The sequence below is a fragment of the Leptidea sinapis genome, chromosome 35 (assembly GCF_905404315.1).
Source record: "Leptidea sinapis chromosome 35, ilLepSina1.1, whole genome shotgun sequence".
Taxonomy (NCBI): Eukaryota; Metazoa; Arthropoda; class Insecta; order Lepidoptera; family Pieridae; genus Leptidea; species Leptidea sinapis.
The window spans coordinates 1,780,823-2,066,875 of NC_066299.1; the positions used below are offsets into that span (position 1 = coordinate 1,780,823).

A 286,053-nucleotide genomic window follows, 5' to 3' on the forward strand; every position below is an offset into this window, starting at 1 on the left:
AGAAGTACTCTTCTAAAACTAGCACTACTGTGCTCTGTGGTTTGGGGATACGATTTACCTTGCTCAGTGTTTTTCAGGTGCTAATAGAATAAAGAACTGCTTAATTACTTAATGAAATTACTTATATGCCAGATATAATAACTTTCAAATGAGACTAGAGATTTTAATCAATCAGCTAAAATGTCAATATGTACCCACCATGGCAATCATTAAGATACAAAATGAAACTACAGAAACATCAATATTTATTTATTTATTTTCGAACAATCAAAGCTAAACATCTTGGGGATATTCGATGGCTTACAATCTTTTTGAACTCACAATCTCTGATGTTATTCTCATGCAAATAAAGAAGGCGATCGTACAAAAAAAAGTTCTCGAACACTGGCTGCATGGCATTTTGTAGTAAAATGAATATGGCGGCCTTTTTGAACGTAGACTTTGTGTTTTCGCGCCAAATGACTGACAGCTCTTCTATATTTGGTATTGTGGCGCCCTCTGCCTGCATATTTTCCATTCCACTGTTACTAACAAAAGAGTAGCCATTCAACGCATTTCTAACGTAACACTCGAAATTATTATCGATTGTTTTCAATCTTACAGCTTTTCTCTTCTTTCTTTTCAGTGTAAATTTATCTGCAAACAGAATCCGATTAATATTTAGTATATTAAATTCATAATAGAATTTATTAGTGTTCAGCTTAATATGTGTTGTGATATAGAATACATATTGAAATAATAAAATATTTGTTTTGAACAAGCTTCTGTTTGTTGATGAATGAATGAATGAATCTGAACATTGTGATTATCACATTTTGCTTATGTACCTACATAATATCAAGAATAATTATTATTATTGTAACACATCGTATGTGAATTAGGTAGATACTTTAACTTTTTTCTTAATGATTCTCTAGGCCTTAAATTATAAATAGAGGTCAGGAGATCAATTCCTCTTCTCCGGTGAGATGGTAGATATTCTTCTTTAAGATGGTATTATTAATATCGGCCGCATTTTGCAAGATTTGACCTCGAAACTAGATCGGCGGTACATTGTTGGTGCAGCTAATGGCAGATCATCAACTAAGGCTCATTCTCTGTATGCAGTTTACTATATTAGGTGATTATAATTCCCGTAGTGATTCCCACACTGGAATAATAATTAAAAAAAAAAGTATACTAAAATTCATAGTCGATAAGGGATTCGGAAAAACGCCCGCTGAGATAACGCCTCCAGCGCTCTTTACCCAACAGATGTGACCGCTAAGCCAGCCGTCCAATACTGAACCGTTCATAAATTCATTTCAACCCATTTTCATCGTATTCCCGGATACTTACTTCCATAGAGGATGTAATTACCACGTAAAAAGAGGCGGGAATGCCTAAGTAAAAATTCAAATTTAGTTTACTATGAAACTTACAGTATCGCAATTGGCCACGAAGTAAAAGCCGGCTAAGTTTGAAAGCGAACAGTTAGACTCCTTTGTTTACAAGATTATAGCCGTCATCTGTCCAATGACTGCACGTTTCATACAATCGAGTGAATCGCTTTTTTCTTAGAGAATTTGCCAGGCTGCTGCTTCTTCTTCCTAGCCATTCTCATTCAGTCACGCCTTCTTTAGCTGAAGCCATATGAGATCGCGTCCTTCAAGTGTGCACCCAGTTTGCTCCCGTAACCTGTTTTATTCGAACTTAGCTACGCATTTGCGGCCTTCTTCTACCACACTACTCATCCTAAGGTTGCCACTCACAACTATTTTGAATTAACTTTATAATTAATAATAATGAAAATCAGTCTGTACACAGATTTAGCGACAGCAGACCATACTTTATGGTATATTTATTTGATACTTCCATGCGTTCTTGACCAACAAATGATTAATGACTAACCAAGCAACCCTATAAGGTCTTAATATTTCATCTCGAGGTTCCAAAAATAGTCGATAATTATTGTAGAACAATGAAACTGACATCAGCTTCTTATTTTAATAAAAATAAGGGTTCAGTTAATGGTATTTGATACACCCTGCCCATTACAATGCATTGCCGCTCAGGATTATTGAAAAACAGAAAAAATTCTGAGCGGCAATACAATAGCGCTCGTCACCTTGAGACATTAGATGTCAAGTCTCATTTGCCCAGTAATTTTACTAGCTACGGCGCCCTTCACCCCGATACACACAGTAATGCTAACACATTACTGCTTCACGGCAGAAATAGCGCCGTTGTGGTACCGTAATCTAGCCGGCATCCTGTGCAAAGGAGCCTCCCACTGGTTTCGATGGAAAAAGCTACCACAATCTACTTATTTACTACTACTATAATACAAAGGTAGATTTCGAAGATGTTCCACTTACTTTTTACAGCAAAAACTTGTAATGTGGCTCGCGCCAACATATTGAAAACTAAATCTTCCAAACTTTCGTTAGCTATATTAGTCGGCTGGGTAGCCAACCTCAAAAAAGGCACTCTTAAGTATTGAAATCCGGAATATCTCTCATAAATACACTTCAAACACTCGCTTAGTGGAAAATTATTGAATCTTCCGTTATCTCCTTTTATTTTATGATAGCAACACGGCATTATAATCATGGCACGAGCGTGTTCCATTTTTAAAAACAAACTCATGGCGTCAACTGTCAAATCAGCACACGCATGCAAGCCAGTTATACAAAAACCTTTATGGTTAGGAAATTTATCGAGTAAAAACCTCTGGATCGCATCATGTGATTCTACGGTTACCGTGTGTTTTATGAATTTGACACGATCTATTGACTCCTTGTGATATTCTCTTTGGCGTTTCTTCGCGCCAACATAGTGCCTGTCATTGCATTCCAGACCTAAAACATTCACAGTAGTCGTATCAAAAATCTGTTGGTCCAAATAGCCCTGAAAAAGAGAAGCACACTTCTTTCAATATAATTTAAGAACTTAATTATAATAAACTTAAATTCTAAAATTGAATAAATGAATATTTATAGGACAGAGGAGCGTACGGGTCTCCTGATGACTCTCGTAGAATTGGAAGACCATGAAAGGCTTTTATCCGGATTCGTAGAGAGAACAGTGTTAAATAATATTATTTTAATAAAGGATTTTATTTAATTTAAATCTTGTTACTTATTTATTTTGCTCATTGTATAATTTAAATAACTGGTTCTTACAAGTAAGAACGTGATTACATTTGTTTGAATAAAAATGTTAATTTTTCGTCATCTTTATTCTTTTATTTCATATTGAACATTTATGCCTTAGTGACTACTAATTTAACCTAGGGTTACCAAATCAAAATTCCGGAGAAAGGTCCTGATTTGCATTGAATTAATCTTAACAAATTTTACAGTTCGGGTATTTTCTGTCAAACGCGTTCCGAGTGGCGGGGGACGTGTGGCAGCGACACTTCGCAGGTCGAAAAAATGGCGACGTAAATTTAGCGAAATTGAAAAAAAAACACCTAAATTTGTTGCTTTTTTGTTGCTAATTAGTTGCTTAAAAAAAATTTTTTTTTGCTCTAACCGATCGCAAAAAATCGGCAATAACGCTAACTTTACATTAAGATAGCGTGGCAATTATTTTGAGATAAAAGGAAAACATTTATACAACGTAATACACAGTTTTCAAGAAAAACCAACACACTTCGCCCAATCTCCCAACGCAGGAGTGAGTGTTGACGCTCGCTCATCGAGGCTAATTGGTCGAATGGCATTTTATAAATAAATAGTTTAAGAAAAAATCTTACTCAAAAAGGAATCTTGACATTTTAAGTATCATTAAACTTATTATATACCCACATGGATTAATAAGTATTGAATTGTGTTAATAAAATAAAAGAGTGCAATTATAATAAAAGGAAGATTATAAAAGCAAATTCATATTCAAATATTTTTATTCAAAATAGGAATTAAAAGCACTATTTCAAAACAAGGAATCGTTGTTGGCATATAAAGAGAGTTGTTTAGAATTGTCTAACATTATATTATCGATCAGGATCTCGGAAACAACTTCGTTTCAAAGCTTAAGTTAAAGTGAAAGATTTAGAAACGTAAATAAGTTAACACTGTAAATAAGTCAAGTGGACCCATAACCGAACCCATTAAAATTAGTTAACTATGCTGATAACATGAGGCACGCAGTGACGCAATTGTACGCAAAACAAAACAAATGTGTTCTGAAATCTAAAAGAATTGTTAAAATACGTTTGTGTGGGAAAGGTTACTATAGCATAAACGATTTTCTTAATGACACCACGGAGTGGGAATAAAGCGAACAACCTCAGGCTCTTTAATTATAAATGTTTATTGTACGATATCACATTGTAATCCACATTTTTATATATAAAAAAAAGCCCGCTGAGTTTCTTGCGCCCATTCTTCTCAGGTCTGAGGCAGTCTCTTTTGAATGGGTGGTAGTCTTTGACGTTCAATAAGTGATTTTGAATCCTATTTTGAATAAATATATTTGAATTTGAATATCCAAGGGATGTCAAGCGAAATCGGGCAAACCACTTTTCCAGATGGGATGAAGTTAACTACGGGTCCGAACTGGAGGAAAATCACACGAGACAGGAAGCAAATGAAATCTGTAGAGGAAGGTTATGCGAAGAGGCATGCCGAAATTAAGGATATCTTGTAGATATAGTTTTAGAATGATGTATGAATATGTGCGAAACTTTTGGAGTATTCAAAATGCAAGAAATCCATTGAAATACTCACCAGACCGCATCCAAAATCCACCACTGTATCGCACTCTGTGTCCTCACACAACAGAGCCACTTCTTTCGACAAATATAATATCTCATGCTTCTTTTTCAACGATAGCGGCGCATCTGACACAAACTTTACTTCATCTTCGTCAAAATCATTTAAATCTACTTGCAATTTACTTAATTTTGTAAAAAAGTCATTCAAATAATCATTTCTTGGAGTCATATTTATAACAAAATCATTAGTATTTACATTCTCCAAGCCAGTAATATCAATGTGATCCAACACATTATTAACCAGGATATCCGTGTTTGGGAAATTATATAAATATTCATATTCTGCGAAAAATTTGAGACACGCCTCGAAATAATCTGAAGAATTGTGAAAAGATGGCGGCAGGGACATTGTGTTGATCTGAAAATAACATAAAAATTATTAAACCACTTGAACTACATTATTATACAGTTATGTAAAAATTTGCAGCGAAATATTGCCATCGGTGATATTTCTAAAGGTTTGGCTAGTCATTTACATGATTAAAATAGATAAGTATATTAATATTAGATTTTTCACTTTAGCATCCCTTTGCAAAATTTTACCTAATGCATAATTATTTCTCGCACATACTTTATGCAATAACAATGTGTCTTTCCAAATACTTTTCTACAGAATTTATAGTGAATACATCAAACTTGCGCATGCGCTGATCCATACCACCCAGTTCATGACTTCATAAAGTCCGCTTTGCATAAAATTCTTAAATAATTTGAAAAACATTTATATGCTGCTATTTTCAGTAAGTATTATATAATGAAGATAATAATAGACCGGTGTGAGAGATATTATCAAATCCCGGAGGATGAGAGTGTTTTGTTGTCCACATTATACATATTATATATAGGTACCTATATTCGAGCAAGAAAACGCATAGTACAGTCACCGTCAAAAAGATAGCGTCACCCATTATATTCAAAAACATGGCAACACCTATTGTTACCATATACATCGATTCACCGAAAGTGACCAAATAGATAACGTCATCCAAAGTAGTCAAATATATCGGGACACCATAAACGTCATAAACATTTGAACCTCTTAAATTTTAATCTATAAAAAATTCCGATTTTAATCCTTTCGGTGAAAGCACCGAAAGTTCATAAATAAAGAAAATCATGTTATTTTTTTCAATGTTTATTATTAACATTTGACTTCCTAATCAAAACACAACCGTTGCCGAAGTCCTCGGAACTCAAGGACCACTCCTCCCAGGAAAATAACTGTAACCTATATATCTGCAGGCGGTATATAATGAAGTATATTTTTAATTGTTTACATAGTTTCAAGGAATAGGTAGACTACTCGGTCGCATTATCTGTGCACCTCGATGAAGAACAAAATTTACAAAATAAAATATTAATAATATAATAATAATCGAAAGCAAAATTATTATGTATATTATCCATGCTTTAATCTATACTAATATTATAAAGAGGAAAGATTTGATTGTTTGTTTGTTTGCATTGAATAGGCTCCGCAACTACCTACTGAACCGATTTGAATAATTGAGTCGCTAAATTTCAAAACAAGCCAAGTCCAAAAAGGTTGTCTAGCCACAAAACGTTTTTTTATTTTGTATTTACGTAGTAACGGTACACATTTATTTTTTTGCTGGCAAAATATCTATTTTATACTATCCTCTATCTTTGTTTAACATTTAAGTTGAATAAGTGTGGCAGATACAGCATTAACGCATTTTTCTGTTTGGACTTGAGCAGTTTTTGACAAACGGAGCACTGTACTTGGCTGCGTTTGTTAGGAGTTTGAATAACAGCTCACAAGTGGACGGACTAAGGACAAGGAATATTAATTATATTATAATAATATTATTATAAAAATGATAAAGGATTAATATTAGGTAGGAATAATAAATAGAACTAACAAGTTTATTAAAGAAATGTAGGTATAATTAAAATTAAATTCTTAAAAACTAAATTATCTCATGTTCACATACGTGTAGGTAGTCACACAAAATCTATAACTTCTTCCGCCTCATGTTCACAACAAGGATCGTTCTCACGGATTGAAAGATATCTATGATCCCTGGCCAGTACGTTTTTATAAAATGCCAACTCCTCTAGGTTAGCCCAGTTACAGCCGTAGTGTGTATTTAGCAAGGTTTCCACATTTTTTAATTTCTTTTCCTTCACGCCGACTCCCAGCTGGACTTGTTCTGGAGTCATATCCATGAAAGTTTTGGTGAGACGCAGTAGGCATTTCGCTACTCCGGTGTTGCTTTGGTATGAGATCTCACCCCTTGTCAAAATTTTGTGGGTTCTTTTGCCTCCTCTCAAAATAACTCTTTTTATTTTAGTTATCTGAAAGTGCCACTTATTAGTAGGCTTCACCACTTCTCCCACGGCAGTCCTGTAATCATGAACGGGAACCTCAGTCCCTAATTTATAAACCATTGCGTGCTCTGCCATTATTTCTTCATATTCTTTTGGATCAACTATTGTTTCAAGTTTATGTATCTTCGTTTCCGTCAGGCCAAATACGCGAGCAGCTGGCATATACGAGTGCCCTGTAACTGGAAAAATAATTTCAACAGTTTTTAACGTGGGCGGAGCCTCGGAAAGCCATTTACTGGCCATGCCGATGAGAAACGAATTTTTGTTCTGGCCCACACATCCGTCTGACATTAATCGAATAGTCTTTATATTTTCAGTATTCACTGAATTTAAGCAGTGCAATAATGCACTGCAGATTTCATTTGATGACTTGGCAGTGATGTCTTCCGTCCCTTTTTCAAATTTTATTTGTTCCTGTAGTTGTAAACAGGTTGAACACACATCGGTTCTTGGTGATCCAAATCCAATGTTAAAGTTTCGGTTAAAAACTTTTCTGAATAATAATTCTGATACTGACATTCCGGGCGCTGCTTGGTCATTATACATTTTGAACATCTTTATGATGTTGAGTGATGGATCTAGATAGATTCGTTGCCTTATCTTGTCGCGTGTGTAATGCTTTTCAAGAAGTTTAAAATCTCGAATGAAATTTATGGCAACTTCTTTTCTTGCCCGGAATTCAAACTCTTTTCGGTCTCCTCCCCGATTTTCTGTGGCTATACAGCCAGACTTCCAATATCTTGCTAGCACACCTTTAAGCCGATTTGGAGTGATTCTTAGAATGCCAATAAAGGCTGCCCGGCACACTTGAATGTTGGTTTTTGTCTTGTGCTTTCTCACAAAGTATTTAACAGACATATTTTTGTTTTTTGTATTGTCTCTAGGACGCTTTCGTTCTATCTTAGCAGTCTTACAGAACTGTAATATGTAGTTGTCTTGGTCTACTTTGTTCTTTGTGCGGTAAAAATTTGCATGAAAATGGAAAACGTCATTGGATGTCAGATGGCTGCACTGATATATCTGTTTAGTGTTATGTGTGCACTTCGGTTTTACCGGTAGACCAGCCGCTGAATATTTGAAAGTAAAATGTATGCTCGTATTTAGTTAGTAAACCAACCTAGGTACCTATATATACTACAGTTACACTTTCTACTCACATTACTACTAGTATTGACTAAAATATGTCTACAGTAGGCAAGTAGGTGTCTACCTACTTATTTGAAAAAAGTGATACAACAGAACTTAAATTACCTAATTGATTTATTTGAAACTTGTAAATAAAAGATAATAAAAAGGTTAAGAGTTTGAAATGAAATATCGGGTTTAATTTAATTCAAAAGTACATATAAAATATATGAGAATATATTCCAAACAAAAGCAGTGACTCCAGAGGTTTGCTAAGTTATGACCGTTATTTTAAAACGTGCGTGATGCGGCCCTGGCTAAATCGGGGTTATAGTAGCAAATAGGAACATAAACATACCGTTTCTCCTTCTGTTTCTCACTTTTGGTTGAACTTTTTGGTATCACTCGTTTCCTTGCTTTATCTGGAGGCATAATTGGTATATTTTCCATTGTTTTTTGTCAAATTTATTATCAAAATCGATTGAAATATCTAACGCGGTCTCAATACAGTAGCTATGCCGAAGTACGACTGACAGCCATCTTGGACCATGCGGAAGCTCTGATTGGTTGACGGGGACATGGCTGGTTTTGATAAAAGTTTGTTACTGGACTTGGCTTATTTTGATAAAAATGCTTGTTTTCGAAGGCGTTTTGTATGAAATATAAAGGGACTTGGTTTATTTTGATGAAATGAGTAGTTAGACAGTTATTTTCTCTACCAGAGACAGTAAAAAAGTAAGTAGCCAATATTTTGTGACTTGGCTGGTTTTGAAAGTTAGCGACTCAATTCTTTCGCTGTTGGGAAGCTACATTATCCCCGAGTGTTATAGGCTATATTACATTTTCAAAAAATTAGGGATCCCTACTAAAAGTCCAGTAATGTAACCCAATGTGTAAAAATACGTACGCAAACGACGTCGCGGGGTAAAAGCTCTTTATTCGCGGGGTATATGTTCCGTAAATATGCCGCGATTACAGAAACCCTGAATACGGAATGGCAATTTATATGGGATTATAGGGGCTACGTTCCTAGGTGACAAAATAAAAAACAAACATATAAAAAATAATTTAATTGAAGCTTTTGACAATACGAATCAATTATTATCTTCAGGCTTAAGCAACGGTTTAAAGAATTTTGTAATTTTTTCTTGCTTGACAGTTTTGCTTCAGTTTATACTGATATTCAACACCAGCATTAGCATAGCGTTGGAATTATTTTTATTAATATGCATGTACTATGTACTGATTACATCCGCGAATAAAATCTTTTTAATCACATCACATTTACCTACATCACAATTTTTTAATCCGAGAATAGTGAAAACGCGAATGAAGGAAGCGCGAATAAGGAGATTTTACTGTATTATAAAAAAAAATATTTTAATAAGTTGAAAAACTTAATGACTGATGGTAAGACATTCTTATAAAATGCTATATTATTACTGGTAAGAATACCTTTACTTTTTTTAATATAGATCCTACCAAACTGGTAACGTTAAAGTTTGGTTTGCAGCACTTTGCTATTAAAAAAGAGCAAGGCTTTATATTTTTTACTTATACTATTAAAATAATTGATTAAGTAATCAATTATTTTAATAGTATAAGTAATAAGGAATAAACTGTATAAATATAAATTATCGTATATTGGATGCATCAACCATTAGAGCTTGAATTCATTCTGCACCCTCGAGAACCTCGGATACGGTATCCATATTGTTGAAATCATAATTTTGTGCGGCTGCCATCTTGGATTTCAAAAATAATCACAAAATCGTTATCTGCACCCTCGAGAACCTCGGACACGATATCCATATTGCTGAAATCATAATTTTGTGCGGCGGCCATCTTGGATTTCAAATATGATCACACAATCGTTCTCTGCACCCTAGAGACCCTCGGACACGATATCCATATTGCTGAAATCATAATTTTGTGCGGTAATACAAAAATCCCGCGTGGCATAATATTCAAAATAATATTACGTAAATTTTATTTTAGTACTTTCCGACTTACATTTACCTATAAATTTCAACAAATACGCTGTCGCATCATCATTATTTTTTTACTATGATTCCCGCTTTGCACTTGTTTGCTAAAATCTTACGTAATGTGAGCCCGAGAGACACAAACACAGTACCTTCCTTGACAGTGGTCACGGGCGTACTGCTGGCTTGAGCGAGCATGCAACCAAGGCGTCGCGTTTGGTTTATTACGAAAAAAATTAATATAAAATAATTCACAAAGCGTATTGATAAATCCCACAATGAAAACTTATAAATACTAATAAACTATCGAATACAATAAGTTTTGTGTTTATAGCTATCATAGTTTTATGATAATATAAACAATTCAAATAAAAAAGACTATTTTTCAAAAAATAAATCTATCGAGATTTTTTTCGTAATCGTGTTTTCGAAACAGCGGTAATTTAGATAAAGAAATGAAGATAAACATGTCAAAAAATTGGAACCGTAGTATTTGTAAAGTATTTTAAGTAGATTTTTAAAAATGTTACTTTTTAGGACTATAGCGCCTTAATAATTTATTGTACAGTTTGCCGAATGAACTTAGGCATCGTATGGAAAGGATGTCAGTTTTGTAGTTTTTCTGTAAGCCTTATAGTATTCAGTGTATCGTTTGACTTGTTATTTCACTAGTAACGAACGTTCGGTGCGTTTGGAAACTTGTCCGGTTTGTTGATGTGAAAACTGTGCACTTTATTTTGAAAGTATTTGAGGGCTATCTATGAGATTGAGCTATCAAGCTCGGCTATACTATGCTAGTTCTGGTAGTCTCGAACTCTCGATTCACCCAAGGGTATTCAATCAGTCAGGCCAATATTTATCAGAATAATTTATACCCAACTAGGGAAGATATCACTTCCAACATAAACCTTGCAATACCCGAGGAATTATGGGGGAAAACACTTCCCACATAATATTGAAATAGGAATTAAGGAGGCTTCAAGGACCGGGATATGATGAAGATTCTTCAGATGGAAAAAAAATACAGTTCATTCATTAATTTATTATAAGTATCCATAATAAACATGAAAATAACTAACACTTTCGACACAACAAATGCAATAACTACAACATAACAAACTCCTTAGTAAATACTCTAGCAATAACTTGTTTTAAGACAACATTAAAGGTCTACAAATCAGGGCAATGTCTGGAACATGACAGAAGTGTCGCTGTAGCAAGGTCATGCATCTATGTCCCGTCAGATTGTCTGTTTGTAATGTGTTGTAGACTCCATCTATGCCCATTCTGTTAGTGTCTCCAAATATAGAATAGGCTGCAGTGTAGTCTTGTCAAATAGACTATTACATTAAAAGCATGGCTTTATTTAACACATAAAATTTAATTGCAAATGCTTTAGACAAAATAGAAGTGAAACAAAGAGACAAATAGTGACTAGGATTATAGTACATATAGGTTTCTGTGTCTACAGATTGTTATTCTATAACTAATTATTTGTGTTCCAGCAAAACTGCAAAGAAAATACCAAAATGGATGTCACAGCTTCGGCGCATAATTGAAATTATGTTGCTGGCATAGTATTATATAATATGAACTGTTTATAACTCCTTTAGAATTTGAATACATAACTAGTTGTAAATTGCATAACATTAAATATTTTATCACAATATAATATGTACTTATAATTACTGCTACCCATTTGTGATAACTAGAGACTTGTGGACTTCATTTTTCACTTTGAACATTGACCTACAGTGCACAATGCCAAGCAAATGTAAGCACAAGTAAGAATCCTCGTGTTCAAGCTTCAAGTAGTTGCAAAGGGGTTTTGTTTAATTATATTTTAACTTTGTTATAGGTAAAAATACACACACCAATCTCAGTCAATATTATTTTGATTAAATAATATACCAATTATGTGATTAATGCCTCTAATAGCAGCAATTAATTATTATCAGTATAGTCCATTCACAAAGCCTGATCTGAAAAGTAGTGTGCAGAAATATAGTTGTCATACAAATAGGAGTTCTTAATTTAGTAGTTGTTTATTATGTATTTGCTCACACAACTCATATAAATAATTTATCAGGACTAAATATATATACTCTTTCAGAGTGATGAAGTGTTAAAGTGATAATTTTATCAAGACACATAATAGTTTAGAAATATACCAAGTTATGACTACAATGATGCATAATAAGTAAGTAGTACATGAAACAATTGAAGACTCCAATGTGATCTAATCAGTAATAATCAGCCAAGTTTTTCTGTTCTTTGTCAGTCTATTGGTGGTGCTTTGGCTCTTTGCCAATGGTCCACCAAGTCCAAGCCATAACCAGATTCTATTACCAATACAGTTAATCTCGGGGACCAGTAACTCTCTCCCATGTCTCATCTTTCTTACGTAGCTGCTGAGATGCACCGTCACCAATCACACATTTCCCTGCCCATTTATCTTGACCTAAATACTTCTTGCAGACTTCAAGTAAGTCTTCTTTAGTTACAGCCAACACTCTCTCCCTCTGTGTTTTCCAAATGTCATAGGACAGCCCAAACAAGAAGAGCTCCGTGCCTCTCATATACTCTGCAACTGGCGCATCCATTTGCTGCAATATCGACAATTTGGCTTCAAATAAATTTTGTTCATCAACTAGAGAGGAGTTCTTCGACATCCAATCTGTTGTATCATCAAAAACATCGAGAGTCAGCCGTGAGTTCGGGTCTCTATATGAATAAAAGTTGAACACACCATCCATTGTTATCATGGATCCACCACCATATGCCCCATTTTTCTCCCGAACAATAGGATGAAGGTACTTGGATGTTAAAAATCTAGACAATACACGAAGCTTGGGATAGTCTGGATGTGTGTATGGTATTGTTGGTATAGCTTTAGCACAGTAATTGACAGGAATGTTCATACATACATGTAGGCCACGATTATCCTTATTTGTAATCTTTGAATCAGTAAAATTGATTCTATTTACCTCTTTGCATTCATGTCCCTCACACAAACTTAGACAAAACTTATCGATTTCATTAGCAATGTCACTATTTGTGTTTGAGAAATGAACTGCAGCTCTTAAGTTAGAGCCCTTAAGAACTACATTTCCAATACTATCAACTATATCTTGTATTTCTTCTATTTTATATTGCTTTTGCACTTCTTGCATCTTCATTATATTTTTAATCCCAAGCAAATTATCTTTGCATTCATCCACTGATGAAATCAGAGATCTGGCAGATTGCATAGCATATGTATGCCCGTTATCTATGATCCCACTAGTCAGTGATGAACAATAGTTACTGAAAAGCATTGCCATTCTTTCACTGTTATCAAATTTAGGTTTGTCTAATATTTCTTTCCAAATGTCAAGCATTTTTGGAAGATTTTCATCCAGACAGTGACTGCTGATAAGGACACCTTGCTCATACTGTTCCTGCAAATCAATATGCTCAGTTATATGTGCAACAACACTTAGCCCTGAGGTTGTTTTACTCACATATGAATCAAACTCTCTATAATTGTATGTTGTTGTATCAAATTTGTCAAGTACAAAATTGAATAATGGTAAAATTGATCTCTGTTTATCATTAAGTCCATCAGATCCAAGAATTCCCTTGAGATATGTTACACCATTTGTATTAGCCTCGCATAGTTGTAATGGTATTGTTCCTGAAACTGTGTGCTTTAAAGTCGGTGCAGTTTTGTTTAGAATTATTTCATCAATCTTTAAGCAAGGTAGTACATCTAAATTCTCAGCTTTCTTCTGTACTGTTGACAGCTCTATACCATCTTGATATATTTGCTCTTTACTCTCTGCTGTTAAACCCATAATTTTGGAGTTCAGTAATTTGAGTTCAGCTTCATTAAATATATTGTCAAACTGTGGATGTGGTTGCATTGTCATTATTAATTTATGTTTGTTTGAGATGAAATACTTTTCAATAATGTCTTTTACATATTTTGGACTCATTAGGTTGGATTTCACATGTTTCAATAAATTATTCACTTGTAAAGCTTCCAGTACTGGCCCATTGTGGTTCCACAATGGCATCAGATTAAATAGTAAGTTAAGTCCAAATTTTGGTGATTGATGTTTAATTGATAATTCAAATCCGTGCAAAACACTCTCAATATGATTCTTCTCAAAACCTCTACTGTGGATCTCTTCAATTGTTTCATTTACAAGTTTTTCAATAGTTTCAAATTTAGATACCTCTACATCCCTTAAGCCTACAACAAAAAGGGTATCTCTTATTTGGTTATCATAGCCAGTAAGGGAGTTATAGCCTCCAGAGATATTTTTTTCTATGAGACTCTTATAAAATGCTGAATTTGGGCCAATTATCATCAATTCTGCCAATGCAGTCATTGTGAATGTGTCATATATATCAGTTATATCTGACATAACATAGCCAATGGCAATTTGGTTTTGTTTTTCAGCAGGCGCCCCATATTGGTCAACTCTGCATAATATTTTTTGTCTCTGCTCTGTTTTCCAACGTTCTTGTGGGTTCACAATTGTGTTGCTAGGGTCTAAGTACTCATATTTACTTAGATACTCATCATTAACAAATTTTAAACTGTGCTCAATGGGAAAGTTTCCATAAGAGAAAATTCTGGCATTACTTGGGTGGTAATGCATAGCATGAAAGTTTTTTAAATGCTCATGTGTTAACTCTGGAATGCATAAAGGGTCCCCACCAGAGACATATCCATATGTACCTTTAGGCAGAATAGCATTTATAAATTTTTGACCAAACAAAGAGCTTGTTTCTGAGAAAGCCCCTTTCATTTCATTGTATACCACTCCCTTGAAAGTCAAGTTAGATGATTTATCTTCTAATTTTTCATGCTCCAGTCTCCAACCTTCTTGGAGGAAGTCTAATCTTTCTAATTTTGGTTTAAACACAGCATCTAAATACACCATTTGAAGGTTTCTGTAGTCTATCTCATTCTGTGATGAAAATGGGTAAAATGTATAATCTGGCCCTGTTAAGGCATTCATGAATGTTGCAAGTGATCGATTAAGCATTTTAAAAAATGGATCTCGCACTGGGTATTTCTCAGAGCCACATAAGACTGTATGTTCCAATATATGTGGTGTGCCCATGGAGTCTAGAGGGGTTGTTCTGAAACCAACAGAGAAAACATTGTTTGCATCATCTCTCTCTAAATGTAAGTATTCAGTCTTAGTCTTCTCATGTGTTAAGAAATAAGCTGTCATGTTGTACTCCTTGATAGGTTCCACCTTTGTACATGTGAATCCATGATAAACTTTACCAGGAAGTAAACCACTTGAGAGATTCTCTTTCTTTTTCAATATTCCAGTGCTGTTCCCTCTCTTGGACATATATTTAGGGAAACCATGCCAGTGTAGTTTTGCAATTCTTGAATACATTTTCTTTCTGTAAACATAGCACTCACTGTTTTTAAATATACCGAACTCGCATAAATGGAAACAAATGCCGAGAAGAAACTATCCTTACGTAATTGGGATCAAAATTTGATGGATATAGAAAAACAAGTGAATAATTGTGCAATATTTAAACTTACCCTAATGCGTTTAAAGTTGTACTGAATAATAGCGTACTTTTTAGCCGTTCTTGAAAAGTTCAGAAGTTGAAAACTTTCAGGACATTTCACAACATTATTATATCAATTTTAGGTAACCTCATACTAGTCCAACGGCAGCAATAACCGGCAACTCCAGGATAATCCGTAAAATGTAAATCTAAGAGACAAGTCACAAAGACAAACTCACAAGAGTATGAAACTTGAAAGTCAGGGTCTCAGAAATCAAAAGAAGTCAGAAAAGTCACAAATTTTTTTGGGAATTTTATGACCTGGTAACTAAGATCCTTTGTGAAATGAAATGCATTTTTTTTTTATTTATTTATTTAGAGGCACGGGATGCAAGTCTATAGGCCATTAAACTACCGAGCTTTGCGTATGTGTCTCCTAAGTTTAACGGTAATGATAGTGTTAAGATTACACAAAGTTTTATTTTCTTATAATATCTGAAACAAAATATAATATTCATGCTGTTAGACTATAAATAACATACACAGTTAAAATTACTTAAATTATTATTAATTTATTAATGTATTAATTTGACGACCTGTATAGCCGAGTGGTTAGCGATTCTACCTACTAAGCTAAAGGTCCCGGGTTCGAATCCCGGTAGGTGCAAGTATTTATATTATGAATATGGATGTTTGTTTCCGAGTCATGGATGTTTAAAATGTATTCATGTATGTTTATATGAGTTTATGTATATTTAAGTAAGTATATTGTATTAAATATATCGTTGTCTTGTAACCCATAACACAGGCTATATTTGCTTAATTTGGGGCAAGATAATTTGTGTAAAAAGTGTGTCACTATTATTATTATTATTATTTAATAATTAATATAAGTACTTAATGATATTTACAACTTAATCTTATTTATTTTAATATATTTACACAAAATATTTACAAAAACAGTGTAAACTAGGGAGAGGAGACATTTAATGGAGGTTGGCGGGGAACTTTAGCGGGTATATAATTGTACAGAGAAGATTGCCTTAAGGGACACCTGCAGGACAAATGATCCATGTTTCCCTCATCAAGGCCACAATCACATAGGGAATGATCTCTTATTCTAAGTTTAGCTAGAAAAATTGGAGTGCAGGCGTGGTTTAAACGTAAGCGGCATAATATAGTTGAGATTATTGTTTCATTATGTATCCTACATTTTGAGAAACAAGATTTTTGGGGAATTTCAGGTTGGAGTTCTCCATAAAATTTTCCTTTAGAAGTTTTGGAAACTTGCCAAATGTTTGAACAACTCTCATACATCTTGGGTGTCAGGGTACAAGTCATGAATGAATATTTCAGAATACTGAAAGGAACCTGAATGAGCAGCTGATCTAGCACAGGCATCTGCATATTCATTACCAGAGATGCCCACGTGACCGGGAATCATGCTTAAACTATGTTAATATTGAGTTCATACCACTCCTTCAAAGATTCTCGTATTTGAGAATAATTGGACTCTTATAAATCCACACAAAATCTTATAACAAAAACTGACACAAAATTTGACATGAATTAGTGATATTAGCATTTGTCAAGTTGTCAGTAACATACTGTGCAATCAAGGGAAAAAAGACAGTTGACACATAGGTATGTTCTTTTTAAGTTCTCACGTGTTTACGTGTAGAGCTCACGTAGTTATTTATTACAAAAATAGCTACAAAAACAAACAAAAATGAGTTTATATAACTTTAAAAAGATTGCTGTGGTCCCCACAGCCAAGGTAAGATATTATAGAAATGCACAGTACTATTATTAATATTGTTTTTCTTACAATTTGTAAACATAACCTCGTATGATATTTATATTTCACACAGCTCTGTAATTTCAGGACTTTATCGATATAATTCTATCAAAAACTCAGCGGAAAACTCCAACAGTCATCCACAAAAACTACAAGATAACAAGAATTCGTGCGTTTTATATTAGGAAAGTTAAATATACGCAACAAAACTTCCACGACAGATTATCTCGTATTATTCAGGTAAGTGGCTGAATAAATAAATAAAACCAAAATGAAAATCATCTGTCCTCTCAGAGAGCTAGAGTAAACAATGTTACCCTATGAATCGTATTGCATACAGTTCTAATGGTTATACTATCATAACTCTGTAAGGTCCACTCTAGACTCGTTTGGCCCTATGAATTAAACAGTTAGGTTACTCTGTACTATCTTGTTCTGAGCAAGATATAAAAGAGAGATTTATATCATAGAGCCAAAAGATAATGTATTTCTTTTCAGTGATATGTTGCACATCTCTTCTATATGTTGATTTTAACTGGATGACCAATTCCAAAATGGGCACTAAAAATGACATTATTTTTCTAGGAATTTCCGAAATTGGATGATGTCCACCCTTTCTATGCCGATCTAATGAATGTTCTCTATGACAAGGATCATTACAAACTTGGTCTGGGACAGTTAAATACAGCCAGACATCTTATTGATAAGTATGTTATTAAAAGGAAAAACAACAACCTTTCATTTTGAATTATTTTGTACACATATTGGTATTTTTAATTATTATATTTTTATGTCATGTCAGAATTTATCATTTGTGGGAGGCTCCTTTGCACAGGATGCTGGCTAGATTATGGATACCACAATGGTGCCTATTTCTGCTGTGAAGCAGTAATGTTTAAGCATTATTGTGTTTCGGTCTGAAGGGTGTCATAGCTAGTGAAATTACTGGGCAAATGAGACTTAACACCTTATGTCTCAATTGTAGTGCTGCTCACAATTATTGGGTTTTTCAAGAATCCTGAGTGTCACTGCATTGTAATGGTCATGGTGTATCAATTACCATTAGCTGAATGTCCTGCTTGTCTCGTATCATCCCTTATTGTCATAAAATGAAATATCTTGATTGTTTTACAATTTTTACTATAGTATTTAAAGGTTTCTGTTTGTGTATTATTTTTTATTGGATAAAAAAAAAAAAACAAAATTTCTTAAAGGGCACATGAATGCTATTTAAATTAGAGGCTTTTAGTGCAAAACTGAAAGTTGGATTCAGGAATCAAGTGAAATAGCTAAGGAAAAGGAAAATACACATATAAAATCTATCCCAGAATCTGTTAATATAGTTGTTCATTATGTGACATGTTAAATGCCGTCAACACTCTTGTGATTCCGCTGGTGTTGCAAGAGAATATTGTGGGTGGCGATGTAAACTTAACACCAAGTGACTTGTACACTAGTTTTTCCTCTGTTTCCATAAAAAAAATATTATTTTGGATGTGATTGAAAAGGTAAAATATTTATTATATATATCAAAATTTTAACAAATTATGGAATTACTCCTACCTCTGACACTCATAATACCCCACTAGTGTTACCGCTAGGCTAATCAAATTTTGGTATGTCCATTGATGATCTCCAAATCTTTGCAATAATTTGTTATATTAACCCATAAGTACAAGGAATCACTTACAAAAGAGTAATTGTGTATACAGTGTGGAGCTATAATGGTGACACTACACGAACAGACGGGTAGAGCTATCTAACCTTAATTGTAAAAAAATAATTCTGAAATTTTGAGTAAATAATGTTAATTTAGAAATTTTTAAACAAACAAATTATATTTAGGAAATAACAATTAAATCACCCTTATGTGATCGCATAAGACGTATGTTAGCACACGGCTACTAGATTTCTTACAGGTCATTCAGGATAGAATGAGGTGAATTATGTATTTTTTTTTTTGTAATATTTACTAATTATTGAAATAGTATTTGCAAAAATCACTTTGCAACATAAATAACAATGTTTTTAAGTGAAGCTGCAGTGATATTAATTACTACTTTATAAGTATTTTCAAGCTGTTTGATAAATTCGAATATTTTCATTGATGTTGGGTCCAAAAATCCATCTCTTAAATTCCGTACGTACGTACATTTTCAGATCATAAATAATCACAATTAGAAACTTTTATGATTCAAGAATATTAATTCTAAATAAGTTAAAAACCTCTGTATTTTTCTCGTGATTTAATATTTCAATGTGATCCTTCAGTGCTTGTGCATCAGACTTTATCAGGTATTATTTGATTCCAGTGTGGCAAAAGACTATGTTCGTCTCCTCAAGTTTGGTGACTCACTGTACCGATGTAAACAACTGAAGAGGGCTGCATTGGGTCGGATGGCTACGATCATGAAACGACAGGCTGCTAATCTGACATATCTTGAACAGGTATTCCATTTAATTCACACTGTGATATGACTTTCAGGATTTAGAGTACCTTAAGGACCACCCACAAAAATACGTCACATGAATTTAATGATTTTTTACCCCTCCACCGTTCATGCTGGTCACTTTTTTTTTACAATAATACGGGACGAGACGAGCAGAACGTTTAGTTGATAGTAACTGATACGCCCTGCCCATTACAATGCAGTGTCGCTCAGAATTCTTGAAAAAATCTAAAATTCTGAGTGGCACTACAACTGCGCTCGTCACCTTGAGATAGTTGATGAAGATGTTAAGTCTCATTTGCCCAGTAATTTTACTAGCCACGGCGCCCTTCAGACAGAAACACAGTAATGCATACACATTACAGCTTCACGGCAGAAATAGGCGCCGTTGTGGTACCCATAATCTAGTCGGCATCCTGTGCAAAAGAGCCTTCCAGTATATTTCAGAGCCCCCTTACCAATTGTGATGTCACATATTTTGCAATTATACATTTAGAAATTTATTAAATTTGAACAGTATGTGTTCCGAAATTATTAAATTTCCATTTAAATACTTTTTCAACAACACCAACATTAAATCTTACAAAGATTTATCATTAAAAAGATTAAACAAGTACTTTTGAAGTTACTATAATTTCCATTGCAGCGTAATTCCATATTTAAAACGTCGTGAATTACCCGCGTGACGTCAGAAGCCCTCTCCCATTCTCAGCGTAATGGGTAGGTACAGTGTGACTTCACAACATCGACTAGCCAAATATCTTAATACTTCGGGAACTATGTGTCGCATATAAAATATTTTTTCCCTATTTTGTTTTTTATAGAACAATGCGTTATACTACGCTTATCAATCTGAAACCAAGAGATACATACACGGAAATGGGTATCCATTTCCGTGTATGTATCTCTTTTTTTTTTGTATGTATATACAATATGTGTAATCCCAGTAGAAAGGGAAATCACTCAAAAATAAAACCCGTTTACATTTGAACAGCGACATCTCAAGTCAATTTCCTATAATGCTCAAGATTGAAAAATAGTGTAATATATATTTATCTACACCCATGGCTTAAATCCTCTATTAAAGATTCTGAAACAGTTAGCTTATTGCCAACATTAAAACACCCAATGTTCTTAATAATCATTACATCATCCAAACGAGTGTTGTAATGTTGTACTGAATTTTATAACAACACTCCTATGTTTTTTTTCGATTCCTTCATGCGCAAAGAGTTTCAACAGACAGCCACATTCTTATTGCTCGATGCGTGGTATCTGTATGAATTTCAAAAAAAGAACATTTTCGTTTACGCGCGTTCCACACTACCAGAACGTCGCGCGCCGTAAAATAAAGTAGGTTATTCGAATCACCGCCTTTTTTCTCTTCGATATATATTTTTTGTTTTGTTTACAAAAAATGAGCGATTCATTTTAAACGCTGTAAAAGACTATTATATTCGGGTGAATTTTAATTATTGCACTATACAAAATGTAAATTACTACTAAAATAAATAATTGTTTCATTTATACTTAGTTTATTTGTATATACTTAATCAGTAATGAATGATATTAGGTTACTACTAGGACTGGTGTTGTAATGTTAGCAGTAAGCTAACTGTTCCAGAATCTTTTAGAGGATTCATATTCTGGGTGCAGATAAAGTCTTGCATGCAACAGTTGATAATTAAGTACCTATTAAAACACTCATGTGATACTATTATAAATCCACATTCGTGTTTTAATACCCCTTATTACACAACAGTTGCATAAATAACTATTTTTAAACCATTGTTACAATATTAAAGTAAGTAATTAATTACAAATAAACCGTATTAATATATACACAAATAATAGTAAATAAAATATACAAAATTTACTGTCATTAACTAATACATAAACATCCGAATACCGTCCATTCCTTTCACAAAAACGCAAGCACTCTGTTAAAATCCTCTGCCATCCATCCGCAAAAATATCACAAGCAAGGCTAGCTTCGAGAAGAGCGTTGAGAGCAGAGAGAGACCTCTGTAAAGGTGAGTTGGCGCGAGCCACAGTACGATATGCCGGACTCGCGAACAATCTATGCCTGCGCCTCGAAGAATCATTGTCCGGTGCAAAGATTCTACATAGCTCATCATGGAAACTCAGCGCATCTAATCTAATCTCTGAGAACTTTGCGCGTAACTGTCAGCTGCTGTCGCTTTCGGCTAACCTCGAGGGAGGTGTACCCTTTAAATGTACTCACAAGAAATTTCGTGGGATACGTAGAGGGGTAGTCTCAGTGAAAACGTATGTAAAGGTACCTAAGAAAAGCTTTTTGTACTTTCGAGAAAGGTAATGTACTCCACATTAGTGGGCAAGTATGTCTTTTGACCAAGCAATGGATAGTCTGTCCCAGCGATTCCCATTTGCCTGTTCGCGACCCGGTAGCATCTAATTGAAATGCCGGGTCGCAACATAACCGCCTTGTTTTATAAATATTACGAGTACTTTCTATCGATCGACGCATCGTAAATATTCGGAAGCACTGGCCGATTTCTTGTCGTCTAGAATACACAAAATTAGCCCATCTAGTTATAACTTGTTTAATGCCTTTTGTCACAGCTGGGTTTACAGCACTAGTTCACCTTAAAATAAATATAAAAACTGACTTGAAGCGGTACCAGACCTTAGGATAAAACTTGGATTCTCTAGTAAAAAAAAAGCAACACAAAGTATGTACTACTAATGACACCTTTTTACTATTAATAAATGTGTATTATTTTACCTAATGGAACTGGAGCTTGGTTAAGGCCTCTCTCACTCCCCGTGTAGGTATCGAAATAGTAAGTAGCTACGCGGCCACGCCAGTGTGGCTATCTAGTAAGGGCTCACGAGTGTCACCTATGTAACTGACCGATCCGAAAAAAATGGAGAGACATAAATAAAGGAAAGCATAATGTAAAAGGTCATGCAAATTAAAAAAAAATAAGCTTCCTAAAGACACTGAAACAATCTTATTTAATGTGTCTATCTATACTTATTTCCTATACTAAGTAGGTTTGATATCTATCTGCTACGAATATACGTTTGACAACGAAATAATATTTATTTTAAATTACGCTTATATATCTATTTATATTATAGAAAAAACTGAGCTATAAGATGACTATACTAGGTAGGTACAGTTTTAGGTAAAGAAGACAACTCTAATGTAGTCAGAAGAGGTAAAGAGTCACGCGATATAAAGAGAGGTAACTTCTAGGTGAACATAAATGTAGGTTAATAGCGCTGTGCGATCCGAATTTATACCTTATGGTGTGGACGCAAGAGGCCCTATTTCTTTAATTGCTTTTGTGGAATGAGACTTCTGCTTTTGTACTATTTATTACATATTCTTTGCTTGGGTTTAAAAATATACAGTGGCACAAAGGGGCAGTGTGAAAATTACCGGGTCGTGGCGATAGTATGGTGGTACTGACTGCGCTGAGGAGCAACACCTATAAGTCAGCGCTGATATACGAGTGTCACCGATCCTTAGAACGAGCTGCCCCTAACAACTGGGTAACTCTGCAATGGATCAAAGGACACAGCGGTTCGTTGGGGAACGATGCAGCGGATGAACTTGCAAGGCGGGGGCGGAGATCCAAGTGGCTGGCCTAGGGCCCGTCCTGCCGCTACCCTTCAGCCAAATGCGGCCATGGATACGCTCTCTCACCAACAACCTACACAGAACCCGATAGACAAATGTCTAAGGCTGTAGACAGTCGAAAAAGGCGATTCCTGCACTATCGCCCAAACTGACACGTCGACTTATTAGCCTAAATAGACACGACATCCGAATCATGGTCGGCACCCTAACGGGTCACACATCACTGAACAAGCACCTATTTACAATCGGCGTTACGGCAGTCCTAGGTGCAGTGGCTGTCTAACCGAGGATGAAACGGTCACTCATGTAATCCTGGAATGTGCTGGGGTGGCCAACCAACGGGTGAAAACCTTAGTAAATATAAGGTCGCTCCAGGAAGTCTGCGAACACCCCAGGAATGTTCTGAACTTCTGGAAGAAGCTGGGCTGGTTGGAATGACTGGCTAACACTGCACGCAAAATGGATCCAACTAAGCGGTCTAATTGCGGAAACAGGAGCCCTTTACCAATACCAATACCGGGTCATGGCAGGACAATGTGAGAATCACTGGACTGTCCGTTACCAACTGCAAAATATTACAATATTGCACACCCCATAAATGATCTAAATGTAATTGTTATATTGCAGGTTCGTCAACATTTAGCCCGGCTGCCGTCCATAGATCCATACACCAGAACAATCATCATTTGTGGTTTTCCAAATGTTGGCAAGTCCAGTTTCATCAATAAAGTAAGTGCTATTCTTTAAGTTTTCTTTAATATCTATATAAAAAAAGTATGTGTGTACTTAAGTAGAAGACTAATTAAGTAATTCTTCTTTGGCGTAAGAAAACAAGAACCCTTAAAGAACCAATATTGTTATAAAGAAGGTATTAAATTTAACCAATGAAAATATTGTTATACCCCATAATTTAGTTATTTATAACGTGTTATAAAATATTAATTGTAACTATGTTACCACAGATACGACATTGACAATTTTAAGACTGTGTTGTTTACATTTTGGTTATTTTCAGATCACCCGCGCCGATGTGGAAGTACAGCCGTATGCTTTCACAACAAAGAGTCTCTACGTCGGACATACAGACTATAAATACCTGAGATGGCAGGTTGGTAACATTTAAAATATTTGCAATAGGCTTACCAACTGGTTATTCACGTAGTGTACGACAGGGCGCGACCGCGAACTCACCTCCGATAAGTCTGAAACTCGTTGGTACCAACACCTAATGGACGTGAGTTTAGCCGCTTTAATTAATTAGTTTCTATGTAAATATTATGAGTTATTTTAAGTGTTTATTCGCCAAAGACTTGTTAGTCCACGGTTAAGAGTTATTCTTTTTTTTTATTAGGGACGAGACGAGCAGGACGTTCTACTGATGATAATTGATGCGCCCTGCCCATTACAATGCAGTGCCGCTCAGGATTCTTAAAAAACCCAAAAACTCTGAGCGGCACCACAATTGCGCTCGTCACCTTGAGACATAAGATGTCAAGTCTCATATGCCCTGTAATTTCACTAGATACGGCGCCCTTCAGACCGAAACACAGTAATGCTTACACATTACTGCTTCATGGCAGAAATAGGCGCCGTTGTGGTACCCATAATCTAGCCGGCATCCTATGCAAAGGAGCTTCCCACTGGTATTAGGTGGGTAGTAGGCACTTGGTAGTTAGGGGGCGTCCTCCACAGAATAATCGGCCCTTGCTGAGCCCCAGACCGACTGATCGGGTTAGTCGCTAACGTAGATGAGCATCCTCAGGAGATGTTCACTCGCCGAATTCTGAAACGAGAAAAAATTCCCTCTGAGTTTCTCCCTACCATTTCGTTGCGTTCGTGACAGTACATATTGATTAATTGGTACGGAAGGAGAACACAAGGGAGTGTTCCAGACAGATTGATAATAATATACACGCCATAATATATCATATTCACTATATAGATGTGTGGTGTCCCTCCACAGTGCGGTTGTCAAGAAACATTCAACAACATACCACCAAACTATGGAATGAACGGATGTTCGAGGATTCGCGCGGTGCTTCCAGGTCGTTGCGACCTTCAACAAAAAAGCGACAAGAGAATGTGGTGTGGCGGTGAATAACTTGTTCCTACTGCTTCTCATATTGTGATCTGATGTGCAGGTGATCGACACTCCCGGGATCTTGGACCACCCGCTTGAAGAGCGCAACGTGATCGAGATGCAGGCGGTGACAGCCCTGGCGCATCTCAGGGCTGCCGTGCTGTACTTCATAGACCCGTCCGAGCAGTGCGGCCACAGTATCGAGGAGCAGGTTTGTGGATTTTCTTTTTAAGTGACTCGCAGCTTAAAAGCCGGCAATAAATCTTACTTTTTAGTATTTTGGGCTAAATAAGATAATAATTTGAACCTAAATTACGAAAACTAATCGTTCTTGATATCATAATATCGATTTATTTCTTTCACAAAAGTGCTTATTATAATTTAAAAACAAATAAATGTTATGAACAAACTATAGTATGAACTAGAGAGTTTTATCATCCGGAGACAAACTAGGAGGAACCTGTATTTCGGAATCATAAGTTGCGTCACACGAATTTCATGATGTTTTGGCCCCTCGTCGTTTTTGTTGGATGCAACCGTGCGACGATCGCACGAGCTGGCAGGCGTTGAAAGTCATCTTGCCGAGATGAGGGTAGTATAAAAATATAATTTCTATCAGTTACTTTTCTCCGCTACCGTTATTTACACATTGATATTAGGGGTTTCTGTAAGCTGTCACAAGCAAGGGTGGACATGGCCGCAGCGCGGTGCCGCGACCCGGTATTGTGACTGGTCTAGCTCCTAGACGACTTCTAGGCCCATTACGAAACTTACGAAAAAGATCGAAATGGTCATCCTTTCGAAAAAAGATGTTTGATTTTTTTTGAAAACAAGTTAATAAAAATACAGTTAGGAAGCTTATTAAGTCAAGTATATATTACACTATATTGTTTATTTGATGACTTATTGATGATTAACTTGTAACAATTGATACTTGGGTTTGATTCTTCCCAACCAAACCAAAGTATCAAGTGTTTATAGCGAAGGTATACTTGTAAGTTAGTCAAAATGTCAGTACCCGTTAACTCGCTGACTATATATATTACCGCAAAAATATTGTGTTTCTGGGTCGGGAACATATTATATATATTTTTTACATAATCTAATATAACTATAATCAGAAACATTAATATTTTTTCATTTATTTATTTTAAGAATAGTAAAACTTCAAGACAAAATATTTGATGTATTCAAACCAAATAGACATTAGCTTTTAAATTGGACCTTACCTATTAAATAGTTTGTCGTAACTCGACGTCTCACTACAGATATCCCTCTTCGAGAGCATAAAACCGCTGTTCAACAACAAGCCACTGATCGTGGTCCTCAACAAGATGGACGTGGTCACGCCTGAAGACCTGACGGAGCAGAAGCGCCTTCTCATCCAGGAGTTGGAGGCTAACTGCGCCAAGGGGAATATAGTTAAGTGAGTTATATGGAGTTTTCATATTCGTCATACTTGACCTAGCTGAGATATGGGTTTTTCATGTTTCTACTTGTTCCTGGTGTTAACATTTTGATAATCATATGAAGCTTCAATAATTATCACTGACATGTATAAATACCACTGGACGGGCTGTTCCGTATGTTTGCCAGCATTTTTTTTGTTCATATTTGAAGCGCCACTCGCGAGTGTCCAGAGAACTAATTTTGGCGTATAATGCAAATGGCTGCAAAGGAACGTACAATACTCTGAATTATTTTGAATTAACTTCGTTCGTTTTTCGTGTTATTTATACGTCAACAATCAACGTAATAAAGTTCACAATTTTTTTTGGTAAATAATTTCCCACAATCTATCGATGTTTGCTGAGGTTGTCTTCAATAGTTTTAGTACCGCAGACTATCGCTACATGGACAACAGGGCCAAAATGGCGAATATCAAACAGGCACAAAAGCACTTTGGCAGCCGCCAGTCCAGTGGTATATAGTAGAGCAACGCGTGAGACTGCTGTAACCCGCTACCCGCTGACATCTTCGTACCCCGTCCCTGCCACCGTCGCGTGTGTAACCCCGTGGCCCATGGGATGGTCGCGCACGAAGTTGTCGGACTATAGTCAACATGATAATTTTAATTCTTAATGGTTCTCTTGGACCAGGAGAAGATATTATTAATATCATCTGCAACAGATAAATTGTATTAATCTTAACCGCATTGCCCCATAATTGACCTCTTAACTTAGAAATAAACAAGATTATGGGCGCAAAAAGGCATTTAATTAATTTTTTATATTAGTATCTAGAATTCTTGTTGATATCGTTTAAAATACTATGAGTTTCGTGGTTATAAAAGTACGGTCTGCATTAGCCACCATTGACCTGATAAGTATTGTTATGATCCTGCAGTGCGGACGGCAACTCAGAGCTCCGCACGGTGCCGGTGATGCGTACGTCCACCATGACGGGCGCAGGCGTGCAGGAGGTCAAGATAGAGGCCTGCGAGCGACTGCTGGGGCACCGCGTCACCGAGAAGTGTCGCACCAAGAAGGTATATTGTATTAGACGAGACCCCGGTCTGGATTAGGATAGTACGGCCGCGATCCTTTTTTTATGGCAATAAGGGACGCGACTTGGGACGTTCAGCTGATGTTAACTGATACATCCTGCCCATTACAATACAGTACCGCTCAGGATTCTTGAAAAACTTAAAAATTTTAAGATGTTCAGTCTCATTTGCCCAGTAATATCACTAGCGACGGCGCCCTTCAGACCCAAACACATTTCTGCTTCACGGCAGAAAAAGACAGCGTTGTGGTTCCCATAATCTAGCCGGCATCTTTTGCAAAGAAGCCTCCCACTGGTAAATGCCCTTATTCGCCTCTTACGACACCCTTGGGCCTGGGACTTTCCTATTTTTTGTATGCCTCGGGGAAGCATACTCGGTGGATATTCTAACGACAATATAACCAACCAACTCACGAACAGTCTAAACTTCAGTAGGACAACCAATGCTTAATCGTCGATTCATTGGCCTCTAACTATGAAATGTAGGCTTTCAAGCAGTGTCCGCTTGTCGCACATCAATTCAATAAGATTTAGTCAATTCTTAGTTAGATTAATAATACAATTCACAGTCACTATCATTATAGAGCGAAAACAATTCACAGTCACTATCATTGTAGGGGGACTATAATTCACAGTCCCTATCATTGTTGAGCGGCCAAAATTGACAGTCACTATCGTTGTTGAGCGGCCAAAATTGACAGTCACTATCATTGTAGAGCGATCACAATTGACAGTCACTATCATTGTAGGGCGACCACAACTCACAGCCACTATCATTCAAGGGCGACCACAACTCATAGTCACTATGATTGTAGGGCGACCACAATTCACAGTCACTATGATTGTAGAGCGATCACAGTTCACAGTCACTATCATTGTAGAGCGACCACAATTCACAGTGACTAACGTTGTTGAGTGGCCACAATTCACAGTCACTATCATTGTAGATCGATCACAATTCACAGTCACTATCATTGTAGAGCGATCACAATGAATTGTGAACAGTCACTATCATTGTTGGGCAACCACAATTCACAGTCACTATCATTGTTGGGCAACCACAATTCACAGTCACTATCATTGTTGGGCAACCACAATTCACAGTCACTATCATTGTACCCGAGCGAGGGTTAACTTATATCGATGTTCTTCCACGTTTAAATTCAGCGCAGCAGCTTACAACTATAGAATACAGTAGTGTTGGACCCTTATTCTCCTATAAATCTTGACCTCGCTCCGACAACCTAAAAAGGAAGACACTTCCATTTCTAAAAAACTAAATATCTTTTTCTAATATACTAAATTTACCAGATAGTGTTTAATTTTTTGTTGTTTTCACTATTTATTGGACACCCCTCGTACATCCTACGAATAAAAATATTTGTTTGTGGTTTTTCATCAATAAGTATAATGCACGCCTAGAAATAAACTATAATTTGTTTCAATAAAATCAAGCGAGTGGTTTCGAAAATTTTCGTTTCCGCGCTGTTTAAATATTTCATACTTACTCGCCCAGAGACGCTGTCACCGCGGTATAATAATTTACTCCGCCTGGTATTCTCTTCCCGTGACAGCTGGGTCACGTGATTGGTCTAAGAATACGTCATCAGTTGCGATGACTGTTCTCAAACTAGTTTCGACTGAAACAATTCTGTCGAGTTGCGATAGATGTGAGAGCATACTCTCATAACAAATTCTATCGTGACTCAGTCTTAAGCCATCGTGGGAAGAGAATACCAGGCGGAGTATTTGTAAAGGTACTACTTACAACATAAATTAATTTCTTTAATCATACCACAGATTGGGAATGGAGCGACCACCCTCAGGCTATTAAATAATAAGTTTTATTGTACGATATTGCATTGTAATCTTATTTCGTGTGAAAAAAAGCCGGCTGAATTTCTTACGCCCGGTCTTCTCAGATCTGGGGCATACTTTTTCGAATAGGTGGTAGTTTTTGACTTTCAATAGGTGCTTATCATATCCGCATATGAATAAATATACTTGCATTAAAATAAAATAAAATAAAAATATTTTATTTCGGACAGATTATATCATCCATAGCCAATTTTGCATTAAAAAAGGTATACAACATTACTTAATTAGATAACATTAATTAGTAAAAAGAAAATTTATATAAATTAGAATTAAAAAGTATAAATTAAAATTACAAATGGAAAATTAAAAATATTAAAAATAACATTATTATATATGAAAAAATTTTGGTATATTTCGGTGGTAATGTTTTACCGTTTTCAATATACAATTTTTACGATTATTATATAATCTCGTCAGAAATCCCGCTCTAGCCCTACGCATTACAGCATAAAAATCGTCAACCCTGTGCATCGCAAACATACCCGACGCGCTACACCTCCATGGCAACCCCAGTAGAGACCGAAACGCATTGTTATATTGCACTCTGAGAGCGTCAAAGGTGGCTTTGGTGTAATTGTACCAGAGCTGAGAGGTGTAGAGTGCCTGGCAGTAGGCTTTGAACAGGGTGACCTTTACTTGTCGGGAACAGCGGGCGAAACGCCTAGCCAGCATATTGCTTTTTGCTGCCAGTGACCGTCTCTGTCTCTCTAGGTCCTCATTATCTTTCATCGTCTCACTTAGTACATGTCCTAGATATTTAAACTTAGTCACATATTGCAGTTCGGAGCCACATAGTTTTATAGGCAGTACATTTTCTGGACCTTTTTTGAATTTAAATATCATAACTTTAGTTTTAGACACATTATACAATAATCCATGTTTTTCCGCATATTTTTCACAAATGACAATAAAGCTACGCAAGCCGCAGACCGAGGGACTGAGCAGAGCCATGTCATCAGCGTAGCTCAGATTGTTAACGCTGACGCCTCCAATCTGGCAGCCTGCCCTAGCACTGCTCAGTTCCCCGATCAGTTCATTTACATAGATGTTAAATAGAATCGGTGACTTCAGACCTGCCTAACGCCGCAATTTAACCGATAGGTATCGGAAAAATCATTTTGCCATTTTACTTGGTTAATTTGGTTTGTATACCAAAACTGTAACAAATCCACTATCCTGCTAGGTACTTTGGTAGCTCGCAGTTTATTCCACAAAATATTGTAATTAATAGTATCGATTGCTTTGCTCAGATACAGGAAACATCCATATACGGATGTTTCCCGAGTGAGATAATAGTTAACAGTACTTTTTAAGGCAAAAATGGCTAAGTCTGTTGATAAACCGCTACGAAAACCAAACTGACCGCAGTGTAATTTGATATTGCAATTTAAGTGGGATATTAACAATCTCTCAAAATTTTTTGAAAATATTGTTGTGAGAGAAATAGGGCGGTAGTTTTTAGGGTCGGAGACGTCACCAGCTCTGTTTTTAACGATCGGTATTACATTCGTTTTCATCATATTTACAGGGAGATAGCTATGATCGATACATGAATTGTATAATGTAGCCATTATCTCAAAGAGGCTCGGGCCACCGTATAGCACATGCTCCACACTGAGGTGGTCGTGGCCCGGGGACTTGCCACGCTGCATGTCACGCACGCACCGCGCCACCTCGTCAACTGACACGTGTAGCGTGTACGAGTCGGGGTGTGACTCAGCGGTAGGGCATGCGCCGATTAAGGGGCAGTCTACACGGAATGTATTTACAAATAAGTTTGCTATATCTTTATGGTGGTGTAAACCACCCACCGACACAGGAGTACTACATTTAGGCTTTAATTTATTCGTTTCCTTCCAAAATTTTCCAAAGTCATTATTTCGTCTAAAGGTTGCAATTATGTCCATTTTAATTTTGTCCTGATTGGATTGGCACCATTTTAATTTTTGCTTAAATGTTTTTCTAGAATTAGCCATTTCTTCATAAATATCTCCATGAGAAGGACGTCCATGCCGATTCCAAATCAGAAATGACTGTCTGGCCCTGGCATGGGACTCCCTCACATGTCTATTCCAGCCCACCACTGTCTTTTTCCTGGTTTTTGTTCCTCCTGCGTAGGTGTCAGTGGCAGCCCTAGTCATACATTCAATCATGCTAGCATATAACGAATCTATATACTGGTGGTGATCACGCATGTTACAACAAGTACCATAACACGGTAAATTATTATATTTATAGTTATCTAGATATTGACTACATAATTCGGTATAATTACACTGCTGGTCTGAGGTCCTATATCCCCATTGAATTTTATTAACAAGTATTTTATTTAAAATAACACTTTTTGGTACAATTACGTCAAAATCGAATTCAACAGCTAAAGGAAAATGATCCGACCAATATACATTATTGAGTACACGCACGCCCCTGAGCGCGCGCAGGGCAGCACTCGTTACTACGACGTGGTCGATCCAGCTAGTCGTGCCATGCGCGTCGCTGAGGTACGTGTATGTACCTGACGTAACACCTAGTGTACTCACAGCCGCACAAGTCCAGTCTTCCTCCTCGCAATAGGCAACTAATTCACGACCAAATAAGCTATTTTTATGTGACACATCACCATTAAAATCCCCGAGACATATGACACTTTCTACGTCATCATGTGACGCGATCACTGCACTAATTACTCCTAAGCATTCGGTAAACATAGGTAGGTTGTCCGCGGCCTCTGTGGGCATGTACACTGAGACCACTATGATACTGCGACGCGCGAGTTCTAAGCGGACTGCTGCCACACGTGGGTTACCACAGTCGATATGGTTGACTGTAGGGAAAATATCGTTTCTCCATAGTATGGCGACGCCTCCGTAGGGTCGACCCTTGAGAACACCACTCGTCGTATCGGCCGCGGACACACCATACGCTCCAAACTTGTCATCAATAGTGTTCAGGAAGTCAAGATCATCAGGTAGGAGCCAGTGCTCCTGTATCGCGATAACCTGATATTCACTACATAGATCACGAATATGCTGGCAGGAACGTTTGACCGATCGGCAATTGAATGAGATCATTTTTACACTAGTCATTTTTGTTTACGGCTGTATTCTCAAAGCCTATCAGTGTAGAGGGCTGATTAGCGGAACAAACGATCGAGCGGTAATAGCGTTTAGGTCTAAATTGGAATAGCCTGAACTCTATACCTACTGGCCAAATATCAGCTGACAATAAGGTATTTTCTTCCGACTTATTTACTGTGATTTTGAACGATGAGAAGTCAGACTTTTTGAATTGAATCAACTTTTCAACCCTTACAGGCTCAACGTTGTTTTTTGGTAGAAAATCAATAATATTATTGTCGGTGGTTTGGGAATCGAACCTGGACGCGTAGATGTATGACAGTCGTGGCGCCACCTTAATATTGCTCGATGCTAAAACTGCTGTCCCAACTCTTTTTATAGATCCCTGCGATATAGTAAGTGTCTTGTTGTTAGGTTTATTTTTCCTGTGTCTTTTCTTGTTAATAACGGTCTTGAAACCGCCTTCTCTGTCAAAAAAGCTCGTAAGGCTTTCGGAGTTGGGGCTACTAGTAATAAGAGTAACTTGCCTTTTATCCTTTTGTTTACCACCCTTGTGTAGCGTAGCAGAGGCGGCGGCCGTGGAGTTTTGGCTATGATGTGGCGATGACGGCGGTGACAGCGGGGCGGGGTAGCGGCTTGACGGAGGGGCGGGGGCAGCGGGCGTTGTAACTCCGACCGGTTTCGATATCTCCGGCGGCGGCCTCGTAGATAATTTTTCGTCTACCCTCAACTTCTGGTTTTCGTTTAGATTATTCGATTGAAATTGGGTTTTAAACTCGTCCAAATCAGATGACGTCACGTAGTTGGTTTTAATAGTGTTCACGTCTTGTTTCAAAATCAACAGATCCTTTAGTAACGCTGTGGCATCAACGTGATCAAATGTCACAGGGGGAAGTCGGTGCAGGTCCTTCGCCACAAAGATGGGCAGATCTTCAGGATCTGTTTCCTTAAGGATTCTCACGATCTCTTTCAGCGTCTTCTTTTGATCCCCCTCTCTTTTCCTGGTTATCCTCTGTTTGGTAGCCTCATGGAGAACTAACTTTGCACTTTCGATATCGGATTCCTTGAAACCCGATAAACAAACTTGTATAAGACCAACTTCATCCATAAGGCACCGTTTACACAGAATGTAAGCTAATAACTCATTTATTATTACTTTACAGCTACTGCAAAGACTCGTCATTTTTTTTTAACAATAAAATTTAACTAATGTTTCGGTAGGCACGTATACAGTCACACACGTACTAACTAATAAAATACATGACCGCGCACGACCGTTGCGCGTGACTGATTGAATTGAATTGACTTAGTGTAGTATAGTCTAGTTTTTAATAGAAATATAAAAAAATATTATTAAAGTTAAAATTAGGTTTATATTTTACCTGCTGAGAAAGTTGGAAAGATGTAAAAATTCTAATTTGTTATTCATTTTAAACTATTCTTTCTGATTTCTGAACGGACACATCAAAGGAAAAACAAAATTGTTGTTTTAATTTAATTCCGTGCATTTTCATATTTATTCATCTTTTAAACCTTCTCTGGACTTCCACAAATAATTCAAGACCAAAATTAGATAAATCGGTCGAGTTTTCTCGAGTTTTAGCGGGACTAATGAACAGCAATTCATTTTTATATATATAGATTAGCAACAAACTCAACATTTATCGTTATAATAATTGTGACTCATAAGCTTTGCTATAAAAATATTTATGACTCATAAAATCTTCCCCAGGTGGATGGTATTCTAAACCGTTTGCACGTGGCGATGCCCGCCCCCCGCGACGGCAAGACTCGCCCACCCGTTATACCCGAATCCGTCCTGAAGAAGAGAGAGAAAATGATCGAGAAAGAGAACAGGAAGAGAAAGCTGGAGAGAGAGATCGAGCTCGAAGAGGGTGATGACTACGTGCTCGGTGAGATTATGTCTATTATTTAAGCGTTTTATTTATTTCGGAGGTAGATGTCAGCATATTACCTCAAAAGATGCATCCTCTTGTGAATCTGCAAATTAAAATTCCCATTTGTCTAACCTTGAGCGCTTTCGCACTACGTCCGATCCGTTTCCGCGAAAACATAACCCGGAGTAGTTGTAGAACTATTTCTATGGTAGTTTACGCACTAGAGCCGGCTTCCGTCAGCCGATTTCTTCCGTCAACTGTGGATATAGTTCTGCGACTACTCGGACCGTGTTTTCATAGATCGATTAAAGTGATTTTTCTTAAAGTCATATTTATCCGTCTCGACATAATACACGCTTTTCATTTAAAGAAGGTAATGTAAAATAAATTTTATGTATGTTTCTTTTTATGATGTAACAAAATTTCTGAAGGTTTCTACCTTCAGAAATTTTGTTACATCATAAAAAGCTTCCATAACTTATACGTATAGATAGAGCCTCTTGCTGGTAGACAACCAATGAAAACAGGCCAGGATTATAACTTTAGTGTGCAAGCTACGTCTTACACTCGCGATTTGTATTTCACTTTGTGTTAGTGTCTCAAACCTTAATATCTTTCGACGTTTTCACAGTTTTGTACGGAAATTAAGATTACCGCCAGAACTCTTTCGCCTATCATCATAGAAGATTTTGAAGCTTGGTGCTTGTTCATACACGGGACATGCCTATGCCATGAAACCAGTAAAGTTCCCTAAATCAAAATAGTTAAAGAGAGTGGCTCGGTCAAAATACTTGCTGTACCTATACGCGGGTGTAAAGAACAATAATACCATCATAACTGATAAAAAAAAATTGTACGCCTATAGCCTCAATTTTGCTAAGTCCGCTGAGTTTCTTCTTTCTTTGGTTGCCTGTTCTTGTCAAGGTTACAGAGGCATTTCTTTACCTTTAATTTTATAAGTAATTATAGAATCCGATGTTAAATGTATATAGATATTAATTAAGCCTAGAGTTGTAAAGAATCTTGAATATTTATGCTGCACAAATAGAAAATATAAATTGTTTTAATTTGAGGTATTCATCACGGCTACCGCTTGATAATAACAACGCATGTTATTACAGACTTGCAGAAGAACTACTCGGAAATAGCAGAGGAGGAGAGACACGACCCCATCCCAGAGTTCTGGGAGGGACACAACATTGCCGACTACATCGACCCGGAAATATTCGACGTATGTACAACTGCGGTCCATATGTATCCTAACGTTATTGTAATGTTCCTCGTTTGCTCACGAGTGACACAACTAATCTTTACTATGTAGCACTGCACCCGGAGACGTCCGCACGCAACCAATAGCCGATTAGAACTGGCCTTCCGCTGTACTGTGCACTCCTTATAAAGCACTCAACATCACACGGTTAATGGCACTGTCGCTGTTATGACAGTGACAATGATTGTTAACACATACTCAGTTCAGACTAGATGTCAATACACTACAATTATAAACGCCTCTGTGGACCGACAATCATGACATTTTGCATAGACTATCAGGGTTACAAAGTGATATCCCTAACTTCTGAGGTTAAAGGTCCCAGTCCCGCATCGTTCGTAAATTTTGGTATAAATAAAATTTGTATGACTTAAAATAGTTAGTTTCAACCGACTTAACAAAAAGAGGTGTTCTTCAATCTATGTATATTTTTATTATGAATTATGTTTTGAAATTATTATTTTGTTGAAGAAACTGGATGAGCTGGAGCGTGAGGAGGAACTTCGTGTGGCGGGTGGCATGTACGCCACGCCCAAGATAGAGCTGGACGAAACTATGCGGGAGATCAGGGAGCTGGCTGTCCAGATACGGTGAGTGGCTGATGGCACTTAGCCGAGCGTGACACGAAGCTGTCACATTCTGTACTGTTTACAATGTTTAGTAAGTAGAAGTGCACTCGGGGACGTGCGCTCCCAACCGATGACCGATTGGAAATGCCCCACCATTGTGCTGTGCATTGTTTATCAATATAATCGCAATCGGTTAAAATCCATGTCATGATAGTGAGAGTGTTGTTATATGTTACACTTTCTTTTTAGGTTACCGAACCAGATGGGTCTATGGCTTTGACTGCATTCATAGTGTTGGGGTTGTGGTTAACTCTATGCTTTTTCTAAGTGTTATAGCTGATGAGACGCGCAACACGTTCATCAGATCGTGATACGCATCTACCACAATGATATTCCACTCAGGACTCTTCATTCAGGATTCAGGAAACTACTAGACGGTAGATTTTTTTTATGGCAATAACGGACGAGACGATCAGAACATGCAGCTGAAGGTAATTGATACGACCTGCCTATAACAATGCAGAGCAACTCAGGATTCTTGAAATACCTAGAAGATCTGAGCGGCACTACAATTGACGAGCTCACGTTGAGACATAAGATGTTAAGTCTCATTTGCCCAGTAGTTTCACTAGCTACCGCGCCCTTCAGACCGAAACACAATAATGCTTACACATCAATTACACCTTCACAATTCACCACAAGTACCCATAATCTAGTCGGCATCCTGTGATAAGAAGTCTTCCACTGGTAAATCCCCTTAGTGGCCTCTTATGACACCTTTTGGGCATAGTAGGCCTGGGACTTCCCTATGGTTTTTATGCCCCGGGGAAGCACATAGCAAAAAAAAGTGACGCTGTGATGACCTTCTAGTCGCCACCTGTATAGATTGTCTAATAGTGTGACGTGTTTGCAGCAACAAGAAGGCGGTGCTGAAGGACGAGTCGCGGCTGGTGAAGCAGTCCACCAAGCCCGTGATGCCGCGCACCAGCCGCGCGCGGGACCGCGACCGCAGCGCCGCCGGCCTGCGGCACCAGATGGAGCAACTGGGTAACATACACCACCACGACACCACGACACCACGACACCACTCACACCACATCAACACTTACATGCTCTTCAAAGCGGGGTGTGAACTACAGTTTACGCGCGAGTTGAATGCAGTTGGGGTCTGGAGTAAAGAGCATCTCCGCACGCCTCGCCTCGCGCGCCTTCAGTGTAGTGCTGTGCCGTTTTTGTCAGTTATCATACGCTTACGTAACACGGGTTACGTAATACTAAAGTTGCGAGCCCGTGCTATTTTTATAATTACTGATCCGAATCCACGAGAAACGGCGAAAAATGTTTTAAATATTATGTGTTTTGAAGAAAGAACAAAAATTTGACATCAGGTTAGGTTATTAAGTTAAAATGGTATATTCTTTGATTAACGTAGCTGTTACACATTTAAATAAAACACTTTTAAAGGATTAAAACGCGTGTCATTGTGATTGTTGCAAGAGAATGTGTGCGGCGGTGATCACTTCACACCACGTGACCCTTACACTAGTTTGTCCCCTATTCCACAAAAAAAAATAGGCAGACTAAATTCTCATAAGTAGTATTGCGCATAGATTTATATGCATTAAGTAAAATGTAATTTTCACTTTATACACAGGCAAGCTCTACCCTGTATGAAAACACATCTAGAACAGATGCCGCGTGGATTCAGAGATGCGAACATATTTTATTACATTTCATACGCACTTTATCAACAAACTTGCGAGGAATAAACAAACATATATTACATAAATCGTTAAAAAAAAAATTAAAATTATGGGAAATGGTGCGCAAGTTTTTTTTGCCCCAAATGTAAGGTGATTGAAGACATATAGCAATTACTTCAAAATTATAATTTTAGTGATAAAAAACATATATTATTGTATAACAAATTATTGTGAATGATAAATACTTTGATAATAATAATTTATTTGTCTTAATTAGGGACACATTTTTTCTAAAAATCTCTTTGCTGTTACAAAACCAAAATTGAATTAAGTACCCGGTTCAATTGAAAATGCTCTGTTTACTCTAATATAATTTGTAGTAAAGTTTAAAACTTTGTAGGAATAATTCTATTACACACTAGTGTGTAATATGCACGCACCTCTATTACAACAACAATAACCGAAGTATAACACACATACTTCGGTTTATGGTCCTAAGTACGATGTAATAAGGCTCACTTTACGAGCAAGTGTATTGAAAATATATTTATCTACACCCATACTATAAATCCTCTATTGCAACAACATTATTGTTGTTAGCTTATTGCCAAAATTAAAACACCTAATGTCCTAATAACCATTAATTATATCATCCAAACGAGTGTTGTAATGAAATTCAGTACAACATTACAACACTCGTTTAGATGATGTAATTGTTACTAGGACTGGCTTTTTTAATGTTAGCAGTAAGCTAACTGTTTCAGAATCTTTTATAGAGGATTCATATCATGGGTGTAGATAAAGTCTTGTATGCAACTGTTGATAATTAGGTATTCACAACAGTTGCATAACTATTACAAGAATGAGTCAATGTCAACCTAGCCGGCTTGGGCCAGTAGTATTTCATATTGAGTTGCGTCGTCATTAATATGCGGTTCTGGTTCCAGGAGTGGACATGTCGGACACCAAGGAAGCCAACTTCACCAAGTCCCGGTCCCGCTCGCGCTCGCTGTCCGTGCCGGCCAAGCGCGCGCGTGTCGAGTCCCGCTCCGTGTCACGGCCGGCTCGGGACACGCAGGGCGTCAAGGATGTGGCGGTCAGTACACACGGACAACATAAACCTTACTTATGATATGCATCCGGATGTACTTCAAGACTTTCTATCTCATACGGGTGCACTTGTTCCGAGTGTACTCCTCACACAGTATGAGGACTAAGGCTGACATCTATACAGCGTACTTAGACTTTGCTCAGACTTTACTTACGTAACACTTATATCAGTATGATAAAATGCAAACTTGGCTCTTGAATTGGGCTGTCTTACCTTAAGTTTAGCATAATTTCAGTTGTCAATTGATTATATAAATGTAATCAAAGTTTACGCTTAGCTTAAACTGAGCTAACTTTACGTAAGTAAAGTCTTAGTACGCCCTATAGATGTCAGCCTTAGACCTGATACTGTGTTAGGAGTACACTCGAAACAAGTGCACTCGTATGAGATAGATAGTGTAGGAGTACATTCGGATTCATATTTAAGCATATCCAAATCCAGAGACCGAGTTCTCTTTGTATCCTTACATAAAGTAATATCTGAATATGACAACAACTGATTGGTTGCTATAAGATATGGGAGTGGTGACGAATGGGTTAATGTCAGAAATACAATATCATAAAAGAGAAGGAAAGCAGATGAAATATTTTAAACCCGCAATTACATGGTTTGATTATTTCAACTGGGTGCTCAAAATATTTTTTCAAATTCAAATATTTTCATTCAAAATAGGATATGATATCATTTATTAAGTCAAAAACTCCATTCTACCCATTCGAAAAAATGTGCCTGGTGGAACTGGTGCAAGAAACTCAGCGGGCTTCAAAGTGAATTTTTACTTCAATGACGCCATTTTGTTCTTCTAGAATAATCTGATTGTATCCGTATGAATAGAGCCGCGTATATTTTCACATGTATACGGTCAGCGTGCGGTCGCCGTGACTTGTTAAGTAGAAATGTTTAAGTTGCAATTACAGCATTCACATTGCATTGCGACCATGCCTTGACTGTCACTCGTGATTATGTACTGTCAACACGGTTTTGACGCGGTAACTGTCTGCAACAATGTATTGACTTGTACAGCCTCGTTCACATGAACACGAACGCAAAGCGGTGACGTCTTAAGTCTAGTACCTCGATAATAGCGCTCGATACAAGTGTACTCGGAGAGTGAGAACCACGCTTTATGAAGGTTCAGTAGCAGTGGAACATATAGTGTTTGTCTATGGTGGTACTGAATCACACACTACCGAAAGATTGAATTCAAACTTCGGCTTCAGACTGTCAATCTCCACAGAAGTATCGATACTATAACTCTCCTAGTTCTTCTCGAATGTTATTGTAGCAGCAGTTATTCATTTAATCTAATTATATTAATGTCCTGTGAATGGCGACAATTATTTAAACGAGACTTAAATAATTCGTTTTCGCATCATGAACCCATGTCAATGTTGAAAATAATAAAACAAAAAAAAAATCTTTTTGTTTTAGATGCAAAAGCGAGCGAAACATATGGCGCACGTGGCCATCTCCAAGAAGACGAAGAAGATGGGATTGAAGGGAGAAGCCGACAGGTTCATCGGCACCAAGATGCCCAAACATCTGTTTGCGGGGAAGCGGGGTGTCGGAAAGACGGACCGGCGGTAGACCGCTGTTGGCACGTTGTCGGAGAAGAAAATGAACTTTATAAATGTTGGACCGGGAGGATGAAGGGAGACATAGTGTTTCTTGGTTTATGTTTTGAACTCTTAATTATAATAATATTAATTACACATCATTGTCTAACAGAGCATTTAAAGTACTTAGTACTTTTGAGCTAGTGACGTCTTTTAAAATATTAGCGAGCTTAACTCTTTATGTGCGATGCGCTATTGAACAGTTAGCTGTAATAATAGCAGTAACAGTTTAACAGTTACTTGACCATTTTGTACATATAATCTCAGAAGTGTCAACAATAACAGACTGTTTCTATTCCCGGCAAGGCGGATCATTAGTTGCACAAAATGCAATCGTTGTTTTAAATAATAATAATAATTTAAAGGTTTATTTGGTTCAAAAAGTTTACAGAAATCTTATAACTAATAACAATATGGACACTAAAGAATAAAAATGGTGTCTAGTCAACATTATGTTGGGAATTTTACTTCTCACCGCTGGTATTCTTTAGACGCCGAGATACAGACTTCGAGAATAATATTTACTAATAAAATAGATATCTAATCCCCCAAGTCTACTGCTACCATAAACATTGGCAATGAAATTTTTGAGTAAAGATTGTTCTAAAGATCTACACGTATTTCCGGTGGCAGATAATAATATATTTTATCTTATTTCGTCTTTGTCATGGTTAAAAAAATATTTCCATGCCCAGATAAGCTTGAGTTCCTCTTTTTTTATTCCACCTTTTGCCGAAATCAACCCAATAAACTGAATATTTTACAATTTCTTCTAACCAAAAAAGTATGGCTTTAAACTACACGTCCAGTTTGTGATTTGTTTATCAGTTGTCTCTTGTGTATCTCCCGCGTAATATGTACCGATGTGTGGTACGCCTTTTTATATCAGTGTTAGGAACCTATTTTAAGTTTGTACCAACATGACCACACTCAATATATATATTAATAAAATGTTGCTCATACTGTTTTATTATTTAAAGATGTGTATATTTACTTCTAAACTTGTCCCTGTACAAATGATATTTTTATATAATTTTTAATCACACCTGAAGTCAAAAACCAGCTGCTCATGGACATCGGTGAGTCCCAGAGGTAATGAAATGCGTTGCCGGCCTGTGATAATAAAGTAATAAGTAATAATCAAATATTTTTACTCCAAAAAAGTATTTAAAATCACTTATTGAACGTCAAAAATACCACCTCTTCGTAAAAGCATGTGGGAGAGTATGCCTCATGTGTGTTCGCTAGGGACATCGGCTATTGCCGTCTTGGCAATTTTGGGGGAAGGATCTGTCTACTCTCTGACCGACGCTGACCGTGTTCGAAACTGCACGTGTATTAAAACCTGTCCTGTTGTCATGCGTTGCCTAACAGAAAGAGGATCTATCTAGACGTATTAATTATCTCAGGTTCAAGCGTTCGATAAGATCTGCCTGAAAACTGTAGCTTCGCGTCCTACGACAGTACAAAAAAAAACCGGAAATGACAGAAAGTCAAATATTCCCTTTAATACGTTACTCGAGCAAGAGTTATAGAGCTTTACTATATAGTGATAGAACTAGATAGACTAACTAGCAACCAATTTATAGATTCAGCTACCTTTCGCGGTGTTTCCAACAGTCAGGGTAAATGATGATGATAATATTTCAGTTAAATTTTTAATCTCACTTTTTTTTTTATGGAATAGGAGGACATACGAGCGTACGGGTCACCTGTTGTTAAGTGATCACCGCCGCCCACAATCTCTTGCAACACCAGAGGAATCACAGGAGCGGTGCCAAAGTCAAAGTCAAAGTCAAAGTCAAAATATCTTTATTCATTGAGATCATATTTGATCATTTTGAATCGTCAATTTAAGGTTTCTTATAATAATAAGAGCTACATAATGTAGTTTGTAAAAATAATACATATACTTATACTCTAGAAAATTATAATATATATTTTGTTTTATTAAGACAGAGTTAGAGCATGTTCATTCCCAAGCATTTTTATCATCTAAGTAATCCGATATTTTATAGTAAGCTTTTTTATAAAGTTTCCCTTTAATTGAATTTTTAAATTTGTTTATTGTCAGATTAAGCATATCACTTGGGAGTTTGTTATAGCAGCGTATACATTGCCCTTTAAATGATTTATCAACTTTATGGAGCCTGGTAGTGGTAACAGCAAGCTTATCTTTATTCCTAGTATTAAACTTATGACAATCGCTATTTTTCTTAAACAAGTTAATATTCCTGTGCACATACATCAGATTTTCATAAATATATTGACAAGTGACGGTCATTATACTTATCTCTTTAAATTTTTCACGGAGTGATTCTTTGGGACCCATATTGTAAATTGCACGTACAGCCCTCTTCTGCAGCACAAAGATGATGTTAATATCTGCAGCACTTCCCCACAGCAGTATACCATAAGACATAATGCTGTGAAAGTAGCTGAAATAGACTAGTCTAGCTGTGGCTACATCTGTATAGAGACGGATCTTTTTAACTGCGTATGCTGCAGAACTGAGCTTCTTCGACAATGTATTAATATGAGGGCCCCACTGGAGCTTATTATCGAGGGTTATACCTAGAAATACAGTGCTGTCCACGAGAGCTATTTCTTCGTTTTTAATAATAATATTAGCTTTTACTTGTTTCACATTTGGTAGTATAAATCTAATACACTTTGTTTTATTCTCATTAAGTAGAAGATTATTAATATAAAACCACTTTACTACCTTCGAGATTGCATTGTTTACATCGTCGAAAACGTTTTGTTGTCGCTTAAGTTTAAATAAAAGTGACGTGTCATCTGCAAATAACACAACCTCATGATCGTCCCTCACAAAATGCGGTAGATCATTTATGTATACTAAGAATAAAAATGGTCCAAGTATTGAGCCTTGTGGCACACCTAAATTAGCTGCTGATCCTGGGGAACGCTTTCCATTCACGTCGACTTTTTGGACTCTATCACTCAAATAGGAAGAGAGAAAATCCAAAGCAACATCCCTAATACCATAGTGGTGTAGTTTCCTGATCAATGTGTCATGGTGTACACAGTCAAATGCCCTGGACAAATCACAGAAAACGCCCAGAGCATCGTAAGATTCTTCCCAAGCATCAAAAATGTGTGATATCAACTCGACACTAGCGTCAATGGTTGAACTACCCCTAGTAAAACCAAACTGTTTACAATGCAATAAATTATGCGAATTAAAGTGCCTTAACAATTGATTTAAAATTATTTTTTCAAAAATTTTACTAAATGTTGGTAAGACAGAGATAGGTCTAAAATTACCAGGGTCAGAACAACTACCTGATTTGAAAAGTGGAGTTATTTTACTGTGTTTCATTAAATCAGGGAACACACCACAGTCGATACATTCATTGAAAATTAATGCAAGTTCGGGTGCAATCATATCAATTATTGGTTTTACAACGGTAATAGAAATGCCCCAGAGGTCTGTTGATTTCTTAACATTAATAAGTTTAAAAGCACTAATGATATCATCACTATTAATATAGTTATATTTGAATTGAGATTTGCACTCCGACACGTTTTGTTTTAATAGAGATTCTGCTATTAGGGGAGAGGAGTTTAAAGATGATGTAGTAGAGATTGGAATGTCTGTAAAAAAATGTTCAAACGCTATAGCTACTTCCTCATCCAGATGAATGGCTGTATTGTTAATTTTCAAATTAAATTTCTTATTACTAATTTTGACTCTTCCAGTCTCATTATTAATAATTTTCCAAGTGGATTTTATTTTATTTTGACTATTTTTAATTTTTGAGCTTAGGTAACGCGATTTTGCTTCAAGACAAACATTTTTAAAAATTTTTGAATAATTTCTAACTTTTTCTTTAAACTCCTCACTAAAATTATACTGCTTTTCACCATAAAGTTCATACAATTTTAGTCTACTTTTATATATGCCTGCTGTAGCCCAGTCACAAAACTTTATGGTGTCGGTGACCATAATAGACCTGGCTGTAAAAATGGAATTGAATGCATTACTAAATTTATTAAAAAATATTTCGTACATCTGATTTGGATTATTGGTGTCATATTGAAATGGTAGTATAGATGACAAATTCAATTTCAGTTTTTCAAGTCTATCCATGGTCATAGGTACATAGGTAATTTTTCGCTTACAAGGGATTTTTGTTTTAATTTTTAGTTTTATAAATTGGCCGAGATGGTCAGACGGAAGGTTACAAATTAATTTCTTATTTATAATATTAGCATTTGCATAAATATTATCTATACATTTGGCCGAAGTGGCAGTTATCCGAGTAGGCTCCATAAATTGAGGCATCAAGCCAAAAGATTGAAATAAATTAATTATTTTGGTAGTATCTGAATTATTTTCTAATATATTTACATTAAAGTCACCACATGTTATAATATTTTTATTTGAATTTGATATTTTATGTAAAATTTCTTCCATAATTTTTTGAAAAATGTCAAATGAAGCAGAAGGCGGGCTATATACGCATATAACTATGAACTGCCGGCCTTTAAGGAAGGTGTACGCGCTTTTTTTGAAGGTACCCATGTCGTATCGTCCCGGAAACACCGCACAAGGAAGCTCATTCCACAGCTTTGTAGTACGTCGAAGAAAGCTCCTTGAAAACCGCACTGTGGAGGACCGCCACACATCCAGATGGTGAGGATGATATCCTAACTTGTGGCGTGTCGTGCGAAGGTGGAATTCGGCGGCAGGAATCAGGTTAAACAGCTCTTCGGAACACTCCCCGTGATAAATGCGGTAGAAGACACACAATGAAGCGACGTCTCTACGCAACGCCAAGTGATCCAGCCGTTCACAGAGCACTGTGTCCCCGACAATTTGAGCTGCTCTGCGTTGCACGCGGTCAAATGGATCGAGCTGATACTGGGGTGCGCCAGACCAGAGATGACAGCAATACTCCATGTGTGGCCGGACCTGCGCTTTGTAGAGCGCTAGTATGTGGGCCGGCTTGAAGTATTGCCGTGCTCTATTAATGACGCCCAGTTTCTTTGAAGCCAATTTGGCTTTGCCTTCCAGATGACCACGAAATTGGCAATCGCTCGAGATTTCGAGACCCAGTATTCCGATACTAGGCGAGGCTTTGAGGGAAGTGTTGTCGAAGGGCGGTGATACGACAAAGGGGATTTTTTTAAGTGGTAAACACGCAAACTTGAGTCTTCTGGGGGTTAAATTGGACAAGGTTCAATTTTACCCATTCCGCGACGTTCTCAAGAGAGGACTCGATAGAAGACACAAGTTTCTCCCGGCACTGGTCGACGATTTCCCGAGAGAGACCTGCATGCCCAGTGTATACGGCATCACCAGTGCTGTCGTCTGCATAGCAATGAATGTTGGAGGTGTCCAACATATCATTGATATGCAGAAGAAACAGCGTGGGAGACAGCACACAGCCTTGGGGCACTCCAGCATTCACGGGGTTCGAGCAATATCCGTCGACAACGACCTGTATGCTGCGCCCAGTGAGTAAGCTGGAGGTCCACTTGCACAAGCTCTCGGGAAGCCCAAATGATGGAAGTTTGGAGAGGAGCGCCTTGTGCCATACACGATCAAAGGCCTTCGCTATATGCAGGCTAACTGCCAGGCATTCCCCCTTGCTTTCAATAGCCGCTGCCCATCTATGTGTTAGGTATACCAGAAGATCACCTGCCGACCGACCATGGCGAAACCCGTATTGTCGATCGTTGATCAACTGGTGACCCTCTAGATATACTAAGAGCTGACGGCTAATTATGCTCTCCATGATTTTGGAGAGCAGGAAGGTAATAGCAATAGGCCTGTAGTTTGCCGGATCCGAACTGTCTCCTTTTTTTGGATCGGATGGACAAGGGCTGACTTCCATGAGTCAGGGACTACGCTTTTAGAATAAGAGTGCCGGAATAAACGCGTTAGCGGCGTTGACGCCGGAACGTGTTAGAACGTGTGTTCTAAGCACGATTGGAGAAATGCCATCCGGCCCGCTCGACTTCCTGACGTCCAACGAAAACAGAGCTCGCCTAACAGTTTTCTGTCTGAACTGTACTTCAGGCATAGAGCTCTGACACCGCGGGATGGTCGGCGGTGTTTTTCCGTTGTCGTCAAGAGTCGAGTTGGAGGCAAAAAGAGTGCACAAGAGATCGGCTTTCTCTTTTGCCGTATGGGCCAGGGTGTCATTCCTCATGTGCAACGGCGGCATGGACGGCTGGCTGAAGTTACCAAGAGCAGCTTTCGACAACGACCAGAACTTGCGTTTTCCGGTCGGGTAACTGGAAAGCTGCTCGCCGATTATGACGACGTGTTTTGACTTTGCACGGGCGATTTGCCGCTTAAAAAATCTGGAGGCACGGTTGTATTTCCTCTTAAGAACTGTGCAGTTCGGATCCTTTGCGCCCAGCGCCGCAACCCAAGCTTGATACGCCTGTTTTTTGCATTCAGATGCTGCTTTAACTGACGCATCGAACCAGGGCTGTGATCTGCCACCGATGGGTACTACAGAGCTTGATATAAAAATATCCATGCCCTGTAGTATCACATCGGCTACTGCAACGGCGCAGGCACTAGGATCATCCGAAGGGAAACAAACCCTGCCCCAAGGGTAGGATGCAAAAAAGGAACGCATCCTATCCCAATCTGCTGACTTGTAGTGCCAAACGCGGCGGGTCGCTGGTGGTTCGCAGACCAGACCAGACCGTTGGCGTTGGATAGGCACTACACTCCTGACCAGGCAATGGTCGGACGTTCCGAGAGGGGCGTCGACAAAGACCTGGTAACCATCGGGATGTGTAGTCAGCAGAAGATCCAATAAGGACGGCATGTGGCTATCCACATCCGGGAGCCGCGTTGGCGACTCGACCAATTGGGACAGACCATACGCCAATGCAAAATTATGCACAGATCGCCCTGCGTAGTCTGTGGTACGTGATCCAAGCCATTCGGAATTGGGCCCGGTGAAATCACCCAAGACTACGATTTCAGCGGAGGGGATCTGTGCAAGCACGTCGTCAATTGCCGCTTGAACGCAGCCCATGAGATGATCGGTTTCTGCGTTACCACTATGGGACCTGTAGACACACGCATAGATGCGGACGCGGTCCTCTAAATCTACGCGGAGCCAGAGAGTGGACAGGTCCCTACCCTCAAAATTGCCGAGACGGCGATAGCAGATATCCTCCCTAACTTACACACATACCCCGGCATGAGGCAAAAAATTGTGCTCAATTTTGTACCCGGGGTACGTTAAATATGACGTATCGCTAGGTCGAGATATCTGCGTCTCCGTAAGGAAACACAAGGCCGGCTTCGCCGTCTCAAGGTGGTGGTGGACGGCGTTAAAGTTGGAGTGAATTCCCCTGATATTGCAAAAGTCCACGTTGAGTGTGGAGCGGGGTGCCGTGGTGTTACTGCCTCGTTTGTCTTTGGTCATGCGCGGTTCTGAGCCCTCCCCAGAATACAAAGGGCAGCCCGAGCTAGAGTGCTCGGGGAGGGATTCTCCGACTCTGGTAGAGCCGGTACCCTCCTGGGGTACTATCTCTTTAGGGACCGCTTTCATAATCTTTGTTGGGGATGGGGGGGGGGAATGGCCACAGGTCCTCGACACTAACCTATGTGAAACATAGCGGCACTAGGCCGCTGCTTCACGCCGGTATTCTGTGCGAGTGTGGTAATTAACCCGGACGAGCCTGGCCCGATTGTGCTGACGTCAAAAGACGGCAGCGTGACTCTCCCACTTCTAAAAAGCCCTTAGTCGCCTCTTACGACACCCATGGGCCTGGGACTCCCCTATTCTTTTTTACGCCCCGGGAAAAGTACGGACACTACTCTACTTGTAACTGATTACCTAAATACACTCAGCGGCAAATCCAACATCAATGGCGGTGCGTTCATAACTCGTTATTTTTATGAAAAAACATAAGCAAACATTTAATTTGTTATTCAAAGAACTATATTTATTTATATTACTATTATTTAATAAGTATAAAAAAGGGCTTTATGGTTTATAATTTGACGCAATAGTGCAATTTTAAAATGTATTTTTAGTATTTTCTACGCAAAAAAACCGTTAAAATCATATCATTTTAGGTTTCGGAACGCAATTTTATTTCGTTCATTCTTCATAAGCGATCCAAACGCCATTCAGTAAAAAGCACTTCATGGTACGAATTTTAGTGATTCAGTTTAGGTACCTTAACTAAACTGCATCGGATTCGCATCGCTTATTAAAAGTTGATGGTAGGCCCACTGATCGGGCAGGGTTGACTTAGCGTGAGGTGGCTGTTAATCTCATTGCAGTTACCCCGTTCTTCCATGCAGTATGCCTTGAAACGCTATCAAGAAACTAAAAGCTACTGCTGGAGAACAGATAGTGGAGGCCTAAGGTGCACGACTGATCGAGATGACCATTGTACCGTTTAGAGATACCTATTGAGAAACAGCCGCCTTACAGCCGTTGAGATACGAGAGCGCATCGAATTTGTAAGAAACAAACGTAAGCGAGAGATTGATCAGAAGGTGGATGGAAGACGCAAATTTTGAAAATAGACCAACACGAGGGTTAGAACTTCTCAGACATCATCGAGTAACTCGCCTTCAATTCGAGGACGTTCCGAGAGGGGCGTCGACAAAGACCTGGTAACCATCGGGATGTGTAGTCAGCAGAAGATCCAATAAGGACGGCACGTGGCTATCCACATCCGGGAGCCGCGTTGGCGACTCGACCAATTGGGACAGACCATACGCCAATGCAAAATTATGCACAGATCGCCCTGCGTAGTCTGTGGTACGTGATCCAAGCCATTCGATTTCAGCGGAGGGGATCTGTGCAAGCACGTCGTCAATTGCCGCTTGAACGCAGCCCATGAGATGATCGGTTTCTGCGTTACCACTATGGGACCTGTAGACACACGCATAGATGCGGACGCGGTCCTCTAAATCTACGCGGAGCCAGAGAGTGGACAGGTCCCTACCCTCAAAATTGCCGAGACGGCGATAGCAGATATCCTCCCTAACTTACACACATACCCCGGCATGAGGCAAAAAATTGTGCTCAATTTTGTACCCGGGGTACGTTAAATATGACGTATCGCTAGGTCGAGATATCTGCGTCTCCGTAAGGAAACACAAGGCCGGCTTCGCCGTCTCAAGGTGGTGGTGGACGGCGTTTAAGTTGGAGTGAATTCCCCTGATATTGCAAAAGTCCACGTTGAGTGTGGAGCGGGGTGCCGTGGTGTTACTGCCTCGTTTGTCCTTGGTCATGCGCGGTTCTGAGCCCTCCCCAGAATACGAAGGGCAGCCCGAGCTAGAGTGCTCGGGGAGGGATTCTCCGACTCTGGTAGAGCCGGTACCCTCCTGGGGTACTATCTCTTTAGGGACCGCTTTCATAATCTTTGTTGGGGATGGGGGGGGGGGGAAATGGCCACAGGTCCTCGACACTAACCTATGTGAAACATAGCGGCACTAGGCCGCTGCTTCACGCCGGTATTCTGTGCGAGTGTGGTAATTAACCCGGACGAGCCTGGCCCGATTGTGCTGACGTCAAAAGACGGCAGCGTGACTCTCCCACTTCTAAAAAGCCCTTAGTCGCCTCTTACGACACCCATGGGCCTGGGACTCCCCTATTCTTTTTTACGCCCCGGGAAAAGTACAGGGCACTACTCTACTTGTAACTGATTACCTAAATACACTCAGCGGCAAATCCAACATCAATGGAAGTGCGTTCATAACTCGTTATTTTTATGAAAAAACATAAGCAAACATTTAATTTGTTATTCAAAGAACTATATTTATTTATATTACTATTATTTAATAAGTATAAAAAAGGGCTTTATGGTTTATAATTTGACGCAATAGTGCAATTTTAAAATGTATTTTTAGTATTTTCTACGCAAAAAAACCGTTAAAATCATATCATTTTAGGTTTCGGAACGCAATTTTATTTCGTTCATTCTTCATAAGCGATCCAAACGCCATTCAGTAAAAAGCACTTCATGGTACGAATTTTAGTGATTCAGTTTAGGTACCTTAACTAAACTGCATCGGATTCGCATCGCTTATTAAAAGTTGATGGTAGGCCCACTGATCGGGCAGGGTTGACTTAGCGTGAGGTGGCTGTTAATCTCATTGCAGTTACCCCGTTCTTCCATGCAGTATGCCTTGAAACGCTATCAAGAAACTAAAAGCTACTGCTGGAGAACAGATAGTGGAGGCCTAAGGTGCACGACTGATCGAGATGACCATTGTACCGTTTAGAGATACCTATTGAGAAACAGCCGCCTTACAGCCGTTGAGATACGAGAGCGCATCGAATTTGTAAGAAACAAACGTAAGCGAGAGATTGATCAGAAGGTGGATGGAAGACGCAAATTTTGAAAATAGACCAACACGAGGGTTAGAACTTCTCAGACATCATCGAGTAACTCGCCTTCAATTCGCCCGAAATCATGCCGACTGGACACACGAGTAGTAGGCAAATGTACCTAATCCTTACAGGTGAGAGCCGTATCGCTCTGAGAGCTCCGGACGGTCGAGAAAGGGCCTAGAGGAGATCGATATTTGCCCATCATCATGTGTCGAGGAGTACCTTCAAGCAGTAGGTATACAAACATTACTGTGGCCAGCTCGTAATCCGGACTTAAATCAAATAAGCACATCTGGCACATACTTAACAAATGAATTTTTAACTTCCCGCTAAGAAAATTGAAAATTTTCGATAATTCGGGAAGTTATTGGTTTTACTCCGTTTTTCGAAAATCGAGTTTTCAGCAAATCTCGACTTTAAGGTCCTAGGAAGCTTTCCTGAAGGTGTCCGAACGTCTGTATGTATGTATGTATGTGTGTTTGTATGTATGAATGTATGTAAACCTATTATAACTGCTCGACCGTTTTCATCGCGGTTGGCGCCATTCGAAAGGACTTGAGCAAACTTATTTTGAATACAATTCGGACCGGTATATTTTAAGAAATCTCAAAAAACACTACGAATTTTTCTATTTTCTTATGTGTTTTTTTTGGAATATCTTTTAAATTACTTAACCGATCGATTCCAAAAACTAATCACCTCTTAACATCAAAAAACCACGACAATCGCCACCAAGTCGGTCAAAATCGGTTGATTCATTCGTGAGTTATCGTTGACGAAAGAAAACCGAAAAGTGTTTTTTCGGAATTACTTCGAAATTCCGAGTTCGATCAATTAAAATGCAAAAGATTCTTTATGAGGCAAAAAAAACTGCGTCGAATGCCAGCAAACGCGTGTAAATCGGTTCATTCATTCAAAATTTAAAAGGCATTTATTTTCTCAAAATTGATTCCTTTAGAATTATTTTTGATGTCATTTCTAATAACTACTAGATACTACTACCGCTTCGGAAACAAATGGCGCTCTGAGAGAGATGAAGCGGCGCAAGAAACTCTCGCAGCATTCTTTTTTTGCGCTCTTTTCAATAAAAATATACAATATTGTACAGTCATTTCTATCGCTATAAAATAATCATCATCTAGTCCAAGGCTTTCCGATCATTTAGATATTCAGCAGTGGAGTAATAGGATTTACAGCAGAGCCATTTTTTAAAAAAAACATTTAAATTTATTAATAGATAATGCCTGAACAGTGGCTGGGACTTTATTATAGAAGTGTATACATTTACCCTTAAAGCTATTATCTATCTTATGAAGCCGTTAGTTATTGGCCGTTCGAATATTAAAAAATTGTGTTTTACTAAACTTTTACCAGAATTTTGAGTTCAAAAGCGTAGAACAGCTAACTCAATTAACATAGAAGAGCTCAAAATAACACAAATTGCTCAAAATCGTCATAAGTACAATGTGAATCGTTTAGGTATGGAATTAGCGGGAAGTTACAGGGATGGCCTTTAGGGTTAACCGTCTTCCAAATTTTTTTATACTTAACTCTTTTTTATGAATAAAAACATAATGTACATCCTCCTCTTGCTCTAATGACTGCTTGCATCCGATCAGACATATAATATAACAATAACCAGCGAAGATTGGACCGTTAAACTTATGACGTCATCAAAAAATTGTCAAATTGTGCAAATCATTTTTTGCTTAACCGGTACTTTGACATGTTTGTTATTGCTAAAGTTAAATGGAGCAACCCAGCCTTAGAAAACTACGTGTCTAATATTTTTTTAAATCAGATTGGTTACCCTATAGGGAACATGGGTATCAGTCGATCACGGGGAACAGTGAATCATTTAAAATAGTTCTGTATCTATAGCACCCACACATACAATCAGATCAGTAGGTAAGTATCCAAAAATTTTTTTACGTGCTACTTAAAATTGTCTTACTTCAAAGTTACTTGGATTTTTGTTATTAAATGCATTTTTTCTTAATATATATGTACTCGATCGTATAGAACCGTACTGAGGTGCAGGAAAAAAAGCAAATTATTTAATGTAAAAAATATTATTCGTGTTTTTGGTACTTGGGTTACAGTGAATCATGTTATTATGGGTTTCGTTGGATCACGATCCACTGTACCCCAAAGAACTTCGATCTTCAAAGTACTTTTTTTACAGGTTAAAATGCCACGTATTCGTAAGCTTCCATACGTGATGGCGTTGCTAAATAATATCTATCTAATAGGTACCACAAAATTGCATGAAACCAAACTGGTAGGTATTGAATGGCTTTAGAAAATGACATCCTGGTCTAAACCTAACAACACCTGAACACGTTGACAGCTGGATGATGCGCAATCCAGGGAAAACATTATCCTTTTATGAAGTGGCTGGGTGTGTTAGAGATGCCCGTTTGAAAGCAATGACGCCGGCTAACATATGCAATGCCTTTCGCGAAACAGGGATTTTCCCTTTGAACAGAGATATTTTTACTGACGAGGATTTCGCACCCAGTGAAGTTACCGACAGGCACACTAGCAAAACCCAGACGACAGACAACATAAATATATTTTCAGAGATGACAATGACGAGAACAGTACAAGAACTCCTTCACCAACACCTCCTTCACGCCTTTAGGACTATCATCGGCAATTGTTCATGACGAAACATCGTCTTTAGCCGACCCTCAAAATACATCATCTGCAGAATTTGCCAAATCAGCTTCGAAAGATATTGAAATGACGTCGAACTAGTGCCATTGATATCTCCTTCAGAAAATATTTTCTTTCATCAACTATTAACTGAACCAGCTTCTTCTACACCAGTCAAACAACCACCTTGCACTGCATTTAATGCCCCACCGCCAACTTCTAGTACATTTACTTATAGACTCAAATGCACAAGCTTGGAAATTCATTAGTCCTTTAGAATTTTGTGGCTTATCAAAAGCTGATCCTAGAAAAGGTAATAGAGCAGCAAGACGAAAAGGTAAAACCATGATTGCTACAGATACACCCGAAAAAGACCAAATCTAAAAAAGAGCAGAAGATATACATAAGCGAAAAAAGACTAAGATACAGGCTAAAGATGTTATGAAAAGAAAAGTCTTAAATAATAGCTCCAGTGAAGACGACGAAATGAGCATCTATTCGGAAGAAGAACCTGTGTTTGAAGAGGAAGCTGAGTTTCTATTCATTAATCCTGATAAATTGCCAAAAGAAGGGGACTTCGTATTAGAATTATTTAAAGTGAAGAGTAAAAATATTTATTACATTGCAAAAGTAATAGGAGAAAAGGCTGTAGAGACTGAGGTCAGTTTTCTTAGGAAATCAGTCAAAAACTCAAACAAATTTCACCTACCTGTTGTTCCAGATCTTGCCACGGTCACATTGCTCGATATTAAATTGATATTGCCTAAACCCGGGTATACTGGGAGCATAAAAAGGACTCATAGTCTATATTATTTCGACGTTGATTTTACAAACAGAGATTTACGTTAAGTTTTAGTTTTCTTTTCTGTTCTAAATATGTTCAAAAGATTGAAATAGGCCATAAGATTAAAAATTGATTACATAATATATAATATTGATTTATTTTTGGATGCCTTATTTGTTCATTTTTGTTTTACTGTGGCCTAGATTAAAAATTTTGTAGTTTGAAAAATCTATATTTATTATGTTATTAAACCTTTCTTTAGTTGCTTTCTAGATTGATTGATCTTTAAGACTATTTTGTGATTTAGCAACTTTATAGACTGATTAAAACAGAAGCTATGACTAATTATTATATTTTTTTGAAAGTAATAAAGAGATTCATTTAATAAAAACAAGTTTTATTGAATTTTAAATACTTGTGATTCAGGGTGCCCCATTTGATCCATTGTAGCCCGAACCCTGATTCTTTGTAACCCGTGTAACACATTGGGTCAATTCCCTGCACTAGAAAAAACTATCATATAAGATATACTAACCTATAAAATAGGCATTTTAAGCACGTATCCCAAAGATTAGGAATGCCTTAGCATATTACAATGAAAACCTTGGTCAATAAAGAAGAAACTCAATCCAAAACATCAGTACAAAAAAAAAATGATCCACTGATACCCATGTTCCCCTATAGGTAAAATAAATTAGTGTCACAACACTATTATAATCGAATGTCACAGCACTATGCTGGACTATATATTGATAATCTAATATTTAATAAAACAGTCTTACTTAAACATCGAGTGGTTTCATTTCTCCCGAACCATTACCTCACATGGCGACCCCGCCAGGCGCCTGCATGTAAGCCGTCGTGTCGCGAATGTGAAACCGTTCCCATATAGGTACGTCGCGTATAGTGCCTCATAGATTAGAACAATGGAGTTAATGTCGGGGGCATATTTCTACAACAAATATTCTGCTAACAGTCGTTATTCTGTTTATTTTGGCAAGCCTTGTGGTTACGGCCTATAAGCAGTATAGAAGATGTCACAGAAAATGGACTGAGAAGGAGTTTCGCACGGCAGCAAGAAGATCCTTTTACCGGCGTTGCGGGCCATCAGAAACAGTGTATAAGATAAATAATAATAATAATAATAATATAAAAATAATTAAGTGCTTATAAAGTGAAAAATAAAAGAAAATAGTTAAAAAATGGCGCGTATTAAGTGACAAACCGAACATGATCTCTGCAGACGAATGAACTTTGGACTCTTAATATTTTATTGGACTTTAGATATTTTCTATTTTAATAATTCAAGTGTAACATTGTTTTCTTTTTTTTTTCCTTTCTTATTTTAAAATATTAAATAGTGGTGTATATTAAGCTGTGATGGTAAGTGTGAAATGGATGTTATTGTAGGATTATATAATGAGTTAAAGAATATAAGAAGTTATTTAATTAAAATTGGACCAAAGCGAACACATGGACAGACATTAAAAATAAAGCTGAGCGAGAGTAATGTTATTTATGAGTGCTATAATAATTGGTAAATTTATTTTGAGAAAATCAATTGACCAATTATTAATGATGATATTTTATTCATAAATAATTATTGTACTAAATTTTTAGAATTATTGAAGATATTTTGTTATTGTGTAAAAACAATTCGGACTCGGCATTAACCATGGATTCTTTTGATTTAAGAACAGCTTTAAATCTTTTACTTTGTTATGACGAATGAAGAATGTAACATTTAACAGCTAATTGATAATATTCAATATTATTGTTCGTTATATTATATTATAGGGTATTCAGAAGAGTATGTAGCTGACGTCAATGGCATCGATGTCTTAATTGTTTCCTGGAAGAACAACAAAATTGTCAATCTGGCTTCCATTCCATTCGCTGGGCAAAAGCCTGAAACCGAAGTTCGAAGATGGGATAAACAAAATTCAAGATATGTCAACATAAAAAGACCCATTGTGGTTGGAGAGTACAATCGTCATATGGGTGGCGTCGACCTTCTTGACAGCATCATGGGCATCTATAAGATACGGTTGCGAAGCAAGCGATGGCATATGCGTCTTTTTTATCACTACTTGGACCTTACGATCTAAATCCAATGCATGTCTACTTTACAAAAGAGTTGCTAAATACAAAACCTTGAAGGGTCCGGCCGCTTACGATCAGGAGACTTTCGCCTCAATGTTGCGGTGACCCTTTGCAAAATGGGTATAAAGCCAAATTTGCTAAATCGGCGATCATTGGAGAGCGAGATTCAAGCTAAAAAGCACAAAGGACCTGCTCAACACGTGCCTCCAAAAGCTGTCCGCCAAGACCAAATTGGGCACTGGCCGCAATGGTCTGATAAAAAAATCAGATGCAAGTTTCCGACGTCTCTTGGATTTATGCACAATTTATGTGAAAAATGTGGAGTTGCCTTGTGCTACACTAAAACTAAGAATTGCTTTAGAAACTTCCACCTCTCGTAACATGTGCTGCTTTGTAATTTTTGATACATTCATTTGATGTTGCTTTGAGGCAACAATCCTATTTTTGTTTGTTTTTTCCAAATTTATGAGAAATAAAAAAAACCTGAAACACGTGTATTTTATTTTTTTCCAATTATTACAAAACAAATAAACACAAAAAAATTATAGGTCATGAGTTACAGAGGGTTAAAAGAAAAGGTATGTAAGCAAAACCTGATTAACTTTGTTTTGAAAAGTCGATTATCTGTAGAGGCTAAATTATTAAAGTTGACTTTCGTCTTATGATTCTGTAAGTGAATTAATTAATGAACTGAAAGATACCCTTTTAAGTAAGAAAGCTGCAGCCACAATTCAGCATAAATTACAAAGCATGAAACAAGTGGACAGATCTAGTTTAGATGATGGGAAAGAAATTACCGAATTATTTGTCGATTTCACAATCCGACGGTAATGAGCAATGCAATAATATTTTAAAACCTATTAATAAAAAACTATTGCTATTAAACAATTTGCAGATGGGTTGCGAAGTCGTAGAATGAGTACGATTATTTCAGCTAGAAATTATAATTCACTTAAGGATGCAATCCAGGCCGCTCAGGATGAGCACACATCAATGGCGTCAGCTTCGGGTGAAATATAAGGTACGTATAGGAATTCATTTAATTTTAATAATATGAAGCGAAATAACTATTTTAGAGGTCAGCGCGGACGCAATAATTTTAACGCTCACCGCGGACGGACTAGAGGTCATCGAGGGCAATGGGTACCACCAGCACCGCGTAGTCAAGGGCAATGGAATCCGCCCAACGGCCGTGGGCATTGGAAGCCCCCGCTTCCCGAGGAGGACATTGGAATAACCCCGCTCCCCGAGGACATTGGAATATCCCCGCTCCCCGAGGACAATCCCGTGGTCATCGGTATAGAGGTTACTCAAAATATTATAATAGTTCTGGAATTCAAGGGATAAATGTAATGTGCCAAAACATTGAATCAGAATTAATACCGAATCAGTTTTTTCGACTTTTATTTTTTCAAGCGATAGTAATTGTTATGTGGCAATAGATTCTAGCTCTTCGTATTGTAAATACCATCATTTTTAGTAGATACTGGAGCATCATTATCTGCGTGCAAATATAAGCATGTACAAAAAATTTATATTCCAAACCATACTCAAAATATTACCATACATGGTTTGGGTGGAAGAGTCCAGGCAATAGGATACGTTTATTTACCTATGGTCTATAGTCTATTTATCATAAGTTTTATGTTTTTGATAAAATAATTTATTAGAAAGTAAATTAAAGAGAAAACTAAGTTAAGATAATAATATTAAACCTGTAAGTTATAAAGTAAATGATATGATTTTAGTTAAAAATTAGGTGGGTAATAAGATTGAAGATATTTATTAAGGACCATATAAAGTTGTAAAAGATATGTCACCTAATGTAGAAATTGTGATTGAAAAGGGTACAGTTGATGTGGTGCATCAAAATAGAAAAAAACTTATATTTAAAATAATAATAGGATTTAACTATAAGCATTTAAAAAAATATACAATGTATTTTTTTTTATTTTATTAAGAAACCCTGATGTAGAGGTAAAATAAATTAGTGTCACAACACTATTATTATCGAATGTCACAGCACTATGCTGGACTATATATCGATAATTTAATATTTAATAAAACAATCTTACTTAAACATCGAGTGGTTTCATTTCTCCCGAACCATAACCTTACAATCCTGAGTCTTCCATCGCCGCCAGTACTTTTAGCTGCCATTTTAAATTCAATGAAAAACCAACCAGATTATTATAGAAAATATTAAAAGCATAATCCTTATAAGGAATAGATAAATGTAAAAATACCCCCTTTTCATACTTTATATTTCTACACGTTCATTCCAAATCCAGATGCGATAGAAACAAAATAAAACAAACTCTTAGCAAAATGAATGGCACATATATTTAATTATAATTATTTCATTTTATAATTACACTTTGTCGTTAAAGTTATTTGAACAGTGGTTTACCGACTCTATCATACAATGCGATCAAATAAAAGTCGAAAGCCTCTAAGCCTTTACATTATCTCCAGGATATGTAGAACAGAACATATATATAATAACTCCAGTGCCTCTAAGCTGAGCATGATTTCCAATAAATTATTCGTTTTCACCGACCGTACCTGGCGGACGGCGCGTACAGACAACAAAATCAATAATAATAGATAATAATAAAAAAAACTTAAAATTAACACTAAATGGAAGAAAAGACTCAACTAAACTAAGCGCTTGCGTCGCGTGATTATGTGGGCTTACAATCTAAGGAATACTAAAAAAATAAATTTTGAACTTTCCATTTTATTATTTCCGTTACGTCTCGCGCCGCCATCGCTCATTGGTCGAGCGTTGGACGCGACGCTGACAAACATGGCGGACTTCAATCAAACTTAACTCTATATAATACAGAATCATACGGACGGGCGGCGACACTGGCGCCTCTGTACCTCACACGTAGAGATCCACTAATTTGGTACAGAACCCAATGGCGGCGGCCCGACCTGCGCCCGTCACCAACGCAACCACGGAACCATGTTGAGCTTCGATTATATTTACACAATACGTCATATCGGCTCGATCTCATTCGATATATCAACAAAGCACACTAAATCGGCACAGTGCAAACAATCACTAATCAATAATAATCTCCAATTAAAACTCGTTTACAATCACGTGATCATTATATCGCTTCATGCACAACTCACGCCCTACTAAAGTAAGTACACAACTAAAACATCATTAATAGCTACCAGATGATTTATATAAATTATATACGCATTCGCGTAACACCTGTAAATGGGGTAAAATACATTAAAAAATTCACTGGAGTTCTTTTTAAAATAAAAAAAAACTATCTTAAGTACGTACTTAAGTTAGGAGCCGTAAAGCGAACTCATACAACATGTCATTTAAAAATTCGCAAAATATTATGTCATTTATAACCGCGCGTGTTAAACAACGTAAGTCATAAAATCAAATTCTAGTAAAATCCGGCATCCGTTACAAAATAATTCATAAACTCCGGAATCCGTTTTTGACAGTTTATTGTCAATATTCGGGCCAACTTAACGATTCGGGGATTAGTGTCGCCAACAAAAACGGACCCCGGACTACGCCCTACGCTTATGGCAGCGAACATTTTATATAGTAATTAAAAATATCGTTTTTTCCTTATATATTCCATATCAATTATTCTACATAACTCTAGGCTATATTACAATTTCATTCCGCCCCACAGGAGCGGACATCGCGCCTCCACTAAATATATCTATAACCTATATGATACACAGTTATATCTAGTAATGTTCTGGTAATCACTGCGCACTCACAGACCGCGCCCGGCTACCTATCACTGGCCACTGCTTGCTCAAGCCGTTTGTATAACCCAACTCAAATTATATGGAATGTTGTCTCGGTTGATTGTAAAAAAACAAACAAAAAGAAGGTAGAAAAGGAAGGAAGGATCTTCAATGAAGATGGCGACAGAAAACCAAATATGAGTTAATTTAAAACAGAAAATTGAGTATTTTGAAACAATTTTTGAAAGTAGAAAAATAGATGATTTAAAGTTATGTCGTTTGCAGCTTGATCCTTGTCGGTCCACGTGGGCCTCTTGTAACAGTGATAGGGGCGCCCTAGTGCCGGCTAGGGCCTCTGTGTGAGTGCGGATGTGCGTACATGTGTGTGTGGGCCCGTCGTTATTGAGGGCCTGTGGGGGGCTGGCCTGGCAACTGGCCCATGCCCTGCAACATAAACATATTATATGGTTATATAACATGCACATTACACCATAAACTTAGAGTATAAACAATATGGCAGCCCGACAATGCAAGGAGGACAAACGAGACTACCTGGTGTTAAGTGGTCATCGCTACTCACATTCTCTTGCAACAACAAAGAAATCACAGGAGCGTTGCCGGTTTTTAAGGAAGGTGTACGAGCTTTTTGTGATGGTACCCATGTAAAACACCGCACAAGAAAGCTTATTCACCAGATTTGTTGTGCGTGGAAAAAAGTGGGGATAATATCCTATGTATGTCGTGCGAAGGTGGAATTCGGCGGCAGGAATCAGGCGAAGCTTCGGAACACTCTCCGTAATGAATGCGGTAGAAGACACACAATGAAGCGACGACTCAATGTCATTTGCCACCACCATTCAAATACTAAGGATTGTTTATTATTCCAATTACTGAGGAGCTAGCTGCAAGCGTGGTCGATGGTATTCAAAATGTCAATCACAATCGGTTACAGAATCAATACATTCGCTTTTCTTTTCTATCTTATGTGTCTCTATACGCAAGTGGATGGGTCACGTACCGGCATGGGTTGGTAGTGCTGCAGTGGTGGCGCCAGTAACTTGGGCGCGTCTTCAGACTTCTCCTCCTCGCGCCGCTTGAGACACGCAGCTTTCGGGTTCAGGTTACGTTCTGGGAAAACACACACACACGCCACTATTACACATCAGTACAATATAATTATAAATAAGTGTTGGAAGACATTGTAAATAACTTTTAACTAGCTCTATAAGTAGCATCGATTTCAAAATAATCCCAACAATACTAATATTGTATATAGTTGCATAAACAAACCAAGACTATATCAAAGTTAAATGCGAGTCTAGATTCAACCATTATTACAATCTTATCTGCCAATAGAATCAACTTTGCTATTGATATTAGAGGGTTTTTTCTTAACACTCCAGTGTTAGGTTGTTTTCTGGATCTCTCGAAAGCTTTTGACCTGGTCTCTAACGACTGAGAGCGCTTTCGCACTACGTTCGATCCGTACCCATGAAAATAAGGTCCGGAGTGGTCGAACGAGATTCCGAGCTGCGTTCGAGCAGAGGCAAAGAGGTATTTTGTACGTATAGTACCAATTAGTTTTACTCAGGGAGTAGCAGCTACTTGACTGACCTCTGACTTGCTGCTCCAGCGTCATGATGACCTCGACGGCCATATTGAGGATGCCCAGTTTGGTCTGCGGCTTGTCACTCTTCAGATGCGTCATGCACATGCGGCCCAGCTCCTTGAGCGCCTCGTTGATGTCCCGTATTCGTATCCTGCAACACGGAGCGAGCATGTCACGAGCTGCCATTTGCTACACGCGCACACAACTTGCATTGTATTACTTTGTGTGCGCTATATATTGACTCCTACGTTTAAAGTGACATATATAATATATGTATGCGAGTATAGGGTTTTACTAAAGATGAAATAAATTCTATATTGTTCTTGAATTTAGTATCGTAAAAACTTCTATAGTAAATTTATTTGTTTTTACGTTGACACATTGCTATTTGACAAGAAATACCATATTGTATCAAGCTTTTCAATCAAATTATCGACAACCCGTTATGTACACAAACAAATTATTTATTAAGCTTTCTTCGTGGATTTACTAGATATATGAATCTGTTTTTATACGTACTACATCACATTGTATATTTTATTAAAAGTAGCGCAAAAAAGAATGCTGGGAGAGTTTCCTGCGCAGTGTATTCTCTCTCAGAGCGCCATGTTTCCTATACGGTGGTGGTGTTAGAAATGACATCAAAAGGAATTCCTTTCCGGAGAAAATAAATGCCTTTTTATTTTTATTATGGAATAGAAGCCTATACTTATTAGAATTTTTAATTGCGAAATGTGACATGTCGCTTTACACGTACATCATCAACATATAGTTGGGACACCGGACATCAATACACATTAAAATACAGTAAGCGGCTATAATCTCTCCTACCATAGGATAGATCTTCTCGTTTCGAGCTTTGCAGAGCGTTGCCACACAGGTCGTCGGTTTGTCGAGCGAAAGAGGAGGAATATATATAGCTGACTCATGTTTTTCGTAGTACTTTGTATAATACAAGGCAGGAGACAGTGAACGTTACTTATAGCAGCTTACTGTACAAAATAATATAAAAAAACCCGATACTATCACCCTCTTACCATTTCTAACAACTAAAATTAGTCATACATAGTGTAGAGCTCATTGTATCAACATACAATTGAAATGACATATCTTACAACAGATAATAAAAAACCAAGACAGCGAATTACAAAATGGCCGCCATGCAATTAGAAAAAAAAATTTTTTATATCGTATGTTTATATGATGATACAAATGGCTCATAATATATCTAACAGTATATACATCATCTGCACATGTATAAAGGATGCCATCGATTCGCGAGCGCACTTATAAAAAGCACAAATGTTACATGGAAACGGCACGTATTTATTTCTAAATTAAAACTTCTTAGTTTGGAGATATTTATGCGTGGCTCGCTCGTCGATAAGTGCCTTTATGTTATTGAGCTAACTGAGCATCGCGCGTTGCGACCACGCTCAATTAATTCCATTTTAATAATTCCTCTGAGTGACAGTACAATAATTATAAACTTAAATGTAAATTCATGGCAGCTGTTTTTTTTTGCATAAAAGTATAATTCACGCCCTATTAAACCTGACAGTTAATCTAATAGTTAAAGAAATAATGATTTTAATTTTTACAACTGAAACATTTATATAACGACAGTTGCCACGTAATCATGACGGTAGTATCAACAGTATCCTAACACTATTATATCTGTTAAATGAATTAAATCTTATTAAACTACAAGAAGGAACCTCCAAACCAGCACTACACAATATACCTTTCCCTCGCGTTGTTGGCCTGCCGTCTCTCTTTCTCCCGCAACGCCTTCGCCTGGGGGTCCAGTTCATCATCACCTTCATCCGCTGATGAGCAACTAGCGCATAACACATCACATTTACTTACTCAGCAACACCTATTCACCCTCAAACAATACTTTACCAGAGTATTTCTAGTTATTTTTTCCTCAAATGTTTACTAAACAACAGCAGTCTACAATTATTTAGATTATTTAAAAAATCTAAATTTTATACAGCGTCGATCTACAATAGCGACCTTAAATGAACGCACAGGTAGGGCTACTTACTTAATCGTAATCATAAAAAAACAAAATTCTCCTAAATTAATAATTTTTCCACAAAAATCATTTAGGAACATCCTGTAAGTAATCTAGCAGCCGCGCGCTAGCGTAAGAACTGACATCTACTTGTCCCACGCAGCGCCACAGCCGTCCAGAACTAGTAGGTAAGTAGCGCACGTGCAAGAGTGATAAAATTTTGTTTTTGAAATTATAATTAATAGTTTTATTTGAAAATTTCATTACTTTAAGATTTTTTTACAACTCGTCACAGTGAAACATAAGATGTTAAGTCTCATTTGCCCAGTAATTTCACTAGCTACGGAGCCCTTCAGACCGAAGCAATAGGCGCCGTTGTGGTACTCATAATCTAGCCGTCATCCTGTGCAAAGGAGCCTCCCACTGGCACTGGCATTTACGAATGAATGAACACACGGGTGTTATACGGCTGTGTTCATTTAATGTCGCCATTGCAGCGTCACGCTGTACGTCTAATTCAATAATTGAATTATTGACAAAGCTGTCAATATTTATTCAAAAAGTGCCCGTGAGTCTTTCTCAGCAAAGCTCAACTTTTCGTGAGTGGACGTTATTGTAATTTTATTTATAAATTGTACATCTCGTGTACTTTTTGAAATTAGCTAAGTGATCACCTCCGATATGACTTCGGCTAGTTTACTCATTTCCTGTGCATCGAAATAGCGTGATTATAAATCGAAAATTACGATAGTATAACAACTGTCGCTAGTCACTATGTTTACCTGTGACGGGTAGACCGCGCGAGAGAGAGCTCGTCCAATTTATTCTGATGTTAACTGTGGTCGCGTAGCAGACAGAATCAGAACAGTCGCGCTCATACAGGGCCGTTAAGGTCAATGACCGATATTCTTTCTGCTTCGTGACCACACTAACTAAAAGCTCTACAATACAGCGAGACAACCCCCAGCGTATTAGTAATGATGCAACCACACTATACAGAATGAATTCAAAAGGATCTCCAAATTGTATTATGCATATCGAACACATTTTTATAAGTTTTTCCTGTTAAATTTACAACATAAATTGATAAAAGCCCAATTGTAAGAATAAATTGGTTTTGTCGCTTTCATCAAATAAACAACTTTTTGTTTCATGATGGGTCGAAATTTTGAAAAAAAAACAGTTAATTATGAAATTATTTCTATGTTATTCCTATGATAATCACAAGTATTATTTTGAGCTACAAATTGTTAGTGAAGAATAAAATATAGCACAATTATTTATAAATTATTAATTGAACAGTATTATATATTATTTTCCTATTATTAAAATGAGTATTAATGACTCCGTCAGCTTCAATACGTTATCACTATTATCATAAACCAATAAGGTTTCTTTTTAGTTTGACACAAACGTTTGACTTGCCATGAACTTACAAATATAACCCTTAAAGCTAGACACAATGTTAATATGATATTATAACAAAATTACTCTCTATTACACTGCCACTCAAGGATTTGTTAGAAATGGTGAGAAAGCGCTGAAAGTCAAAGTAACATGGTGTTAATAATCACATGAAATAAGTAGGTATGAGACAATTTAAAGACATAATTGGAGGTAGTTCCTGAAAAAGGTTCCAAACCACATACACCACATTTTAAGGAATTCTAGTTTAAAGTTTAATAAATATTAGTGTATTCCATACATGTGGGTTGGGCTACTAAGTCATGATGTCATTAAGAGAGTGACAGTAGGGCTGCCATTTTTTGTCAGTCCGTTAATATGAATCACGTGACCAGTTTTGTGTTCTTAACCCGCCGCTTAAACGATTGTGGTTTAGAACGTTTTTCTGGAATTACGTCCGATTATCAGATAGATTAATGTTTTAAAAATTTGTTATTGAACCAAAATATATTAAATTGTCACATATAAATAAAGATTATAAGAAATATTTAGCAACTTTGTTTATGTCATAATTTTGTATGTTATTTTCATTAGTGTGTATGTAGCGATGTTTTTCGCACCTGTTACCCTGATGGCGCTCTCTTTCACGCGCACTTTGTGTGTTTAAGTGTGTGTCAGCATTAGTCAGTATTATTAGTATGTCAGTACGTGTGTACATTAGATCGTATGTATTATATTTGGTCGATTTATAGACGTTGTTCTGTAGATAATAAAAAAATACTGTTTTATAGGAATTTGCCAATAATATTTCAAAACATCAATAATTATTTCGTAAAAAACGCTCCCGGTTGTTATAGTGAAATTGTTTCACAGAGGAACTGTCAAATCGTGCGTCACTAAATTCTCTCATAGAAAATGTGTCCATACAAAACAAATATTGAAAATAAAAATAATTATGGGTCCCAAATCGAAATAAAAACTATCCTATCTCTCAATTTGGACTAAACTGCAGTCCATGAAGTAAAATCCATTCATTAGTTTAGGAGTCCATCGCGTTCAAACAACGTGACACGTAATTTATATATATTTAAAGATACACCGACATCTCTCCCAAATTGTCTGCCTGGCGACGCTCTTTCTTTCTCTTTATGTTTGTGTGTGTCAGTATGTCTGTCTTCTTTTATTGACCTAAGTCAGAATGAGAAAAAACACTCTTTAGCGGCTGTTTTAAGTTAGCGGACCATTATGAATAAGGGGGTATAAGTGTATATCAGCAGTAGAGCATGTGTATGTCAGTACGTGTGCACGTTAGATAGTAAGTAGCGACCTCTCTCGCACGTTGTTGGCCTGGCGACGCTCTCTCTCGCGCGCGGCCTTGGCGTCGGGGTCCAGTTCATCCTCGTCGGCGGAGGAGCAACTGTTCAAACAACACGACACAACACACAATGTTACTTTATGTTCGTTATAATTTATAGCGTCAATTAGACTTTTCTCTCTACCGGGCTGACAACTTCCATCCTGCTTTGGTCGATAATCTATTCATTAATAAAACAGGATGAGTGTCTGACTGCCAATCAACAAGTTCGGGTGTTTCAAATGCTATTAAAGTTTACTTGGTTTGAAATATCTTGAAAATAAACAAGGCAAGAGCCGCATTGAATATTTACAATTATTAATTTAATTTCAGCCTCAAATTACAAAAATAACTCGCTCGGCAGCGCATGCCAATAACTGTCAAGTGATCACCTATCAACAGTGATGGAATTTACATAACTATCCATACCATGTACCATATCTTAGACTGGCTAAGGAGGGAACTGGTATACATTTAAAGGATTACTTCAACGGGTAAAAACCTTAGTGATACGAGGTCGCACCAAAAAGTCTGTGAACACACCAGGAGTGTGCTGAACTTCTAGGAGTTGGGCTGGTTGGAATGACTGGTCAACACTGCACGCAAAATGGCCTCAACTAGGAAGTCTAATCATTTTTTTTTATGATAAGGGACGAGACGAGCAGGACGTTCAGCTGATGCTAATTGATACGCCCTGCCTATTACAATGCAGTGCCGCTCAGGATTCTTGAAAAACTCAAAATTCTGAGCGGCACTACAATTGCGCTCGTCACCTTGAGACATAAGATGTTCAGTCTCATTTGCCCAGTAATTTCACTAGCTACGGCGCCCTTCAAACCGAAACACAGTAATGCTTACACATTACTGCTTCACGGCAGAAATAGGCGCCGTTGTGGTACTCATAATCTAGCCGGCATCGTGTGCAAAGGAACCTCCCACTGGTAAATAATCTCTCCCTCCCACTAGTAATCGCGGAAAAAGGAGCCACTCTGTACTGGCTTCAGGCTCGTGGCACGGCCTTGTACAACAGTACTCTAACCATCATAAATTAACAACTCACTATCTCCGCGAACGTTTATTTGAGTTTCCCTTGTGGAGGTCAGATCCTGATGACGAGGGCTTCGACTCCGCGACTGACTCGGGGGGCTCTTTGCGTTTCTCTGAAACATACAACAAACAATTTCAATAATAAATAAATAAAAAACAATACGTGCTAGTGGTTAAAGTGCTGTGCACTATTCAACAATATAAATAAGTATTTTATATAAATAGATGGCGGCTTAACAGATTTGAGACTAGACCATCTAATGTGGGCCTCACTATCTGCCCATTATACTGTCAATATTATGACAACTATACAGCAATATGGTGGCACTGCGCAAGGAAACGGTTCTGTGCGCAAAATAGACATAAAAATTTAATAAATCCAAAATTCATTGATAATGTTGGACTTTCACCTGCGCCTGTCGGGTTCCGTCCGAGTCACGCATCTATCGTAAATCTTGGTACTTATGTCTTGTTCAATTCGCAGATGTGGCTCCATCTACGGCATCTACTTTACAGATGATAACCAGATCAACCCCAATAATTGCATTTTAAGAAATTTGACAAATTTATATAATAATCTTTTCCCGGGTAATGTATAATTCCGATCACCGTTTCACACACGTGGGCACATTCCCTCTGACTTATTTCAACCATACCATTATAAAGAGTGGGCGCCAGTAATAGGGATCACATCGGATTTGGTGGTGTATATGCAGGTCATTGTCACATATGTCATGATCGCACTCTGTAAGCGGTACGTACTTGTATTGGGCACCAGATGGCGCTCCATCTTGACGGGTTCGGGCTGCAGGTGTGCCAGTCCCACGCGACTCGCTGGAAATGTACACAAATATATTAATACTAGCAGTAGTTACCGACGTTCAGTAAGTGATCTTAAATCAATCTTGAACAATACACAATACTTTAGCTCACGCCGCGAACATAACCTAAGTGTATAGTCATTATGGAAGCTCTAGTTGTCATTTATCCTATATAAACACACGATATTTAAGGATTCACTCTTTAAACAGCACGGTATGGAAATAATATGATTAGTAGTTTACTCGATAGAAAAAAAAAATATATTTCAAATTATATTTATAAAATAAAACGTATCCTTTGTTCAGCTTGTGTTGTAAATACTTATATTTATTATACAGGAAAGCATTCAGTACCACAGCTTTCAACATTTGGTCCGCCATTATGTGTGACAAGTTCATTCCTGTTTGGATTGCGTTCGAAGTGATATAGTATTATTAATCTGTTACTGCTAGTTTTCTTGTTGATGTTTTCTATTATTGTGAGTAGTTGTGAAATTTAATTATGAAATCATGGCCTGGGTGCTCAAGAAACCCTTTAAAAATATCAATTACCCACGCAAAAAGCGTCAAAATTGTGTGGATCACATCATACAAAAGAAAACAACATGATTGATACAATATATAGTTTTGTCATAAATAATCGGACTCCTCCGACTTAATTTTATTATTTGGAGAGGGTATCCAAAATTTGTATATAATTTATTCAAATAAAAATGTTTCGATGCCCTGAAACTTTGTTTACATTCTTTATCTCGTCTCGTTGGCCATACTAGTATACATACCTGGCGGCTGATGCACATCCTGGGGGTAGAGGTCGGGCGCCTCGGCATGGTTCCGCAGCACGTTGATGGCGTCATCTAGCCGCTCCTCCATCCGCGCGCCCTGACACACACACACACACACATAACAATATTATACTTATATAAGATGACGGTTACGATCAACTATAAAAACCGCAAAGCTCTGAGCAGCATCGCAATTGCGCTCGTCACTGTGAGACATTAGATGTTAAGTCCTAAGACGACTACAAACCGAACCAACAAAGTGCATGCACATAACTGCTTTACGTCTGAAAACAGTGCTGCTGTTGTACTAGCATCCAGTGCAAAGACGGCTCCTACTGGTTGTATGACTTCTCATGACACTCTTGTCTTCCTCATCGCACTCTCGTGTGGCTCGCGCGTATAAAACCACCTTATGATAGATATCACACTTGTTTCATAAGGAACTGTTGTAGAAAATAGCTGACGAACACTTTTAATTCAGGAATACTTCGAGACCTAAGCTAATACAATACTTAGTACTATTTAATTAAAATTTATTTATAATAGTTAAGTGACATGTTACTATAGAACATCTACTGAATCTCTTAAACTACAATTAATAACTACAACTGAATATCGACCTAGAAAAGATATTACGTTAAATCTATAGAACTCACTTTAAACCACTTTTGAGGGTAGATGGAAAAATGGACAGCAATGGAGTATTTCATTTTTAATAAAGTATGAAATTGTAGTATCCAAAAACTAAGGTACATGTCCGTGTTTCCATCCATCTCAATTTATTCAATAAAAATACAAAAGAAAAGCAATTCATGCCACATCTACGCAAATCTCTCATGCAATTTTTTGTACTTACAAATTTTTCACTCGCAACCGTTTTCTGCATAGAATTTTGTTCGATTTTAATATATAAACAAAAAACCCACAAAGATGTATTATGTTTGTCTATGAAATCCAGAGGGAAATATAATGTTACAGAGCGGTAATTAATAAAGGTAAATATTTCAAAATATATCAACAATGATAATGCGTCTTTATCATATATACAATAGGCCTTTTTGATAAACAATTTGTAATCAATTTACTTTCAGTGTATTATTTATAGTAATGTTTTTATAGAAGAGAGTTCACCGGATAGCAAGTGAATATAACATAATTAATATTATAATTGTTATAATGATATCACAAAATTAAAAGAGAATGCTCGCGCGTTACTCGAAAGCATTCTAATTGGGACGCATTTTGACAGCCAGTAAACGCAAGTGACAAAAACTAGTTGCCTAGAATGAAGAACCTTTTTTTAGTATACTAGTGTTATTCCACCGTTTGATTATTCTTTTTCTTTCCACAATTCTGTTTTTTTTATTATTCATTATTTATATTACATATTCTTGTATAGAATTATTATAACATGGCTAGTAGTTTAATGATAATTCTGTACAACTTTGAAATTTTTAGTTGTTTGCTATATTTACAGTAAACATTAGCAAAAGTATCGAAGATGCGTTGCTGGTGGACCAGGACTCATCTCTCAGGAGAGGTGGTCATAATCGATGTGTGTCGCGTGTAATAAGTGAGTGTGGTACATACCCCGACGTCACTGTGCTCCCTGAGGAAGACCATGGCCTCGTCGAGCTGCCTCTGCTCGGCCGGCGCGCCCTATCACACGTTACACTTATTGCAGGAGCTAGTCGCCTTTACAGAACGGGAACTACATCCGGAGGAACGTACGTCACAAAACAGTGTCCCAGCTCAAGTTGGGCTTGGCGCGTACAATGGTTTCAATATTCGTACAATTACTATTATACTTGCATCACAACAAAGAAATGGCTAAAACAACGGCATCAATTGTCCCATTGTGGAGATATATCATGAACCACAGAGACAGCCATATCAAGAACCAAGCAACCAGAATACCATGAAAAAAGCATCGAGGAACTTTATGATAAAAACCGGGACTGGTGACCTGATCTTCTACGGGACAGTTTTAGGTCCGAACACTTTGTTTGTCACAAGCGAAATTAGTTTCACGTAGTAACTGCTAGAGGCGCTGTTCAGTTTATCACAGGAACATATTTGACGTAGTACAAATTTTCTCCTCTTGATATAATTATAGAAATTCTCAACAAGAACATCCCTCAATCTCTCCTCAGAGTGTATCGGGAGGCAGGAGTTAATTGTTCGTCTAATTATCACACGTATGTTTTTTTTGTCTTTGCACCATGGGCCTCCTCTTAAATATTGCTGATGCAAGTAAAAAATGATAGATAAAAAGTCAAAGTTGAAAAACCTATACAGGTTTAAAACACATTCCAAGCAGTACGCATATTTATAAAAAAAGGGAGTTTCCTCAAACATTAACAAATAACAGACCTTATTTATATACAATACCCTTTTTGTTGCCCTATATAAAATGATATAACAAAAGTCCAGAAAAAGATTTTTTAATATACTGTTACTACAAAATCAATCAAACACAAAAGATAAGTCTCACAAAATACCACAACACAACTAAAGCTAACTAAACTCAACTCTAAAGGCAACTAGCTCCAAGCTAACACACAGAAAAAAAAATACACAAAAAAAACAAACAAAATAAAAATAACATTAATTATATTACTGAGCTACAAATACATACTATGTAATAATTACGATCATACAGCATGTGTTAAAATAGCTAGAGACTATAAAATATCACATAGAACATGAGTTTGTCGTAGTTAAGAGTACATATGTACATACATTTATCACAAAAGCTAAAAACCTCTTCCGGGTATATACCTAAAAATTTGCTATAATATACACCGTTTATAGTTATTTATGCAACTGATGTTTAATGTTTAATTTACGGTGGCGTGACAATAGTATCACATGATTGTTTTAATACCTAATTATCAACAGTTGCATACAAGACTATCTACACCTATAATATGAATCCTCTATAAAATATTCTCAAACAATTAGCTTACTGCTAACATTAAAAAAGCCAGTCCTAGTAACCATAATATCATCCAAAGGAGTGTTATTATGAAAACGGATGATATAATGGTGTACTGAATTTCATTACAACACTCGTTTCGATGATGTAATGGTTATTAGGACATTGGGTGTTTTAATATTGGCAATAAGCTAACTGAATGAATGTTTTAGAATCTCTAATAGAGGATTTAAGGCGTGGGTATAGATTAACCCCCTTATTCATAATGGTCCGCTAACTTTAAACAGCCGCTTAGGAGTGTTTTATCTCATTCTGACTTAGGTCAATAGAAGAAGACAGAGTGAGAATTAGCAATGCTTTAAGTTAGCAGACTATTATGAATAAGGGGGAAAGTATATTATAGGATATATTCAGGTATATTGCTTAAGAGGATATACGAGTTACCGGGTTCCCTGATGGTAATATATCACCACCGCTTACAGCCTCTTTCAACTCCAGAGTAATGCCTATAGGAGCGCTGGTCGCATGAACTTGAAACACAGCACGAGAAAGTACATTCCATAGCTTTGTTGTTCGTGGAGAAGAGTGTACGACGCATTCAGATGGTGACGATGATATTGTGTTGAGATAAGGGTTGTACTCAATGACTACTACCTCAATATTAAAATTAATTAATGATAGAAATATCATGTTCATAGCCTTAAATGAATAACGCGTCGTTAACGTACACATGGGGCAAAATGATGTGTATATGGCGAAAAGAGATAAACTACCCAGCTTGTTGCTTACTGATGCATAATTTTCTAGACGAGACGAAAATGCAGTGCCGCTCAGTGTTCTTGAAAAACCTAAAAAATTCTGAGCGGCACTACAATTGCGCTCGTTGCCTCGAGACATCAGATGTTAACTCTCATTTGCCCAGTAATTTCACTAGTTACTGCGCCCTTCAGACCGAAACGCAATAATGTTTACCCATTATTGTTTCACGGCAGAAATAGGCGCCGTTGTGGTACCCATAATCTAGCCGGCATCCTGTGCAAAGGAGCTATATGCGACTGAAGACGGATATCCCTATTTCTATACCCATGTAATAAGTCTTAAACGCGTTATTACTTAAAAGAAAAAAAAAAGAAAATTAGTAAACATACGTCATGCTGTCAATCCCAAAATAATTTATACATAGTACTTATTTACATGAACAAAATGTGTATATAATAATATAAGTACTAAAATGCTTAGGTACCACAGCTAGTTAATAGGCACTCTCAAAATAATTAACCAGTCTCCAAGCGCCTGCGTGTGGGTGCGTATTGCCACAAACTCACCATGACTGGGGGTGGAAATACTCCGACGTGGTGTCCGTTTGGCAACACTGCGTTGGTGAGCTGAGCGTGCGGCGTCGATGCACTGGGCGGTGATGATACTCCTGACGATACCCAGTTTGCTTGCTGCAACATTCACGAGGATACCATCAGTAGGGTATTAGATTTCAGCAAATACTGACAAGCGGGATGCTTAATTGTATAAAAACTCTTTTTAACTAACACATATAGCCTGAAATTACACCATGTTTAAATGCCGTCAACTATTCCAACTAGAAAACATCCTACTAGTCCTACTAATATTATAAACGCGAAAGTTTGTGAGAATGTATAGATGTATGTTTGTTACTCTTTCACGCAAAAACTACTGAATGGATTTTGGTTAAAGTTTACAAAAATATAGCTTACACATCAGAATAACACATAGGCTATAATTTATAAGGATATAGTGTGAATTATCCAAAATAATACGATAAGTGTCCGTAAGTGGGAACTTTCTAGATCTACTGAACCGGTCTTGTAAATACATAGCCACATTTTTTTGTGTCATAGGCAAAATTTTACTAACCCAAAAAATTAAAAATGCTTTTTCCTGTAAGTTGGATTGAAAAAAAAAGTCGGAGAAAAAACGGCCGACCACAAAAAAAAAATTATTTTAGTATATTTAGTTGCAATTCCTATTAATGTATGTGCAAAATGATAGCTAGTAGTAGCGACAACCACGGTAGCCGACCTTGTACAGATTGAAGAGATTACCTGTCCGTTATGATGAGCGTGGTGCGGATGATGCGGCGAATGCTTGAGCGGGGGGTAGAGCCTTGCGTGCAGGGGAGGGGGGGAGTGGACAGGCGTGGAGGGCGACGAGCCGTACGAGGAGAGACTTGCCCCTTCACCGCCAGCCGCTGAGTTCGCTGCCCCGGCGTACATCTGATCAGTCCATAAGAAACATTAAAAATAAACATTTTTTTTTATTGCAGAAAATCTTATTACTTCTAAACCGTTCCAGTTCAATAACCGTTTATAAAAATTTCGATGCAAATCAAACATCAATAATTCATTAACCAATGATTTTTTAGTTGAACTTTTATAAGAAGTGAAACTCATCGCATCATATCATCCAAAACATTTTCTAGAATATTTATACAATCTTAGACTTATAGTAAGTTCAAAAAAGTGCAATAGTTTTGGCCACGGAATAGAAAATACAAGTATAAGTGTTCTATGGGAAAAAGACATTTGTAAATTAAAATTGCAATTGCAATACACAGATTATTCAATGTTATAAATTAACTACAATATATCTAAATAACAATCTCCTAACTGTGCATGGGCGAAAACAGATAGTGAAAAAGCTGAAGGCTTTGCTTCTTACATAGCAGAAGTATTTCGACCTAACGATGCCATCGCTGAAAACGACGAAAGCGAACAGGACGAGATACTAAGCCAGGACCTTCAAATGACGCTTCCCTTAAGACCGACATCCCCCAGAGAAGTTGTACGTACGATTAAGTCCCTGCATTCTAAAAAGGCCCCAGGCTACGACCTGATCACGCCGAAGCTACTCAAAGAACTGCCAAATAAAACAATCACATTCCTAGCCTGCCTGTTCAATGCAATTTTAAGAACGCAACACTTCCCCGCACCTTGGAAGGTGTCTCAGATTGTTATGGTTCACAAGCCCGGCAAACCCGCTCAAGATATAACATCTTACCGCCCCATCAGCCTAACCCCTGTGCTGTCGAAACTCTGGGAGAGAATATTTCTTATTCGCTTGAAATCCCAAATAGATGAATGCAACATCATTCCATTGCATCAATTTGGATTTAGAAAAGCGCAATCCACGATAGAACAAGTACACCGAGTTCACGACGTAATACGACAGTGCTTTGAAAACAAACAATATTGTTCGGCAGCCTTCTTGGATGTACAGCAAGCCTTTGACCGCGTCTGGCATAAGGGCCTACTTTGCAAAGTGAAACAAATGCAACCCCACTCTTTCTTCAACATTTTAGCCTCGTACCTAGCCGAAAGAATATTCCAGGTTAAGCATGGTGAAGCCAGATCAGGTTTTTACAACATTGACGCTGGTGTACCGCAGTGTTCAGTGATTGGCCCTACTCTTTATAACATATATACTAGTGACCTGCCCACATCAGATAATGTGAATGTCGCTACTTATGCGGATGACATCGCCTACCTTTCCTCCCAGGAATCAGCTGAATCAGCCAGTTACCAGCTGCAGCAGGTTCTTAATCGCACATTCCAGTGGTTAGCAAAATGGCGCATTAAAGCCAGCGCCCAAAAATCCCATCACATCACCTTCAGCTTGAGAAGAGGAATCTGCCCTCCAGTACAACTAGGCAATGATGTCTTGCCACACTGTGATTGTATTAAGTACCTAGGGTTCCACTTGGACCGCCGTCTCACTTGGAAGTCCCATATAATACATAAACGAAATGAAGTCAACCTTAAGTTCAAGAATATGTACTGGCTAATGGGACGGAATTCAATTCTCTCCATAGAAAACAAATTACTTCTATATAATGCAGTCGTCAAGCCTATTTGGACCTATGGCATTCAACTATGGGGAACTGCCAGTGACAGCAACATAATATGTCTTCAAAGAGCACAAAACGGTATCTTGCGGACAGTAGTAAATGCACCCTGGTTTGCTCGCAACGACGAGATACATAAATATCTGGACATGCCCACTATAAAGGAGGAAATAAAAAAACATTCCAGACGCTACGCCGAACGCCTAGCCACTCACCCAAATCCGTTGGCTACTAAACTGCTCGAGTCCTCTCAAGCCATGAGAAGACTAAAACGAAAGCAAGTCTCATTAGAATAAGGGCTGGTTGAGGCGATGGCCTCCAAAACCCAAATCGTTTAACCAAACTCTACGGAACTGATTATAGTCGTTACCGACTGATGGCAGTTAATAATAATAAAAAAAAAATATATACAATTTATATGTTATGTTGGCGAAATATTTTTATATTGCTGCTCAAAATTAAATCTTATTGTAACTAGTGAAGTTTATATATTAAAATGCCAAAATCAATAAACACTATACTGTACATCAAATTCGAAAAACAGGTTTGGCCACTCAACGCTGACAAAACACTACCCAGATTTCTATATATTTACAGCGTTTTTTTAAGGTGAATACGCTAGAGAGTGAGGTAACCAAATTATTTTACAATAAGCACACATATATTCTTTCAAAGAGATGTCATATTCGCATGCAATTATCTAATTCTCTCATAATAGTAAAATGGTTCAAATATATTTCGTTACAATCGAGACGTCATGGCACAGAACGTAGCTAACCACGACTGAGACAATGTTGCGGGCCTCCGCATACTTGTGGCACACTCACGATAAGCTGCCTAGCACTTCCACTTTGTATTTAATTTTTTCCATTGACGTACAATAAACAACCTGACTTGCAATCACGCTTAAAAATTTCGCCTCCCCGCCCGCGCCTGCACTCGCGCCCGCACCTATTAGTTGTGGACACAAGATGGTACTCACGGGCTGCATGGTGGGTTTGGCGACGAGCATGGGGTCTGTGGGCGAGTGGACGGGCGCGGCCGCTCGGAACGACGACATGGGCGGCAGGGGCAGCTCCGCCCCGCCCGCCGCGCTCGCCTCCCCGCCCGCGCCTGCACTCGCGCCCGCACCTATTAGTTGTGGACACAAGATGGTACTCACGGGCTGCATGGTGGGTTTGGCGACGAGCATGGGGTCTGTGGGCGAGTGGACGGGCGCGGCCGCTCGGAACGACGACATGGGCGGCAGGGGCAGCTCCGCCCCGCCCGCCGCGCTCGCCTCCCCGCCCGCGCCTGCACTCGCGCCCGCACCTATTAGTTGTGGACACAAGATGGTACTCACGGGCTGCATGGTGGGTTTGGCGACGAGCATGGGGTCTGTGGGCGAGTGGACGGGCGCGGCCGCTCGGAACGACGACATGGGCGGCAGGGGCAGCTCCGCCCCGCCCGCCGCGCTCGCCTCCCCGCCCGCGCCTGCACTCGCGCCCGCACCTATTAGTTGTGGACACAAGATGGTACTCACGGGCTGCATGGTGGGTTTGGCGACGAGCATGGGGTCTGTGGGCGAGTGGACGGGCGCGGCCGCTCGGAACGACGACATGGGCGGCAGGGGCAGCTCCGCCCCGCCCGCCGCGCTCGCCTCCCCGCCCGCGCCTGCACTCGCGCCCGCACCTATTAGTTGTGGACACAAGATGGTACTCACGGGCTGCATGGTGGGTTTGGCGACGAGCATGGGGTCTGTGGGCGAGTGGACGGGCGCGGCCGCTCGGAACGACGACATGGGCGGCAGGGGCAGCTCCGCCCCGCCCGCCGCGCTCGCCTCCCCGCCCGCGCCTGCACTCGCGCCCGCACCTATTAGTTGTGGACACAAGATGGTACTCACGGGCTGCATGGTGGGTTTGGCGACGAGCATGGGGTCTGTGGGCGAGTGGACGGGCGCGGCCGCTCGGAACGACGACATGGGCGGCAGGGGCAGCTCCGCCCCGCCCGCCGCGCTCGCCTCCCCGCCCGCGCCTGCACTCGCGCCCGCACCTATTAGTTGTGGACACAAGATGGTACTCACGGGCTGCATGGTGGGTTTGGCGACGAGCATGGGGTCTGTGGGCGAGTGGACGGGCGCGGCCGCTCGGAACGACGACATGGGCGGCAGGGGCAGCTCCGCCCCGCCCGCCGCGCTCGCCTCCCCGCCCGCGCCTGCACTCGCGCCCGCACCTATTAGTTGTGGACACAAGATGGTACTCACGGGCTGCATGGTGGGTTTGGCGACGAGCATGGGGTCTGTGGGCGAGTGGACGGGCGCGGCCGCTCGGAACGACGACATGGGCGGCAGGGGCAGCTCCGCCCCGCCCGCCGCGCTCGCCTCCCCGCCCGCGCCTGCACTCGCGCCCGCACCTATTAGTTGTGGACACAAGATGGTACTCACGGGCTGCATGGTGGGTTTGGCGACGAGCATGGGGTCTGTGGGCGAGTGGACGGGCGCGGCCGCTCGGAACGACGACATGGGCGGCAGGGGCAGCTCCGCCCCGCCCGCCGCGCTCGCCTCCCCGCCCGCGCCTGCACTCGCGCCCGCACCTATTAGTTGTGGACACAAGATGGTACTCACGGGCTGGATGGTGGGTTTGGCGACGAGCATGGGGTCTGTGGGCGAGTGGACGGGCGCGGCCGCTCGGAACGACGACATGGGCGGCAGGGGCAGCTCCGCCCCGCCCGCCGCGCTCGCCTCCCCGCCCGCGCCTGCACTCGCGCCCGCACCTATTCCTGCAACACACAGGGGCACTGTCAGTGTCAGTCGACCACAGACATACAGTATATAGTCCAAACAATTTGTTATGTTTCTAAAGTGATAACCCTCACTTCTGGGATTTATACACAAATAAAATTTTATGAATGGGGTTGAGCAGGTTATCAACTGTAAAATAGATCCTGTGAATGTAACCACAACTTGAGAGTTGGACAAAGCATATAAGATTTTATGACGATACGTCACTCGAACGGTTAGCTCAGTTGGGAGAGCACTCGCCCGGAACGCGAGAGGTCGTGGCTTGTTCGAGTCCCGCATCGTTCATAAAATTTTGTTGGTGTATCATTAATTCATATTTACAGTATGAGTGGCTATTGTGAAGACTGTAATGTGGTGGTTGGTGGTTGAACATGTTTGTTGGTGGTAGTACCTGGCGAGGTGGCGTAGGGGTCGTGGTGGTAGGGCGGCGGTGGCTGGTAGTAGGGCGCGGCCCACTCGCCGCCGTAGTAGGGCTCCTGGTAGGGCGCCGCCCCCGCAGCGCCCGCACCGCCCGCGCCCGCGCCCTTGGGCGACGCGTACCTGCTGGGCGAGTCGTGTCCGAACTCATCACTGCCGTACTGGAAACAAACGGGCTCAATTATCATCGTGACACAATTGTACCGAAATATCGAGAAATTAACGTAAGCGGAATATATCGCACATAACGGAAAATATCTCATATATCAAGGTCGCTCAGAGGGCAATGGAGAGGGCTATGGTTAGAGTTTCCCTGCGAGATCGAATCACAAATGAGGAGATCCGTAGGAGAACCAAAGTCACTGACATAGCCCAAATGATTGCGAAACTGAAGTGGCAGTGGGCAGGGTACATAGTTCGATTGACAGAAGGCCCTTGGGGCAGTAAAGTCATCGAATGGCGTCCACGTACCGGAAGAGTATTGTGAAGTCTTGGTAGGCCCCAACAACAAGCCCCTCGACAAGATGGACCGACGATTTGGTCAAGATCGCCGGAATACGTTGGATGAGGGCAGCACAGGACCGATCGTCGTGGAAATCTTTGGGGGAGGCCTTTGTCCAGCAGTGGACGTCTTCCGGCTAATGATGGTGATAGTGATATTATTAGAAGACCTTAAATTTATTCAAATAGGCCTAAACTTTCAGTGGAAGTACAGTCCAATTTTTGTCACCACTCTTTCAAGACAAGCATGCATAATATGTAATATTAAGAATGTAAATTGACAGAACTCTATCTACCTCATTGTAATGTTTGTATTATTAAAAAGCGCTGTGAGAATGATCTTTTACTTCGATAACTTGTTTCGTGCATACATAAGTACACACACACTTTTTTTAATTGATATTTCTATTTAGTACCGTAACTAAGCAGGGCGCCTACTCCTAAAATCGATATTCGATATATCGTGGCATTAATCGTGGCTTATCCTACTCTTAGTTACATCGTATTCAATGTCGAAACGACGATTGAACGAACGAAACATTTTTCGATATTATCGGCCCTAACCCTAATCTTAGCTGAAAATGTCAGAGGCGAATATTCGAATTTTGTCTTATTTATTCAATTTTAAATGGTCATATTATATTCATTACATAATTTTTAAATATTTACATTTTGTGTAAATGATGGAAATTGATGGTGCAGAGTATGGCATTGTCCTTAGCGCCTAAATTATGTTTTGACTGTTGACACTTAACAACAGCGACATAGCACAGATAATATTTAGTTTTTCAAGATTTGCGCATAATTCATTCACTCTAACATCGTAAAAAAATCAAAATATTAGTCTATGGTTACGATGTTGTTACGATAAACGACATAGTATACGAACAATAATTGTTAAAGTAGGATAGGTGCGATATATTCGGAGTATTATCGTATCGTTCCCAATATATCGTTGTCGATTTTGCGAGTAGACCTCCAGAGCTTAGTCAGTAACGCTGCAGCAAAGCAAATTGTTTAATAAGTGCTTGTAGTGGTACACGAGCGGGTCACTAAGCCCAACAGATTGGCCAACGCGGCCCGCGGTGAGTAACACTATTGTGAAATCGGTTAATGCAGCGGAAATCGTTATTGTTTCACTATTTTTGGTGCGCGCCACTCCGCGCTTCGAGTAAGGAATTAGTTCGGTCCACTTCGATCTAGAGCACCACAGTACAGACATACACAGTTTCATATTAATTTTTTTACGAAAATGATATTATTGATAAGCCCAAAATTTCTGAGCGGCACTACAACTGAGCTCATCACCCTGAGACATAAGATGTCAAGTTTCATTTGCTTAGTAATTTCACTAGCTACGGCGCCCTTCAGCGACCGGTGCTTCACGGCTGAAATAGGCGCCGTTGTGGTTCCCATATTCTAGCCAGCATCCAGTGCAAAGGAGCTTCCCATTGGTGAATATTAACGGCCGAGACAAAGAATATATGCTGCACGTCTGTAAATAAGCTATGAATTGGATTTATTTACAGCTTTGATATATTTTTTCATAAGTAATAAGTGTAATATGTACTTGTAATTAATGTCTTTACTTATACATCACTGACAACTTTGTGCAATTTAATTTAATTAAAAGAAAAATTAATACTCGAGTATTTTACGGCAAGCTACATTGCTTTGAAATAAGTTGGGCAACATTATTATACATAATGATGCGTCTTATTGTTTACGAAGCCTTTTTTGATCATTCATTTCAAATGTCGGTATTGAATGAGACTTGGCCGACACGCTCGGCTATGTAAGTTAAGTCGGCTCGAGTCGGCAAAGGATACGTCGTATCCGTCGGTTATTCTGACAATGTCCTCTTCAGTGCACAAACATCAACGATACATATAATATAGATTACAAAAATGATTCTCAACAAAAAAAAATACTGGTAAAATTCTCCGTCTATTACTCTTTCGTGGCCTATCAAAACCATTTTTTTTATAAAATTGTATTAAATAGTCTGAAATAAGGATAAGGTTACATTGTACATCTAATTTGAGCCTCTTCATAATGAGAGGCAGTAAGATAGGGAACGACGAAACTTCAATGCAGTTCGTCGTTAACCACTAACTGTTCGTATCGATGTACTGTGGCAGCACTTAGATAACGGCGCGGAGCTCTTTGATTGTATCGCATTTGGAAATTGCTACTAAATTATCTCTAGTCCTACTCGAGTCGTACAACTCGCAAATCTGTTTAATTAGCCGCTTACTAGTTACTAGTGACTTTCGCCATATCGACTCCAAAATCTAACTGCATCTTAACTTCCGTGCATTAATAAACAAGGGATCTTTATAACTTTAATCGTCGTTGTCGCAATAGGTACATAAGTCGACTCTCACCACAGAGCTCCCGGTTCGGTCCTTGTCCGCGACCCATTAATGTGTTTTCAGTTTTCGAATTCATATGTATGCTAATCATCGGTCGGCAACGCTCTTGTGACCCCTCAGGACAGTTACAAGAGAGTATGGGTCGCAGTAATCAACTACTATCAGCTGATTGATAGTATGTATGGCCTGCTCTTCAATAAAAAAAATCATTAACCCATACTTAGGTATTTCGGGCCTGTATAAGTGACAGTGGCAGTTATATCCATTATTATTATGTAATACCGATACAAATTTCCCGATTGCTCTCTATACAGAGGTAGAGCTATATATACGGTATATGTTATTGAGTTAAGTCTAAGCTAGAGGTCCCGGGTTCGAATCCCGGTAGGTGCAAGCATTTATATGATGAATATAGATGTTTGTTTCCGAGTCATGGATGTTTAAATGTATGTATGTATGTTTATATGAATATAATATGTATGTTTAAGTAAGTATATTGTATAAAATATATCATTGTCTTGTAACCCATAACACAGGGTATATATGCTTAACTTGGGGCAAGATAATTTGTGTAAAAAGTGTGTCAATATTATTATTATTATATTATTATGTTATAACCTAAAAGCCGGAGCACATCGTCGGATTTGGTAAGGTCGGACCATCGAAGGTCCGGTGGGGGCTTCGCACAAATAAATAAATAATATGAACATAAATATATGAACTTTGTTTTAACCATAAGTTCAAAAAATTCCAACTTCAACAAATTGGGGGAAATTCGTTAGGGAGATACAGTGCGCTTTTTATAACAAGGAGCTGGGTGACATACTCGTAAATGTGTTTTCAGAGATATGAGACTTCAAATAGGCTAGATCATTTTTCCGCCCTCAAATATATTGCATTGTTCGTTTCGTAGCTTTCAGTCTTGTAGGTAAATGATTTAGTCTTGATCTCAATCAAGTGTGTACATTTACCGATGTGAGCATCGGTCATTGCACAACTTCAAAGACCTACCGCGTCAGACTCATCACGACTGCAGCCAGAGCTATTCGATATCCAAACAGCGCTAGACAATGGCGGTGTGGCACAACGTAACGTAAACTGTGCACATGTCATTGTTATAGACGAGAAGCCGCACCACATCTCCCCGACCCGACCTACATGCAAAAACACTATAAAAATATTTTCATTGAGCAAACTATAATATTGAACATTCTGTGATGCAGGAAGTAAAACTATTGACGTGATTAATGTATTGTTTAAGATAAGCGTGGGAGTCGATGGTACATTTCAGGCGATAGAGAATCGAACTGAACCATGAATCTTTACAAATCTTAGGGTATAAACACATTGATCACATTTGGTACAGCCGAACCATCGGACGCAGACTGGTGGTAGCGGACCATACTCGATGATATGGGAGGCTCCTATGTACAGGATTGTGTTACGGTCTGAAGGTCGCCGTAGCAAGTGAAATTTGATATCTTACGTGTCAAGGTGACGAGCGCAATTGTATTGCTGCTCAGAATTTTTTGGTTTTTTAAGAATCCAGAGCGACAACACTGCATTGTAATGGGCAGGGCGTATCAATTACCATCAGATGAACGGCCTGCTCGGCTCATCCCTTATTTTAATAAAAAAAATGTCGATGAACAATGCCATCGCACAAACTATATCATATTATGTCTATGAACATAAAATTAACCATTAGGTGCCTACATTAGTGATTGTAGAAGAATATTTACCTAGAGTCTACACGGTACTTATCAAATGATAGTTTTTTAATCTGTCTCTTAATTGTTCCGACTAATCTCCGAAACGGTCAGACCGTACTGTCTTATCCTACCAAAAGAATTACATAAACATTGCCTTAACCACTAGATAAACTATAGACCTGACAGAATCGCGAATTCAACGAACGTTGCTCGAGCAATAGACAGAGCCACGGATTATTTGTCGACACTCGCTGGCAACATTAAAAACATTGTTCACTTCTGACTGACGTCTGATTTCTTTCCATTTAATTTTTAATTCCTCTACAATATTTATATCGTTATGTATGGATTACACAATACAGCTTCACTTGTTATACAATATTATATTTTAATCATCGTTAAGAGATCGGTATGCAGTCAGTTCTTTTTTGTACTTAAAAATATTAGAATTATTGGGTATTAAATTTTTAAAAAATTCTGTGTAAAATTATGTCTCATAAACATACTTATCAGTGAAGGTGTATTAATTAAGAATTACTAACGGTTGCGGGAAGTGAGAAGCACGGGGGCGATAACTAGCGACTTATAAATAAAATTGAGCTTTGCTATTTTGTTGAGATAATATATTATAACATTATTTTCATAAATATGTTCAGCAGGTGACAAGGTACCTATTAATAGTAACTCATGTCAGTATAGTGTGATCAGTATACATAATGGGTCCATCTGTGTATAACAGGCTGCCGAACTCGATCACGAAAGATGCAACTTCCACAACGGTGTTTAAGACACAACTTCGAAAATGTCTTCTCGAACATACGTTTTACTCAGTTGAGGAGTTTTACAAGATGCCAGTTATTTGACTGGGTAAAACTTATTTTACAATACGTAAAAAAATATTTATTTTCTTTACATACATAACAATATATAATTACATATTACTGAATTATTGTGAATTCAAATTCAAATATTTTTATTCAAAATAGGATTTCAAATCACTTATTGAACGTCAAAAACTACCACCCATTCAAAAGAGACTGCCTCTCAGACCTGAGAAGAATCGGCGCAAGCAACTCAGCGAGCTTTTTTTTTAATATAAAATATGGATTACAATGTGATATCGTACAATAAACATTTATAATTAAAGAGCCTGAGGGTGTTCGCTTTATTCCCAGTCCGTGATGTCATTAAGAAAATTCGTTTATGCTATAATAACCCTTCACACACAAATGTTTTTTAACAATTCTTTTAAATTTCTTAGCACATTTGTGAGGTAGGACTTCCCTACCTATTTATATTGAATGATAATTTGAATTTTAAATTGACCTATTTTTGTTTTTTGACTTGTAACATGGTGTTATTAATAAATGATTTGATTTGATGACCTAGTTTTATTTATAACTTTGAAAATAACAGATTTCAATAATAATAAAAATACGGTCCTGCTTAAGGAACCCTAACTCATGACACAACAAACGTTGCTGATTATAGAGAAGTATTAAGAGCGCTCAAATAAGTCTCGCGGATACTTAAAGCCTTAACAAATCCCATTGAATGGGGCGATTGAACGCTTGGCCGAAATCGACGACCAAATACGACGACGACAAATAGAGAAGAGCGCGGTGATTGCGCGCATTGTTGGTCACTGCACCGCCGGACGTTTATATTGGCGCACCTGAACGTGTTTAAGATGGATCACGTGGCAAATGTCAATTACAAATTCAAATTATCAAATTACCTCCATTCAAGTACGAGTACAAATGATTGCGAAACTGAAGTGGCAGTGGGCAGGGCACATCGTGGGGCAGTGAAGTCTTCGAATGGCGACCACGTACCGAAAGACGCAGTGATGGTACGCCCCCCACAAGATGGACCGACGATCTGGTCAAGATCACCGGGATACGTTGGATGAGGGCAGCGCAGAAACGATTGTCGTGGAAATCTTAGGGGGAGTCCTTTGTCCAGCAGTGGACGTCTTCCGGCTGACGATGATGAAGTAGAGTACATTGATTTCAAATTCATTTTTTTTATTCAAAACAAGACCCTGAATAAATAAAATAATTGTATTGAGATCAAAATTTACCAACATGATAAAATTTGCATAACTCCGTTTCTCGGTTTGTTAATATCGTATGGGCTCAAGGATTTACGTTTAGCAAGTGCAATGAGAATCGAGAAATTGTATCTCGATTCACAATTGGTTAAAACAGTTTATATTCACAAAGTAATTAAATAAAAATCTACTTACTACATTCTAAATGAACTCTCTCGACTTAGCTATTCTGGCCAGTGGACAAATACCGTTGTCCCGCGGTGTAGATAACAGAACGCCGGGCATTGTTCGTCCACTTATGGCGTAGAAAATAAAAAGTAAGTAATTTGTATAGAAGTTGATATGAATTGTGCGCGCAAACACTAATATTGCTTGTACACTTTCTGAATTCTTTGTGATTCAATAGACGTATAACTTGACGGTATTTACGAGTTAATATTGAGGCTAACAGACGGTCTTCTTCCCGACATAAATACTTTTGAGAAATTATAATATACTAGCGGACCCGACAGACGTTGTTCTGTATATATATAAAAAAATACTGTTTTATAGGAATTTGTCAATAATTTTTCATAACATCAAGAATTATTTCGTAAAATATGCTCCCTGTTGTTATAATGAAATTGTTTCACAACAGAACTGTCAAACCGTGCGTCAATAAACACAGTCTTTCACAGAAAATATATCCATACAAAACAAATATTGGAAATAAAAGTTATTATGGGTCTCAGATCGAAATAAAAAGTATCCTATCTCTCAAGTTGGACTAAATTGCACTCCATGAAGTAATCCCCATTTAAATCCGTTCATTAGTTTAGGAGTCCATCGCGGACAAACAACGTGTCACGTAATTTATATATATTAAGATTAAATGTATTGATCAAATCCATCTAAACAAATAACATTGAATATTTTTTTAAGTCGCATCGCGTCGCTCGCGGAATTCAAGAAAGTACTTTGTATAATTTCTTGTCTATTTGTCTGTGTATAAATCCGATTCATCGTAGCAACTTTTTTTGATTCACTCACTTTGACACATAAGCTATCCAGTTGAGGTTGAAATATTACCTCGTGGTACGAATGAATGATCGAACTAAAACAAACCTCCAACTTGATTTGAGGTCAACCTAAATTGGATAGCTCTAATGACGTCGTGGTATGAAATAGCAAAGCAGTTCATTTTAGGTCGTCAATTGAATCGTCAGTTCATGGTAGGCCCGCAGGTCGGTAACTCTCTATAGAGCTATATACATTTCGTTGGTTGCGGCGACCGGGGACTGGTTTCGCCACGGTGGTGTACCGGTGAAATATAATGGCCCGTAGGATTGAGCTGGGATAGCGACCATGTAGTACATAATATCAAGTTATCTATTAGCGCGCGCGTGAGTCACAAGCTCGGCCGCGATATAAACACACGTAAATCACCGCGCTAACTGCTCAAGCTCGGGGAACACAGGCAGACCATTAAAAAACGGGATGGAGGTAAGTGTTATGAGTTATTGGATAAATAAACAATGTATGATTGAGCGTTGTCTATTTCTCGGTACTGGCCATCATAAAAGTTTCACGTTGAAAAATACATTTCCTAAAATCTATACGCTACACATAAATTTAACAGGTTTGATTCATTTTTGTTTAATGAAAATAAGGGACGAGACGAGCGAGACGTTCAGCTGATGGTAATTGATAACCATCAAGTTTAAACATTAATTAGGCATATCGATGGTCAACATTGTTTCATTTATTTATATAAATGTTACACGGGAAACGTTAGTAAGTACTTATAACTCAATAAACACGGTAATTTTTTTTGTAGTATACAATATAATTTTTACCTTTTTTATTTCTATTTCTACAAGCAAGTAGTAAGTTTTGTAACGTTCATAATGAAGCTAAAAAAATTTTGTACGGTCGGCAAAAAAATATAGTTTATTTTTATTTGTAGAAATAATAAGTATAAGTTACTTTTACAATTATAAAGCTGCGTTCACACCGGTTACAATAATTTTATTTTATATATGTAATAGACAACACGCGTTTAATTCGTTGAACAAGTTTGTTAAAGGAATTAAACGCATGGTTAGGTTTCTAGTAAATCGGAATCGTAAATCCTACTACTCCATAGCAGCTGAATACCTAAGTGATCGGACAGCCTGGGACTAGATAATGATTATTTAATAGCAATAAAAATAATATATACAGTATAATAATATATATATAGACAATACAATATTGTTTATTTCATTATAAAAAAAGAGCCCAAAAAAAAAGAATTCTGGGAGAGTTTTTTGCGCCGCTTCCTCTCTCTCAGAGCGCCATTTCTTTCCGAAGCGGTAGGAGTATTAGAAATGACATAATAAAGAGTTCTGAAGGAATCAATTTTGAGAAAATAATTGCCTTTTTAGTTGTACCAACAACATACCTACTATTAAAGCTAGACCATCTTAATTAAATGTGAAGCCATTAGTCACAAGATTTCTACTTAAAGAAAGAAGAATTGTACAAGCATATTATTTTAATGTTTATTTATGCGAGTTATTCACTTAACTGTCTCGTGCCAGATTTTGGCGAGACAACACGTCCTGAGGATGCCTCGTGTAGAGGCGAAACACGTGTTGAATTGTTTTTTAAAAACAAATATTGGCGGAATTAACACTAAAGAAGACTTAAATCATTTGTATATTTATACAGTTATTTCTAAGCTAATTATATCATAAGAAAACATGTTATACCTTTAAAATAACATTTATTCCCAATGAAGTCATCGTTCTCCTATCTTTGTTGACAAAATAATGTTTTCCCAATCGACTAGGTATACTACCATAGGTACAGATAATGTTATTCAAGTGTCGAGTTCAGTGGTTTGTTGAAAAAAAAAAAGTTCTCAAACGTATCCTAATTTATAAGAATCAGTTAAAATGCCGCTGTTCAAAAAACAGAACTCTACGGCAACCGGCGTAGCGTACATTTTGGCGGAGCACAATTGTATCCCGGAATCATAGCGCGTCATCCCCATTGCATTCATTTCCTGTCTGTTGACGCGTGGTCCAAGCGACACACTATAGCGAGTTACTCACCCGTCCGCCCGGGGCGAACAACAAAACGGTTTTGATGTACGCGGCGGCGCAATGTATGTAGGTACGTAAGCATTCATACGTACTGGAATACTACGCCGGCCCATACACTTCGCGGCCGTTAACCGTACAGCCGGGATGTATGAAGATTGAAGGCATAAAAAGAGTTAGTTCCTTTTTAAAACCTAAGAAGGATATGCAAGATATCTTCCAATGGAAAATGACCCAGACTAGCAATCCTTGGTTCGAGCCCATCAGGCGTAGAATGTTTGAAAAAGTTTTTAGAAAGTTGATACTTATTGTTGAACTGTTAAAATTTTATTAAATAACAAGACTCAAATTACTGTATTCTATTTTTAAGTTACGCAACAAATTTTCCTCTTGTATTTAATGCTGTAATAAACAGAAATGTTACTTATGTTTGAAATAAGACTATAATCACAGTATGTGCCCAAAATGAAAGACCAACTAAAACCAAATAGGTAAATCTCTCGGTTTTACTAAAAAGTTAATCCTACCTACTCTCTTTTTAAGAAAATTTATAACTAGTATAAGAAAACAATTTTTTTTTATCACCACGTCCAGAACCTTGCCCTTCTTCCGTTGCTTGCTCGCCTATCGTTGAATTATGTACAATATGTAATGTATTGTAAGTATGTATAAGTTGTAATAAACTTGTCTTCTGGCACGACCTTTAAGTGTATTCAATTCATTATGAGCGATCACTTAGGATTATATTTTAATCAATCGCCTTCCCAACAGTTATCATCAGATATGGAACAAGTAGGTATTGATCAACAAATTTAAACGGAAATCAAAATTATCAAAAACACGCCATTGATAACAAAGTTCCACGAAAAACGTGTGTGGTGCTTGGTAAACCTAATAAAGGATTCTTTTTTTATGAAAATAAGGGACGAGACGAGCAGGACGTTCAACTGATGGTAATTGATACGCTCTACTCACTACAATGCAGTGCCGCTCAGGGTTCTTGAAAAACCCAAAAATTCTGAGCGGCACAATCGCGCTCGTCACCTTAAGACATAAGATGTAAGTCTTATTTTCCCAGTAATTGTACTAGCGACGGCGCCCTTCAGGCCAAAATACAGTAATGTTTACACATTACTGCTTCACGGCAGAAATAGGCGCCGTTGTGCTAACCATAATCTAGCCGGCTTCCTGTGCAAAGGAGCCTCAATAATCAAAAATTCGAATGGCGACCACGTCCCGGAAGACGCTGTGTTGGTAGGCCCCCCACAAGATGGACCGATGATATGGTCAAGATCGCCGGAATACGTTGGATGAGGGCAGCGCAGGACCGATCGTCGTGGAGCTTTTTGGGGAAGGCCTTTGGGCGTCTTCCGGCTGATATGATAATGATGTTAAACCTAATAAGGCATTATCTCATTCGTAATTTACTCTAAAACTATCCATTGCTAGAGATCGCTTGGCAAATGATCATGTCCAAACGAGTCAACTGTACTACAATGAATCTTTTATATAGCTTTCATGGTATTTAGTTATTACGACTAAATCTGATTGTATTTGTTGGAAGATAAAAAGCCGTAAGCTTCACATTTAAAAAGCACACGTATCTGCGCAATGACTAAGGCTGACATGAAGCATGTGCGGCAATCAATCGAGCACCATTTTTACATTTATGCGCACATAAATATTGTTTTTTTCATGGTCGTATTAAAAAGCATACTGCAGTAATTGGCGATGATGTGGTGTGGTGTTACAGAAGAAGTAGCAATAGTAATTATTCGGAATACTGGCATGGTTAGATCATGTAGAGATCGATGAATAGGGTAGTGTTGGGAATAGGCGACCTCGGGCTATGTTCCACGATTAGATCATGAATATATCAGCAGACCGGCAAGTATGTTAGGATCAGGGCAAAAGTTATGTGGACTTCCGTAATCTCTGCCTTGTCTTGAGGCAACCGCGATTGTATGTATGTATGTATGTTTTTTACAATAATTATTGTACGATTTAGGTATTACTTAATGTACTGTACTTAGGTCGCTACTAGATAGGGAATAACTGTGCTAATTTTAACTATGACTTTATTAAATTGCTGCTTAATTAAGGATATATATGAGCTGATAATATAATGAATGAGAGCACTCGGTCGCTGCTGTGAGTACACTGATCGCCACTGAGCGGCCGACACTGCTGCCGCCTTACGCGGTTAAGTTTGCTGATCGGGCGAATACCTAATCGATCTAAATTACATTATTAAAATAATTATTATAAATTAAAATTTATTGAAGTAGGCGTTACTTTGCGGATATCCATAATTATACAAATGATTAGTTTTCTTTAGTGTTAATTCCGCCAATATCTTCTTTTCAATTCATCATTCTCTTAAATTCTGTATAAATCTGTGTCTCGTTCCAGATTTTGGCGAGACAACACGTCCTGAGGATGCCTCGTGTAGAGGCGAAACACGCGTCGAATTGTTTGAAGACAAATATTGGCGGAATTAACACTAAAGAAAACTCTAATCATTTGTATATTATAAATTAATTAATAATTATAATTTAAATAAAGTAAATAATTAACGAAGTTATGGAAAAATTTATTGTTGTAAACTTGAACCATTTATTTTGTACAATTAGGTTTGGTCCTTGGCCCGCTACCGCTCGCTCCTCAGACCAGCCCGCGCTAGACATATTAATAATTTATATCAGGAATTATGACCGCTAACACGATCTCATTCGTTACCATTGTGTCACTGGATATTTATATACACCGCGAGCGTCTATCGCCCCATCATAATATCGTCTACGAGAACCTTTTTGATGGCTGTTCCATGCGTCATGCTCGCGAACGGGAGCTGCTTGTGGTGCCTGATCGGTTCTATCTTCGAGAATTTAAATTTTTATTCTGATGCTGAATTGAAATACTGCAATCGCTACTCTTTGAGATTTTAAGCATTAAACCCATATTTTTAAATCAATCAAATCAATGAGAATCATTTCCTTGACCTACTTATGAATGTCAAGTTTTCTTTTTACATTTATCTCATTTTATTATTTCGGTTGAGCTTTTAAAAGTGGCAAGAAACCCATTGCCACACAATCTTTCTTAGTATTTAAATAATCCTTTAATTTGTAATAAGGTTTTCCTATAAGTTCTTGTTTAACATAGGCTTTGGACTTGTCGAGGGCCATTTCCATTATGTTTTCAGGGAAGCATATATAAAATCTAACGCAATTTGCCGATAAACGACTTGTCGAGTTTACTTACCCTAGAACTGGGCATTAACAGTTTATTTTTGTTAATATAAATTTATTGTTAATAAAAAGAATGGCAATGACCTTCTTGCAACTTGCGAACTTAACTTTTCCGAAGTGGTGGTAGAATTTATAACATACTTAAGTGTTATTTTGATGTGAATGAATAATAATAATAATAAATCTTTATTTATTCATTAAATACTTATTCTTGTACAAATACTATTTTATTACGAAGGTAATAATAATAAAGTAGGTAATAATTAAATTAGTATACTGAAGTAATACAAATGATTTGAGTTTTCATTAGTGTTAATTCCGCCAATATTTGTCTCCAAACAATTCGACATGTGTTTCGCCTCTACACGAGGCATCCTCAGGACGTGTTGTCTCGCCAAAATCTGGCACGAGACTGAATCAAGTGAGTTTTTTTTTGCGCCTAAACAAGGGAAAGGGCTACCCTCCGGGATAACGACGGGAGGGAGGTGGTGAATGCTCATGCATACCAACGCAGCCGGAAGCCGCTCTTTTATAACCTCGTCCCATGAAATGACGCGCTGTGATTGGTCGGCTGTTGTGACGTATTACCCCCGGAAGAGATACGCAACAAAGGTGATAGGACTAAATTTGTTTGTTCATTCAACAATGTAAATATGTTATTTTTGTGTTTTATTATTTCTAATTGCTCTAACACATTTAACACTAAAGAAAACTCAAATCATTTGTATAATTATGGATTTCCGCAAAGTAACGCCTACTTGAATAAAAATACTGAAGTAAATTAGTATAATAGTTTACTTTAGGTGTAGCAATATGACATGGGGTCTCTACACCCACCACATAGTACATATAGATCACGAGGAGTGTTCTCAGGCGTTACTTTACATTGTGTACTGCGTTCTACAAACGCATGATTCGCATGAAATTGCCCGACGACGACGGTCAGCCACGTCGTGCGGTCATCTACTGGCTGTAGTCCCCCCCAAACTAAATAACTTAGCGACCGAATCTAAACTCTACTAAACTCTAAATTCAAAGGTTTGCCACAAGTCTTTACAAACATTATATTGCACATGTCCATGGGCGACTTGTATTACTTTTTTTATGGAAAAGGAGGACAAACGAGCATACGCGTCACCTGAGCTATTAAGTGATCACCGTCGCCCACATTCTTTTGCAACACTAGAGGAATCACAGGAGCGTTGCCGGCTTTTAAGGAATGTGAACCCTCTTATTTTGAAGGTACCCATGTCGTATGGTCTTTATTGTGAGCTTTACTATTAGGCTACGTAAGATATAATAATAAATAACACCGCGATGAGTGGGGGTTATAACCTAAACACATGCTCGGATTTGGTACGACCGAACCATTGTACGCGAGCGCGTACGGTGCCAGACCATATTCGATGGTATGTGTCATTATCCATCGCACAAAGTTATTATTATTACCTTCCGGACCGTACCGAGTAGAACGGTAGACCAATTGGTGCGAGATGCCCATCCACGCCCACCAGAACGTCCCATGGCCCGACCGTACCAAATACGACCATGTGTTCAGGCTATTACCATCAACAACTCAAGTTCTTCTCCACGTGTTAGCACGGTGTTGGCACGTTGGTAACTACGACACGGCATCACCGCCGGCCCGCTAACAGCCCGCCCACGTTTGTCTCCGCTGTATTAATATCACACACGCCACAGATATAGCAAGCGGTCCCACAACGGAATCCGCGGCCAATTACTCAATACTTCAGCCGCTCAATGTTCCAATACAACTATCCGAATGGTTTCCTGTGTCCAGAGGCATCACTTTTAGCTGAGCGATATATTTATCTATCGTAACATATTCATGTTAATAAGACCAAAATCAAAGACTGCGATTTTAGATTTCAAGACCGTAAGTTCTACCGCTAATTAGTGCAAAAGATTTGGATTAAATTTTATGTGGACAATCACAGATTCGGTTAAACTGAACCTTGTTCAGTCCAGGCTCAAGTTTCCGCGACATCAACTATACAAAACCCATTTTTAATATCTCCGTGTGTTCTCGCTAATGCCTCGACTAGTTAAAAACAGGAAAAACCAACCTATGGAATGAACTCCTTGGCTTTCGTTGTAGGTCTATATGAAATTTAAAAAAACGTGTAAATCCACCAAAAAGGCCTACAACTGGGTGGGTTATAATACATAGGCTTTATGCCACAAAATTTTGAAATTTCCACATCAAGTGAATGTAGGTGTACCAGACTAGAGCTTATGTAGTGAGGTATTTGCAAACAGATCCCGTGTAGAGCGGGATATTGTAACAGAAATGCACGCTAAGCGTTGCAGGTAGAAATCATAGATCTACTGCTATAAGAAATTCACAATATCAACTTGGGTTTGTACAAACCTGAGTTTTCTACCGTTTCCGATACAAATCGTTCGAGCCTTTTCCGATATACTTCAAACAAAAATTGCTCCAAGATAGTGCGTAGTACAAGTCGCCCGTAGACGCCTACAGGCTATTTGTGACCCTTTGCTATCAAATAAACCTTCATGGCCAGGCGCTGTTGACTCACCCCGCTCTCGTGGCTGGTGGCGGCAGGCAGGCCTCGCTCCTCGTGGTAGCGGCGCCGCGCGCGCGCTCTTAGAAGACCAGCCGCGTCTGGCTGCCCGAAGCTGAACAGCTGCTCGTCCTTGGCTCGCTCGCTCAGCTCGTACTCCGCTTGCCGCAGCTGGAAGTCCGTGCTTATGAACTCCGGGCTGCCGTCCAGAATGGCCGACGATACGCGCAGCGCATTAGACGATGAGCGCAGCTCCGACGAGTGTCGCGGGCCTTCCCCATCCGGCCGGTATGTCTCGCAGATCTGGTTGAAGGTGTTGAAGTACTCCGTGGCCAGGTCGGTGCGCGGCTGGTACCCCGGCGGCGGGTCTGCCGTCAGGAAGTTGGTGTCCATATCTTCACTGCGAAGCGCCATTCCGTTTGTGTTTACACTTGGACATCATCACCGCGTCATAAGCACATTTCGTCCATCACATCCGTTAGTCACTTTATTTCACTTATTCACAAATTTTCTAATTCCTTGTTTATTTGAAGAAACGTTCATATTATATATTATGATATAGGTACTTTATGTCGGACTTGAGTTACATAATAGTTGTTACATTCTATAATTAAAACGCATTATTATGATAATTAAACTCGGTTGTCTCAAATAAGTGAATGATTAATGAAAACCTTATAACCGTAGATAGTCAATCAGTTAAAGAGTTACCAAGTTATGACAACAAAACAAAGATATCACGTAATAACATGGCTTGCAGATAATATTTTTAACCCTACTTAAATATCATAATAATATTTAATTATTAATCATAGAAACCCTGAGCCAACCAGGACTTGATTACACTCTACTTTTTTTTTTAATTTTGTTACTTTTTGGCAATATAAAGGAGGCGAAAAAGAACTGATTATACGTTGAAAGATATCCATTGGTGCGATGAAGTAGGCTTAGTAGGAGTGGTAAAGTCAACATTCAAAGAGACACAACTCACAAGCAAATCAGATGCGACTGCTCACCACAGGTCACATTATGTGTCAAATATGTAACCAGTGTTCAAAGTACTTTTGTTGCTGACCGTACCAAATTGCTGGACAGGCCGTCAATTGATTGGACAACACCAATTAGGTATAATTGATGTAATAGTGTTTATTTTTGTAAAATTATTCAACTCTTAAAGTCTCAAAAAAAAACAATTTGATCTTCAATAAAATAGACATACAGCTAACAAAATATAAAGAGTACATTTTTATTTTTTTTTATGAAAGAGGAGGACAAACGAGCATGCCTACGAGGGTTTGTCTGTCTTATCTTTTTAACAGTGGCCCATACTCGTTACTCATACTTGTACCACCAGAGGAATCATACGACAGTTGCCGACTTTATGAAGCATTAAGGCGAAGAGTAAGCAGAAAACACGCAAAGATGGTGTTTTTAGACAAGTTTTGTGGTGAAAGTATAGCATTTCGAGCTATGAACACTATTTAATCCTGTTACACATATCCCTTAAGTCTTATTAGCAGGTTGCTAATGCTTGCTGTTGGTTATAGTTATCACTGCCGAGCTTTTTTGAACTACCACTTTTCTTTGAAGTTAAACAATTTTTTTGGAATGGCGTAACGCATTTTTTACTACTTACTACTTCTCTCAGAAAAGTTATTCTTATAGCTTGTACTTTTTTGTGTAGGTTCATTTATTCAGATCAGTAGTGAATAACGAGGATTGTAAGCATATAAACTGTTTTCCACGTAAGAATTTTAAAAATATTGGCTTTGTTACATAGATGGCGGGCCGGCAGCCGTGAACTCATATCGCTCAAGGTCGCTGGCATTTAGTGTCGCCTTAATAAACGCACATGTGAATTCTAAATCCGTAAACAAATTGGTACGTGGCGGACGAGGATCGAACCGGGAGCTCGTGGTGAGAAGTCAACGTATCCACCTGTTGCGACACCGACACGCTGTCATAAATTTTTCACAACTATATCATTAAAAAAATATATAGAAATGATTTAAGTTTTCTTTAGTGTTAATTCCGCCAATATTTGTTCTTAAAAAATTCGACACGTGTTTCGCCTCTACACGAGGCATCCTCAGGACGCGCCGCCTCGCCAAAATCTGGCACGAGACTATCAAGTCTCGTAAATTAACACTAAATAAAACTTAAATCATTTGTATAATTACAGATTTCCGCAAAGTAACGCCTACTTCAATATATATTTTTTAAATAGTTTAAAAAAAACTAATAATCACGCTTTGGTTGTAAAGATAATAGTTGAAATTTTAAATTATCTTATCGACGATCATCTAAGTCTTAAAATTCTATAAATTAACAAAAATCTTATTTTGCAAATTGAAAAATAGAATAATTTTATCAAATTAAGGTATTGTCATCGGTCCACGATAAATCTACTAAGTTTGAATGAAATCTGGCCGTTTAAAGTGGGTCAAAATCGCGCTCAAATGAGTCGGTTACAAACAAACATGTAAAAATAATATGGCTTATTTTCGAATTCCTCTCTATGAACAACCACTGTCATCAGTTCATTTCATAAACTACAACCCTACCATATAGCACACCGAAACACCTCAAGAATGATATAGGTCCCAGTTGCCCCAGGTCTCAATAACGTTCACATTTCGATGCGTCGACGTTTTCGGCAGCAAAGTAAACACGGTGATAGTGACCGGGGTGGTGGGGTGGTGGGGGGCGACCACCCGCGACGTAACCCGACACCTCCGGCCACCACCTACCACCTACGTGGAGCGCGCGGCGGTCGCACGGTGCTTGCCAGTTGCCACACGAAAAAATTGTCACGTCATTGTCACCCTTCATTAAGAAATCTCAAATTAGCTAACTTGCAATTTTTGATGGGGGGGAGAGGACCCGTGCAACTGATGGTAAGTGATCACCGTCTGATAAGTAGATAGATAGTAGAATTATCATGAGCATGATAGATGGGGATCAATAGAGCTATTGTAACATATCATATGAACCCGGAAACACCGCGCTCATTGCACCAGTTTGGTACATAATATTTTTTTTTTAGGAAAAAAGGGACGAGACGAGCAGGACGTTCAGCTGATGGTAATTGATACGCCCTACCCATTTCAATGCAGTGCCGCTCAGGATTCTTGAAATACCCAAAAATTCTGAGCGGCACTCCAAATGCGTTCGTCACCTTGAGACGTAAGATGTTAAGTCTAATTTGCCCAGTAATTTCACTAGCTTTAATTTTACACATTACTGCTTCACGGCAGAAATAGGCGCCGTTGTGGTACCCATAATATAGCCGGCTTCCTGTGCAAAGGAGCCTCCTACTGGTAAACTGGTATTAAATGGTAGCAAAACTCCTCCAAAACCCACTATGACAAGTTTCCGACAAAAATCGAACTATGTTTATTTTTATGACAATAATTGTCATTGCTGACGTTGATATATTTCACGATGTGTGCGTAAGAGTACAACAAACGTTTAAATACTTGATACGTAAAATGGGGGGACAGCCTACGTTACAAAACGTTTTTCCCAAGACCCAAAAGCGGGATTTATTTTTGTAATAGTGTGAATTGAAAAGTGTTCTTCATTATTCCCGTATGAAATGTTTTGGTTGGAGCTAATGGTAGTTGCCAATACTTTAAAACAAAATGTCACTATATTCAATATATTCTATAAAAATCCCGACGTTAGTCTAACTTTATCTTTTGAGCGAGTCTTAGGTAGGGATTGAAACCGCCCAAGAATAAGACTTTATTACAGAGAGCTGATCTGCGACGCAAAAAAAAAATCCAAAAAAGCATTTAAAATAATAGTTTGTATTTAAATATTAATAATATCACTACTAAAAGTCCAAACTCTTTGCAACGGCCGACGCCAAATTTTTTTGTTCTATATATTATGGTATTATGACTTGAATCCTTTGCCTGTCCTAGTAATGGACAAATAAACAAAAAAACCTACCAGTTAGATATTCGAAGAGCTCAATAAGAGAAATGGATTTTTAAATAAGATCTCTTTACAAAGACCATATTCGAAATAGTCGAATTCCATCGTTCCAAATTCAAATCATTTTACTCCCTAAGGAGATTTTACAATAATATTTATCTCTGCGTTTTGAATAAAAATAATGACGAGCTTTAATTTGACTTTTCGTGATATTATTGAACATTGTCGAGTTGGTGTGAAAATTCGGACGGAATCTTCTAAGAGCGCTTCCGCACTACGTCCGATCAGAGTCCGATCCGTATCCGTGAAACAACTATTTCTATGGCAGTTTACGTACTAGATCCGGCTTCCGTCATCAGATTTCTCTCCGTCAACCGTAGAAACAGTTCTACGACTACTCCGGACCGTGTTTTCGCGGATACAAATCGGACTCTCATCGGACGTAGTGCGAAAGCGCTCTTTCTGACTACGAAATCGCAGTGTTCACTTTCATAAACTGATAATTTCAAATACCAATATAAAGGAGTCCAATTTTGTGTCAGTAGAGTTAATGGCGAACACGAAACATTTGTGTTATTGGAAAACGATCGTATAACATGGCCGTGACCGGCACGCGACCCAATCCGTAAGCCGAGCTTGCTGAACTTTGTAAGTCTTCGTTCGGCGAAGCTCGTGTCAGTTGGCGAGTGTAGGGTGTTATCAGAGCGAGCAGGGCATCCGCCTACTTTCAAGGATCATTGAAACCTTTAAGCCTAGTCCATATAGATAACAATATGAAGCTGCGGTACGGTGAGCAAAAAAAAGTAGTCGCTGGTAATACTTTTCGCATTCTGACCAATAGGTAATATTATAAATGTCCATAAATCAATAGATTTATTAAGAATTATTAATAACACATTTAAAGAGACAAGAATTAGATTAAAAATAAATTATAAAACTAACATAAATTAGTTCCAGTGTGCAGGTAAGGTGCCTAAGAAGCTGATAGCGTTACCTAGTTACATAGAAGGGAAAAAACATATGGTAGTATTGTTTGAGGATGACACTTCACTGATATTTAAAGTGAAAAGAAATCAAGTTATGTATGACGAAGTAAACGGTATTCTATCTGACATCGTATACTAGTTTAATAACCTAATGTTAAATTGCAAGAAAACAAAATCTGATACATATATAAAATTTTCCGTGTCGCGGTGCAAAAATTTATTTCTCATTTTTTTTTTCATTTCTATGGCAATACCACGTTTGCTGGGTCAGCTAGTATAAGTATAAAATTTACCTTACCAGATGTAGATGCGAATATTTTGTTAAACGTAGAAGTGATAAAACCGATACAATCTGATATATTTCTTGTTATTACACTGGATTCCAAATTACAATAGGGCTATTGAAGGATTGGCTAATATACTTCTGCAGATAACTGACATAGATGAGGCGCGACTAGTTTATTTCAGTTATTTTAATATTATTAAGTCTTACGGTATAATGGTATGGGGTAATGCAGTCGATATTAATACCATTACAGTGCTGCAGAAGGATCCCAGACATTGTACAAAACAATTGATGATGTAGCAAAGGTTTCTATAACATAAATCATTTTCTCAATGATAGATACAGATTGGGAATGAAGCGACCGCCCTCCGCCAGTTTTATTGTACGATATTACATTGTTACCATATTTTATGATAAAAAATTAGCCCGCTGAGTTTCTTGCGTTTCTTCTCAGGTCTGTGGCAGTCTCTTTTGAATGGGTGGTAGTTTTTGACGTTCAATAAGTGATTTTAAATCCTATTTTGAATAAAAATATTTGAATTTGAAATATGATATGTATGACATAGGTAATAATGTTTGTTTCCAAGTCATGGATGTTTAAAAGTATTTATGTATGTTTAAGTAAGTATATTGTATTAAAATATATTGTTGTCTTATAACCATAGTACAGGCTCTGCCTAGTTTGCGACAAGATAATTTATGTAGAAGTGTTTAAATATTATATTATTATTAAAAATTTCATCCATAATAGAAAAAAATCCACTAAAAACTGTTCGACAAGTATTCGGCTAGTCAGTCAATACAAAGAACCATATCTAAACGATATTAGATGGTTGAAGCATGAAGACATCAGCTCCGAAGGTCTCAGCAGGTAATGGAACATGTTTTTTGCTGCGGCGAGTGCAATGTGCGCGGTCCGCCCTACCTGCTTTCTCTTTGTGCGGGTTCGATTCCCAGGACGGTACGGTTACTGCGTGCCGGCTATTGTATCTCGCTCTCAAATCATCGGATGAAAGTATCGCGCTTACAATATTGAAGATCTAACACGAAGTTATTTATTATATCAACAAAGGATACTCACATTTTATAACTGTAGGCAAACGGGCGTGGGATTTTTTTATATGACGAGACGAGCAGGACGTTCAGCTGATGGTGATTGATACGCCCTGCCCATTACAATGCAGTGCCACTCAGTGTCACACACATTTGCGCTCGTCACCTTGAGACATAAGATGTTAAGTCTCATTTGCCAAGTAATTTCACTAGCTACGGCGCCTACAGACCGAAACTCAGTAATTTTTACACATTACTGCTTCACGGCAGAAATAGGCGCCTAAGTGGTCCCCGTAATTTAGCCGGCATCCTGTGCAAAGGAGCCTCCCACTGGTATATTAATATACTTGGAGATATTCACAATTCTGAAGCAGAAACGTACACTCCTCAATGAATAACATCTACGTTTACTTTTTTTTTTATGGAATAGGAGGACAAACGAGCGTACGGGTCACCTGGTGTTAAGTGATCACCGCCGCTCACATTCTCTTGCAACACCAGAGGAATCACAAGAGCGTTGCCGGCCTTTAAGGAAGGTGTACGCGCTTTTTTTGAAGGTACCCATGTCGTATCGCCCCAGAAACACTGTACACACATTTGAACGAAACTAATTTTGTCCATATTACCTATTTCCCAATAATATACACACGAATCGTCACATTGTAAAAATGTTTAATAGATAAGATGTTAAGCAAGTAAACTTTTCATTAGACCCTATCATGCTCATGGTTTATCGTTCGAGAGAGAAAAGTGGAATTTGGTTGGTATAAATCATGTAGTAAAACTTCAGAATAACAATATACCAGACAGACACAACAACCAGCGGGCGTGTGTTTTCAGAAACATCCATTTTTACTTTGTTATGTTTTTAAAGTGGCAAACCTCACTTCTGGAATGAATTACACCTATAAATAAAAAAAAATAGTAACAGCACTGCAGTGGCACGCATCCCATACGTTGTGCAATGTTTACCTTAATAAGAACCTAAATTAATATTAATTTTTACGCCAATCAGGGACGAGACGGGCAGGACGTTTAACTGATGATATTTGATATGCCTATTACAATGCAGTGCCGCTAAAGATTCTTGAAAAACCAAAAATACACACAAATCCACACTAAAGTAATAGACCTGGGATATTTTTAACGGTTGCCAAACAGCAAGAGACTCTACCTAGACGTATAAATTACCACATTTCCTATTTCCTTCTTCATGTTTTTATGGACGTCGACTTTGAGCACTGCGGTAAGTCGCAAGATTTGTGAACCTGAAAAACCAGAGGTATGTCAGGAGTTCTCAACGTATGCGATAGTGACGCTTGGCCGCTCCTTCCCGCCCGTTGTCCGTGCGGGATAGTACTATAAACCTAGTAGTCTATACGTTCGTGCAAAACATTAAATTTGAGGAACACAAAATGAGTAAAAACACGCATCCGTGAAGAAAAACCGTATATGAGACCGCTCTCCTCCCACTGGGCTCGGCAGTGGAAATCGTCGAGAAGCATGAAAGTTTCCATCGCAACAATAAAAGCCACACTCATATGTGTGTGTCTACAAATCCGGGTCACAGTGGTAAGGTGTCGCGGGCCGCGGCGAGCATCGAACCGGTCGCGGCAGGTGTGCGGCCGCGGCAGGTGCCTCCAGCTTGGTGCGGCCGTGTACACCGCATATTGATTACAAACTCCGCTCGGTATTTACACGAGAGCTCACGAGTTCCTTACCCCCTGTGACCCTTCAGCTAAACCCACTTTGATGTCGCCAAACTAATGAAATCACCAGGTCGACACGACACGGATGTTCTGCTCGGCACCGCTCGGTTACAATGGTGGACGGCGGTTTTCACCTACCGTCAGATGACCAGCACGCTCGTTTGATCCCTTATTTACCACCCCTAATGACAAACCTTGCCATGTTCAATTACAACAAGCTGAAGCGGCTGCGTGTAGCTGTGACTCCGTCTCCGTCACCCAGAGAAAGTTATTTTTTTAATGATAATAAGGGACAAGACGAGCAGGACTTTCAGCTGATGGTAATTGATACGTCCTGCCCATTTCAATGTAGTGCCGGTCAGGATTTAGATCCCTCTGTCTCTTGTTACACAAAGTCACATTTCGTTATCCCCCCTACCCCCCCTTTAAAGTGTGACGTAATTTATGGATTTGCTTCTTATGTTACACGGATGATGACTTTTTTGATGGATTCCTCAAAATTATTAAATTAAGATTCAATTGGAAACAGATGTAAAATTCAAGCACGCGGAAGTCGTCCACAAAAACATAACACGTCGCCACTCAACACGTGTGCTGTGTTGTTTGTTTGTTCGCTCGCGTGTCACTCCGGACAGGTGGCGAATTGCGACGGCATCTGTGCGGGCCGGTCAAGGTCGCCGGTTCGATTCCCGGCGTGAAACTCAGCTGATTCCGTTATCAGGTGTTATCGACAGTGTGCTACGATGACTGTTCAGCTCGAAATAATTGCGATAAAAAGTGATTTACTTTAATCAGAGCTGATTAGCGTATCAGGCGCCAGTTCAAAATCCGCGTCCTGGCAATCTCAACTTCAAGCGGAAGTTACGAGTAATAAATTTACCAGCTGGGCTTTTTCAGAGATGCCAAATGTAGCTTGATAGGGTTTTTCATCCAAATAATTAAAGTCGATTCCGAGATACAGAAAGCAAAATATAGACAGATAAATATACAGTACAAGAATATTTCGCTCAAATAAAAATAACAAATCATACACGTATGTGAATAATGAAGAATTATTCACAGACAACCACCGGGACTCAACAAGACATAAGAATGTCACGGATGGCTACAAGAGACTATGAACGTAGATGATGATACGAGCGAGAACTCTACCTAATGGGAAGTGACCCGCTTTGACCATCACAAACGCAGTGCAGCTCGGGATGCTCGATTGAACCCAAATTATGAGCGACACCGCAACTGCGATCGACACTTTTAGAAAGAAGATGTTAAATGCCATTACTCCAGTAATGTTCACTGCTATGGGGACCATCAGACGGGAACAGAAATAATACTTGCACGTAACTGCTTTACGTCAGAAAAAGTCGCCGCTGTAGAGCCAGCTAGCCAGAATCCTGTGGTAAGAAGCGTCCCACTGGTCTATATAGATAGTTACGTAACTATTACTAATGAATTACCAAACACAAGAGTATGTATGAAAGAGATAAGGCGAACAAGAATGTTACCACCGCGGCTAATGGAAGTCTATAACATCAGGCTGCTAGAAGGATTTGGTCTGGGAGAGGTGCCGGAAACACGGATCGACAAAGCATACTGCAACAAGGAGATCTTATTCGTGTATTATTTTTTTTTATTTACTTATTTCATTCAGAGACATCTCCATATATATTAGTAAATGTATTAGTAACAATATTTATTATGAACTAAGTTAGTATTATTAGTGAAATATATTTATAAACCTAGAGCTAACTGTATCCAGTGTTTCTGGAAGGAACAGTCAGCTCTGGCAGCAATCATCTTTAGGATGCTGTTACTGCTTACACGTAGACGCTGCAACATGGAGACCGCTTTTTTGCGCATTATGGCATGGAAACCGTCCACACATGCCTCAGCAAACATTCCAGAAGCGCTACAACGCCACGGCAGCCCTAACAGCCTCCTAAACGCATTATTATATGTGACACGTAGAACGCTATAAGCCCCGCGCGAATATGACACCCACAAGCTGCTCGAGTAAAAAGACTGGCAGAATGCTTTGAATAATAACGCTTTAACATTTTTTGTGCTTCGTGCAAACCTGCGGGCGAGCATATTACTCCTTACTGACAGCGCTCTACGCTCCCGCTCTATGTCATAGTCATCTCTTAAGTCATTCGAAATGATGTGACCTAAATATTTGAACTTATCAACAATCTCTAGCTTTTTATTTGCGAGAAATAAGCAAGGATAATTTCGTGACTTGTGTTTTGGAGTTCGAAATATCATAACTTGACTCTTTAAAGAGTTATATTTTAAGCCGTGAGCCGCTGCATATGTCTCGCAAATGGAAATAAGCTTCCTAAGTCCTCCGATTGAGGGACTAAGCAGTACCATATCATCTGCGAAACTAAGATTATTGCAACAGGTTTCATCTATGTGACATCCAACGTGTGTGCTGCTCAGCTCCTCAATTAAGTGATTCATATAAAGATTAAAGAGTAACGGAGACGTTAAACCTCCCTGTCTAACACCACATTCTAATCGATATTCATCTGACAGAGCACCCATCCACCTCAGCTGATTTTTTTGATTGTTATACCAATACTTGATTAGGGCAGTGAACCGTTCTGGCACTCCTGCACTTCTCATCTTGTCCCACAGTACTGGATATGACACCAGGTCAAACGCCTTAGACAAGTCTAGAAAGCAGGCAAATACTGAGGTTTTCCTAATGGTATAGTACCCGACAGTATGCTTCAAGGTTAATATAGCACTTTCTGTTGACGTACCAGTTCTAAAACCAAATTGCGCATCATGGATTTGAATATAATCACCAAGTTGCTTATTGAGCAAGCTGTCAAGTATCTTAGCCGCGGTAGTAGCAAGGGATATGGGACGGTAGTTGCTCATGTCAGAAGTGTCACCTGTTTTATTCTTCACAACAGGGATGACAATAGTTCGCATTAATGCTTCCGGTAAATATGAATGACCTATACACAAAGTGTAAAACAGAGAGAGAACACGCGGAAGATGAACACCAGCATACTTAAAGTGCTCGATGCTGAGACTGTCATACCCAGGAGATTTTCCACGTTGCATTTTTGAAATAATATCCGAAATGCACTTGGCCGGTATTTTTATGTTTTCATTGATTATTAGATCTGAATGTTATACGGTTGGCGGTAAAGGAAAAAGATTTTTTTTTAAATGATTAAATGACGCGAATGAATAACAACCGAAAGATGAAGCGACAACGGTCGGCCTTCGGCCTTATATTTACCTAATAATATACACTATATAAGATAAAAAATAAAGTATGATAAAAGTATTCAAATTCAAATATTTTTAATCAAAATAGGATCTGACATCACTTATTGAAAGCCAAAATAAAAATTACCACCTATATACCAAAATGAATGCCTCAGACCAGAGAAGAATGGGCGCAACAAACTCAGATGGATTTTTCTTTATTATGTCAAAGCAATGGAGTAAGCCGTACAAGAGAAGACTTATTTTTTGTTGTTCTACTATACTATATATGGGAGCCGTGGACGCCAAAATATACGATGTTTTACTAGTTCAGACTACAGATAACAGCATTTGATCATTGAACAGCCTCGCTGCTCTTGAGACAGTACGTCGCCGGCAAACCGTAGCTCTGGTGGGAGGTGAGGCACACTCGCGCACATTCCTGCATATAAAGCGCGTGTCATGAGGTATGTGTGTGTGTGTGTATGTCATTATGCTAATACATGCATACCAAGCTGCAGCCACTCTGTTTATCTATGCGTTCTATATACATTATCGCAATCCGTAGACTAAGAATACACTAGCGTTAAAGATGACCTGATAATGCGATTTATCAATGTTTGCATTCGCTAGGGGTTAACTAGTTTAATATTTAAGACACTAAGGAGGTAATTCGAAGCGTGGCTGACTGTTTACGACTTGTCAACCGAAATCGGTTTCCTCCTCGAAACAAAACTGGAAAGTGTGGAAAAAACATTTGAATAGCTAAAATGGCGTTGGACAGGACATGTGATGAGATGCAAAGAAGATAAAAGGACAAAGGAGATTATAGAGTGGTATAGAAGACATGGAAGTAGAAATAGAGGGAGACAAACGATAAGATGGGAAGATGATAATATGATATGATAGATAAACATGAAGAAGAACAAATTATGACAGGAGATGTGGCAAGATCCGGAGGAGGCCTATGTCAGCGGACAAGCGAGCGATGGTTAACATAAGAAATATATCTTTAGGTGATATATAATCATTATAATTTATTATAAGTTTTAGCCTGAGTTAAGAATGTACCTTATTTATACGTTTGCTTGCAATAATTGTTTCATTCATTCATTCAAATATTTTTATTCAAAATAGGATATGATGTCACTTATTGAAAGTCAAAATCTACCACCCATTCCAAAAAGTATGCATCAGACCTGAGAAGAACGGGCGCAACAAACTCAGCGGGCTTCTTTTTTTTAATTTATGATTACAAAGTAACATCGTACAGATGAACTTATTATTTAATAGCCTGAGGGCGGTCGCTCCATTCCCAATCTGTGGTGTCATTAAGGAAGTAATTTGTATATATTATAATTATATATGTTTGCCACGCACACATTACATTTGTTTTGAACATTTTCTGGGATCTTGTTGTAAAAGCATATACATCACCCCACAAAAGACTTGCTGACTTGACTTAGCCGAGTAGTAGACATTACAAGATCATTCAAGACATTCTTTCTTATGCCTCAGGTTGGAGGGTAACGTGCGCTGTAATCGCGGTACGCTATCGGCCGTTCCCAATATACTATCTACAGATAGAGATAAATTACTACCTTCTGAAGCTGTCCCAATACCCATATACCCGATAAGTCATTCTTGTCGCCTTATATGGGGACGCGTGAATTGCACATTCCATACAAACTTCCAACTTCGTCCCATTGACAGACAGCGTGTACGGATAAAGTGACTTACCGTCGATAAGTTTATTGGAACAGAAAAGTCAACGATAGTTGCGATTTTTATCTCAAGCAAGAGATAGACTGAATATCAGGAACGGCCGTAAGTCGACAGATGAGTCTTCGCTTCGACACGTTATTCACATAAAGCCCAATAAAAAATTTGATAAACAAAATTTTATGAACGATGCGGGATTCGAAGAGAAAGATTTACAAGAGCGACATCTCAAGTCAATTTCCTAATATGCAAATATGGGGTTGAGCAGGTTATCAACTGTAAAGTAGATCCTGTAGATGAAGCCACAACCTGAGAGTTCAACAAAGCAAACAGAATTTTATAACGAGGCGGTACTCAAACGGTTAGCTCAGTTGGTTAGAGCACCGGCACGGAATGCCGGAGGTCGTGGGTTCGAATCCCGCATCGTTCATAAAATTTTGTTTATCAAATTTTACTTGTGTATTAATCCTAGAAATGAGGGTTATCACTTTAAAAACAAAAGATATTGTTGAAAGCCCAATAAGTCAGTGGTAGCTGTGCGTATGTGTGCGTTATTGTGGTGAACGCATTCCCGCATAATGGCATGCTCATGCAGATGAGGTAGCTGACGACCTCCGAAGGTGTGCTCCGTTAAGGAAATACCTCTCGTCATTTTCTAATCACGTTTGAATATGTTTACTCCGTGTGCTACTGCGGGGATCAATGTGTGCTGTGGCCATCGTTGAATAATAATAATATTGACACACATTTTACACAAATTATCTTGCCCCAAGTTAAGCATATACAGCCTGTGTTATGGGTTACAAGACAATGATATATTTAATACAATATACTTACTTAAACATACATAAATACATTTAAACATACATAAATACATTTTTAAACATCCATGACTCGGAAAAAACATCCATATTGATCATATAAATGCTTGCACCTACCGGGATTCGAACCCTGGACCTCTAGTTTAGTAGGTAGGATCGCTAACCACTCGGCTATACAGGTCGTTGAATGAATGAAGAAAAACACTCTATTACACAAAAAAAATTTAACAAAAAAACAACTCACTTCAAAAACACTACTCCAAAACAATAGATATAATATGCACTAAAAAGTATAAAAATAATTGCGTATTTCTATCACAATCTAATTCTAGTTACGATTATTGTTATTTGATTGCAATGGGACCACACGGGAAGTACCAGCTTTCAAATAAAAAAAGAGTTATCAAAATCGGTTCACCCAGTCGAAAGTTTTGAGGTAAAATACATACCGACGAATTGAGAACTACCCTCCTTTTTTGTAGTCGGTTAAAAAAATGTTAAACTTGTACATAAAAGTTACGGTAGCCCAATTAGATTACCTCATCGCTATTCAGCAATCTCTTCCAGGCAACCTGTATAGGAGGTTTATTTAATGAATAAATTGACATTGGTCGTTCTTGTAGTATCGAGCAATAGGGATTGCGGATTTGATTCTTGCCTGTTTGTACCAGCCAATTTGTTTAGTCAAGTGAATTATAATGTGACGCCTGGGTTAATGTATTGCGGAAGGTCTACGCAAGCGAACATACAATGTGTGTAAATGAAGATTTGGTAAAATGTCGGGACTGGGTCACAAGTTTTAGGGGAGGGAGTAGAGAATTGAATGGTCAGGGTCAGGAGACATGGGACATGCCCTTCCCTAAAATATGGTTGAGGGAGGCGATGGCTGGCTCATGCGTCATGCTCGTGAACGGGCGCTGCTTGGGGTGGCGCGATGATCCTGTTGCCGGAGACTCGGTTTCAGATTCTTAAAAGTTATTGTGTATATGTATGGATATATACATGTTTATTTATTTATAATCGCTTATAAAATGCTCACAGAATACCTTTATTGATTTATGGTGTATGTGGATGATGCAGCTACTGTACTCAATAACTTTTGTATTAATTTATATTTTTTTTTTGACTTACTCGTGTAAGAAATTGACTATTTGACGTTTGAGTGTGTTTGTTGCATCATTTTACATTTGACATATTATATTGTAATTGAAATGATCTGTAAATCTTGATATAAAAGAGTGGCAATTACTTTCTTGCTACTTCTTCTCATTAGCTCAACCCTTTACGAAGTAGCGGTAGATTCAATAAGAATTTTTTTTTTGACATTCATAAGTGTCATTTTCGTGACCTACTTGAATAAACTGATTATGATTTGATTTGATTTGATTTCAATATAAATATAAGTAATTTGACCTACTATCGTTTAATATAAGCGTACCCATGATCGATTGGATCACTGAAATACAACCACGAGTTTTTTCAGCAGTATAGTTGCGTAAATTAGTTAAAAAGGTTGAGCAGGTATGCGATTGGTTAAAAGGGTTATTAGTTTAAAGTTTTGAAGTCTTAGTGATTTTTGTTACTTCTATAGAAGATCTGTTTATATAGACTGCTAGTTTAGTCACCTGATGGTAAAACATCGGACCTGCCCACTACAGTGTTGTACCGATTCATGAAAATCCAAAAACCTCGTGCCACGAGGTTTTTATGTAGCCCAGCAATGACACTCACTACGACGCCCTTCAAACCTAAACACTCAGGCATATCTATAAACCGTACTCAGACTTTGCTCAGACTTTACTTACATAAGGCAAACCCCGACTTTTGCATTGGGTTGTCTTAGCTGAAGCTCAGCATAATTTTATTTGTCAGAAAGACTATAAAACCAAAATTTAAAAAAGTTTTAGTACGCTCTATAAATCTTAGCCTCAATGCTAGCACACCACTGTTTGGCGGCAGAAAAGACCTTACAGCTTCATCTATCCAACGCCCTATGGGCGTTGACACAGTAACTAAAGTGCTCCCACGTAAAAAACGTACGGAACCCTACCGTAGCGGAAGTGGCGCGGTGTTCGGGGGACGCGGCGGTGTCGTGTCGCGGCCTCTGTGTCGGGTTACATCCCTGCATTTCCCGTTATTTACATTTTACATCACCCATTCACATTTTGATACAATCGATACCCTCCGATGGGATAATTTTTACGTGCCAGTCGACAGAAGAGCTTCCGGTTGCGTGGTGGTGCATGACTAGGTACCTCAGACAATGGAGAACACTGTTTCTCAGGATGAGGCAATAAAGAACTCAGTTCCGATGACATCAACCATCAAACGAGTTGCTTACAACCTGAACAGCCAAATACACAAAATTATACTTAGTATAACCGGCCACAGTTGTAACAGACAGTTCTTTATGCATCCACGCACCCCCTACATAAGAAAAGCCATTCCCGGTAGTCTGAAAGGCTGATAACTTACTGGAATAGCCTGGGATGGGTCCAATCAAATAGCCCAGTCAAACTATGATATCTTCAGTGACATCTTCCACGCTTTTCTCCACGCCTAACTGGGTGCTATTAAAATTGTAGCAAGGATCTGGCACGTAGCTACTATTTGTTGTGTAACATCTATTAAGATATCCCTTTTTAATGTCCATATAAGATCGCACTAACATATTCTATTTTAAAATCAAAAAATGCTTTGGTAAATGGATCCACCTTTGCTAAATACGTCGCTTTATTCCACTTCTGCGAATGTTTACACCTGATTCGTCCTCCGAGTTCACACCGCACTTTACACGTCAAACACCATCTGGGCCTATTACACCACGACAGGTGCGACAGTAAAAGTTAATTGCAACGATTTCATTTATAAAATATTCGACACTCATAATATTCATTCTAAATTTATGTCAAAGTAAATATGTCTCCTTTATCGTCTTAAAAAAAGAGTGTTTTATGCGTTCATCTGTGCGAGAATTCGTCTAAATTGATATCGCTGTTATAAGTGCAATTTTAGCAACTAAAACATTGCAAATGTATCTCCATTCTTGAATAATATTTAGATCAGTATATTCTGTAGATTGAGCCACAATCAGAGAGTTTTACAAGATATATCAAAATTTACCACCTATGCGAACATTTGGCTAAGTTGGAAAAGAGCGCTCGGGCGGAACCCGAAAGGTCACGGATTCGAGTCCCGCATCGTTCATCACAAGGTTTAAAAATAACAGATTGTTAATATGAAAATTTACGAAATTCAAATAATTTTCCAAATTAAAAAACCTACATACTGAATTAATTAAAACACTTTTGATCAGAGTTAAGGGTATCGCGACAGCTTGTGACTGACAGCTAACTAGTGAAGGAACATTACACAACACATTCTGAGACAGTTCCGATCTCGTGTCAAAAATTAACGACAAATCTAAAAATATATCGACTTTCAAAGACAATTCTTGTTTTACGACATAATTGTAACAAAAAATGCTCAAGTTTAAAAAGCATTTCTACAGAGAATAATTTTCAAAATTGTCCTTTTTTATTTGTCGCGCGGGAAATAGTCTGTATTTATCAAATTGTGAGAAGACATATTATATGTAACTGACAAATGCCAGTTTGGTGAAATAGGGCCCAGGGTCTGTGGCGTTCCTGGAGGTCTATTACCAAGATCGAAAGCTGAAGTTTCGGTCCGAAACGAAAGAACGTCAAAAAGTAAAGTTGTAGTTATACATAATAATGTCAAACAAAGATAAAGTAAACGTCAAGTGAATTTGGGAATAAGGTAAGAGAAAGACAAAATGTATAATCGGGAACTTCGGATCCGAAACACTTTCGTAGTAGGAAAATGTACGATCCGTCACCCGAAACGTCGTATTTCGATTTTGGTAATAGGGCTCCTGTATCCGCGATATTTCCAAGTAAAATAATTTTGTACAACAATCTCACAGGTCGGCAGCGATCATGTTGTTATTGATCGATAGGTAAACTGATACACCACTAGGCCAAACAAGACTGTAACCATTGCCTGTAATCTAGCAGAATGCCTTGTAATTACCAACCGCGGCTGACTCCACGCTACCCGCATTCTACAGGCAAGGGGCACCAATGACAAGACCGAGCAATAATTACGGCAAGTGTGATCGATTTTTATTCGCAACTCAATCAATTATTCACCCGCGACGATTGGCTTACGTGGTGGCAGATACGTATTTATAAGCCACAAGCCGTTCCCGCCCGGGCGAATTTGAAAAGGGGTGAACGTCGGAATTCGAAAAACCATCTAGGATAAATTTTTCATGGAATAAGTGGTAGTTTTATGTCGATACGATCAGTGGTTTAGGCGTGAAAGACCCTCAAACAAAGATCATTTACATTATATATAAATACTAGCTGACCCAGCAAACGTTGTATTGCCGATATTAAAATCGCGATACAAAAGTAACTGTTGATCGTAGATGGTTGAAAATTTATAATATATTTATTTATTAGTTGTATGTATTTTTAATGCTGACTCATAATCAAAAAAATAAAAAAAAAGTCACAAAAATTAAAAAATATATATATGGCGTGGACCACCCTTAACATTTAGGGGGATGAAAAATAGATGCTGTCCGATTCTCAGACCTACCCAATATGCGGAGGAGTACGGGAACGAACATTGTGACACGAGAATTTTATATTAGATATATAGTCTTAAGGGTACACATTCAACTTTGATATTAGCTGTATAGGCGTGGCATAACTGCGTGGTAAACCCTACTACCTTAATATACAAGCTTTAAGCTGTAACAAATGCGCAGAGCGTCAAAAATTAAATACCATAAGCTGCCCATAGCATTTTTTCAATTAGTGATATTACGAATGAAATAGTATAGGGACCGGCTAGCAGACTACATATCGAGACTAGGAAAAACAAAATAATGACTTTTATGAAGTTAAGATGCGGAGTCAAACACTATGTTGAGGTGATGGCATATCGACTGAGATTCCACACTGATGGAGCCGCGTTCAATGACAATTTTTTTAAATATTTAAATTAATTTAATTAAAATTGTATCGTTATTATTTAAATATCTATTCCGATATATTTCGGTTGGTAATAATGATTAATGAATGAATTTTAATGTATTATAGGTAGTAACATGTTGACCAAAAGGGAGGCTTCTAAGGACATGATGCCGGTCGGGTAGTGGGTACTACAGCGGAGCCTTGGTCTGCTCTCAAGCAGTTCTGTGTTAGCACGTTTAATGAGGTTATGTGTTACGGTATGAAGGGCCTCAGCTAGTCAAGCAACTGTACTAATAAGACTGAAACATCTTATTTCGTCATTATCGTATATCTCTAGCCGTCAGGTGAAAGGTCTTTCGTGTCTCGTAACTTTTTCGCATAAAAAAAAAGTAACGTAATCTTTATATATAAAAATTTCGTACCACGTTGTTTGTGCGCCATGAACTCCAAAACTACTGGACCGATTTTAATCAAACTTTACACACAGTATGCAGTTCGGTTCAACTTGGATTTGAACAACTCGGAGATATATTTTTGACGCACAGTTTGACAGTTCTGCTGTGATATTATTTCATCACAAGAACTAATTATTGTTATGATTGAACTTCTAGAAATTACGTAATTAATAATAATATTTTTAAATTTTCATATGAAATATGCATTTGTTTAGTTGGACCGAAGCGCACCGGTCACATCTGAATGTTTTTTTTAAAGACAATAAGCGACGAAACGAGCAGGACGTTTAGCTGATGGTAATTGATACGCCCTGCCCATTAACAATGCGGTACTGCTAAGGATTATTGAAAAACTCAAAAATTCTGAACGGCACTACAACTGCGCTCGTCACCTTGAGACATAAGATGTTAAGTCTCATTTGCCCAGTAATCTCACTAACTACGACGCCCTTTACGACCGAAACATTTGAATGATAAATTACTTTTTATATATATATTAACTGGCTCCGTCGACTGAATGTCGACGATTCGGCCGTCGACGAACGTCAAAGTGGAGATTTTTTTATTTTAATTTAGCTGATTGAAGTATATAAAGAGCTGATTTAATAGAAAATGATCGGTTGATATAGCTGTGGTTTTTTTTTGTGAACTGAAGAATAGGCAACAAAAGTTAGTACGGTTAGTAATTGTCGATAAATTACTTATATGAAACAGGCATGTAGTATTATTATCATTCACTAGATATATTTAATACTGATACGCGACTCGCACATAATTCATTACTTTCTTCATCAGCGAGTCGTGAACTACAGCTACGGAGCAAACTTAACTTCCCATCAATGGATTAGGATTTCGTACAAAAGATTTACGTTCTATCCCATCACAAACGATGGGGACATCTTTATTATCCCGTATCAGAGATGGTAGTTACCGCTCACCACCAGGCCTTCAAAAGCATTTGATTTATAGAGCAATTTCGGACTGAATACAACGACTAAGCTATTATGTTTGTATCCATACCCTTGTACTGAATGTTAAAATTATAACCTTTATAATTACCTTTCAAAGCCAGGTTCACGTTTTTTTTTTATATGAGAGGGGGCAAACGGGCAAGAGGCTCACGGGATGGGGAGAGGTGAGGCAACCCCCCATGGACATCCGCAACAACAGGTGTGTCAAGAAATGCGTTGCCGGCCTTTAAGGTGCTGCTGTGTATGCTTTTTTCTTGAAGGTCCCTAAGTCGTATCTCTTCGTGAATACCGCTGCCGGTAGTTGATTCCACAAAGAACAAACGCGCGGTTGTGGAATGCCAGACGTCTACGTGATGAGGATGGTACTTTACACGTAATGTCCGGTGGTGGAATTCGGCCGCTGGAATCAACCCGAACAGCTCCTCCGAGCACTCCCCGTGGTAAATGCGGTAGAAGATGCAGAGAGAACCCACATCTCTACGCAATTCTAGAGAATCAAGTCTATCGGAGATGACTTGATCGTCGATGGTTCGAGCCGCTCTTCGTTGTATGCGGTCAAATGGAAGAAGCTGGTACTGGGGAGCACCCGCCCAGAGGTGAGAACAGTACTCCATGTGACGCCGAATTTGCGCCTTTTTAAAGTTGCAGGCGGTGGCTTTTAGTGAAGTACTGTCTCGCCTTACTGAGTATATTCACGTATGTATTGTTAGTAAATTACATTTAAGTATAGTCAAATGATATCCATGACTTGACCTATCCTGAAAATATTGAGATCACGTATCGAAGGATATTACTATAACATAAATATATAAGACCTATCAAATTGTAAGAGTAGTGAATCTCTAAACATTTGAAACTTTGTATTTATAGCGATTAAAATGTTCATAAAACACATTTCGTTTTATGAAAACTGTATCAAGCGAAAAAAATGGCTGACCCAAGACTAGAAGTTATTTGTAAAATACTTCTTTGTTTTTATTCTAAACTATAAGTTATTTAACACTTCTGTAACAACTTTCATCTTTAAAGTATAAAAATTACATTATTCTCAAGCTATAGACCGTTAGATAAAAAAGAAATTCACAAGAATGGAAATGCTACAAGACGTATGAAATAACTCAGAATTCTATAGAAAAAATAAGAACATAATATTTATTCGAACGCAATAATTTCCCTAATTATGCTTTCTCGTAAAAGAAACTCTTCGAAACTAAAAATACGTAGCAGCCGCGCAGACTTAAGTCTCAAAGAAGTGATGTTTTATTATTTAAATGATTATAAAATAAGAATCAACAAATTGCTCCTTGATCTAACAAAATTTAAGTAACTAAGCGTTGCTACTATATATTATATCTATAGTCTAAGTAAACCCAATATGTATCACGCTGTAGAATAAACACAAATTATATAGTGTGCTACGAATTAACCGTTTAACAACAGTTTATCTATTTGACAGACGAAAAAGAAAACAAACGAATAGTATTTCACAAAGTTTAACCCTAATTTGACTGTCGGTTAACTATTTATAATAGACTAAATGCTGTAGGGAAGTATAGAACTAAAAAACCGAAGTCAACGGAGTTATCCATCCATTAATTGTCTAGCAAACGCACAAGTATATTTATGTAGGAGCTTTATAAGCTTCGGCTAACCTTACCACTAAAATAAACGCGCGAAACAACCGATATTCCACAATTAAACAAGGAACCAACACTTTCACAGCACCTTACCATAAACAACAACACTCGGTTTCAACACTGGCTCAAAACAATTATTGCACTAAAACTTTTGTACTTCCCGTCACCGATACGATTGTAACACACATCTAACATCTACGGACGCTCACGGCCGACTGGCGGCAGCGACCGCTCACTTGGCTATGCGATTGCCAGACACTATAATAAATTTACCACTTATATTCCACTCGCTATTACCGCGTTGGATTATCAATTAAATGCAAAACTGAAATATTGGCCTGGTTTAAATTAAGAAGATAATAATTATCAGTATTATGATCCGACGTAAGACCTCTGTTTAAGATCAAGGCATCTATTATCTAAGCAGTTCTATTTTATGTAAAATATTTATCAAAAGAATTCAGTTGAAAAAGGATTCTGATGCATTGTTTCACTTCTTTAATATAAGAAAATAATGTCAACTATTTCCGCTTACATTGCTGACTGTCTCATAAGAACTAATATTATACTATAATATACTAAAAAATTTCATAAGAATTTTCACATAGTGTGCAGTAAATTGTAGGAATAAAAGTGTCATTATAATTTAGAATTGATAAAGCTCTCTAAAAGCAAAAAAAAAATGCTTTTTACAGTCATATATAAGTATTACCAATAAAATAACAAGATATGTCGACGCGTTCAGGTTTACAACTCGCCTCTGTCATATTCTCTAAATAAGGTAACGAAAGTTTTCAAAATGTAATGTAACATAGAATAATTAGAATCTTATTTACTTCTAAATACAAGAGATTAAGTGCATATATTTACTTAACTATTAAAAATAAAATAATAGTCATGACTTACAATTAATTCATCGTTTAATGATTAATAAAACACAAGACTCAGAAATCAGTTTTCATTTTGAGTAGAATTATGTATATTATATTTGAACGTAATGTATATGTTGTATAAAAACTCAGGTAAATCAATATTAAAAAACAAAAGGAGTAAGGAAACCAATCTCATCAGGATAAAGTGATGGTAGAATAATTTTATGAGTGTAACATATTTATTACCCCATAAATAGGGAAAAGAAAAGCTCTCTTAGTGCGTGCAACCCCAAGTCAGCGATGTTGCCGCTCCTACCAACAACCAACGTAACAATAATGAGGTTAAAGTTTGAAACACAACTTTTTTTTTAATTTTCAGCCAACTTCGGGAGCGTTGGTCTTGTTTATAGTACGCTGTTGTGTCTTGTTTAATTCTGTATAAGTATAATAAAATGAACTTGAATATTTTACAATTAATTACGATATATAAATGATAAAGAATTATTATATGAGTAGAGAAACAAACTATTCGACGGACGAGTTAACAAATTTCAAAATATAATATAGAAATTCGAAACATCGTAGATACCCAGTTATACTTTTACTTACGGAAAACGTAACTGTGTGTAAGCTGAGCATAATCTTTGATTTGGTATATATATAGCCATTTCACAGCTAAAATTATCCTAAGCATAAGCTAAGATAGCCCAATGCAAAAGTCAAGTTCGCGTTTTATTACACTACTTACTACTACTACTACTTAGTTGTAAAATAAGGGACGAGACGAGTAGGACGTTCAGCTGATGGTAAGTGATACGCCTTGCCCACTACAATGCAATGCCGCTCAGGATTCTTGAAAAACCCAAAGTTCGGCACTACAATAATTGCTCTCGTCACCTTGAGACATGAGATGTTAAGTCTCATTTGCCCAGTAATTTCACTAGCTACGGCGCCCTTCAGATCTCAGCCTTAGTTCAGTAGAGTTTATTACAATTTAAATCAGTGTCCATAAAACTTAGCACGCTCTACTTTCTGTAAAACTCTTGTTTTTTTTGCAAATATCGCACATGCAAAATGATATACACGTATAATTTTGAATTACGATCCTTGTGTGCATCGTAAATGTCAATAAATCAAGGTTTACTTGGAATTATTCTCACATCAAAACAATGAAAAGAGCAATTATTGACAAATAGATCTACAGCAAGTTAAACTTAGCTTAGCTAGTACTTGATTGGCACTGTATTATATAGTGCCGATGAACCAAGGTATCTGATATATTTTAATAATTAGGTACGTAGCGTTTATTGAGTATCGCTGATCAACACGATCAACACTGAAGTCATAGTACCTGCATCTACTAATATATTACTAGCCGTTCCCGTCCGCTTCGTTGGGCGAATTTGAAAAGGAAATAAATTAATGAATAAACATTGGAATTCGAAAAATAAGTAGAAATAAACCATAAACCATCTAGGATAAATTTCGCATCGAATGACGGTAGTTTCATGTCGATAGGATCAGTGGTTTAGGCGTGGTTAACTTTTTGCAAAACCAATTTGTGACTGTTTTTTGTTTTTATATGGGTTTACAATTAATAATAAATTAAGTATACGACACTAATAAATAATAGATGCAAGAATTATAAAACTGAACTGAAATCACACTAAAAGACCGCCCCTAATATTCAATAAAGTAATCTATACTAATAATAATAATAATTTATTACTTACTAATATAAAGCTGCAGTGTTTGTTTGTTTGTTTGTTTGAACGCGCTAATCTCTGGTACTACTGGTCCGATTTGAATGATTCTTTCAGTGTTGGGTAGTCTATTTATCGAGGAAGGCTATAGGCTGTTTTTTTTTTTCAAAATTAGGAATCCGTAATAAAATTGCTATTTTGTAACACAAGGTGTAAAATCGAAAACCTATTTTTGCGTGCGCTGCAAAAACTATTGACAATAGAACAAAATGATGTACAGGCTATAATATAGGCAATATTTTATTACTTATAAAACTATCGCGTGAATTATACTTTATATGGCAAAACAACGTTTGCCGGGTCATCTAGTATATAAATATTTAGATTCATAGCATACATATTCGTCACTATAAAATACAATATTTCAAAGGCAGAGCGTTATTAGAATATAGAACATTATTATTGTAGCTACTATCACATATTTTGTAACAAAACGTGTCTTTGGTTCGCGAAACAGACGTTTGTGAGTGTTGTTATTTGTTATCGTCACGTGGGCTGCTCCTGTGTGTGTGTGTGTCATGTTGACACGCGGCCCCGAGGTCAATATTTTTTTTTATATTAAAGGGGCACTATTACCCGAACTGGCACATCTGATGAAACGTAAAAAGACTGCATTACCAGCTATTGAAATAAGAACATGCCTCTAAACTGGCTTGGATACATCCTTCTTCGTCAGATTACTCTTGACAGAGCAGTCGTGGTCACGTCGAACGACGAACGATTCTACGCCAGCTATCCTTGGCTGTTGCTTCTCTGGCACATGTGTTAAGGGGAGTGTTGGTTAGGGCTTTGATCTGGTCTATGCAGCGCATAGGGGAGCGTCCTCTTGACCTACTACCGCTGACCCTTCCCTGATCAACAAGTCTCTCTGTGGCATGCTCTCCGCGTCGCGTGATATGTCCGAAGTATCTGAGGATACGCACTCTGACTGTAGATGAAAGCCTTTCTTTCACCTTCAATTCTTCAAGTATCGAGACGTTTGTGCGGCGTTGTGTCCAAGATACTCGTAGCGTTGGACACATCCTACACTAGATTAATATAATATTGTTATACAACTTCCAGGGCACTATTCTAAAGCTTGTCTCTGCGATTCGCCATCCGTAACCAATTAGCTCGGCGCCATTTATAAGACTCTTCAAATTAATAAGAAAATTTTTCCTAAATATTTTTTTAATGGAATGATTCGCGCTATGTATTGCATATACGCTATCGCTCACTGTTTACAACTAAATATAAAACAAAATAGATGACTGGTTAGAAAATCTTAGCGGTTTGTGGCCAGCGCCTCTGTCGTAAAATGTCTTCTTTTGCGGATTATATTAGATGCAGACTCTTATACCTAGACAAGCACTAGAATCCCGTAGGAAAACGAAACCTTGGCCTTCCGTAGAAGATTACCATAACAGCCATTACCGATCATTATAATAATGGCTATTGGGAAGACCTGTTGTGAAGTGAACCGCCAAGAAGTCGACTTCTGCCCTATCTAGCTAGTGGAGTTCAAGAGCTTGAGTAAATATCCATTAGCATCAGTCGCTGTATAGTAATAAAATCATGTCAATCATGAATACTTAATGACATTCTCAGAACCAAGACTTGGAGAATAGTATCGCAGTGATCTTGCGCATTTATCCCGTATTCCGCACATATTGCTAGCGTACGTTTCCTCGAAATCAAACCACTGCTTCATAAGATGAAAACACAACAATACACAGATATCAATTCCCCATTCAAAAATAATACTCTCAATAAAGTAATCTTGGTACGTACAAGCTGAGCGTGCGGCGTTGCCGCTTCGGACGCGAGCGTGTGAGCGAGACAGGCGTGTGTGAGCGGGACGCAAGGCGCTGTAGTATCGTGGGGAGTAGTGGCAGCTAGCAATTGGGCGCTCAGAGCCATTATGAAAATTGTTTACTAAACTTTGTGTTGTTTAGAAGTTAATTATTTAACGTTTTGCTGAAACGAAGACACTCATTGCGGGCGAATTTTATTTTTGCGGGTTTAAGAACTTTTAAAGCTCGCCATTAGTAAACCACTGGTTTGTAAAACATTCAATGGTACCTACTCATTTAAAACTAGCACACTTCATTTAAATTACATTAGATATATAAAACTTAGATCATTTATACGTCTAGATAGATTATGACAGCTGTGAAACGTCGAAAAAAATTGAGTTCAGAACTAGCCCCTATTTTGAGCAATTCACGCACACTAACACAAAGTGTCATACAAATCGCGAGTGTAAGACTTAAGATTGTCACGTAGACGTAGAGTGTCATGTAGTACTAGTATCTTTAATCAATTTAATTAAACGCAAATCCTTTCGAGTAGTTACGCACTGACAAGTAAGTGAACAAACCGGGCCAAATATAATTTCATTAATTTCGAATTTCCTCCACGTTCTATCTATTTTTAATAGCCAAAGGGGGTTCGCCGCTCCATCTATCGATACTCAATATCTCTACTATAACTAACCTACAACGAAATACTTTGGTCAAAGTCAAGTAAACTTTATTCAAATAGGCTTAAACTAAGCACTTTTGAATCGTCATTATAAATATATGTTTTAAATTACTGTACATAATGTTATATATGTTCGGAAAGTAAAGTAGAGTTCGCAAAAAGAACATACAAGAATCTCGACGGCCACGCTTTTAAATCACATAGATATATTTTACAATTACTGCAGTTATATACAAAACAATTTTGTTTGCAAGGTGCTGTATATAATATACTAACTATTAATCGTGTTCAAAGTTAAAAGCGGTTTAATATCTAATGTTTCATAACAACAAAAATATTTAAACTACCTATTAAAATATAAATTATCGTATATTTAATGCATCAACTTTGCGAGATTGTTGCAAATGTTTTGTTCTTAAAGTTCATTCAAAGTTATCGTAAATCCAAACAACCTACGGCCGATAGAGATACATTACTACCTTCTACAGTCAGTAATTAGCTGTCTATAATCTGAAGCTGTCCTAATATACCCGATAAGTCATTCTTATCGCCTTATATTGGGACGAGTGAATTGCATTTCCATACAAACTTCTATCGCTGGTAAGCTATACGTGTAGTCCCATTGACAGACAGCGTGTACGGGTAAGGTGAGTAACCGTCGATAAGTTTATTACGATAGTTACGATTTTTATCTCAAGCAAGAGATAGACTGAATATTGGGAACGGCCGTTATTGGATAAGGGGTTACCATAGCACAGTTTTTGATTGTCTCAAATGTTCCATTAAAATCAGGTCAAAAAATAATGATACAAGGGGTGTTTGATTTTGCGTGCGAGTAGCAGTACCTAATAACCCGCGCGAAGATCCTTATTGATTCTTGAATAATTAACTTATCGTTTCTATATTGGAATTAATTGTTTATCAAAGGTCCTATTTTAAATGTTTCATATGTCAGCAAGGGTTGTGAAATATAGAATATTGAGGTGGTGTAGTCATGTAGTCGATAAATGTACAAATCTTCAGACCGAATATTGATGGATGTGCTGGGATAGGACGATCAAGAGTTCCATCATCAGATCTGCATAATGTTGAATATCGTTTTAAATAAGGGGTGGACTAATATAATAAAAAAAAATAAAATAATATAAATAACTTTAAAAAAAGAAATTTATTTACAACTAGAAAATATAATTGCATAGCAGGTCGAAGCTCGTTAGCAGTTCACAACCATTGGATTCAGGCGGTCACTAAGATTTGTATAGTACTCTGAATTAATACTATTTTGTTAAACACTTATTAGAACCAACCAACACAGATATTATTTTGAACTTTTCACTTGAGGCGATTACCGCGGATTTATAAAATTTTAAATACTTTGCGCTGCCACCATTTGTTAGACGGAATATTAAAAACGAAGTTTTAAAAAAGAAATTTAAAAACTAGAAAATATAATTGAAATATATGAGTGGCTCAGGATTCGGAAGGAGACTGACTGCTTTTATATTGCAGGGCCAAAGGAATCTCACAAGAGAATTGCCGAAGATGAGGAAGATGTACGCGCTATTATCGCATTTACGCATAGCGTATTGTCGCGGGAACATCACGCAAGGCACAACCTAATTTACAAAGTTTGGTAGTTTGAAAACAGCACTGTACAGAAAGGCGATGCATCGAGATCAGGGTTGACAACCGTATCCTGAAATAAAGTATTAAACTCTATTTCACGTATGTGTACTTTATAATCTAAAACACTTATCGAGTACGTTGAAATACCTACTTTTAACACGTATCAGTCATCATCATTAGCATAACAAAAAAAAAAATCAGATTAAACTATAAAGAGTACCGACTCTTGGGTACTGACCCAAAGCAATAAAATTCAGGTGTATATTTTTAGCACAGCCACATGTTTTAGTCACAACACAAGTGACATGTTTTTGGAGAAAAAAAACATTTTTAGAGAATATTTTTTATTAGTCTGTACTCTTTACTATTCCTCTCCGAAATGAGGCAACCCTAATCCAGATGGTGGGGATTATAATAGTTAAGTTTAACAATACGAAAAACATATAAGAATTGTTAATAATCTTAAATTTATGTTTGTAATAGATTTAATATGCTGAAGTGAATAATAAATAAAATTTAGATGCGGGAAGAACAGAGGGCACATTGGGACAGGTCAGGACCGTAGCTGGCGGACGTCTGTGATATGTGGCTATCACATCCCTGGGAGACAGGCCTGAAAATATATATAGCATGATCTGATCCGGTTGATACAACCTCACCATCAATATTTCATAGCTTCACAAACTAAACTTAACTAGGCAGATAACATTAACTGTGAACGATTATATCGGACATTATTTACTTTAGCATTAAAGACCTTACACACTGCACATAATATGCAAACAAGGACTGACGGCCTTAAAAGCCTCTGGCTGTGAGCTGTAGTGTTTGAAAATGTTTTTATAGTATACCAGATTACATTTTCGTAATTTGTATGCCTATATTGAATCAAATAAATTTAATCCGTGGAGCAAGGGTTGTGTCTGTATCGATATATTATGAAGGTTTTTATTTAAAATCAAATACTTTTTAAAGGATTAAAAACCGTATAATTGAAGCTACATTATTTAGGTTCTAATGTAAAAGTAACATTTTTATTATTATTTTTTTGCTCTTAATAGTGATTTTCATTATTATAACACTAGAAATAAGGGATTGCTTGTAACTAATTCTAGTAGGCTTCATAAGATACATAATAGCTTTAAGGGTAAATGTATAAACTTGTATAATAAAGTCCCAGCCACGTTTCAGGCATTATCTATAAATAAATTTAAATGTTTTATAAAAAAAAATGGCTCTGTCGTAAATCCTATTACTCCACTGCTGAATATCTAAATGGTCGGACAGCCTGGGACTAGATTTTGATTATTTTATAGCGATAGAAATGACTGTACAATATTGTATATTTTTATTGAAAAGAGCGCAAAAAAAGAATACTGGGAGAGTTTCTTGCACCGCTTCTTCTCTCTCAGAGCGCCATTTGTTTCCGAAATGGTAGTAGTATCTAGTAGTTATTAGAAATGACATCAAAAATAATTCTAAAGGAATCAATTTTGAGAAAAAAAATGCCATTTATGCCTTTTATTTATTTAAACCGACGATTTGTGACCTTAGCTCAGGGGGACTGTAAGAGAAAGTATTTAATTTAAATAAATATGTGACAATATTACATGGGGGTTTTTTTCAGGAAAAGCCATAAGTGGCAGTTAGTCTTAGCCAATACCTTTTACTTCACCTCTTTTTCACAACATCTCAAACCTCATTGCAAACCACGTGCTTTTTTCTACAGAATGAGCATCGGTATAACCAAATTTCTCGGCGAGTTCTCCGAAGATACCCGACAATGTCCGAGCGCGAACATCTGCCGGGGCGGCGCGCGTGCCTCAGCCCGAGCGACCTGCCTCTATTGAGATTTGAGCAGGTGTTACCCGCGCCTTCGTGCACGAACCACTCTCCACTCAGCTAGCCAACTCTATATCACTTATCGGCAATCGACATCGCGACAACACTATCATACTAATATATTCCGAAATCGAGGCTAGACATGCTTCGTTAAAAAATTCCAAGTGTCGATTTATCATGAAAACCGAATCTGTATGTTCCCGCGTGTCGGGAGGAATGCATTGGGATTTCTTTTTTGTTACCTTTGGCATCACCACGACCAAGATTAGCGCGAAGCTATGCTACGTTTGTTTACTTTGAAACAAGTAACGTTGTTCGCATATAACGGTATTTTATTCTTATATGCCACACAGTCCAACATCTTGACTGTTGGTTCTTAATATATTCTTGATAATGTAATGTATGTTCATAGGCAAATAAGTGAATTTGCTAGAAACTGTTATATTGTTAACACCAGGAACAGACATAAACTTATAATGCCTACTACTCGGCTAAGTCGAGTTAGCAAGTCTTTTGTGGGGCGATGTATATGCTTTAACAACAAGATTTCAAAAAAATTTCAAATAAAAGTATTATTAAGTTATTCAAAAGAATTGTTAAAAAACATTTGTGTGGTAAAGGTTACTATAACATAAATGAGTTTCTACATGATACCACAGATTGGGAATGGAGCAACCGCCCTCAGGCTATTAAATAATAAGTTTAATTGTACAATATTACTTTGTAAACATATTTTTTTGATGAAAAAAAAGCCTGCTGAGTTTGTGGCGCCTATTCTTCTCAGGTCTGAGGCATTCGTTTTGGAACGGGTCACATCCTATTTTGAATAAAAAATATTTGAATTTGAACCTCCGCAGATGTACTCAGCACTCGCAATCAAATCCGTCTTCCACAGGGGTAAGCACAGACGATAGCGTTCAGATTCCCGCTCTCTTTTGATCTGATACTTTGACTTGACCTTTTTTGACAAAGAATAACTCGGTCTCAAAATTCGGGACTTACATTATTCTTACATAATCCATACTATCACTCAGACAAATACGTCTTCGTATTTGTCTGAGCAATATATAGTATATCGAATATTTTTCTTCGTCAAAATCTATGGCCCATTCGAAATAGTATGGCCTCAGACCTGAGAAGGACGGGCGCAAGAAACTCAGCGGGTAAAGGATGGGAACAGTAAGGTTTGCATAGAAAGTGTAATGTTCTAGGTGTCCATATGTCCGGTGGTCAACGGCACTTCAACAAACACGCACTATCTACCCTCGGCGAGGTGGACACCTGCGCAAATCCACATATCGTTAGGTCCGTGGGCACCGGCGCGCAACCCCACTGACGTACATTATAATGTGTAGCTATTTATCCGCAGCGAAATTTATACTTTGAACGACGATTTGTTTTCTATTTTTCAACATTGATGTGTTTATAGATTTAACGTCGTTTTATTTTTAAACTGTCTTTTTATATACTTTGGTGCGCTACAAACCTTATCCAGCTTAACAAAAATAAATGCAATCATTTAAAAATATCAAGGAAACATATAAAGTTTAAAACCACGTATAATATAGATGGCGTTTTGATTAAAAATACTGATGAAATTAAAGATCTAGGCGTAATATTAGACAATGAACATTATAATATTAGACAATTAATAGACAATGAACTTAGTTTTAACAGCCATATTGATGAAATTGCACAAAAAAGTCATAAAATGCTTGGATTTATTTTTTGAAATACTCGAGACTTTAAATCCACTGAGTCGCTAAAAATACTGTTTCATTCTTTAGTGAGACCTATCCTTGAATATAACTCGGTAATCAGGTGTCCATACTACAAAAAATACATAGCTCGAATAGAATCAGTGCAGAAAAAATTCGTGTCTAGACTCAGTTATATCGATAAAACTTATCATATTTATGATTACCAAAAAAGGCTAATTAATCTTGAAATTGATTCCCTGGAAATGCATAGAAAGGCGGCCCAGTTGATTTTTCTTTACAAACTCATAAACAACCTAATAGACTGTCCAGATATTCTTCAAAATATTGGCATTTGTGTACCGTCATTTAATTGTCGAATAGATACTTATTCCCCAATATTTATTAAATTTTATAGAAATAACTACGGATTAAACTCTCCCATTCAACTCATATGTGTAAGCTATAATAAAATATTTAAATTAGATAATAACATGGATGTATTTTCAAATATTAACTTTTATAAAAAACAGGTGTCCTTGTCATTAAAAGGCTTAAATATAGATTAGTAACTATGTAATTAGTATTAGTAGTAAATTCATTATTGTTATTTTTCTAATTTGTTTTTAGCATTAGTTTTTTAGTTTAGTAACGATGTGCATACCTTTAATTTAGATATGTAAATAGTAACACTTATTAATGTTTACCTTATTCGTATATGTAAAATTATGTATCTAGTTGGTAAGCCTTAATAAATAATTAAATATCAACACGGTACATTAAAAAATTACTACCTATGCAACAATCCTCAACTTTACGCAAACACAAACGCAGAAAATTAAGACCAAACATGTGCAGAGCTTATATATTGCAGAGAGACAAAGCCATGCGCCGGCGGCTAGTAAGTACTAAAGCAGCAAGACCTGAATATTGAAATACCAACATAACATTATGTACTCGACGTATAAAGAAACTGGAACACAAATACACGATCGCGTAAAAAGCTCCAAAAAGGGCTTGCGCTATTGTCCCGCGCGACGTCGCGTGCTCAGACGCACATCTATAATTACCACCGCCCCGCACCCCGCCACGCAACCCCCGAAATAGGGCTGCTTCGCGTATATTGGATGAATGAAATATTCTATAATTTAAAAATATTCGACTTATTTCCGAAGCAGGCATATTCTTATTACCATAAACGCAATGATGTACTTACGCACCTCTTATTATTTATATTGCCCAAGCATCCATATTCAGGGTTTTTAAAGCGAATCAGGTTTTTTAGGAGCATAAACCTAAGCGACGGCGTTTTTGAAGCTGTATCAACTTATATAATTATAAAAAGCCTTGATTCAAGTAAGTCAAACCGTTTCAACTATAGTTAATAGATGAATAGTTTACCACCTGGCGCAAAACTTTTCGACAAATTTATCTATATGAGATGCCGTAACTTGACTGCACCTGTTGATATGTCACTTTTTCTTGAGAATCGATTAGGATGTCCTAAATCTTACGTTTACTTAACTTATGAAAACAGATATTGAATATGACAACTACAAATAATTTATCCATAGAAAACTTTTATTGAGACTGTTGGTGTTATGACGAAAATTATTCATAATTCGAAATGATTATCATTTCAAAGTAAAGTCGGGAATTATTGGATACTGTAGGCAGCCCTAATACAACCACCGACAGAGCCCCTGCGCAGGGACTTGTTGCTAGAGGGTCGTTCACCGAGCGAGTTAAATTGACAAGTTCGCTTCTCGTGGAGGGTAACAACGATCAAGTGGGATGTTGGCTCAGTTTTTTATTCCGTCGAATCTACGGACGGACATAATTGTGACCATGATATTCAATTGGCTCGTATTTTTATATGGGTACTTCTTTTCGATATACGATTAGACGACGCTTTCACTTTGGAGGAAATTCATCATCCCTTTTATTGGGGTAGCAGCTAATAAATTTAAAAAGAAGTATTGTTGATATCGACTGCATGCGGCCTTTATAGCTAACAAACCATTTTGCACAAATTTGTTTCCATTTTCAAAGGGAGGTTGATTATTATAAAAAAAAAACATGCAAGTTTTATGGCACATTACATTGCAGGGGCACTGCAAGGTTCTAAAAAAACCCAAAGCGCTGAGCAGCATCGCAATTGCTACTTGTCACTGTGCGACATAAGATGATAAGTCCTAAGACGACCAAAAACAGAACCAACATAGTGCGTGCTACTGCACACCTATCTTGCATCCAGTGCAAAGACAGCTCCCACTGTTTGTGTGTGTCGAAAGCCGTCGAATGAATCGCGGGTCCATTGATCTTGACACTCTTGGCTTCCTTATCGCACTCTCTTGTGGCTCGCACGCATAATACCACACTTGAAAGAAACAAGCTGCCGGACACCTTTTAATTTAGGAATACACCATGACCTAAGCTAATTAATATATTCACAATTCATGTTATGTAAGGCATAATTATTCAGAATTTAATTCCCAATGTAAGTAATTCTTGTATATCTTCCTGAGGAAGTATTGTCGGTATTTCAAATTAAGATAGTCACATTTAATGTTAAGTAAGACATAGTAATTCAAAATTTCATTCCCGATATGAGTAATTCTTGTATATCTTTCTAAGGAAGTATTGTCGGTAAGAGTGCCCGTGATCCGGCAGCAAGCCGGTAACGTAATATCGATAGAGCCCATCTCTACGACACAGTAATGGCTCACCGACTCTCCGTGTTCATTATACTCTCAGGTTACACCCCTATCCTCACAATTGTGAAGGGACGCTCGACTCAAGACACAATTTGAACCTTATGTACATATGATTGCGGTTTATTTTGTATTGTGTTGAACAAGACTGTATTCAATTGCTCTAGTGCTTTCGAAGGATGAACATTCAACAACAACATAATATAATATTGTAATGACTGATATATTTTTTTTAATGCTACGAGAAGTCTGATAAGTATTAATGGTCACCTTATCAAACATCAAAGGCGCCAATCTCCTTCTTAAACAGAGGAATTAAAAGATCATAACACATGACGACCTATATAGCCGAATGGTTAGCGATCCTACCCTCGAATCCCGGTAGGTGCAAGCATTTAGATGCTGAATATGCATGTTTGCTTCCGAGTCATGGATGTTTATATGTATTTATAGCAACCCATAACACAGGCTATATGCCTAATTTGGGGCAAGATGTGTAAAAGTGTGTCAATATTATTATCATATATAGTGTTTATATTATTACATACGGATTCCAAAACGGCTGGAAGTGTTTTGATGAAATTTTCAGGTAAGTTTATCTTTCGATTTTTCCAGCGAGTGATCCTGTTAAGCATTTTCTTGGATTTTTGGTATGATCGTGGCCGTAATCCGCACTTCATAGTTCCAGTTCTTGAATTGTGAATGCTTGTTCGTGTGTCAGTATGTACATAGCTCGTCACAAACGGGTCGGCCGCGGGCGCAGAATGCACCTGCCGTCCGCCACGTAGGCAGCATGATCCACCTCACACACGCAGCGCGATTTCTTTTGCCGGGCTGATCCAATAACTCCGCGTCTATTTATATCTTCTCCTGGCTAGTTCACATCAGGGTTTGGAGCCAGTTTTAAATTAACGGTTACTGATGCTTTTTTTTATGAAAATAAGCAACGAGACGAGGAGCCCGTTCAGCTGATGGTAATTGATACGCCCTGCCCATTAAAATTCTGAGCGGCACTACAATAATTGCGCTCGTCACCTTGGGACGTAAGATGTTAAGTCTCATTTGCCCAAACGGCGCCCTTCAGAAAAAAACACAGTAATGTTTACACATTACTGTGTGCTGGTGCAGTTGCTGCTCCAACTTTGTGAGTCCTCGCATAATAGCGTCTAGCTATAAAAGGCATAAAAGGCATTTATTTTCTCAAAATAGTATAATGTACTTGATTAATGTAATTGGTGTTGTGACCGTTTTAATCAAAATAAATAAATAAATAAATTACTGCTTCACGGCAGAAATAGGCGCCGTTATTTATTAATGGTACAAATCGGTTTAAATCTATTATTTTGCCCGGAGTGTAAACGTGAAGGGAGTATTTGATAACCTAACCTAACCGGGCAAAACGGCGAGAGCCGTATCGAGACGAGCGTGCCTACCAAATGGAAGACCGTCATGCATCCACATGATTTAGAGGTCGTGATAACTACGCCTTGTTTTCAAACAAGAGTAATGTACATATCAATTTAATAGAAACATAAAAGTCAGACTCCGCGATGAAGGTAGATTGAAATATTTTTAATAACTACTGACACAAAACATGATTCGAAAGTGTTTTTATGAACCGACATGAGTAAAAATATTTAACTTTGACATTACTAAGTGTTGGTTCTATTCCTGGCATGGTACAACCAGAGGGTAGATGCTTTGTGATTTCGAAATACCTTATTTTTAATAATCCTTTAGTTAACGTTCATTATCCAAACATTATCTCATATGGCACTGGTAAGTAGTAATGCGATATTTCACCCGCATCACATAAATGTCTGGCGCGGTCAACAAGCGCACGATTTGAATCAAGCCTTTAGCACAACTACTCTATGGGATCATTTGCCAGCTGATGTGTTCCCGAACCAATACGACTTAGAGAGCTACAAGATTATAGAGCATAAAAGGCTGGCAAAACATTTTTTTATAGCTGTTTTACACTTTTGTATTTTTGTTATACACTTTCCATCACGCGAGCCATAACAAAGTGGACGAGTGCGGGCGTAACTCACTCGCTTTAGCTTCAAGTAATAACGATTTATAACACATTGGTAACTTAGCAGGTGACACGTGGGTATGCTCGGGAGGACAACAATTATATTTCATGGGCAATGAGTGATGAAGGACAATATCCACCATCGAGTGGGCCCCGCGCCTTACGCACAGCGGTCCACCTGTCGCGAGCCGCCGGTGACGTAAGGCCCGCGCCGCGACCGGTTCGAGGCCCGCGGGGGTCACCGTCGCACACCTGGCCGATCATAAGCATGTTCGCGACACATTACCACCGAAACTCGACTTTGTCTATCTCTAGTCTCTTCTTGGTTTTAAGTTAATATCATTTAAACACGATTCATATATTGGATGCAGCAGGTACACTCTAATTTAATACTTACAGCCATTGTAAAAATCGCTATTTGATTGAAAAGAGTGGCCGTTGAGTTTCTTGTATATTCTTCTCACGAGCTCAACTTTTTCCGATCATATGGTAAATTCAGTAAATTAAAAAAAGTATTTATAGTCACTTGACTTTACTGTACCAATAATTCTTCCAAAACACAAAATCCTTAGTTGTTTCACTTGCTTCAAATCTAAGCCACACACAAGTGTTCGTTAAAAAAGAGGTAACGATGGTAGCCAGTTAGCCTATATTCACTCCAAAGAAGGCTCCAACTAGAGTTTAGTCCAATGTAATAGTTGAATTAAGGATTATTTGCTATCCCAACTTTTTTTGAAACATGGTGTTTTTAACTTATCCCAGACAGAATCGTCGATCATCACCGTATTTCAACTTTATACATGCTTATTTTTCACACATTATTATTTTGATTAATTAATTAAGTTTCTAAGTTTATTTTCGTAAGCCTGCGATCGAGTTCGCTTCGAGAGACAGCGGTAGGGCGGATCATCAAATAATTGACAATTTATATGCGATACGATCCGTATGGGCACCAGCTTCAGCGAGGACCGCGTATCGAGTTACACGAGAACTCGTTCCACACCCGACATCGAAAACAATAACATTTCGACTAATTCACTCATTAATTATGTTCGTCGATATTATTTGTGAAATTTATAATAATCTAAAAATTAATGTGAGTTTGTTTCTATGTTATAAACTTACCGTGAAAGAAGTACTTACGGAATATGGGCGTAGTCAAAGTCAAATTAAATACTAAATCAGGTTATCAGAATGAGCCAGTGAAGCATAGCTGGCTTTAACTAGGTAATAATAATAATAATACATAATACGTATTTGAAGCACTTCTCACACTAATTATCTAGCTCCTAACTAGGAATTATGGGCGTAAAGGCGGGGATACACATGCCAGTAAATTGGGAAAGTAGCTGGCATGAAAGTTACTGCTAATCATCATCAGCCGGAAGACGTCCACTACGACAAAGGCCTCCCCCAAAGATCTCCACGACGACCTGTCATGCGCTGCCCTCGTCCAACGTATTCCGGTGATATTGACCAGATCGTCGGTCCACCTTGTGGGGGGCCAACCAACACTGCGTCTTTCGGTACATGGGCTTCAATAGAGGACTTTTCTGCCCCGTCGGCCATCTGTCCGTCAAACTATGTGCCCTGTCCACTGCCACTTCAGTCGCAATCATTTGGGCTATGTCGGAGACTTTGATTCACCTAATTACCTCATTTCTGATTCGATCTCGCAGGTAAACTCCGAGCATAGCCCTCTACATTACCCTCTGAGCGACAATGAGCTTCCTCAATGTTTTGCGGATACATTTGCACATACACAGGCAGTTCGTCAGAGAACTCGTACCTTGATCAATCGTTTAATTCACTACGATTGTTATGTTTAAATTAATTAATAAAAAATTAAACAACATCAACGAGTCAGCTACTGGCATGCCCGAAGCTGTCGCGTCTGTTCCCACGTGCCAGTTTGGCACCCCCCGCGACACCTCCATCAATGGGCATGCGAGTAAATCAAATGTTGTGCTAGCTACATGCATGCCAGTTCAGCCAGTGCAAGCAGCTGGTATGCTAGTGTTCAAGCTATGTGTATCCCCAGCTTTAGATATATTTATTACAATATACAAAACGTACTTAATTAGCACATATAGGTCGGGGAATGTTTTTTCATATACTATAATAAGTATAAACTTGTAATAAAACCTCTTTGGCTCTACTATTAAGTTTTAACTGGCTGGTTTTGATTATATTAAAACGGCTACATTTCAAAAAGGAACAAATTAGTAATGTTACATCCAACTATTTTTCATTTGTTTTTATTTGTCAAAAAGAGTTAATCTAATGTAGGAATTTGATACATTTTAAATTTTAATTACAAAAAAAGGAATATGTTCAATGCAAGCTGTGAAAACATTTTGAGGTTGTTTTAAGCATAAACTTATAATAAAAATTAAGCATAAAAAAAATAATACTAGCGTAATAGACACTCTCCTCATTACAGCGAGACTAAATTTAAAATGATCATGTGTGCTAGTTTTACAGATGTGTTAGTGAGTTAGTGCAGCATGTAGTATTTTGCTTTTAAACAAATTTTTTATGACAAATATTGATAAACAGCGTCATATTCACGTGTACCTACAATATTTTATTATCTAACACATAAGTTCTTAAATTATTTATAATCTTAAGAAAATAGCGTGTTAACTGCATATAGAAGATATAGTGTAAACACAAAAGTTGTAGATATTTTTATTACGTACAACTTTACTATTCAACTATTTCCCATAGGACTTGTAGTTTCGCCGAAAATAGAGATAATCCGTTTTTAGGGTTCCATAGCCAAAGGCGAAAAACGGAACCCTTATAGATTCGTCATGACCGTCCGTATGTCTCAGCCACTTTTTTCGGAAACTATACTGTTGAAATTTGGTAAGTAGTAAAACGTGTCTAAAATGGTAAAATGTCCCCCCCTCCTGTAACTTTTAAAATAAGAGAATGATAAAACTAAAAAAATATGTATATGATATGTCATAAATCCTATTCTCAATAGCTAAATTGAAAAAAAAAAAATAAACCATTACTAAAACATCGATCAAAGTTACAACGAACTACAACTGCAACTTTAATATTCTGTTACTTGTTGCTACGGAACCCTTCATGGGCGAGTCCGACTCGCACTTGGCCGCTTTTTTTACCCTGAACCTACGATAGATATTTTATAATAAATAACTATATCGGTGAACCGCTAGTACCTATGTATTCATGCTACAATGTTATAACCTAATATCACCCGTACAAGGAACAATACAATGTACAATGAAGGGAAAGTACCTTAAATATCGAATATAGGCTATTTTACTGAAAGAAGACTTTATGTTATTTTTAAAAGTTAGTACTTCTGCATTCAAAGATTTTCTAAAAATTACTTGTCTCGTCTTGGAATCGAACCGACTGAAATGTAAAAAAAAAACTGCTACTACTTTTATGATGCCAATCGAAAGAATGACCAAAAACTAATAACTCTTCTTAAGTAACATAGTATTTTAAAAGAAAGGAACAACGTAAAATGAATGTTTTTCTACTTGGATTGGTACGAATGGACCGATTAGATGGCCGGCCAGATCCCCGGACCTTACACCATTAGATTTCTTCTTTTGGGGATGCGTGAAAGATATGCTATACAAAAAGCGATACGAGAACGTGGGCGAGTTACAAACAGAATTGTGCCCCATCATATCGAGTATTCACCATAAAATGATAAGAAAATCAACAGGCAGCGGACTCATTAAAAGATTGGCGATATGTGTAATACAAGAGGGATCACATTTTGAGCATTTAATTAATTAATTTACAAAAAAAACCCACTTAATTGACTACTTTCTTTTAAAATACTATGTTACATATGAAGAGTTATTAGTTTCTGGCCATTCTTTCGATTGGCATCATAAGAGTAGGTGTTCTTTTTTTTAAATTTAAGTCGGTTCGACTCCCAGACGAGGCAAGTAATTTTTTGAAAATCTTTGAATGCAGATTTACTAACTTTTAAAATTAACATAAAGTCTTCTTTCAGTAAAATAGCCTATCTTCGATATTTAAGGTACTTTCCCTTCATGTACAGGCTGTAATTATAATAAGTAGTAGCAGGGGCGTGCATATCATGTAGGCAATTAGGCAGTGCCTACCTCGTTATAAACCTAAATAAATATAGCACTAGTGTTAAAGTTGATTTAGTTTAATTCGGTTCAATATTTTATAACCAAACTTCTATTGAACAACCACTCATAAAATGTTTCCTTAGATACTAGATACCTACCGTAAGCAATATTTGGAATATCCAAACCTAAACTACGACTAGTTAGAAACACAGTGCCTACCTTGTATATACTACCATATCATATTATAATATATTTAAATTTAAATTTTAATTTTATAAATATTAATGATAGCATTGTAAAATCCGACATGTTTCGGTATAACAGTAGTGTTCAGACAATTTTGTAACATATTTTGCATGTCAATTGACGAAACATATTGGATTATCAATAATATTATGTTAAAATCTTAAGTACAATGTTTCCTGCAAATAAATAAAATTTCAATTTCAAAATTTCATTTCATTTCTTGCTTGTTTTAGAAAACCAATGGACGCCCCTGAGTAGTGGTATATAATATATCCTGTATTATAAGTAGGTCTTTTTATGACAATAAGGGACGAGACGAACAGGATGTTCAGATGATGGTAATTAATACGCCCTGCCCATTACAATGCAGTGCGACTCAGGATTCTAGAAAAACACAAAATTTTTGAGCGGCACTACAATTGCGGTCACCTTGAGACATAAGATGTTGAGTATCATTTGCCCAGTAACTTCGCTAGCTACGGCGCCCTTCAGACCGAAACACAGTAATTTTTACAGATTACTGGTAGGTATTCTATAATGCACATTATATACAACAGCATTGTGTTACTGAGATTTTAGACTACTTAGTTGTTTAATTTAGCCGAGATTAATGCGTACTTAAGCGTATTGTCTCGGGGCAACCTTAATGAACACTTCCTTGTTTCTGAAGAAAGCCTTTATTACCCGTCACTGTAGTTAATGTTAGCTTTTAAGGACTATTCAAAGGTACTTTGTTGGATGGCACAGTTTTTTTTTTAAATTATAATTATTGATTATTATTTAAACTAATGAACATTTTCTGAACCCACTCTGCTAAACTGTTCTGCCAGTTTGATTGCAAGAACGAGACTTTAATTTTTTTTTTAAATGAAAATAAGGGACGAGACGAGCAGGATGTTCAGCTGATGGTTATTGATCCGCCCTGCCCATTACAATGAAATGCCTCAGGATTGATGAAAAACCCAAAAATTCTGAGCGGCACCACAGTTGCGCTCGTCACCTTGATCCAAGAGATGTTAAGTCTCATTTGCCCAGTAATCTCAATAGCTACGACACCCTTCAGACCGAAACACAGTAATGTTTACACACTACTGCTTCACGGCAGAAATAGGCGCCGTTGTGGTACCCATAATCTAGCCCGCATCCTGTATAAAGGAGCCTCACTGGTAAAAGTAGAGAAATTTCATTATTAAACGCTTAAATTAAAATTTATTTTAACAATACTAGATACGAATAAAATTTAACAATGGCGAGAATTCTTAAAATATTATAGTCAACTGTTGATTTTTTTAAAATTACAACACTGTTCTCTATGTGCCACGGTCAATACGTCATCTGTGTTCTATTATGTGTATATTAATCTGTGTACTGTTCTGTAGTCTATAACCATTTTGCTGTTCTAAATATAAGAAGATTATTGCTCAGTTTGAGTATTTTAATTTGATAAATATTGACACAATAATATAACTTTACTAGTGGACCCAACAGACGTTGTCCTGTACACATGTTTTAAATTTGAAAAATCGGTCCAGCCGTTAGGAGCAGTTCACTAACATACACATGAGCAGGAGAATTATATTATATGGGCGGAATTGAGAATCTAAACCAATCTCAAATTCACTGAAACAAACAAAAAAGGCATCAAAATCAGTCCAGCCGTTTAGGAGCTAGTTTAATTGTGAATCTAAACCATTTTCGAATCCACCTGAAGACACACACCAATCTCAAATTCACTGGAACACACAAAAATATCGTCAAAATCGGTCCAGCCGTTTAGGAGGTAGTTCAATTGTGAATCTAAACCATTCTCGAATCCACCTGAATACACACAGAAAGTTTCATCAAAATCAGTCCAGCCGTTTAGGAGGTAGTTTAATTGTGAATCTAAACCATTTTCGAATCCACCTGAAGACACACACCAATCTCAAATTCACTGGAACACACAAAAATATCATCAAAATCGGTCCAGCCGTTTAGGAGGTAGTTCAATTGTGAATCTAAACCATTCTCGAATCCACCTGAATACACACAGAAAGTTTCATTAGAATCGGTCCAGCCGTCTAGGAGGAGTTCAGTGACATACACACGCACACAAGAATTATATATATAAAGATTGACAGACTTTTTAGACAAATTATCTTGCCCCAAGTTAAGCATCTATAGCCTGTGTTATGGGTTACAAGACAACGATATATTTGATACAATATACTTACTTAAACATACATAAATACATTTAAACATCTATGACTCGGCAACAAACATCCATATTCATCATATAAATGCTTGCACCTGCCGGGATTCGAATCCGGGACCTCTAGCTTAGTAGGTAGGATCGCTAACCACTCGGCTATACAGGTCGTCATAAATAGTTCCAGAATAACTTAAATACTTTCATGAATTATCATTAACTTTATTTGAAATCTAGACTTCGTTAGCGAATCGAGTATCAATAAGGTAACTGTTCAGTAAACGATAAGCATTGTTTTAACTACTAGCATTGTTATAGCCTAAGAGCCGGATGCTCGTTTTTTGATAAAACTAATTTTAAATGAACGTTGAGGGAGTTTGCAATGTATTCAACGTTGAGGTATTGTGGGCGACGGTGATCACTTAACACCAGGTGACCCGTACGCTCGTTTGTCTTCCTATTCCATACAAAAAAAAATATTAGCAATAGGTTGCCTTTAAAGGATTGGCCGCAATTACCTATAACATATAATAAGCTAATTTTCTGATATAAAATGCAGCTATATATCAGGGGCGTGCATCGGTTTTCTAGCAAGGTAGGCACTGTGGATCTAACTAGTCATAGTTGAGCTTTGGAATAAGCAAAGATTGCTTACCATGGGTATTTACCCCCTTATTCATAATGGTCCGCTAACTTTAAACAGCCGCTTAGGAGTGTTTTTTCTCATTCTGACTTAGGTCAATAGAAGTAGACAGAGTGAGAATAAGCAATGCTTTAAGTTAGCAGACTATTATGAATAAGGGGGTTAATGTCTAGGGTTAGTGTATAGAAAATTTTTATGATTGGGCGTTCAATAGAAGTTTGGTAATAAAATAACGGAACCAAATGAACTTTAACACTAATGCTATATTTATTTAGGTTTATAACAAGGTAGGCACTGCCTAATTGCCTATATGATATGCACGTCCCTGCTATATATACTTTTTTAATACATTTAAAAGGAAATTATGTATAGAATTGAAAAAATATGGTTGCCAGCTCTCAGTCAGCCGCAACATTAAGGTTGCTAGGTGTATATATTTTTTTTGGTATAAATTATAATTGGAGTTGACATAACAAGCAACGAACAGAAATTATCTATGTATTTACATGTGGCCACTGAGTATACAAGTAGAACGTTCTCATTCATTGCCCATCGTTAATTATTATAATCAGATAGAAACACAAGAAATTAATTTTAAATTAGGTAACCTTATGTAAGTTTATAAGATTTAGTTTTTATACCACGTTACTTTTAGTTTCCTATCAGTAAAAAGTATTGCTTTTAATTTATATATAAATATTTTTCGTGACGTCACAAAATGGCCCAACGGAAGACCAGCGTTGGTTTTCAAACCAACTCAAAACTTGCGTGAGTTGGGACCATTTTTTGAATCGTATATAAATAATAGAAATGTTTCAGTCTTTTTGTTTTTGCTTGTTTATCAATCTTAAGTTTATATTTATTTTTTATGTTATGTCTTTGTATACTACTTACTTATACGTTTCAAAATAAAAAAATTTCTTTCTTCTCTTCTTCTTTCTTCTATATAAAATTAATATATATTATTATTAATGTAAGACGCAGTTTTCTTCACAGTCGTGCATTTCCCAACACTGAATGGCTGAAGAGGCACTCAGTTTTATTCTACGGTTATACCTACTTGAAGTACATGCCAATGAACTGTTCACAGTTTTTATACGCTTTTTATTAGCTTCACATTTATGTATGTTTGTTTGTAACCGACTCAATTGGGCTCGAATTAGGCCCACTTTCAACGGCCAGATTACTTTCAAGCTTCGTAGATTTATCGAGGACCGATGACAAAACATTAATTTGATAAAATAATTCAATTTTTCAATTTGCAAAATAAGATTATGTTTACATATTTATATAATTTTCATCTATCGTCTACAAGACAGGAATTGATGTTAATTTTAAATTTTTCACCATTATGTTTTACCGATTTATCTAATATTAGGAAATTTTCGAATACCAAAGAGAATTTTTAATTTAATAATGCATATAATATTCATAAAAAAACACACTTTTATAAATAAACCAAACTAAAAAGTAGGAAAAAACATCTATTTTCTCTTTCGGCTTTCTATAAAAACACGCTGTTTTTAGTTTTTTTTTTTACCTATCATTAATTATAGCCATTCTTTCCTTGTTTACACTGAAGTCTCATTTGGCCGCAGTACGCACCGGCGTATTGACACGTTATTGAGGGCGATAGTCTGGACTCTGGAGTTTAAAAAATATTAAATTGTAAATGATAAATTCCATAGGCGATACGTTATCAGGTTAAATATTGTGTCGGGAGCACGTGCCCGGGGCTCGCGCCGATAGTGACGTTAGCTGGACAAACACACGGAGCCGACCAGTGTCAATAACGCGAGTGTCAACAACCAAGTACATTACATACAATATTTATCGAATAGGCTTACCTAAGAATTAGCTCAGTAAAGGGTTATTACCTTAGGATGTGAGACCTCAAAAAGGTCAAGAGAAATAAAGGCTCAAATAATTATTCTGAAATCTATCGTAACTAAAGCCTCACTTTAGTGAGACTTTACTTACGCAAATATTAGCTTAGTAAAAGCTTAGCATAATTTTTGATTTCATTTTTAGAATATGTCCCATACACCCAAATATGTCCCATAATAAAATGTAAAACGGCCTTCGCGAAACGTCAATATGATGCTCTCTCTCATCTAAGCTTTACAATAAGATTCATGAGAAGACTTTAACCTACACACTAAGCAATTTTGAAGTAAAAAAGCAAACCACCGCCTAAAAAAAATATATATACACCTAGCAACCTTAATGTTGCGGCTGACTGAGAGCTGGTAACCATATTTTTTCAATTCTTTACATAATTTCCTTTTAAATGTATTAAAAAAGTATATATAGCAGGGACCATAACACCGCCTATCTTAAACAATTATCATATTCAGCAACGAAGGTCTACTGAAACCTAATCACTAACACACAAACACATTTTTTCTTAAAATATGCACGCTGCTGTCGTAATGAAATTGTTTCACAGCAGAACTGTCAAACCGTGCGTCAATAAATTCTCTCATAGAAAATATGTCCATACAAACAAATATCGGACGACGGGGGACACATCAAAGGAAAAACAAAATTGTTGTTCTTATTTAATTCCGAACACTTTCATATTTATTCACCTTTTAAACCTTCCCTGGACTTCCACAAATAATTTAAGACCAAAATTAGCCAAATCGGTCCAGCCGTTCTCGAGTTTTAGCGAGACTAACGAACAGCAATTCATTTTTATATAAGTAAAAAATGTCAAATGTCAAATGAAAAATGTCGAGGAATCACTCTGACCACAAAGAAAACAGTTTAAACTAGTTTCGGGATCAGAGGACCACCACTTTTAATATCATTATTAGAATTAGATGTAAATAATTAGTATTATATAACTTATATTGTATATAAGTTATTTGCAATGATTGTAAAAAAAAATGAAATAAAGTATTATTATTTTTTGACAGCTGAATTTATGCTGAGCTTAAAAGCTAAGACAGCCCAATGCAAGAGTCAAGTTCGCGTTTTAACACACACAGCTACGTTTTGCGTAAGTAAAGTCTAAGTACGCTCTATAGGTCTCAGCTTAAGTGTTTTCACCATTCCACCTTCGCACACCACAATTTAGGATATCATCCCCACCATCTGGATGTGTGGTGTTCCTCCACAGTGCGGTTTACAAGGAGCTTTCTTCCACGTACTACAAAGCTGTGGAATGAACTTCCTTGTGCGGTGTTTCCGGGACGATGTGACATGGGTACCTTCAAAAAAAGCGCGTACACCTTCCTTGAAGGCCGGCAACGCTCCTGTCATTCTTCTGGTTTTGCAAGAGATGTGGGCGGCAGTGATCACTTAACAACAGGTGACCCGTACGCTCGTTTGTCCTCCTATTCCATAAAAACAAAAGTGGCAGTGCCAAGCAAAAATTTTCTGGTGAAACGCGCGGTTTTGGAATGTCAGAGAGACATCGATGTGATGCGGGAAGAATTTCGCATTTTTACGTAACATTTGCCGATGATGAAAATCAGCTGGCGTCGGTGTAGTCATTTGTCCTACTTCGAAAATACATATATATCTAATATATAAAATTCTCGTGTCATGGTGTTAAACATTGAACTCCTCCGAAACGGCTGGACCGATTCTCATGAAATTTTGAGTGCATATTGGGTAAGTCTGAGAATCGGACAACACCTATTTTTCATCCCCTAAATGTTAAGGGTGGTCCACACGAAATTTTCTTTTACATTTTTTTTTATTTATTTGATTATGAGTCAGCATTAAAAAATACATACAACTTCAAATTTTCAACCATCTACGATCAACAGTTACTTTTGTATCGCGATTTTAATATCGGCAATACAACGTTTGTTGGGTCAGCTAGTGTATGTATATATACACAAACAAGATAAGTAAAAATTAATTTTCCTCTACAATATTTTGATGTTAGTGCCAAGTTACACATATTAAAAGTATTTCAAAAAAAAAAACTAAAAAATACGCTTTGGTTGAAATTAATTCCTGCCTTATCGACGATAGATGAAAATATTATATAATATTAACAAAAATCTTATTTTACAAATTGTAAAATGGAATAATTTTATCAAATTAATGTATTGTCATCGGACCTCGATAAATCTACGAAGTTTGAACGAAATCGGGCCGTTTAAAGAGGGTCAAAATCGCGCCTAAATGAGTCGGTTACAAACATACATACATACAGGTGAAGCTAATAAAAAGCGTGTAAAAATTAACAATCAATTCCAGCAGTCATTTGTAATTTCGTCGCATCGCAACCATCGAAAATTTCAAATTGTAATTGAATATTTAAGTGCTCTATGATACTTTTTTTTTATTACAGTAGTTGTCTGTTTCAGAAGTCTAACATCACGAATATATTATACGGTTATCGTAGTACGGCTTCGGACATAAACGCACAATTTTCGCGCAAGTTGATTGACCCGAGCTATTTACGTATTCGGTATCTGTGCGGCCATCCCGAATCCCTTGCGAGTCCGGCGATACACACACGACACGCGGGAAGCATGCGATCTGCGAACATTGCCGCGGGGCACGAGTCACGAACTTCTAGCGATTTACCTTATTTTCAGATTATTACCAAACAGACTCAATCCTAATCTCAGAAACACTATACGGCACGCTATGATGGCCGTTTTGACATATTATAATAGTGATGTGAAATGTCAATTTATTCTCAAAAATTGACAATAAAGAACAATAATTTACTCCTCCAATGTAATTAATTAATACGAATCTTCATGAGTGGACTAACGTCAAAACGGCCATCGTAGCGTGCCGTACGTATAATTTTACAAGCCTCATTTAAATAAATACTGCACAAATCTGTCTATCACAATATGATAAATGATAACATTTTGTTAATGTTAAATTTTAGATGCAATTGATTTTTAATAAGAAATTTATATACTGAGTTAGTTGCTGTTGGTGTATACTGTCATCCTTTGTAATGTGTGATGTGTTTAGTAACATTGTAACAATAAATAGAAAAAAAAGCGACGTACAGTGTTGCTGTCCATGATCGTTCTGTTAAGTGTCGTTATAGTGATAATAATAATATGTCAGTATTATGAAATTAAAAATTTTAAAAATTCGCAATTTTGGATTATCTTAGTCACATTAAAATATATTTCATTGTTAGGCATTGTGTAAGTATTTACTACGAAAATTCGAAAATTAAATAAACATAATTGTATTTGTCTAGATGAATTTCACTAAATATAACTCAGGACAGAGTTCAGTAACAGTCATGTTACATTCCCCTGATATATGTGATATGATCACATGTGGCGCATTCTTAAACTACCGAAAATAATAAAACAACTGTAGAACTTAAAATGAGAACATGTTTACATGATTGTTAATAGTTAGGTTTGGAAATTATTTTTCTGCGTGCATTCTGTGCATGGAGAAAGTCTTCAGGAAACTGTTTGCGTATGCAAATTTTCTTTGTCGATTAAATTACGCAAATAAAATCGCTACAACTTACAACTTATATCATAGCGGTGCGAGATATCACTTACCTGAAAAAAGAAACAACAATTAATTAGTAGGTAATAAGTGCTGCTATTTTCTAGAGACTACTCGACTACAGCAACCGCAAACACTCTGTCTATTATTAAAGTTGGTAATAATATTACCTATTAAGAAAATACTTCTGATGAGATAGTATTTCACGGTTCTAAAATATTTTGAATAACATATATATACCAGTGGGAGGCTCCTTTGCACAGGGAGCCGGCTAGATTATGGGTACCATAACAGCGCCTATTTCTGCCGTGAAGCAGTAATGTGTAAACATTACTGTGTTTCGGTCTGAAGGGCGCCGTAGCTAGTGAAATTACTGGGCAAATGAGACTTAACATCTTATGTCTCAAGGTGACGAGCGCAATTGTAGTGCCCCTCAGATTTTTTGGGTTTTTCAAGAATCCTGAGCGGCACTGCATTGTAATGGGTAGGGCGTATCAATTACCATCAGCTGAACGTCCTGCATAATAAAAAAAATATATACAACGAGATATATCATCCCTTATAGTTATATTCTGAGAACATATTATTTAAACAAAGCACATAGACGGCGTTCTAAATTTTATCCCTCAGCAACCATAATAGGTACAGACCCCCATAGGCCCATAATATATCGTTTGAGAGGTCTTGATGAGAAAAGCTTTAAGTCCTTTGGGTTTCTATGTGGTCGGTATCAAAAGCTATTTAGGTTCAAACATTTCCCATAGTTACCATTGCATATGCTTATCCAGGCATGCATACACGGGCAGGAGACACACGGGGGACGAGCGATAGACCGATTCTCATGACATTTTGAGTGCATATTGGGTAGGTCTGAGAATCGGACAACATCTATTTTTTATCCCCCTAAATGTTAAGGGTGGTCCACGCCAATTTTTTTTTTATTTTTTTTATATATTTTTTAAATTGTTTGATTATGAGCCAGCAATAAAAAATACATACAACTTCAAATTTTCACCTATCTACGATCAAATTACTTTTGTATCGCGATTTTAATATCGGCACTACAACGTTTGCTGGGTCAGCTAGTTATTATATAGAATATAGATAATATGACAAACGCGTCCTAACGTGTAGCTATAGGTAATATAGAAATCATCTGACGACAAACTGTGGCTAAAATTAACCCTATCTACATAAAATGGAAAAATTATTTAATTTCACAGCGTAGTAGTAGTAAGTAACACGGTTTCCGGGCCCCTGAGCTAGGATTTACCGGGATTCGATTCCCGGTAGAAGCAAATGTTGGTATGATGAATATAAATGTTTGTTTCAGAGTCATAGGTGTATATAGTGTATTTATCTTAAAGCGTATTGTAATAAATATATTTTCTGGCACATAAGTAATACGGCGTCGATTGATTCTAAATTGTAATGTATTTTGTGTTTAAGAAATATGCAGTCTATGAAATCATAAAATATTTGAGGTATTTCTTACAGATATATCGTAAGGATCTTTATCGACCATGTACTTTTCACCCGACAACGTGAAATACAGGAGGTACCTTAAAATGAGAACGCGTGTTTGAAATTTAATAATTATTATATCCATCCAGCAATTTTCGCGACGTGGAAAGGTGTCCATAAAACGCTTCGTGGTACAGGGGAGGGTTGAAGGTATGTAAGCACGAGGCAGATTTCCCACAAGACGGACTGACCAAGTCTTGACAGCATCAGACGGACCTCTGAACGACGAAATGTCCGAGCGGCAGCCGCGAACTAGACCACTCTATCAGGAATGATCGACTATCGGCCGTTCCTAATATACTAATCTACAGATAGAGATAAATTACTACATTCTACTGCCAATAAACTGAAGCTGTCCCAATATAACCGATAAGTCATTTTTATTGCCATATATTGGGACGCGTGAATTGCAATTTGCATACAAACTTCTATCGCTGGTAAGCTATACGTCGTCCAATTGACAGACAGCGTGTGTTACCGTCGATTAGTTTATTGGGACAGAAAATTCAACGATATTTACGACTTTTATATCAAGTAAGAGATAGACTAAATATTGGGAACGGCCGTATGATATCAATCAAGTTGCCTTCATCTTCAGTATCACCTAACACACGCAACACTCAGTGTTTTCAACTTACAATACTAATTTGGAATTATATTTCTTCTTCACCCACACACCATTAAATGGATTTTAGACCAGCTCTAAAGATAATTATTATTTTCAGCTGATAGTATCTGCATCCTTAAACTGCACTAAATCTGTATTGTAAATCGTGTGAATAAAATGAACCGTATCGCAACGATAGCCGGCAAGACGTACTCGTCATTAGAATTCGGAAACGGAACCCGCTAAGATGCGTGCGCGCATCCAATTCTTTGATTTTTTGTCAGAGGGTAGAGCAACAATTGCGGCGTCCGTCCCGCTCGCACCTCGCTCCCGCGCCGCGTGGCCCTCTCGCTCGTCGGGGGTGGAGCGTTCAGCGCGGCAGATGTTCGCCGGAGTTTTTTCGTGTGGAACAATGGACGGAGTTGAGGGCATATGGTGTTGGAGATACCGCGCACAGGTAAACGATGAAATGGCTTTATGCGAATTTATGCGAACTCCAGTTGACGACGAGAATTATAGACTTGCTTGATAACCGTGTCTGGACAGGCGTGGAACTAGCTAGTGGATCATGCGGCTGATTATATATTCAACTTAAATCCTTAATTTCAACCCAAGACTGACATTATAATACATATCAATATCCGATCAATGCAACGTTTTAGTGAATTTTTTTTATGAAAATAAGGGATAAGGGCGAGTAGGAGCAGTTCAGCTCAGATGGTAATTGATACGCCCAACACATTACAATGCAGTGCCGCTCAGGATTCTTGAAAAAGCCAAAAATTGTGAGCGGCACTACAATTGCGTTCGTCACCTTGAGACATAAGATGTTAAGTCTTACTAGCCCAGTAATTTCACTAGCTACGGCGCCCATCAGACCGAAACGTTACTGCTCCACGGCAGAAATAGGCGCCATTGTGGTACACATAATCTAGCCGGCTTCCTGTGCAAAGGAGCCACTGGTAAATCTATCTACTGGTAAGTCTATCTATTGGATGGCGATTATATTTAGCTTGATATTTATATGAATGTGACCAATAAACCTTTAAAGCGCTTTTGAATCGTCACTATAAAATATATTTCTTTTAAATTACTGAATCTACCATATGTTCGGAAAAAGCAGAGCTCGTGTGAATAACATACAAAAAATTTCAACGGCTATTATGTATTTGTAAAAGATATATTGAACGACAGAAACATTCTGTATCTATTGACGGAGGACATTAAATCTTCTTCCATGACCGTTAACTACGGCACAGTTTTAAAAAGCTTCTTGTCGGAGTTAATTTATTACTAGTCCGCTGCCTGTATTGTATGTAAATAACTAATAATATAATTTAGAAACATATTTTTAACTTGTAATACAATTATTTTTACATAATTATTAAGTACATTCGTAGACACCAATTCAAATTCAAATATTTTTATTCAAAATAGGATTTAAAATCACTTATTGAACGTCAAAATAACGTAATCGTAACTAAGAAAATGTTCTGCGCATCACCGAGTTTGTTTCCTAGTCATGATGGTTTAAATGTATTCATGTATGTTTATATGTATTTATGTATGTTTAAGTAAGTATATTGTATTAAATATATCATTGTCTTTAATACTCTAATTTAACTCCAAATTCTATATTTTTACCACAAAACTTGTCTAGAAAACCTTGTTTGCGTGTTTTCTGCTTACTCTTCGCCTTAAGTGGTAAAGGTTATATAAAAGCCCCTTTAATAAATTGCTAGAGCCTATTGCCAAAACTATACCTACATGTAAGCTCAACAAAAATTGTATGTCTGGCTAGTGTCTGTTCAATAATATGAGATGATGATAATAATAATATTGACACACTTTACACAAATTATCTTGCCCCAAATTAGGCATATATAGCCTGTGTTATGGGTTGCAAGACAACGATATATTTAAAACAATATACTTACTTAAACATACATAAATACATTTAAACATGCATGACTCGGAAACAAACATCCATATTCATCATATAAATGCTTGCAACTACCGGGATTCGAACCCGGGACCTCTAGCTTAGCAGGTAGGACCGCTAACCACTCGGCTATACAGGTCGTCGGAATACATTTAACATCATCACTGTCGCAGTTTCTAGGAAATTCGTTAATGTGCTTATGAACATAGACTTCAGAACGCCAGAGTATTCAAGAGCTTAACCAGCAAATGTTTCGAGATCATGGATATACAATAAATAATAATAATTTTCTATAATTAAAATATGAATGTATGTTTGTTATCTAATTGTAATTAAATTTTTCACATTAGAGACTGCAGCTTATCAAACTGTTATGTATTATATTACCTATGTAATGAACACGGCTATAATAATTTCGCGCTATGCATTTTGCATAACTTGCCATAAGATAGCGTTGCCAAATAAGCCAAAACAATTTTTTTTTAGTGAAATCTGGAAATAAGTACGACGATATTACACGAACTAATAATCACTATATTATTATTCGCCCACTATTACCAACAGCTCCAGCATCATGCAGCCAATGTAACTTTAAGGATGCTTCATTTTGAGGGCTCAACACGTGTTTGAATTAGATACTTTACGTATGGTATATCTACTATAATATAGTGACCAGTTCGCAATTTCGACTCGTACAGCACCGTTTACGACGACCTATATAGCCCAGTGGTAAGTGACCCTGCCTACTGTGTTAGATGTCCCGGGTTCGAATCCCGAATTTTTTTTATATGATGAATATGGATGTTTGTTTCCGAGTCATGGATGTTTATATGTACATATTTGTGTATGTTTAAGTAAGTGTATTGTCCTAATAATAATATTATAAAGGTGAAAGTTTGTATGTCTGGATGTATGTTTGAACTTCTTTAACGCAAAATCTACTGAATAGATTTTGATGAAACTTAACAATAATATAGCTTACACACCAGAATAAAAAATAGGCTCTAATTTATAAAACTATGGTGTGAATTATAAAAAAATATAAAAGAAGTGTGATTGTTACTAATGAATACAACTAACGCCATCTCTTATCAACTAGCAAGCAAAAGATCAACACAATTTATGTGACAAAACAAAGTTTGCCGAGTCAGCTAGTATTAAATATATCGTTGTCGTGTACCCAGTGTGTTAGATAGGGGCAAGATAATTTATGTCAAAGTGTGTCAATATAAAAAACGATTTCAGCATTACGACTCCTGCCACAATAGAAAAACAAACAATGTATTTAGCAGGTCCAAAACAAAAGCTTAAAACAACTCCATTGACCAACAATCATTATCGGAAACATTTCGCAGCCACCCGCCAAAACATCTGCCAATTGTCATTCCATTGTTGCGAGGCGCGAAAAACAAACAGGTCATAGACACGATTTATTCTCTTTCGTAAAATCGGCAACGGTTTCCCACGTACAGCCAGGAAGCGGGCCCTAAGCCTTCGGCAAAAAAAACCGCCCGCATGATTTCGGAACATCTGTCCCGACGGCCATCCCTGTCGCACGGCCGGGATAATATACCGGCGTCCCGCTCGTGGTGTTCAGGTAATCTTGTTCGGTGCACAAGTGCATATAGCGTCGGTGTGAGTGCATGATGCATATATAAATACATGGATAATTTACATTCTCTAAGGGAGTATAAATTTCTAATATCATGTTAACTGGTCTCTATAGACCAGTTAATTTTTATGTAACTTTTATATGAACTCCTTGACCATATTATTGTAAACTTTGAAAAAAGTAATTAAGTATATAAAAATACGAGCGGTCATATCGACACTGCAAGGACGTAGGGTACTTCTACCGAATATTTAAGGGTAAATGTATACACTTCTATAATAAAGTCCCAGCTACTGTTCAGGCATTATTTATAAATAAATTTAAATGTTTTATAAAAAAATGGCTCTGTCGTTAATCCTATTACTCCACTGCTGAATATCTAAATGATCGGACAGCATGGGACTAGATTGTGATTATTTTATAGCGATAGAAATGATTGTACAATATTGTATATTTTTATTGAAAAGAGCGCAAAAAAAGAATGCTGGGAGTTTCTTGCGCCGCTTCTTTTCTCTTAGAGCGCCATTTGTTTCCGAAGCGGTTGTAGTATCTAGTAGTTATAAGAAATGACATCCAAAAGAATTCTAAAGGAATCAATTTTGAGAAAATAAATGCCTTTTATGCCTTTATGCCTTTTATGCAGTTAAATAAGGAGACATGCAAATGAGGCACTAACTAATACGAAGGAATTTTGAGCTGTTTTCATCAAAATACTTCCACACAGGGCCGGTAGTTTCAAATATTGACAATTACGAACTATATTTAGCGATAGTTATATATGTGAAGACTAGCTGACCCAGCAAACGTTGTATTGCCGATATTAAAATCACGATACAAAAGTAACTGTTGATCATAGATGGGTGAAAATTTAAAATAAAAATATATAATAATAGGGCGTACGGGTCACATGTTGTTAAGTGATCACCGCCGCCCACAATCTCTTGCAACACCAGAGGAATCACAGGAGCGTTGCCGGCCATTAAGGAAGGTGTACGCGCTTTTTTTGAAGGTACCCATGTCGTATCGTCCCGGAAACACCGCACAAGGAAGCTCATTCCACAGCTTAGTAGTACGCGGAAGAAAGCTCCTTGGAAACCGCACTGTGGAAGACCGCCACACATTCAGATGGTGGGATGATATCCTAACTTGTGGCGTGTCGTGCGAAGGTGGAATTTGGAAGCAGGAATCAGCTTAAACAGCTCTTCGGAACACTCCCCGTGATAAATGCGGTAGAAGACACACAATGAAGTGACATCTCTACGCATCGCCAAGTGATCCAGCCGTTCACAGAGCACTGGGTCCCGACAATTATATCATGTCAAAAGAAAATGACGTTAACCGCTGGTGTAGGCATCAGTTACCGTAATCGTTATTATTTAACGTACGTCAACGCTAACAGTTTGTCACAGTAACGTTCGTAGCGTGAAACAACCGACCCATAGTGAATAATAGTAACAAAACATAGCCCCCAAAATATGAAAAGTTCTCATTGGGGATCGAACACAAGCACGCAATCTTAAATTAACAGACTCTATCAAGCTATATTATTATGAGATGACATCCGAGATAGGACTACAACTATGAATTGAACCCGGTCGATACCTAGCATAAAAAGTAACAATAATGTCTCTTCACATTCTACAACACAACAAGTACACCCCCGTCCGGGTAAAATTAATTACACAAAAATACATCGCAAAGTGCGGCCTACGACCATATATTTACAGCTCAAATTAGTCTGTAGTGTACAATTCAATGCCACGCAGTAAAAAAGGGGCGCCTGCGCACCCCAACTATATGCTCTCTCTGTCACGCTTCAGTGGGGTGGAAATCCAGTTTGGTAAAGGTAGCTTCACACAGAGGTACTGCAAACGTCGCGTGTAACAGGCGACATAAAATAACCTCACTGTTGACCATCACCGATGGTACTAACGATTAGAGAAGCTAATGACATCTTTAAAAAATAATTAACTTTCCTAAGGATAATATGCAGGAAAGGAGAATGGGACTTTTGGGCCTGATGGTTGACAAGTTGAAATATACTTTTAAAAAAAGGGTATATTTTTCTGATGTAAATTACAAGAAACTAGCTCATTTTGCAATCTACAAAACGAAAAAACATTAAAATAAAGAAAAACGATCAAAATGTAATCGAATGAATATTTAATCGATTTTAAATAACAGTAGATGCAGTTGTTTTATTTCAATAATATTAGTTAGGTGCATAGTTTATGTTCGAATTATTATTAATAAAACATATTTTTTTCTCAGGACAAAACAGAACTGAGCAATTATTTTTTTATCAATAAATCGACAACAATAATCCAGAATTTACCATACAAACGTTAGCACCTTGTTAAGTGGTCAGGATAACTAACCACTGGGCCAAGAGGTCATTAAATTAAAGTTTATATAAAACTAGCATTATAGTAAAAGTAATATTTATTGATTGTGTAATTATAACTTCACATATATCCTTATAATTACTATCGATAAGATAAGCACATCATATTATATAATACATGTCCGTTATTCGGCCAGTCCGTAGGTACCTACTACGTGAGTCGGTTTTGACAAAGAGATGGTCTAATTCCTAGCCAATAGATGTTTGATTTGTTAAACACATAAAGCAATCATTAATGGTAAACTTTACAAATAAAATAAATTAATTGTGTAGTTTTATTTACTAGTCAATAGTGGATTGTACGGAAATTATTTTTACTATTCGTATATATCATAATGATTGTAGTTATTTCATGTTTAATTTAAGGAAATAATTTATAGATCCCGATTAATACCTAAAACTATAAAAATATAGAGTTCCTATAACATTGTACAATGCAGCCCCTTGACGTTTTAAAAATCAACAAAAACGCGGCGACAAGCGCCTACCGTGTGAAGAACATTTATAAAACCGTTGTAAGGGATAAGTTGGTTTTAAATAAACGATTTTGGTAGAGTTTTGGTAAAGATAATTAAAATTTTAAGAGCGTTTCATGTGGAAGTAAAATTGATTTATTTCATATTTGATATTTATTATTATCTTTTGGTTTCTTATTTAATATTATTTACATTTTAAGTAAATAAATATAATTAAAGTCAAGGGCAAATACTGTTATTCAACAAGGTTCATAAAATCACCCCTTTACCCCCGTCACGACTCCCTGTCGATTTGTTAAGTTGAAAAACTCAAAAATTGCTCTTTTTTCATACAAAAAGAACTATCGCATAATAATAACCATTTAATAACAGTTACATTTACACAAATTTTGGTATGTTTGTTCAACTCTCGCCTTCAACTCTGTACTTATAGTCTGCTAACCCAATAATTGCATATTAAGAAATTGACATGGGATCAAATAAAAGAGCGATCTATCAAGTATAAGCAATTTGTTATTTTTAAGATTATAAAAATGGCCGTTCCCTGAAGTGTCAGCGATTTGGTTTTTTGGGAACCCTTTTCACTTAAAGAAAAAATAAAAATAAAAATTAAGAATAATTTAAAAAATAAACAGAACATATTATTATTAGTATATTATACATACTATTTCTATTATTATTATTATTATATTTGCCTATTACTGAAATGCAAACCTCTTTATAACTCTTGTAGTAAAATGTTCCGTCATATTTTCCATTTTTCCAAATTCGTAAGGACGGTGAGATCTGGCTATTATGATCCATGACGTCACTTCTATGATTGTTACCAATAATCAAACGAATAAAAGTATTTATATCGATTTGTTTCAAGTAACATGGTGTATGGCTGTATTTTTTAATCTAAGAATCTCACATTTTAACTGATAATTTATATAAGTATAGCACATTAGCATATAGCACACTTAGAATTATTTTCAACTGACTTAAATATACATAAACCCTTAATTAATTCTGTTTCATGTTCATCATTAGGTACTATTAGAGAAAAATACTACTTTTACCATTTCTGGGTTGTAAGTTCGTCTACTTTTATTATCCGGTTGGTAGAATATTTTCAAATAAACAAATAAAATTTGAAAAACAAAATTTTATGAACGATGCGGGATTCGAACCCACGACCTCCGGCGTTCCGTGCCGGTGCTCTAAACCACTGAGCTAACCGTTCGATTACCGCCTCGTTATAAAATTTTGTTTGGTTTGTTCAACTCTCAAGTTGTGGCTTCATCTACAGGATCTACTTTACAGTTGATAACCTGCTCTACCCCAATATTTGCATATTAGGAAATTGACTTGAGTTGTCGCTCTTGTAAATAGTTCATAAAATTTTGTTTTTCAAATAAATTCAAAACAAATAAGGTAAATAAATGTAAGGGAGTGCTGTGAGTTTCATTTCATTAAATAGAATATTGAAATGCTGTACGAATTATTGAAGTCCAGTTTACCTAAGTATCAAAAAATTTAAAAGCTTAAGGAAGAACTGATTAGTACGTGAGCGAGCAAGGCGCACTTGGACGCTGCTTTCGTTATCAGATAACGTTATATTTCGTCATCGGAACAGCTGTTGGCGGGTCTTTGACCAAGCGATTTGAGACCCGTTCGCTCAATCGGGAACTGGTTTGGGAGTTTCACATGCTCTGGACGATAATTGTTTTACATCTCAAATTTAATTTCTATTTCTGGAACGTATAGATGTGCTCACCCCAACGTGTATCGTCATTAATAATATGTTGAGCCTTATTCAGCCAATATTTCTATCGAGCCTCTACAGTCTAGAAGAAATAAGTGCAGGCATTTTCATCAATAATACACTGATAAATAGCATTCCATATGCCTATGATACTATCCTCGTAGCAGATACAGTAGAAGGCCTTCAAGCTGTTAGAAAAATTAGAAAATGTAAGCAAACTGTGTGTTCTCACCACAAATGCAAAGAAAACGTAGTCTATGGTTCAAGATCGTAACAATTATATGCTACTGCTGTGTACTATCGTACAGAAGCTGGGACAAATTGGTGCGGTTATACCGTTGCAATGTGACAAGAATTAATATGACAACGGCGTACAGTTGAAGAGTCGCATAGAGGAAGAGATTGACGTGGTCAATGCTTTGTTGAAAAATAGCTGCTCTTCTGAAGCAGATCTCTCAACCATTGTACTATTACTACGGTTTATATATTCTCTGCCTGTTGTAAGGAGTGGGAGCTTGACCCAGGTGGGCAGACGCCGAAATCATTCGAAATGTGGTTTACACAGAATCCTAAGACGGTTCAACAGTTGGCGGCGACGAAACTTGAAAGGCTCAAAGTCGAGAGGAGAAATCTGCAATACTTCGGCCAAGTTATGCGTCATGATAAGTAAGAGAATAGAATATATCTTATAATGCAGGAAAAAAAAATCAAAGGATAACAGAGTCCAGGTAGAAGACCTCATGACTGAATAACGTGAGTGTTATGGTTTGAGCTTATGTCCCTGTTCCATGCTGTATCTAAAGTGAAAATAGAATTAAATAATCACACGAAGAAGATATGCATATTTCTCAGGCGTCACTACGTGAATTCTTGATGAGCGAAATTAAAGCAATCGGCGGCGCATTATCAATGTTTTTCGCGTGGTGATAATCTATAGGGTTTCCACCATTGATGTAAATAAACCTCAAATAAATTTATTAAAATAAACATGTCCCTTCTCAACAGATTTGTAACGTTCGATAAAAACTATATCATCTGAGAAAATAGAATGCGTGTATGTGAATATACTACCTTACTGGGTCGAGTTTTAATTAATGGTTTATAAAACAGATGGTAAATTTTCGGTCTTACCGTAGTTTTAAGTACCTACATGGCTATATATACATATACGGCAAATTCCGGCAGAAGATGTGCGATGATGATTCAAATACCACAACGAAACCTGCTTACTCATTTTGGGGTAAGAGTATTTTAATCAAACAAACCTGTGTTAGTAAAAGAAACAAATCAAAACTTTAAAGCTCGTGTGGGATATTAATACATAGACAAAACAACAATTACAAACGCTCAATAAATACGAGAACATAAACCTAAATTTTTTTTTGTGAAGGAATTTCGTACATCTTGCCACACAAAAACAATCAAAAAATTAACTACAAACTTTCAAAAATACTTACGAGCTTAGAAGTGCAGGAGAACATTAAAAAAACAGCTATTATTACTACACTATAAAACACACAATGGATAAGTACATTACGAGAAAAACACCCATTACGTATGAACTTTACAAAAGCAGCTATGTCAACATAAACAGTACTTACAGATGGTACAACAATTTTATTAATAACTACATCTAGAAATACTGTAAACCAAAACAAGTCAAACTCAAATTAAGCTTCGGGGCAACTGAGTGTAATCGTACACGCAAAGGAGTAAAACAAAAAAGATCACGTGGTCTACTTCAACTGAAACACACTGGATCTTTTTTGGGGTAAGTACATCTAATGACATAATCAACACTTTTCGTGTACTTCAAAAAGATGTTCAACTAGGCGGAGTCGAGGTTGTCGGGGTAAGTTAGTCTACATCAATGCACACAAGCCACTGCTCGGCTTACAAGGACTTTAGGGTAAGTACATCTAATAACATAGTGAACACTTTTCGAGTAATTAAAAAAAAGATTCAAATAGCGGAGTTTAGGTTGTCGGGATAAGTCAGTCTACATTAATTCACACAAGCCACTGCTCGGCTTACAAGGACTGTAGGGTAAGTACATCTAATAACATAATCAACACTTTTCGAGTACTTCAAAAACAATTTCAATTAGAGGAGTCGAGGTTGTCGGGGTAAGTTAGTCTACATGAATTCACACAAGCCACTGCTTGGCTTACAAGGACTATTTGCAAATATAAAAACAAATATTTAAAGCATAAAAAATCTGAAAACTGACACGGGGTAAGCACATCTAAACACAAAAGCAAAAATCCCTTTGTGGATTAAAAATAAAGAGCAGCTAGCGGGATGAATACTTACGTCAGGAATAGGGGATTAGTAAGACTACATAAATTCACACAAGCAACAGAGACTACAGGTGCGAGGTATCAACAAACGGGTCTCACCCATTGCGGGGGCACGTCGGCGTGTTGGTGATGATGATGGTGATGGTGTGTGTGGCGCCGGTCCGCTTGGTGGCCATGGGCGGCCGCGCACGACGTCGCCGCCACGCCGTACTACCATCACATAAACCCTTCAGTTACACAATACACATAAGAGGGCAGATTCAGTGCAGCAATACATATATTTTGCAGCATTACAACGTCGTATCCTGACCAAAAATTGTTTTTTATGACAATAAGGGAAAAGACGAGCAGGTCGTTCCGCTCAGGATTCCTGAAAAAACCTAAAAATTCTGAGCGGCATTACAACAGCTGCGCTCGTCACCTTGAGACATGAGATGTTAAATCTCATTTGCCCAATAACTTCACTAGCTACGGCGCCGCCTTGATTGATGCGTTTTGAGTTTTGTATCTATTCAGGTATAATTAAGAAAGATTTGACTTTATTAATGGATGAGCAGGACAAACGAGAGTCCTGGTCATCTGATGCTAAGTGATCACCGCCGCGCATTCTCTTGCAACACAAAACGAATCTCTGGAGCGTGGCCGACCTTCTAGGAAGTTGTAGGCGCTAATTTCAAACGTCCAAGGATGCCTCCGTTACACCACATACAGTCCTGGAAACACCGTACAAGAGATTCATTCCACAATTTGGGTGTACGTGGCAGAAAATGTTCGGCAGCAAGAATCAGGTTTAACAGCTATTCGAAAGAAACCACATAATGAAGCCATGTCTCTACACAATACTAAGCGAGCAAGCCGTAGACAGAACACTGGATCCCTGACAATTTGGGAGCTCAGATTTATAATAACATAATGTATTTTAATTTAATAAAACGAATAATAATAAAATACTATAATAATATATTATAGGTCACGATAGTCAAACAAATCGACACACTATTCGCCACACATAGTCAAGCTACCAATTGTATCTACATTTTGATATAATTCTTATAAATAATTAATAAAATGACTGAGCTACTTATAAGTAGTACCGGTAAACAACTATGTCCCCAGCGTTACTCGGACCCTAACATAAGATATCCCTACAGAGGGGAGGAGGGTGGCTTTTGACGACAGGAATAGGGTTGTCACAAAACAAAATATTTACGAGATAATTTTATTTTGTTATCATAAGTAGGTACCTATTTATCTATACATAAATATATAATGAATTGTAACATATAATGTTTTAATTAATTAAATAATTTATTATTTACGTTTGTATTGAAACTAAAACTAAAAATTCGGTACTGAGCGATTCTGTCTTTTACACCATTCGCAGAAAAAAGGACACGCTCCGTAAAGGACGCTATTTTCCGATCAATAGATTGATTTTGAGTTAAAATGCTATAAATAACTAAATTAACACATAAGGAATGTGTTGGTGCCATAACGACTACTGTTAGTAAAGGATAAGAATGATTATATTGATATTTTTTCAGATTATCTCTCGTTACTTAATCGTAACTTATTTCATTTATATTTCTATAATAATTATAATTTATATCATTTTACAATAAATTAATGTGTTTATTTTTGTTATGTTTAATGGTTATATCATTAGGACATGATGTAATTTTAATTGTCATTAAAATGACAATATTTGTTTTTTGAGTCTCGTGCCAGATTTTGGCGAGACAACACGTCCTCAGGATGCCTCGTGTAGAGGCGAAACATGTGTCGAATTGTTTTAAAAACAAATATTGGCGGAATTAACACTAAAGAAAACTTAAATCATTTGTATAATTATGGATTTCCGCAAAGTAACGCCTAATTCAATAAATTTTCTTCTATTGACCTAAGTCAGAATGAGAAAAAACACTCCTTGCGGCTATTTAAAGTTAGCGGACCATTATGAATAAGGGGATAGGTCTTTTTAAGATTTCTTGTCTAGACCCTTTATATTACTAAGACTCCGTTTATCTGTCAGTTGGCTGCTGGTGTCTATTAACAATATTACATCATATATTTACTGTCCGACTCTCACTTGTACCCACGGTTTTTCTCTAATTTGGTGTTAAGTTTAAGTGCGAAGACGTTACTTGTTATTCTATTTAGTTTTGCAAAATGCAGTGACAACCCTAGCGTTCACGAATTAGCCTTTATGGCTCGCGCAGTCCACTGCTTAACAGTGTAGCCGTCCCCGAGGAACCATAAAACCGTTTAACGAACTATCTCTTAAAAGGACATACACAATGTCCTTCCACGAGTGAAGTGATAAGTGGGCAAGCGTATGTGGATCGTAAGTAACGGGGTTCCGTATGATATTGCTATCAAATTTGTACAACTTTCATGTAGTAAGTATTTTATACGAAAGTCAAACTGTTGGTATAATGAAGGTTCTGATAATGATGAAAATTCACGACAGAGATTCGAATTTTAACACTGTTTTGAACAGCCTATTATAAGGCAAGGCTAAGGCAATGTCTTCTGTTTCAGAAACTACTTTGAAATGACACCTCAATAAGTAGAGCACAACCTTAACGCTTCGCTTATGAGGCGTGCAAAAAGCTAAGAGGTATACAATTTACAGGCCCCGATGAGGCGGTGATTGCGTTTCAAGAGGCCAAGACGTACCCCAGGACAACTGCATTATACAATGGAACTAAAGAATGCAAAAGTGTATAATAGTGAAAGAATATATTGTATAAAATCGTTAATTTATCATCAACATCAAGATAAAAATCCCCGAAGACAAGACGACCAGGCACCAGTACTCTCCACCCGACTGTATCATGCGCGACTTATGAGTACAAATACTTTTTATGATTGTATTCCACACAGATGAAGTTACGGACATAAGCTCGTATATGGTATAATATTAAGAAGAACAAGTCTGCGAGATCGTCCCGCGCAAGAATGCGACCGGCTCGGCAGATGTTTGAGTTGCGACGACCGACGGTCCATCGCGGCTGTATCTACTTGCATTTTTATTGATTAGAACATTCACTAGCACCCAGTATAATGTCGACTAGCACGTGTCAAGCTAACTAAAAATTTGGATCGAATTTTATCCACATCCACTACAAGACCTGCAGTTCAAAACCGTTCGTTATCTTTTCTTAATTTGGAAAATATTTTGTACGAATAGTATTGCCAGAAGTAGTTCAAAATGCCCTTACACACATTTTACCAGTGGGAGGCTCCCTTGCACCGGATGCCGGCTAGATTATGGGTACCACAACGGCGCCTATTTCTGCCGTGAAGAAGTAATGTGTAAGCATTACTGTGTTTCAATCAGAAGGGCGCCATAGCTAGTGAGATTACTGGGCAAATGAGACTTAACATCTTATGTCTCAAGGTGACGAGCGCAGTTGTGGTGCCGCTCAGAATTTTTGGGGTTTTTCAAGAATCCTGAGCGGCACTGCATTGTAATGGGCAGGGAGTATCAATTACAATCAGCTGCTGCACGTCCTGCTCGTCTCATCCCTAATATTCATTAAAAAGAACAGTTTTTAGAGTGTCATGTCTATTTCTTTATCGAAGAGAAGGACAAACGAGCATGCGGGGCACCTGATGGTAATTGATCACCGCAGTCCAAGCTCCACCAACACCAGAGGAATGACAAGAGCGTTGCCAACCTTATCGATACCTCAGTTTCAAAGTGTAACAAAAAAACAAGTCTTTAATTCAGATAAGTATGAGATATTGTTCCATAAACGATAACCCGCCATTACCACAGAGAAACAAGACGATAAGTGACTGCAGTCTGAGATACTTTCATTCGTTTCAAACAGTAACAACTCGTGTTGTTTCTTTTAAAACCCTTTTCAGAATTTTTACTGAGCCAGATTGGAGCTCTGGTATCGATATGAATTTGAAAAACGAAAACACATTGGACGTGGCGGCCGAGGCTCCGTGATGAGAGTTCGACCTATTTACGCCACTATCACTCCCCTTGCTACATATTGTTACGAAGAAAGGTTAAAGGACACATTTTCTCGACTTTTCTGGAACTTCAACATAAGCAAGCTGTAACATGATTTCAGGCCGTTCCAACAAAGGCTCTAACACTAACTAGAAAATTGGAAATTTAATAAGTAGTTCCCTTTTTAGATAGGCTGAAATGTACACGTAGTAAACTGGTGCCAAATTTTAGGAAATTCGTTTAGAGACATTTACAGGACTGGATATATCCCTTTGGTAAAGGATTATTATGAGCACACCGGAACGCGGCCAGGCAGTTCAGTAACAAGAGCGATACCAAGCAAATAACTCAATTAAATTCAATAACTCTTGAAACTGTAGCTTCGAGGACAGTAATACTAACCTCTGAAGTCATTTTACAAAAGCCCTTTTTATGGGAATGTACATCCTTCGATCGACAGCACATAATCCTTCCGAAGAAGGTATTGCTACCTTCTAGATTGGTGAAAATTTTTAATAACATAAAGTTGCTCTCTCCGTCATAGTAGATGACTGTATAATCGGTTAAAATTTCGTGAGGCAAGGTTCATCTGGAAAATGGCATATTTAAGTGCAGAGAAGTGGAAGTCTCCTTAAATGTGAGTCATCAAAATGCTTTTGCGATGTCTATAAACCTACAATAACTGTGGTTCAGATGCCCAGTAAACAGAGAGATCAGAAATCCGTTGAAGCAGTACTGCGGGGCTGTAAGAAAGCCTTGTCAACAGAACATCGCGAGGGAAGATTACGTGGCAACGCAGATAAATTATCTCGAAAATCACGTGAGGTAGACTGCAAACATTGTACGAGACACGAGGGGAGAGAGAAACCATTAGTCCAGATTGGTGTGGACAAATGATGCAGCAAACACAACAAGATGATAGCGACATTAAACCAATTCTGGAATAGATGAAATCATCTGCTGTCAAGCCGCGATTGAATATAATTTCCTCAACAAGCATTACAACCACTGGGTTAAGCGGGATAGCTTAGTTTTGCATAAATGCCTGCATTTGATTTGCAGTTAGTTGTGCCTAGAGGCAAGATTAGCGAGATATTAGAAATAATACATTATGTGATGATCGGTTGATTATTTAATATAATATAAGTTAGGTTTATCGTTCTATAAATTACACGTATTGTACGTCGGCTACGTAATAGAAAACGTAATAAGCTTGGTAGTTTTAACCTATCACGCGTATAAAAGTGCGTGTGGGGATCAGAGATCGGCAGCCAAGTGATCCCCTTGTTGTAGCCGATAGCCGACATAAATATTGCAATACAAATCCGAGTTTGAAAGTGTACCGAATACATTATTCATATTGGCACCGCGCACGCCGTAAGGGAGCCACCGCGGAACGAGCCTCTACATAAATCATGTGATCCTAGTATCTTGCCAACACATCTCCATCTTACGTATGCTAAATAACAGACAGACAAAACTACAAAAAGACATTCTCAAATATTATTTTTCTTGTAAATCTTGAAACTAGCATTATTTGTATTTTTTTTTTATTAGAAAAGGGGCAAGACGAGCAACATGATTAATAATTGATGGTAAGTAATACGCCCTGCCCATTACAACCCTGGCCGCTCGGGGTTCTTTAAAAGCCCTTTATCTGCGCGACACTGTGATCGAGCTCGTGTACATATACGATTATCATAGTGCGGTAACTCCTCTGATACCGTTGCGTGGATCTGATCTTCACCTGCGCTTGATGTAAAAACTTCTTCGTGTCATAAATACATCTACAAAAGAGAATTTATATGTGTACTAGTGTCGCTGCCTACTCGCTTGGGTTGTTTGGTTCTAGACGAAGCTATCCCGCTCAAAGTCATGCGTGGCGAGTGTAGGTACCTGCTATTACATTACATAGGTAGCACATACAAATAATAGTATTTTATTCATATTAAAGGTATAAGATTCGCATAGAGGTGTATTAAATTAAATCTTTATACTTTTCTGTTTTAGAAGTCAGTTTTTTTAAACATAGTTTTTTTTAGTATCATTAATCAGGAAAATATAAGATTTCATTGTTTTTTATTGCCATATATAAAATAGTGATTTTTTAAAAAATTTATGGGTAGCCATGTAATATGTAATATGGATCCCCTATTTCGCGTTCTTGTGAGACACTGAAATATCGTGATATAAAATAGCCTAAGAACCACTAATCGGCAAACGGGTTAATAATAATAATAATATATAATAAATCTCAATCAAAACTAATGAAGCAGTACACATACTATGATAACATCATCCACTTAAACAAAAATATTCATAAAAATGTTTATAAAATCAAAACTACTGAGCCAAACTATGTCAAATTTTATGGGAACAAATGGAAAACTTTCAATCAATCAATTGCAAAAAAATTATCTTCAATTTATTTAAATCTAAAAAACAAACTAATATTTTTTCAATTTCCTAATTGGTGTCAGTAAATTATTTCAGCACGTATGCACGTTTCGTTAATAGGTACAATATGTTCCAAATGCCAATAATCTCTTTTTTTTTCTTTGATCGTAATGCACTGCACGTTTCATACAATCGAGTGAATCGCTTATTTCTTACAGAGTTTCGCTAGGCTGCTTAGTTACTAGGTGACCCGACAGACGTACTGTCTTTTATGAATTTGTCAATAATTATGTGTCCCAAATCGAAATAAAACTACCCTATCTCCCAAGCTGGACTAAACTGCACTCCATGAAGTATTCCCCATTAAAATCCGTTTAAAAGATTTACTGAAAACAAACGTCAGGACACTGGGTTTATATATATTAAAGATAACTCACCACTCCATTGTCCATGACCCCATACGGTGACTGGTAGCCCGGCTTCTCTGTGGCTGCAACCAAACGTTCTGTTAGCATCACAGTTCCTCTGGTGGTAGGTGGTGGTAGCCTGCGCTCCTCAAACAATAACCACCACGATAAGCCAACACGATGCCGGGTGCTTACGTATTATGCCATATTCTTCACATATACTTACATACTTAAGTACTTACACCAACACTTGAACATATAAAACATAGTAGGTACCTTTACGAAAACTTTTTTTATGACAATAAGGGACGAGACGGGTAGGACGTTCAGCTAATGGTAATCGATACACCCTGCCCATTACAGTGCAGTGTCGCTCAGGATTCTTGAAAAACCCAAAAGATTCTGAGCGGCACTACAATTGCGCTCGTCACCTTGAGACATTAGATGTTAAGTCTCATTTGCCCAGTAATTTCACTAGCTACGGCGCCCTTCACACCGAAAGACAGTAAAGCTCACACATTTCTGCTTCACGGCAGAAATAGGCGTCGTTGCGGTGCGTATTATCTAGCCGGCATCATGTACAAAGGAGCCTCCCACTAGTAAAATTACTGAGCATAAACTTCCCAAGAAGCCCACTAATTAGGCAAGAAACGAATTAAAAAATAATGTTCAACTTTTATCTAAGATTTAGTTAAATACATTAAATAATCATATAATAATCTAAACTAAACAGTTCAACTTTAAATTAAGTAGTAGATTTGTGCTGAAAACTTAAATTTGTCCAAAAAGTAGATTTTCACTCAACTGAATAGATATATACAATAACTATTATTTAAAATATAGAGAAGGAAAAAGACAGAGAGGGAGACCGAGTCGTAGATGGAGCGACGATTTAAAAGATGCCACTGGTGTGACATGGAGCAGATCATGTCATGACTGGAAGAGCCTGGGGGAGGCCTATGCGAAAGCAAAACAATCTGTGCCGATGTCTACTGCAAACTAAATGTAAATCTAAAACACTGGAAAGATTGTTATTAAAGGCTATTATTATTATTATTATTTAAAATATACAAAAATAATTTATTTGGAACGAAACATGAAAGAGGTTCAGAGAGATCTGTCGGTAACGAAACATACAAGGGACACTCGTAGGTAGTAGGAGAGACAAAAATGTTGTGAATCGCCGAAAACTGAAAAAGTTTGATAAGACGATAGTCGTTCCAAGCTTTTACATCTACTACTAGCTGACCAGGCAGAGTTTGTACTGCCCAATGGACAAATAAAATATCTAAACTTTTGTATAATACAAACTTAAAACAAACAAAAGGAATCCTTTTTTATAAAAACAAACCAATAAACAAAACGCTCGGTACGAAAATTTTTAATTATTACACACGATTCACGATCACGTGACCTGTGCGATTTAAAAATTCCCGCAATTTTTAAATATGTAATACTTTCGAAAATATTCATTTAAATCATATGCTGTAAAGGGCCATATAGATCTATATTGAATCAACAATGTATTTAAGGTATTTAATTAGATAAGGATTAATGCTATATTGGTTAAAATCGCTTCGAAAATTAGCCATTATTTGTCGTAAAAAGTAAATGACAAAAAAATGTTATTGCGGGATATCGATAAGAGATAGAAAAATAACATAGCGGAGTTTTCTGTAGACCTTTTCAATGTGTGCAATTATACATAGTACATTATTTTGATAACTCGCGTAGGGTTTAGCCTGCGTTTGAATGTAAGCGGAAAAAATTTAATTATTTACGACATCACATTAGAAACCTCAAAAATAACAGTATTTCTCCACTATTTAATGGATGCTATTGTACATATAAACCTTCCTCTTCAATCACTCTATCTATTAAAAAAAACGCATCAAAATCCGTTGCGTAGTTTTAAAGATTTAAGCATACATTTATACATATAGGGACAGAGAAAGCGACTTTGTTTTATACTATGTAGTGATGACGCTTCGTTTAGTATAGGAACACGGCAATAGTGATCTGTTTTTTATTCCTTTTTTTATGGAATAGGAGGACAAACGAGCGTACCTCGTTAATTGGTGTTAATTAAACCTGGTGTTAATTGATCACCGCCGCCCACAATCTCTTGCAACACCACAGGAGCGTCGCCGGCCTTTAAGGAAGGTGTACGCGCTTTTTTTGAAGGTGCCCATGTCGTATCGTCGCGGAAACACCGCATAAGAAAGCACATTCCACAGCTTTGTAGTACAACAGATATCGACCATAGACTAGACGCTCGATATTTTTCGACGATACTTATACAGATCGAAGTATTCACGATTTTTTGAAATACAGCGATCCGTGTCATGTTCTGTCATACATTATACTACACACTCGATAAATATCGAGATCCAAATAAATATCGAACGTGTAACATTCGCCGTTATATTATCATCAAAAGGGAGGGTACATTTCATGCCCGTTTCGTCATAATGACGTATTCATATAAACACACAGGATGTTTCAAAAAACGTAGTGACAGATAGTCTATCAACGTATAACTAACATAATAGTTTCTGAAATATAAAAAATAAGTATTTAATGGTATGGAAAGAAAATGCTTTACTGTGTAATATGATATTACACAAAATTTGAAAAACAAAATTTTATGAACGATGCGGGATTCGAACCCACGACCTCCGGCGTTCCGCGCCGGTGCTCTAACCAACTGAGCTAACCTTCGAGTACCGCCTCGTTATAAAATTCTGTTTGCTTTGTTCAACTCTCAGGTTGTGGCTACATCTTCAGGATGTGTATTAATCCTAGAAGTGAGGGTTATCACTTTAAAAACATAACATATTAATATGATATTAACTACTATTTCTCATTCATCTTCTGGTAAAATAAAACGCAATATCGGTACAATTCAAAGCAAACTATGCCATAAAATTCAAATGAAGGTAGCACTATATTCTCTTTTCTAACATGTTGACTACGGAGAAGACGAAACTGAATAATAGTACTCAATGTCACGTTACGCAAAGAAGCATTTTGTTTCCAACCCATTAAATACTTATTTTTATATTTCAGAAACTACTACGGTAATTATAAATTGTAACTAATTAATTTATCTCAAAATAACACGCATAGAATGAGATAGTCATGAAAACCAACAATTCGTTTTTCCATCCTGTATGTAGCTTGGCGGCATACGCCTGTCATCGGCATCACATGTACGCTCCCCGCTCATCAATCAGAACTTGGTTTAAAATCTATTTATCAGAACCACAACATCTGAATAAAATTTTAGTAGGTACTTTTTTTTATACACAATTCAACTATTCATAAATAATATTATAATTACGGATTATAAACCTAGAAACGGACGTGCGACAAATTAATAAAAATCACATTGTACAGTTAATCCTGTTATTGTACTAATATGAGGGTAGTCAAATAATAGACTTCACAGTTGGCAGAGCGTCAAATATGGTTGATCGTTGTTGGGTACAATATGTGTGCCCCTTAAACTTGTAATCCCCATTAAAAAAAAAATCGAAAAAATTATATGTTTAACGGCGTTATTTCTAATCGATCTGTTTCTATCAACTTTCGTTTAGTTGCGAGTTAAACAGCGAGCCTTTTTAGAGAAGCTGGTAAACGAGCGCACTATGCTGTCTGTATCTTCTATAGAATATCAGCAATAGTTATAGAGTTCCTCGCCTAAAAACAATCCGGTTCCGTACCATTTCACAAAATATATCACTTAGCACCTACACTTTAAATATTCAAATTAAATTTGTAACCAAAGAGCGCTCCTACCTACTGAGCCAACAATTGTCTAGCAGCCTAGCGAAATTCTCTAAGTAAAAATGCGATTCACTGGATTGAATCGTGCAGTCATCGATAGATTGACAGATGACAGCTATAATCTTGCAAAAAAACGGCGATAGCCGAAATCCACTACGTTTTAAGCACCTGTTCGCTTTCAAACTGAACCGGATTATACTTCGTTGCCAACCGCCATGCTGTAATTACTACTATTTCAAAGTTATGTCAAATCGATGCACGTTAAATACTCAACTAAATTTCAATTTTTACTCAGGCAGTCCCGTCTCATATTACGTAGTATTTACATCCTCTTTGGTGTTTAGAGTCTAAACTTTAGATAAACAAAGCGGGAGAGAGAGAAAAACATCTCTGACTATCGTAATCTTTTGGGTACCCTCAATAGCACACGACTAATACTAAATACATATTACGACGTAAAGACTTTGATTTACAGACAGAGCAAGATGTCTTTTGAACCGCTTTGTATTATTTATTTATACTATTAATCATTTACAGAAAGAATCTTAAAAGCTAACATAGTCCCGCAAAACTGTTTGTCTGCATGATCAAGTCTCTTGTTAATACATTAATGCTTATTAGAACATTGATTTTATACAAGTGTAAATAACAAATATTGATAAAAAATATAATAAAAATCTAATTTTAATTATTGGCAGTGTTGACAGTAAATATTTCTTAAGTTAGCCCCTTGTACGTGCGTGGGAGTTACGTTGGGATAAAATTCAACGATTTTATGACTCATTTGTCTCTTCACTTTTAATGATTCCTCAAAAACTCATCGGCGTTTATGGATTCATTGCACTCTACGAAGCACAAAGTACCGTGAAACACTTTTAAATGAGTGTTTAAACACTTTATGTACTTAAATACGACTGTATTGCATCCTAATGTAATTTTCTCTCGTAATTCGTTTTAGTTTTTTATGACATTATGGGACGAGAGGAGTAGGACGTTCAGCTGATGGTAATTAATACGCCCTGCCCATTACAATGCAGTGCCGCTCAGGATTCATTGAAAAACTCAATTCTGAGCGGCACCACAATTGCGCTCGTCACCTTGAGACATAACATGTTAAGTCTCATTTGCCCAGTAATTTCACTAGCTACGGCTACTAGCTAGCTAAACAGTTCTCAATCAAACAAATCAAAACAAATCAAAGAATCACAAGGACGTTATCTGTATTTTGTGTATGAATAACAATAGACATTAGAATTTATGAGAGTCGAGCTGGAACTAAAAGACGAGTATAACTGTCAAAAATAAATATTAATCATATTATAATCTACAATTTTATATATTAACAAATAAGTATTATAGTTCATTTTTAATTCCTACTCTTTGTTTTTCGATAACATAGTCAATTATTATTACACGAAGCGATTCTGAACCGAATGACACCTGCTACATAGTATATTTACAAAAGAAGCCTAAAAATAAGTTTACCATAGAAAGCACTCGTTGGCTATTTTACGCATTACCCGACTATCGATCAATGAAATTGATAGGGTAAAAAAACTTGCGAATTTTCTAATCTTATAGATTACAAAAAGGTATGGGCAAATTATTTTTAGTGCACTTTTTAAATCACCCGCGAAATATTTTTGTATGCTTTTTATTTTTAATGAATCAGACCACAGTTTTTATTTATGCAAGGCATGTTACTCGTCAAATTAGTGAAAAGAAATCAAGAACATATAATGTCAATAACGCATGACTCCATTACGACTAATCTCTAGGAAATCTGAAATCGATAAAGATTACGAAATAAAAGAGATGTTCGACCTCTGGACATCCGCTCAACACATCCTGTACATGTCTTGGCTACTTCAAAGTAGAATGTATGCCTTGCATCGACAGAGCTTGGCAAATTGTTATGCCAGATTGAGTCCATAGGTCTGCTGTGAAAGTTATGTTATGATTTTCTACTGTGATGATATGAGCTAATGTTGGCTAACTTAGTGCAGATTCCTGCCCGTTTCACTATTCACTCTCACCTAGTATAGTAAGAGGTTAATCGTTTTAGAAAAGCTTTTGAGAATACTGTGTATAGGTTACACACGAGCTAAGGCTGATAGCTCTGAATTTGGGATTTGTATTTTGAACCGTTAAAAGCTCCAACTGTATCATAGCGCGTTCACGAATGGTACACTGCTAGCTTAATGAAAAGTTAGCAGTGTTCTCATTTTTAGTCCCCCTATCACAGCACCAAATACCTGTTATCAGCACTAAATGAGCACTAAATTTTGAGCTATAAAACGAGTGATTCTGCCGACTTGACCTTTCTAGCTTTACAGATGTGTTAAAAGGCATAAAGGTAAAAAAGGCACTTATTTTCTCAAAATTGATTCCTCTAGAATTCTATTCAATATCAGGTCAAACACTACCACTGCTTCGGAAACAAATGGCGCTTTAAGAGCGGGGAAGCGGCGCAAGAAACTCACCAAGCATTTTTCTCCCCGCGTTTTTTCTTAAATTAAATATTATTTGAGAGCTGCTTAATAAGCAGATGATCCATCTAATTGTTTCCCGTAAAAGTGACAAGAATCCCGTGTCGGTTATATTAACATTATTTCACTTGGTCACAGTGAGCCGGGTTGGCTTAATATAGTGTGAAGTGCAGACAGACTCTCGGCATTTGTTTGTAAACCTTTTCAATATAATCTTTCAAAAATGGACAACGTTGTCATTACACGCCTTTTATTAGTTTCACCTATATGTATGTATGTTTGTTTGTAACCGACTCATTTGTGCGCGATTTTGATCCAATTTAAACGGCCAGATTTCGTTCAAACTTCGTAGATTTATGGAGGACCGATGACAATACATTAATTTGATAAATTTATTCCATTTTTCAATTTGCAAAATAAGATTTTTGTTTATTTATATAAAGTAGGAAATATTTTCTATTTTAGTACGGTTTTCTACAAATGTTTTTTAGTCGTTTTTAACTACTATTTAATTAACTTTTCAAAATAGATTTCTTGGGGTTACTTATCTATCGATAGCAATTATTAAAGCTTAGGCCACTCTAGGTAATAAATCGCGCTCTGAGAGGAATTAGGCGTACCTCTGAACGTATTAATGTTTGCGCTGTTTTAAAATAATACAATTATTATAATGTTCGTACGTATCAGTAACTGCTACAGACAATCACAATCTAGTCCCAGTGTGTCTCATCTTTCTAGATAATCTACAGCAGTTTTTTTATTACACTAAGGGACGAGACGAGCAGGACGTTTGGTTGATAGAAATTGATACGCCCATTACAATGCAGTGCCGCGAAGGGTTATTGAAAAACCCAAAAATTCTGAGCGGCAGTACAATTTTGAGACAGGGTGTTAAGTCTCATTTGCCCAGTAATTTCACTAGCTACGGCGCCCTTCAGAACGTAACACAATAATGCTTACACATTACTGCCGTCACGTAGGTACCATCACGACAAAAATAGGCGCCATTGTACTCGTAATCTAGCTGAAAATATTTTAACAGGAAATCCATTTTTTTTATAAAGCTTATATACGTCGTTTTAATTGGCATTTTGATTACCGACACCTACCATCAGTGAACCCCAAACAAATATATTGAAACAACAATATCCCTCCAGCAACACGTAGTATGTACTACTTACACTAAAAACAACCCCAAACTTAATACAGCGTACACCACCCCACTCAAGTTAACTAAAGTGCACAACTACTGTCAACTACATCGAAGAGGCTATAGCAAGAATTATAGAGCCCGTGCTCTGAATATGTTAATAATAAATGCTGGAATTTATGTATCATGTTGACTTCTATATAGAGATATGTTAAAAGCTGAAATTTAGTTTATATTTTATAGAATAAAACTTCTTTAGGCGCGACTTAAGAGTAACTCAGATAACTTTTGTAACGAAGTTACTACCGTCAGAAAAGATCAATTGAAACAAATTTTTAACCATTTCTTAAAGTTATGGTATATAAATTTTATGGCTGTAATGAATTGTTTTATATTGCTTAGTAAAATTTTCTGAAAATCTCCAAGTCTATTTGCTTATTTAAGTATTAAAAGGTACTTTTGTAATAAATAAGTAAATTATTTACATATAAAGTTTTCAGAAATTTTCTGACTTTTGCAACATTCTTTAATATTTAATAACAATGTTATATTGATATGTGCTAATCCAAACTCAAATTTCTTACTACCTTATTTAATTATAAACAGTTAAATGAAATGGCGGAATCCCAGGAACATTTTACTCTATAACTTTAACTCAATAATTAAGAATAAAAGAGAAAATCAAGAATCTGATTATGACTTCACCTGAAAAAACGTACTTGTCATTTTTTGTTAAACATTTTTTTTATCTATTCTAGCTATCCAGCGTACCATACGTAATTGTGTAGTTAGTGACACGGCTTTAATTAAAAAATATGTAATGTTATTAAATTTTACTCCAATCGTGCGTAAAATTACACGCACAGACTTTTTTTTTTAATTAAGATGCGCTCAATATGTAATACCATTCGGTCTGATTGTGTTCTAATTTTAAAATAATGCACCCAAGCACTACAACACTGGGGTTAGTTACAAATTCAAATAGAAAAAAAGATTAAATATAACAAATACTTATAATATACTACTTCGTGTTATTACAGGTGGGTAAGTATGTTTCTCCATATTGGAAAATTACAATTTATGTAGCAATTGTTGTGCTGCATGTCAGTCCGAAAATATTGGCGATTCGGACGTGCTTGTTGCAGGTCTATTTGTAAATATTACTTATTACAAAATTATTCTATATTGTGTCACACTACAGAATGTTACAAGTCGCAAGTCTTACTTTGTTACTATTAATAACGCTTAGAAGATTTTAGGAAACTATACCTAACAATAATCATAGATAATGTGAAGAATGTTTTCACCATGACATGAAACCTTTCCACATTACAGGGGTGTTAACTATGCTCAAAACAGGACACTATAGAACTAGTCACATCGCTCGCTCTATGCTGTGCTACATTTAACCTCTGCGGTCCCACCCCCTGTACCAGTGACACAATAAATCAGTCATCAGAGCATGACTGGTCGGCTGCGCCACCAAAACGGGACTTTAACGGAGGGTAAACTGAGAAAATTTCAATATTATTTTTTTATCAGTTATTTACCAATAATTATTACGGTTTAGTGTTGCATTACAAATCAATATACTATTGTTCTACTACTACTGTTCAACTTTTGCTCATAAACTAAAGTCTCTCACATAGCGCTTTCTTTAAATTCTTGCAGAACTTTCAAATATTATCATTATAAAATATTTCTATGCTGTAGATTTAATGATACTTAAGTATCTATATACTTAATATACAACTAATAGCATATTTTATTATTAATCTCCCTTTGAAACTTTCATTATTATAATTCGGTATTCAAAGATGTATCCACTCACTGGTTTTTATATTTATAAATTTTAAGACATTACATAAGTATTATGGTTATTTTCAATTATTTTCATTTAATTTCGTCATCCATTACATCGGCCATATCACTCTAAGGCTCTAAATACTTAAATCTCTAATAATACAAATATTCTTTATTAAAAGTACCTATTTAAATCAATCTTTCAAAAAAATAAGCATAAGTAACATGTGATAAGACGCAAGAACCACAGCGGGCTTATCTTATTTTTTTTTATTATAAAATTTCGTTACAATCAAATTTATTATTTGTATAGTCTGACGGCGGAATGGCTTTTTTTTTATGGAATAGGAGGACAAACGAGCGTACGGGTCACCTGGTGTTAAGTGATCACCGCCGCCCACAATCTCTTGCAACACCAGAGGAATCACAGGAGCGTTGCCGGCTTTTAAGGTGGCTTGTCCCACTTCCAATTTGTGTTATCTTTTTTTTATGAAAATATGGGACGAGAGGAGCAGGACGTTCAGCTGATGGTAATTGATACGCCCTGCCCAATACAATGCAGATTTTTGAAAAAACCAAAAATTCTGAGCGGCAATTACTGCACTCGTCACCTTTAGACATAAGATGTCGAGTCTAATTTTCCCAGTAATATCACTAGCAACGGCACCCTTCAGACCGAAACACAGGAATGCTTACACATTATTGCCATCACGTACAGCAGGACGTTCAGCTGATGGTAATTGATACGCCCTGCCCAATACAATGCAGATTTTTGAAAAAACCAAAAATTCTGAGCGGCAATTACTGCGCTCGTCACCTTTAGACATAAGATGTCAAGTCTAATTTTCCCAGTAATATCACTAGCAACGGCACCCTTCAGACCGAAACACAGGAATGCTTACACATTATTGCCATCACGTACCATCATGGCAGAAATAGGCGGCGGTGTGGTACCCATAATCTAGCCGGCATCCGGTGCAAAGGAGCCTGAACTGGTACAAAAACATGATTATCATTAAAAACGTTAATTATATTACAGTAATCTGTCTGTCGTTCCTCTGCAGTACTGTATTCAAGGAACTTTCTTTCACGAACAACCAAACTATGAAATGTTCTTCCTTGTGCGGTGTTTCCAGGACGATACGACATGTGTATGTACCTTAAAAAAAAGTGCCGGCCTTTAAGTAAGGCCGGCAACGCTCCTGTGATTCATCTGGTATTGCAAGAGAATGTGGTCGACGGTGATCACTTAACATTAGGTGACCCGTACGCTCGTTTGTTCTCCTATTCCATAAAAAAATTGTTTCGAACATTTTCTGGGATAATATTGTAAATGCCTAAGCATTATGATTTTGGACAGTTTCTAGAAAATTTCCATAAGTGACTATGTACATTCATAATATTGTCAAGAATATATTGAGAGGCAATAGTTTTTTTTCTTAAAATGTTATTTTAATATTTCTTTAGGACGTAAGTTATAACTAGCAATAGTATTTTAACAGAGTATGTGTTATTTAAATGTAATAAATATATTTTTAGTGTTATTTCCGCAAAGTTTTTGTTAAATTATAATAAAACGCATCTATTTTCTAAAAATTGATTCCTTTAGAATTCTTTTTGATGTCATTTCTATTATGCTAGATATTACTACCGCTTCGGAAATAAAATGGCGCTCTGAGAGAGAAGAAGCGGCGCAAGAGACTATCCCAGCATTCTTATTTGCACTCTTTTTAATAAAAATATACATTGCTATTGCTATAATATAATCATTATCTAGTCCCAGGCTGTCCGATCACTTTGATATTCAGCTGCGGAGTAACAGGATTTATGACAGAGCTATTTTTTAATAAAACATTTAAATATATTTATAGATAATGCCCGAACAGTGGCTGGGACATTATTATAAAAGTGTATACATTTACCCTTAAAGCTATTAGTTAAAATAAGAGGTTGAAAGCATCCTCCATCAAAGATTTGTAACCCACTGAACTTTGGAATAAAAGACCAGTCCGGTCTTATATAGTCCATAAATTATTGTAAAAATAAAAAAAAATATATGAAAACATGATTTTGGGCTACATAGTGAGACACCTTCTAGAATACGGATATAAGAGATTGATATTGGCTAGGACTGTAACCGGATCAGGAACGAACCATGACCGGGGCGTAATTGTGAATCACTTCCACACCCCCTTGGTCCGACACGTGTCTCTACAACGGTGACGTTTGTTACTGTGCAAATTGAGGCCATATTGTCGAGAGGATATTGTCTGTGTTCGCTATTTGCGGATGGGAGTCGTGCTGGGAAATGTTTTTGTAAGGTTTACAGCGCGTGTGTCGGTTAGTTTAGTAACCAATAATTTTTTTTATGGGGCAAAAAAATACTAACGAGCACACAGCTCATCACTCTTCACTCTGAGTAACTTGAAATAATACTAAATGGCGTACTTTCAGAGACATTGTCGTTCTTTGCATAGGCATATCTATATATATAAAAATGAATTGCTGTTCGTTAGTGTCGCTAAAACTCGAGAACGGCTGGACCGATTTGGCAAATTTAGGTCTTGAATTATTTGTGGAAGTCCAGAGAAGGTTTAAAAGGTGAATAAATAGGAAAATGCTGCTAAATTAAATAAAAACAACAAATTTGTTTTTCCTTTGATGTGTTCATACATAATTTCTATGAGAGAATTTATTGACGCACGGTTTGACAGTTCTGCTGTGAAACAATTTCATTACGACAGCACGTAAAAATAAATGCACCCTGCATTTATTTTTACGAAGTAATTTTTGATGTTATGATATATTATTGACAAATTCATATAAAACATTATTTTATTTATTATATACAGAACAACGTCTGTCGGGTCAACTAGTTTCTTATATATATGCGGTCGTGACTTTAAATTTAATTATTTTCAGATCAACGTTTGTCAAAAATCTTATAGGCTGTACACGCGAACGATCCCGTTGCTTTTTCGTTGTAAAAAAAAGTAAAACTGTTACTTACTTTTTTAGATTACCCTCACTTCTGGAAATAATTACACAAATTAAATTTGAAAACATATTTTATGAACGATGCGGGACTCGAACCCGCAACGTCTCTCCTCCTCTCGTTCTGTGCGAGGGCTCTTCACCTCATTCGTTCATAGATTTTGTTTTCAAATTTAATTTGTGTAAAAAAGTTATAAAAACGCGACTTTTTCTGAAAGTATGTTGAATTGAAACACGGACGTGTAGGTTATTGCAGAGTCGTGACAATAAAAACCCTCGTCTTCGGCTCAGGCTTGTTAGACGCAGCTCGTTTGCAAGAACCTACCATCACAATGTACTATTTTATTAAAAAGGCGTAACGATACGACATGGGTACCTTAAAAAAAGCGCGTTCACCTTCCTTAAAGGCCGGCAAGGCACCTGTGATTCCTCTGGAAGAGAATAGAAGAGCGGTGATCACAAAACAAAAAGATAACTTTGATATTATTTCTAATGAAAATCATCAATGAGCTGCTTATAACTTATACAGCACCAATTTTTCTTATTTTTGTAATAAATAATTTAATATTTTGGTAACCCGACTCTGTCTTGGCCGTGGTGACGTCACACATAAACCAAGTGTACAGTAAAGTTAAATCACAATAATCACCGTATCGTAAAATGATCTACGATTAATCATAGCTCCGTACGCCCCTTTACAACAGTGCCCAATTTATAGTCACTCCATATAATATATACCTACATTATAATTTTATAATACACACACACATATAATTAATATACCTTTGCAAAAAATACTTGAAAATAATACATTCTTAATTATTTTCTACAAGAAAAAACATATAAGTAACAATAAGTATAATAAGACTTACTTATATATAACATATTAATATAATATACACAACCGCTTTTTTTTTGCACTTAAAGCGCGCGTTAGTTTCTATGTAGAGACGGTACCATCTATCAACCTAAAACGTTCAAGACACCATGAAAAACTTACTCTAGTGGTGCAAAAACAAAACGCGGTGGTTTCCTTTCCACGCTCTTCAATGACCTTGTCAGGCAGCGTCCATTAATTACGTAATCTTATTCTAAAAATAATTTATCACACAATTTTACACCGCTTTGCTAGTAAAATAATTAAATTATATATAATACTAGTGATAGCAGTGAAGTTGATTTTTTGTCCTTGAATTCCTCAAGCAGCCAAAGCTGCGCTGATGAAAGCTACTACAGCATCTCACCTACCTTCTCTCTTCGTAGTGAACTTGAGAAAGCTTTTATAGATTGTGTTAATAATTTCAATGTTTTACATATAAATGCTCAGAGTGTGCCTTCTAGCTACACTGATATGCTTGCTTCATTTGATTGTAATAATATTCATGCAATTCTAGTGTCTGGCTCAAACCATGTCTTCCTTCCACTTCCTACTCCTTACCGGGTTTTCAGCTTGTCCGCAATAACCGAACCGGCCGAGTCGGTGGCGGTGTTGCAATATATATTCGTGGACGATTCTCATATTCTATAATAAGTGTATCTCCTCAGCCACCCCCCGGTGACTCTGCGGAACATCTTGTACTTGAAGTCAGCATATCACACTCCAAAGTACTATTGGGTGTGTTTTACAGTCCTTCGTTAGGAATTGATTATTTTAGTTCATTTGAATACATTCTTGACTGTCTTACTCCATTATACGAGCATGTGATCATAATGGGAGATTTCAATACCTGCATGTGCAAAGTTAAACATCGCAGCAGAAAGCTCCAATCAATAATTGACTCCTTCAACTTGATGACGCAACTGAATGAATTAAGTAAAAAAGTTTTCTCCGCACATGGATCCCTGCGCCGGTTACGTAATCTTCTCCCAGTACCTAGTAAAATATGCCTTGCGCAGACTTGCCTGCTCTCCATTCTTGATTATGCAGACATTTGCTATCCCGACCTTACCGAGGCTCAGCTGGATAAACTCGAACGCCTACAAAATTTATGTATTCGCTTCATTTTTAACCTACGTAAATACGATCATGTCTCCTCCTACCGAAAAAAACTTAACTGGCTTCCTATACGTCTGCGTCGCAATTCCCACATTCTACACCTTCTTTACTCCATAATTTTTCACCAAATCACTCCTCTTTACCTTAAAGACAGATTTGAGCTACTAGGGTCTCAGCATGAGCTTTCGTTGCGCTCTGTGCGAAACAAATACTAAATGTTCCTTTCCATAAATCTGATAGCTATCACTCTTCTTTCACCATTAATGCCATCACTCTTTGGAATCAACTGCCGCTTACTATCCGTCAAGCACAATCATTAGCATCCTTTAAAAATCAACTAAAAAAACATTATCTGTCCTCTATTTGATAGAATCTATCTGTATGTATCCACCAACATAATTCAACAATTCTGAAATGTTAATTATTGTTCCTACTTTTTACATATTTTACTTTCTTATAAACTTATCTATATTTTAGTATAGTATATATTATGTGTGTCTATATTTTTGACACTTCTTACCCTTTTAATGTACTGCCTTTCTCTTTTATTGTATTACAAATGGTTGCCTGGAAGAGATCACTATATAGTGATAAGGCCGCCATTTGCACCATATCATGTAATTATGTATGTTAGTAATTAAGTTATATTTTGTTAATGTGGTGTCAAAAAAGTGTAATAAATAAATAAATAAAATTATATTTGCTAAGACCCCCCTCCCCCCAAATCAGTTTTGGAAAGATTTAGCTTGATCCCCTTCCCCCTAGATCACCTTAAGTAATTAATGGACGCCCCACTTATATGTATACATACATTATTATAATTATTGGAATAGGAAATATGAGTATGTAGCTCGGTGATCTATATTCCAAGGGCTAACCATTTTACAGTTATTGACTAATTATTTCTTTTTATAGAAACCTGAGAAATATGGATAATCTTTTTTAAGTAAGGTCAAATAATAGGTAAAAAAAACAATGAAATAGAATTTCAAGCTTAGAACTTATACATCGTCAAAATACTGGAAATGACGTTAAGATAAATAGCGATTTTAAGAAGTGTAATGTATACCGTCATAATTGACATCGAAGAATGGGTGACCTGCCCATTTTCTCTACCACATGACAGAAGCGAAAACCTTATCAAGGCGAGTATAATAATACGAAATACAATTATTTGCACCAACAGAGTATTAATAATTATAGTAAATTCGAGCAGACCCAAACGAATTACAGTCTCATTTGATAGATAGGTACTCACCAGATAAAACTTCGTAAAGAAGTTTTCACTTCAAAAAGGTAATATTTATTTCATTTGGTTAATTTTGAGCGAAAGAAGGCCAAACCCATTATAAATTATTATATTTTTTTTATCTAATTTTATCTCCTGCAATGAAATAATGTAACAGTTAAAATAAACGTAAACTTCACGTCCCGTCTATAAATACGTCACATCAACCCTCTATCAAATCCACTCCACGATCTAATATTACACGCTCAGACAGATCACAATAAAATCACTGGATTATCGCCATCCCCGTCTCCACAATACGTAAACCTCGTGGAGTGAGAGAGTCGGTGATATAATTATATTAAACCGGCATATAGTGGACATCATTATTATTGTTATTCACTGAATATTTATGTACAGAGATTAAATTATAATATATATTAACGCTTCAGGAGATTTGAAGCCACTAATGAATTTAGACGGCGGTAAGGATTTCATTTCTTAAAATTGAAATTAAAAATACTATACTGTTGAAACTTAGTAAGTAAACGTATTCTGTGAACCGCATTAAAATTTTCACACAAAGACAGAAAGAAAGGGTTCCCCATTCAAAGAACTGACACTCAAATATGTTTTTTCATATAACCCATACATGTGGGGTTTGTCTATGGATAGGTCTTCAAAAATGATATTCTATATTTTTTTTTTGTAAATTGAATAGTTTGGGCGAGAGACACTTCCAAAGTGGTGAAATGCGTGTAAATGTCATAGTCTAAAAATCTAAATTTGAAGTGTTAATGCTATTGATGTAAAACGTCTTTTATCATGAACATAATAATACGTTAATAACTCAAAGATTATAAAGCGGACGTGAATCTCTTCAAATTTCGGTCAATGACCCTTTTCTTCGGGCCACAATGACGCGATTTTTGGTACTTTGCGCAACTTTAAAGACAAAGTACTAACAAAACGTTTGTTACTACAGGATTTGCTCCCCATCTATTGAGATAATTGCAATCAATACATGTCGAACACAATAATGAACTAAATAATGATAGCCAATATCGTTATCAAGTGAACACCGAACACCGCGCTCATTATGACTATCGAACCCAATGACCCCGCGGATGTAATTACACTCAAATATCACTCATTGGATTTTTATTTAATAATATCCGGACGCCCGAGCCTCGCTCGGATTTTTAAGAATGTACAAAACTTGAACAAAAAAAAACTAATAGGACATCTGGATTCGAACTGGGGTCTTCTGCTTTCCGGATCACCCAATGTCCCATCTGAGCTATTACAGTCTTGTATAAGGTGGCGAAATTTACGTTTGTATTCTAATGTTATTGTAACTGTTCCTCATTAAAACACGGATAAAACTTTATTTTTTTTTTAAATTGAATTCGATTTATCACCCCCAAAATCCCCCGTATACTAAATTTTATGAAAATCGTTGGAGCCATCGTTGAAAATTGTTACCCTACTTGAACTTGATAAAATATTACTGCCACCAGAAAAACAATTAAACTTCTAGGATGACCCATACGTTGTTATTTTTTTGAGTGATATCGATCTCACAACTAGAATGATCAAATATAATAATTTTACGTTTATTTCCAAAATGTATGGACAAAGCGGGATTGAAAATAATCACTGTAACCGCTAAACTAACCGTCCGATAACGTATCTTTCACAAATCTTTGTATATTCGTTCGACTCTTCAGTTGTGGCTTCTTCTACAGGATCTACCAAACCGTTAATATCCTCAGCCCCTGAAGTTTGTTTCCAGTGAACTCCTAAACTAATAAACGGATTTTTTTATTTAGATTTGCTGATTTGAAACAAGATAAATATGAATGCAATGAAAAATCAAATAATGGACATACAATACAACAGTCGCCTTATCTTTCTTAAAGACTGACAACTTGTTGGTATATCTACTTAAGAAGCCAGCCACAATTTGGTTCATGTTCTAAATTTGCCAACAGCAATCGTCGCCTACCCACCAGTTGGGCCTGTACTCGCATAAGAAACACGTAAAGCAGGGGTGCTCAAGCTTGAACTGCTGGCGATCTACCTCAAAATTGTTAAACCGATCGATCGGTCGGCTCTGAGAGGCTTCAAGTATGTGTGATGAAGGATTGTCGTCTAGGTAGAGTGTCACGATGACATAGATATTAGTTTTGCGCAAAATATGCATTTTTTTAGTCAAGGTAAGTGTAGGTCTGCTCTTAAATGTCAATGAAAAAACTCATAATTATTATTCAAAATTGCGAGTTTAATGGTTCTTACAAAACAAACGCGTTCTAAAGTTCTAAGCTTAACTAAATAGTGACTTTGGATGTTGAAGCGTGACACTGGATGTCCCGAGCATACTTTTAATAAGATGGTACGTAATTACCGATTTTAGTTTATTATACCCGATTTTTTTCTCGAGATCGACTCAAAACCCACTCGCGATCGACCTGTCGATCCCGATCGACCGTTTGAGCACCCCTGACGTAAAGTATCTAGTACTTGATAAATATTGTTCAATATGCGTCAACTTTTTATTTGATCAGCTGTTCGCGATTCAAACGACTACACGTATCCAACCAATCAGGCGGCGCAGTTTAAATTCGGAATCATTTAAATTTCGAATGCGCTATTAAGTTTACTATAATATAGGATATCTAACGGAACGCCGAATGATTTTTTTATTTATTTAAAGACTTGAGGGGAATAGCTGAATTATTTTCACCAGATTCTTAACAAGTGATGACCGTCACACCGTTAGTCGTCCCCTAAAGGACTTATTATAATTCCCGATTCACTGACGTTTTGATGAGCGGCTTTTTGTCAAGTACAAATTTATTACACTCAGCGGTAAAAAAGTTGTTCCAAACACGAGTCGAGATAAAGTTCACTTTATATTAATTTAATCGTTTTAAATCTATATATCTATTTAATTTAATCAAATTAATTTTGAAAAATTAATTAGATTAAATTAAATATATAAAGTTTATGAATTTCGTCCTTAAAGACAGTTCGTTTTTTTAAATCCTGTTTATTAAATTCCTTCAATCTCATTAAGTTTTCAATGAAGTTAAAAGTGAAAAAAAAAAAGAAATGTTTATTTACCAAAAGTATTTTAAAAGTACAGAATTATGGTTCAGTTTCATAGGGTCCATCCGTTGGTTTTTCCTGACTAATAGATATAGATATACTCTATGATACCCAAGAGAAGACGAACGGCTCAGAGGACGGCCACCAAAAAGATGGGAAGATGAAATATCTCAGACATTAGGCCCATATTGGACCAGGGTTGCTCTGGACCGCAAGTACTGGAGAGAATTGGAGGAGGCCTTTGCCAATAGTCACTTCGATATCATATAAATGTTTATGTTGAATTTGGAACCTCTAGCTACCGAAGTTTAGGCCTTAATCAGGCCTTTAACCGTTTCTTTTAAACCATTTAGGGAGCGTTTCGTCTAGTTTTTAACTTCAGACATTCCAAATTTTAAGGCGACACTAAATGCCAGCGACCTTGAGCGATATGAGTTCACGGCTGCCGGCCCGCCATCTATGTAACAAAGCCAATATTTTCAAAATTCTTGCGTGGAAAACAGTTTATATGCTTACAATCCTCGTTATTCACTACTAATCTGAATAAATGAACCTACACAAAAAGTACAAGCTATAAGAATAACTTTTCTGAGAGAAGTACCAAAAAATGCGTCACGCCATGCCAAAAAACTTGTTTAACTTCAAAGAAAAGTGGTAGTTCCAAAAGGCTCGGCACTGTTAACTTTAACCAACAGCAAGCATTAGCAAACTACAAATAAGACTTAAGTATATGTGTAACAGGATTAAATAGTGTTCATAGCTCGAAATGCTATACTTTCACCACAAAACTTGTCTAAAAACATCATGTTTGCGTGTTTTCTGCTTACTCTTCGCCGTAAGTGGAAAGCTTCCGAGAATTCTACGCACGCCTGTCCATTCAAGGGACACCGGGAACGGGGAGCCCTGGCACTGAGTGACGTGAGTTATGCTAACTACTGTGATAAAGACGGATTCACACTGCAACGACGAACCTTCACGACTGAAAAGGAACTCAAAGAAGAAGAATATTGTGTAGGCATCTTAAACCCATATCAGATTGATGCAGAGTCTTTATAGAAGTCAAGACAATTAATTAAAGGCCGCTTATCTCGATCGTGTGTACAGCGTAGTTTTATGCGCGTGCGAACTCCGACCTTTAACCTGCGATACGCGCAGTATTGACACCAGTATACAACTATCGTTACGCGTACAAATAATTTATTGCAATTGATTACGAATTGCATTTGTTTACAAAATATGATTCCTTTATTACAAGGCTATTCATCATTAAACAATGTAATAGGCTTTACACGTACACTGTTAGCCCTAGAAAGGTCTAATATCAACAATATTTTTGTATAAAAGATGTAAAAACATATTATATTGCTTTTTAACAATTACCCCCTTATTCATAATAGTCCGCTAACTTTAAACAGCCGCTAAGGAGTGTTTTTCCTCATTCTGACTTATGTCAATAGCTTCTTCAGAGTGAGAATTAGCAATGCTTTAAGTTAGCAGACTATTATGAATAAGGGGCTTAATGTTTTGCCCTAAACTTCAAAGGATTTTTGTAGGTTAGCTGTATGAGCTTTTTTACAGTGGCAATAAAGAGGAATGGCTATGTTTGTTTTGGACTTTTTTTCAGGTTCGGTGGCGTTTAGATTATTAATCTGTTTACAATAGAGTTCATTTTAAGAAAGCTATTTCAGTTATCACCAATTAGCGCACATATTTTCTGAAATATCTGATTTAAAAATAAACCTAAACAACGGATGGAGGCGCCTCTGTGGGCCCATCTCCCCCAATTCCCTTTGAGTCAAAATATAAGGATCAAATATATTTCTCTTACGATATCTATAACGAGTGACAGCGATCATTTACGTGATGAAATGACCAATGAATCATGTACCTACTGTTCACAATTTAACAAATTTTACTTTTTTAAAGCTACCCTCATTCATTTATTACCTCTTCATCACGACAGACAAATATTTTTCTGGTAATGATTAGTAATTAGATAAGTAATTATCAATAAGACATTCCTTATTCATTCCATTGACGACCTGTATAGCCGAGTGGTTAGCGGTCCTACCTACTACGCTAGAGGTCCCGGGTTCGAATCCCGCTAGGTGCAAGCATTTATATGATCAATATGGATGTTTGTTTCCGAGTCATGGATGTTTAAATTTATTTATGTATGTTTATATGAATTTATGTATGTTTAAGTAAGTATATTGTATTAAATATATCGTTGTCTTGTAACCCATAACACAGGCTATATATGCTTAACTTGGGGCAAGATAATTTGTGTAAAAAGTGTGTCAATATTATTATTATTATTCCTCCACATGCCACTTTTAGCTTTGACCTTACCAAAAGACATTGTTACAAGTAATACACATTACACAAAGTGTGATCATTCCGGCACTCCAGCTTTAGCCGATATTAGGATCCATAACGCGGCTTTTCAGTATTGCCTTCATATCTATACATGTTAGGTAAATTAGACTTGCGTCTATTGTGCGCCTGTTTTGCATGAAAAAGTTGATCATGTATTCCGTATTGAGACGGCAAACGAAATACGACCCCAGGATAAAAAAGCCCTCTGAGTTTCTTGCACCCGTTCCTCTCAGGCTTGTGGAATACTTTTCGAATGGGTGGTTATTTTTGACGTTTAATAAGTGATATCATATCATATTTTGAATAATAATATTTGAATTGGATAACGCTGTGAGAAACGAGCCAGGCCGCTGGTGGAGCTGTGTGAAGTCGACTAAGGTTGTCAACAGAACTTCATGATGATAAAGTAACATACTTAACATCGGTATATGTATAAAACATCATCATCATCAGCCCGAAGACGTGCATATCGTCCGATCTTGGCCGGTCTGTATCCAACAGTTCCCCGCTACATTTAAAAGTAATTAAGTACGTCCCTTACTTCGTCTTCCTACCCGTGGCCGCCACTCGAGTCTTATCTATATCTTACCCATCATATTGGAAAATCTCCTATCATTACCTTTGAGTCAATATAAGGCTCTATAAAAGAATACTTTCTCAGTATTTCATAAGCACGTACTTTTTGTCATACCATACAAGAAATAATTAAGAAAATATATAGGTAAATAACATTAACACATTGTTATTAACATCAAGTTCTCAGGTGTCAAATAAAACTTATGGTTAAAAATTTTTTGAGCTTAATATGTTATGGGGTGGCGAACTCCTGGTCCACTGTATAACGTAAGCACTTAGCAAAAGTTCTAGACATGAGTGTGTTTGACGGCACAGTATTTAAGAAAAGTGGGGTTAAGTTAGGCAGTTCTGCGCACGCGCATTACAATCACAACGTGAACGGCCGACAGCTGACAGACTTAACGAGCGTACAACTGTATGTGTAAACCTAACAAGATATAGAGAGAGCCACTAAAACTACCATTATTTCGTAACAGATATTAAGTTGACTGAAATCAGTGGTAGAAGATAGAAAGTTACAGCACTCGCATCCAGTCATTGCCACACGAGTACGATAACAATACCACAGTGCGATTTGCAGAGGTCTATGGAGGATTTCCCTATGCGGTATTTACTTGACGATAAAGACACAGAAACCACAAAGAAAGAGAGGGGATATAGTCACTTAAAAGTTCGGTCAACGATGACCATACCATGAGTACATATCCACTTACCATCAGTTATTTATTAGCATTAGTGGTCACTATCTACTAGAATAAGTTACGAATTAATAAGTTACCGTATATAGTTACAAGTCAAAAAGCTATTATAATAATACAATATTTGTGCTACAGAAGAGGGCTATTGGCGCTATTTAAACTAACATCTTCACTGTTGCTTCTCAATATATTCCTCATAGTGTTAAATGTATGTTCATAGGCACATAAGTGAATTTGCTAGAAACTGTAATAACCATAATGTTAACACCAGGAACAGACATAAACTTATGATGCCTACTACTCGGCTAAGTCGAGTTAGTAAGTCTTTTGTGGGGCGAGGTATACGATTTTACAACAAGTTCCCAGAAATTGTTCAAAACAAATGTATTACAAAATTCAAAAGAACTGTTAATAAACGTTTGTGTGGTTAAAATTACTACTATAACATTTATTAATGATACCACAGATTGGGAATGAAGCGACCCTCAGGCTATTAAATAATAAGTTTAATTGTACGATGTTACTTTGTAACTATATTTTTTTTTATAAAAAAAATGGTGAGTTTGTTACGCATGTTCTTCTCAGATCTGAGGTATACTTTTTGTGAATGGGTGATGTTTCAATAAGTGTTATCATGTCCTATTTTGAATAAAAGTGTGTATTTCAAATTGAATAAGACGAACGAAAAGAAGAAAACGGTCTTCCGTCTTTATCACTCGCCAATCGCCAGGCTACAACTCTTTCTGTCGTTAGTATTATTCCGATCGTTCGTTATATGGACACCTGGCATAAGAAATGGTTATCTTGAATTATACCTTTAATAATTATGTATGAGATTTCCACCTATGTGCTGACTTTAACACGATATTTCTGGAATCGTTAAATCTTTCGTCAGGTCAGGTAAGAACAGATTTTATGAAATATAACCACAAGAGGGGGTGCGGGGGGGTTAATGCATAAATATATAATTCATTCACAATATGATTATATTTAGATTTTAAATTTATAAGTTTTTTGTTAGGTAGTTTAATAAATGACAGGGGTATATTTTTACAAATACGCGATCTTAAAATTTTCATTTTTAGTTTGATATCCAAAATAATTCGCCAATAACATAAGTAGGAAAACTGTACCTATATCTGAAATATTGGTCTATCTATACTTTAGCTTGGTCTAAGCACAGACAATAATTATTAACGATCGAATGTCCTCGGCACAGTTTATACTCAATTATATTTATACAGTGTATCTATAAGCTACGTATCAAGCACTAAATATTATTTAGTTACTATAAATGTCACCTTGTCACTTAGCACGGGTCACTTAGCTTTAGAATTATTAATTACAGTAATCATTGACTACCCCAGTTTGTAGACAGGCAGCTAAGATTACTTAAATTAATCTTATATATAAAATTCTCGTGTCACAATGTTCGTTCCCGTACTCCTCCGAAACGGCTTGACCGATTCTCATGAAATTTTGAGTGAATAGTGGGTAGGTCTGAGAATCGGACAACATTTATTTTTCAACCCCCTAAATGTTTACCTTGGCCCACACGAATTTTTTTTTACATTTTTTTTAAATTTGTTTGATTATGAGTCAACATTTTAAAATACATACAACTTCAAATTTTCACCCATCTACGATCAACAGTTACTTTTGTACCGCGATTTTAATATCGGCAATACATCGTTTGCTGGGTCAGCTAGTATAAGTCTATTATTATTAAGAGAAATTTTTATGGTAAACGAGGATAAAAGAGACTTTACGTCTCCTGGTGGTAAGTGATCACCATTGCGTGTCTTCGACCCTGTTTATCACGTCGTGAGCCAGGTGATTATATTTATTTCATCGTTTTGTTTTGTTGGATATTACACAAAGTACAGAACATTGGATAGTACAGAATCACAATGATTCAAGGATAAAAGTTGGTTATTGCAAACGAGGCGCTATTAAGGCTTTGAGGGCCTAATGCTAATGCAATGAGTTAACTGGGAGATTTGAAAAAAATATATGTTAGGAACTGATATCTAATCTCCAATCCGAACGTTTAAAATTTTTGTAAAACGTAAAATACCATGTGATAACAATTCTTGAAATGAAGCTGTCTTCAACTTTAAATTTGCTACTGCTTCTAAGGACGACGGGAGGCAGTGTGCCACTGACTTTCACAAGAAATGTATTTGTTTGGGATTGGTGAGCGCGCGTGAATCGAGATACTCCACCCAAACGCTGAAGGTCATTGGCGTGATGCCGAGCCTTAACAAGCCCGAGCCTGTGGGATATAGTAAAAACAAATAAAGGAATTAAATATGTGTGACAGCACATACTTTTAAAAAATGGACTTTTTTTTACAACGACACTAGACACTAGCAGAGGGATCGTACACATATACAGCTTATTCTACATTCGACAAATGTTGATGTTAAAGGAATTTATTTAAAATTGTAATTAGATATAATAAACTACCATTTTAAATGATTTTGCGAGGTATGCTAAGACATACGGACTCATTAATTATTCCCCGTATAAAGTATATCCGATTTTATTCAATGTATGAGAACTCCTTGCTTTAGTAGCAAGGCTTTTTAAATTGACTTCTTAATTTAAAACTAAACTGTCAAAGCGATGATTAAGCTCGTAAAAGAAAGTCACGACCACGTTAAAAGAATGTGAGAATAAAAGATTTAATTTTCAAATAATAATTATATCCTCCTAAGTATCTACGCGATGTTGTTATCAACAACTGTATTAACCCGTTTAAAATATTTTCCCGTTTTTGAACAATGTTTTGTGTTTGACTATTCATGTTTCTGACGAAATTATCACAGATCATACTCTCTTGAAATACTAGAATTGTATGTACGAGGTTTTTTGAAATGCAAATTGAAATATTTTTATCCAAAATAGGATTTAAAATCACTTATTGAACTATATATATATTAGACCTGAGAAGAATGGGTACAAGAAACCCAGTGGGCACACATTTTTCAAATTTCATCACACAATAATTATTATATCACACAATATTTTTTTCTTATTTAATATCCCTCCGTTCCCAATCTTTAATATCATTAAGAAAGTTATATAAATTATAGTAGTCATAGTACCTTTAACACACAAAGACTTGTTTAACAATTCTTTAGGATGCATATGAATGGAAAAAAAATTCTTGAAAACTACCTGTGGAGGCCCGCCACAAATTCAGAATGTGAAGAGACAGAGATCAGGTCATACAGCTCTTAAGAACATCCCTTCTTACATGGCGTAGAAGACCATGAATGTCACATGAACCATAAAGGGAGGCTAAGACCTGCTGTAACCTGGATCTGAGCTGTCACCTTTATTACGTATTGGAGGGGCAAGTGCTAACTTCCATGATTATAAGACTACATTTTTGGGTAGGAGTACTGGAGTAAATGTGTTCTTATTATTAAGAACAATAAAGTATTCCTTTGGAACATTACTGAAGGCTAGAAGCTTTGACACGGTAAGATGGTTAGTGGTGTTGTTAAGAGTCAAACAGAGCCAAGAAGATTGGCCTTCTTTTTTAACTGTGTAGGCCAGGGTATCACTTTGTCATGGATGTATTTGTACAAAATATTTGCCAATGAAAGAATCTGGATAAATGGTAAGGTAGTATTTTCTTTTCAGAATGGGGCAGATGAAATCTCTTTCCATCCCAATCTCACAAATTAATATGCCTATAGTGTACAATCAAGTTCTCATTTAACTGACAAAAATGCCAGGACTGTGACCATTGATTAGTACTACAGCTTGGAATGATATCCAGCCCACATCTAATATATAAAATTCTAGTGTCACAGTGTTTGTTACCAAACTCCTCCGAAAGGGCTGAACCAATTTGTATGAAATTTTTTGTGCATATCGGGTGGGTCTGAGAATCGGCCAACATCTATTTTTTAAAGTCCTAATATATTTTTATTAATTTGTTTGGCAATACAACATTTGCTGGGTCAGCTAGTAATATATAATATAAATAAATGCTATTGCAACAGCACATACACTTGATCACAGGAAGGAAAAAAAAAACAAATGTTGGTGAAGGAAACCTGTGCAAGCACATGGTAAATGCTGCATGGACACTCATTGTCATTTATTCATTCAAATTCAAAAACACTTTATTCATGTAGGTCACAAAAATGACAAAAATATTGTTTCTTATTGAATTTACCACTACTTCGTAAAGGGTTGAGCTAATGAGAAGAAGCAGCAAGAAACTCATTGGCACTCTTTTAAGTCAAGATTTACATTTTAGTTGTTTTACAAATCATTTCAATTACAATATATGCAAAGTGACGCAACAAAAATACTCAAAAGTCAAAAACTGAAAGGCTTACATGAGTAACTCAAGAAAAGAAAAAAAAAATTAATACTTATAAACACAAGAGTTATTGAGTATAGTAGATGCATTAATCCACACATACCGTAAATAAATAGAGGCATTATGTGAGCATTTCATAAAATAAAATATATAATAACTTTAACTTTAAAGGAAATAATAATAATAAAAAAACACATCAAGCAGACCTCCCGGTAACAAGATCATCCAGCCCCCACCATGCCCCCCATTCAATTTATTTCTGTATCACCTCTATGGGACCATTAGACACATGCATTTATTATATAGATGTTAGTTTGACCTCAACTCTACATGCAGCCTGGCTTTGAAATTCCCTTAATCAATGCCATAAAACAAAACTACCCTCATTGAACAATGACTTTTTTTAAGTCAACCATGCAATTAAAACAATTAAAATTAAAAAAGAGAGGTTAAATTAACCCAAGTGATATCTCAACTTAAAAATGATAATTTTTTTAACTGTAAACTAATATAGTTTTGTAAATTAAGTATAATATATGTTTCTGTTTGCACAAGTGTTTCTGCTTGAACCTACATTAGGTAAACATCTTAAGCAAACATTATTTTTATACCATTACTAATAACATTTCCAAAGTATAATAACATTATCATAAGAACATATCAACGAGTTCGAGTCCCTCATCATTCATATATTTTGTTTATAAATTTAATTTGTGTAATTAATCCCTAAAGTGAGGATTATCACTTTAAAAAAATAACAAATTGTTAACATTATAATAGTAAACACATTGTAATATATATATCTTGACGACATGTATAGCCAAGTGGTTAGCGATCCTACCTACTAAGCTAGAGGTCCCGGGTTCGAATCCCGGTAGGTGCAAGCATTTATATGATGAATATGGATGTTTGTTTCCGAGTCATGGATGTTTAAATGTATTTATGTATGTTTATATGAATTTATGTATGTTTAAGTAAGTATATTGTATTAAATATATAGTTGTGTTGTAACCCATAACACAGGCTATATTATATGCTTAACTTGGGGCAAGATAATTTGTGTAAAAAGTGTGTCAATATTATTATTATTATATCTATAAGAAAAAACTTATTCATTTCCAATCAATAAAATTTCTTGATAAACGCAGCAGTTCTGAACGTCACTACAGACCCGCTACAAAAATAACACATTCAAACCCTTACACATAACTCTCTCTTTGAGGAATGACATGCTGTACCCCAGTCAGTGTTTTCATTTGAAATGGTGAGCACAATTGCAGTACCACAAAATTATTGTTTTGCAAGAACCTTGAATGGCAACACATTGTAATGGCCAGGGTAAACTTAACATGACCATCAGGTGAACATTTTACTTGTCTTGTCACTTTTTTCATTAAAAAAAAACTTGTGTCTAAGTTTTTGGTGATGTAAAGTAGGGCTCTCTAGAAATGGGCTAATATGATACAAATAACTCATAATTCTCTAGATAATCAAATTACTTCACCTAATGACATAGCCATACATAAAATAATAGCCTTACACTGACAAGTGTAATACCAGTGTAAGAAGAAATATTTAGAGCAATGTTCATCAAATTGATAAAACATTTGACTAAATGATCTATTAGTTCCTCCAACACAGTACAATCAGTAGCATATTGTCATTCAGAACACAACACCCCATTGTCTCAATCAACATAACCTTGATCTAAATATTGAACTGAAATCTATAACTACACTACATGTTTGGATTAACCAACATATTGCAGGTACACTCTCAAGACTATTGCAGGACTCTATTAACAGATATAGTATGTCCTATTTTGTCATAGAGGTGAAGCATTATAGGATTATTTAAAAAGTTAAACATACATGCTAAAACATGGGTTGTATGTACAACAAATGAATATTTAAAATAGTTTTTGTTTGATCTATTGACACAGGTATTGTGATACATGTTTGTATATAAGTTGTGTAAAATATAAGAGATTAAGAACATCACAATATGTGAAGAGTAATGCTACCTGAGAGAATATATTCAGATGGCTTTTCATTATGACAATACTCCTGTTTAAAAATTTATAGCAATGAAGTAGCACTTAAAAAAGGTTATACAATTTTTTTTTATAAACATGCCAATGATATTGACCAACCCAAGCTATCAAAGGATATGGAAATGGATAAATCTAATATACCTACAGTAAGGAAACATGAGGCATTTAGTGTTAAGGTTGAATACTAGAGATACAGCCAGAGAACTAAAACTGTAAAACTATTTCACTTCTGAACTGACTAATTGCTAAGTAAATAAACAGATAAAATGTAAACAAACGTTTTCAAGAACGTCTCAGCGGTTTGCGATCACGGCATTGATGATAATCGTAAAAAAACCCCTCTTTTGTTGTCCATCAGTAAGAAATATCCAATGGATGTATATTATAGTATACTTTGAAACAACGTGTTCAAATATAACTTATTCCCTAGGATTCTTACGAGTATTAACTTTTATAAAAAGATATAAATATTCGTTCAGTTTAAAAAAAATATTAAAATGCACAATGGTTAGTTCCTTTATAATGATTAGTCTAACCAAAACATACACTTTACCGATATGTAGAGACTCCATGGAAAGTTATACTATACTGATACACATCTCCTGACTCCTTACTCTTGGCGTGCAAGAGATATCCTCCGCTTAAAACAATATTTTACTGTGCATTTATGGAAAATGCTGATCGACTCCAACACTGAATATGGCATAACACGCAAACACACATTAATTTCACTATGAAACACTGCACTTCACCCCGATATATTGTTTGAGGAGCGCGAGGATGGCATCAATTTGTAATTTCTCACTCACCTTGTTGTTTATTTGCTATTTTATTAAAACAGTTTTGAAAAACTTCATATAAATGCATAGGCTCGTCATCGCTCGTCGCCATTTTGGAATTCACTGTCCAAATATGTCATAGACAAAATAGATTTAAATTACCGCAAACGTTCCATGCTACGCATTTAGACGGATGCTGAAATTACTAAGAGGTATGATTTTTTTGTTTGAATAAGAAATAACGTTATTTAAGTAATTATTTCACATAATATACAATCGTAGGGGCTCCACGCTGGCCAAACCTAATGCCAACATCGGCCATATAAGATATCTATATCGCCCAATGGTGTGCCCGAGCATTATCGTCCATGTAAATGGCATCTTCACCAATTCCAGCCATTGAGGATTGTGCATGTGTACAAAAGATTTTTGTTTGAACCTTGAGCGACTTTTAAATAAATCCTATCTCTATAATTATGCTAGTTGAATGTTACGCCCGCCTTAAACATAAGGGACACTCTACCTAAACGGGGAAATTTCTTCAGAACACACGTCGGCTCAGCGTTCTCCTGGTCATCATTAAACTCGTCAACGTCTCTTCTTACCATTTAGATAAACTCGAGCCTCATTTGAGAATAGTAAGCCAATCTAGTTACCTAGTGTCCCAAATAGGCCTTCCAAACTTCTTGCTTTACTATTGCGATCCTCAACTGAGTAATCTAGTGCTCACGGAGTAACTTGGAGGCATGCACTGATAAGCCGCTAAAAACCTCTCCTCTCAACCCATAGGCTCTTCGTACCTCTTCATGGTTTCTTTTGAGGTCTATGTAACTGCATTTGCGGTTCCTTAGTGCCCTAGTCCCTAAACGGTCGTCTCTACGCAACGCGAATTAGCTTTTGTCTATATGTCTTGAGACCGTTCTCTTTGAGTCTATAGCGGATGTAAGTGTACTTGCTAACGTAGCCTTTAGTCACGGTGGTTTCCACCAATTCTGTTATGGCGTATACCTCCGACTGGTTTCCCAAATTGACAGATTTACCAAATTTGGGATATTCTCCGTTTATTCCACAGCCACTTAAGACGCCTGTTTCTACAAATAATTCCCTCGTTCAACCATTCCTCTCTTGGAGTAAATTCTAAAGTTGCTGATGAAGTCGAATATCTGCAACATGGTGTCACTCATCATGTCTAGTATAGGATTTCTCAGTAAGGATAGCTTAAATAAGTTTTGAGAGTCAGTTCGTCTGCGTATTGGACATTATTATGTGCATGCTGGCCTTCGCCTCCTTTTTGTTGATACAATTTTATGGGCGGCAGGTTCAGAAGTGCATTTAGAGCTGCTCCCGGCGTATACATCGCTCCTGCTGTTAATATAACGCATACAGTTCCTTAAAGGCTACCTAGCTTGGCAATTATGGTCTTTCGGTCACCAGACCACAGAGCCATCTTTATATATATAACTCTTGTGTGCGTGTGTATGTCACTGAACTCCTCCTAGACGGCTGGACCGATTTTATTGAAACTTTCTGTGTGTCTTCAGGTGGATTTGAGAATGGTTTAGATTCACAATTGAACTACCTCCTGAACGGCTGGACCGATTTTGATGAGATTTTTGTGTGTTCCAGTGAGTTTGAGATTGATGTGTGTCTTCGGGTGGATTCAAGAATGGTTTAGATTCCCAATTAAACTACCTCCTAAACGGCTGGACCGATTTTGATGACTTTTTGTTTGTTTCAGTGAATTTGAGATTGGTTTAGATTCTCAATTACGTCCATATAATATAATTCTCCTGCTCATGTGTATGTTAGTGAACTCCTCCTAACGGCTGGACAGATTTTTCAAATTTAAGACGTGTGTACAGGACAACGTCTGTTGGGTCCACTAGTATTATATAAATCTTATATATAAAATTCTCGTGTCACAATGTTCGTTCCCGTACTCCTCCGAAACGGCTTGACCGATTCTCATGAAATTTTGTGAGTATATTGAATAGGTCAGAGAATTGGCCAACATCAATTTTTCATACCCCTAAATGTTAAGGGTGGTCCACACGAAATTTTATTTTTTTGGCATTTTTTTATAAAGTTTTTTGATTATGAGTTAGCATTAAAAAATACATACAACTTCAAATTTTCACCCATCTACGACTAACAGTTACTTTTGTATCGCGATTTTAATATCGGCAATACAACGTTTGCTGGGTCAGCTAGTGTTCTTATAATATTTGTGTATAGCCAATGCGCCATGTGAGCTTAAGGCTCCAATTTTAACCGAGAGGAATAACAACTACTTCAGGCAAATTTTATATTTTGCATTATATTATTTTCTGGTCTATTGTGAGCCCCAGGTATTTGCCACTAGTAATAACTTTATTTATTTAGGCCAAGGAAATCACATGAACATCAAAAGTTTTTCCTTTTCACCAGCTACTAATACTTCGAACAGGTTGAGCTTAATTATTTTATCACAAGATTACCAGCGTTACCTTGAGTGTCGATACGTCCATCTTATAGAGAAACTCACCAATGACTACAATCAATTGTATTACGCCTCCTTGTGGACATCCTTTAGTAGTAACATCCATGTAGCTTCCATCTTACTGTCCCACTTGGGAGCATCAACTCGACCCATTAAACTGTAGTAGAGTCAGCCATTTTATGAGCTAATGCCTTAACTAAAGCTCTTATGAGATTATTTATCAAATCCTCCTTCAATGTCTATGAAGACGCAAAGTATAATTTGTTTGTCTTCAAATGCCCTTTGAACCATAATAGAAAGCTGCTCGCCTATTTTGATTACGATCTGGGGCTTTGCAGAGGCGATTTGTCGCTTAAAGAATCTGAATATGTTTGTGTTCTGTGTCCTTTGAAACGTTATATTGGAATTTGATACAAAGGCTTAGCTTCTGCCTTTAAATAAGTACAAAAAAGCATCAAAGATCTGGCTGTATGGGCTAACTCTTCGCCTTATCTAGTAATTGATACAGAAATAAAAAAAAAATTTCGCCATGTTTTGCAGTTTTGTTACCTACTATTAATTTTGACGTGATAATTGATATGAAAAAAAGTACCTACAAAATTTTCGAGTGCACTTCAAAGGAAATTATTTATTATTTTCATTAATGTAACATGTTTTCATTGAATTCTATAAATACACAAAACCAGGTAGGATTTCAACAACATATATTCAGCATGAAGAAATATGATTATTTTGTTATTTGAACCTTGTCTTTTTACAGATTTTTGTAAGTTTCAGTCAGTTATCGTCTAGATATCCTGGCTTATTTAGACATAGGAAACATAATAACAGCAGAAACAAAGATGCCAATATTAAAAATAGTGCAATAACAACCAATGACGCAATAATCTGCAAGGAAAGTTTCGAAGAGGCTTTCAAGAATTTCGACAAGAATGTGTTATTTGATATGCAAAATGTCGAGGCACGATCAGTTGCATCCTTTGCAAGAACACCCAAACCAAACTTTGTTCTTCCAGGATCATCAAAACGGGTGTCATACATTTCTGGACGATCCTTTGATGAAAACAAGAATGGTTTTGCACAGGTTTCATTATTGCCATCCGTAACTGTTGAATTATATGGAAGAAAAACTAAATTTAGTGTGTCCGAGAATTTTGTAGGCTTACTAAATAAAGGATTACATGATAAGACATTCAAATACCATATTCAAGTTCGAGGATTCAAGACAGAGAGAACTATTGTTGGTGATAAGAAACGGAATCCTAATCTTATAAATAGACTGCGTAAGTTCTTGGGTCAGTATAATTTATGTGTTGTGCTAGTCATAAGTTTAATTGTTAATATATGTTAACATTAAGGACTGCTACCTTTTTTAAATAAAATATTCAGTATTCCTCATGATGTGTTAAAATAGAACAAACTAATGTATAATTATTGCCAGGGATACTGCAAATCCACATACAGTAGATTGTCAATTACTTTTAAGGGACAGATATTTGAGACTGGTTGCTTTCAGACTGTGTTACAAACCAAAGAAAGGCAATATCTAAACATGTAAACACTTCAGTAGCACCAATTATGTTTTCATCTTCATTATCTGAACTTGTAGGGTAGAGGTTCTTCAGGTGGCGTCAGCCTTATACTTTACATAATATGGTACCGGGGATCTTCATCGTTGATATCCATCCATTGTTGAACGTCTTCTTCATCACATTCATGGCAATCAAGCTTTTTTAGCATATCTATAATTTCAGACATATATTCCTGTCTCATCTTGAACATTCACTTTGAGGATTTTCCTCCATACACAAAACTTTATTCCACACATTTTTCAAGTTCTGCTCTTTTACACACCATCCCTTGCTGCTCTGATCATGTAGGACACATCTTTTAAATCACTCTTTTCATGATTTCTTATCAGGCTTTCTTCTCCCTCCTCTTTTTTTTTTTCCAGAAGTAAGTTACACAACAATTAATTTCTATAATGCCATTTTAAAGTCTCAATAACACCTTGATCCATAGGCTGTAATAATGAAGTCATGTTAGGCGGAACAAATATGACTTTTATAAACTCATCTATTTCATTGACTATGTCACATGATGGGTGAGTTGACGCGTTATAAAGAAGCAATGTTTTCTCTTGTTAACAATTTTATGATTGATGGGTTTTTACAGAGGGTATAAAAGTTTTTGTAAAAATTGCAAATTTGCCTTCCTCTAACCATTTATTTACTTCACATGTTTCATTTATAGAAAGGACATTTACGTTTAGGAATTTTAAATTTTTTGTTTACTTTCATGCAACAAAATTTCGTTTATTGTCTAGCACTAGCGGTTACTTGGAAGTGGTATATGAGTCAATTTACTAGTTGCGACAAGTGCGTGAGCACCATAGAGCAGGATGCAATAGAGAAGTACACATGGGTCGGGCGGGAGTAGTCATTCGAATAAGCAGTTGTACAGTTGAAGTGGAGTATTGAGCTCCGCTGTAACTTAAAACAGGTTTAGAGTTAACTTCCACATTTCAATAGCTATCAGCCAGGTATTATTACTTTTTTTTTTCAGTTAACTGACAAAGTTTGTACAAATAGATTTCTGTGTTTAGTTTAATCACAATCTTAAGAAGGAATGTGATTTCACCCTAACCGTAATTTCACCGAACATATTGAAACAAAACCTAATGTAAGAATTTATTATTAGAAGGAGAAACCATGACATTATGTGATGACGGGGATGTTAAGACTAATATGCAAACAATGTTTATTGCATCATTTTACATATTATATTGTAATTTAAATTATTTGTAAATCTTGATATAAAAGAGTGGCAATGAGTTTCTTGCTACTTCTTCTCATTAGGTAGATTCAATAAGATTTTTTTTTTTGACATTCATAAGTGTCATTTCTGTGATCGACGTGAATAAACTCATTTTGATTTGATTTGATTTAAAATGAGCAGGGAGGAAGTGTGTTATTTATATAGTTCTAGCTGTTACCTAAAACTTTGTCCTTGTTGACATTACATTAATAAAACTTATCCTATGTCCATCCAGGCAATAGCCATGGCCACCAGATAGTGTTTGCAACACTCGCGTCAAGGAATTACTGCGGTACGTAAAGGCGGCAGGGCTTGACGACGAGCTTTAGTATGAGTGGCGAACACAATAGTTCAATTTTGGGCGCGGTGTTACTAGGAATCTTTAGGACTAGGAAATAGCCACCCTCTTCAAATAATAATAATCCAGGCAATAATCTATTGGTCTTATACTAAATTTAGATCTATTATGCCATTACTGAGTAAACATTAATAAATACACAGAGTGATTCCCCTAATTGGGTGTATCCTGCCATTCTTATAATTATCACAGTAAGTGACTTGAGATAAAAATGGTTAGGTTGTAAAAAAAACAACTTTTGATGTTTTCCCTAAATACTATATCTATTAAAAAAATTAAAATATTGTAGATGTCTTCTTCTTCTTTAGTTAACTCTTACCCCTAGCTGAGGCAGTTGGCATCCACAGTGCATCTGCATCACGTTCAGTTCTGAGAATCCCCCTTTATTCCACTCCCTGGATTTGATGTCTTTCCGATATCTTCTGCTTTTTCAATGATAGTCTGCCACAAGGTTTGCTTTGGACGACTGCATTCGTGTTTTCCTTGAGGTTTCTAGCCTAGGGCTAACCTCGGTATATGGTTGGAATCCCATTTAACATAAACCTAAAGTTGATGACAGATGGAATTGTTAACCTTCCATGTCTCACATCTATTCAAGTCTGCATGTTAGAGCGGAATATACTAGAATACCTTAACTCTCCGTGTCAGGTTCCGTGATTGCCTTACGGATCGAAGCCGTGCGAAAGGTTGCTTTGGCGATCTGTGATGTGATAGCCTCTCCATTCACTCCAGTCTCTGACACGCAGCTCCCGAGAAATAAAATTTGTCGCCGCATGAGCCTGAGCTCGATGGCCTGCATTTCATTTCTTGAGTTTTCTGAATATTCATTTTAAGTTCCGCTTTCGCTGCTTCCTCATGTAGACAACATATCTCCGCGTTTCTGGCTTAAGGGGTATATATCATCGGCATAATTAAAATCATCTCGTGGTGGTATTATAAATAACATTTAAAATTGGTATGTGGATGGGTAGGAATGGTCTAATGGACATCATGGGATCTTCGGCTTAAACTATTGATGGGTGTGTGTTGTACAGCTAATTGTCTAAATTTGGTTCAAAAACTACCTTTGATTTTATTTTCTGTAGGTATTTTAAGTAGGGACATATATAAATGTATCTGAAAAAGAGATATGACTTATACACACTATCAGTACCTGTAAGACATTATAGCAAAATAAATCAATTGTAATTCTTTCATTTATTCGTATTCTATATATTATTAACCAACTTCTTTTTATGTGATCCCTTTATTTGATGACCCCTATAGCCCAGTGGTTAGTGACCCTGCATACTGAGCTAGAATTCCGGGTTCGAATCCCAGTAGGTGCTATAATTTATTATAATGAATATGAATGTTTGTTTTCGAGACATGGCTAAATGGTAATAAATCCCAGTTATCCTAAGATTTAAAAACATTGGTAAATTTAAAACAAATCATACAGACTACTGATTAGAATCTACATTTTTTTTCAGGTCTAAATATAACAGAAAATGTAGAAAAGCAATCAACACTAGGGCCTGAGGTGGCGCCCAGGTTGGATAAGCTGTTACATGAAAACACAGTGCTCAGTTCACAACAGAAAGATAAAATTAAGATTGCGTTCGCTGAGGGGTACTTAGCAGGTAAATATTGTTTGTTTAATGTTAATTCTCTCTTTTTGATGTCATTTCTAATATACTAGATACTACTACACAAGGCGCTCTGAGAGAGAAGAAGCGGCGCAAGAAAATCTCCCACTCTTTTTTGCGCTCTTTTCAATATAAATATACAATATTGTAGTCATTCTATCGTTATAAAACAATAATAATCTAGTCCCAGGCTGTCCGATCACTTAGATATTCAGCTGTGAAGTAGTAGGATTTACGATAAAGCCATTTTTTTTATAAAACATTTAAATTTATTTATAGATAATGCCTGAACAATGGCTGGGACTTAATTATAAAACATAGTGTATACATCTACCCTGAAAGCTATTATGTATCTTATGAAGCCTACTAGAATTAGTTACAAGCGATCCCTTATTAGTGTTATAATAATGATTAATTATTTCTTTTCTGACTCAAGCTCATTAACCACAAAAAAGGTCTTCTGTTCGAAAAAACTCCCCTGAATGACTCTTCTAGTATTGAATGTTAAGTTTCGAAGACACTAAAGGTCACCAATAAAGTGATAAATTTCTTCAAGCTGCCTCACATTTTAGCACTCTATAAATCGCAGCCGTTGCTTTTATCTTTGGTCTGGTGCATCTCAGTAGCAGGTTGAACCATTTCACCGCTTGCAAAACAGAGCTGCTCGAATAGTTTAGTTTATTTAAATACAGTACTCTGTGAACGGCTGGATCGCTTCGATCGATCGTAGAGACGTCGCTTCAGTGTGTGTCTCCTATCACATTTATCAAATCAAATCAAAATCAGTTCTATTCTATTCTTCCTACTATGGCTCCTGTGGAAGGTATACCACAAGTTTGCCAATGTCACGTTAAGGTAGACCACCAAGCTTAGAGTATTCTTTTACTAATTTTAATAGTAGTGATCGGTGCTTAAGATTGAAACAAGTTTTATTTTCTTATACCTGAAACAAATATACATGCTGTTAGGACTATAAAGGACATACACAAATATAATTACTTAAATTATTTGATATGAGTACCTAGTGCTATTTACAACTTAATCTTATTTATTTTAATATATTTACACAAAATATATACAAAAGGAGTGAAAACTAGGGAGAGGAGACATTTAAAGGAAGTTGGGCGGCGAATTTCAGGAGGTATAAAATTGTATAAGGAAGGCGTTAAAGGGCAATTGAAGAATAAATGATCCACGTTTCCCTCATCTAGACCACCAAAATCAGTATATTCACGTAGGTCACGGAAATCACACTTATGAATGTCAAAAAAAATTCTTATTGAATCTACCGCTACCTCGTAAATGGTTGAGCTAATGAGAAGAAGTAGCAAGAAACTCATTGCCACTCTTTTATATGAAGATTTACATTTACATCGATTTACAGATCATTTCAATTACAATATAATATGTAAAATGATGCAACAAAGACACTCAAACGTCAAATAGTCAATGTGTATCAGAAACAATCATCCTCACCATTTGGATGTGTGGTGTTCTTCTGCAGTGCAGTTTTTAATAAACTTTCGGCCACGCACAAACATATTTCCGCTTGATAAACTTCCTTCCGTTATCTTCCAGCACGAATATGTCATGGGTAGCTTCAAAAAAATCGCGTACTTAAAAGGCTAGAAACGTTCGTGTAAATCCTCTGGTGTTGCAAGAGAGTGTGCCACATCCCATTGTTCATAAAAGAGCTAGTGTGTGTGACCACCCTTTTCGACAACTGTCACTAAGTACTTCTTTTCTTCCCTCAGTTAACTTACCCGACCTGCTCTTTTGTAATCTTATCCCATAAGAAATAGTTTATGTGATCTAAATGTAACAACATTTCTAGCTGTGTCTCATAAAGTATCTTAAATAAACTATATTATTTCAGGATCACACCCCGAGAATGTCCGTGGTACAAAGGCTTCTAAATACTTGAAATTAGTGCAACAACTGCTCACAATAGTATTGTTTTTAGCTATTTTCGTTAGTTTAATGGCATCTGTCAGCGGCACTGTTTTCCGGTAAGTTTTTAGATATTGGTATTAAAAACGTGTTTTACAAATTGGTCAATCTATATTATATATGTACATAAGATTGATCTAGTTACTGGTTATATTCTTATGTCATCAAATGCATAACTTGTAAAAAAAACAATTCACTCAATCAGTTCCATGGTATTACAAGTCGGTTTATTTATTTTTATTCAATTGCTCCTGAAGTTCTACTACTTCTGTCGTAAGTTATTACGTAATAAGCTAACCTAATATCATATAGTGACATGGAGATGCAATTAAAAATCTTTAATGTTTTTAAGAAAAAATTGTTTTAATCTTATTTGTGCAGAATCCAACTTGGAAATCAAGTGGAAGTAGACCCGGAAGATATATCAGTCACGTTTGACGATGTAAAGGGTGCTGATGAAGCCAAACAAGAGCTGAAGGATGTGGTGAGTGAGATTCAATGGTGTCTTATAACATTAACAGACGCATATTTAGCGCTTATGGGTTGTAAGCACTTTTAGATACCTACCAAATTAGGAACACTGATGTCTCAGGCCAGCTCACCCTAGTTGCTTGACTAAATTTTTTTGTGTTGCGAATCTATTGTGCTATAAAGTCGATGAATTCCGGAATGCCGTAATATTTTAACCCACCTAGGCTTGTTTGGTTGATAAGACAGTGAGATAGCTTGCTAAATGTTATCCTTAAAATATTTGAAAAGATGATAAAAAAATATGGTTCTATTTGGGCTTAGGTTTAAAACGTTGCAGTGTTAGGAACTCTTGATTTTCCGCTGTGCATAATTGTAGAAATAACTACAGTAACAATATAGTATCAGATTTATGGTTCTTAAATAATTAGTTATCAAATATTTCGACTTTTGACCAATATTCGAAGAACCAAACAGTTTCCGCACACATATTCAATAAATTTTTATAAGCTCTCCTTACTGTTGTAGCAGATGATTGTCGTTCATAAAACACTGTTCGCAACTTAGCCTTAACAGATACCGAGAAGGTTGATTTTTTTTAAATATTAATACTTACATTAATCAAAAGCTGTTGAAGTTCCTTGTGTGAAGATTTATCAATTTGAAATCTATCAAGGACATGTAAGCAGGTAAATAAATAAGTCCTTTACACAGGATGCCGGCTAGATTATGGGTACCACAACGGCGCCTATTTCTCCCGTGAAGCAGTAATGTGTAAGGATTATTGTGTTTCGGTCTGAAGGGCGCCTTAGCTAGTGAAATGATTGGGCAAATGAGACTTAACATCTTATGTCTCAAGGTGACGAGCGCAATTGTAGTGCCGCTCAGAATTTTTGGGTTTTTCAAGAATCCCGAGTGGCACTGCATTGTAATGGGCAGGGCGGATAAATTACCATGAGCTAAGCGTCCTGCTCGTCTCATCCCTTATTTTCATGAAAATGATGTAATAATAATAATGAAAAAACTTAATTTCATGTAGGTGGAGTTCCTGAAGTCTCCCGAGAAGTTCTCATCCCTGGGGGGCAAGCTGCCCAAGGGCGTGCTGCTGGTGGGGCCGCCAGGTACAGGCAAGACGCTGCTGGCTCGTGCCGTGGCGGGTGAGGCGAGGGTGCCCTTCTTCCACGCCGCCGGGCCCGAGTTCGACGAGATCCTGGTGGGGCAGGGAGCTCGACGCGTTCGAGACTTGTTCAGTGAGTACCTCGATTATAATAGCAATACACATATCTATCTTCTATATAGGGCGCCCTAAAGTTATGAAGGGAAAGTACCTTAAATATCGTAGATAGGGTATTTTACTGAAAGAAGACTTTGTTGTTTTTAAAAGTTAGAAATTCCGCATTCAAAGATTTTCTAAAAATTACTTGCCTCGTCTGGGAATCGAACCGACTTAAATGTAAAAAAAACACCCCTACTTTTCTGATGCCAATTGAAAGAATGGCCAAAAACTAATAACTCTTCTTAAGTAACACAATATTCGACACATACACAGCGAAGCGGGCGGGAACGGCTAGTTTATATATATAATACTAGCTGACCCGGCAAACGTTGTTTTGCCATATAAAGTATAATTCACGCGATAGTTTTATAAGTAATAAAATATTGCCTATATTATAGCCTGTACATCATTTTGTTCTATTGTCAATAGTTGTTGCAGCGCACGCAAAAATATATTTTCGATTTTACACCTTGTGTTACAAAATAGCAATTTTATTACGGATCCCTAATTTTGAAAAAAAAACATAGCCTATAGCCATTGGACTACCCAACACTGAAAGAATCATTCAAATCGGACCAGTAGTAACATAGAATAGCGCGTTCAAACAAACAAACACTGCAGCTTTATAATATTATTAGTATAGATGACGTCCCCTGTAGCCCTGTGGTTAGTGACCCTGCCTACTGAGCTTAGAGGTCCCCGGTTCGAATCCCGGTAGATCCCAAGTCATGGATGTTTATAGGTATTTATGTATATTTAAGTAAGTATATTGTATTAAACAATATATCGTTGTCTTGTGCCTATGGGTACAAACTACATGGGTACCTGTACTGTGGTACAGGCTATGCCTAGTTTGGGGCAAGATAATTTGTGTAAGAGTGTGTCAATATTATTATTATATTTAAAATAATGTTATTTTTAGATGATATCTCTCACTGTTCTAACGCCAATTTTTATTTATCCCAAGAATCGAACTTCTGGCACTTTTAACCCAACAGGTGTTATCGCTTAGCCATCCATCCGATGATAGCACATCTTTCAAAAACCTGTACTCTCCAGATGTGGCTCCATCTATTGGATCTACTCTGCAGCCTTCTCAATACATATTATACTGACTTGAGCCATGACAATTTCGAATCCAAACATGTTCTACACTTTTATATACTGCTCATATAAATTGAAAAATTGTTTTATGGTATAAAACACTTGTGGTATTCTTCTGTAATATCTCTAATGGGAGTTTTATTTTAGCAAATTTGGTATCAAACTCTCATTGTAGGTGGTTAAATGCCATTACTGTCCTTGACAGGTCTTCTTCCCAGGGTCTGAACTGTCTCCCTCTAACTCTGTTCCCGTTTCGTGAGTACCTTCCTACATAGCCCATCCATCATCAGTTCCTTTCCAGTACTTCAATACTTCTTTATGGCCATACTGTCGTCTAACACCAGAGGAATAACACGAGCGTTGACAGTCTTATAAAGCGCCTAATAAACTTACATTTGAATCATTCTAAAACGAAAAGCATGGCGAGCTAGGGGCACCATGGTTAGAGTCAACAGCTCTACTTACCTACCTACGATTATGTTTTATTAATAATAAGTCATATGATGTCATTCGAGAATCTCCGTAAAATCTTCTCGTCCCAAATACCACAGTGTCTGAAGATTAAGGTTTTCAACTAGTATGTGTTGCCAGTGATGACGTATGGCAAGCAGACGAGGTCGCTAACAATGGGCCAGATGAGGACGCTTATGGTCGCTGAGAGGGCAATGGAGAGGGCTATCGGGGTTTCCCTGCAAGATCGAATCAGAAATGAGGAGATCCGTAGCAGAACCAAAGTCACTGACATAGCCCAGTTGGTTGCGAAACTAAAGTTGCAGTGGACAGGGCACATAGAATGACGGACAGATGACCACGTATCAGAAGACGAAGTGTTGGTAGGCAAGGTGAACCGACAATTTGGTCAAGATCGCCGGTATAAGTTGGATGAGGGCAGCGCAGGACCGATCGTCGTGGAGATCTTTGGGGGAGGCCTTTGTCCAGCAGTGGACGTCTTCCGGCTGGAATAATGATGATAAAGTGATATGATGCTTAACAATACTATTGTTGTTACAGAGGCCGCTAAGGAGCGCGCTCCGTGTGTTATATTCATAGACGAGATAGACTCGGTTGGGGCCAAGAGAACAAACAGTGTGCTGCATCCCTACGCCAACCAGGTAATGTGGTCATGGTATTCTGGCAGATTATAAGAACACATTCATATAGCCAATGGGAGGCTCCTTTGCACAGGAAGCCGGCTAGATTAAGGGTACCACAACGGCGCCTATTTCTGCCGTGAAAAAGTAATGTGTAAACATTACTGTGTTTTGGTCTGAAGGGCGCCGTAGCTAATGAAGTTACTGGGCAAATGAGACTTAACATCTTATGTCTCAAGGAGACGAGCGCAATTGTAGTGCCGTTCAGAATTTTTGTGTTTTTCAAGATTCCTGAGCGGCACTGCATTGTTATGGGCAGGGCGTATCAATTATAATCAGCTAGAGGTCCTGTTCGTCTCGTCGCTTATTGTCATAAAACAATCAATTATAATTAAGTGGCATTATATTCCACAGTTTGGTTGCACGTGTAAAAAAGTAGTGGAATGCTGCGTCCATGTGGTGACCGTGATATTTTCGTATATGTGTATTCATAGCCGGTAAGGCAGTGTATGTCCTGCCTTTCAATCTTCTATCGGCTTTATAAGCCATTAATACATGCCCTAGTAATTTCCTCCACTTATGGGAATTCCAAAACTTATGGATGATGCGGAATGCATACCTGTACCTCCATATAAGTAGTCACAACTTAAAGACAGGTAACGCATCTCTTGACCTCTAGTTTATTTATTTAAAACATCACAAAATCCACAGAACTTAAATTAGGTTATAATAATACTATTTTGTAGGACTTACATCTGATAACGGATTTACAATATTTATAATAAGACATGATATTTGTGCGTGTGTGGTTTGGTGAGAGTGCGTGCGTGCGTGTGTCTGTGTGGTTTGGTGAGAGTGCGTGCGTGCGTGTGTCTGTGTGTGTCTGTGTGTGTGTGTGTGTGTATGGTATGGTGAGAGTGCGTGCGTGCGTGTGTCTGTGTGTGTGTGTGTGGTTTGGTGAGAGTACGTGCGTGCGTGTGTCTGTATATAAGTATGTAAGTATAAACACGGATTTTATTGTGAGGGATTAACTTTTAACAAAGAAAATAAATCGTTTACGAAAAAAACTCACAGGGCAGCCATACTTTTTGCAAAAACTTCATTTTAACATAGTCCTTAATACTACGCAATTTTTTGTTGTTTTTACAAATTCCAAAACCCTAGTATACGCCGATGTTATAAATCATACGTTTATATTCTGCAATATTAGACATTTGTTATTTTTAAAGTGATATCCCTCACTTCTAGAACTAATTAAATTAAATTTGTCACCAAAATTTATGAACGATGCGGGAATACGCTGACGGAAGCCGCGACATTTGGGACTGAGCTATCCGTTTGAGTGACGTATGGTTCGTAAATCATAAATTTAAGTACAAACTAGCTGAGCCAGCAAACGTTATTTTGCCATATAAAGTAATAAGAAAAAAATCAAAAGGTAATTAAAATTTTTGGTGTATGAAAAATAGATGACCGATAATCAGACCTACCAAGTATTAAATCGTACATAAAATTCAATAATCATCATTAAATACTACAAATATTATATTTATATATTGTAAGAGTGAGAAAAGTTCTCGTGCACTTAGCAGGTAAATTTCACTATCACAAATTGTAACCGAAGTAAAGAATGTTCTCACGCACGTAGCGGTAATCCTCACTCAAAACGATAAAAGGATGCACTCTTTGTCTAAGGTATCGATCGACGTAGAAGATGGATCGACATATTGGTTATCAAATCATACTATCCTACTAATATTATAAATGTGAAAGTTTGTATGTCTGGATGTATGTTTGTACTTCTTTAACGCAAAAACTACTGAATAGAATTTGATGAAACATTACAATAATATAGTTTACACACCAGAATAACTCATAGGCTATAATTAATAAAAATATTGTTGCTATATTATATTAACCCGAAACATTAAAAGACTTTTTCGTGGTCGTGGTTTTAAAAAGTAAGTCTGAGAATAAACGGTCGAAGTCTTAGTATAATTTATATGGCAAAACAACGTTTGCCGGGTCAGCTACTCTCAAATAATATGGTCAGGTTCAGAAATATAATTTGCGCCGAAACTTAAGATTTATCAATATACATAAAAATAATCTGATAGATAACAACTGTAGTTAGTTAGCTAAAATTAAGTTTATTTTTTACCTCCTGAGAAAGTTAGAAAGATGTAAAGTATCTAATTAGTTATTCATTTTAAATTATAATTTCAATTTGATTTCTGAACGACGGGGGGACACATCAAAGGAAAAACAAAATTGTTGTTTATATTTTTATTCCGAGCATTTTAATATTCATTCACCTTTTAAATCTACTCGGGACTTCCACAAACAATTCAAGACCAAAATTAGCCAAATCGGTCCAGCCGTTCTCGAGTTTTAGCGAGACTAACGAACAGCAATTCATTTTTATATATATTACAAATGTAATTCTTCGATATTCCTTCAGTCACTATCGCGGGTCCCACTTCGTGTATACTTTGCGTTGAATTTTTTTAACCTCTCCGCCGGCACACGCGTGTTTACCTGACCAATGTCACCTGGTTAGCGTCTTTTTACTATCTTCGACTTATAGATTCTATAATGTATTCAGACAATCAACCAACTGCTGTCGGAGATGGACGGGTTCCACCAGAACGAGGGTGTGATCGTGCTGGGCGCCACCAATCGCCGCGATGACTTGGATCAGGCACTCCTGAGACCCGGCAGGTTTGACGTCGAGGTGGGTACAACATAGTATTTTCTTAGATTAACACGAACGTAACATTTAAATAAAATACTTTTTAAAGGATTAAAACGCGTGTAACTGTGTGTTTAGTAGATTTTTGCGTAATAGTTACATTTTTAATATTATTTTAGCTAACCCAACGTTTCGGGACCTTTCCAGTTCGTGTTCTTCTCAGAGCATCTCTTAAACGTCTTGACACCTCATAAATATTAAGGTTCACGGGGTTCCTCATGAAGTAATTACTAGAGATGAAACGGATATCCGGTATCCGACCTATCCGGCCGTTTTTGGACTATTCGGCCGGATACCGGAATTAAACATATCTCTTTATTTTATTCATTATTGACTAATTACTTCCATTCGAGATACCCAACCGGTAAATGGTGAAAAATAAAGTTTTCAAAATTTTATAGAACTCCAGTTGCAAAAATGCACCAGATTGCAATCTTATTACAAATCGTGTTTTACAAGAATTGCCTGAGTCATAATAACTTTTCTTCATGTGCTTCGCCGAATTCAGGCTTCAATTCTTCTACCCATAGTGGAAGGTAGCGCAACTTAATATATATATACATATATAAATGAAAAGAGGGGCCGTTGAATTTCTTGTATGTTCTTATCACGTGCTCTACTTTTTCCGAATATATGGTAGATTCCGTAATTTAAAAGAAATATTTTTAGTAACGATTCAAATGCGCTTAGATTAAGCCTAATTCAATAAAGTTTATTTGACTTGCACCCGGTGGGCGTGTCTTGTTCTAATAGTAACACGCGCTAACTGTGGCCAAAAGTGTTACCGTAACTGTTATATTTCGATATATTTCTGTGTTAATATAACACCAAGTACGGTATACATTCAAAATTCTGTGTTAAGTTAGTCATTAATAAAGGTTTTTATACTACCAGGTGACAGTCCCCACTCCAGACTACACGGGCCGTGTTGAGATCCTTCGTATGTACGCGTCCCGGATTGCCTCTCATCCCGATCTAGACCTGGAGGCCCTGGCGCGAGGAACCACGGGGTTCACCGGTGCCGACCTGGAGAGTATGGTCAACCAGGCGGCGTTGAGGTATGTGGAGAATCCGAGGATATAAATAACTGAGTTAATAGTTAGTAAAATTAGTATAAAGATTATTTAAATATTTATTTTGAATTGGTAGTATTGCTTAGTATATGTGAACAGTAATGAACTGAAATATAAGGAGCTGAAAGACATTGTCAGACTCTCAATAGAACGGATTATTGAAATTATTATTTTTCCCGGGGCGTAAAAAGAATAGGGGAGTCTCAGGCCCATGGGTGTCGTAAGAGGCGACTAAGGTCTTTTTTAGAAGTGGGAGAGTCACGCTGCCGTCTTTTGACGTCAGCACAATCGGGCCAGACTCGTCCGGGTTAATTACCACACTCGCACAAAATACCGGCGTGAAGTAGCGGCCTAGTGCCGCTATGTTTCGCATAGGTTAGTGTCGAGGACCGGAGGCCAATCCCCCCCCCCTCTCCCCTTCCCCCCAACAAAAAAAATATGAGAGCGGTATATAAAGATAAATTACCCCAGGAGGGTACCGGCTCCTGTAGAGCCGGAGAATCCCTCCCCGAGCATTCGCACTCGGGCTGCCCCTCTGCTGCACATATTGAAATTTAAAAGGGAGGGCACAGTACCGCGCATGACCGAGGACAAACGAGGCAGTAGCACCACGGCACCCCGCTCCACGCTTAATGTGGACTTTTGTAACATCAGGGGAATTCACTCCAACTTAAACGCCGTCCACCACCACTTTGAGACGGCGCAGCCGGCCTTGTGTTTCCTTACGGAGACGCAGATATCTCGACCTAGCGATACGTCATATTTAACGTACCCCGGGTACAAAATTGAGCACAATTTTTTGCCTCATGCCGGGGTATGTGTGTACGTTAGGGAGGATATCTGTTGTCGCCGTCTCGGCAATTTTGAGGGTAGGGACCTGTCCACTCTCTGGTTCCGCGTAGATTTAGAGGACCGCGTCCGCATCTATGCGTGTGTCTACAGGTCCCATAGTGGTAGCGCAGAAACTGATCATCTCATGGGCTGCGTTCAAGCGGCAATTCACGACGTGCTTGCACAGATCCCCTCCGCTGAAATCGTAGTCTTGGGTGATTTCAACGGGCACAATGCCGAATGGCTTGGATCACGTACCACAGACTACGCAGGGCGATCTGCGCATAATTTTGCATTGGCGTATGGTCTGTCCCAATTGGTTGAGTCGCCAACGCGGCTCCCGGATGTGGATAGCCAAATGCCGTCCTTATTGGATCTTCTGCTGACTACACATCCCGATGGTGACCAGGTCTTTGTCGACGCCCCTCTCGGAACGTCCGACCATTGCCTGGTCAGGAGTGTAGTGCCTATCCGACCAGCGACCCGCCGCGTATGGCACTACAAGTCAGCAGATTGGGATAGAATGCGTTCCTTTTTTGCATCCTACCCTTGGGGCAGGGTTTGTTTCCCTTCGGATGATCCTAGTGCCTGCGCCGTTGCAGTAGCCGATGTGATACTACAGGGTATGGATATTTTTATACCAAACTCTGTAGTACCCATCAGTGGCAGATCACAGCCCTGGTTCGATGCGTCAGTTAAAGCAGCATCTGACTGCAAAAAACAGGCGTATCGAGCTTGGGTTGCGGCGCTGGGCACAAAGGATCCGAACTGCATAGTTCTTAAGAGGAAATACAACCGTGCCTCCAGATTTTTTAAGCGGCAAATCGCCCGTGCAAAATCAAAACACGTCGTCAAAATCGGCGAGCAGCTTTCCAGTTACCCGACCGGAACACGCAAGTTCTGGTCGTTGTCGAAAGCTGCTCTTGTTAACTTCAGCCAGCCGTCCATGCCGCCGTTGCACATGAGGAATGACACCCTGGCCCATACGGCAAAAGAGAGAGCCGATCTCTTGTGCACTCTTTTCGCCTCCAACTCGACTCTTGACGACAACGTAAAAACACCGCCGACCATCCCGCGGTGTCAGAGCTCTATGCCTGAAGTACAGTTCAGACAGAACACTGTTAGGCGAGCTCGGTTTTCGTTGGACGTCAGGAAGTCGAGCGGGCCGGATGGCATTTCTCCAATCGTGCTTAGAACGTGTGCCCCTGAGTTGACGCCGGTGCTAACGCGTTTATTCCGGCACTCTTATTCTAAAGGCGTAGTCCCTGGCTCATGGAAGTCAGCCCTTGTCCATCCGATCCAAAAAAAAGGAGACAGTTCGGATCCGGCAAACTACAGGCCTATTGCTATTACCTCCCTGCTCTCAAAAATCATGGAGAGCATAATAAGCCGTCAGCTCTTGGTATACCTAGAGGGTCACCAGTTGATCAACGACCGACAATACGGGTTTAGCCATGGTCGGTCGGCAGGTGATCTTCTGGTATACCTAACACATAGATGGGCTGCGGCTATTGAAAGCAAGGGGGAAGGCCTGGCAGTTAGCCTGGATATAGCGAAGGCCTTTAATCGTGTATGGCACAAGGCGCTCCTCTCCAAACTTCCATCATTTGGGCTTCCCGAGAGCTTGTGCAAGTGGACCTCCAGCTTCCTCACTGGGCGCAGCATACAGGTCGTTGTCGACGGATATTGCTCGAACCCGAAGCCCGTGAATGCTGGAGTGCCCCAAGGCTGTGTGCTGTCTCCCACGCTGTTTCTTCTGCATATCAATGATATGTTGGACACCTCCAACATTCATTGCTATGCGGATGACAGCACTGGTGATGCCGTATACACGGGCCATGCAGGTCTCTCTCGGGAAATCGTTGACCAGTGCCGGGAGAAACTTGTGTCTTCTATCGAATCCTCTCTTGAGAAGGTCGCAGAATGGGGAAAATTGAACCTTGTCCAATTTAACCCCCAGAAGATGAGTCTTCTGGGGGTTAAATTGGACAAGGTTACTGAGAGTTTGAGCGTTTACCACTAAAAAAATCCTATTTGTCGTATCACCGCTCTTCAACAACACTTCCCTCAAAGCCTCGCCTAGTATCGGAATACTGGGTCTCGAAATCTCGAGCGATTGCCAATTTCGTGGTCATCTGGAAGGCAAAGCCAAATTGGCTTCAAAGAAACTGGGCGTCATTAATAGAGCACGGCAATACTTCAAACCGGCCCACAAACTAGCGCTCTACAAAGCGCAGGTCCGGCCACACATGGAGTATTGCTGTCATCTCTGGTCTGGCGCACCCTAGTATCAGCTCGATCCATTTGACCGCGTGCAACGCAGAGCAGCTCGAATTGTCGGGGTCCCAGTGCTCTGTGAACGGCTGGATCACTTGGCGTTGCGTAGAGACGTCGCTTCATTGTGTGTCTTCTACCGCATTTATCACGGGGAGTGTTCCGAAGAGCTGTTTAACCTGATTCCTGCCGCCGAATTCCACCTTCATACGACACGCCACAAGTTAGGATATCATCCTCACCATCTGGATGTGTGGCAGTCCTCCATAGTGCGGTTTTCAAGGAGCTTTCTTCCACTTCCCACTTCCACACTTCCTTGTGCGGTGTTTCCGGGACGATACGACATGGGTACCTTCAAAAAAAGCACGTATATCTTCCTTAAAGGCCGGCAACGCTCCTGTGATTCTTCTGGTGTGGCAAGAGATTGTGGGCGGCGGTGATCACATAACAACAGGTGACCCGTACGCTCGTTTGTCCTCCTATTCCATAAAAAAAAATAGCCTGTGTTGAATTGGAGCAATTAATTGTTATGAGCATATACAGACCACCCTCAGCACCATATGACAGTTTTGAAAATGTGATGGAGAAGGTCTGTCAACGATTTGTAATAAAAACAAAAAAAATATTCATAGGTGGAGACTTCAATGTAGATTTATTATTGGAAAATGTCTCTTTGTGCATCAAATTAAAAAGTTTGTTTCAATCATTAAACTGTAAAAATATATTTTTAGAACCTACTAGACTTACATCTTTTTCAGCAACATGCATAGACAATATTTTTACAGATTGTAATACAATAACTAATAAGTATATTATAAGCTTACTTCTGACCACTGTGGTCAGCAAGTACAACTTAAATTGCCTAGTATTACAAATAAATCTGAAGAAGAATGTACTGTAATAACAAAAACCACAAAACGCTTTGAAATGTTTAAACATAACTTGATGTTAAAACTACCATCATTTAAAGTATATGAAAACCCTAATACACATTAACATGCATTTTATTAAATTGTTAGTGAGGAATATAACTCGGTATATACACCCAAGACTATTTTCATAAAGAAAATGCCATGCTTTAGCGACTGTATGAATTATATAGTGAGAAAAAATTTAACACAAGTGTTAAATTCATTACTTATGTTAAAAATATTCCAAAATATTTAAAATAGTTTGTAAAACAGCTAAATCTCGTTTTTTAAGTGAAAAGATTAAGAATAGCAATGATAAAATAAAAACCACATGGAGCATTATTAATGCTGAGACAGGAAAGTCTAAATCACATAAGACTGATTATTGTCTACAATATAACGGGAAAACGGTTAAATCAGAAACTGAAATAGCTTCATTATTTGACAATTTCTCTTTGAATATCCCAATCTCAACAACTGAGTCCCTAAATTCTTCACCTCTGCTAGCTGAAACTATGTTAAAAGAAAATGTCGAAGAATGTTCTAAATATTTTAAATTTCAATATGTGCACTATACTGAGGTCGTTGAAGTAATTAACTCTTAAAAATTAATAAACACAATTGACCTTTGGGGTCATTCTGTCAGTTAAATTAAAACTGTAATCTCTGTGATACCTCCACAATTAGCAATAATATTTATTTTGTGTATTGACTGTGGTACCTTTCCTGATCTGATGAAATACAGTAAGACAATACCTGTTTTTCAATCAGGTAATACTAGTGATCTCTCAAATTTTAGACCTAATTCTGTATTGCCTGTTTTCAGTAAAATTTTTGAAAAACTTATTTTAAATCAAATGCAGACACACTTTAGTACTTTGCTGACGTGTAAACAGTTTGGATTTACGAAAGGTCGCTCAACAACTGATGCGGGTGTTGAGCTTATTCATCATATGTATGATGCCTGGAAGGATTCATTGGATGCTCTTGGTGTTTTTTGTGATTTATCTAAGGCATTCGATTGCGTCCAACACGAGACTCTTATCAGGAAATTTCAACACTATGGCATCAGGAACAATGCGCTGACACTTATTAGTTCTTATTTAGAAATTAGAATTCAGACTGTTGATATCAATGGAAAGCGCGCCCTTGGATCAACCATAAAAATGGGTGTCCCACAGGGTTCAATTCTTGGTCCGTTTCTATTTTTGATCTATATAAATGATTTACCATATGTTGTTAAGGATAATCATGAAATTGTTTTATTCGCAGATGACACATCCCTTTTATTTAAGATTAAAAGACCTGAATCAGTTTTGGATGATGTAAACAATGCTTTGTCCAAAATTGTTCCTTGGTTCAATGCTAATAATTTGCTTTTGAATAGTAAGAAAACTAAATGTATTAAATTCATAACTCCAAATGTCAGTCAGTTGAATTCAAATGTACTTGTAAATGGGGAGTACTTGGAACTTGTAGACACCACAGTTTTTTTGGGTATTACTTTAGACGCAAAACTCCAATGGCGTCCACATATAGCTGGTTTGGCGAATAGACTTAGTTCTGCAGCATTTGCTGTAAGCAAAATTCGCCAGCTCACGTACGAAGACACGGCACGTGTCGTATATTTTAGTTATTTCCATATTGTTATGTCTTACGGTATATTACTGTGGGGACACGTTGCTGATATTCAAACGATTTTTGTGCTGCAGAAATGAACTGTTCGAGCAATCTACAATCTGTCCAGTAGACATTCGTTGAGAGATAAGTTTAAGGAGATCAACATATTAACAGTACCATGTCAATACATATTTGAAAACCCAATATTTGTGCATAAAAATATAGATCGTTTAAAAAAACAGTTACATTCATAACTGCAACACTAGAAATAAACATAATCTTGCTCTGATTCACACAAGGCTAACGAAAATAGATAAATCATTCAGGGGACAATAAAAGTGCATGGGGTTAAAGCAATGTAAATAATTTTAAGGTCTGCATACTATTTTAATTTATAAGCAGTAGGGACTGTATTATTCTATTATTTGTATATTTTCTTGACTTCAAAAAGTGATGTAGTTATCCTATTTTGAGAAATAATCTATTTGAATTTGAATTTATATTTTGTGCTTACTTTTTGTTAAGATATAAGAATATACCCGTAGTTATCAATAAACACATTATAATTTCTCATCACCCAATAAGGAGAGAGTTCATCGTTCGTTGATTATTGAAATTTCTACAATATTGTGTAGCATCATGTTTTTTTGTAGTCAACACGATGGATAGTACTGTTACTCTTATTATCATCATCATTTCAGCCGAAAGACGTCCACTGCTGAACAAAGGCCTCCCCCTAAGATTGCCACGACGATCGGTCCTGTGCTACCCTCATCCATCCTATTCGGGTGATCTTGCCAACTTTGGGCCTACCAACACTACGTCTTCCGGTACGTGGTCGCCGTCTTCCGGTCTGTCCGTTGGGTATGTGCCCTGCCCATTGCCACTTCAGTTTCGCAACCATCTGGGCTGTGTGGGTAACTTTGGTTCTCTTTGATAGCCCTCTCCATTGCCCTTCGAGCGACAGCGACAATGAGGTTCCTCATAAGGCTCATAGCAAGCGACCACGTCTGTGTAAGACCACTTACGGTAGTAAGTCTTACTGGCAGTCTTCGTCTTCAGACACTGTGGTTTTTTGGATTATAATTATTCGCGTTACTATTATATTGATAATAATTTGCAGAGCTGCCATTGAGGGGTCAAAAGCAGTTCGGATGTGCCACTTGGAGGAGGCCAGAGACAAGGTCCTGATGGGTCCCGCGCGCCGAACTCGCCTTCCCGACGACGAGGCCAACGCTATGACGGCCTGCCACGAGGGAGGCCACGCCCTAGTTGCCTTCTACACCAAGGTACCCTCGACCGGCGACCAACCCTATGAAAACTTTTTTTATGGCAGTAAGGGACGAGACGAGCAGGACGTTCAGCTGATCGTAATTGATACGCCCTGCTCGTTACAATTCAATGCCGCTCAGGAGTTTGGAAAACTCAACAATTCTGAGTGGCACTACAATTGCGCTAGTCACTTTGAGATAAGTTTAATAAAATAGATAAGATTTTAAGTCTCATTTGCCTGGTAATTTCACTACCTACGGCACCCTTCAGACCGAAACACTATACATTATAATGCTTACACAATACTGCTTCACGGTAGAAATAGACACCGTTGTGGTACTCATGATCTAGCCGGCATGAAGAGAATGATACCACAGACTGGGAATGGTTTTTCACTGAATACTTTGTCATTGCGTGGCGATGAATTCAAAGCGCGGTCGAAACTCGACTGATCGAAAACTTTGCCTAATAGAGTTTGTCAGAGTTTTGCTTCAGACTATTCTTGAGTGTGAATTATGGGTCTAGTTGCTTATTGCACGTCGATGTAATGACTATTTATGTATTGTTTCACAAAAAGTACTTATTCTAATTAAACAGTAAATAAATGTAATGAACAGAGTAACTATGTACAAAAAAGTTTTAGCATCCGGAGCCGATCAAGGAGTTACCTGTATTTCCACAAACAGACCCAAGTTCTACAAGTATTTTTATTTACTTACTATGTCGTTGACCTGACAGACGTTGTTCTGTATATAATAAATAAAATAATGTTTTTTATTAATTTGTCAATAATATATCATAACATCAAGAATTATTTCGTAAAATATAGTCCCAGTTGTAATGAAATTGTTTCACAGCATAACTATCAAACCGTGCGTCAATAAATTCTCTCATAGAAAATGTCTATACAAATATGTCCATACAAAACAAATATCGGACGACGGGGGACACATCAAAGGAAAAACAAAATTGTTGTTTTTATTTAATTCCGAACACTTTCATATTTATTCACCTTTTAAACCTTCCCTGGACTTCCTCAAATAATTCAAGGTCAAAATTAGCCAAATCGGTCCAGCCGTTCTCGAGTTTTAGCGAGACTAACGAACAGCAATTCATTTTTATATATATAGATAACACTAACACTATTGCAATATTATATTTTGTTCTTACTAGCGGAACTTTTTAAAAGGCCTTAGTACTAAACAATGCAATACGCAGTTATTTATATAGAGTAAGAAATTACATTAAAACGGTACGTGAAAAAGGTGACTAGTGGTGCCGTATATAAACCACGCGCGTAGACAAGTTGGACCGGTAGCAAAGTGACATCGGCTTCAGTTAGATCTCTCACAATCACCGATCGCAATCGCGTTTACCGCTCACTGGCTACTGCTGAGGTCACTAGCCTCACTAGGTGTTCTATCGTGAGGGTTATACAGTTGAGCTGACGCAGGGTGTGGTTGCAGGACGCACACCCACTCCACAAGGTGACCATCATCCCACGCGGACAGTCGCTCGGCCACACTGCCTACATCCCCGCCAAGGAACGGTACGTACTAAACTCACTCTATCTTACCTGATCAACCTTGAGTTTCTTAGCCATGGAATGATAATAACAGTATGTAGTATCAGATGTAACACATGCAAATAAAACAAGCCACGTCCTATTATGAGTCTCTTGCCCATTTGCCCCTAAAATTTTGTTATATACGAATAATAAAGAATTTGGAATTTGTCATTTTGGTTTTTATAATTTGCTGGGACGAGCAACACATTCACCTGATGGTAAGTAATAATCAACGCAGTGCCGCTCTGGATAATTAAAAAACTCCTCACTTTGAGACGTTATATGTTAAGTCCATTCGCCCTTCAAGCTGACACACAAATAGTAATTCACCAATACCGCTTCACGGCAGTAAAAAGCGCCGGTGTGGTGCCCACCTACTGGCATCCTGCGCTAACCTCTTATGGGTAGTCAGTAGCAAGAACTTCTCAGCAGGTTGACATAACATTAGTACTTTTGACTGAATTACACATGCTTACACTAGTGGTGGGTAGAACCGTGGCAAGCACAAATTTTTATCGCTGGCAGGCGGTTCGCAGGACCTAGCCAAGTCTTAGCGCAGAGTAGGACCGGCGGGAGGTTCTTTATTTACAAGGATATATGTATGCATTATTAAGAGATGTGTGTGTGCAGCTACCACGTGACCAAGCAGCAGCTGCTCGCTATGATGGACACCATGATGGGGGGCCGCGCCGCCGAGGAGCTGGTCTACGGTCCCGACAAGATTACCTCGGGTGAGTGCAGCACCCAAACCCTACACCTAATAGTGTAAATCAAATAGTTTTTATTGCAGAGGGTGCAAAAAAAGTACTTTGCAGTCGTCTTCTTATTCTATTAAATGTGTCCTGAGAGTGTTTTGTGAAATAAATGTTTTTCTTTCTTTCTTTCTTAAACTGAACCATAATATAGTCATAGCATGAGTCTCATATTTAGTATTACGTCAACAGGCGCGTCGTCCGACCTGAAGCAGGCAACGTCCATCGCGGTGCATATGGTGCGGGAGTGGGGCATGAGTGAGAAGGTGGGCCTGCGCAGCATGGAGGCCCCCAAGAGTGCCTTTTCGCAGGAGACCATCGGGCCCTACACCAACGAACTGGTACTTACCCACGCCTCTTACATTATTTATTCTCTTTGTCTATTTCGTTTTTCTATTCGGAAGATACAAATAGTCAAGTAATTTAACTGATGGAAAGTGAAAACAACAAACAGCTATGAACATCTGTTTTACAGTTCTTTGGCTGATATCTATAGAGCGTACTTAGACTTTGCTCAGACTTTACTTACGTAAAACTTAGCTGAGTGTTAGCCTAGTATAATCTTTGATTTCGTTTTTATAGTCAGTTGACAACTAAAATTATGCTGAGCTTTAAACTAAGACAACGCAATAGAAAAAGTCAAGTTTTATGACAATCAATTAAGCTTTACCTAAGTAAAGTCTGAGCAGAGTCGGTACGATTTTAGTTGGCATCCTGTGTTTTTACTATACGAGCAAACTCTTTAATTTTAATTTCGATGATGAAGTTTGACTTTTTTTTTCACTTTTCCCACTGGTAAGGGTAGGGCTGTACTTTATAGAGATTCGCAGTCTACCTCACTGAGACACAGGCGTCTTTGATTGTATTTCCATTTCATTTATTAATTATAACAAGAAACGTTTCTCCCTGGTGCCAAATATCTTTTGTATAATGTATTTCTTTTATGAAATAACAGGGTTAATGCATTAAATTCCTCTGGATGGCTCACCAGGCCAGAGCGAACCAGTGATAACCGTCTGCTTTGTAATTTAATAACATAATGAAATAAAACTAAAATATATCCGTCTCGTCTTGCTGAAATTGGATGAGGACGATGATGATGCTATCCATGTTTAAAATATGCCTATCTTATAATCTTCTTCAACTTTGACCTACCCAATACTGAGTAAAGGTCTCTTCCATTTTAGACCATTTTGTGCGGTCCTGAGTTTTCCGCATTCAGTCCTTTCCAGCCGCTCGCACCTAATCGTCCGTCCATCTTGCTGGTTGTCTCCCAACATTCCCCTTTCATGGTGTCCATTCCAACAACTTTTTGCCTCATCTTGCATCGGACCTACGACAAATATGGCCCGCCTACTTCCACTTCCTAGAGGCTATGGTTTTTGCTATGTCAGTTGACGAAAAGAGAACGGGACTCCGTTCTCTTGCGGATTTCGGTGTTCCGGACGTGATCGCGTAAAGAAATCCCCAACATAGCTCTTTGGGAGACTTGTAGTCGGTGGACGAGCTGCCTAGTCAGCGTCCAAGTCTCGGCTCCATAAACCATTACGGGTAGGACGCACTGTTCGAATGTGCGGCGCTTGAGGTTTATAGGCACTCGTTTGTCTCTGAACACGTCTGAAAGTTTGCCAAAAGCCCTCATCCCAACTGAATACGTCGCTTTTTCTCACGTCCCTGATGTGACTAATCCTATATTATAATATGAATGTTTATTGTGTAACATAGTGAGGTATCGTATCGTGTTCAGGTGGACGCGGAGATCAAGAAGCTGCTGTCGGAGAGCTACGAGCGCGCTAAGGCCATCCTGCGCGCGCACGCCAAGGAACACCGAGCGCTCAGTGACGCGCTGCTGCAGTGAGTGTAGTGCTTGAGTAGTTAAATGGAAAAGGAGGACAAACGAGCGTACGGGTCACCTGGTGTTTAGTGATCAGAGGAATCACAGGAGCGTTGCCGGCCTTTACGCGTATGTACGCGTTTTTTTTAAGGGGTACCTTACTACACATAAGAGGGCAGATTCAGTGCAGCAATTCATATATTTGCAGCATTACAATTACAACGTCGTAGCCTGACCAAAATTTTTTTTATGACAATAAGGAAAGAGACGAGCAGGTGATTCAGTTTTTTTTATGGAATAGGAGGACAAACGACCGTACGGGTCAAATGGTGTTAAGTGATCACCGCCGCCCACACTCTCCTGCAACACCAGAGGAGTCACAAGAGCGTTGCCGGCCTTTGTGGAAGGTCTACGCGCTTTTTTTTTGAGGTACGCATGCCGTATCGTCCCGGAAACACCGCACTAGGAAGCTCATTCCACAGCTTTGTAGTACGTGGAAAAAAGTTCCTCGAAAACCGCACTGTGGAAGAACGCCACACATCTAGGTGGTCGGGATGATATCCTAATTTGTGGCGTGTTGTGCGAAGGTGGAATTAGGTGACAGGAATCAGGTGAAACAGCTCTTAGGAACACTCCCCGTGATAAATGCGGTAGAAGACACACAATAAAGCGACGTCTCTACGCAACGCCAAGTGATCCAGACATTCACAGAGCACTGGGTCCCCGACAATTTGAGCTCCTCTGCGTTGCACGTTATCTGTATGTGTCGTCATTGGTCATATGAGCTTGTATAGTATACTGCTAATATAAGAAGAGGCGATGACGAAGCTCTACATACGAATTATGAAAACCTGTCCGTGTCTGTCGCACGCTATTAATGAATTATATAGGGTTATTTAAGATAGAGTATGTTGTTGGTGTAATTAGCTATCTACATAAAATGATAAAAAGAATATTATACTTTTCATTTATTTTATGCATATATAAAGTAAATTAAATTAAATTTCATTGCTGTGAAATTTTACTTTACTGTCTTATTATTTTAATTTATAATTAGATCATTAAATTAACGTTATTTCACAGCCGTAGTTAATAAATTTATGGTGGTACCCCGCGTAATTCTCTCAATTCTTGATTTGTAGGAAGAAAAACTATGTGTAGGTACTTTTATAGTGATTATTATTTTTGTGTGTGTAGATACGAGACCCTGGACGCGGAGGACATCAAGGCGATCGTCAACGGCGACAAGATCAAGCACGAGAAGAAGAGCGGCAACCCCGCGCCGCCCACACCTGCGCCCGTCCCCGCCCCACTGCTGGGACAGCCCGCGCCCGCATAGGTGACGATCACAATAATATAATGCTCCACGCAAAGTCAAATAAACTCTATTTAATTAGGCTTAATCTAAGTGCTTTTGATTAGTCACTATGAAAATATCTTTTAATTTACTGAAGTTATGTTCGGAAAAAGTTGAGCTCGTGAGACGAACATACAAGAAACTCAACGGCCACTCTTTTCAATCAATATAGGATTTCATCTACACCCAAGCTTTAAATCTTCTATTAAAGATTCTGAAACAGTTAGCTTATTGCCAACATTAAAACACCCAATGTTCTAATAACCATTACATCATCCAAAAGAGTGTTGTAATGTTGTACTGAATTTCATAACAACTCTCCTATCTTTTTTTTCATTCCCTTCATGCTCAAAGAGTTTTAACAGACAGCCACATTCTTATTGCTCGATGCGTGGTATCTGTATGAATTTCAAAAAAAGAACATTTTCGTTTACGCACATTCCACACTACCAGAACGTCGCGCGCCGTAAAAAAAGAAGGTTCTTCGAATCTCCGCCATTTTTCTTCGATATTTTATTGTTTTGTTTACAAAAAAAGAGCGATTAATTTCCAAAGGAACATAATATTCAAGTAAATTATAATTATTGCACTATACAAAATGTAAATTACTACTAAAAGAAATAATTCTTTAATTAATACTTAGTTTATTTGTATGTAATCAGTAATTAATGATATTAGGTTACTACTAGGACTGGCTGTTTTAATGTTAGCAGTAAGCTAACTGTTTCAGAATCTTTTAGAGGATTCATATTTTGGGTGTAGATAAAGTTTTGTATGCAACTGTTGATAATTAGGTATTAAAACACTCATGTGATACTATTATCACACTCGGCTTCGCCTCGTGAGATAAATCCACATTCGTGTTTTAATACCCCTTATTACACAACAGTCGCATAAATAACTATTACAATGGCTGTAATATACATAAACGAGTTCGTTTTAAATTTGTAATAACTTTACTCGTTATTTTAGTTATACGCGTTTATTAATAAGGCAGGTCTGTAAAATAGTTTTATCTACACCCATGCTTTAAATCCTCTATTAATGATTCTGAAACAGTTACATACCATTACATCATCCAAACGAGTGTTGTAATGTTGAATTTCATAACAACACTCCTTTGTTTTTTTTGATCCCTCATGCGCTAAGAGTTTCAACAGACAGCCACATTCTTATTGTTCGATGCGTTGTATCTGTATGAATTTCAAAAAAAGAACATTTTCGTTTAAGCGCGTTCCACACTACCGTACGTCGCGCGCCGTAAAAAAAGTAGGTCGAATCCCCGCCATTTTTTTTTCGATATTTTTATTGTTTTGTTTACAAAAAATGAGCGATTCATTTTAAACGCTGAATATTCGAGTGAATTTTCAATTATTGCACTACACAAAATGTAAATTACTACTTAAATAAATAATTGATACATTAATACATAGTTTATTTGTATATAATCAGTAATGGATGATATTAGGTTACTACTAGGACTGGCTGTTTTAATGTCAGCAGTAACCTTTCAGAATCTTTTAGAGGATTCCTATTATGGGTGTAGATAAAGTCTTGTATGCAACTATTGATAATAGGTTTATCACACTCGGCTTCGCCCACATCGTGTTTTGATACCCCTTATTACACAACAGTTGCATAAATAAATAGTTGTCAACGTTTCAGGTAGACATGCAGATATAGATTAGTCAGAAATTGTTGGCTCGGCGGCTGTGTACAAATCTAATAATATATATTATAATATATATATACAGAAGTGTCGATGGAAATTTTGCAGAAGTTAAAGAATTTGTTATAAAATAAAATTGATAATAAACATAAGTATAACAGTTCATTGTGTTTTATTACATATAGCTGATACCCCGCGACTTCGTCCACATACACACAGAACTGAGCCTATGTGCTACATTTCGATTAAATTTTCAAAATAAAAGAACACTTATTGACATTATTATGTTTTAGCGACACATTTTGTAAATAATAATGTGTTATGCAAAGTTGTACGTTATTTTATTCTATCATTAAGTCTTCGCAGAGCACGTGATGTAGGTAAATAATATTTTAGGTAATTTTTGACACCTTGGGTTATTGGAGTTTTGGTAAGGATCACCAATTTTTTTAATTTTATAACACTATAAAATAACTGTATAGGCACACAATATAACCCAATTCAAACTGACAAAGGGACTCAATTGACATCGACAGAAATAAAATATACTCTGATCAATTCCAATTTGACACTGAATTAAAAAATAATCTTTTTCATGTATATAACCTTACTAGCTGACCCGGCAAACGTTGTTTTGCCATATAAATTATTTTAAGTGGTTGACCGTTCTTCGGGTTAATATATTAATATAAATACAAATTCAAATATTGTTATTCAAAGTAGGATTTAATATCATTTATTGAATGTCAAAGGCTACCACTATTTTATTTTATTTTATTAGGAAAACAAACAGTATTACATGACATAAATAGGTTACAAAAAGTATACATCTATTAACCATTTACAGTTTTCGCATATAAGAGACTATAAGCGTGTTACAAATAATGAACAAAAATAGAAAAAAAGATCAAGAAGTAACACAATAAAAGTATACAGATATAAATACACGAAGACAAACTGAATAGATATTATAGTATTCAGGCATTCAGCAATCAAGAGAACACACACTCATCCAACACCTCGTCAATGTACCTCTTAACGCGCTTGGTGACGTATTGAATATATCGAAATCAGGCAAGTCTCTCAATCTGATTTATTGCTTGTGGACACCTTATAAAATATGAATGTTGCCTGTTATTAGTACTGCAATGAGGAACGTATATAGTACATTTTGTCCTGGTGTAGTTATTGGGCGCTTTGATACCAATTTGTGATGTTAATTTAGAAGAATCTATCTTAGAGTGAAGTAACTTAGAGTAAAAAACAGTATCAGCTATTTGACGTCTTATTTGTAATGGAAGTATGTGATGCTTTTTACATCATATTATATAATCTGCATCATATGTATTACACTTATATTGTAAATATCTTAAAAAACTTGTTTGAATTTTTTCAAGTCTATTAATGTGAACTTCATATTGAGGGTCCCAAACCTGAGAACAATATTCAAGGGTGCTTCGAACATATGAACAGTATAGTATTTTAATAAGTTTTATGCTAGAGAATTGAGAACATATCCGTTTGATGAAACCAGAAGATTTCTTGGCCTTTTTAACTATATTATCGATGTGTTTTTCATATGTAAGTTTACTGTCATGTGTAACACCGAGGTCTCTAATTTCATTAACAGAATTAAGAACAACGCCCTTTATTTTATATTTGTATTCTATTATATTATACTTACGAGAAAAAGTAATGGAATGACATTTTAACGCGTTTAGGTCTAGTTTATTAAGAAGACAGTATGCCTCAAATCTTTCTAGATCCGCTTGAAGAAGCTGACAATCTGAATCTCTGGTGATATTTGAGAATATTTTCATATCATCAGCATACAGCAAAAAATTGGATGTTTCAAAGCAACCGCCTACATCATTAATAAATATATTAAATAATAGAGGGCCTAGTAATGAGCCTTGTGGTACTCCAGAACACACAGTAATCCAAGAAGAGGCATAGCCTTTTACAACAACTTGTTGAAACCTATTTTCAGAGGTGAACCATCTGAAAATATTTCCATGTATTCCAGCAAATTGAAGTTTCTGTAACAATATGCAGTGATCAATTCGGTCAAATGCTTTACTAAAATCGGTGAAAACAGCATCTACTTGTCCACCTCAGTCCATACCTGCAGTCGTGTAATCAATAAATAATAATAGATTAGTGGTGGTCGACCGATTCTGCATGAAACCATGTTGTTCAGGTATGAACGTAGATTTTAGAGAGCTATAAACCTGAGTGTAAATAATACGTTCAAAGATTTTGGCAAATATACATAGCTTGGAGATAGGCCTGTAATTTTTTATGTCATTTTTATTTCCATTTTTGTATACAGGAGTAACGAAAGCGGATTTCCAAATTTTAGGTACTATACCTTCATTAATTGATCTGATAAAGAGTATTGTCAATGGTTTAACAAGGCTATTGGAACAAGAGGATATAAATAATGGGTCGATATGATCTGGTCCCGATCCTTTTGTAAAATCAACTGACTTAAGGTATTTCATAACTGTAGAATCATCAATATGTACGGTGCTGATAGTGCTGCTATAAACAGAAGGACAATGATTAACTGTATGTGAGCTTTGATGAGGCTGTGACGTGGGAATGAGGAAATTAGACTGAAAGTATTGAAAAAAGAGATTACATATTTTATCACCTATATCAGCTACACGACCCTCTAATGTTAATGTGGATGGTAGGGAATTGGAGCCTTTTTTATTTGATTTTAGCTACGTAGGACCAAAATAGTTTAGGATTTGCAGCAATAGAAGTTTCCATAGTTTTAATGTAATTCCTATGACATTCATCCTCCAATTCCTTAGCTCTTTTCCGTAGGATAGACAAGGAAACATAATCATCGGTGTTGCCATATGCGTAATCTCTATATATATATAAAAGAAAGTCGTGTTAGTTACACTATTTATAACTCAAGAACGGCTTTACCGATATGGCTGAAAATTGGTAAGGACATAGATGAGACGGACATAGGATATAATAAGTCATAAAATATCAAGAAAATTACGAAAAAATATTATTATAAAAAAAATTATTTTCTGATACATTTTGTATGGAATGAAATTTTGATGACATCTCGAGAATAGAAAGAATTCAATAAAGTTTTTTGGTAGTTTCACGCTACATGAGTTATAAAATACAACTGACAGTGCACGTCATGTTATTCAAGTTGACCGGTTGGTGTGTTTGTTTCGAGTTTCTGTTAGCTTATTGTGCCGATATTATCATTAACAATGTCACGACCAAGACGATCAAATTATTCCCGACAAAGACGTAATGCAACTAGGATTCGAAATATGGCGAATGAAAGGACTGAAGAAGAACAAGAAATGGCAGGTGAAAAGACCCCCGTAAAGCGGATCGGCTGCCAATACGAAATCGTCCAATAAAACCTCAGAGATCAACAACTTATAGATAATTTTCCACCCACAAGAAGAAGTTTATGAAGTACTGATTTGAATCGAGCAGCGTTTCGATACGATTGCAGTATTTATACTGTACTGCTCTTTGCTGTACTGCTTGCATACTAGCTTTGGCATTGGGCCGATGGACGTTGTTTGCGAGTATTCTGCGGAATCAAACACTCAAAAATACAATGTTTGTTTCCAAATGACCTCATTTGGGGCAGACATCTAAGAACGAGGATTTAATCCGACATTCCAGGTATTTATTTATTTACATACTTACACACAATACAGTAAAAGAATAACATACGTACTATACTTATTCCTATGTATTGTGTATGCTAATTCTAAAAAAAAGTGTTTATAAATCAGTAATACGGGTTTTGCTTTTGATATTGTAGATATAAGGACAGATTCACCATCGTATTGGATCACTGCAACCTCTCGAAGATGCACAGCTAAAATTTTTACAATTATACTTCATGGGCAACATGGACAAATAACTTGATCGATGTCAAGAGATCAATGCAGCAATGATAATAGCAATTCTTCAGATCTGCAGCAACTACTTAATGAACATTTTGCATGACGAGTTAGCCCGCAAATCTTTAATTTCCGATCCGTCTCGCATTCGCCCAGACCATTCAAATCTTAAGGCCAATCCTTAAAAGTTTGTGGTATGAATCAAGACAATCCATTTCCGAAGTTCAATCTATATATATAAGAGATTTCCACGTATATAGTCACTCATCACGATATCTCTGGAACCACTAGAGCTAAAGACTTGAAATTTGGTAGGAATATTCTTTTCACCGAGTAGAGGTCAGCTAAGAACGGATTTTCCAAAATTGCATCCGCAAGATCAGATCAACATCTGTCGGCTCAGCTAGTTTATTTATATATTTAAATTTTTCTTTAAGTATTATTTTTTTCAGAGGTATAGTGTAAGTACCACGGTGGAAAAGATTTCGCATTAATATATTTTTTCGATATATAGTTATTAATTAAGTTCTATAAGTGATTATAGAAACAGTCCACAGCTTCATCCAAGGTCCCACAATTTAGACATTCATCCCAATCGATCTCTCTAAGTGACGAATTCATATTTACATAATCACCTGATCTGTACAGATATTTAAACCTAGGGCTAATCTTACGTAAATCAGTTTCACTAGGAGTTAATGATATAAAGAGAGACTTGTGATGAGCATCCTCCGGTACTAAGGGGTCTAGACAGGTTTTAACGGATAAGGTATTATTACTTAGAATCCAATCTAGTACTCGGTTGTTGATATTATAAGAATAATTGAACTGCCGCAAGATTGCTTCTAGTAAAATATCAAAAAAAATATTTGCGCGTCTCCCTTAATACCTGTGGGATCTGGGTGATCATCATTATGGTACGTAGTCCATTGGATATCTTTCATATTGAAATCCCCCGCAATACTAAAAATATCATCAGGACAGATATCAACTACTAAGGATAGTTCATTTGTAAAATTTGATGGCTGAGAATTAAAATTGTAGCCAAGATGTTCATCACATAAATAAAGTACACAGAAATGTATTTTGGTCAAACCACTCAAAGATTTTATCATCACCGTGACCCACAAGTCTTCGGCAGATGAATTCCATTCAGGCTGAACGAAAGCTGTTAATTCACAGCGAACTGCAATTAAAACACCTCCTCCGTATAAGTCCTTCGTAGCTGAGTAATTTCTGTCTCGTCTCCATACTGTGTAGCGATCATCAAATAATTCGCTATCGCTAATACTCTCTAACAACCAAGTTTCCGTAATAAGTACGACATCATAATTACTTAAAAGAAGGTTCCGTTTAAAAACACTTGTTTTAGTTCGAAGCCCCCTTGTGTTCTAATAATAATTTTTTAAATTATTAAATTAATAATCTGAAGCACAACATCTAAGCTTAAGAAACCTACACCCTTTAAAGAACATTTTATAACATTAGTGACTACGGTATCTAATGAAAATAATATGATAATAAAATAAGCAAAGGTATTATTGAGCAATACACGTCCTTTAAGAAATTTACAAAAGACAATTCACAGTTCACGACAATTCAGAATACGTCTTGAAAATGGGATAGAATATTGATGAATGCAAATATTTAAGCATATAATATATCTGAGAAAATAGAAAATAACAAAAATGTATTTGAATAATGCAAAGAGGTAGAAGTTAATTACATACAAAGATAGTAAATTGGTAATTCAAAAGTACGCACAAATTTAATTATTATAATATACAGAACAACACTATCTAAGTAAGATGCAAGCGATAACAGGCCAGAACTATGCAAAGCGCTCGCAAAATTGTGCCATAAAGCAACGCTGTGTACAGCGAAACGGTGTGATAAATGCGTGTTACTTGATTGACTTACGTGCCGCATCCGTCTGCACACATCACTTCGACCGGTCTTGCGATAACAAGAACAAAGGACATCGGCACTGTATGCATTTTTCAAGCTTCTTGCAGTGAAATATAAGTGTGTACTAAATATCGTAAAGAAAAAACAAATTAATAAGTGTAATACTTAATACATAAAGTTATTATAAAGAGATACGATATTAATTATTAAATAATTTTCCCTAAATCCTTTTCTTCTTTCATAAAAAACACGGGAGATGTATCGGACTTTCGGGCCATTATCTTACAATGTCTAACCCATATATAACGAAAGTTCTTCTCCTTTGCTAACAATTTTGCTTTACTGAGCAGATTTTTATAAAATGGAGTCAAGTCGTTAAGGTAGAAGTTACCTGGATTGTCTTTGTAACCAAGATCCGACAGCTTGTTTGCTTTTAGTTTACGAGCTGAGGCGATAAGCTCTTCTTTCTTATAGCGGTTATTAAACGCAATTAAGATCGGTTTCTCAGTTTGGGTGACCGGGTCGGTAAACGTGCGATATAGTTGATTTCACTTCTTTCCAAAGGTATGTTGCACAACAGGCCAATCTTTTCCGCTATATCGTATAAATTTTCGTTTCTCTTAATGCCCCGTATCTCCACGTTATTCGCCCTTGCAAACTGATCACGATCATGTAGCTCCTTTGTAAGTCTAACCACCTCCTCCTTTAATGTTGGAACCTCACGAACCATTCTCTCAACGTTCACTATTCCAGTCCAGTTCTAATGAGTCCTTTAAGTTATTAACGTCATCTCTGATGGACTTAATATCCACCGCTAAAGAGGACAACTGTGCTAGTTTAACCATAATAGTTGTTCTTGCATACTGTCCAGTTGAGTGGGCTTAGGCGAGCTTCCACCTTTGCAATATGTGCACCTCCATGCAGCTCGACGCTCTGGTCCAAGTTTGCGGTACCCGGTCTCCGATATACCTGCACAGCTATAATCGAAATTACGCTTGCATCCCACACACTGTACTCCGTCATTTAAATATTTTTTACAAGTATCACACTTCATCACTTCGACAAAAACTTAAAAATGTTTGTAATAAGAGTATAAATTATAAACAAAATGGTATTGAAGATGAGTTAATGATTGACTATGATACTAAAAAACATTTAGTTTTCTATTGGTAACAGAATTTTCAATGAATTATAGACGCTATAGATTGAAAGGATAGATAGGTAAGGAATGCAAAAGTTATAGGATGCTACTGCAATATACTCCTATAAACTATGTTAAACTATTTATTTCGGTCAGCATAAACATGCAGGTTTTGCGATTTAGAAACGCGTGAGCAAGCCACATAAAGCTGGCCGTGGGATGCATGCGTGCCCAAATGTATGCCTGCTACCTTTGTCATTGAAAATGTAACTTTTAGTGGGAACTGTAGGCGCTTAAAATTAAATGGTAAGTTATTAGGTATTATTGGGATACGTGGTATAAGAACATTGTCTCCCTTGGCTGCTCCAGTTAAGATTGTGGCCTTCACAATATGCCTTCCTAGTTCGGTGACTCGCAACCGAGTACCGTTGCATAATCTTGGCGCATCCAAGTTACGCATTAACAAAACAGGTACACCTACTTTTAATTCCAACTTATGTGATGGCACCCCAGATAGCTCCAAAGAGTTTGGAAACTCCACAGGGTAGCTCGTAGTGGCATCGGATGACATAACTGTGTCCATGGAGTTATACATTGATGTTTCGCTGTTTATTTCGCGTAAGATTTTTTTATTAATATTCGCAACAGTCTCGTTTCTTGGTGCCAGTATGGTTCTTTCACATAACCAATTTTCATCATGAATATATTGTTGTAGATCCTAAAAAACTTGATCTATGAGTTCGTCTTCCGACTCCACGACATGGCAAAATTGGTGTGTGAAAAGAACCTTACCTGTCTCGTCGGTGTGCAGGTTGCCTTCACCAATTTCTAGGAGTTAATGCATATGCTCCTGACTCGATATCGCTAAATAACTGGATTCGCATGTTAGTGGTAAGATAAAGCTTTTCAACTTTCCTCCACAGATATGATGCTTTTAGACATGCATGAATCTCGTCTGCTGCAGTACCTCTCTCGATAACAGGTAAAGTCTGTCTGAAATCCCCTGCCAATAACACTACCACACCACCCATCAACTTTTAATTGCTTTGAATGTCTTGTAGACAGGGATCAAGCCTCTCGATGGCGCGTTTTGACATCGTGCACTCGTCCCACACGATCAGCTTACATTGTTGCAACAGAGCACCGCGGGCACTTTTCTTACTGATGTTGCACGTTGGGGTTTCTTCGCTTGCCAGATTAAGAGGTAATTTAAGAACCGAGTGTGCCGTCCGTCCACTGTTCAGTTATGTTGCAGTGATCCCAGAGGAAGCCACTGCTAATGCAACATTAGAATTCTTACAAATTTTCGCAAAAAGCAAATTAACATAAAATTTTTTTGCCTATACCCCCGGGTGCATCAAGAAAAATAAACATCACCTTCACCGAGCTCAACTCGTTGTAATATTTTGTTGTAAAATTTTTTTGCTCAGGTAGGAAGCGTGGCTCAGTTTCGCTTACCTCCTCGATGCTGTGGCATGGGCGTATGGTAGTCGGACAATTTCTTTCCAGAAATGATTATTATTTTATCTTCTATAAGTCTCAGTGCTTCATTCAAACATAGATCCTTGTTGACTTGATCTATTCTTTCAAATCTGTGCAAAATATCTTCTGATAATACACTTTTATACTTATTCCATAGTAGAAGATGATTGGATAAGCCGCAAGTGCATATCAATATTGCAAATTGCTCCCTTATTTGCGAAGGAGAGCGACACAGTATGGCCTCTTACATTGTGGCATCCCAGTGGTTGTCATATTCCTACTCACCACAAAGAACGTTATATAAATACATATCATATATAATATATCTTATACAGAGGGCCAAGTTTATAATGTTTTAGAAAGACTTGATATTAGGAAAGTAGCTGGAGCAGACGGTATTCCATCGATATTTGTACATAATTGCGCTAGTGCATCAGCTTTACCACTTGCACTGATTATCAACAAATCTCTTAGGACTAGTACATATCCAACCTTATGGACAAAAGCCCTGGTTGTTGCCTTTATTTAAAGCCGGTGACAAAGAGGAGGTAAAAAATTATAGACCTATTTCCATAATTTCTGTTTTTGCAAAAGTGTTTGAGCTACTTATGTGTCCTGTCGTTTCATGGCACTTTAAAAGCTTTGTTACATCTGAGCAGCATGGGTTAGTGAAAGCTCGATCAACAGTTACCAACCTTGTTTCCTTTGTGGAAGACATTACTGAGGCTCTTGATACTGGCAAATCCGTTGATACAATCTACACAGACTTCAGTAAGGCCTTCGACAAAGTTGATCACTCCATTTTAATTATGAAACTCAAAGGCATAGGTATAGCAGACCCATTGCTAAACTGGTTTAAATCGTATCTTGCCAATCGGTCATCAACTGTTGTTGTTAATGGTTATGCTTCTGAGCCATTTTTTGCCTATTCTGGTGTACCTCAAGGGTCTCATATAGGGCCTTTGTTGTTTAACATATTCATTAACGACATCAGTGATTGCCTTATGAATTCAAAGCTTTACTTATTCGCTGACGATCTTAAGATCTTTAGACCTGTCTCTTCAAATGCAAATGCAGAGCTTTTACAGGAAGACTTAAACAATTTGTTATTGTGGTGTCGTAACAATGGCATGATTTTAAATGCTAACAAGTGTCATGTTATGAAATTTTCTCGAATGAAAATATCTCTTGCATCAACATATTACATTGATGTCTTTTGTCTGAAGTTCCTCACATACGCGATTTAGGAGTTACGCTATACAAGAAGCTCCGCTATAATATCCACATAGATAATATTGTTAGCAAGGGTTTTAGGACTCTTGCCTTCCTCTTTCGTAACTGTAAGCAATTTAAGGATGCTCGCACTAAAATAATTATTTACTCAGCTTTGATACGTAGTATCTTGGAATACTGCAGCGTTGTATGGAATCCACACTTTAATATTTACTCACAAAGAATCGAAAGGATACAAAAGAGATTTCTTTTGCATCTATCTTACGATCATAATCTAGTTAAAACTCTTAGGAGTTACGAGGATAAATTAAAGTACTTCAAGCTTCAGTCACTTTCGAATCGAAGACAGCTCCTCGATCTTACTTTCTTATATAAGTTGGTGAATGGCGTCATTGATAGTACCTATTTATTAGCTCAATTAAATATTCGTGCCCCACTGAAGACAATAAGGCCGTCGTCTTTTATGCCATTCGTAGAAAAAAGCACACGCTCACGTCAAAGACGCTATTCTCCAATTATGAGATTGATGTTCAGTTATAATGCTATATATAAATTATCACATAAGAAATGTATTGGTGTCATAACAACTACTGTTAATAAAGAAAAGGATAAAGAAAAAGATAAAAAAGTTGATATTGATATATTTTCAGACCATATTTCGTCATTTAAACGGAAATTATTTCATTTATATTCATGATTTTTTTTTGTAAATTATAGGCAAAAAGTATATTTTATTCAAATAATTAATAAATACTGATTGATAAGTTTAAGTCTGTTTTATATAACTGTGAAATGATGCATGTTTTAATTATTATATAATATTATTGATCTCTTATTCATTTACGTTTAATTCAATTTGTAAATATTCCGATAATGTTTGCATTTATTTTAATTAAATATGTTTGTGTCTATGTTTTTGAAATGTGTGTAACACCTATAATTAAGTCAACACTTAGAATTTATTGTAATAATGTTATTATACTTTTGTTATTGTTTGTCTTGTTGGTGTTAAATAAATAAATAAAAAATACCAAAAAAAACCCGAATACTTAAGTATGTAATTTATTATATTAATACCACAAAAAAAAACAAATACTAACCTATGAAATAAAAATAAAAACGAAGTAATCCCTTATAATTAACTATTCAGCACAAACAAATTTCGCTTTCGTTGTCTTATTATACGTAGTAATATCCATAGAAATCAAATACAAACCTAAGTAATTTAATTCGCATTCAGGACACAATCTTCAACGCTGACTGCCCGCGTTCGACAATATTTACATATATAGTGTATAATCTATGATTTACATGCTCTTGCATCATGCGTTGATGCAGCTATGAGCGACCCCTTCCCGCAGTCATCCGACCGCCTGCGTGCCCGTGCCATTAGAATACACTCATAGACTACCACATAATATTATCATCATCTTCATAACTTTTATAAGTAGGATTTATTATATTAGTAGGATTATAGAGTAAAATTATTAATCTTATTTTATTAAGCTATATTATTGTAATGTTTCATTAAAATCCATTCAGTAGTTTGTGCGTGAAGACGTAACAAACATACACACACACTCACAAACTTCCGCATTCTCTTGAATTATTCACTACAAAGGAATTTATTATATAAAAATCAAAAGAAAACCAAATACTAACCTTTGTTATTAAAATAAAAACGAAGTAATCCCTTATAATTAACTATTCAACACAATATGTTCAGAGAAGTTAAGTTTTCATTTGTATAGATCTTTTGCTTACTGTTGTAACAATCACACTTCTTTTATATTTTGTATAATTCACACTATAGTTTTATAAATTATAGCCTATTATTCTGGTGGGTAAGCTATATTATTGTAAAGTTTCATCAAAATCTATTAAGTAGTTTTTGCGTTAAAGAAGTTCATACATCCAGACAAAGAAACTTTCACATTTATAATATTAGTAGGATTACACCAAAATATCAACGGATTAATTAAAAAAACCGATGAGCTCTTTATTAGTCTCGAAGAACTCTTTGTCAAAATGAATAAATACTTTATGTCCTGTGTATTACTGTAAAAAAATATGATATAAGACGATGTAAGCTTCCTAAATATCTTAAATATCATAGAGTGCAGCACAGTAGAACTAGTGGAACAATAGATTATAATTATTTGCGTTTACAGGTCACCAAATATTACTGTAACTGTGTAAATTCAGTAATTTACATAAAATAGGTTCTTAATAATGTTTTATGAATAGAAGAGAATGCATGCGGCGACTTCATTGATTGAAAGACTGAAAACTAATAGGAAATCTGTATATTTTGAGCAGTTATTACATTCATATAATCTCAACATTCACATGCATTAAATAGCCAACCTAAGCAGCGACAGACCGAACCTAGACCGGAGGGAATGTCGTGCTGACCCAGAACACCACCCGTGGTCAAAAAAAGGTTTCAGTAGGCATATTATATAGTATCAACTGGAGACTGAAACTAGTCGCGAGACGTCAGCACACGAATAGACAATTTTGCTCATAATATGCTGCGCAGGTTATCCAAGTTCCAACTAAGATAAGCGTTCTTCTAAGAACCTGGTACATTCATAAACGGCAATTTACGATTAAAAATATAAATAAATATTATGACTGCATAAGGTGTAGGTACTATGTCGATGACCTATATTTGGCACATACTAATTTTTAGACTCGAGACTTTTGTCTTGATATTACATCAAACTACACTGCCACATCGTTAGAAGCCCGACAAGATAGTCCTCGTGCTGTAATCGTTTAACGCTACTCACACACACACATCAGAAATCACACACCTGCTATAACACTACACACACATGCATATAATGACACACTCGCCGGCGAGTCAGAAGTCTCTTTAAACCTAGAATCCATTGAACTAACAGATATATGAGATCGTTAATGATTTTCTCTCCATCCAGCCTAGCGAGCAGTCGGTCCGGGGTTTGAGTCTCTTTCCGAGACGCCCCGCGCCTTTAGCTACATTTTCGGCCTCCTAGGCCCCCGATCAGCTTCGCTGTAAAAGCCTTTCAGCACAGAGGAGGTTTTGAGTTGGTAGGGGGGGTATTTACACCCGAGCCCGACATATTGGTCTCCGATGTTTCGGGGTCATAGTATATTTCTCATCTCCAAAAAAAAATGAATAATAGTTCATGATTTGACAGGTGGGTTTATTATTATTATTTATAGCTCGCGATCAGCTATAATTGTAACATTAAGTTTCGGAGAGGGTGCGGGGTGAGCAGTAATTAAAACGCCAGCATCAGTTTAAAGCTTATATTGAGTGCGTCTGTTTGTGTTTTGAGGCCAAGCCCGAGTTGGTAAGGTGCTCCAGCTCGGGACTGCTAGTGAGGGCCTCGTACACGTGCTCCAGGCCAACCGTGACCCGCCGGGATGTACTGGAAACACATACAGTCTATTAATAGCTACACATACATATTAAATGTTAAGATGTATTTATTCTAAAAAAACACCTACTATTTTGACAATAAATACTATGACTACATAAAAATAAAACTATCATTACGTGGAAGCGTACCAAGAATACTGGCAGCATTTCCGTGTTGGATACGAGGGCGGCACTGAAAATTTCGGGAATCAAGGAAGTGACACAACATTACTATTTAAAAATGTATTTATTGCTTTTCGAAGTATTCTCCGCGAAATTTGACACATTTTTCCATACGATCATTGAAGCAACCATTCCATTCAGATGTTGAGGTCTCCAAAATGGCCGTTTTGTAGGCGTCCACAGCTTCTTCAGGTGATGAAAATCTCTGACCACGCAATTTATTCTTTATTTTAGGGAAAGTATAGAAATCATTAGGGCTTAGGTCGGGGCTATACGGCGGATGGTCTAATAATTGTGTTTTCTTGCTCTAAAAACTATTTTGTTCTGTGCGCGGTGTGAGAACTCGCCTCGTCGTGATGGAGGAAGATGCGGCGGTTGCAGTTCTCTTTACGGAGTTCAGAAACGACCTGTGGCAAACAAATCCTAGCATACCATTCTGCATTAACCGTTCTTTGTCTCTCAAGAGGAATAGTCGCAACATGACCGGTTTTGGAGACAAACGTGGCCACCATTATTTTGCAACACTCCGTGAACGAACAATTTTTGTTGGCTTTAACTCATTTTCGAACACCCAAACTCGTGACTAGTTTTTTGTTTCGGGTTCGTACGCGTATATCCAGAATTCGTCACCTAATACGATTTTGTATACAGCATTGATGAGGATCCTGCGTGGAATCTTTCGAGAGTTCTGACGCACCAAGTAACGGGAGCCGCTTTTTGCTCTTCACAGAGCAAATGCGGTATCCATCGGGAAAACAACTTTTTTACACCTAATTGTTCATGCAAGATTATTTGTATTTGACTCATGCCAATGTCAAAAGTTGCCTGAATTTCGCGGTATGTCACATGTCGATCTTCCTCAATCAGCTTACGCACAGCATCAACGTTTTCTTTGGTGACTGCAGTTTTTGCACGACCTTGACGGGGATCATCACTGAGCTTGACACGTCCAAGTTGAAATTCAGCAAACTAGCGATACATTGTGGTTTTGGATGTGGCTTCATCACCAAATGCAGAAATCATCCGGTCAACACACTGTTTTTGTGTTAAACCACTTCGAAAGTCGTAATAAATCATCGCTCTATAATTTTTTCGAGTCAAATCCATTTTCTCAACGACTAAACAAGTTTGACAAGACCGAGAATCTTTTTTTTAAATAAATAAATAAATGGTATTCGATTTTTAAAACCAAGGAGTTTTCAATTAAAAAGATTTTAATATGACAGGAACATTTGAAATATTCCATTCCCGATACTTTTAGTGCAGCCTATGTAGCAAGGCCGTTGACCGAAATAGCTGCCAGCGCTTGGGTGTCCAGTAGCCTTATAGAGGCGCGTAGATAGTACTTTGTACATTCTCCGCGACTCTGGGCCCCACGGGGCAAGTGTCTCGACAACGAACGGCACAAAGATGATATGACATTAATAAGTATTCCAATGGAATCAAGAATCGCTCCTCATCCTTGAGATAGCTGGTCGGTCCACACCTCCAGCGGTCACTTACCCGAGCCAGGTGGGCGGTGGCTGGTCCGCGAACTGATCCCGCAGCGACGCGGCCCGTGCTCCTCGCACCACCTCCTCTGCGAAGCTCCTCAGCGCCGACAGAAGCACCGCGTGCACTGCGCTGTTGACACACATTCATAACATTGCATCATATATTTGGTTATCATAGTTATTATTATGACGGGTACTCACGATATATATTTTTCATTACTCATACTCGGAAAGTACTGTTGTTTTGATCTGATTATTGGGTGGAAAATGCTGCTTGCCCTCCATAGAGAGGAAAAAGCTCATACAAATTACTTCCCACCTAAGGTCCGGAATGAACTTAAAAAATATAACTGCTGTGAAGAGTTTTTTGTAAAAAAAGAACGAATTAAAAAAAATGCAGCGGCCATGTGACTTTCTAAACAGCTCGTGTGAACTTCTTTGAGCGGAATAAACAGCAACAATTACGCGGTAATTTCCATATTTGAAATTAAAAAAGGCGACATAAATTGGCGGGATACTAATCTGTGCTTAGATAAACAACTAGTTTTATTTTCCTCATATTCGAAATGAAAAGTGTTTAACTCGGGTAAAAGTATCAATTCCTACTCGGACTATAGCCGACCTCGCTGCGCTCGGGCGTCTAAATACCTCGGGAATTGATTCTTTCCACCCTCGGTTAACAATCTACTATTACTAGTTGACCCGGCAAACGTTGTTTTGCCATATAAATTATTTTTAGAGTTAGACCGTTTCTTGGACATTGCAACATTAATTTTTTTTTTGCGATTTTGGTCACACTTATACAGCTCTGCTTCTATCAGCCGCGTACGGCGTCGTAAGAATGAGAATAATAACTTTAAATCACGTCTGCACTCTTTAATCTTTGAGTGCATAATCCCTGTAAAGAGCTGTTCCGCCGCATTCGACGGCGAACAGCGCTGTACGCGGCGGAACAGCGCCGAACGCTCTCTATAGCATTCGCATAATAAAAACACATTTATCTTCATTTTATGCTGGTTTGCCGCGAAAGCAGAATGGACGCGGAAAGCTGAATCGACGCGTACACGTCTCCATACAAAATTGTTGTTTTCTATGGACAAAAGCTGAAAAGAGCTGAATAAGTGCGCGTAGTCCCTTAGCCTTTATTTTGAGCGATTGCAACTCAAACAACAAATCGCGATTTTAGGACGTAGCTCGTCACGCACACTAAAGCATTAAGCCTGGCCTGTTTTTATCGGTTGTCTAACAGTAAGAGACTCTATTTAGACGTATAAATTATTTAAGCCACAGATATTACAAGAGGAAGTATTTTTTTTTGTATTATTACCTATAAGAGTAACCACAGCCAACATCTTCATTCCTTAACTCCACACCCACCTCAGCACAAGTCCGTTCCAAAAACATATATTGCAGTCTTGTTTCCTCACACTCGACACCCAAAACACTCAGTTCTGTCCCACGCTCGGCCACTTTAACTACACTCACTTTACTATCACCAACTACGTCGATCTCTTCATCAGAATCCAACACCACCGTAGACTCTGTCGACATATCTTTAAACGTTTCCAAGTTGAATTCGGTAAATGTGCTGATGTCTTCGGCTCTGGGATACATTTGTTTGATTGTCAGCTCCATTCGTCTGTTCTCTATACTCCAATCCTCGGCAGCATTGCTCGTCTCCGGTCTGATAGCGTAGTATCCATGAAGCCTGGAGAATATAAGAATTTGTTTCGTCCGCCATATTTGATCTGGGTCTCCAAATTTTTCTAAGAGTAACTTGTTGATCAGTTTCGCTCTCGACCACTGGAATTTTAATTTATCCTCTTTATATAAAAATACATAATCAAAGGATAGAAAGAATGATATATATATATAATGCCATTCCCAATATTCAGTCTATCTCCGGTTGTGGCCTACTTTAGATAAAAATCGTAATTATCGTTGACTTTTCTGTCCCAATAAACTTATCAACGGTAATTCACCTTATCTGTACACGTTGTCTGTCAAGGGGAGGACGTATCAGCGGCTTACCAGCGATAGAAGTTTGTATGGAAATTGCAATTCACGCGACCCAATATAAGGCGATAAGAATGAATTGCGACAGCTTCAGATTATTGACAGCTAATTACTGACAGTAGAATTAGGTAGTAATTTATCTCTATCTGTAGTATATTGGGAACGGCCGTTTACACCATCCGAGCACACTTAAAACGAGTTAGGTATAAACCCTATATATACTCTCTTCACATTGGCTTACACATATCGGAGTACAGCGTCCTAGAGAAATGATTTATTGCTGCGAGGTGTAAAAGTTAAAGATATGTCAAGCAAATAAGGATTATGGAGGCGTATTTTAATTTTAAGAATTTTTCAACAAGGTGCTACAAACAATTTCACCCCTAATAAAAGTGTATCAGAAAGATAATTTTATATTAATTTAACTTAAGCATAAGATCGAAGAAGTACCACCAAAATACAAATGTTATTTTAAGGAAATAATACCAGCGTAAGCCTATTTGTTATTAGTTAATTTAACTTTTTCCTAAACGACGCCATTGTGTTTTCACGTTTCGACGTGTTTACACGATACGAATAGCGTGAAGCGTCCCAATAGTCATCAAAGCGTAGGTACTCGAGTAGTAAAAACCCCGCTTAAGGCGACACTAGATGCCAGCGACCTTGAGCGATATGAGTTCACGGCTGCCGGCCCGCCATCTATGTAACAAAGTCAATATTTTCAAAATTCTTGGGTGGAAAACAGTTAATATGCTTACAATCCTCGTTATTCATTACTAATCTGAATAAATATACCTACACAAAAAAGTACAAGCTATAAGAATAACTTTTCTGAGAGAAGTACCAAAAAAATGCGTCACGCCATGCCAAAAAACTTGTTTAACTTCAAAGAAAAGTGGTAGTTCAAAAAGGCTCGGCAGTGTTAACTATAACCAACAGCAAGCATTAGCAACCTAGAAATAAGACTTAAGGATATGTGTAACAGGATTAAGCAGTGTTCACAGCTCGAAATGCTATACTTTCACCACAAAACTTGTCTAAAAACACCATGTTTGCGTGTTTTCTGCTTACTCTTCGCCTTAATACAAGTAACATCTTTCTGAAGATGTTTGTAATTGATTACATTTGCTTTTTGTATACTGGGTAGGAACGATAAGAGATGTATTAAAAACATAACATGAAATCGAAAAAGTGATTACTGATCCTGAAAGTGTCTCGCAAAATCTATAAATCGGTATCAATAACGGTTAGTAAATTTAACTAATTCTACTGTAAACTTTTATACATTTAGAAAGAAGAAGAAAAAAAAAGAAAAATGAAAAACATTTGTTTATTCAGGGTATTACAATAAAGAATGGTATTATCATGGCACTATGGTATCTGATAGAAGCTGCACATGGAATATTCGGAAATATTCTGCTTATTTGAATCTCGTAGGTATTGTCTTTAGAAGAGATAATGAAGTACAAAAGCTTACATATTGCAAACAAAAGCAAAGTAAATATAGATGCGTCCTTTGCGAAACATGGGCTAAAAAAAAATATAATGAATAAACTATCCATATGACAGCGTGCCATGGAAAGGAGTATGATAGGGATCAAAAGAATGGACAAAGTAAGGAATAGCAGCATCAGATTCAAGACAAAAGTTCAGGATATAACCCGAAAAAAAAATACAAAAGTGAAAAAAGGGGAAGGACATATGATTATTGCTTAGTGGAACAAATGGAGTAAATAAGTCACCAACAGAGTAGATGGGATGACGATACAAGACAGGTGGCAGGAGCAACCTTGAGTAGAGTAGCCACAGAAAGGCAGGAATGGAGAAGATTGGATAAGACCTTTGCCAACTGGCAACCGGCCAGGCAGAAATGGAGAGAATGTAATATTTACAACTAGCTGACCCGGCAAACGTTGTTTTGCCATATAAAGTATAATTCACGCGATAGTTTTATAAGTAATAAAATATTGCCTATATTATAGCCTGTACATCATTTTGTTCTATTGTCAATAGTTTTAGCAGCGCACGCACAAATAGGTTTTCGATTTTACACCTTGTGTTACAAAATAGCAATTTTATTACGGATCCCTAATTTTGAAAAAAAATAACATAGCCGATAGCCTTCCTCGATAAATGGACTACCCAACACTGAAAGAATCATTCAAATCGGACCAGTAGTACCAGAGATTAGCGCGTTCAAACAAACAAACACTGCTGCTTTATAATATTAGTATATTGTTCTATTGTCAATAGTTTTTGCAGCGCACGCAAAAATAGGTTTTCGATTTTACACCTTGTGTTGCAAAATATCAATTTTATTACGGATCCCTAATTTTGACAAAAAAAAACATAGCCTATAGCCTTCCTCGATAAATGGACTACCCAACACTGAAAGAATCATTCAAATCGGACCAGTAGTACCAGAGATTAGCGCGTTCAAACAAACAAACAAACACTGCAGCTTTATAATATTAGTATAGAAGTATAGATTAATGATAAATTGTCCAATTAAAAGGCTAATAATAATAAAGGTATAGTTTATAATTCATATTCGATATCATATCAAGCGACCCTGCGGAACACAATCTAGGCATGGTAGCAATCGCTCCACGCTTAATGTGGACTTTCTACTAAACCAGGACCTCCACAACAATATAAACATCGTAAATCACCACCTTGCGACGACAAAGCCGACCTTGTTATTACTCACGGAGACACAGATATCTCGAATCGACACAACACAGTATTTAACATACCACAACAAAAATTGACATAATTTTGTGTCTCATGCATAAGATATAAGGCTGTATGTAATGGCCGTCTCTCGGCAATACTGTGTATTGGTGTATGGTCTGTCCCACGACGAACCGCGTTTGGCACGATAAGTGAGCGTACGTAAGTACGGTACGGAGGGGACCCAATTTATTGTAAATGCGTATGCCTCTAACCGTAACAGAACGCTCTAAGGCGAAGCATAATGCGATACGACCCAGTTCATGTCTCGCGGCGAGTCCAACCCTGAGACTTAAATACGAAATGTCTCATGAGCCTGTAATAACATTACATTTTACTTACGCTACAGCTATTAACTTACTGCTGTTTAAAATCATGGAGAGCTTTAAGAATCACCAATCTTACTATGGCATGCCTAGTGGATAGCCAGCGGATTAATTGGGTATTTGACAGTTGTTACAAGATACGAAAATATATATAATATAAAATTTTAACTTTTAACTTGACAATAATTTTAAAATATATATTTCGCAAAATTGTAAATTACAAGTATTTTAATTCTGTAAAATAATTTGGGTCTTTTTATCTGTTGACTAAAACAATTTGTTGTCGATTCTGCGTGACGTCACGTTATTTAAAAACATCTGTTGATTGCCTTTTCTCCATCGTTGCTAGTTATTTATTTTCCGCTGTGAAAAACAATTGAGCCAGGATTTATTAAAAGCGAAAGTGTAACTATAAATATACCTAAAGTGATCCAGACCTACGGAATGCAAAATTTTATAATAAGTACAAACAGTCACAGAACACATTCTATTAGTAAAAGTCGATGAGATTATTTTCTTTATGAATCATGATTCTTTTTCTTCAGAATTGTTACAAAAGTCGTAATTTAGACACGTACGTATGTACATAATATGTTGCTCATACTTTCACATCTTCAAGGCAGTCATGTGTGTGTGATAAAGCTATAGGATATGTCCAGCTGAAGTACACCAGTTTGTGTTTACTTATGTGTAAAATTTCATCGGAACACTAATGAAAAGGAAGGAGTCGTTCAAAGTGTCTAGTGTGATGACTATCCTGCCTTTAAGGACGCTGCAAATATTTAGTGGCTCTTCTAAAGTGATCACATTATGCGGTGCAACCGTACACCTTCCTCACTCAGCGCTTAACGCGACACACGCGGTATTTACGTCCGTACGATTTCGCGATAAATATTTTATATATATACATAAATATATATACATAAATATTTTATATATTATATTTTAATATAAAATATATACGTAATTTCCGAACAACATCTTTCATTTGACTATTGTAGCAAAAGCTCGAAATCGTCTAATTGGTCCTTCCAGCTAAGCTGAGCTAGCAGACCTCGCGTGATAGTGGTTTATCGTGAGACCCGTTAAACTTAGACAGTCAGTAGTGCTTGTCGCTATACGAAGTGGATTGTGTGTGGAGATCAGCTATCACCTCGCCAGGAGCAGCTGAGCTGGTACCAACCGACAACATCTCATCAACAGCTCGTACTGACATAAAATTAGAAGCCGTCTTGCACTACCACTGGATGTAATTGGAAAAAGTCGAAACTCTAAAGCATTTTAAAACATTTTTGATAAACAGTCATGTAGACAATTGCCGATAGTATTACTTTTCCCTTGGCTGAGGCGCTGGCGATCGAAAGGCTGTGTGGGAATTTCAGCAATTTCTTTCTGCACATCAATTATATGTTAGACGTTACTAATGTACGTCATATAGGAGTGTTTTGGGAACAGCCCTATTGTTCTCTCGAGGCTTGTTAAGTTAAAGTAATAAATTTTCTTTTAATATTGACACACTTTTACACAAATTATCTTGCCCCAAACTAGGCATAGCCTGTAGGTACTATGGGCACAAGACAACGATATATTTAATACAATATACTTACATAAATACAAATAAACAGCCATGACTCGTAAACGCCATGACGAACATCTATATTCATCATATAAATACCTACCGGGATTCGAACACGGGACCTCTAGCTTAGTAGTATGGGTCACTAACCATTCGGATAGCCGAATGGGTCGTTAAAAACTTTAAAGTAATCGCAGAATTATGTAAATTAAATGTTGTTCAGTCCACGCAACTGCAGCAGACAGCTCAATTAATCTTTAGAGGAGAGTGGGGGAAATGAGAACGGCGGGTAATTGGGAACAGTTAGATAGCTAATACTTACAAGACTGTCCCGGATTCGTTAGTGGACGGATCCAGCGTCCTTCAGTGCATACGCAATAGTGAGACTGAAATACAGCACGCACGCTGTCACTCTGAGTCGAACATGATTTTTTGCGTTTCTGTTATAATTTTTGACGTATGTTATATTAGATGTAACTCTTACATGTTTTAAATCAAATGTACCATATTCTGTTACAACCATGCACGTAACATCTGTTTTCAAAACTTACGTGATTTGAAGTTCACTATAAATACAATTCAAAATGGCGTTCATTTACATTTATATGAACTACTTCGGGCAATTGGGAATGGTGTAAGGCGGGTAATTGGGAATGAGCCCAATTACCCCTAGTGTTCTTATTTACTTACCCCTACTGCTGTTAAAACAGAAAGACAAGGTGAGAGAAATTCTAAATCTACAAAAGAATAATTTCCAAAATAAATTTAAACAATACAAATTACGTCACCAGTCAAGGCAAAAGCAGCAAGATGTTTTAAGAAGGGTTTACAATAAAATGAAAACGATGAAGATTGAATTTTTACTGTATAGTGTGCAACAATAAGTATGAATCCCCACCGATACAGGATTGGATCCTATGCGCCATCTTTAAACTCTGGGCACATGAAAAATGCACTGCTGGCGATACAATTAAAGCTTATGTGTATGATATGTGTCAACTTAAACAACTGTAGTGCATTTATAAAGATTTTAATATGCCTTCCTAATTACCCCAAACCATTCCCATTTACTCAATTAATCTCAATTATCCCATAGGGTATCAGGTAAAAAGGAATGACAATATTATTTGTTTTCATTCATATTTCTAATAACACGTTGATTTTTTAATAATTTTTGTCACTTTTATGTAGATAAATAAGCAAAGCTTAGGTAATAGTACAAGTTAATTTTCTTAATGACTTTTTTGTACTATTTTTGAGTGTTGGAAGTTAAGTGTTCCCAATTCCCCCACTTTCCCCTAATCATTGCGCATAATTCGCTAAAATAAATACTTAATTTCGTACCACCACCCTTCCTCAATATCCCTCTAAGAACCTCGCTTAGTACCGCACAAGTAATATGTTTGAAAACTTACAGAACACCACATTGACCACATATGAAGTGTATCAGCTCGAGCTATTACTTGGGTTAATTGCAATTTTTGCTCATCAATCGGAAAGTCTTCCGATGAGTTATTAGACCGGACGCCTGCCGCACCACGGACTCAAATATCCACAACCATCTTCACCATCTGGATGTGTTACGTTCGAATTTCGGTTTTAATGAAATTCCCCATTAAAAAAAAAATGTTTTTTTCTACAATGCAATTGCAGTATTTATTAAAATCGTTTCAGTATTTTAGGAAGTCCATTGAGATGGGCAATTCCGGATTACAACTATTTGTTGCTTTCAGCAAACCACGCCAGTATGCCTCTCCCTTCTACCGATGGACTAGTACACTAGTAAGTCCATAATAATAAATAATTACGTATTTATTATCTACAATAAGATAAACCAGTACAAAAAAGATATGGTGAGAAGGTATTAAAATAAAAATGTCTCATACATTTATTGGGCAGGTTTTTTAAACAGATTTTTGGTCAGCTTCTATGGTGCCCCCCCAAGACTCACATCTCACTCATCACTCTCATATTTGCGCTTTGCCTTAAGGAATTGCTTAATTTGCTTATTAATTTTGCGAATTGGCTAATCTGAAACTGGATGTGGGTGTTTAGGGCGTATTCCAGACAGAGTACCCAAACTATATATAAATTACACGACTTGTTGTTAAATGGCGCATTACGAGCAGTGCTACTAAGTCCACATACATAAACACTGTAGAAAAAAGACGGGAAAAAATAAAACTTTATGTAATCTTAACACTGATAATTACCGTAGGAATTAACTTAGGACATACTCAAAGCTTGGTAGTCCATTTTAATGTGATACTGGCAGATCTGTGATGTGTCTTCTACAGAAGTCACAGTAGGAATAATAGAATAGAAGGCAAAACCAGACACAGGAGCACAACTGGCGAATAAGGTAGTGTTACCAGTGTCATTTGAATCTACCTGATATATTGTATCAACCGTTGGGTAAAAGAAAAATGTGAACAGATATCATACCTCAATATTTCTCCGTTTAGCAAAATCCAGTTTCCAATATTTGTCGTCACTTTCCACAACAAATGGGTAACACTTATCCGACACTTGGTCACTAATCAACGGTATCCTTTTCAACAAGTAACTCACTACCCTACGCACACTTGTAAACTTACACAAATTCTCCTTAATAATATCCAAATTACTTTTATAATAATAATCTGAGTGAATATAACAGTGATCATTCTCTATATGTTTTGGTAGTCTTGGTATCTCTTGCTCTTTCTGTAAAGGCCGCAGTAATGATGCATTCTTCACACTCTTGACACCATTGTTCTTGATTGGACTGATCTTTGCCGTTTTTACATTGCCCTTAGAATTGATTACTATTTCTTGTACTGTACTTAAATCTAGTTTCCTATCCATTTCCAAGTAATATATCTTCCCAGTATTCGGTTCTATATATTTCATTATTCTCTTCTTCCATGGCTGTGTTATATTACTGGGTAACTCTTCTGTATTGAATTCACTAATCACATTATCAATTTTTTCAGTTTTTATATCTTTTACCAACATATCATCTACATTAACCGTAGCATCATTTGTGAAAAAATCTAACCAACTTTCATTCTTGGTTTCTGTTTCAGTTGGTTCTTGTTTTATATTATCATTTGATTGTGCGATCATTTGTTGATCAATGTCTGGTTGTGATTCTTCTGTTTCTTCTTTTGGTTCACTCTGCGCCTTCGGTTCAGCTTCTTTGTATTCAAATTCTAACATTTCCGGAGTACTGAATAACCATGCATCTACAATAGTCTCGGCACCTGAAAATTATAAGGTATCATTTAATAAAAGTAAATACATGCATATTGTGTATAGATTTTAGTTACAACTCCAAGGTGGTAATAGATTCAAATGTTCTTATAATATATATTAGTTGTGCCAAAATATATGGATGGTTTGGTATTTGGCTATCGCAGTCTTAATCCAATGAGTATACTGCTAACCGTCAGAAATAGCTTATTGTACGTCCATAAATTTTGGCACAAATTAAAAAGTTTTGTACAATACATTCCCAACGGCAAAGGAAACCACCTAAAAATAACAAAATGTTTAATCAATGTTTTTGTCTAGTAATACTTATGAATATTAAAGCATGGGTTTTAAAGTCTTGATGCAAAGGGACACAATCTCCCTGATAATGTAGGTTTCGAGTGTTCATCACTGCATGATAGTTACCCAGGGTCTGCATGCCGGTGTAGTTTCGGTCCAGCTTAATAAAGTGTTCGATGAGCACGGGCCTGTTCACCTCTGGCAGCGGGAAGTGCAGCTCCAGTTTGACGGGGAACTCACCCCAGCCACGGCGTGATATGTGGAACGGCGGCTTGCTGTACAGAACACGTATTACATGTATTGTCTGATATCATGATATTGTTTGTTATCAAACAAAATAAAAAAAAAAATTATCGAATAAGTAAATATAATCAATGCAAGTGTCATCTGTACCTGAGGCTTAGCATTTGGCAAAATATGAAGGTGAAAATTAGAACTACAACTTGAATCTCATTTTCTCTTAAGTATTAAAGTTTTACAAAATCACATTGCACGTTTTTCACGGGGCATAAGGCATCTTCAGGAGCTTTTGACTCGCGAAACGCTAAGACAAGAGACAAATGCACCCCTTAATGGCCCTAGATTTCAACATTATTAGGTCCAAAATCATTAAAGAATGTGAAAAAGCTGTCAACCCTCTAGAGGTCACGATAGGATGGGTACCAGGACAAAACTGAGTCGAAGGCAATAATGCGGCCGATTCACTAGATACACAAACACAAAAAACCTAATTGGACCTGAACCATTCTATGGGGTATTAAACTTTATTAGAAAAAATATGTTATACAGCTGGAAGCATAATCAAATAAAATAAAAATTACTTTACAAATTTAGGTCAAAGAAAGACGTATGAATGTCAAAAGAAAATACGTTGAAAAAATTAAAATAGCAGACAATGGCAAATACACACAACCCTCTCGAATATAATCTCCTCATTTTGTTGAGTGTGAAGTGTGAAGTCGTTCAGTATACCTCTGTGTTATTTTTAATTTAATAAATAGTTAAACGCAAGTATCTAGATTAAAATTGAAATAGATATATAAATTAACAACTGACTTAAATGTGCTGAATATGTTTTTTAAGAAATAGTTAATGTTTACATTATATTTAAGAAAACCAAATTACTAAGTGTCTGTGTTCGCAGTACAATGACCTTTGTTTAATCCAGCAGTTATTTCGTATTTCGTGTTCTTATAAATTTAAAATAGTGAAAATTAAATACTTATCCCTGTGAAAGTTAATAAATATAAAGATAAGTAAAAAAAAGTGTTCATAAAATAGTAATATTTAAAAATCTAAAGTACATATTGAGGGTAGGAGTTAAAAACTTTGCTGTTGATTCGACCTAGCATATATTGTGTTGTTTTGCTCAATTACGGAACGCTGTTTACAGTTTCAACGTCACGAGCTTCGTGGCAACATGCGTAACTAGTGTGTGAAGCATTAACGCTGATCATCGAACTGAGTTCGAATCCCATCCGCACCTCAGTTTTTATTTTTATTTTAAAATTTGTCTACCGATATAAGTTTCTGCAAGACACCCGTCGATCTACTTACGTACTTATTGAGTAAAAATTATTCAAGATATTGATTGTACTATAGATTGCAAAGCCTGCACCGAGCAGTTAAAACCGGAAATATCAATAAAATGCACTGCATGTCAAGGTATATTCCATTACGCATGCGTGGGCTTAAGTGAAATTGAGTTCAAAAAAATTTTACCCATGAATAAGATTAAATGGAAATGTCCCTCGTGTAAGCCGGGTAAGAAAAATAGTCCGGGCAATTTACGTTCTGACTGTAGTTCTATTATAAATTTCGATGCGAATGCTATCACGGAACATTTTGATATAAAGTTCAATGAATTGCCAGTATCCATCGATTCTCTTAAGACTGATGTTAATGATCAGCTGATGAGACTCTGGGCTACTGTTAATGCATGTGATACAAAAATGAATAGCTTTGCTTCTACCATCTCATCAGTTAATGCACAGATCTCAGATTTAAACGAAAAGAATCGTAAATTAAAGCAGGAGCTCGACAATTTGTGTTCAAATTTGAATGAGATTTCTGATAGTAACCATCGTAATGAACAGTGGGTTCGTCGATCAAACATTCAAATTAATGGTGTTCCTGAGAAGAAAAGCGAGAACCTGTTGAGCATGGTAAAGTCGCTAGCAAACAAATGCAATTTCACTATCAACATAGACACCGACATAGATTTTCTAACGCTAGTAGCGGTCAAGAACGATGTTGATAATAAAACACCTAAACCAATAATATTAAAAATGCATTCCAGATTTAAAAAAGATGATTTTTTACTATCACTCCTATATCTAGAGAATCTTGACGTTAACAAAGGAACCGGTCCCGATGGTATTCATCCGATTTTTCTCAAATGTTGTAGTAAACAACTAGCAACTCCTCTTGCTTATATTTTTAACGTTTCATTAAGAACAGGTGCTGTGCCCAGAATATGGAAAAAATCTATCATTGTGCCCATTTTTAAACAAGGGGATAAGCATAACATTGCTAATTACCGTGGTATCTCCAAGTTGTCTGTAGTGCCTAAGCTGTTTGAAAAGATAGTATATGATTCATTATTACCAGCAATTAGACCGTTCATAATAATGAATCAGCACGGATTCATTAGTGGTAGGTCCACCGAATCAAATCTGTGTTAGTTTCTAGAATTGACATTAGACGCAATGGAGAAGGGATATCAGGTGGACGCCGTGTATACCGATTTCTCAAAAGCATTTGACAAAATTTCACATAATCTATTAATAAGTAAGCTTAATAACATCGGTATACATGGTGACCTCCTGAGATGGCTATCCTCATGTCTACGCGATAGGTCCCAAGCCGTAGCAGTAAAGGGCTATACGTCTAGTGTTGTACCAGTTACATCTGGTGTGCCTCAGGGCTCTCATCTTGGTCCACTTCTTTTCAACGTTTTTATCAATGATGTGACACAATGTTTTCATCATTCCAAAATTTTATTGTACGCAGATGACACAAAAATATTTTCCTTTGTTAATTCTGTTGAACATTGCCGGCGTTTTCAAGAGGAGTTAAACACATTTTATGAATATTGCTCTGCAAACAATCTAAAGTTAAATATTGGTAAATGTCATGCCATTACATATTCTCGAAAGAAACAACCGATCCGTTATTATTATAGGTTAAATAACAAAACAATTGATAGAGTGACCAAGGAGTACTACTTGACAGTGAACTAAACTTAGCCACTCATATTGAAAATATTACAGCTAAGGCTTACAAAATGCTGGGTTTTGTTTTCCGACAATCTAGTGACTTTAAACATATAAATACGTACATTATGTTATACAACTCCTTAGTTAGAAGCCAATTGGAGTATGCTTCTTCAGCATGGAACCTCTTATATTCTACCTATATTAATCAGATTGAAAAAATCCAACAAATTTTTTTAAGGAGATTAAGGTACAAATTTGATGACTCAGTGCCGGAGTTACATACTTTAGAATTAAGGCGTGAACACAGAGATCAGACGTTCTTGTACAAAATAATTAACAACTTTGTTGACTCTCCACTCCTACTTAGTCGTATTTGCTTCAAATGTCCAATAATAGGTCATCGATCCACCGATCAAATATTTTTTTTTAGTGCCATTCTTTAGGACTAATTATTGTAAGAATAGATTTCTTATCAGAGCTTGCAGAACACACAATGACTGTTATAACCACATAAACATATTTCGATGTAATAAGTACGATTTTGTATCTTTTGTTAAAAAAAATGGTATCTAAAGGTTATATTTATTTTGTATCAGTGAATTTATTGGCTCTTTAAACTTTTGTAATAATTTTTATAAGTCTTAAAATTTCACTATGTAATAAGCATCGTTAGGAACTATTTTGGCTAGTGTAATATTTATACATTATCATACTTTTATGTAATATAAATAGCTGTAAGTTTCTTTATACAAATAAATAAATAAAATAAATTTTCAAATCCTTTATAAGATCTGCGTGGACGGCATAAAGCTCTGGGGTCGGTAGTCACTTAAACATGAACTTACTACGACATTTTCGAAATAAATTATAATAATGCCTCAGTATCACACATACATAATATAATGAAATATCAAATATAAATACTTGCTCAATGTCATGCCAAGGGACGGCGGCGCAATTGTTAGGTTTGTTTGAGGACTGTACTAAACCTAAATTATTCTGCTTTATATTACACGACACACAACAAACAAAACAAAAAATACATATTAATAATATTGATATTTAAAATAAAAATAAGACTTAACAATACAATCAGTTACGCCACCACTAGGTAATTAAGTGATCAGTCTTGTTTCAACAAACATTTAAATATTTTTTTAATTTGTCCCACCCCTAAGTCGGTTAACTCGCGCGGCAATTTTATTTTTAGCCTAGGAATAATGTACGCTGTTGTTTGCCGCGGCATTAGAACGCGGAGATCAATACTGTATTTAATGCCACAATTGTGTCATATCAACGTTCGTGTCGCATCTCGGATTCCCCATCAGATGAAGGACATTTTTTATGATAATTAGGGACGAGACGAGCAGGACGTTTAGCTAATGGTAATCGATACGCCCTACCCAAGCCCTAAGGATTCTTGAATGAACCAAAAATTCTGAGCAGCACTACAATTGCGCTCGCCTCCTTGAGACATAAGATGTTAAGTCTCGTTTACTAAATTACTGGGCAATTTACTAGACTTGAGAATGCACCCTTTTGTGATTTGTGGGCTCCAAATCATTGGCAGGCAGAAATATATGATTACTCTTTTTTTTTATGGAAAAAGAAGGACAAACGAGCGTACGGGTCACCTGGTGATAAGTGATCACCGCCGCCCACATTCTCTTGCAACACCAGAGAAATCACAGGAGCGTTGCCGGCCTTTAAGGAAGGTGTACGCGCTTTTTTTGAAGGTACCTATGTCGTATCGTCCCGGAAACACCGCGCCTGGAAGAAAGTTCCTTGAAAACCGCACTGTGGAGGACCACCACACATCCAGATGGTGGGGATGATATCCTAACTAGTGGCGTGTCGTGGTTGAAGGTGGAATTACTTACTCTATTTGAACTCTATGATGCGGCGAGTAAGAGTGGTGCAAGGTGGCGGTGACTGAGGTGATCACTTTGGAGAGGTCTGGCTTGTCGGGCGGGCCGCGGATGTACAGCAGCCACTTGTGAGTGGACTTGTCCACACGGGACGCGGGAGGAGCGTACTTCGACGTGTTCCCTGGAACAACACAAGCACACATTTGTATTAAAAAAGAGAGACACTCGCACCATTTATAAATGAACACCTGGTTTTAAAGAAATCAATACTTTGACAGTTGCTTGCCTATATATATGGGAGAACATTATCTACGTTCATAAAAATCTAGACACATTTTCGAAGAATTGTGATTTTTCACATTAAAAAACACTAGAAGTAGAAATATATTTGCTGTTCCGATTTTCAGACTTCATAAAACTGGTCACTCATTCATAAAATGAAATGGGAAATGTATACAAATATATAATAAACACCCACATCATGTTACTGAACTTCCATTATTTAAAATGAATTATTATTACGAACTATTTCATAATACTATATTTTAATTATATACTTTTGTAACATTAAATTTGTTGACATGATGACACTAAATGAAATATTAAATTATTTACAGCTTATATTATAACATCTTTAAATTTTATTTTTATTAATATTAATGATGGCAATGTGAAATCCGACATGTTTCAGTATGACTGTAGTGTGTTGGTATTTTGAGCATAATTCTATGTGTCTGCTTAGCGAAAAAAAAAATATTTTGCATGTCAATTGACGAAACATAATGGACTATTAATAATTTTATTTTAACATCTTAAGTATAATGTTTCTTGCAAATAAAATAATTTCATTTCATAAATTTAATATTCATATTAACGAAATTTTAATGAAGAAAGAGTATTATAAAGTTCAGGAATATGTAGAACATAAAAATGTATGGATAATATGAAAACTGTAAAGGGAGGATAATAATTGCTGAGTTTCTTGTCGGTTCTTCTCAGAACAAGGCCTGCTGGTAGTCTCTTGAACCGATGGCATCAAACACGACTTTCATAAGCATAATACATATTTTGTTTTTGAAATATTTTCTGGTAATATTTCATATTGTTATAAAAACATAAACATCGTCCGACAAACGACGTACTAACTCGACTTAGCCAAGTAGTAGGCATAATAAGACTAAGTTTGTCAAACTCTCTTGATGCAAATTAGGGCGCATTATATAAAACAGACAAGCTGAAATTAAAATATTATATATTAATAATAATAATATATACGGCCTATAATAATTAGATGTTGGCCGATTCTCACACCTCGGTTATAAGACGATATGCACACAAAATTTCATACAAATCAATTAAACCCAAAATTCAACACGAGAATTTCATATATGATTTTATTTAAATGCAATTGTCTATGCACCTTTCATGCACCATAGCATTAATCTGGGAGTATTTTTTTTATGGAATAACCTAAGTGATCACCGCCGCCCACAATCTCTTGCAACACCAGAGGAATCACAGGAGCGTTGGCGGCCTTTATATTATCATTTCATCAAAAAATATACATACAAACACAGCTTACCAATAATGATCCTGTAGCGGTGTTTGACCTGGTTGCGGATGGACTCAGCCAGAGACACCACATTGGTAGCCCTGGGCTCCACGTGGCGCGGCACCTTCCGGGGTTTGCTGGCGGCGGCAGAGGGCGCAGCCGTGGCTTTCGTGGTCGGAGCGCCCGCGGGCCGCAGCGACGTCGTGCTGTCCGCCGCGATTGTGCTGTTGTGACTAGACATCGCCTGCGCATACACAAACAAACCTTAATACATGCTCATTATACTTTTTTTATGAGCATAAGAGACGAGACGAGCAGTACGTTCAGCTGATGGTTATTGCTACGCGCTGTTCATTAAAATGCACTGACACTCCGTATTTTTGAAAAAGTCAAAAATTCAGAGCGGCATCACAATTGCGCTCGTCTCCTAGAGACATAAGATGTTAAGTCTTATTTGCCCAGAAATCTCACTAGCTACGGCGCCCTTCAGACAGTAACACAATAATGCTTACACATTACTGCTTTACGGCAGAAAAAGCCGCCGTCGTGGTACCCATAGTCGGCATCCTGTGCAAAGAAGCCTGGTAAATGCCCTTAGTCGCCTCTTACCCTTGAGCCCAGGATTTTCCTATCCTTTTTATGCCCCGGGGAAGCACAGGGCTTAGAATAGATTGTTCAACAAAGTAGTAAACAAACACCTGACCATAACTAAACCGATGACGGCAATTTTCAATTAACATGAAATAGGCCACTCGTTATCATACTGCAACAATTCTATTTCATACAGTGAGTCAACTCTGCGACTACACGGGTCCTGTCTGAAAGACAGCGGTGTCTCTTTCTTTCCCGCGAAACCCTCGGAAGTACCGGCTCGCAACTTTCAAAAAAAGCGTGTACACCTTCCTTGAGATGGCAACGCTCCTGTGATTGCAAGAGAATGTGGGCGCGGTGATCATTTAACACCAGGTGATCCGTATGCTCGGTGTTCCCCTTTTCCATAAAAAAAGCCCTTTACCTCGTGTGCTTAGTTACCAACCCTGCAAATTAACACAACAGCTGAGATGCACGACTGTATATAAGAAATAGGCTGATTCACATAATGTTCCATAAAAATGTTTATAGTGAGTACCAAGTAATCCTTGCGTGCTTTCTTCCTGGGTCCTTGATATTTGAGTATTTCTTCGAGGTCCACAGTCTGTTTGCCAAGCAGCCGCCGCACTGAGGGATGTATTCGACGTTGACTGTCCCGCAGGAGCTTAGACACCTGTTAGCAGTTGAATAGTGGTACACTTACGACAAAAAATATATTCACGCACCGACCAATTTAAAATTGTACAATAAATGTTTTTAAAACTATAACAAGACATGAAAATTTAAATAGTCTCACTAGTAACTATTAGAGCAAGAGCCCGTGGACCCCAGACCTACGTCATTTTATAAAAGCTGAAAGTTTGTCAGCGCATACTCCCAACCTTAACCTTACCTATGTAAGAACGATGGTCCATTAAAGAGTTTAGGTTGCAGTGGCTTTGAGAGGTAAACGGTACTAAAGGTGTGTAAAATACCGATCTAAATACATCAAAGAATAAAGTGCGATTTTTAGGTATTACCTTCAGAATATTATTAAAAATCACGTAATTCATTGCCAGACATCCATCCCTTAATGTTCATGAAATTATAATTTTACTTACGTCATAGTATAAAAGCAGATTTTTATATATAACACTTGGGTAATAAGTACATAATGTTACGTACGTCATAGTATAACTATAATTATAAATTATATTAATTATATATATTACTAGCTGCCCTGACAGACGTTGTTCTGTAGATAATAAAAAAAATTCTGTTTTATAGGAATTTTCCAATAATATTTCAAAACATCAAGAGATATGTCGTAAAAAATGCTCCCTGTTGTTATAATGAAATTGTTTCACAGCGGAACTGTCAAACCGTGCGTCACAAAATTCTCTCATATTCATAAACTATGTCCATACAAAACAAATATTGAAAATAAAAATAATTATGGGTCCCAAATCGAAATAAAAACTATCCGATTTGGGACAGTTTTTAGACAATGTCAAACTTGAGAGATATCTCAAGTTAGACCAAACTGCACTCCATGAAGTAATCCCCATTAAAATCCGTTCACTACTTTAGGAGTCCATCGCGGACAAACAACGTGTCATGTAATTTATATCTATTACGATTAATTACAAATTTAAGCAGAATTGTCAAATTTTAAGTAGAGGTATTTGGTGAGTATTGCATGTTATGTAGATTAAGATTATTTTTTTGTTGTTTGCTTGAGTTCTCGTAAAAGGCTTCGTCATGCTCGCTTAAATGTCACTGCTTGTGGCGGCGACATGGGACGGGTCGTCCCCTTCCCTAAAATATGGTTGAGGGAGGCGATGGCTGTCTCATGCGTCATGCTCGTGAACGGGCGCTGCTTGTGATGGCAGGGTGATCCTGTTGCTGAAGGCTGTGCTTCAGATTCTTAAAAGTTATTTATATATATAAATAAATATATATGACGACCTGTACAGCCGAGTGGTTAGCGATCCTACCTACTAAGCTAGAGGTCCCGGGTTCGAATCCCGGTAGGTGCAAGCATTTATATGATGAATATGAATGTTTGTTTCCGAGTCATGGATGTTTAAATGTATTTATGTATGTTAATATGAATTTATGTAAGTTTAAGCAAGTATATTGTATTAAATATATCATTGTCTTGTAACCCATAACACAGGCTGTATATGCTTAACTTGGGGCAAGATAATTTGTGTAAAAAGTGTGTCAATATTATATATATGTATATTTTTTTACATATAATGTGTGTGGATGATGCAGCTGCATCATCCACACACATTAGAGTAGCTACTGTACTTAATAACTTTTGTTTCTTATTAAGGGGCCATCCATAAAGTACGTCACACGTTAATGGGGAGGGAGGGTATCACCGAAGTGTGACATCGTGTGACAAGGGGCATGGGGGGGTCAATACTTTTGTGACGTCACATGTTAAAATTTAAAATACTAAAACGCAAAGTTTGGATGTGAATTAAAAATTTACGAACTTGATCTATATTTATTAATAATTTAGCATTCTCGCTATGCGGATAATCTCTCATGCAATGTCATTTAACTTCTAGAGCGGCGTTGTAATGCAAGTGAATCAAATTCACGAGAATTTTGAATGGTAAGGATTAATCGTTTATTATTTTCTAACTAGTCGTTTGTTTTTTCGGTTTTATGAAATGTTGGACTTTATGTTGATTTTATTAGATTATTATTTAATAAAAATAAGTAAAAAATTAAAATAGCTGTTTTCTCTCGATTATTTTTAAATACATACATAAATTAAAAAAATGTGTGACGTCACATCAGGAGGGGGGGTTATAAAAATGTGACAACCTGTGACATGGACGGGGGGAGGGGTTCAAAAGTCCTACAATTCGTGTGACGTACTTTATGGATGGCCCCTAACTTACATTTACTTTTTTGACTTACTCGTGTAAGGCATTGACTATTTTACGTTTGAGTATGTTTGCTGCATCACTTTACATATTATATTGTAATTTAAATGATTTGTAAAAAAATGAAAATGTAAATCTTGATTTAAAAGAGTGGCAATGAGTTCCTTGCTATTTCTTCTCATTAGCTTAACCCTTTACGAAGTAGCGGTAGATACAATAAGAAATTTTTTTTTTTTTTTAATTCATAAGTGTCATTTCATTAAGCTACATGAATAAAGTGATTTTGATTTGATTGGAATATTAAGTTTTTAGTTTCATCCCGGAGTTCATATCTGATGTAATTTTTTCAACTTCCTAGTTTACTTGCGATGTTTGATCTTGCTATCTTTGCGAGGTGACTATACATACACCAGTCGTTGTAGCACATTAGCCAGACACACTGTACAGATATTCGATCCCCTACCCTGCGAGAAATCTTATGCAGAGCAGCTCGAATTGTCGGGGACCCAGTGCTCTGTGAACGGCTGGATCACTTGGCGTTGCGTAGAGACGTCGCTTCATTGTGTGTCTTCTACCGCATTTATCACGGGAAGTGTTCCGAAGAGCTGTTTAACCTGATTCCTGCCGCCGAATTCCACCTTCGCACGACACGCCACAAGTTAGGATATTATCCTCACCATCTGGATGTGTGGCGGTCCTCCACAGTGCGGTTTTCAAGGAGCTTTCTTCCACGTACTATAAAGCTGTGGAATGAGCTTCCTTCTGCGGTGTTTCCGGGACGATACGACATGGGTACCTTCAAAAAAAGCGCGTACACCTTCCTTAAAGGCCGGCAACGCTCCTGTGATTCCTCTGGTGCTGCAAGAGATTGTGGGCGGCGGTGATCACTTAACAACAGGTGACCCGTACGTTCGTTTATCCTCCTATTCCATAAAAAAAAGAGTCTTGCCCCCTACCCAAGAGTATTCCTCATATATGTTCACTAAAGTAATATTCAGTGATCCCCCCGGTAACTCGTTTGCATATTACGCGAACACTCCCCTATAACTCGGGGATTCTGACCGTATAACGCGAGGATTTCCCACATACATATTTCTGTACTGTGAAATGTATAATGATTTTTGCACGTGTGTCAATAATGTGTTATTACAAAATTAAATTATTTTATTAAATACCTTAATAAAATAGTAAAACTAGGCAATAGAAAATACTTGTTACGAATTGTGATTAATTAATTACGAATTAGGTCGTCGTAAAACCGCGTTATTCGGTAATACCCATATAACGCGGAACCACTTTATCCTACTATCCTTAGCTGTATTTCATGCGCACTACTAAGACCATAACTAAATAGACGAGCTGTATTTCATATAAAGATAAAGTTGATACAACCTCACTTAGTAGGGGTCTTAACTAAAGGGTTTTTTGATGTAAAGGAAATCATGAAACGAATCCTGCTACGAAATTCTTACGCGCATCACAAATCAACAACTGAACTTTGGCATGCTAGAGCATCACTAGAAACTTTTGCATCATACAGTCCACTTAGTGGAAAAGTCTGCCGGCCACTATATACTCGAACCAATAAGACTTCGGGTCCATAAATGCTTAGAGCATATCTTCACATCATATGTCAGTAGAGCATCTATTGACCTCTTTGGTATTGAGATTTGGTATAAAAATATGGTTTGAACATAGACAGTCCAAATTTTGAGCAGATTGGTACAAAAATATTAGAAACCTCATCCTTGGCGCGGGGCTCGATTTGCGCGGCTCGATTCTCCTCAATCTGCGCGTTGCTAAGATGCAAGCGCTGGTCGTTGTAGAAGCTGTTCACCAGTGAGTAGCGCAGCTGGAACAGATGTCGTCGCGCTGACACCAGCCTAAAAAATTACAAGTATGAGACATTTCACCCTTCAGTGTCATGGTGACAGGTAGAGCTTGGTGATAGAAGTCATTTTACAGTATTCATCGATGTACATGTAGGAGGTCGCATAAGACACCTTCTAAATTAGGTTGACGACGGTGTTAATGCGTGTATTCCAGCACTCATAGTGATAAAAGGCATAGTCCCGAGCTCATGGAAATCAACCCTTGTCTAAACGATTTAAAAAAAAAGATACCAGCTCGGTTCCCGCTTAATACAGACCAATTGCTATTACCTACTTTCCCTCCAAAATCATGGATAACATTGGTGTAGCCGACAGCTTTTGGTATATACTGCTTTCACTATCTCAGAACTCATTCCATTATTCGGGTTTCGCGAGACTTAATGCGTGAGGACCACCAGCTATATCACTTAGCTCATCATACAAGTCGTTTAGTTTCCCCATATTACCTCGCATAATATCGGAATACTGGGTCTGCAAATATCAGGGGATTTCCAATTCCGCAGTCATCTGGAAGGCCTTCAAGCCCACATTCGAGAGCTCTACAATGCACAGCTTCGGCTTTATATAGAATATTTCGCTTTATCAAGTATCTTTGGTGTGGTGAACTCTAGGTCAATCAGTTCGAACCATTTGAAGGATGGAATGGAGAGCTGCATGAATTGATTGGCTTTGCATAGAGACAACTTGTACTGTACCTTTTTTCCCGAAAAGTGACGCGTACGCCCATTTGTCCTCCTCTTTTATAATGAAAAATGTGGTTCTACCTCTATGTACAGCGCATCATCGACATTCGTACTTCAAGCGCTACAAAACCACACTTTAAACTCTGTACTTATACTGGAATATAAGAACTGAGTCTCCCTGCAATGGATAAAGGGCGCAGCAACTCATTGGGCAATGATGCTGTAGATAAACAAGCAAAAACGGAACCGAGTCTGTAGAATATGGACCGGCTATGCTATACATAGCTCAGGTCCAGATTAAATAGTGTCTGCGAGAAAAAAGGAACAATCCCACCTAACAGAATGGAGAACCAGTAAACTATGCACGCAAACAAAGAATGCGTTTCCGGCGCTATCAAAGAGGTTCGCTCGCAACCTGATCTGATTACACAGGGACAAAATACGCAAATTAGTTGAAGTTTTCACTGGACACTGTACCAGACAGACTTTTGTGCAGAGGATGCATTGATGCAGAAGAAACACCAGAACACATGCTTATGAAGTGCAGGAGTGTGGCTGAACAATGGGCACAAATCCTCCGATTTAGTTACTCCGAATGCCTGCAGCAAATTAAAAAGACTGCTAGACTTCTGAGAAAATCTATTCATATACCCAGAAAAATGACGCAAAGGACCAAGAAGTGTATGATAGAGTTAAATACTCTGTCATTTACCAATTTCACTTTAGCAGCTTCAGCTCAACGCGATGGGCAAGGTGGGCGGGTGGCAATGAAGAAACTACTACATATGGAACATAGGAGAGTAGATAATTGTTCAGTTTCACTGGTGATATGGAAGACATGTTGGTCCGTAGCTTACAAATACATTACCTGCCTATCAAACTGCTTCGGTAATAACAAAGACTTTTGAAAAACAGTCAAATAAATACTTGTGGAGTTCCTCAGGGAAATGTATTGGGGCCACTATTGTGTAAATGACTTTCCTAAAGTGATTATACCTACTGACATTAAACATGACTAATGTATCGAACATAATAATGAGTATGAATTAAAAATAAATATGACACTCCAATTAAATAATCAAATGGCTATACATGAATAATTTAAATGTAAATTTATCAATGACAAATTATGTACAGTTTAATGTCAAAGTACATCAACAAATGCAATTAAAAAATTTATTATATATATATATATATTATAATATACAGTTTTAAATGAAACGCTTTGTCTACATTCTTAATAGGCGATGAATAGGGTCGCACAAGCTATCCCTCATAGCCTATGATGGATACATTGCATTGTTTTACACTATAGTCTTCTAATATGGGGTAATGGTTGAAATGTTCAGTAAGTTTTTGGTGCCCAAAAAATGCTTACTTGCTATAGTAGGTTTAAGGCCATGGCACTCTTGTAAAATGTTATTTAAAAAACATAATCTGCAAAATCTACCATGTATTTACATTTTCATGGCTTGTAAATTTCTACATAATCATAGATATCTATTCTTGTTAGCTGTTGAGGTGAATGCTAGAGCAAAAAGACAGCCGCATAGACTGGTCTTGAAACATTGTCCAAAAACAACACTTTTCCCTAAACAGCCATAACATGTGTATAAAATAATTTTACAAATTGCCAGAAAATACTGTCAAATAAAATGTTTATACCAAGACTATTTGAATGGCTGCCAGAAAATAATTTTTATAATGTTAATGAATAATTAAATTAGTGTTAAGTTTTTGCATGCTTTTCATGTAAGATGGATAGAGGACACATTGTAATTGTTAAGAACTGGACCTATATCCATAATAATGATATCCTAACTTGTGGTGTGTCGTGCAAAGGTGGAATTCGAATTTAGTAAAATGATAGAAAGTAAAGCAAAATATAAAGAGAGCAGTAGGTTTCCTAACAGCAGGCTAAAACTATCTATAAATATAGTATTGCCCTGTGTATAAATATCTAGCAAGGAAACACTCCTTTGTAGCAAAAATTTTAAATTAAATGGAGAAAGTACTTGTGAATAAGGATAAGAGATCTAACAATCAAATATCTATCACTTAAGCCTTTTGTAACTTTTTTTTTAATAAGAATAATAATAATTTTAATAGAATAAGAGGGGGCAAACAGTGAAAAACAAATTGCCCTTGGACATATACAAAAGAATGGCCCTACAACTGTGCTCGTCACCTGGAGACATAAGATGTTAAGCCTCATTTGCCCAGTAATTTCACTAGCTACGGCACCCTTCAGGCCGAAACACAGTAATGCTTACACATTACTGCTTCACGGCAGAAATTGGTGCCGTTGTGGTACCCATAATCTAGCCGACATCCTGTGCAAAGGAGCCTCCCACTGGTATGCATGACCATAAGGGTGGATGATTTACAGGCCAAAGAGTTCCCCATCACACCTAAATGATTTATGACAGTGACCAGTCAGTACCTCACTGTCTCAACACATATCATCCAAAGTTGAGGGATTGGCATGTTCTAAGCCTATATTCATAATTATAAGACTCAAAAAATTTGTGCTATGTCTATTACTTATATACTTCATAAATGTGGCCAAATGGTTTTCAAAGATAACAATTTTTAACAAAAAAATTTTTAGATAAAGTTCAGAGAGGAGCAATTCTCTCAAATGGGAAGTGCACATTGTTGCTGCTGTCAACAAGGCCAACTCACTCCTGTCACCTAATCAGAAAAGCATTCTTCAACATACCAAGAAAACCTTTTTAACAATCTATAAAAATTATATCAGACCATTACTGGAGTATTATTTTCAGCTCTGGAATCCATATTTAGTTAAGGAAATAAAATTGTTAAAAAAGGGTACAGAGGCTAGTAGCTCATCACTGTACCCTTTTCCCAAGTTACCTAGGGAACTGAAAAATCTTACATATGAACAAAGACTTACAAAGTTTGGACTCAGCACCCTCAAAAGCTGGCAAGAAAGGCATGATCTAATTGAAACATACAAAATACAAAATAATTATTATAATGTCCCAAATTTTGAGAGAATGTTTCCAACAAGGAGGAGACATGATATGAAGCTATTATATCAAATGGCATCATCAAATGCACATTCTGACCAACAGTTCATGGAACAAATTGCCCAAGGATGTGGTTATGTCAAGATCTGTTAACCAGTTCAACAAAAGACCACAAACATTTGGATAATTCAAAGCACTTCCTCAAATGATAAAGATGCATCAGCAAAAGCAGCTTAGTCTATTAAAAATAATAATAACTAAGTACATAACTACTTATATGTTTTATTGAACTTAAGGTAATCTTATTAAAATACATTCTACAAATAAGTTTATTAATTTTGGCAGTACACATATTGCAAAATATAACAAAATGCAAGGAACAATGAACTAATGGTCGCATTTCACACCTAAAATGTATTACTTATTCAATTGAGAGGGAAAGGCCCGTCACGTGTTCTTTAAAAACATAATTCCGGTTATGTATTAAATGCCAGAAATAAAATAACAGTATATATTTGAATAATAAAACGTACCGCTAAATAGCTAACCTTTCATTTATTAGAACAACTTCAGTTTCCCGTTTTTGTAGCTCATTCGCAAACTCGCGCAAAATAATGTTTTTGATCTTTTCAATTTTCTCCTCATCTGATAGTTCTGGTGCCTCCACTTTGATACATACGGGTACTTCAGGATAGTCAGGATCGTGATATTCATCTTTTTTCTCCATTTCCAGCAGGTTTGATGATAAAATTATTGTTCGAAATTGAGTTTTGATCAGTATTTATAACCAAACTAATGCACGATTTAATTTCATGATAGTGTTAAGTTAATCGAAATATTTATTCCACTACGGATTATTTAATACAACTATTGTACGGTGGATAATGTTTTATTTATTACGGACACAGTACAAAATACAAATACCTACAATTACATTTTAGTTTTTACAATAAGTATATTTAAACACAGTACATGACTTATTACATGCATTTGACACAATCACAAATTCACAACTGATTTTTATTAATTTAACATTGATTAATAATTAGGTATTTTGCCATTTGGCATTTACATGATAACCATTGATTATGTTACTGAATACTGACTGTTAATATACTCTCAGTACTCTGTAAATCTCACATTACACAGACCGTCTGTGTTTTATTTTTACGTTTAAGTTATTAGTATTACAGATTGTAATAATAATTAACTTTATTTGAATAATCGAGTTTAATACGACTTAAATTGTAAATTGCCGTCGCAAACTATGTTACTATGCTGAGATTGTTGCATTGCTGCCTGCATAGCACAGCTGCATAGTACAAAAGTTTTTTTCAAGTTTTGAGCATTGTCATTTGTCACAGAATTCCGCCTATTCCGGTATTCCATATGTCAACTGTCAATCACCGTTCCACTTTAACATTGACATTCATCTGAAATAATTGTGACGTTTAACGTTTTTGTCCTGTCAAATTTTACTGGTTAATTGGGTTGGCTTTCCTTATTCTTTTTTTATTGTGTATACAAAGGCGTGATTAATCCCACAGAATTATTAATTTCACTTTAAAGTAAACGCGTAGAAAGTACGATAACCCAGTGCGGATAGCGTCAATCGTGATGTAAGGGCTCGTCACGAGCAAGGTTCCATGTCGGATTCACCAGTAAAGGGCCAGCAGGCCATGACCGAATCTACACGACCATTCTTCTACCCAGACAGCAGTAGTGATACAGAAGAATATAGAAGAGATAGTGAAGAACGTCGTAAGAGGTTATCTAAGCGCAACAATCTGCAGAGCGTTCGTAGAATGCCTAATATGACTTCCAAAATGCAGTGTCAGAATCCGATGCCATCGACTTCATCTCAAGAACCATTGAAATTTGATAAGAAAGGTCCGCTTTGTGATGACAGGATAACCCTGGTGGTGGATAACACTAGGTTTGTTGTAGATCCTGCTCAGTTTACGGCTCATCCTAATACTATGTTGGGACGGATGTTCAGTTCTGGTAAGAGTATATGGTTTTAAGGAAATATAGGTTAAATACCATTTTAATTTATATCATTGATACTTGTTTTTAATAAGAGCATAAAATTTTTGAAGTAAAATTCCTATTTTTTATTTTTTTTTTTATTAAATATAAATTATATTGCATACCAGAATGGCTGACTAGCTATCAAAGAATTACCATTATATTATATATATTTTTTTCTTTAAACACTCCTTGCTTGTTGCAACAATATAGTTTGAGATTGTAATATCTCTTTCTAGGCATAGAATTCACACATCCTAATGAGCGTGGGGAGTATGAAGTAGCTGAAGGTATATCTGCTACAGTATTTCGAGCTATACTGGAATATTATAGGGGTGGAACTATAAGATGCCCTCCCACAGTCTCTGTGCAGGAATTGAGAGAAGCATGTGATTATCTGCTGATGCCGTTTGATGCTAACACAGTTAGATGCCAGGTAAAGTACATGTGCACAATACATTATATATTATGTGATCCTTAAATTCAGTGTATTGAATATATTTTTTTTTATGGAATATGAAGACGAACAAGTGTAGGGGTCACCTGGTGTTAATTGATCACCGCCAACCCACATTGTCTTGCAACACCAGAGGAATCACAGGAGCGTTGCCGGCCTTTAAGGAAGCTGTACGCGCTTTTTTTGAAGGTACCCATGTTGTATCGTCCCGGAAACACAGCACAAGGAAGCTCATTCCACAACTTTGTATTATGTGGAAGAAAGCTCCTTGAAAACCGCACTGTGGAGGACCGCCACACATCCAGATGGTGGGCATGATATCCTAACTTGTGGTGTGTCGAGGGAAGGTGGAATTCGGCAGCAGAAATCAGGTTAAACAGCTCTTCGGAACACTCCCTGTGATAAATGAGGTAGAAGACACACTATGAAGCGACGTCTCTCCACAACAAGTGGTCCAGCCGTTCACAGAGCACTGGGTCCCCGACAATTTGAGCTGCTCTGTGTTGCACACAGTCTTATTGAGCTGATAATGGGGTGAGCCAGACCAGAGATGACAGCAATACTCAATGTGTGGCCGGACCTGCACTTTGTAGAGAGCTAGAATGTGGGCTGGCTTGAAGTATTGCCATGCTCTATTTATACACACATTTTAGACACCCAGCTTCACCATAGCCAATTTGGCTTTGCCCTCCAGATGGCCACAGAATTGGCAATTGCTCGAGATTTAGAGACCCAGTATTCTGATACTAGCCAAGGCTTTAAGGCTTCATTTCAGTATTTATCACAAACATATCCTGGGATATGTTTGTGATAAATTAATAGTGTTAATTTTTAGTAGGGTAAAATATTATAATTTTGTGTTTCCAATAACAGAAAGAAAAATCTTTTTCTGTTATTTTAGTGATGGGTAATGGCAAATAAACAATAATTAGTTAGAAATTGTGCATTCAAATGTTGATTTATTCGTTCCACTTCATGTCTCCCAATTCCAACCTCTTTTTGCTGATAAATAATCGAAACTTTGAAAGTGCATTATAAATTCAAAAACTAATCATATCTTTGAATTTTCTCATTCAAAAGTAAATTGTTACTCAGCCTTGAAAATATTATTATTATTTTTGTCATAATTTGTTGGTAGTGCTGCTACTTTATCATTCTTTACATATTATGGTATCCAATAATCCCAAATTAAACGTAAGAAAAAACGCTGTATTCTACATCTTGTGAATTCTGCCGAAATCCAAATATTTATTAATACCACTTCAAAGCAACTTGTCTACTACTTTTTTGAGTAAGGAATAAAGAATAGTGATTGCATATGTATAAATACAAATGCAATCATTAAAATTTTATGAAAAATAAAATACAAATACTGTACATACTTTAAAAAAATAATAAACACATTGTTTAAAAATGTGTCTTAGGAATAATAAGTAAATAAATCTTTTTTCCAGTTTTAGATGGTAATTTTTTTTCGATGGATACAGTGACATTATTTGAATATATCAACTCCTTTACAGTGTGCAGTTAACAGTATTTGATAACACTTTCTGATGATATCAAATACCATTTTTATACTTATATAAAGAAATTATTTGATCAAAATTTTTTGTTCACAATACAACATGGCAACATAACTCTGTTACGAATAAAAATGCTCAATGTAATGTATTGTATTTTGAAATGTAATCTGTCTAACTGTGAACAAGGTGAACTTACCTTAATAATGAAAGATTATTTTGTTTGTCATGTTTCTGCACATCATTATTAATAATGATTATACTGAACTGACAAACTATTTTATGTTATTCCTAGAACAATCTATATTCGAGCAAAGAGTGATTGTAAACTATTTCAAACTGGTAAATAGCACTAATGCAAGAATATGATGACAAATACATAAATTAGTTGACACAACAAACAATTTGCTGTAGCTAATATTTTCCAACAGCCCACTGAGACCATATTATAGATTATTCATTAATAACGAGAGTGGGAAGTGCTGTGAAACCGTAGTGAGCTACTTTAACAGACTTGACTTGTATGTAGAGTAAATACCTAAAAAAACTTTCAGAGAACTCGATGCGCGCAAAAAAATAATCTGTGAATCAGTGAGTCTGTAACTTCATAAATGAATTTATTGAGTTGCCCAGTTAAAATTGTAATATTTGCTACTGTTGTTATCAATGAAACATGGCTCAAGCTGAAAATTACTAGATTCCATAGTAAAACTAACCTACTATGGTAGGGATGCCGGGGATGATAATGCATTTTTTTTTTTAAATAATAAAACTTTAATTTGGAACAATTTAACAAAGATAAGACAAACAAGTAAAAACGATGATAGCTGCAAAAGTATAAACTGCAGCGCAGCTAATACATTATCATATGCTCTTAAAGCTGGCCCCAGAAAATTAAATAGAAGTTCTTAAGTTGTAACAATATTTATGGCCAGACTAGTTATATCCCGTAAGTTTATTATTGAAGTGAAACTACTTTAGAATCACTGTGATTTGAAACTCAATGAAACTAAAAAGCGAGGCGATATAGACACAAGAAAATTGTTGCCTTATTTGTAAGCAGATAAAGTCTATGTTTATTTAAATAAGAAAAAATTGCATTTATGTTATTAAACCTAAGAAATATTGATAGAATTTGTTATATATGACATTTTTAATCAGGATTTTTTTAGAAGTTTCATTCTACCGTGTGTGACTTGCACACACATATTTTATACTTTACTTTTCTCTCTTATTTCTAGAGGAGGCCAATTTTTCTTTTTTCTAGTGTTAATGTCATGCTTTTATCGAATAAAACTTTAGTAGAGTTTACCATATGTCACTGACATTTTGTCAGAATCTTCGTGGTCTACTCCATGAGCTATCCAACGAAGGTGCCCGTAGACAGTTCGAGTCATTCTTGGAACATCTGATCCTGCCTCTCATGGTGGAGTCAGCCCAGCGCGGAGACCGGGAGTGCCATGTGGTGGTTCTGCTGGATGATGACTCTGTGGAATGGGACGAGGAGTACCCCCCGCAGATGGGCGACGAGTACAGCCAGACGGTGCTGTCTACACCACTCTATAGGTTCTTCAAGTATATAGAGAATCGGTATGTTTATATCGCTACTTTTTTATGACAATAAGGCCCGGTTTCCACCAATGCGGAGAGGAGTATTTTGTATCCTCTCCTCTCCGCTTTGGTGGATACCGCGCCTTAGGGATGAGACGAGCAGGACATTCAGCTGTTGGTAATTGATACGACCTGCCCATAACAATGCAGTAACGCTCAGAATTCCTGAAAAACCCAAAAATTCTGCACTCGTCCGTCACCTTGAGACATAAACTGTTAAGCCTCATTTGCCCAGTAATTTCACTAGCTACGGCGCCCTTTAGACCGAAACACAATAATGCTTACATATTTCTGCTTCAACACAGAAAAAGGCATAGTGGCACCCATAAACCAGCCCACATCCTGTGCAAAGAGCCTCCCACTGGTAAATGTCCTTAGTCGCCTCTTAGGATACCCTAGGGCCTGGGTCTTCCTTATTCTTTTTAGCCCCCTGGAAGCACAGGGCATACAATTTTTGTGAAATAATTTAAGGGAAGAAGGTTCATCTACCCTAACAGTAATTATATGATATGTGTTGTAATGTATCACGATATCCTGATTTTATCTCAAATGTAGATATCTATTAAATAGTTATCTAAGTTACTAAATTACTATGAGCCCTGTTTAAAAATCAATTATTTCATGGAATTTAAAATTCATTGTTCATTATGTTTTTGCAAACTAAGTATAATTTCGTTCAGGAGAAGGTGGATATGCGATTAAATTGTTCATATTTCACTGCAATCAAAAATCTCTAGATTAGATGTTAAGTAATCGATTTGTGGTGGTTCATTGATGCTGTATGAGAGTTATCTATTAAGATCAAGTAAGCCCCAGGCTTGTGGTTTAACTGTTATGAGTAAAAATACTCAAATACATTGCATGTTTTATTTATGAAAATAAGGGATGAGACGAGCAGGACGTTCAACTGATGGTAATAGAGAATCGGTATATTTATATCGCTACTTTTTATGACAATAAGGCCCGGTTTATTATTATATTTAACATTTCGAGTGACGCCGGCTTGTTATGGATGTAATGGGTGCAGGTGTGGCACCTAATAGGTGAAGGCTAATTAAAGTGAGCTCTGTCCTCCTCTCTGTTGGCATAAAAAAATAAATGATAATGTGTTACATCTTGACTCCAGAGAGTAAGTAATCAGGACAACTGGATGCTTCCATTGGGAAGCACACTCTGCATGTGATAACTGACAACATATGTGATTATAGTCTATGACTGATTGCAGATAAAACAAAAAAAAATGTTTTTCAACTATGTTATAATGTATGCTCTGTTTTTCATCATCTTTTGAGTTATGACTTAGTTATACTATACATTTTGATATTATCACTCAATTAAATATTATGTTTGATACATTAAAAAATTACATTTTACTTTACAGTGATGTTGCAAAACAAGTTATGAAAGAAAGAGGCCTTAAGAAGATTAGACTTGGTGTAGAGGGATACCCTACTTACAAGGAGAAAGTGCGAAAGCGGCCGGGAGGGAGAGCGGAGGTCATATACAATTACGTCCAGAGACCATTCATACACATGTCCTGGGAGAAGGAAGAGGCTAAAAGCCGTCATGTGGATTTCCAATGTTTTAAGTCCAAATCTGTAACCAATTTGGCTGAAGCCACCGCTGATCCGGTGATAGAATTAGATCCAGCTCGAGCCAGGGAGGAGATAGAAGTGCCTGACAACCCCGAAGTTCCTGAGGAAGAACAGTGATTAGTGTCATGGCCGGTTAGGGTTTTGATGGCAGCATTCTGCTGGCTTTGAGGTAAAAATTTAAATGGCGTCCATTTTGGATGCCATATGTGGGTAGTTTAATCAAAGAAGTAAGAAATATCATGTGGATGATTTAAAAAGGTGACTGCTTTCATTAATTTGGAATACTATTACCAAGGCTAAGAATAAGCTGAATTACGAAAGCCAAATTTAATTTGAATATCAGAATAATATGAAGCATTGTTGCCAAATGGACTTGAAGGTGTTGCCAAACTGTGACTGGTTGAAAAAAAAAAAAAGAAATTAATGTGAAAGTATAATATTATTTATGTAGCTTTTGCACAATATTGTATAGTTTACTGCTGAGGAAGTTTAAGATACAATAGTAAATGCAAATAAATAGATTTGCTTTACTGTCTCTCATAAAGGCTATTGAATTATTATACTGCCAGCAACCAATGAGTATAGTGATACTCATTCAGATCTAGAAATAATAAAAAAAAATTGGGCTAATATCGTTAACCGGATTTCTACTTTTATAATCCATAATATTGTATTATAGCCTTTTCTTAACATAGGTCCTATTATAAATAATATCGTTGATGGGTCCTATTGTAACTTAATTTAAGTCGGCCATTTTGTTTGCTAATATACAAAATGGCGTCTATTAGAAATACGATCTTATTATTGAGAATAAACATGGTAGAATTTTGTAAATTTTTTATTATTATATTTGTCATTTTATTGTGTTGTTTTATTTAAAAGAAAACTGGAAGATTAAAATTAATTTATTTTAAAATTCTTCCTTAGTATAGGCAGATAATACTGTTGCTTTTTGTCTTAGATCATTAATTATATGTCTAGATAACTGACAGCTGTGAAAACGTCGGAGAGTTTAGAGTTTACCTCTATTTTGAAGAATGCACGCGCCTAACACAAAGTGTTACAAATCGCGAGTGTAATACGTAGTTTGTCACGTACACTAAAGCATTAAACCTGGCCTGTTTTTATCGGTTGTCTAACATCAAGGGACAATCTATCTATCTAGACGTATAATTAATAATCTGAGCTTTTTGTAAATAAATCACGAAGTATCGCTGAATGAAATTTCTTGACATGATACTCTCTCTCTCTCTCTCAAAATATTTATTTAAGTGAGAGACTCATCCACAATATTTGTTTGAGTACTGCAGATCCCTGCGATATATTTGGTAGAAGGCAACATTTATTTACGGCAAATGCATTGAGTGTAAGCTAGGTCGACTAATCAGATCATTACCTGCATGTCTGATGATGGAGCGATACCGGGTGGGTCCCCCTCTATCTCATTGCAATTCTAAGTACGAGGGTAGGCTGAAATGTTTGAATCTAAGCACCTATAAGTGTCACTAACGACTTGCGCTGTATCTATATCACTGATTGAGCATAACCTATCACTACATATTATAAAATAAGGTCCTCCACCGCGTCTGTCTGCTCAAAAACTGCTGCACCGATTTTCACGCTGTTTTCACCAATGGATAGCGTGGTTCTCGAGGGAGGTTATAGTATATAATTTGTTAAGTTTTTGTATACATTAACGATATTTATTGGACATGTCGGAAAAAATAAGTCTGGGAGCTTTGAGCAACAAAATAATGTATGGTGGAATTGTGTATCTTATATAGGTAGGTCTACAGAAAAGTCCACGATAACATACTATATTATTTATTAATACTTAAAAGATATGGCAATTATAAAGCGGTAATATAATAGCTTTTTACACACACGATTTCACCTAACCCTTATCATTTTATTACCTACTTCATGTTATAAAATCATTCAGAAATACGCCATTGTTTCATCTTTAATTCATTAATTTTGATTACACATTTCCGATGGCTTTAGACTACATTATTCTCGAGTACTTACATAATTTTTTAAATAAATAAGATACAACCATTAGAATAATGGTTTTAATCATCAAAATACATGATAAAGATTTTTGCTAAGACTGATTGACAATTTAGTTGAAAACATTATGAAACTCCAAGGTGTTTCTAACAAATATATCATTCTTCAGGGCTGGAGAAATCTTGTCAATCTAATAATTAACGGCCGTTTCAATAACGTATCTCTAGTGACGGATACATTGCTGTCACCATTTAATGACAAGATCTTATCTATCCATTGTAATGTCCAATATAGTTATAAGTAGTCCAATGCTTTATGTCGATAGGTTATTGAAATGTAAGTAAGCGTAAAAGGATAGATTTGTCTACCTCTAGTAAGTTAAACTAAGGATAGAAAGGTTATTGAAAACGGCCGTTAGTCAGCAACATTAGGAGGGGACGCTAGCAGCGTTATTCCATACAAACGTATTCCCCTTTTTTCTCCCTGGATAATGCTTCTAGAGAGGAGATTTTTTGTCAAAGAATCTAGATATGCTAAAGCTATGTCTGTACGATTTGTTTTTTTCAATCAACTATCGACATAAGAAAATATGACTCTTCAAACAATGCAAATGCAATTTTTATACCGCCCTGTTTAGACGAATACGTAACAATTTTGAAAGGTTTTTAAGAAAAAAGGACATAGACTGATTCTTCCTGAAAATATTGTATCAAAAACTTTTTGGTAGGTTCAATATTCTAGGGGGAAACAAGGGAATACGAAACCTCTATTTAGTCAAAATTTTGTAGGTAAATTCGGTCTGAGCTGCATTTGTTGGAAGGCTGGAGGTGAGAGCGTTGGTTGACCAGTCCGGAGTATAACTTATGAGTTATGCACATAATGTATAGTGCATCGCCAAGATTTTGCTTGTCGATGTAATAGAATTTATTTATGGATAATTTTCGTGAATGTTGAATGTATATGTAAGAATGTAAGGATAAAAATGTTATTGAAAATGGACGTAAATCAACAAAGAGCTGTTATCTTAAAAATTACGTAATAGACACGTATAGAATACGATAGATACCTATCGTATTCTCTCGACGAGACATATTTCCTACTTTGTGTCGTTGACCGTATTTATAGTAAGTACCTACTGTGAATTTGTTTGCTTGGCGTTGCGTAGAGATGTCGATTCATTTTGACCTGATTCCTGTCTAAGAATTCCAGCATTGCACCAAATGACCTCTTGGCGTTGCATTGCATCCACCATCGCACCACAACACACTATATAATCCTTAACAACTCAATGTGGCATTTGACTAAGTGTGGTTTTCAAGGTTTTTCTTTCACCCACAACCAAGTGCAATGTATCCCGAACGATGTTTAAAGGTCTCCTATCAGCTCCACCTGAAATGCCATATAGTTAAATAGCGTCCTCACCGTCTAGATAAGTAGTCGTGTACGAGTCACCTGGTGTTAAGTGCCTTTTGACACCAGAGGAATCACAGAAGCGTTGCCGGCCCTTAAAGAAGGTGTACGCGCTTTTTTTGAAGGTACGCATGTCGTATTGTTTCGGAAAAATCGCACAAGGAAGTTCATTCCACAGCTTTGTAGTACGTCGAAGAAAGCTCCTTGAAAACCGCACTGTGGAGGACCGCCACACATCCGATGGTGGTGATGATATCCTAACTTGTGGCGTGTCGTACGAAGGTGGAATTCGGTGGCAGGAACCAGGATAGAGGCAATTTTCGGTATGGCTTCCAAGAATACTTCTAGAGTAGTAATCTGGCTTCACGTGGTGTACCTTATTCTGTGCGGGTACCAGCTTCTTCCATTTGACAGCATACAACGATGAACGGCTCGTATCATTGTCGATTGGCTCGACTCTCAAGTTGTGTAGAGATGAGGTCTTTCTACATCTTTTAATGAATATATAACGGGTATGTTTGATGGATTTATTAAGGTCAAATACCAGCAGCGGAATTTCACCAATTATCTCAAGAAATATTTTACTGATACCACTCGAGCTTACCGCATAATTCTATCTCAAAGGCCAGCAACGCATTTGAACCTTTGGTATTCCAGATGCCCATACGCGAATGGTTTTCACTTCTCATCAGGTGCCTATCTGCCCCCGCCGGTGCTTAATAACCGTCATATAACCCGCAACCTCGTTTTTCTTTTTTCTTTAAATATTAGTACTTGGGTTTCAACTGGGTATAAGACCTGGCCTCAACATAGGTTCGACACATTTGAAATTTTAGCGCCGACGCACGTCTTTTTCTACCATTTACATAAAGTCTTGGGGACATGAATAATAAGCCGCCACCACTTCCATGGAAATGCTATAAAGTTAAATAGCGTCCTCACGGTCTAGATAAGTAGTCGTTCCCGAATGTTCACGTATCTGTTAGCAAACTGTCAAACAAAATTAGGATTGAGCCACTTTGGCTTCCGGGAATACTTCTATAGTAGCAACCTGGCTTCACGCGGAGTACCTACTTCTTCCATTTGACCGCATACAACGAAGAACGGCTCTTATCGTATTGTTTTGATAGGGGAAAAGTCTTGGGGCCATCAAATAATAATAAGCCTTATGTTTTGGAGATGTTTTATATAAAATCAGGGTTAACGTAAATTCCAATGTCGTAGCTAAAGCCACGGCCGCGTTCGCTCTTAATCCTCATGTTCACGAACGGAGACCCAACGCCGCCTGCCGTTATGTTGATAGAAGACTTGCTGTGCCAGTTATCCAACGCTTGGATGCCCTGAAATAGTAACGCACATTTTAGGCCTTGCTCTTCTGAATAGCTACATTCGAATAATATGAGTGCACAAAGGGAGTAATGAAATGTATTACGACGTATTGTATCGTGAGCATCCATTATGAAGCGAGGGATTCAAGCAGAACACTGAAACAGGCCTTTTATTCCATAGTTGAAAACTACTTTTTACACGTTCTGCGAAAAAGAAAAGGCTGAGGCTAAAATAAGCCTTTATTTAGTAAATAATTTGTACCTAAAGTCTAAGGGCCCTGACTTTTATATCTATATCTAAAGCATCTGATTTAATAAACTCCGGAGTCAAATCACTAACGCAACGTGGAAATATTTAAATGTGTTAAATTAATCAAATTATAAAATAGAATATGTGTATCGGCACCTTTTTGTGTTCTAATTAATATATTGACTGAATGGGCATGAACTCTTTGCATGTCCTAGTAATAGACAGAGAAAGAAAAAATCTCATTATTGGGATTGGGTTGAACGACACTCGGGTAGGTAAATGTCGTATTACCACTTGCAGATGGGACCGATTTCCCAAATTAACCACCAGAAGACTACCCAATGTCTCAGCGACGCAACTAGTGCAAAGCCTACAGAAGGCCCGCCAGCTGCCGGTAAGCGAACAAACTGTACCATAGTTGTATGAAGTCGGTCTTCATGAGAATAAAATGAGAGGCTTTTCCCATCCCCAACGTAAATATATATTATATGTCATAGCTTGCCCAGTGTAAGATTATAGAGGTCAGTAAAAAAAAAACATTTATAATGGGCCTCACAACCTTTCTTCATCATTAAACGTAAAGAAACTACCTTACCTGGATAATTTTATTAGTAGGCGACGAGTAAAAGAAATATTTGACCCTCTTCATGAAAGGAATTGCATTGTATTCAACCTTTTCTTGGTGCGCTAATATCACTCTGTTCGCGACATTCCCGACCACCAGATGCGTGCAATTAACAGACAAACTCACTAGGCACAAAGCAAACAATATCACTTTGTACATTATTAAAAGAAACTATGATTACTGCACACTAAATATTACTAGTTCAATATTAATTTAATTTGCTAAGCTATGAATCAATGTTTTAGCGTTCGTGTTGTACAAGATTGCTCCAATAGTGATTCATATAAAGGTTTTGTTCTTATCGATGAGGTCAACGGGTGAGTAAGCTTTGTGGTTTTATCGGATAAATATATTTGTTTCAAATAACATTGGGTATAACGTATCTGCATAAGTAGTATTGTGTTAAAACCGACACAACCACATATAAAGTATAGTAAATGCAATTTTACATGTTCGTTTTCCGATATCACATTCCTGTGAATCTGTGTTTAGTGTTAAGATGAAGATGAAAATGTAAATCATGATTTAAAAGAGTGGCAATGAGTTTCTTGCTACTTTACATTAGCTCAACTCTTTACGAAGTAGCAGTAGATTCAATAAGAAAAAAATCATCTTTTTTTGGACATTTATAAGTGTAATTTCCGTGACCTACATGAATAAAGTGATTTTGATCCTTGACGAACATTCTCGCTTGATTACAATTAATAATTTCATAGAAGGGAGAGGGTTTCCTGTCGTACCTTTTATTTGTTTAACCAATAAAGCATATCCTTACAGACTAACCTATTGTGATACAGACTTGACTAAAATTTTTGTATTTAAATTATCCTATATAAGCACAAATCTTAGAATTACTATGAACAGTCTGTACCTACTTTACTTGTTAATTAATATTAATAAAACATACACCAAACATCCCCAATTTAAACTCAAGCAAACAAGTCAATCCTATGTAAAAGTTCGTTTAAATTTTGCAACGCTACTTTAAAATGCGTGTCTCCCATATGATTAGTTCTCGCGCGCGGAATTACGTGCTACTGCTGTCGCTTTAGCCCTGCAGTGCGTCTATCCAGTGCAAACATCTATTAGTTCCAGTAGGGCTGGATTACTCACCATACCACTAAAATTTTCCATAAATATGAAACCAGAACTACCTACATCCTTCATAGTTTTCAGTTTTTTCATACCCAACCATGCCTAGAACAAACTGCGTAGGGTATAGAAGGGGATATCCTGGATATACTTCGTAGAGTTTTAGATATATAAACCTACCAAATTTATTTTGTATTAGTTCCAACAGAGCTATGTATTTGGCTTCACATGAAGCCCACATGAAAGCATTATAATTGGAATATATTCCAAATTACTTCTTACCAAAGTCTCATATGAAATTCGTATAGCGTTGATATTTGTAAAATTTTTCACTCGTCTCATGACAAATCCAAAAATTCTTACAACTATCAACGATGTGTTCACGCAATCCATATACAATCGAACACCAAGATCTTTGACCTTGTTGACACGCCGCAACGAGTGCTTGTCTAGATGGTATGTGTAATCCTAACGACTAAATGATGTCACCGAGCATTTGTCATTTTAAAATATAATTTATTATCCCGACTCCATTTTAATATTCTATTAATATCATCTTGTAATTTGGTATGATTCAATTCTTCTTCTTTTATTTACAGCGAAATTTTAAGGTCATTAGCAAATAACAAACATGTCCACGGACGATTCCTAGCACATCATTAATCATTATAATAAATTGTAGGGGTCCTAAATTGCTGCCCTGACTTACAACTGATCTAATGTAGTATTTGTCAGAATGCTACCCACCACAGTCAACACACTGTCGCAGGTACTTAAGTAGCTGGCGAAGAACGACGATGTATGTGTACCAACCTAGGGTAGGTTGGACATTTTCTTGAGTAGAACATCGTTATCAACCGTATCGAAGGCTTTGTGGAAATCAAAATATCTACCTGTCCTCCAGCATACACAACTGGGACTATCTGGCTCCACCAAAACTGAGAGACAATCTTTAAAAATATGTGGTGGTATACCATCCGGGCCTACGCTTTGGTGGTAGACATTTAAGCGTGCGTCTTCTTCAGGTTTGAATTGTCCGAGGTGTACTCGTGTATTGTTTTCCGATGTTTCACTCAACTACCTTAGCTCGGGGAAATTCACACTATATACCGACAGAAAAAAGGAGCAAATTCATTTGCTATTTCGTCAATTGAGAGAAACTGTCCGTTTTTTAGTAATTTATGACGGCTCATGTTACCTCTTTGTGACTTTTTATTTTGTACATTATTGTCTTATAAAATATTTTTTACGTGATACACAAGTGTTACTTTTAATAGATACTATTATGAAAAATAATTAATCTTCTAATCTTCTTCTAAATTAATAACTAATCTTATTAGTATTGTCTAGACTATACAATCCATTCCACTCTTATGATATCATTATGCTTATTGAGTAATATGAATAGTGAAAGTCAGTTTTATTGAAATTCCACTGCATGAGTGGATTTGAGTATCTAATTATGGTGTATTCACCATAGCCCTAGCCTACTTACAGAAAGGCTGAAAGCAACTATTAGTGGCGGATGGTAATAGTCCACGGGCTCTAAAGTCTCATCGGCTCGGCATACCTTCAAATTCACCTCGGCCACTTAACACGAGATCCAGCTGCCTGTTGTTGCAATTCTGAACACTATTACACTGAACAAGCTCACAAAAAGCTTTTTTTGATTATGAGTAGTGAGGAAAGGTCAGAGACAGTTCGAGATTTATGGAGGCCAAAAGCCAGTAAGTTAACATACCTCTATAAAATATAAATAATTTAAACTGTAGTAGCCTCAGTACAAGCTGTGAAGTACAAATTATCTATATAACGTCAATTTGTGAGTTGAACATACGGACATACGTGTGTGTATGTCTTTATGACTACAAATGTTTTTTTTTGTCCTAAACGTGCAAACTTGAGTCTTTTTGGGGTTAAATGAAACAACGTTCATTTTATCCTATACCACAACCCCAGGAAAGGACTCTATAGAAGATATAACTTTATTATAAACTAAACTTAAGAAATATTTATTGTCAACACTGCCTTAAAATTAAAATGAGATTTTTTATTATATTTTTATCAATATTTTTTAATGTTCTAATAAGTATTACAAGAGACTTCATCCTGCAGACAAACTGTCCAAACAGTTTTGCGGGACTATGTTAGCTTTTAAGATTCTTTCTGTAAATGATTAATAGTATAAATAAATAATAAATAATTCCGTTAATGATCAACGATATCCCGAGACAGGTTTGCTTCCCTGGCATCAGGTGGTATTATGAAATATCCGTCGACAACGACCTGTATGCTGCCACGAGTGCAGAAGCTGGAGGTCCACTTGTTAAAACCGTTAGGATGGGAAGTTTTAGAGAAGTGCCTCATGTTGAACACAATCAGATGCCTTTGCTTTATCCAGAGGCTAATTGCCAAGCCTTCTCTCAGATTTATGTGTTAGGTATACAAGAAGATTGCTAGCTGATCGACGTGCTGTCATCTTTTGTAGTATCCTAAAAGTGTCGAGACGGCGGCATATTATAACGAACACGCATTTCCTGGTGCGAGGCATAAAATTACGAAATGAAAACGCTGTGGCATTCGGTCTAAAAATTTGCCACCGTTTGGCTGGATATCCCTAATATTACAAAGGTCTACGTTAGCATCGAGCGGAATGATGAAGTGTTGTTTGTTCATGTATATTCAGTGATAAGCCGTTCCTTCTCCTGCACCCTTCCCAAAATACGGCGGACGACCCGAGCAAGAATGCATGGGAAGGAAATCTCCGAATTTGGCAGTCGACGGAACTAGATTTAACAAACGCGGATATCATGTTTTTTTTTATTTGTAAAGAGAAGGACAATCGATCTTACATACCGGGTAAGTTATCACCGTAGCCCAAACTATCTTGTAACACCAGAGGAATCACAAGAGCGTTGCTTTATAAGCGTTTAAAAAACTTACATATAAATGCGACTAGGACTATATTTTATGGAAATCATGGTCATCTTATTTATATGATTCTATCATATTGTTGAAATCATAATACTTATTATGCTTAGCTATATGTATGCTTTCGTGGAATTGTTTATATATTTGCAATGCCAGTTCTCCGAATGTTCAACGAATTTACCTATTATCAAGAAGGATAATGGATTCTAGAATTAGTTCATTGGGTCAGTCACTACTAATTGTTCTAAATATTAGCTATTATTAATCTAATTGTTACGTTGTAGCATTTATTACTTAATTATTAATATGTTATTTTAAATTTAAACTGAAATAAGTTGGTATATAAACTCATTTGCATTGAAAAACAAACGGGTGGTTTTAATTTCTTCCGTCCCTTTAGAAAATACAATACTAAAAGAGGTTTTAATCATTTGAGACTAATACTGGCATATTTATGATGTGTTGCGGTGCATAAAAAAGTTAATTCCAAATTGAAATTTATGCCCGGTTATTTCAATCCAGCGATCCAGTCTAGCTCTGTATTACTACTGGAATAGTGGAAACCGGCACTTCAATGCAGGGGATCCAGTGCAAAAACTGGATTGGCGGTCAACTTTTGAATCCAGCACGGCCATTCCAGCGCTACTGCAATCATGTAGACGACCAATCCAGTGCCATTCCAGTGCTGACAGAACGATTTGTACAGTAAATTGTCACTGTACTCTTGACGATTGTCGACTGGATTGGCGGTGAATCCAGTGACAGTGGAATCATGTAAACAATCCTTCCAGCCCGATCCATTCCAGTCCAGCGGTATTGGATTACTGGACTAGAGCAATATAAATCGATCATTAAGACATACAAAAAAATTCAGTTAACTACGTATCGTGGCGGGAATCGTGGATAGTTCGTATTAACTCTAAATCATTTGAAGATAATTATTGTCGGGTTGTCCTATTTCCTTGATATTTTTAAGTCTTGATACCATAATGGTATTTGCGGTCTCTAAAATGGTTGATAGAACGATAACAGCGAGCAAAATTATAGCGCTACTTGAGGAAGGATGTAGTCAATGTTGGCCAGAGGCCAAATGTAAGGCGTTCGACTGGCAACGATATCAAAAGATTGGTACCGTCAGTAGAAGGCCTGGGTCTTTTATAAAACCATGCACATAAGGTCGAGATGAACGCTTCCTGGTGTTCCAGACATTGAAAAATCTCAAATCTTCTTATGTCAATCTCAAAAATACTCTACAAGAAGTGAGAGGTGTGCAAACCAGCTTATGGACTGTCAGGAGGAGGTTTCTTGCTGCCAATTTTTGTTCCAAATTGTGCGACGTGCACTTAAGAGTACTGGGGTAGAGTATTATACTCGGATGAAGCTAGAATATCACTTTAAGTTGAGTACCGACGTCGGCGAGGCGAGATCAGTAGTAGTCTTGTGTGATTTCAACGGGCACAATGCCGAATGGCTTGGATCACGTACCATAGCTACGATCTGTGCATAATTTTGCATTGGCGTATGGTCTGTCCCAAATGATTGAGTCGCCAACGCGACTCCCGGATGTGGATAGACACATGCCGTCCTTATTAGACCTTCTGCTGACTACACATACCGATAGTTACCAGGTCTCCGTCGACGCCCCTCTCGGAACGTCCGACCATTGCCTAGTTAGGAGTGCCTATCCGACGCCAACGTCGCAGACCACCTGCGACCCGCCGCGTTTGGCACTACAAGTCAGCAGATTGGGATAGGATGCGTTCCTTTTTTACATCCTACCCTTGGGGCAAGGTTTGATTCCCTTCGGATGATCCTAGTGCCTACGCCGTTGCAGTAGCTGATGTGATACTGCAGAGCATGGATATTTTTATACCAAGCTCTGTAGTACCGGAACAAGTTCTGGTCGTTGTCGAAAACTGCTCTTGGTAACTTCAAAAAGCCGTCCCTGCCGCCGTTGCATATGAAGAATGACACCCTGGCCCATACGGCAAAAGAGAAAACCGATCTCCTGTGCGCTCTTTTTGCCTCCACGACTCTTAACGACAACGGAAAAACACCGCCGACCATCCCGCGGTGTCAGAGCTCTATGCCTGAAGAAGTTCAGACAGAAAACTGTTATGTGAGCTCTGTTTTCCTTGGACGTCAGGAAGTCGAGCGGGCCAGATGGCAGTTCTCCAATCGTGCCTAGAACGTGTTCCCCTGAGTTGCTAACGCCGGTGCTAACGCGTTTATTCCGGCACTCATATACAAAAGGCGTAGTCCCTGACTCATGGAAGTCAGCCCTTGTCCACCCGATCCAAAAAAAAGGAGACAGTTCGGATCCGGCAAACTACAGGACTATAGCTATTACCTCCCTGCCCCCCAAAACCGCCAGCTCTTGGTATACCTAGAGGGTCACCAGTTGATCAACGACCGACAGTACGGCTTGGCCATGGTCGATCGGCAGATGATCTTCTGGTAGTTAACTACTTAACACATAGATGGGCGGCGGCTATCGAAAGCAAGGGGGAAGGCCTGGCAGATAGCCTGTATATAGCGAAGGCTTTTGATCGTCTATGGCACAAGGCGCTTCTCGAAAAACTTCCATCATTTGGGCTTCCCGAGAGCTTATGCAAGTGGACCTTCAGCTTCCTCACTGGGCGCAGCATACAGGTCGCTATCGACGGTAATTGCTCGAATCCCAAGCCCGTGAACGCTGGAGTGCCCCAAGGCTGTGTGCTATCTCCCACACTGTTTCTTCTATATAATATCAATGATAACATATCATTGATGGACACCTGCAAACGCAGAGCAGCTCGAATTGTCGGGGAACAGTACTCTGAGAACGGCTGGATCACTTGGCGTTGCGTAGAGACATCGCTTCATTGTGTGTCCTCTACCGCATTTATCATGGGGAGTGTTCCGAAGAGCTGTTTCACCTGATTCCTGCCGCCGAATTCCACCTTCGCACCACACGCTACAAGTTAGGTTTTCATCCCCACCATCTGGATGTGTGGCGGTCCTCCTCAGTGCAGTTTTCAAGGAGCTTTCTTAACGTACTACAAAGCTGTAGAATGAACTTCCTTGTGCGGTGTTTCCGGAACGATACGACATGGGTGCCTTCAAAAAAAGCGCGTACACCTTCCTTTAAGGCCGGCAACGCTCCTGTGTTTCCTCTGGTGGTGCATGAAAATGTGGGCAGCGGTGATCACTTAACATCAGGTTACCCGTACGCTCCTTTGTCGTCCTTTTCCATAAAAAATAGATAAGAACTAACAAACATACAAAGAAATACAGTTGGATTGAGAAGAAAGAAGCAGAAGAAAATGAAGAGTCCTTGTTTAAATCCGCCAATAATATATTACTTTACAACCACGACTCTGTCAAGAGCGTACCTATCGACCGAGAAGATCGATTCCGAACTTCACAGGATCTGATCTGATTCCTTGAAAAATTTCTTCAAAACTGGTCCAGCTATTTTGGAATCGAAGACGACCGTGGGCCTTGTGTGATGCTAGGTGATCACCTCTGGCAATTAGTTTATTGTTAATTTGCCCAGATCAAGTTTATATTTATCTTAATATCATACTTACCGGGGGAAGAAACAAACGGAGGCCGAAACATGCAATATTCACTCAGGGGCCTTTTGTGACCGGTGTAGGTATCTCTCGATGAAATAACACATATAGCCATACGTAACAAGAATATTATGCAATGTTCCTGATGGACACCGAACCCTCAAAC

The 286,053-nt window shown here is 37.2% G+C and overlaps 7 protein-coding genes across 23 annotated transcripts; 3 read left to right on the top strand and 4 right to left on the bottom strand.

Moving 5' to 3' along the window:
- Positions 1-238: 238 nt before the first annotated feature.
- Positions 239-16,014, bottom strand: LOC126975378 (presequence protease, mitochondrial). Of its 2 annotated transcripts, XM_050823250.1 has the most exons (4): positions 15,782-16,014; positions 4,713-5,117; positions 2,358-2,889; positions 239-636 (listed from the first exon to the last, which is right to left on the bottom strand). In XM_050823250.1, the coding sequence occupies exons 2-4, from the start codon at positions 5,106-5,108 to the stop codon at positions 254-256; spliced, it is 1,311 nt and encodes a 436-aa protein (XP_050679207.1). In that variant the 5' UTR covers positions 5,109-5,117; positions 15,782-16,014; the 3' UTR covers positions 239-253. The 2 variants fall into 2 exon arrangements, with proteins under 2 accessions (XP_050679207.1, XP_050679206.1); XM_050823249.1 differs by lacking the exons at positions 239-636; positions 2,358-2,889; positions 4,713-5,117 and adding an exon at positions 11,248-15,633.
- Positions 16,015-17,362: 1,348 nt separating this feature from the next.
- Positions 17,363-42,315, top strand: LOC126975384 (nucleolar GTP-binding protein 1). Its single transcript, XM_050823257.1, has 15 exons — positions 17,363-17,527; positions 17,636-17,788; positions 18,134-18,255; positions 19,861-19,996; positions 24,257-24,358; positions 24,645-24,737; positions 25,771-25,920; positions 26,978-27,135; positions 28,056-28,197; positions 34,902-35,082; positions 36,189-36,298; positions 36,809-36,927; positions 37,820-37,953; positions 39,557-39,705; positions 41,152-42,315. Exons 1-15 carry the CDS (start codon positions 17,480-17,482, stop codon positions 41,305-41,307), a joined length of 1,953 nt encoding a protein of 650 aa, XP_050679214.1. The 5' UTR covers positions 17,363-17,479; the 3' UTR covers positions 41,308-42,315.
- A 17,241-nt stretch (positions 42,316-59,556) lies between these two features.
- Positions 59,557-79,383, bottom strand: LOC126975391 (protein daughterless-like). Of its 13 annotated transcripts, none has more exons than XM_050823279.1 (12): positions 79,252-79,383; positions 75,031-75,201; positions 74,278-74,400; positions 71,605-71,673; positions 70,871-70,894; positions 70,012-70,111; positions 69,171-69,242; positions 68,422-68,521; positions 67,335-67,433; positions 62,589-62,734; positions 61,993-62,102; positions 59,557-61,418 (listed from the first exon to the last, which is right to left on the bottom strand). In XM_050823279.1, the coding sequence occupies exons 1-12, from the start codon at positions 79,327-79,329 to the stop codon at positions 61,374-61,376; spliced, it is 1,137 nt and encodes a 378-aa protein (XP_050679236.1). In that variant the 5' UTR covers positions 79,330-79,383; the 3' UTR covers positions 59,557-61,373. The 13 variants fall into 13 exon arrangements, with proteins under 13 accessions (XP_050679236.1, XP_050679235.1, XP_050679234.1 ...); XM_050823278.1 differs by lacking the exon at positions 79,252-79,383 and adding an exon at positions 79,072-79,211; XM_050823277.1 differs by lacking the exon at positions 79,252-79,383 and adding an exon at positions 78,892-79,031.
- A 54-nt stretch (positions 79,384-79,437) lies between these two features.
- Positions 79,438-193,935, bottom strand: LOC126975421 (homeobox protein B-H1-like; the record flags this gene model as incomplete). The annotated part of the gene is made up of 5 exons (XM_050823309.1): positions 193,800-193,935; positions 164,410-164,462; positions 157,705-157,815; positions 80,000-80,186; positions 79,438-79,586 (listed from the first exon to the last, which is right to left on the bottom strand). Coding segments are annotated over exons 1-5 (582 nt in total), but the record flags the coding sequence as incomplete, so codon positions are not given.
- A 2,831-nt stretch (positions 193,936-196,766) lies between these two features.
- LOC126975381 (ATP-dependent zinc metalloprotease YME1L) lies at positions 196,767-225,015 on the top strand. Of its 3 annotated transcripts, none has more exons than XM_050823254.1 (16): positions 196,767-196,934; positions 197,009-197,543; positions 200,896-201,045; positions 202,928-203,060; positions 203,383-203,485; positions 204,509-204,719; positions 206,861-206,961; positions 209,546-209,674; positions 210,587-210,750; positions 217,525-217,690; positions 219,140-219,222; positions 219,871-219,971; positions 220,185-220,333; positions 221,740-221,846; positions 223,024-223,165; positions 224,849-225,015. In XM_050823254.1, exons 1-15 carry the CDS (start codon positions 196,899-196,901, stop codon positions 223,163-223,165), a joined length of 2,310 nt encoding a protein of 769 aa, XP_050679211.1. In that variant the 5' UTR covers positions 196,767-196,898; the 3' UTR covers positions 224,849-225,015. The 3 variants fall into 3 exon arrangements, with proteins under 3 accessions (XP_050679211.1, XP_050679212.1, XP_050679213.1); XM_050823255.1 differs by having other exon boundaries at positions 224,853-225,015; XM_050823256.1 differs by having other exon boundaries at positions 197,009-197,531.
- A 12,789-nt stretch (positions 225,016-237,804) lies between these two features.
- Positions 237,805-266,571, bottom strand: LOC126975380 (uncharacterized). 2 transcript variants are annotated; one of them, XM_050823252.1, is made up of 10 exons: positions 266,022-266,571; positions 261,647-261,788; positions 257,559-257,693; positions 256,460-256,673; positions 254,890-255,058; positions 249,918-250,066; positions 248,703-249,502; positions 240,934-241,409; positions 239,617-239,736; positions 237,805-237,940 (listed from the first exon to the last, which is right to left on the bottom strand). In XM_050823252.1, the coding sequence occupies exons 1-10, from the start codon at positions 266,198-266,200 to the stop codon at positions 237,817-237,819; spliced, it is 2,508 nt and encodes an 835-aa protein (XP_050679209.1). In that variant the 5' UTR covers positions 266,201-266,571; the 3' UTR covers positions 237,805-237,816. The 2 variants fall into 2 exon arrangements, with proteins under 2 accessions (XP_050679209.1, XP_050679210.1); XM_050823253.1 differs by lacking the exons at positions 256,460-256,673; positions 257,559-257,693; positions 261,647-261,788; positions 266,022-266,571 and having other exon boundaries at positions 249,918-250,062; positions 254,886-255,017.
- A 365-nt stretch (positions 266,572-266,936) lies between these two features.
- Positions 266,937-273,545, top strand: LOC126975389 (BTB/POZ domain-containing protein 10). Its single transcript, XM_050823269.1, has 4 exons — positions 266,937-267,477; positions 267,741-267,937; positions 270,815-271,068; positions 272,471-273,545. The coding sequence occupies exons 1-4, from the start codon at positions 267,120-267,122 to the stop codon at positions 272,799-272,801; spliced, it is 1,140 nt and encodes a 379-aa protein (XP_050679226.1). The 5' UTR covers positions 266,937-267,119; the 3' UTR covers positions 272,802-273,545.
- Positions 273,546-286,053: the final 12,508 nt, after the last annotated feature.

Coding starts and splice junctions, on each gene's coding strand:
- LOC126975378 (XM_050823249.1), bottom strand. CDS start 15,626: ATGTATTCAAGAATTGCAAAACTACACTGGCATGGTTTCCCTAAATAT.
- LOC126975384 (XM_050823257.1), top strand. CDS start 17,480: ATGAGTTTATATAACTTTAAAAAGATTGCTGTGGTCCCCACAGCCAAG. Junction 25,921..26,977: donor GCCACAGTATCGAGGAGCAG/GTTTGTGGATTT, acceptor GTCTCACTACAG/ATATCCCTCTTCGAGAGCAT. Junction 37,954..39,556: donor GCACCAGATGGAGCAACTGG/GTAACATACACC, acceptor TTCTGGTTCCAG/GAGTGGACATGTCGGACACC.
- LOC126975391 (XM_050823279.1), bottom strand. CDS start 79,329: ATGTCGTCGTTCCGAGCGGCCGCGCCCGTCCACTCGCCCACAGACCCC. Junction 67,434..68,421: donor AATAAACGTTCGCGGAGATA/GTGAGTTGTTAA, acceptor TGTGTCGTGTTG/TTTGAACAGTTGCTCCTCCG. Junction 61,419..61,992: donor AGCACTACCAACCCATGCCG/GTACGTGACCCA, acceptor TTTATGTTGCAG/GGCATGGGCCAGTTGCCAGG.
- LOC126975381 (XM_050823254.1), top strand. CDS start 196,899: ATGTTTTCATTGAATTCTATAAATACACAAAACCAG. Junction 201,046..202,927: donor CGCTGAGGGGTACTTAGCAG/GTAAATATTGTT, acceptor ATATTATTTCAG/GATCACACCCCGAGAATGTC. Junction 219,223..219,870: donor TACATCCCCGCCAAGGAACG/GTACGTACTAAA, acceptor GTGTGTGTGCAG/CTACCACGTGACCAAGCAGC.
- LOC126975380 (XM_050823252.1), bottom strand. CDS start 266,200: ATGGAGAAAAAAGATGAATATCACGATCCTGACTATCCTGAAGTACCC. Junction 250,067..254,889: donor CATCATAGAGTTCAAATAGA/GTAAGTAATTCC, acceptor TGTTCTGTACAG/CAAGCCGCCGTTCCACATAT. Junction 241,410..248,702: donor CTAAACGGAGAAATATTGAG/GTATGATATCTG, acceptor TTAAAATTCCAG/TGGTCGAGAGCGAAACTGAT.
- LOC126975389 (XM_050823269.1), top strand. CDS start 267,120: ATGTCGGATTCACCAGTAAAGGGCCAGCAGGCCATGACCGAATCTACA. Junction 267,478..267,740: donor GGGACGGATGTTCAGTTCTG/GTAAGAGTATAT, acceptor ATCTCTTTCTAG/GCATAGAATTCACACATCCT. Junction 267,938..270,814: donor CTAACACAGTTAGATGCCAG/GTAAAGTACATG, acceptor ACATTTTGTCAG/AATCTTCGTGGTCTACTCCA.